Source organism: Dreissena polymorpha, chromosome 3, assembly GCF_020536995.1.
Source record: "Dreissena polymorpha isolate Duluth1 chromosome 3, UMN_Dpol_1.0, whole genome shotgun sequence".
NCBI classification, from domain to species: Eukaryota; Metazoa; Mollusca; class Bivalvia; order Myida; family Dreissenidae; genus Dreissena; species Dreissena polymorpha.
In genome coordinates, this window is record NC_068357.1 from 146,757,965 (window position 1) to 146,993,250 (window position 235,286).

Consider the following 235,286-nt stretch of genomic DNA (forward strand, 5'->3'; position numbering starts at 1 on the left):
CTAAAATGTTGTCTGCTGAATTTCTAAAATTAGCATTTTCTTCAATTTTTTTTCAAAGAATACTATCAGAATAGCAAACAGTTTGGATCCTTATGAGACGCCACATTTTGTGGGGTCTCATCTGGATCCAAACTGTTGGCAAAGGCCTTTAAAATTTGGTTCCAGCGCTTAAAGGGTTAACTAAGTGTCTTAGGTGCAATATTCTGTCTCATCATGCTGAACATTCTGCAAAGTTTTGTTTTGAAAATTCGTCCAATACTGGGCTAAGTTACGCGCCCGACTAAGTGTTCAGAACTGATTTTCTAAAATTTTACTTTGAATTCTGATCTAGCATAAAATGCCCAGACTTTTAGTCTTTACTAGACATTTGCAACATACAGATATATATAAGAACACATTTTTAACTATGATTTCATAGCAACACACTTTCAAAATAAAGAATATAAACTCATTATCATACAATTTACAAATGGGCAAGTAACGTTTTCGAGTTACATTTATGTACTTCTATAAATGAAAGCCATCTTCACAAGTCTACATCTGCATACTTGTAATTGTAAACATAAATAACAAGTATTGCATTACACATTATTCTTGAGTTGCTAATAACACTGCAATAAATATTTCAACACTTGAAAAAGACATTCGATACCATTCAGTGAGAGTTTTGTTATAACTTTAAAGTCTTTTTAATTTTAAATTCCGGTTTATCCACTATTCTCCATAGTTTCGTACATTTTCCGAAATATGATCCATCTGTACTTGTCCGCGTGCTTGACCATCAGTATATCATTCAATGCGCTCAGCTTCTGCGGGTACAGATCAATAGGCGGTAGAATGTTCTCGCTCATCACGTGACCCTCTTTTCCAATGGTCATCAACTTCCGCTCGTCCTTGACGCACACGAAAACAAGCGTTCTATAGGCCATCACCTGAATGATAGGCTTGTATATGTCTATAGTCCATATGAGCACGCCGGTCTTCCCGACGCACGTGACGCCTTTCAAGGCGCCCACCACGATGTTTCGGCTCTGGAAGGCGCAGACGCTGCGTGCTCCCCGGAAGCGCGACTTGTTGCGTCCAAACTGACTTTCCGCTATGGTCCTACTTTCGACGTTGTACGAAGGCAATCTGCCCGGATAGCGTGTCGGTTTGGCCTGGATGAGATCGACAAAGTCCGACAGGAAGGCTTCCTGCTGGCTGTGACACACGGCAAACACCGGATTCTGTTCAGGACAGTTGTATCCACCACCCAGAGTGCATTCTAAGTAACTTATGTCATAGTAGTGTTTATCGATCATTAACTTGTAGAGCATCGTTAAATCCGGTACTGTTTCGATAATTGTAATAAACCGTCCATTTTGCAGGACAGCCACTTCGGTTGTCTCCCCGAGTATGCAAAGTTTTCCCGCGGTTTCCAAAGTGAGGGCTTGTCGAAACGACATCCGCTTTCGATCGCGCTTCTGAATACTGTTTCCCACAGAGCACACGATGAAATCCTCAAACATGACAATGTCCGTGCAGTGTTCAAGACTGAAATAAGTCTTTTCTACAAGGTACACGGTTTCTTGAGCCACAGTATGCGAGGACGCCGAGTCGTCCATCTCGTCTTCGCTGTCCGTCTCTTGACCCTTCCGGGTCACTATCACAGGCTTACCATCGAATTTAAGCGCATCTTTAAACTCAGGATTAATGTACACCTCAACGTAGTTCGGTAGGGAATTCAACGCTTCTTTCGCAGCCTTCGCTTGTTTACGGACTTCCTGTAACCGCGTGGAGAGATCCCGAGCATCTTGAAAATCTTCGCCACCAGATTTGCCCGAGGGGCCATTCGGTATCCGCTTGGTGGCTACCGCTTTCAGCTTCCACCGCTCCTCCCTTGATAACTCGGAAAACGGTCTTAGCACAGCTTTTGCGCTGTTAAGCCTACTCTTGATTTCCGCAACGTAACTATCAAGCATTGCTTCGGCTTCCTGTATTGTATGTAAGGTATCGTCCTGTCGCTTTCCATCCAGGATGGCTTGGCTCACTCCCTTCAGCTGTTTCAGCTCGGAGACTCCTATGTCCAGCTTCGCCTGAATGTGCTTGGAGGCCGCCACGAGCGGCATGCTCTCGCACGGCGACTGCGCGTGGCTCTCCGTGGCACACTGCGCGCACACGAGTGTCTCGTGCTCGATACAATAGTGGTCCAACGGCTTCGCGTTGTGCCGGTCGCACATCTTGAGTGTGGATCTTAATTACCCTGTCAGAGCATAGTCATGTATTCGTGCGATTCCATAATCAGCAAAATCTTAATCACTTATTTCTCAAAGTCTTTTGCAAGTATCCATTTTCAAAGTAGCCTGCAAGTATCCTCTAAAATAATAACTTTGTTGTAAAGATTGTTAGTAATATATAAATAGTACGTGTATCCCGTGATGATCTAAATCTATATTTCAAGAGATAATTTGTCATTTGATTTTGAAATTTAAATGTCAAAATTATCGATCTACGGTTTATTGCATAGTAACAAACGAACACGTACAGTTCACAGTTTCGACTACAACCCGTATTGCTTTTACTCGTCGTTTTACTTTTGCATTGTTTTTTCTCATACGGTTGATTGACCCTGTGCCGTATATTCTCTGTTATCGACACACAATACTTAGATTTACGCTTAAGAAAATTGAAATCAATACGTGCGTTGTATAAATAAAAAGAAATAAAAAATACATTTTAAAGTCAGATGTATGTCTTAAAAAAGGAATAATCATACTATAGAAGACTCGCGTGTGATTTTACCGGTGGCTAAGGAGAAGTAACAAATATAAACTTGTAGTCTGAAACGGTACATAATCTACACCAATGTGTGACATACATGGTAAAAAGTTGGAATATTTCTGTATCCAACATGAAACGTATTGCTGCCGAAAGTGTAAAGCACAGACCCATGACCAGCATCCGTGCGAATGTATGCACGTGCGTGACGTGTACGACCGTCTGCATCACGAAATGGAGGAACACATACAAGACGTCATCCGCCTGCGAGATAGAAGCCAGAGAATACTGGACGGGTCATACCAGCGAAGTCTCCTGTACCGTGTCAGCGACGAAGAAACGCACCTGGACAAGTTCTACAAAGATATGAAGAAGAAATTTAAGGAAACGAAGTTGAAAATTAAGGCTTTCACATCCGAGGATTTGTCTGAGGAGTCGCGGGGCCAGCTTCACGGGTTCATTGGGAAATCTGTACCCCAAAAATTTGGAAAAAATGACCGGCCAGTTGATATGATGAGGCAGATGAAGCAGGTGAATAAACAAGTCAAGTTGGCCAACATGTTGCTCTATAGTCTGCCAAATTACATCGAGGTGGAAGTGGATTCGAAATTCATGAACTTGTTGACGTATTCTGGTGATCCGATAAATATAAGGGGGCGACCGAAGTACATGACGCAGGTGTCGTCTGATGAAGAGGAGTTTGCTTTTAGTGATGACGGGATTGAAACAAATCATCAACTGAATGAGGAAGATTTCGAAGTAAATGAGAACACAGCAAAGCTCATCAAGAAGACGTTTAAATCGAAGCAGGCAATGACGTCATCAAAGTCTGCGCCGGCGAGGGAATATGTCGACGGTCTCGACGACGATGACGATGTTGCGCAAACGGGTGTGCTGAAGTGGCAAAACAACATTCCAGCTTTTAAACCAGTAAGTACATCAACATCGGGAGGTAAGCCACCGGGGTTGGCAGAAAGCGAAAAATTAGGAAAACGAGAGAACAAGTACGAAAAGGAGATTGCGGCTGCGAAACAGAGACTGAAATTTCCGCCTATATCGCGAACGCCGGAACCCATAAAGAATATCCGGCGTCAGTTCGAAAACAGAAAATCCGTTCGCTCCATGCCGGAAAAGGAAACCATTAAAGAAAACGTGGTTCAGAAACTATTTTTGAAGAACACCAAGTTCAAAGTTAAAAAGAGATTTAAGTTGGATGGGTGCGAAGACGCGCTAGTTTTAAAGGACTGCATTCTGTTATCCCTCGGGGAAAAGGTGCAGAAACGGGATCAAACCACGCTGCAGCTCGGGGTAGAAATGAAACTAGCCCAGTGCTCGTCGATGTGCGCTATCAGCGGCTCAGCTACCCAGGTGGCGGTCCTGCAGTTGCGGAAGTGCATCACCGTTATTGATACCCAGTTCGGATTACTGGTCGTGTATAAGATCAAGATACACCAGGATTACATAGACATCTGCCACGTGGGCAACAGCGACGAGGGACCTCAACATCCATCGTATTTGTTCGCGGCAGTCTATAAAGGGATTGCGAAACAGCCTTTGAACTGCTTGGACATTGTCCAAGCGAAGGCAACACACAGACCGGGTCGACCGCCAACATTCGATGCATTTGCGGAAGAGATAACAATCCAAGGCGAAAAGCCCAAGGTTATTCTCGGAATAGGAGGCTTTATTGACGGACATATTATTTTAGGTTGTGGTGACGCCGTGATGTGCATCAACCATACGGGTAAGATAGTCTGGAGAACGCCGGCGCCGTTTGACGTCACTGGAATATTGTGCACGAAAAACTTGATCTACGTGTGTCTACAGGATAAGAAACGGGTTGTTATCTTTAACAAGGCAGGGTTCGTCACGGAGGAAAACGTGGTTCCGGATTTGGAAATTATACCGTGCAGACTCAGCGCAAACTGGCAAACGATGCTGATCAAAGACTTTAAGACCAAAACATGGACGACAGTTGTGTTCAAACATGGCATTTTCATAGTTTGATGCATACCGTTCATTACAAACTCAAGTTTCACGCTTTCAAAAATCGATTTGAAATGTATTAAAAGTAAGTCATGTGCTTATTTATTGAAAAAGAAATGTTGTATTTTAATGTTTATGTAATACTTTCATTTAATGTGTAGTGCGTTAATACATGTAGTAATTTATTTACATTAAAATGTATACACACTTAGACATGTGAAAATCGATTGTATATATAGATACACATTTAACTAGAATAAGTTACTTGCCCATGTGTTACGGTTTAATGTTCTTTCTTTAGGGAGTTTTGCTATGTACATGTAATTATAGTTAAATAAAATGTAAACCTATTTTTTGCCGAAAATGCCTAGTGAAGACTAAAGGTCTGTGCGTTAATTTTTATACTTGTTTTTATACTTGGCCAGAATTCAATGGTCTATGCGTTTTATACAAGGTCCGACTTTTGTTTTAGAAAATCTATGCTGAACATTTCGTCCACAGAGTAACTTTGCCAACTTGGATTTTTTTTAAAGATCTGCATGATGAGACAGATTGTTGCGCTCAAGAGTTAAGTCCCTTAGTCAAGGTAATAGGTCAAAATTATGAAACAAGTCATTAACACCTCGTGCTTAGAAAACCTTTTTCCAGCGGGGGTGGATTTTTAAAGTGAACAGTGATCAACATGATTTAACATAACCGAATGTCGAGTCTAAAAACCAGGTTCTAGCGTTAAAGGTCTAGTTCACAATTCGATTTATTTGTCAAACGTATGAAATCAAGTCACCAAAATTTCGTCTAGGGAAAAACGTTAGCCAACCTTGATTGATTTTCCAAAATGAAATTCTTCTGATCAGCACGACGAGATGGCGTACCAAGCGCAAAAAAAACACAACTTGCACCAAAGATCGAAGGTCATAAGTCAAGGTTAAATTCTAATTGAAGAAGTTCATCACATCATCAAAAGTATTACCTCAATCAAATTCTGTCCAATATGGATGGATTTTCAAATAATTTAGCAGATTCAATAAACATGACAGAAGGGTATGTCGAGCGCAAAACCCAGGTATTAGGTCTCAATTAAACGTGCAAGTTCAAAACAGGGACACGTGTTACAGAATATGGTCAAAAATTAACGTTAACAAATTCAACCTTAGCGCACTTTGTCGGGATTAGAACTAAGTCCATCATACCCGGTAGACGGATTTTCAATCAGAATTGATAAGCACAATGAGACGGGATGTCTCACATAAAATCCAGGCTTATTAGTTGTAGGTCTGTCACACTCTAAGATGCTGAACAATTTCAGAAATCATTTGATTACATTATGTTCAGTACGATTTAAAACGATAAGTTACGGAACGAGGTGCAATGTCAATGCGGAACATATAAATCAAACCCGAACACATTATCAGGAGAATACACGTGTCCAGGATTTTCAATTAACAGCAGAAGTGACAAAATTGCATGTTCCATACTTGAGCCTCTACCCTGGCCGAAGTTCGCGTGAAAGGACGGCACTTTGCATAGAACATATCTTATATTCGCAGCCATATGTCATCAGTATGAGAAACCAACCCTTAACACTTTGTTCTATGCGAAACTGTCCAAAATGGATGGATTTTTTAAAATACATTGGCAGAAGTGATAAGAATGTTTGTCTTAAAATTTCACTAGGATTTCCAAACTTCGGGATCAAAAGCAGTAAACGTAACAAAATAAGCTATCAAACTAAAGTTAACCGTTTAAAACCGACCCGTATAAACGCATGTTTTGGTGTAATACGATGTTTTCCCATAAATATCGACGCACATATAGAGATTAATAATAGTAGGAATTGTCATTTCTCTGTTGAAAGTGCGTGTTTTAGCTTCTTTATGTCAACATGATTGCATTAAAAGCCTCGTGTCCGTCCGGATTAGTACTTTGTGTCTTATGATTATTGTATCAATCACGAGTCCCACCGCTCGCAACATGGGCATCATACATCGAGTAATCAACGAACACAGGACCTCCCGCTTGCAAGATGGACGCCACATTTACTGTAATAATTTGGTACAATGTTTATGTCGATTCTTCCTTCGCATTATTTTTACAGCCAAGGCATAATTGCCGAGAGCATCAGTGTATCTGCTATAATGACAAGATTTACCGGTTCATCCTTTTGTATTAACCTGTTTACATTAATCCTCATGACCTATTGAATCGAGAGCAAGATGTTTGTCATTTGACTGTGACTCAATTAACAGCAGGATTGTCCTTATTTGAGAGTGACGAGACTTCAATAATCTCGTCTTACTTAATCATAAGTTGCGAGAATGCAAGAGAAATACTTCAGAGCTAAGACACACATACATTTTCCCGAGCCGGAATTTTAACAACTTATGAACTCAAGATTGGCCGGGCGGTATGTATAATGTTCAGGACTTAATTTTACATGGATAAATTTACTTTTTTGCTTTTGTAAAACCGGTCTCTGTAACACTTCTAATTGCTGATCATGGTAAGTTTTGAATCAACGTAATGTATGGTCACATTATTTGAATACATTCACGTAACTCATACATATAATATATTTCTGTTTATTAACCTAAATTGAATATTTATATTGAGAAGCACTTTCTTACTTCATTCCGCCAATGACAGTCATATTACTGTATTTGTGTAATCATCTTTCTCTTGATCACAGTTTGACGGAAACCAAGCAATCCATCAAACCATACTATTCAGCTACCAAATGATAGCTCTACCCACTAAAATTGCCATTTAATGCTTCTTTGTGTTAGGACATTAAATATATTTTTCTACCCATAAGACTAGAAAAACAAGAGCTTGTCACAGTAGTGCCGAATCCCCGCCGAAATGTGTTTGCTTGTATGACAACATTTGTTTAAGAGAGTAGAATAATATTTGTAACACTTGGCACCTGAAAAGCAAAAATACTTACTATGAAAGTAAATATAATTAAAAATTATACATAAACTATAAAAAAATAAAGGGGGATAATTAAAAAACTACGGCCGAAAGAGTTATGGTTCATGTTCACTGCACTTCTCCTTGTTGCCGTCTGTTTATAGTTCTAGTCTCAAGTAAATCTCTTCAGTAAATTTAGAGTTATGCTCCGGACAAAAATTAACTTTGAAATTAAATAAAGGGAGATAATTCAAAAACTAAGCTAGATAGAGTTATGGTTCTATGTCACTGCACTTCTCCTACTTGCCATCCGTTTATATTTCAAGTTTCAAGTAAATCCCTTCAGTAGATTTAGAGTTATGCTCCAGACAAAAAAATACTTTGTAACAAGGGCTGTTTGTAAAACATGCATGCCCCCCTATATGAGCTATAAGTTGTAGTAGCAGCCATTGTGTGAATACGTTTTTTGTCACTGTGAACGGTGGTGGTGGTGTTGTAGTGGTGGTGGTGTTGTAGTGGTGGTGGTAGTGGTAGTAGTAGTAGTAGTAGCAGTAGCATAGCAGCAGCATTACAATACCAATACTTAAGAATGATCAAATGGGAAAAGGTAACCTAGCACTGGCAATAAATATGGGGCTCAATTACAGGTCAGATTTGGAATCTCTGCTGTAAAATGAGATTTTAAATGAAGTAAAGGGAGGCAAATGCGGTAATAAAAAGAACATGCATAAACGGTAGTTGTTTCCCTTGTTTGAACCATGCTAAATCCTTGAAATGCCTATTTCCAGTAACTGTGACCTTCACCTGTGACCTTGGACCTCAAAATCAATAGGGGTCATCTGCGGGTCATGATCAATGTACCTATGAAGTTTCATAATCCTAGCCCCAAGGGTTCTTGAGTTATCATCCGGAAACCACCTGGTGGACGGACCGACCGACATGAGCAAAGCAATATACCCCCTCTTCTTCGAAGGGGGGCATAATTAAATAAAGGGAAATAATTCAAAAATTAAGATAGATAGAGTTACTGTTCTTAGTCACTGCACTTTTCCTTCTTGCCATCTGTTTATATTTCATATTTCAAGTAAATCCCTTCAGTAGATTTAGAGTTATGCTCTGGACAAGAATTTAGTTTGAAAGTATATAAAGGGTGATAATTAAAAAACTAAGGTAGATAGAGTTATGGTTCTTGGTCACTGCACTTCTCCTAGTTGCCATCTGTTTATATACCACGTTTAAAGTAAACCCATTGAATATATTTGAAGTTATGCTCTGGACAAAGTTTCAGACGGAAAGACGGATGCACAGACGGGACCAATTACTATATCCCCTCCGTATTTTTTTTCGGCGGGGATAGTAAATGTTCTCAGTTAAAACATTTAAATGAACTGGTTTTAGAGGAACTATTCACATTCTACATGTTTACAAATCGCTATCAAGAATGCAATAACCTATACATTATAAACATACTTAAAAGTAGAACTTATGACCAGCAAATATATAGAGGATATTTGTTGGATTCTGTGGATTATCGATTTTAATTCACAAGTGAGCATAGAAAATAATATTTTCATGAGTGAAGCGCAGCCACGAGTGAAAATATTTTTTTCTATGATCACGAGTGAATTGATATTGATATTCCACCGAATCCAACAAATTTTCTTTTTATTTTATGCTTTTTTCACAGTTAATATACATTGTTAAAGAGTTGAACTAAAGAATTTCCCTGGGATAATGACGTCATTTCGTCAAAAAAAAAGACGTCATTTCACAGTCAACAGTGAAAATTATCGATAATTTTCACTGTTTGAAACAGTGAAATTATCAGTTTTAATTCTCTGATATTTCTCTATAAACCACTGGAAAGCATAAAATAAATTATCAATATACTATTGTTTATAGATACTCAACGATTACAATGTACATGTAACTTAATAAAAGTTATTACCGCTTCTTGCTCGTAACTTATATAACAAAATACCTGTATATTAACATCTCTTTTAAAAAGGCTCAGTATGTAGCATGATTGGTTATTGTTATTTCAAATTGAACATATTATATTACATGTAGCTTCAATTGGATTTATTGTATTTATACGTGCCATTGACACGTCCAGACAATTAACACTTTGCAGTTAATCCAGTATTTTGCAGTTAATTTGCAGAGAACAAAATAGTGTGAATAAGTCCCCTTTTTGATTTGATGATATAAATATGGCTATACACACAACACACGTTTTAATCTGTTTATTTTATCACTAAAATCCATACAAAAAAGCTATACGAACAATGCTCGAAATAATTGTTGTTTTAATATGATAACGCCAGTTTAAAAGCTCTTGTAATTTCTCAGTTTCTTAATTTGAAGGCGATTTTATATTTAAACAGTTAACTATTGTATGGTTAAAATAAATATATTTTCGGCTTTCAAATTAAATGTTAAGTAGTCGAGACAGAAAATAATTTCAGAAAAATCTTGCCTGACACACTTCGAAACTGACAAATACAGATTATTGCATTTTATATATTAGCCTGAAAGAAAGAAAACAATATAAACTCATGCAAACAAAATTTTATCAACTTACACAAATTTCATTTTAAAACATAGAAACCATTAACCAACAACCAATATAACATCAGGAAGTTTTCGACACACATTCAGTATGTTCTATGTCTAGGTTCTCCCTCTCGTCCCCGCTTCAATGGTAGAGCACCATCATGGCATGCTTTTCTTGGCAACACTTGAACTGCTGTGCCGTGACTTCGTGTACATTCACGCACAGGGTTATATCCGTTTAAAAACAGCAAAACTTTCTTTCCAAACTGTGAATAAAACCATGACACAACTGGATACAATAAAAACTCCAAAAAACATGGTAACATGATGAAGACAACACATTTAAATGAAATACAAAACATACAAAAATATGTAACAAAAGCACATTATTATGGTAAGTAAATAAGGAACTTGCAAGTATAAGCGTTCGTTAATACAATGCTTCGATCTTCTTTACAACACATTCAGGAAGTCATTCATCCCAAAACATTCAGTTTGTTAAAGCCAGAAATCATGCAGCGGTCAATCTTCATTCATTTCACAGTACCCGAACATCCCTAAATCGTTGATGGACGTGTCTCACTTTTTCAATCACCATTCCTTCCACACAAGGACGATTTATTTAATTTAATAACCAATAATGATTTTCATAATCATAATTTTATTCTACACTTGTGTGAAAACACTTAACAAAATCAAATAACACAAGATAAAGCATAAAGAAAATCGCCGTAGTAGCTGCACAACTCGCACTGTTACGTGTAGGTCATTTACATACACACATAGAGTGATTCTGTAATTATAATGTTTTACACGCTGATAAATGGTACTGGTCATTCCATTAAAAATGTTTCGAAATATCATCTCTTTGGGAATTTCTTCTTAAAATGTTGTCAAACAAATAACAAAGCCAAAGCACATCTCTCAGCTAGGCATGGAACTTCCACAATAATAGCGTCTTCTTAGCACTTCACTCTGAAGAATCATTGTCTATTGGCCAAACAGCTCGATCAACCTTTTACATCAACGATAATTATGAAATCACTCATGCTTCCTTCTTTTAACTTTCTAACTCATCTCTTGGTCCTCTAGTTCGTCCACCACCTCAAAATCGCTGCCCATGTGGACACTGCTTGTGTCACTGACATCATCTTCAAGAAGACATGCATGGTTTAAGTATTGCTAACTTTTGTTGAACATTCAAGGTTTTGTTCAATTATCAAGATATTATCTTTAAAATAGTAACCATTTAATAAATTTTTATCCATTTTGAAAGTACATGTATATGGATTTTATTTATAAAAGTTCTTCATTGTTTTACATACAACAGTTTTCGAATACATTAAAAGTAGAACTTCAAGTACACAATTGGAGAAATTTATTACACCAGGTGTTCCTTTATGTATGGAAAGGAACAAATTACATAGCAGTGAGATAAATGTACTAGACAAGACATACAAGTACGTAAAAAACACACCACCTGAAAAAATCAGAGGTCAAAACCTTGGAATGGTCAATGCAAAAGCAGTAATGGTAAAAACCAGTTTCAAAAAAAGAACTGACATTATGTACTTTCTTCTTGGGGAAATGTTCTTAATTTTACATATTCAAAGGCTTAAATTATGTCAAAAATCAATAAATAAATTTAAAAGAAATGGACCTAAAATTATAATATGCATGTAACATGCTAGAGTAAGAAGCCACACAGTTTGGCGAGTAAACAAAATGAACAACATTCGGAAACACTGGTTTAATACTGATATAAATGATTGTAGCACAAAACTACTCACCTTTGTCTTCCTTTTCTGCAACAGCAGTTTCACAGTGTAAAATTTTACTAGCTCTGGGTCTGGATTTACGTGGACTCTGAACAGTTTTCTTATTAGGAGAATCTAATTCAACATCAAATTCAACATTGGTCTTTTCAGACTCTTTATTTGTATCAACAGTATCGTTAGAACTAGCACTCTCAACATCATGAGGCTTAAGATTAATCACTTCAATGTCACTGTCTATATTTTCGGAATCAGACTCCACATCCTTCACAGTTGACCTTGTAGACCTTCCAGCAGTGGCCTTGAGCTTTGCACCGCGACCCCTGCCTCTACCTCTCCCTCTTCCACGACCTCTGCCACGTTTGGCTGTCTGTTTCTTTGGCTTTATTTCCATCTCTTCCTCTTCTTTTGCAACATCATAAGACTGTTCCACTGGTTCTTTGTTTGTTGGTTTGGTAGCAATTTCTGCATTATCTGCAGGTGGTTCTTTCTCTGCAGAATCATTTGGAAACACTGCTGTGGTATCTCCACTTAATGTCTTTGAAAGCTCACTTTCTTCTTTTATGGTCCTTTTTTCAGGAGAATTTTCTCTTAAGGGTTCAGGTAAAGGAATATCCCCAGCCATAAAAAATGAATCTAACGAAGATTCACCCATATCCTGAATGGTTGGAATGTTCTCCTCTTTCAGGTATTCCAATTCAGTGCCCATGTCAACATTCATACTTATATCATCAGTAGTGCAAGGGAGACCAAGTTCCAAAGCCATTTGTTGATCCATACTCTGCTTAGCAGTTTCATCTGATGTTTCATTCATTGTTTTGTCTTTAGCATGAACTTGTGCATCATTGTTTTCAAATAAACTAATACACTGACCGTTTTCAGTATCATTGTCATTGGTCAGTTTTGATACTTCACTTTCCATATTAATTTCATTTGCTCTTAATAAAGTAGCAGCTTCTTCTTTTCCATTTTCTTCTTTGTCTGATACCGTGACCGAATCATAAGCATTTGCTTTGACTTCATTGCAAGTATCAGAAACTGCAGTGTCTTCATTAACAGAAAAGGCATCAACCATCTGAACATCTTCAACATCAGAATCATCATTTAATAGAATTGTTCCATTGCCTTTAATTTCACCTCCTATAGAAATACCTGTCACCTTTTCACCATATGGCTGAGATAACTCATATGTTTCAATGTATCCTTCTGTACCAGGTGGTACAAGGGGTGTAAACTCATCCAGCATTTCACGTTCAACTGAAATACCTGTCATCTTTTCACCTTCTGGTCGGATGAGCTCATATGTTTCAATGAAGCCTTTTGTGCCCGGTGGTACAAGAGCTGTAAAGCCATCCACCACGTTTACCTTGTCTTCTCCAGCTTTCATTTCAGTTTGCTCTTTATGGTTAATGTCCTCTTTTGGCAATGGTGGTGGAGGTGGTATCGGTGGTGGTGGTGGTGGTGGCACAGGCAGAGGGATAGGAATTGAGTCAAGGTCAATATTGATTGAACCTGCAGGAGTGTTCAGGTCTGACAGATAGACTTTCTGAGCATCACTTGCTGTCAAACTGGCAGGAGTTTTCTGCTCAGGATGGGGTACATTCTGAGAAGGTGGTGGCGGCGGTTTGATTTCTGCCAATGGGGCTTCAGACTCAGGATCAATACCCATCATTTTCTTCTCTTCATCTGCTTTTGCCTTTTCAATCAACTCCTTAGCTTTTTGTGCTAATTGCGCTGCAGCTACCATGTCCTCAAATTCTTTTTGCTTTTGTTTTCTCTTTTCTTCTTCTTCTAGCTTTTTCTCCAACTCTCTTCTTTCTTTAGCTGCTTGTTCCTCCTCTTTTCGTGCACTAAATGCTTTAAGCACATCTCTTGCACTTAGTTTCTTCTTTTCACCAACAACAGGTATTTTGCCATCACCTGTTGAAGTAGTCAGAAAAGAATCCAAACCAGACGCAGTCTCATTTGGCTTTGTAACCTGCTCCGGTTTTTTAGATACTGGCTGCCAAGGTGGGAGTAATGGATTTTTCTTTGGTGCGATGGCTTTGCCAACTATATTTTTGCCAGTCAAGGTAACATTAAAGTTAATCTTGCTTTTATCTTCCCCATCCTCTGTCTTTTTATCGTTGTTCTTTTCCTCTGATGTACTTTCAACCTTGACCTCAGTATTTTTACTATTGTCCTCCTCTGGAACTTCATCTGGCTTTTCCTGGTCTTCATCTACACTCTTCTGGCTCTTCAAACTTAGCTTTATTTTTTCTTTCGAGATGGCTGTTGGGGATGTTGCCTCCTTTGAATCATCCAAATCCTCTACAGACTTCTCCCACTTTTTTTCGTTTTCTCGCACTCTGTTATCAACCTCCTTGTTTTTCTGTACCTGTCTCTTCTTGAATTGTTCTGCTTGAACTTTTTTCGTCTCTTCCAAGTCTTTCTTCTCTTCAGGTGTCAGGTTTTTCCCAGCTAAGAAGGCAGCTTTTTCTTCCTTGTACTTTTGCTCGTAAAACGGGTTATCTTTGCAGTATTTCTGAAACGAAAGGAGTATAGTAAATATGGAACATTAACAATTATTTTACTTTCAATGCTGAGCTTATTAAGAATATTGATTTGTTGTTTGACTAGAAATATTAACGGTTAACCTGTGTATATTATATGATAAGTCATCACATATGATAAAATTGTAAATGTAAGAAAGAAACCTCCAGTTGAATTTTTATATAAATATACTGATTGCAACAAGATGTACAGTATTTGTATTGCAATTTATGTAAACTTAATAGCCAATGATCATAAATAAAGTAGATTCAATATATCAATATTAAAAATAAATTTTCATAAAAAAAAGAAAATGTTGTTTTGAAGCAATTTAGATTGTATGCATGTAGATTAACAATGAAATAATGTATTTTTCACATATGGTTATCTTACAAAACAGCGACATTTTACAACTGGAACCTGCAAAGATATTCAACATGTAAACATGGCTGAATATATATATATATATATATATATATATATATATATATATATATATATATATATATATATATATATATATATATATATATATATATATGTTATTTACTTAAATTGAAACATTTTTTTACTATACATAATATTGAATATGTTTTTTCAACTATTTAAGGTTTCACACGAAATGAGATTTAAATAATTTAACTATCATCTCAATAAAACACCAAAGTTCATTTCTGTAATAAGTTCATTTAACATGACATGTCCCAAACTGTTTCATGGAAAATAACACCCCTAATAAAAAAATGTAATTAACATACCTGATTATTTTTCCTTAAAATTAACAGTTACAAAATCAGTTTTCTGAAACTTACTTTTTATTTTTATGTACACTTTTACCCAATTTATATATTGGATGTAGAAGGTTTAAACACTAACCTCCATATAATTAGTCAATGATTTTAAAAATAAACATCAATAACTCACAGACAAAAAACAGTTCATATTTAACTACCATGACAGTGGTATGGACCTTGTAACCAGCAGCAAAGCAAAGAAGTAACGAATTCCTTCAAGGCTACAAAATATAAATTGGCCCTGTGTCAAAGCCCAACTTCCTTTACTTCCTGTCCGTGTTACCTTGTAGACCAGATAGTGTGACTCGCAGCGGAAGTGGTCCACGGCACAGGAGCTGTCCGCAAGCAGGATCTTGCAGATCTGACAGTAGAACGAGGACACCGGCATCAGGAACTCAATGCCTGCACAAACAAATACATATGGAGTTAAACATTTGAGTTGGTCTTACCAATCATTACAAACTGACCAACAAGCTCTCTTCTATTAACGCCCGATCAGGGCCTGCTCTGCCATTCGCCAAATTAGCAAATAGCTACCAAAAAGAACATTTGGCTAAAAAAAATTCCATTTGGCTATAACTTTTTCTTCATAAAACTCTGTAAAACAGATTAAATGAGAAGAAGTCTGTATTCAACCATAAATTTGGCTAAAGAAATGTTGAGCCAGTGGGAGCATTGCCAATGGTGTCAATTTAAAAGACTGCAGATGATTTCCACAAGAAACATGGAAATGCCACAAACCTGCATTTAAACGCTTCATTTATTAATTAGTGCAATCACATAAGTGAGTGTAATTTACATCTAGTCAGGACGATGATCGCTGCGCCCACTTAGTCACATGGCTTAGCGGTTAGAAAACCTAGTCAAGCTAACATCAAAGTGGCTTCTTTGCCTATAGATTGCACTTAATTAAACAATATTCCGGATGATTTTCGTGGACTTTTTTCACCCCATATAAGTTATAACACTGGTAAAAGGGGTTTGTGTCATAAATTTATTATGCAAATGCAAAAATTATTAGTTCATTAAGAATATTAGCTATGTATAACGGGTATTTCGGTACTTTAAACAGGCTCCCAAACGCTTGCGCACTTACCGAAATCTAACCTGTTACTACATGTTTTTGTGGTATTAGCAATAGATTAACACCTCTAGACTGGTATTTACTCATGTTCATATTAATAAAAATATGAACAAAACATTTTGTCCACATGTATTTGACAAGAAAAGCGCTCCATAACAGGAATTTTGCTTAAATTTTACATGCTTTCTGACACCAAGTGTGTACCGTAATCACCCATGTTATAATGTATAAAAGCTCTATTAATAATTGCTATTTATTAAACATTGTTAATGGGACATTTACAAATCCTTATTATTGAAAGTGCAGAACAACAAAATGGTGGCTTTGATACGTTTTTATTAAAATAGTAACATAATATAGTTTTCACTTGTTTCTGACATGAAAAGCGATTTATAACATTGATTTCCTTAAGTTATGCATGTACCAATATGCCCTATTGGTTTAAATATACAAGTGATGTAATTCATACTTAACAGTGATTATATGACAATTTCAGTTTCTCAAATAAATCATTTTTTTATTAAGTGGATTTTAGTAATTTAGGTAATTTTACACATTGAAGCTAGGACTCACACTTGTCAAGACCAAATTGTATTAATTAAATTCCTGTAATTTATCTATCTGGTTACCGATTGTCAGAGCTACTTAAGCCTTATTTACGTCGTTTCTTTATACTAGTATTTCATTTCCTGTTTTTTCGAACAAAATAACCGAAAGTCGTTGAATAAATGAGAACTAGGCGTTCAGCTTATCTAGAAAATAGTGGACAGGTCGTAAGCAACCGGCGTGCAGGATTTATCTATCGCTGATTGGTCGATGCATATTTAGATGAGAACCCGATTGACAGTTGGCGAGATGTCAATTTTTGACATCACAAGCAGATACACATCGATGTACATACAACGAACATATGGTAATCATAATAACTCACAATAAGCATTTTGCGCACCTTTTGAGCAAATAATGTTATATTTTAGCAAATATACCATTGAGAACATGACCAAATAATGACTATAGAATGAGACAAAAAATGTAGTGTGATCTTACCTGGAACTGGTACCTGGATGCCCGCTTTGTTGACAATCATACCATCACTGAGCTGGAAACCATCCTTCCAGGGCCTGTAATCTGGGATCAATGTCTGCAAACAAAACAACTGCTTGAAGAATGCTTGTTTTTAGCATTTACATACTTCAAGAGGTGAGAGTGAAACTGTTGTATCTACTTGACATTTCTAAATCAGATACATTGGTGTCATGATCAACTCATTAACATATCAACATGCCTTTTCTCTTGTCACTTCACACCATTCACAACAAAACAGGAAAAATGTAATTGTGTAAGTCAGAGAATCCAGTGTCATATACTAGTAACCAAAATAATCCAGAATAATTAATAAAACAAGAGATGTGTTTGTCAGAAACACAATGCCCCCTATTGCGCCAGTTTGAAGCCATATATTTGACCTTTGACCTTTAAGGATGACCTTGACCTTTCACCACTCAAAATGTGTGGCCCCATGAGATACACATGCGTGCCAAATATCAAGTTTCTATCTTCAATATTGCAAAAGTTATGACCAAGGTTAAAGTTAAGTGACAGACACACACATAAAATGACAGACTGGCCAAAAACAATATACCCCTGATCGTTCAATCCGGGGGCATAAACATTCATCCTACTCCGTAAATGCAAGTTCTGCTAAAGATATAGGATAGAAAACTGGACTTGAACAATTCTCCAATGTCTGTAATGCCTCATACAAGCCAAGAAAAACTGCATCCGTCCAGCTTTCATTTCCTAAATACATGCCCCAAGGGAGAGTAAAATGTCCATATCCCTATCTGCAGTTGACTTGTAAGAAAAAAAAATTGGCCAGTTATAGTTTTAAGTTCCCTGACCTTTGGCTAGAAAGGCTATTGGGACTTTCACTGGGACTTTTTTTACAATACCAACCTTTTTGTGTTTCGAACTGTAGACATGCTGCACAAAGTCGTGAAGGTTCAGGCAAAGAGTTTTACAGCTCCTGCACCAGTGGTCCCCATTATCCACAAAGTAGTGCTTCATTAGCTTGCCCTTCTCTACCTTGAACTGGAAATGGTAAGTTTTTGAGATTGGAAATGGGAAATAATTGGAAAATCTTATGATTGAGAAAATTGGAAAAACGGGAAATTCAAATTACACATGTATGATACTGGAAATTGGAGACTAATACAATAAAACATGCATGCCCCCCATATGGGCTCTCCGTTGTAGTGAGAGCCATTGTGTGAATATGTTTTTTGTCACTGTGACCTTGACCTTTGACCTAAAGACCTGAAAATCAATAGGGGTCATCTGCCAGTCATGATCAATGTACCTATGAAGTTTCATGATCCTAGCCATAAGCATTCTTGAGTTATCATCCGGACACCATTTTACTATTTCGGGTCACCGTGACCTTTGACCTAGTGACCTGAAAATCAATAGGGGTCATCTGCGAGTCATGATCATTCTACCTATCAAGTGTCATGATCCTAGGAATAAGCGTTCTTCAGTTATCATCCGGAAACCATTTTACTATTTCGGGTCATCGTGACCTTGACCTTTGACCTAGTGACCTGAAAATCAATAGGGGTCATCTGCGAGTCATGATCAATCTACCTATCAAGTTTCATGATCCTAGGCCTAAGCGTTCTTGAGTTTTCATCCGGAAACCATTTTACTATTTCAGGTCACTGTGACCTTGACCTTTGACCTAGTGACCTCAAAATCAATAGGGGTCATCTGCAAGTCATGATCAATCTACCTATCAAGTTTCATCATCCTAGACCTAAGCGTTCTTGAGTTATCATCCGGAAACCATTTTACTATTTTGGGTCACCGTGACCTTGACCTTTGACCTAGTGACCTCAAAATCAATAGGGGTCATCTGCGAGTCATGATCAATGTACCTATGAAGTTTCATGATCCTAGGCCCAAGCGTTCTTGAGTTATCGTCTGACAACCACCTGGTGGACGGACAGACAGACCGACCGACAGACCGACATGAGCAAAGCAATATACCCCCTCTTCTTCGAAGGGGGGCATAAAAATGGGGGAATTCAAAATCAAATGCTCTTGAAAATGGAAAGTTCTGATATTTATTTAATAGATAAATGGAAACAGATCCTATGATGAAGAAAATCATGGGAAATTCTGACCCTGGAAGTGACGGATTCTACTGGAAATGGAAAAGAGTCACCTACATATATAAGTAAATAAAACATTTGATTTTACCTCTTCTTTCACTTTTTTTGGTGTTGCTTTCTGTTCCCCTCCAGCCTTTGGTGTAATTTTAATTTCTCTTTTAACAACTGGCTCTGGAGCTAGAATTTTTCCATATTTAGATACAAGATCTTGACGTTTGGACTTCAGTTTTCCCAATTCTTTCTTGATTTCATTTAGCAGTTTATTGTTTTCTACAAGAATAGGATCTGGTCTGCTACTGCTTCCCTGTTTCTTCTTCAGAGCTACCTCTTGCCTCTTCAAATTTTCATATTCTATTTCAAGTGCTTTTATTTCACTATCATAACTAGCTTTTTCTCTGAGGATCTTTGCCTTTTCTTTTTCAGACTCAGAACTATCTGAAACTCTCTTAGCATCATCTTTACTTGTTGAATCAACATGGGACTCTTTTGGTGACTCACTTATTTTCCTATCTTCTGTATTCACTTTAGATGTGGTTTCTGAAACGGTCTTACTCAGCTCATTCACTTTATCAGTCTTCTTGTCGTGTTCATTATCCTTACTTCTGCTTCTCTTTCTTTGCCTGCTTCTATCTACACTTCTTGATCTAGACTTTCGCCTCTCTCTGCTCCTATCCTGACTTCTGGATCGTGACCTTCGACCTCTGCCTTTATCAGGGCTTCGGGATCTGGACATTCTTCTGGCCTTTTCTCTTCCCCAGCTGCTAGATCGTGACCGAGATCTTTTCCTGAAGTTCCTCTCGACAGGTATTGGAGATCCCATTCGGTTTTCTGCTGTACTATGTCTTGCTGGTATGGTCAAAGGCATTTCTAAAGGCATGGTTCCTGGGGGTGCCAGATCTGGGGGTGGTTGTGACATCATTGGCCCAGGGGCACTCATAGGTGGTGGCATACTATAAGAAACTGGAGGAGGTATATAAGTAGGAAAACCGGGAGGTGGCATTCCGGGTGGCACTGGTATTCCATAGGGGAATCCGGGTGGTGGCATGCTAGGAGGAGGATATCCCGGCCCCATAAACATGCCTGGTGGAGGTCCTGTTGGTGGGGGACCTGAAAAGGGAGGAGGGCCTTCTGGTGGGTGCACTTGTGGTGACCTCTCATACCCAACTTTCCCATAGTTATCTCTGTTCAGCCTCAGGGGGGCAGAAAAGTATTCTTTATTGGCTGGTGCATCAGGATCTGAGTCAGAATCAGAAGAAATAGGTGAACCTGACAGTCCTCTTCTTCCTCCTCTATGAAATCTTTCACGACTTCCACTTCTTGCCATGTGACCGCTTGGTCTTCTATATCTATCCCTACTAGAACTGCGTCTGTATTTCCTATCCCTGCTCCTACTTCGACTTCTACTGTGACCTCGTTTTCTTCCTCTACTTGTACTTCTACTGCGCCTCCTAGACCCTCTTGGTGTCCTGCTCCTACTACGCTGCCTCATTCTAGGGCTCCTGCTACGACTATGGCGTCTTCCAACCGGACTTCTGGAGCGACTGCGTGGTCTTGCAACAGGACTTCTAGGTCTTGGGCTTCTACTTCTTCTATCTGGACTAACACTAAACTTGCGTTTAAATTTTGGTAATAATCCATCTAAGTTAATGGTCCTTGTAATAATGGGACTCTTGGAACGAACTGCTGGGCTTGGAGACTGACGCTTGGTAATGGACTGCCTTACGGCAGGACTAGGTGAACGTTTTTCTGCCACATAGATTCTTCTCTCTGGACTTCTTGAGAGTGATGACCTATGATGAGGCGGACTTGGGGATCTTCTAGTTGGGTGACTTGAAACACTTCTATTCCAATGAGGACTTTCACCGCGTCCACTCTCAGGACTTCTACTGCTCCTCCTTTCCACTCTCTTGTCCCAGTCAGGGCTTCTTCTCTCAACATTTGAACGTCGTTTGATTGTTATTGGTGGCAAATTGAACATTGGAGCTGGCGGTTCACCATCATCACTTACAGGTGAACAACCTCTCTCCAGTCTTTTGCCAGCTTCCTGTTTTGATTCCCTTCTCTTGTGATCCAGAGCTGCAGGTTTCAGCTGAGAGCGCATGTCTTCATGTGACATTCCACTTCCAATAAATGATGCATTTTCATTTATGCCGTATTCAGGATCTGCAGGCCTGTGCTCTTTTGGAGGAGCTTCTCCAGTTGCATGTTTAGCCTTCTCTTGCATTCTCTTGGACATTTCAAAGTCGAATCCAATTGATTTCAATATGTTTTCAATAGTGGGGTCATGCCCTGGAGCCTGTAGAGCTGCAATTTGTTGCACTGGTTGCTGCACTTGCTGTTGCTGTACTTGCTGTTGCTGTACTTGTTGAGGTGGAAGGCCATATTGCTGGGTTTGGGGTGCACCATAAGCTGCTGGAGCCACCTGCTGTTGCTGTTGAACAGCCTGGACGCTTTTCGCAAGCATGCTCCAAAGGTCACCACCTGACTCACTTGCAGCAGGAGGTTGTTGTACCTGCTGATGTGAATGCGGAGGGTACTGATCATGGTCAGCATACTGCCTATGGCTGCTGCCATACCTGGACTCTTCTGCTGGTCTCTGAGGCCCAGAAGGCTGCCAGTTGTGTGCAGCTGAGAGAATGTTAGAAGAGGCACTAGCAGGGGGAGCTCTTCCGGCATGTCTTGGAGAGGTCTCCTTTCTTTCATCATCTCCATACAGAAACCGATCTTCATCCTCTATATCATCAATATAATTTGCCATTCCTGGCAGCCCTGACACTTTTGGTGGTGCCCTCTCCGTGGGCGAAGGCTCATTCTTCTTTTTCAGGATTGATTTCAATGGCCCAGGCCTACTTGTGTGTCCAGAGGCTGCTGACCCTACTGAGTGTGTTGGCGAGGCAGAAGCGGCCGGAAACAAATGCTCTTGTCTTTGTTGAGGTGCCGGTGGCAAAGCTTCCCTGGCTGGCACATTGCCATGCTCTGCTCCAAGGCCTCGTCGATCACCGTAGTCTCTCTCTTCAGGTCGTCTGTATGGGTCCCTGTCATAAGAGCTAGAGTGCCTGTAGTCTCTATACTCCCTTTCCCCTCTGCCACCATAAAGGTCTGCCTCCCGCCTATACTGTTCCTCATCTCTGTGCATAGCTTCTCTATGCAATGCTTGCCTTTCAGTATGTTCATGTCTGTCTCTAAACTTGTCATTCCCGACAGTTATACGCAATTCTTGAGGACCCTAAAACAGACACGTGTGTTATGATTTTTATTTGTGATTACATCAAAACTGCATTTACAATGTAAGAACAACATAGAAACAATCAAAATTAATCAAACAAATTTTTATTTTAAAAGAATTTGATTGAACAAACCTTTTTATGCTCCTGAATACAATATATTGTAAAATAACATAAACTCACTCTCAAACATCTGAACTTGAGATCTAATTCAATAAAAACACCTATATAATATATTGAAACATGTGAACCAGTTATTCAGTGTTCAGAGGGAAGCAGTGTTCATTCAGGATAGAAATAATCGCAAATTAGCCAGAAAATCGATGGGTCATTTGACCATTTCAAAAGCAACCAATATATATAAGATTTTCTGTTTACAAACATTTTTTCAGCATTATGATTGCCTTTAAAAAAAAAAGAATCGAAGTATTCCACAAAGGTGGGTCAAAAATGAACACTGATGTACTATACTCTTTGGTGGAGTGTGCTTTGCTGTGTATAAATATATTGGTACTAACATCAAAACTGTATATATTGGGACATCATGTTTAAAATGTGTTGAAGAATTTCATTAATACAATGTCAGCCAATACTACATAAGTAAACATAAAGGAATGGTGGGATTGGGTAATTTTACATAAGTAAATATATAAAGTGAGTCGCTGGATTGGGGAATTCCCGTATAACATGCATACATAACTATTTGACAAGTTCATTTACCAGTTGTTTCATTTAAGGGCATTGTTTAAATTGATGATCGTTAGTAACACCACAACATTTATGCTTTTGAAGACACACATTAATTTGCTTTGCCACTTTCAGTAAAACAAGTGAAAAACCCTCATCATGATCAGAAAAACAAAATATTGGCCACAGGCTGAGCAATGCTCTGCATAGTGCATACAGAAGCTAATACATGTGCAGAGTTAACTGATCGGGAATGACCACATTTACTGTTGACACAGGGGTTCTGAAATATGCTGTTCGAGTTGTCCGAGTCGTCAATTTACCCTTCCGGGCAAGCAGTTTTTGAAAGCTGGCTTGTCCGGGGACAAGTAAAATTTCCGTGGTAAAATTTGTTTCGAGAACGAAACTTCAATATTTTTCGAAAATAAAAAACGAAGTTTATATAAATAGCTTATGATTAATCTGCGGACTAGCACACTTTTTTACTGGAGGTATGTTATTTTCCGATAATAATTATTTAATGTGGTAAACCAGTCCACGAGTATATATAGCAACAGCCAATCACGCATAAGAAAACAATTTTAATCAGGGACCTATGTCCCTGTTTTAATAGAGAAACCAGCACACATGTGTATAGCAACAGCCAATCACACATAAGAATTTTATGATAACACTTTTCGTACATTGCAAATGGCTGCATACAGTCATGTTCTAACGACCTGCATTCGATTTTTATATAATAAAACCACTTCAACGTCTAGCCATGACGCTAATCAGACCAATGATAAAATCAGTCCGGCGTCGGAAAAGAAGAGAAAAGCCAAGTATGAATATGATAAACACAAGACGCCAAGCGGAAACGAGAATTTTTTGTGCCATTGTGTGAATACGTTTTTGTCACTGTGACCTTGACCTTTGACCTAGTGACCTGAAAATCAATAGGGTCATCTGTGAGTCACGATCAATGTACCTATGAAGTGTCATGATCCTAGACAAAAGCGTTCTTGAGTTATCATCCGAAAATCATTTTACTATTTCGGGTCACTGTGACCTTGACCTTTGACCTCAAAATCAATAGGGGTCATCTGCGAGTCATGATCAATCTACCTGTGAAGTTTCATGATCCTAGGCATATGCGTTCTTGAGTTATCATCCGAAAACCATTTTACTATTTCGGGTCACTGTGACCTTGACCTTTGACCTAGTGACCTCAAAATCAATAGGGGTCATCTGCGAGTCATGATTAATCTACCCATGAAGTTTCATGATCCTAGGCGTATGCATTCTTGAGTTATCATCCGGAAACCATTTTACTATTTCGGGTCACCGTGACCTTGACCTTTGACCTAGTGACCAAAAAATCAATAGGGGTCATCTGCGAGTCATGATCAATCTACCCATGAAGTTTCATGATCCTAGGCGTATGCGTTCTTGAGTTATCATTCAACTAGAAATGGCGCGGCAGAGGCCGACGCGTATCCCCACGCCGAATGTTTGACCTAGGTGTTCCCCAGGGTTGGTAATGGGGCCATGCATAGCTGAGATTGACCGTATTGTCATAAGAGAAGTTCATCATCAATTAGAAGTGAATTGGTGTAGAAATGAAGAAGTTATAGTAAAAGGCAATTTTGGGTGGGTGTGACATATGTGGGCAGGGCGCCCCAGGGTTGGTAATTGTGCCATGCATAGTTGAGATTGACCGTATTGTCATAAGAGAAGTTCAGTATCAATTTGAAGTGAATCGGTGTAGAAATGAAGAAATTATAGTAAAAGGCAATTTTGGGCGGGTGTGGTCTGTGTGGGCGGGGCCCCAGGGTTGGTAATGGGGCCATGCATAGTTGAGATTGACCGTATTGTCATAAGAGAGGTTCAGTATCAATTTGAAGTGAATCGGTGTAGAAATGAAGAAATTATAGTAAAGGCAATTTTGGGTGGGTGTGGTCTATGTGGGCGGGGCCCCAGGGTTGGTTATGGGGCCATGCATAGTTGAGATTGACCCTAATGTCATAAGAGAAGTTCAGTATCAATTTGAAGTGAATCCGTGTAGAAATGAAAAAATTATAGTAAATGGAAATTTTTGGTGGGTGTGGCCTATGTGGGCGGGGCGCCCCAGGGTTGGGAATGGGGCCATGCATGGTTGAGATTGACCGTATTGTCATAAGAGAGGTCCAGTATCAATTTGAAGTGAATCGGTGTAGAAATAAAGAAGTAAATGTAAAATAACCTAAAAAAATGAGTGATAATTTCTGACGCGGCCCCACCCCAACCGCTATAACTTTTGACCCAGGGGTCAGATCAAAATTCCAAATAGTGCAGGGTCGCACATATGCTAATAGCTACCATGTGTGTAAGTTTCAAGGTTCTAGTGCTTTTAGTGTAGGAGGAGATAGTGGCCAGGACGGACGGACAGACAGACAGACGGACAGACGGCGGAGATAACCACAATATCCCCACCTTTTTTTCAAAAAGCGTGGGGATAAAAACCATTTTACTATTTCGGGTCACCGTGACCTTGACCTTTGACCTAGTGACCTCAAAATCATTAGGGGTCATCTGCGAGTCATGATCAATGTACCTATGAAGTTTCATGATCCTAGGCCCAAGCGTTCTTGAGTTATTGTCTGACAACCACCTGGTGGACGGACCGACAGACCGACCGACATGAGCAAAGAAATATACCCCCTCTTCTTCGAAGGGGGGCATAAAAAGTGAAAAGTCCTAGCCCCCCAAGCCTTTAGTTGCACTAAGCCAACTCCAAGCTAATCACCCTCCAGGTCCCTGAGAGTATGTTTAACACTATTTATTTAAGCTCTATTGCATAGAAAGCCTAAGGCTTATTCAAAACGCTCTAGAGTCCGTTTCCTGGGAATAGAACCAGTACTTGGTGTCTATGGGGAACATCTAAAGAACGCCCCCACAACTGGGATCGAATCCATGACCTCCCGATCGCGGACACAAAGTCCATGTCCACTACACCACTGCTACCCGAGTCGATGACAGTTGCAACTGATAACAGCATTTTTCATGGAAAGTTATATTGTAATATAAGGAACTTTAACTTATATGTAATATTTGCCAAAATAAAACTATTTTCTTGCATAAATAAACACAAAAAGATAATAAATATATCGCTAATGTGCAAATTAAAACAACTTATATGATAAAATGTGCTTGTATAATTTTGATACACTACGTGAAGTCACAGTGGACAGTTTGATTTTTTAGTGGAAAATCACAGAGATTTCACGTGATTCATCACTCCGCCGCCGCGCGAAAGCAATATAATCTTCGCTGTGATGCTCGCAATTTAATGGAGATTCGCTGCGATCTGCCGTTATCGCAGTGGATATCGGCGATTCACAAAAATGACAAATTCATGCATATAAACCTAATCTTATCGATAACTTTAAACATACCGCTTTTCTAATATCCACATTTATCCGATTATCCAATATAATAAAACATCACTTACGCAAAAAAAAAACTTTAACATTTATGACGATAACTATGTTTAAGAATTTCATAAACACAACCATATGTTAATCCCATTTTTTAGACCTGCCAAGAGTCCAGTGTATTATGGGACACAGCTTTCATTGGACAAGCAAATTCAAATTTAGATTGAATGCAGTACGATCATGCACAAAAAAATGTTTTATTGTGTAATACGCAGCCATGTAAAAACATCTTCCCATGGACTTTCTGATAACGTATAAAAATGAAAGTGAATATTTGTTGACAGTTACACTGTGTTACCATGTAAATAAATAGTCTGGATTATTTCATTTATTTTCTTTACACATACTGCTCTGCTAGGGAATACATGTTAATTAAACACCAATTAGCTGTTGAAGGTCGTCTTACCTCTAAGCGATTAAAATCGGTTAAACGGGCGGATAAAGCCATGAAGCTGTGATCGTCGCCATCTTTGTACCAGATTGCCTAATTTCAAATTTCCAGTTTGCTAAGTCATTTTTTGCCAATTCCTAATGGGCTAAATATTTATTATTTTGTTTATTTACAGTGTATCCTAGTTTGCTGAATGCATATTTTCTATTCCCATGTTTCCGACTTCTTCGGTTAGGCTATTTTTTTATTAACCGTCAACAGGCCTTTTCCGCTCCATTTTGGGAAAACGCCCCACTAGAATTTTGGGAATTTTTCGTCATGAAAAAACCCATTTTGGGAAAAAAAATAATCGCAAAACTGGCTCAATTGTGAAAAATAAAGAAGCCGTTAACTGGTAAATAACGACTATTTTATAACATATTATTACAATTTTACAAAATATTGTGAACATGTGTGATAAATGTTTTTTTTTTTGTGATTTTGGGGAAAGGGCCTGGCCTTTTTTTAGGGGAAACAAATTGTGCGAAACGCCGGATTTTGAGGAAATAAGGAAAGTCTTAAATAATCAATTTAACATATTTTAGTTTTTAAAAAAAATTCAAGGCAACAGATAATTTACTTATGCAATATTGTTCTATTTTCTACACTGGATCAGGTTAACGTGTATATTAAAATTAACAGGGATTTTTATCTGATTTTGGGGAAAGGGCCTGGCCTTTTTTGAGGGGAAAAAAATCGCGCAAAATGCCGGATTTTGGGGGAAAAAATGACACGAAACGCCGGATTTTGGGGGAAATAAGGAAAGTCTTAAATAATCAATTCAACATATTTTGCTGTTTTTAAAACAAAATCAAGGCAACAGATAATTTAATTATGCAATATGTTATATTTTCTACACTGGATCAGGTTAACTTATGCATTTAAAGTTAAAAAAAAGTCTGGGGGAAAATTTACCTGCTGAGGGGAAAAAAAAATCTGAGGGGAAAGGGCTGATTTTCGGCAGGTCCCAAAGGAAAAAAATCCCTGATTAATAAAAAATATTTTTTTATTTATTTTTATATTTGCATTGGGAATGGGGTCGAAATTTCAACCCGTGGCATAGGGGGAAAAGGCCTGGTCAACGCAAATCGCGAAAAAAAGGTGAAGGACGGCAGTTTGAGGTGATTCGCACTGATTGCCTAACAGTGAGATACATTGCGCGACGGTCCCGTGGATTCACCAAGACATCACACAAATTTTCTTGTTGCTTGGAATCACCTGGATTTGTCACGTTGCATTGATGGCGGTGATGAGAGTTGTATGCAAAAATCACGGGTTGCATAGTGTATTAATCCATAGTTTGAAATACGTCAATGATTCATTTCAATGTGTAAGTTTTTTCAATGGACAATGCACAGTATCTGGAATAAATAAATACGCTATGGACTATCTCTGGAATCATCTGCGAGAATGGTGTCTAATAAACCAATAGTCATTCATAAACTAACTCCGGAACATAATTTAGATCGAATCCTCAATTCAAAACTTAGGCTTTTGGTTTGAATTATGGTTATTATATTTCTCTTTTTTCATATTTTTCCACAAATGACTCGCACATTGATGTCGTTTTTAACAGGAATTTTGTTTGTTACAATGTAATAGGTTGATTGAACTCGATTTTATAGACATATAAAAGCTCAGGGCTTTCAAGAACAACACAAGCATTTATTATATTTGGTAATCCCGATCATAAAATCTGTAAATCCCACTTTAATTTCAGTATTTTCATGTGCATATAGGATAAATTCTATCAATATTACCATCAAGAATCAATCATTATATAACTTGTCGAATTATGATAATACTGAAGATAACAACCTGCCCACGAGCAGTTTCTCTTTCGTGTTCATATCCGTCGTGGGCCTCGCCTTCGCTTTCTCCGTGTCCGCTTCTTGCCGCGAAAGCAACTTCCCCAACACCTCGGCCTCTACCCCGGCCCTTTGCTCGATGAGAAAATGCCATGTTATAGCGTTATTTTGTCGATGTTTTCCTAAATTTCGCGTTTGCAAATCGGCGACATTTTGACTGCTTTACGACTATTCCTGCCCGCACATTATTCTGGTTCCCGTCGTACTACAATATTTTAGTACAAAGTGACAGGGGCAGGTAATCAAAACTACCCGCACATTTTGATATCGCAAAATAAATTACTGATGATTATAGTATACACAGCATTCAGTAAACATAACATCATATTCTTAAAGCGCTTTATACCTTTTTCACACTTACTTATCAATACATAAATGGAACAATATTTACGACATTGAATATGCAAAACGGAGGCGTGGTTACAACCAACTCCACCAGTCAGCTGTGAGTCATTGTGAGTGTACACATTCTGACAGAATGGTCATTGTTGCTTTTAGTAATGGTTTAAATCGTTGTGTTTCTTTCTAAAATGGATTATTAATTGGACAAATTACCATGTCGTCTGTTATGGGAAGACCGGAGCTGGCATCAACGGGTAATTTGTGATTAAAATTTATTTCAGCTTTATTTTTATTTAACCAAAAAATCAGTACCGGTCAGTTCGAATGTATTCTTTGTGCCGCTTTTTGGTGTTAAAAAGTAGGGCACGTGCCTATTTTTCGACAGTTGGACACGTGCAGATTGTGGGCCCCGAAAACTGTCACTTAATAAAAGCAATACACACACATTACTTTTTTTGCAGTTTAGGATGAGTCTTATAGCATTTTTTTTCAATATTATTATGAGTACATATAACTTTATTATTTATAGTGTCTTCTTATTTATAAAATAATTAATTAAAACTGATAATTACATTTATGATTAGCAACTGATAAGTGATATAGATCTAAATACCAACAAATACTGGATCATGCCTTCTTACAGAGTTGATGGTATGGATTTTTCTATTTCCCCTGCCATAACATTGAAGAAAATGTTGATAATCTATACTTCAGATTATGCTAGCAATTGCTATTTACAGTGATTTACAATTATGTTCTCGTTAGATTAGGCAAGCACTATAATAACTTATTACAATGATATTCTTTTAACATTGTTTAGTATTTCTAACTGTTATCATCCTGAACTGTGAACAGTTTTGAACTGGTTATGGTTTATGCTTATTGGAAAATAATGTCTAGATCTACTTTAAATACAAAAATACACTGAAATATACTGCTACAATTTATTTTGTCTTCTGGGTATAGAGTATATGATCAGTATAGATTGTCTTCAAAATAAAATATTCACATACTAACAAGTTGACAACTATCAAAAGATTTGCCATCTATTCAAATATTAAGAAAGATATTTCGTATGTTTTGTTTAAAAAATGTATGGTTTGGCTCCCCTTCCAATATGAAGAATTTTCATAAAGCCACATCTTGTGACGTTTAAGTCTCTCTCAATTAAAATCTGTAAGCACTGCATCAATCCTGTATAAACACACTGGTCCGTGCACAACTTTAATGAACAATTCATTCACAGGAAATGGCCATGTTTGTTCATGACTATTGTTATGAGTTCATGAGCTGTTTATGAACATTTGCTTGAACTCATGAACTGTTGTTCATGAAGCTCAGTTCTTAAAAGAAGCAGCCATTTGTTTTGCTAGAACTGTCCAGGAATTATGTAATGAAAAAGATCATGGACTAATAATTTATGAATCAATTAAATGGTATAATTATAATGAGTAACATCTACATCTTAGTTCCTTGTAACACCTGTTAAATGACCATAACCATGCTTGAAACAGATGATTGTGTAGTTGCTGCTGCTGATGATGGTTAAAACAATAATCATACACTTATGATGATATAAGTGATGTTGATCATGTTGATCATGATGATCATGATGCACTGGTTACAATGAACGACAATGATGGTAATGATGATGAGGTTTATAAACAGTTCATTAAATCAGTGAACCCTTTTCCACGGCTGATTCCAACTACAAATTACATCTCATATGCATTATATCAGAATCCAGATCATTTTATCACAATTGCAATGACATTGCAGGATGTCGGCCCTCAGATGGAGTTCCTGATATGATCGTCATCAGTGATATCGATGAAAGAGGGATCAATGAAAATCTACGGACCAGATATAAAAAGGACCAGATCTATGTATCCTTGTTTGTTTAAGATGACCTTTTTTTATTTGAGTCAACTTAATTTTTTTTTATTGTTAAACACTTTTATTTGAGTCAACTTAAGAGTTGTTTTTTATTTTTAAGCACCATGTGCTATTAAAAATAATCATTTTTTTTTAAATATTGCTAGTATAATTTGACAGCCGCACACAGTTCTTGCCATCATGCCTACATGAATCAGTTCATTAATGCATAGCAGTGATTTTTTTTGCTCAAATTTACAGCCGATTTTCGGCTGCTTCCCAATCGCAAAAATATACGTTTTTTCCCAAAAATCAGACCAAAATTTCCCCAAAAAAGCCCAACTTCCAAAAAAAAAAAAAATAATTTTTTTTTTATTTTTTATTTTTTTAGAAAAAAGTCTCATATAACTTAATTATGATTTCATAAATTTAGGTCTCAACTTTATATTTTAAACATCTTCCAAAATATATAACTTGAATTTAGTCATTTTTGTCCATAAATCATTCCCAAACTTGCCACTTTTATTGATTAAAAAAATCCCTATTTGACCAGACTCCTTTTCTAGAAAACTCCCTGAACATGCACTTAAAAACAATATCACTTCTGATACTTATAATCCTATTTATAATGCTTAATTTTTCCCAATTTCATGGTTTATCGCGCTATTTTTCCCAATTTCACGGTTTATCGCGCTAATTTTCCCAATTCAAAAGGCACAGGCTGTAACAAATTAAAGCAAAAAAAATCACTGCATAGATTCCATTTATATTTATAATTAAATACAAATTGTATTTACCATAACACATGCAATTTATCTCAAGTGTAAATTATAAGTTCCATAAGGAGTTTCTAATATTGTCTTCTTAGTATGAGCAATTAAAAAAAATTTGATTTTTCCCCCCCAAATTATTCCATTTTCTACTATACTTATTAAAGATATGACAAATGTCACATTAATGTTACAATAACATTTAGACAATTTTAATACCTTTGTTTTATAGTGTTAACAGTTGCACCCATAATGTTACTGATATTTTCATTTGAATGCTTGGTATAGTCTCGTTTTTGTGCCCTAGGATAAACATGTGGTTAATTTTCATATGTTTATATGTGAAGCTCATACTACTATATAACACTGGTTTGATCTATTTCAACACCAATTTAACCACATCAGTCACTGGCTAAGTTAGGTCTAAGTGTTTATCATGTCAACTGTTGAGCAGTGTTAATGTGACTTGTTTTATGGCCCTTACATGAACCAGAAACTATTTTCATATTCTTTTTATTGATATGGTCTTTATGATACATGAAGAGTCAAGTCTGTGTCAATAATTTTCACTTCACATGGTAATTTTCTATTATATCGTTGATTGCTGTATCCTATCTAAAAGTGTTTTGAATGAGAGATATCAGGTAATCAGTGTTGTTTTTTTTGTTAAAACTCCTGGCCATGGAGTATATATTTTTTCTAGATCGCAACAACGTTTGGTTCATTCCCCATCCAGCTCTAGGAGATGAAGCTGAGTAAAATTAACACTGAAACTTGTATTCTCAAATTTGAAGCATTTGTAAGCCAAACATAAACAACAATAATTCCCCAATAATAGTAAAAACACAGTGATTTTTCCTAATCCAAAGGGACCAGTCCCATTCCCAAAATGGTGAAAACAACAACAATTGTGCTACTATGCAAACATGATTAAAGATGGTGAAAAAACAACAACACTGGTGCTACTATGCAAACATGATTAAAGATGGTGAAAAAACAACAACACTTGTGCTACTATGCAAACATGATTAAAGATGGTGAAAAAACAACAACACTTGTGCTACTATGCAAACATGATTAAAGATGGTGAAAAACAACAACACTGGTGCTACTATGCAAACATGATTAAAGATGGTGAAAAACAACAACACTTGTGCTACTATGCAAACATGATTAAAGATGGTGAAAAACAACAACACTTGTGCTACTATGCAAACATGATTAAAGATGGTGAAAAACAACAACACTTGTGCTACTATGCAAACATGATTAAAGATGGAGATAACAAGCTTTACATAACATTTGTCAGATGTGCCATTATTTATCATAGGTCTTCTATCCTAGTAATTATCAAGAACTAAACACACAAATAGGGTATGAATATTGCAGGTATATTATTATTTGCAAAGAACTTTTAAACGGAAGTCAGTTAGCACCCACTATATTTCAGGAAGGACTATGAATTATTTAACTTTAACCCTTTGCATGCTGGGAAATTTGTCGTCTGCTTATATGTTGTCTGCTGAATTTCTTAAATTAGCATTTTCTTTGATTTTTTTTCCAAGAATACTATCAGAATAGCATGTTTTGTGGCGTCTCATCTGGATCCAAACTGTTTGTAAAGGCCTTCATAATTCGGTTCCAGCACTGAAAGGGTTAATCAGGACATTGTTGTTCCTGTAGTTAAGTGTTTTGTTTTGGATGAACTAGTCAACGCCCATTGGGCGATTTAACTTTAGAAAACAATGATAACAATAGCAATGCTACACAATGTACAACTTCTTCAGAAAATGGGCCATAAGGAATCAAATATTTCGACCCATGAATTTCTTTGTCATGGCAAGATTGCAGATGTGAAACTTTGAAGAGCTAAAATTTAAAAAAGCAAAACCCCGGTGAAGCAAATGCTATTGTTATTCAATGTATGACTTTGGGACCACCTTCTCTTTAATACTTAGCTGTAATGTCAATATTACCAATCTGAGTTTAAGTGTTATCATATCTTCCTTTGTCAATATTTGCATTCAGCATTAACCAGGTGGAAATGATTTTTCACTCCAGTTGTGTCCTCGGTCAATTATTGCCTCAGTTTACAGAGACATATGCGTGGCGCTCTCGGAAAATGGGGTGTCATGCATGTGGCTAAGCTGTTGTCTCAGATTAGCCTATGCAGTATGAGCAGGCAAATCATAGACAACACTTTCCTTTGTAACTGGATTTTTGCTCCGAAGAGTTAAATAAAAAATACCATTAAAGGGGAAAATGTTGTCCCTAATTAGCCTGTTTGGACTGCACAGGCTTATCTGGGATGACACAAGGCACATGCATTAAGCCCTGTTTTCCCAGAGTGCGGCTCATATGGGTCACATTCCGCTGGATCCTTTACAAGTCCTTCAAATATTACCTTGCATGCTCTGTCATTCTAGTTTGCATGAGGAGATATTTAATAGCTTTGAAATTGTATACGATAGGTCAGAGTGTGAACCCAAATATAATTTATATTATTTATTTGCTGAGTACATGCATATATCAGCGATTTTTTTCCTTCTTTGTAAAGTACCGGAAAATGGCACTTTCCCAATCTGGGAAAAATTACATATTTCCCAAATGAAGTTTTTTTTGTTTTTTTTAAATGAACTTTAATTAATTTACTTATGCAGCTCTATGGCTAGAACCTTAGTAAATATAATATTAACAACTTGACATCAGTTATTCTCAATTGTAAGGTATTTGTTAGCAAAAAATCAAATACACTAATTTCCCAATTTGAAGATTTTACACGCATTTTTCCCAATATCAAGGTTTTCACGACTCAATATTTCCCAATTTTGAGGAATTCACGACTCAATTTTTCCCAATTGGACCGGTACGGGTACTTTTCTCAATAGGACAAAAAAAATCGCTATATATATATATATATATATATATGTATATATATATATATATGCACAGCGATTTTTTATATATATATATATATATACCTGCTTGTTACAAAACCTTTGGCAGATTAGTATATCAAATTACATTGCACTGTAGTTTGATCAGCAACTCACAGTTTTTGTGTCTCTTCTCCGATTGATTTTATTGCTTTAAGCAATTATATGAATTGTGTACCATAATTTAGACGAAAACACTTTGTCTCATATTTCCAATACGCAATACATAGTTGCTGTAGATTGAAATACACAAGCATGCACATTTGATCTGAATTTATTAATGCATGCTTGTTCTATAAACTTATTAACTTGTCTTAATGAAAAATAATGAAATATACTTGTTTTAAATGATTTTCATTGATTATTAGAGTTTGAAAGTGCTGTAGTTTTCATGTATGCCATTTAGTTAGTAATGAGGGAGTTTCAGTACTTTAAATTAAAAAATCCCAATATAATAATTATTTTTAATCAATCCATAACAAAATCATCAAAACTTATTGTCCATCTACCTTATAAGAATCAAAGTCTTTTACATTGTTAGAGTTTATATAATACTTTTGGTGTGGGTTTTTATTAATTAAGCTCCCCAAAAAATTTTGGGGGTCAAAGCATATAGTCGCCGCTTCGTCCGTGCGTGCGTGCGTCCGTCCGTCCGTGCACAATTTTTTTCCGGGCTATTTCTCAGCAATTAATGACCGGAATTCCATTAAACTTTATGGGAAGCTTCACTACCAACAGGAGATGTGCATATCAGCTGGTTCTGGTCGGATGATTTTTCACAGAGTTATGGCCCTTTGAAATTTTCCATTAACTGTACATAATTATAGTGCAATTCTTGTCCGGGCTATTTCTCAGCAACTAATGACCGGAATTCAAGGAAGCTTTATGGGAAGCTTAACTACCTTGAGGAGATGCGCATGTTATTTGTGGGTTCTGGTTAGATGATTTATTTAGAGAGTTATTGCCCTTTGAAATTTTTAAGTTGCTAAACCATCCATCGTATTATTTTGTCCAAAGTTATGCCCCTCAAGACGTTTCCTTTTATCTGAATATATTAGTGCAATATTGTGACAAAAAAAACCTTTGGGGAGCATCACCCGTCTCTGACGGTTTCTTGTTACAACAGGTACTTTTAAAATAAGACCACAATAAAAAAATGCTCATTTTAAATGTCATAGAATTGAAGTTCTTTTCAAAGTCTCAAGATGTTTGCTTAGAAAAGAATCAATTCTAGACATCATGAAACCATTAATAGCTACCAGCTGGTAACCCCATTAGAATTTATGATTTAAAAGCTGATCTGAAAGCCCTCTTCCTGTTAGTGTGAGTGGAAAATGATTCCTCACAGATTTTGTAGGTGGAAAAACAACAACACATCCTAAATCCTGATTAATGTGTATCTTGGTTTACACATTTAACAAAATACAGTCCTTAATACTGAAATATCAGTTGAATTTGTTGTATTTTTTGTACTTGTGTTTTATAACAAATATAACATTAGTTAAAGTAATTACTTTGTGCCGAAAAATAACAACATAAATTTATCACAACAAACATGTAAATAGTTTTTCAAAAACATTGTACTGACTATAAAAACAAGCTGACCTGTTTCATTTGATTAATGAATGATCTCATGGAAGGTGTTTTCCAGTATGGAGGTCTCATGGAAGGGGTTTTCTGGTATGGGGATCTCATGGAAGGTGTTTCCCCGGTATGGGTCCCCGGTTGTGTTTCAGTTTTTTGTAAGTCCTATATAATAGTCATAATATATAGTAGTTGGTATACTTTCCAGAATTTAGTAGATGGGAACTTTGAATAGCATGCATATATTTTAATTTCCTTGACAAGACCTTCAGACTTTTACAGGATCTATACTGGTTGCAGTGAACCCATACAAGAGCGTGCCGATTTATGAACAGGTAAGGAGTACAGGTTGCTATTGTAATAAACAAAACATGCTTCAAACAGTTCGAGGACCATAGGTGAAATTCCAGTTCACTCTGGAATAAGTGTGTGCTGCACTCTGGAATAAGTGTGTGCTGCATGTACTTTTTAGTTTAGTGCTGAAACTTTTGACTTCTTATCATTTGTTATCCAGAGTGAATATAAAGTGATTAGGTAATTATGCAATGTTTCGTAGCCATTTCTTCACAAATGCAAACAATCTTAAAGCTGCCTTCATATAAAAAACACAAACAATAAATGCAAGGTCAAGTGACGATATACATGTATTGTTGTATATGGGACCTATTATAACGCATACTTCAGTTAACCTACTTCAACAATGTTGCTCCAAGTCTGACCAAGAATTACAGTCCTTGTCTTAGCCAACCAAATAGTTATCGTCAATAAAGTCTTTACAAAAGATCAGTTCATTGATCAGAAGGACAATCTTTGCGCACAAAACAATATTTATATCAAATGTTGCATTTAATTGTACCAGACTCTAGAGAAAGGCCAATCCCTTGCATAACTCTTCAAACGGTGACCTAAATATTATTGGTCACGTAAGTATGAATCTTTAATATTTATTTTCCTGCATAACAATAGGCTGAGAATAGGATATTGGAAATACCATTAATTGAAAGTTTATGGACATGGATATGCAACTAAAACCAAATCATAAAAATATAATAATATAAAAGCACGTAAATAAATCTATTGCAAAGAATGAAATTAAAGAGTGAATACATGTAAATGCAAAAAATAAATAAAAATAATTCCCTGTTATTTATTTGCAGTTAATTAAAAAGCACAGACCAGAAATTATTTTCTGACTTGTGGCCACACTGATTTTGTTTCTGTCTTAAATTAATTTCTTGAAATAGGTCTATCAATAATTACAGGACAGCTTGAGTTCCTTGTTCTAAGAAGTCAATGCAATATACTTGCCTGACTGTGCAGTCCTTTCATATAAGGGTCTGTCTCAAAACAGTATGATAAAGGGAATAAATGATAAAACCATCCAAGAACTGAATACTCCGAAATCATAACAATTTCAGTATTGATGAGTGATAAATGTTATGATCATTATTATGGATCAGCTTGAGACAGGTATTCTGCTTGTCATATGAAATGCACAATTATTTTTTGTTAAAGAATTTGCGCAACTCTTCCTCATTTAAAATTCCCTATAAAGTAAATATTAATGTAGGGAAGTGTTACATCAATATTCCATAAATAGAGAAACAAAATTCCTGGTTTGCTTCAAGTTGAGTTAACAGCATCAAAAATAATATTGTGAAACAATTATTCAATCTTAAGCTATACATTGTGTTATATAAAAACATATACCGGTAAGTTGTTTAAGAAACTGAAGTTGTAAGAATTCTGAACAAATTTGAGTGCTAGTGAAGATTTACTTGTGAAATAATTAACAAGAGACAGTGCTTTCCACAGGCAATTTAACAGTCCCTCAGCGGGGCGCTTGAATTTCGAAATCAGAGTCCCCGGGGCGCCTGAAATTTTCAGATCAGTGTATTCTGACAGTTATTGCAGCTTAAGATCAAAGCGATATCGACTTTGCCGAAAATTTTGAAAGCCGATTTACGATCCTTTGTCGTTTTACCCAACTAAAGCCCGCCTAAAGGCGGAGTGTCGCTATATAAGAAAATCAATATTGGCCAATGAGAGCGCATGCTTTGTATGAGCGACAGCAGTAGGCAGGCAATACCTGCAATTAAATCATGCAGACGACTCGTGACGTACATGTAATTGCCACAGAAATCTTAGCCAGTTACATAAAGACTGATGATGGCAACCGGCCGTAATCCTCGTGGACAACGTGAATTTCATGCATAATTCCATCAAAACATTCAACTCGTAAAGTGTTTAAACAAATTTTTGTTGAATTCATAACGCAGCTGTTGAAATCTCAAATGGGAATAATTAAATTTGTAATCGGAAACCCATTTCCGTAAGTCGCTATTAACACATTTTTAATCCGAAACACACTTCCGAATGTAAATGTTACCGCAAAGTTGAAATATTCTTGCTTCAAATTAGCAGTGCAAATTTGTTGCGTCATTTGCATAGAAAGCGTGCAACATGTATTGAGCATTTTAACAAGCACACAACACGTCAGGGGATTGACGCATGTTCAGAGGCAATATTTCTATTCTCTAAATAATCACTTAAAATTTATTTGATACTATAGAAAAATGGCAAGGTTTGTGTTCAAGAATAATTGAGAGCTTTTATCATAAATATTTACCAGAGAGTGATTTATAAAAACGGAATAAATGAGATTTATATCTGGTAATAAAAAGAAACTTGAAAAATAGTAAGTATACAGTTATAGAGTTGGGTTGAAACGGATGTATTAGGGAATTGTTCGAGTCGGGATTTTACTATCTATGCAGGAAAGTTTTAAAACAATTAAACAATATATTTTTTTAAATGACTGGAGGATTTTCTTTTAGTTTCATATCGCACCAAATGACGTCTTTTGACGCTGTTTTTCTTTAAGTTATAACGCACCACAGAACGTCAATTGACACGTTAAATTAAAAAAAAATCAATGGCAGGAGGGGACACACCTGCTGAACCACCCCTATCAACCACGGGGCGCCTGACAAAAATCCGGTGGAAAGCACTGACAAGAGGGATGATTTAATGGGCATTTCTATCCAATCTGGACCCGCTTATGCATCTCTTGATTGGATCACTAGAATCAGGAACATTAATTTTATACATGAACTGTTAGTCATAATATTTTCATGACAACTTTATGAATGGATGTGAAACATTGGCATTATCATGAAATGTCCTTGATAACTTTTCTGATTTTTATTTCCTCTGATGTGCTTTGGTTTTCGTTTCTAGACCCAGAAAGTCACTGTTTGTGCCTTTGCCAAACAAGTGTTTTGTGGTCAGTCATGACTGCGGTTTCCGCCATGAACAAATTAGTTACGAAAATGCAAACCACTGAGGAAAACTGTGAACTGGCTTATATGTAATGACACATTTAAAAAGAAATAACATTCTGTAACCCTGTTTCTGATTTTAAACAATCTACAATAGAAAAATACCACAACATTAATTTCCCATTTATATTGTGGTCCACTTCATTTAACTCTTTCATTTCATCAATTAACAAAGGGCAATTTAAGTTTCATTTTTGTGACCTTAGGTATTGTAATACGAGACACAAATGAGACCAAATAGCTTTGAAACTTACTATATCACCATGAGTCTGCACATACTTGTAGCATTGTTAACAAATTTTGATTGATTTCTAACAGTTGTATAGCCCACATTTTTCAGGTCAGGGTGTTATTTATAAATTACAGCATGAAGGAAGCAAATCTTATTGCAAATCAGTTATTTACATGTACTTAAATGTGCAGTCTGTAAAAATGACTGAAATAAACATGGGCAAGATTGGACATCTGAAAACCAGGTGTTCTGAGTATGTACACAGTCTATTGCACCGTGTTCCATCAACATTTTTAGTAAATGTTTTAATAGAATGTTTATACCTTCATTATCAGCATAATTAATTCCAACTAGTTGAAATGGCTGTTGTAATGTATAATACTGAGTGTATTATTTTGGGTAAAACCAGTTCTGAAAATATCATGAGATTTGACAGCTGCTGTGTCCAATGGTTATCTAATTTCCTGGGTTATCAGGGTTATTAATTGATCAAGTTATTGGCTTTTTGTCCCCTACCGGTGAAACCGGAGGGGACTTATGGTTTGCGCTCTGTGTGTCCGTCAGTCAGTCACACTTCTAGATCCTGCGATCTTAAAAAGTTCTTCATATTTTTTCATGAAACTTGAAACATGGATAGATGGCAATATGGAGATTATGCATGTCATTTCATTTTGTTCCTACGTCAAAAATTATGGTTGCTATGGCAACAAATAAAAAAATAAAATTTTGACAATGGTTGAGTTTCATCGGTAGGGGACCATATTGCTTGACAATAGTCTTATGTTTTAATTTGCAATGTTTAACATAATTTGTCAACTAGTAATCAGAAGTTGATAATAAAAAAGACTACTTCCAGAATGTTTATTCTGAATACTTTAATATACTCAATGAGTCATTTGGGCAAGGTATCGTTGGACTGTAATGTCAGGGATTGGAGATCCAGGGGTCTTAAATAGTCCTTCTTTGTGGAGAAATAGTGCTATATTTACTGTGTTTGGGGACTTTTTGTCAAATCCAGATAGCAAAAAGTAAGCAAAAAGATCTGATTTATGTGACAGTGCCCCAGATAAGCTGCGTATCGGCGTTTTTCACCCTATTAAAATGTTTAAAAACGCAAAGAAATTCAATAAAATGCGTATTGAAAACGCAATCAATTTGACTTTTACGCTTATTCTTAAGATTTGATGCGTACGATACAAGTCTCGATAAAAAATTCTTTGCTAAATTTTGGTAATTTTTCATTTGAATAATTATCGTACCGCGGCGAAGATTTTATTCATTCGAAAGTTAGCAAGCGCCTGGATGACAGAGAACCAGAGCAGTTGAAGTTATTCAAACACTATACGGACTTAATTTCATAGCAAATTAAGCGTCTGACTAAAATAGTTACAACGTGAATGTATTTGTAAAGCGTCTGTACTTTCAGTTTCTATAATAGTGTGTAATAAAAATGTCTAAGCGAGGTCGAAAGACGTCCGCGATTGTTACATGTAGCTAAATATATGTCGATCGCAAACTTTTTCCAACCAAGTACAAACAACCGAATCATTTGTGTTATCAATTTGTTAGTAACTGTGTATGAAGCAGTTGAAAGTAGCGAGTTGACATCCAAAAACATGACGGAAAGTCCCTGATTAGAACCAAAAAAATGTCAAAAGTGGAAAAGGTCATATCCCTGTCCTGGTTAGAAATTGTTGACGTTGATGGTACAGAACAAAAAGTTGAAATGTGCATTCTGCACATAGTCTGTATAACAGCAGCGATGATGTTGACAGGGGTTTTTATCTGATTTTGGGGAAAGGGCCTGGCCTTTTTTGAGGGGAAAAAAATCGCGCAAAATGCCGGATTTTGGGGGAAAAAATGACACGAAACGCCGGATTTTGGGGAAAATAAGGAAAGTCTTAAATAATAAATTCAACACATTTTGCTGTTTTTAAAACAAAATCAAGGCAACAGATAATTTAATTATGCAATATGTTATATTTTCTACACTGGATTAGGTTAACTTATGTATTTAAAGTTAAAAAAAAAAAAAAAAAAAAAAAAAATTTATTTTTTTTTTTTTTTAGGGGAAAAAAATGAAGTCTTGGGGAAAATTTACCTGCTGAGGGGAAAAAAAATCTGAGGGGAAAGGGCCGATTTTCGGCGGGTCCCAAAGAAGAAAAAAAAGCCCTGGTTGATGTATAAATATTAATAACTTATTTCACCCTATTTAAAAATTGAAATCACCCTATTTTTCAAAATCAATGGGTGAAAACCCTATTACCCAAATAATTATCTGGGGCACTGTGTGAACACTGTTATTTATAAGAATGTGTATGCCCCCTGAACTTCTACAGATGCCAAGAAGGATAAAGCAATCGACCTGTCTGTTCTTTGTTCCTCCATCTGTCCATATATATGAGGTTATAACCAGTTGAATCACCCATTTAGTTTTAAATAAATAATGTTCCCTTAAAAGCTTTGATGCTATCAAGTTATCTATGAACAATCAACACTCCAGTCCCACATTATGTTACATCATTTTGACCTTTCTTAATTCACCTACGTTTGGTCTTTTTCACTTATTTACAAGGACAATGTTATTGTTAAACCCAAAATGATGCTTTTTATTTAACATCAATACTGCTGACTAATTAAGAAGAATTGAAGGTCAAATACTTTGTTAACCTAAAATGATGCAGTGCTCCAGCTAGGATTTGAAAAGGGCAGAGGGGGCTTTTTTGTCAAAAGGGCACTTTGGGTGCACAGTATTTCGTCAAAAGGGCATTTCGAGCGCGCGGGCATTTCTGAAATGCTTCCTCTTGCATGTTAATGTATATGTTATAAATAATTGTTAGAATATATTATTCCCATTATAATTAAACAATTCAAATATAATGTGGACAATGAGGAATAAATCATGTGTAAAAAAAAATAAAAAATAAAATAAATTATTTATTTTTTTTAAGGGCAGGGGGGGGGGGCCTAGGAATGGCAGGGCGGAGGTTCGGGAGGGCAATTTAGGCCTAGCTGGAGCACTGTGATATGTTTACATCAATAATGCTGCCTACAAACCTTTTATACTTGACTTTTTGTTATCTATGAACATAGTCTTCTCAACCACATCACCTGACCTCATTTTGACCTTGACCTTAACATACTTTCGGACAAAAAATAATTCAGAAGCTCAATTCTTAGTTAACCCAAAAGAATGTGTTTTGTCTAAAATCAATACTGCTTTCTTCACAGCTTGATGCTTACATGGATATTTTGTATCAACACACCAACATAGCTTGACCTCATTCTGACCTTGATATTTACTTTAACTTCTGGACTAATCAAGAAGGTCAAAATTCTAATGTTTAATCTCATATTGACCATTTGATCAACATAAATACTTCTTACTTAAAAGTATTGATGCCTCCATTCAATACTTGGCTCAATCACATCATCTGACCTTATTTTGACAAATACTTTGACCTAATTTAAGACTTTTAAAAATGGGCCAATGGGTCTACACTGACAAGGCCATCCGCAAGAGCATCAGCATTTATTGCAGCATATTGTTCCTGTTGGACTGGACACCAGATAAACTGGAAATCAAATCTCTCAGAACTACATTTTACTGTAGGGGTGCTGACAAGATTTAACCCATTTATGCCTAGTGGACTCTCCCATCCTTCTAAAATGGATCAATTTATTTCTGAAATAAGGGATGTCTGGTATATTTTTTTCTATATTTAGAATATTACTCACTGAAATTCCTTTAAGCAAACAGCGTAGACCCAGATGAGACGCCGCATCATGCGGCGTCTCATCTGGGTCTATGCTGTTTGCAATGTCCTTTTTTCAGGACGCTAGGCATGAATGGGTTAAACATAGCAAGTATCGTCACAAAACTTTAGGGTAATGTTTACTATACAGAAAGTTCCTAGTTCACAATTGCTGATCAATAGCTTTTTGGCACCAATATGTTGTCTGCCATTTTGTCTGATGCATTATGGGTAACTGGAGCAGTTCAAACAGCCTGGAGTGTATCTCCTGGGAATATCACATCTCCATTCAATGGGAATAATCTTTCACCTTATCCCTCTACATGTACATGTATTTTTCTTACCCCCCCCCTGTGGTGATGTAACAATTAATAATGGCATGAAAAAAAATTATGAGCTATTGTCATCACCTTGGTGTCGGCGTCGGCGTCTGGTTAAGTTTTGCGTTTAGGTCCACTTTTCTCATAAAGTATCAATGCTATTGCATTCAAACTTGGTACACTTACTTACTATCATGAGGGGACTGGGCAGGCAAAGTTAGATAACTCTGGCATGCATTTTGACAGAATTATGTGCCCTTTTTATACTTAGAAAATTGAAAATTTTGGTTAAGTTTTGTGTTTAGGTCCATTTTATTCCTTAAGTATCAAAGCTATTGCTTTCATACTTGCAACACTTACTAACTATCATAAGGGGACTGTGCAGGCAAAGTTATGTAACTCTGACTGGCATTTTGACAGAATTATGTGCCCTTTTTATACTTAGAAAATTGAAAATTTGGTTAAGTTTTGTGTTTAGGTCCGAGTTTTTCCTAAAGTATCAAAGCCATTGCTTTCATTCTTGCAACACTTACTAACTATCGTAAGAGGACTGTGCAGGCAAAGTTATGTAACTCTGACTGGCATTTTGATGGAATTATGCGCCCTTTATACTTGAAAATTTGGTTAAGTTGTGTGTTTTGGTCCACTTTACCCCTAAAGTATCATAGATATTGCTTTCATGCTTGGAACACTCACAAACTATCATAAGGGAACAGTAAAGGACAAGTTGCATAACTCTGGTTGTCATTTTTACGGAATTATGGCCCTTTTATGACTTAGTAACTTTGAATATATGGTTACATTTTGTGTTTAGATCCACTTTACTTCTAAAGTATCAAGGCTATTGCTTTTAAACTTCAAATACGTTCATGCTATCATGAGGGTACTGTACCTGGCAAGTTGAATTTTACCTTGACCTTTGAATGACCTTGACTCTCAAGATCAAATTATTAAATTTTGCTCAAATTGCCATAACTTCTTTAATTACGATTAGATTCGATTGATACTTTGACAAAACAACTCTTACCTGACATACCACAATAGACTCCACCCAAACTATCCCCCCCCCCCTGAATCCCCCTTCAATCACCCCCCCCCCCCCATTATTGAACTGTCCGTCAGTATGTCAGTCAATCTGTCAGTCAGTCCGGAAAAAAAATAACATTGGTCGTAACTTTTGCACTTTTGAAGATAGCAACTTGATATTTGGCATGCATGTGTATCTCATGGAGCTGCACATTTTGAGTGGTGAAAGGTCAAGGTCATCCTTCAAGGTCAAATGTCAAATTTATGGTGTCTGTCCGTCCAAAAACTTTAACATTGGCCATAACTTTTTCAATATTGAAGATAGCAACCTCATATTTGGCATGCATGTGTATATCATGGAGCTGAACATTTTGAGTGGTGAAAGGTGAAGGTCAAGGTCATCCTTCAAGGTCAAATGTCAAATATATGGCGTCTGTCCATCCGAAAACTTTAACATTGTCTATAACTTTTTTAATATTGAAGATAACATCTTGATATTTGGCATGCATGTGTATCTCATGAAGCTGCACGTTTTGAGTGGTGGAAGTTCAAGGTCAAGATCAACCTTCAAGGTAAATTTTTTTTTTTTAATTCAAAGTGGCGTTCTCATGAAGCTGCACATTTTGAGTGGTGGAAGTTCAAGGTCAAGGTCATCCTTCAAGGTCAAAGGTCAAAAAAAAAATTCAAGCCAATGTTCTCATGAAGCTGCACATTTTGAGTTGGGAAAGTTCAAGGTTAAGGTCATTCTTCAAGTTCAAAGGTCAAAAAAAAAAATCAAAGCGGCGTTATCATGAAGCTGCACATTTTGAGTGGTGGAAGTTCAAGGTCAAGGTCATACTTCAAGGTCAAAGGTAAAAAAAAAACAATATTTTTTTTTTCAAAGCGGCACAATAGGGGGCATTGTGTTTCTGACAAACACATCTCTTGTTTTTTTCAAACATTGTTAAAAAACAAAAATATTTGTTTTTATTATTTTATTTTTGAAATACCATCCAACCATCCCACCCAAGAATCCCCCCCCCAAAAATATAATTTTTTGCATTTTTTTTGCGTTTTTGGAAGATAATGTAATAAATGACCACACCCCTCTCCACTCCACCCCTCCCTCCTGTGATTGAAATTGAGAAAGGTCCCTACATCTTTAAAAATAAAAATAGATGATCGGTCTGCACCCGCAAGGCGGTGCTCTTGTTGTAAATTAAATGTGACGTGCACAGTGTTTGATACTCCCTGCAAAAAAAGTAAAAGAGGAATAATACGTGTATTGGAGATACTCTCGCTGTTGGATGGTCAGTTTGTTGGTCAGTTATGGTCAATTCGTCCAAATACAATATTTTGATGTCAAATACGCCATCAACATGAAAAGATCACATCTTACACAGAGCACAAGGCTTTTTGTCTTGCCCAATGTTTCACATATTTCTGAGATACATGCCCTTGAACTTTAACTATGGGGATAGCAAAAGCATAAAATGTTACAAGTATGTTAGGCAAACTACTTCCACGTTCTCAATAGAGCTGTAACGATTTGGTTCAATGAATCGAAAAACTGGTTCAACGCGGCCGATTCGATTTCAATACCAATGCGGCCAATTTCGATTCGATTCACTGCAATCCTGATTGATCCGCATTTTATACCTTACTTTCCAAAACCGTCGTCTTAACGTTCTTGTCATTTGTAATACGTATTGTGATTGGTCAATAGCCAATATGGATCCAATGAATGAATGAATGAATAACATGCTGAGCATTACATCAGCCGGTAAAATGGCTTCTTTAACCATGCCGAAAGACGCACCGTCAAAAAATTAAAAGTATTTCGAACATTTCGGGTTTTCGAAGTTTCTGATACTTAGGCAACTTGCAAAACGTGTTTTGTTGACGTTAGTTACCCATATGGTTTGTTTACTAAACTGTGTGCATCCTGTTAAGTAGTCAACTGGATGTTGTTTATATACTTACATAATTGTTTGTTATTGTTTTCTGTTAAACGCATGTGCATTTTATGTTATTTAAGAATAAATCAACAGGATGTTGTGTTCAATAACTGTGTTACTCATAAAACAATGTTGCGTTTTAAATTGTATTTAAAAAAATTGAACACTTTAAATGTACAACATAATAAGTTAATAACAAATACCAAACATATTAATTCATGCTCTTGACAAACCAAACATGAAATAGTTTGCAAAATAAGCAGCAAATAGTTTAATTTGAATGGAATCGAAAATAATCGAATCGGACTTTTTTGTATCGAAATCGAATCGAATCGAATGATGGGTGAATCGTTACAGCTCAGTTCTCAAGTGATTAATTTAAACTTAAATATGTCAACACCATGAAGGGTACATGTGCAAGATGTACTGGTACATGTTTTTCATGCCTAAATATCCACATGTATTAGTTGCAAATTATTAAGAGAGGTTTTAGCTACGTTTGGTATAATTTTTTGCTGTGTTTCACTGTGTATAACTTGTCTTAACATAGAAGAGTGTATAACATTTAAAATGCTTGTCAATATGATTCAAAGCTGTACCAGTGTATTCCTCCTTCAAACAAAAATCACCCAGATGTTTTAAACATAAAATTACATGTACATGACAGCACAACAAGATTAAGCTTAGCCTCATTTGTATATTAATGATTCACTTATACTATATACATGTACAGTAGAATTGCAATAACTCGAGCTTGCGATTTCTCGAAAACTGGCGATTACTCGAGCATTAAAGAAAGTCCCTAGCATTTTCCTTTAATGTCTATATAAAAATACCCGCGATAACTCAAACATGCGATTTTGGATAACTCGAGGTCGTGTGCCGGTCCCTGAAAGGCATTTCACACCTAATTAACTGGCAATTATTGGAGGACGCTTTCTCATCTGGTCGGTGCTAAAAATATTCGAGTTGTGAAAACAGCGCAATCAAGCAGACAAACGACGCTCGATTAGGTGTGAAGTTAGTTGCAGTTTGAGATACACTGCAAACTGTCATCCTTTGAGAAGCAGATCAAAGCTACACAGTTTTAATGATAATTAAATAATTACCAGCAATCGATAATTATCGCGAAACGTCTTCCGCCATCAGTTCTGGGAAGCTAATGGGTTGCGACAATCTTCAATCATTTACTTTGAGCAACACAAGTCTGACTAATGTACATAAAATGCAAAGTGTGAAGTGACTATGTTGTTTTCAGTGTGTTTTTTTTTTCATTCGCATGTACGTACCTTGTGTGCTTTTTAAAAATATTTATGCTACATGTACAGTGAATATTGATGAGATTTTTCTGATTATATTTATGTTTTGTGTGTATGTTGAAATAATTAAATGAATTTACGATCATCTTAATTGTTTTGTTTATTATACTTTAACCTTAAGCGCTTTTTACAAAGCCTTTCTTTCTCTAGCACCGTCTTACATGTAAATAAAGCGTTTGTGGTCAGAAGTTAGCATTATCAACCGAGACAGTGAAAACAAATAATACCATGGATTACTTGAAACCTGCGATTACTCGAGCATCGATGTCGGTCCCATGCTTCCTCGAGTTATCGCAGTTTTACTGTACTATAATTGTTGATCTTTTAAACTACAGATCAATTCAATAGTTATTGTCCCCTATCGGTTTCACCGGAGGGGACTTATGGTTTGCGCTTTGTGCGTCTGTGAGTCTGTCTGTGAGTCTGTCTGTCACACTTTTCTGGATCCTGCGATAACTTAAGTTCTTAATATTTTTTTATGAAACTTGCAACATGGATAGATGGCAATATGGACATTATGCACGTCTTTTCATTTTGTTCCTACGTCAAAAATTGTGGTTGCTATGGCAACCAAAAAAAATAAATTCTGAAAATGGTGAAATTTCTGACAATGGTGGAGCCGGTAGGGTACCATATTGCTTGACAATAGCCTTGTTTTATCAGTTACATTTCCTGGGCAATAAAGCTCATAAAAACAGTATTAATAATATTACGTACAACAACATATTAAATTGTGCAACAAATTAAATTTTCACACAACTCCTCTTTTTACCATTAGTTAATTAGCAGAGCAATCTGTAAGAAATCTTTTATTGAACATAAAATAACCATCTCTGTTTGCCCTATTAGTCATTTATCAGTAACCATTACTCAGCAGCTGAGACTTCTGGTGGACCATGATGCAGGATTGCCAATATTGAATTATGTCAGATTTCCAATAACAGTCTCTGACATTTGATGATTCAGTCCAATGATGTTGTAATTGTAAATCTTTAACAAATGGTTTCTTTTGGTAACAGGTGATCTGGTTATATGGGATAATTTTTCAGGAAGGAAGTCCTTTAGCCGCCAGATGTTTATAGTCCTTTAGTACAAACAATACTGGACTGAGTTCTGTTTTCGTTACCTCACTACAGAGATTTGCTATCTCAAACAATAATGAAGAAATTGTCTTCATACTTTAAATGCACTCTTATGAATAAAATGTTTTCTCCTTAAATGTTTGGAGCATTTTAAATGAAATTCACCACAAAAGGCTGAGGCATGCATATAAGTCACCTTGTCATAGTGGTAATTAGTAAATTACACGATGAATCTCAACAACACAAGACAACAAAAACTGGTTGCGCATATGAATCTACCAGAAAAGTGTCCCAGGTGTTTCATTAACAACCAAAATTTTGCTTTGAGAATGTAACAGCATTTAATTGTTAAAAAACTCACAGTAATTGTCACAAAACTTTTCAAGTGATTTTTTTTTCAGACATAAATAATCAAGACAAATTTCCATTACTGAATAAAGGTTCATCTTTCTATAATGCTTTAATAACTCAGTGTATTTTGGATGTTAACTCTGCCTTCTATCATGGTTAAATTCCTAATGGAGCAAAGAATGGAATTATTCATGAGTTCTGTTTAGCATCTCTTCTGTAAGCAGTAGCACTTAATCAAATGGCTTCCTGCACATCAAGTCTACGGGACAATTTTGGAACTTTTATAGTGTCTTGTTCCATCACCATATATTTTTTATGTAATTTATTAATTGAAAGCTTGTTGAGGGATTGACTCCTGCATTCAAAATGCGCATTAATGGCATTTCCTGTGTATCAGAGATGAATTGCATTTTGGGTAATTTTATATTTGCTATGCAAGTATGCATTTACTTCAAATTTGCTTTAATTAATTTACGCATAACGTTCGTACTGAAGGATAGATACAGTTGATAAAATGTAGTGAGCACAAATATTGACCTTAACTGCACCCTCATGTTTGAGTGCTGTAGGTTAAGTTTTTCAACCACAAATATTTATATCAATTGCAGTTGAAATGATATCAAGTAGATAAAAAATGTTTACAAAAATTTAAGTTGGGAAATAATTGGGAAAGCAAATTTTTTTTTAAATTTTTTTTTTTATAAAATTGTATGCTGAGTGATTATACAAATGGTGATTTCTTCACATCACTGTGTTTGATTTTAGAGTCAATTTCTTGATACTTTTTTAAAATATAATGTATCAAAATAAAATTGATAATGAAGAAGTTTAGAATAAAAATCTTTTTTTTCAAAACAATATAGAGTTGATCATACTAAACCTGTTGAATAATTTAATAAAATCATGCTGAATATATTAATAGTATCTCAACAATTTACACGTATAATACAAATGAGGAAACCTGATTGTTTGTATTGCAATTGTTATTTAAATAATGACCTACTTGATAATTAGCATTATGACATGTTAATCGCCTGTTAATTGGAAATCAGTAATTAGTTGACTAGTCGTTCTGGTCATAAATAGCACACCAGCTTATGTCATATTGGAAATCAGCGGTTACAATGCACCAATAGTCATCTGTAGCCCAGGGCTACTCTTTTGTCTTTAGTTATTGCATTAATGAAGTCAGTATTGTATAAATTAGTGGCGTTTACTGCTGCTAAAAACAGAGGAAAGTCACAAATATTTGTGTGAAATGGTGTACATCAATTATAGTTACACCTTAAGAATGTTAATGACTGTTTACTGTTAGCTCAACTGTTCACACTTAACATTTCTTCTATATTAGGTTTAAGAATAATAATAAAAATTAACTTTTTTATACCCCTTAAATTCTCATTTGATACATGAATGTATATAATGATTGAAATGAAGGCCTTTAACACTTTACTATTAGATACGTATTTTGACACACTGGTAGTACCTTAGAAAGTTAGATTTAATTTAAGACGTTTCTTAATAGATTCAAATTTTAAAGGCTTCATTTCCAACCCTAAGATACTGATGAGCAGAAAACAGCATAAAACCTGAACAGACTGCGAGTTACTCGCAGGCTGCTCTGGTTTTATGCTGTGCAGCATATAGCCATTTTCACTTTGCTTCCGAGTGGGAAAGGGACACAATTACTACCCCGGAAATTCTCATTTGATATGTATTTATTAAAATGAAGGCTTGCCTTTATGCAAGAAGGTGTAAAAGTGATCATGGTTGATTCAAGACTTGTTCAATCATATACAACTCACAAATGGGATATGTTCACAAATCATTTCCAGTGTCTATTTAATTGTCATTTGCAGTCAGTTAGCATGCAATTCATTGTCTGCCACCTGTCATCAGATACCATCAATACAGTGGTATTGATTACTCAGTTTGGACTTTACCACTTCCATACAAACTAACATGTTGGGTAGACAATAATATTATCAAATTTCATATGTTCTTTAAACCTGACAGACAGTGTCTATTATTAACCCTGAAATACTAAAAATACTACCCTAAAACAGCTGTTCTGATACTTGCTTTTTACAAAATAGTTTAAGTGAAAGAGTTTTCCTTTACTATTAATGACTGTCCATGGCACATAATATGTTTCACCTGCTTATGAATGGACAGTCTGAATGCCTGTTCATAAAGATTCAGATTTTCTATATTTGTGTTTTGTCGATCCATTTTGTAAAGAAATATAAGATCAGTTGTTTGTAAGACGTGTGAAATAACACTAGAACTTGTGAATACCTCACAATTAGAAACATCTTATAAAAATATCCCTAGAAATAGATCTTGATAGGAAAAAGCTGTAATATTGACCCTATTTCAAAAGAGGAACTTCTGCAGGTACATCAGAGGGAGAAAACACCTGACCACATCCATGCTGAGACAGGTATTTTTTCCCTCCGTTTTATACCATTTATTAATTTTATAAATTGTTTTAATGCCGCTTATGTTCCTGCCATATCAGCAAGAAAGGGATAAACGTTTATAGAAGTTGTAATTTTGTGACTCGATATAGGTGGAAACTGAGTGGCATTTTAACAATTAATAAAAGTAATAAGGGGTACAAAACGGCAAAAGTACCTGTTGCAGCATGGACATCGCCATCAAGTTTGTTTCATGATTTTTCCCTCTGAGATACATGGAATAATAATAAAATCGCCCTGCTCTGGTGCAGAAATTTAGCTTGCAATATACAAGGGATGGAAATTAACAAAGGCCCACTAGGCAATGACCCCTAAATATTTTGGTGGCTTCTAGATTCCTCTGTTCATAAAGTATTCAAATGACAATGGTAGGCCATGGCATTCATGGCTAAAATGAAAGTTTCTTTCCCTAGATTGTTGATTAAATAAGAGAAATTGAAATGCTGCTCAATTACTTTCAACTTTAAATCTTTTGATTTCGTATCTGGAAACATTATATTTATATTGTCTCTCAATCATTGACTCTTATGAAATGTCACTTAATATTTGGCTGAACAATGCCATTGCCTGTTGCTGGGGCAAATAGTTCTCTGGGATATTAATTTGCTTGTATTTCAAGATACTGATCAATATTCATATTTCTATTGATCCAAACTAATGGCCAGCATCCTACTTTGGTTTCATTATGAATTGCTCAATAATTTTTGCTGTAAGAGAGTCCTTGAACATCAAAGCCTTAAGGGATGTCTGTATCAACAGTTGCACAAGATGTTTAAAGTTTCCCACTGCAGGAGTTTGAATTTCCTTTGATGTGTCAGAACAGTTGTAAGCTGTTACATTAAGCCCCCTTCTGGGAAAACTGGGCAACATGCATGAGCATAAAGTGCCCTCCCAGATAAGCCTGTATAGTCCTACCAGGCTAATCTAGGAGAACACTCTCTGCCTAGATAGGCTGTATAGTCATACCAGGCTAATCTAGGAGAACACTCTCTGCCTGTATAGTCCTACCAGGCTAATCTAGGAGAACACTTTCTGCCTGTATAGTCATACCAGGCTAATCTAGGAGAACACTTTCTGCCTGTATAGTCCTACCAGGCTAATCTAGGAGAACACTTTCTGCCTGTATAGTCCTACCAGGCTAATCTAGGAGAACACTTTCTGCCTATAGTCCTACCAGGCTTATCTAGGAGAACACTTTCTGCCTAGATAGGCTGTATAGTCATACCAGGCTAATCTAGGAGAACACTCTCTGCCTAGATAGGCTGTATAGTCCTACCAGGCTAATCTAGGAGAACACTCTCTGCCTAGATAGGCTGTATAGTCATACCAGGCTAATCTAGGAGAACACTTTCTGCCTAGATAGGCTGTATAGTCATACCAGGCTAATCTAGGAGAACACTCTCTGCCTAGATAGGCTGTATAGTCATACCAGGCTAATCTAGGAGAACACTCTCTGCCTAGATAGGCTGTATAGTCATACCAGGCTAATCTAGGAGAACACTCTCTGCCTAGATAGGCTGTATAGTCATACCAGGCTAATCTAGAACACTCTCTGCCTAGATAGGCTGTATAGTCATACCAGGCTAATCTAGGAGAACACTCTCTGCCTAGATAGGCTGTATAGTCATACCAGGCTAATCTAGGAGAACACTCTCTGCCTAGATAGGCTGTATAGTCATACCAGGCTAATCTAGGAGAACACTCTCTGCCTAGATAGGCTGTATAGTCATACCAGGCTAATCTAGGAGAACACTCTCTGCCTAGATAGGCTGTATAGTCATACCAGGCTAATTAAGGAGAACACTTTCTGCCTAGATAGGCTGTATAGTCCTACCAGGCTAATCTAGGAGAACACTTTCTGCCTAGATAGGCTGTATAGTCATACCAGGCTAATCTAGGAGAACACTCTCTGCCTAGATAGGCTGTATAGTCCTACCAGGCTAATCTAGGAGAACACTTTCTGCCTAGATAGGCTGTATAATCCTACCAGGCTAATCTAGGAGAACACTTTCTGCCTGTATAGTCCTACCAGGCTAATCTAGGAGAACACTCTGCCTAGATAGGCTGTATAGTCCTACCAGGCTAATCTAGGAGAACACTTTCTGCCTAGATAGGCTGTATAGTCATACCAGGCTAATCTAGGAGAACACTCTCTGCCTAGATAGGCTGTATAGTCCTACCAGGCTAATCTAGGAGAACACTCTCTGCCTAGATAGGCTGTATAGTCCTACCAGGCTAATCTAGGAGAACACTTTCTGCCTAGATAGTCCTACCAGGCTAATCTAGGAGAACACTCTCTGCCTAGATAGGCTGTATAGTCCTACCAGGCTAATCTAGGAGAACACTTTCTGCCTGTATAGTCCTACCAGGCTAATCTAGGAGAACACTTTCTGCCTGTATAGTCCTACCAGGCTTATCTAGGAGAACACTTTCTGCCTGTATAGTCCTACCAGGCTAATCTAGGAGAACACTTTCTGCCTAGATAGTCCTACCAGGCTAATCTAGGAGAACACTTTCTGCCTAGATAGTCCTACCAGGCTAATCTAGGAGAACACTTTCTGCCTAGATAGTCCTACCAGGCTAATCTAGGAGAACACTTTCTGCCTAGATAGTCCTACCAGGCTAATCTAGGAGAACACTTTCTGCCTAGATAGTCCTACCAGGCTAATCTAGGAGAACACTTTCTGCCTAGATAGGCTGTATAGTCCTACCAGGCTAATCTAGGAGAACACTCTCTGCCTAGATAGGCTGTATAGTCCTACCAGGCTAATCTAGGAGAACACTCTCTGCCTAGATAGGCTATATAGTCCTACCAGGCTAATCTAGGAGAACACTTTCTGCCTAGATAGGCTGTATAGTCCTACCAGGCTAATCTAGGAGAACACTCTCTGCCTAGATAGGCTGTATAGTCCTACCAGGCTAATCTAGGAGAACACTCTCTGCCTAGATAGGCTGTATAGTCCTACCAGGCTAATCTAGGAGAACACTTTCTGCCTAGATAGGCTGTATAGTCCTACCAGGCTAATCTAGGAGAACACTCTCTGCCTAGATAGTCCTACCAGGCTAATCTAGGAGAACACTTTCTGCCTAGATAGGCTGTATAGTCCTACCAGGCTAATCTAGGAGAACACTTTCTGCCTAGATAGGCTGTATAGTCCTACCAGGCTAATCTAGGAGAACACTTTCTGCCTGTATAGTCCTACCAGGCTAATCTAGGAGAACACTTTCTGCCTAGATAGGCTGTATAGTCCTACCAGGCTAATCTAGGAGAACACTTTCTGCCTGTATAGTCCTACCAAGCTTATCTAGGAGAACACTTTCTGCCTGTATAGTCCTACCAGGCTAATCTAGGAGAACACTTTCTGCCTAGATAGTCCTACCAGGCTAGATAGGCTGTATAGTCCTACCAGGCTAATCTAGGAGAACATTTTCTGCCTGTATAGTCCTACCAGGCTAATCTAGGAGAACACTTTCTGCCTAGATAGTCCTACCAGGCTAAGCTAGGAGAACACTTTCTGCCTGTATAGTCCTACCAGGCTAATCTAGGAGAACACTTTCTGCCTGTATAGTCCTACCAGGCTTATCTAGGAGAACACTTTCTGCCTAGATAGTCCTTCCAGGCTAATCTAGGAGAACACTTTCTGCCTAGATAGTCCTACCAGGCTAATCTAGGAGAACACTTTCTGCCTAGATAGTCCTACCAGGCTAATCTAGGAGAACACTTTCTGCCTGTATAGTCCTACCAGGCTTATCTAGGAGAACACTTTCTGCCTGTATAGTCCTACCAGGCTAATCTAGGAGAACACTTTCTGCCTAGATAGGCTGTATAGTCCTACCAGGCTAATCTAGGAGAACACTTTCTGCCTGTATAGTCCTACCAGGCTTATCTAGGAGAACACTTTCTGCCTAGATAGTCCTACCAGGCTAATCTAGGAGAACACTTTCTGCCTAGATAGTCCTACCAGGCTAATCTAGGAGAACACTTTCTGCCTAGATAGTCCTACCAGGCTAATCTAGGAAAACACTTTCTGCCTGTATAGTCCTACCAGGCTTATCTAGGAGAACACTTTCTGCCTGTATAGTCCTACCAGGCTTATCTAGGAGAACACTTTCTGCCTAGATAGTCCTACCAGGCTAATCTAGGAGAACACTTTCTGCCTGTATAGTCCTACCAGGCTAATCTAGGAGAACACTTTCTGCCTAGATAGTCCTACCAGGCTAATCTAGGAAAACACTTTCTGCCTGTATAGTCCTACCAGGCTTATCTAGGAGAACACTTTCTGCCTGTATAGTCCTACCAGGCTAATCTAGGAGAACACTTTCTGCCTAGATAGTCCTACCAGGCTAATCTAGGAGAACACTTTCTGCCTAGATAGTCCTACCAGGCTAATCTAGGAGAACACTTTCTGCCTGTATAGTCCTACCAGGCTTATCTAGGAGAACACTTTCTGCCTGTATAGTCCTACCAGGCTAATCTAGGAGAACACTTTCTGCCTAGATAGGCTGTATAGTCCTACCAGGCTAATCTAGGAGAACACTTTCTGCCTGTATAGTCCTACCAGGCTTATCTAGGAGAACACTTTCTGCCTAGATAGTCCTACTAGGCTAATCTAGGAGAACACTTTCTGCCTAGATAGTCCTACCAGGCTTATCTAGGAGAACACTTTCTGCCTAGATAGTCCTACCAGGCTAATCTAGGAGAACACTTTCTGCCTGTATAGTCCTACCAGGCTTATCTAGGAGAACACTTTCTGCCTGTATAGTCATACCAGGCTAATCTAGGAGAACACTTTCTGCCTGTATAGTCCTACCAGGCTAATCTAGGAGAACACTTTCTGCCTAGATAGTCCTACCAGGCTAATCTAGGAGAACACTTTCTGCCTAGATAGGCTGTATAGTCCTACCAGGCTAATCTAGGAGAACACTTTCTGCCTGTATAGTCCTACCAGGCTTATCTAGGAGAACACTTTCTGCCTAGATAGTCCTACCAGGCTAATCTAGGAGAACACTTTCTGCCTAGATAGTCCTACCAGGCTAATCTAGGAGAACACTCTCTGCCTAGATAGGATTTTTGTTAAGAAGATACTTGTTACTTTAAAAGTACAATTCCATAATAGGCGGTGTCAAAAATTATAGCCTGTGTGGGCTGTACAGGCTAATGTGGGACAACACTTGACACACACATGTATGCATTAAGCCCAGTTTGCTCACAAAGAGGCTCAATTATTTGTGTCGACAAAAAAATAATAACAATACATACTGTTATATATAAGTATTTTGAAGGGGATTACAAGGTAGCAAAAGTGCATTATGATTTTGATTGATTGTAAAGTAGATTTATTAGCTTGGCTGTTTTCGGAGAAAACCCGAGGTATTGTCATAGCCAGCTGGTCATGTCGTGTCCGTCGTCGTGTCGTCCGCCGTTCGCGTCGTGCTACAACCTTAACATTTTGTCAAGGTTTTGAACATTGTTTCTAAAATCAAAGTTCTTCCACCTACAGCTTTGAAACTTCATATGTACAGTACACTCCACGCGTTTTCCCCAATCTCACTCCATACGCCGCGTGCAGTTATGCCGAGGGAGATTAAGAAAATTTCGCGATATGCGGAGTTTGCATGATTTGGGACGCAGCGCGGGGAAACTCTGTGTTTTACGAGATAACGATCAATTTAACTTTGTTTGATTTCCTGATTTTCAAATAAAATTACATTTATTATAAGTACATATATATAATTATTTATATATATATATATATAATATACCATTACAAAAAACAACCAAGATAGATCGATTCCTACGTGGTTGTAGAAGTAGTTGTATAGAAAACTCGTTGATTTAGGACAAACAAAACATCGTCTTTAAACTGATACTTACCAATTAATATAATCACAGTTTGAAACATTGTTTTTATTTTGATAATTTAATCTAAAGTTTTTATGTTAGCAGGTGTTTTTTCTATACTGAACATGTAAACAAATGACCGAGGACCCTATTAAAAGTCTCGGAAATCTGTGTGAATTGACAGTTATCAAAGGAAAGCCGCTTCCTGTCTGAATGCATTACTAACTCAAGTAAAAACGTTCAACGAATGCATAAGGAATGGTTTTAATTGTCGGAACAAAGTCAATTCACTGCTCACTAAAGCATTTATTTTCTCTTCGTAGTTACAGTACAGCCAAAGCGGAACAAACGTATTTCGCGATCCGCGGCGGCAAGGCGAAACGAGTCGATGCCGCGTCAGTCGTTGAAGCCGCGTCAGTATGCGGCGGCAAGTCGCATTTCGCCGCGAAACTTTGCATCTGTCCGCCGAGGCATGCCGCGGTCCGCGACATGATGCCGAGTCGATGCGATCATGAAATATTTATTTTTTTAATTATTAGTTACATGTAGTTAACAAATTTTGAAAGAACAATTATAATAATAATTAAAATCATAATAAATTTATTGTGCGCGGATTGTATTAGCATATACATGTAAGCATAGTTAATGTGTCTGGCCAATTATTAAGTTTGTTTCCCGCCCGTAGGGTATGTATTTCACACATAAACAAGGTCACGTAATTATGTTTTCGCACATACAAGTGGTCAAGGCTCCAGCATATGGTGGATTTATAAATTAATTGCATGTTGATTCCGCTATTATATTTTAGCTGAGAAAATTAGCAGTTTGAAGCCACATCAATAATCAAGACGGTGACGACGTATTTGTAGTTTTGTTAATTATCAGCTTATTACAACTATTGTTTGAATATGCGTATATAAACACGTTTTATTTTGTTCATATTATACAGTTAATATCGCTACTAATTACCCGATAATCCCGTATATTCCAGTTTTAAAGCAAATGCTGGTAAATATTTACGATACACAAACATTCTCGATATTTCCTTAAGTATCAAATACATTTGGGCATTTGTTACTATTTATAGAGATGATGAAATAACGTCTAATCAGGGCTTTTTTTTCTCCACTGAACACGCGATTTACGCCTGACGTGATGTTCATGTATTTATACAACACAAAATACACCCAAACTTTCCAAACGACGTTCAACATGTCTGCATAATTTTCGCGCGCTTTTTATGAAACAAAGGATATTTTAGCACTGTTTATTTGACGCAAGAATTTGCCAAAGGACGCGTTAGCATTAAAATTCTGAAGTGTGTTTCGGATTACAAATATAATAATGATAATCTAAAGAAACATAAACAGTTGCGCGTAATTAATTCTACGCTACACATACATGTATGCACATGTAGGTGGATATCTTTTCACTCGATCCGCCGCGTACGTATGCGGCGGATTTACTCCGCGAAAGTACGCGAGGTTAATACAGACTCGGCGTCGTTGCGCGGATCGATGCCGAGTGCCACGGCGATACGCCGCGTGAACACACGATTCGGCCGCCGCGGACTAATAATCTGGCCGTGGCGTAGCCGCGGATTATGTTTGTGCCGCTTTGGCTGTACTGTAGGTTATTCCATTGATTGCTAAAAGAAGGTGGTAACTGTTTAGTTGAGAGTTGCATTAAATATTCACAGTTGTGTTCTAGTTGCGTCGACATTCAAAACAATGTTTACCAGTAATTATGGACCGAATTGGCAGAGTGACATTCACACATGTTAATCCCTTTTGTCAAAACAACACATAACGCCAAACACTTTATCCAGCTCCGTCCAGATGTTCTCTTTAATCAGTATACAGTACAAAAACTGTTTCAATAATTACTATACTAAATACCTTAACGATAAAGATATTTGAACTGAAATTAATTTGGAGGAAATATAAAACTATTCCGGATATAATTGTGTTAAAAAATACCAAAGAAACTTTTAACCGAAATCAACAGAATTCAGTGTTCTCTGCACTACAAAGTTTGTATCAAAAAATCAATACAAGCACACTTTCCACGCTTTTCATGCATAAACCTTGAACTTGTACATTGTAGCATATTTTTCGTGCGCTTTTGTCGGGAAATATACATGATTACTGTATATTGGAAGGATTTGTAAATGTTGTGTTAACATTAAAAATCGGAAGTGTGTTTTGGATTACAAACAATTATTCTCATTTGGAAATTAAACGGAACATTTATTCTGGTGTTATATGTGTTATGAATTAAATATTAATTGGTCAAAACGCTTAAGGTGTCGTATATTCATTCATATTGTCGAGGTACCTGTGAATAAAAACATATATGAATTGTTTATACAATTATCTTTATTTTTATAAGCCACAGTATTTAAACAATTTTTAATGACAATGTTTTTATTTTTTTGCATGCCCAGAAGCACAGTGCAAACCCGGTGTTGCGCGGCGGTCGCTGATAAGAACGGAAATTGTCTGCATTTACCAACTAGGCTAAAGTAATACACGCCGCGGGTATAGCGAACTCGGCGGAACGCCGCGTTTGACCTCGCTTTCAAACTCCGCGTAAACACTTGCTAGCAGGAATAAAAACGCGGAGTGAGGAAAACGCGTAAAAAACGGGTGGAGTTTACTGTAGCTGGATCTTGATGAGTTCTACACGACACACCCATATTTGGGTCACTAGGTCAAAGGTCAAGGTCACTGTGACCTCTAAAAAATAAATAAATTAATCCTGACAAGCTTTCATTTATTTAAAAATGCACCCGCAGCCGAGCGTGGCACCCGTTATGCGGTGCTCTTGTTAGAATAATGGTTACTTTACACTGTTTTTGAACAACAATAAAAAGAGTAATTTATTGTTGCTACCAATTACTGATTATACATGTGAGGGCAAACTACTGAAGCTAGTTTTATGGCAAACTTAATCAGAACACATTATAATAGCCAATATTACTGTAACAGTTGATATGGTGTAATCTTGGAAGAGAACAACTCTGTAGAAATTGAAGTCCTGTGTTGGCGAGCAATTTGTTATCCCATGGGGAATGCAGTTTAGTGCTGGAAACTGATGATATCAGGACTTTATTGAGTATTGGACCTGAAAATGTCACTTTGACATGCCTCATTTAAGGTCCATTCATTTTAGATGCACACAATTTTGCACATATGGTAATGAATTGAATTACGTACATATTAGATTAATGTAAATGACCAATTCTTGGGTATGAATGTCTTATTCTTTTGCATAGATTAAAAGTGTGTTCCAACTTACAAATCCAATTTTTGAACAGACAGATATTTCATGTTCTTGACCTTTATTTGCTTGCATTTTATTTCTTAATCATTATGGATTTTAATAAGTACATTTTAAACAGTATCAGGAAATGAAAATTCTAATATAATAATTCAATTTAGCATTATATTTCATTAATTTGTACTTACTAGTTGGTGGCAATAGATAAATTGCCTCAGTTACAAGCAAAATTAGTATAGTAACTAGACTCCCCATGTTCTACAGCCTATTCTGTACAGAGGGAGCAGGATATGATAATTTCCTCAGATAGATCAGATAAAATTGATAAAAAGTTAATTGTTAATTAATTGGCTCTTGTGGGTCAACACTATAGGTATTGAGGCTTAATATGAGCTATACACTGATACACTGATACAGTTCGAGAAAGCTATTCTATGGATAGAAAATACATTGGGTGCTCAAAATAAGCAGGGGAAAAACCCTATAACATTATAGCTATTGAGGTGTATGGGCTATACACTGAAACATTTGTACCACCTATACACAGTATCCCAAAAAACAGCACCCGGACAATTGGCTCCTTTCCCTATTTTTGCATCTACAGACTTTATTTATCACCTTTAAATGGGCACCTTAATTGTCCAGATGAACAATATATTGATGCCAATTCTCTGGGCTGACAAATTTACGAGGTGCCGATTGTACAGGAAGGAAAAAAACAGCGCAGGGAGTCAATTGTACAGGTGCTGTTTATCCTACAGTCACAATCGCTATACACTGATACAGTTGTAGATAGCTCTTCCTTGAATAGAGTTTATATAAGGTGTTGCTCAAAATAAGGAGGGGAAAAAACACTGATGCTTGTTTGCAATACAATGTTTATGTGACTTCTGTTATTTTATAACTTTTATACCATTACTTCAATTATAGCTTTCTTGAAGAATCACAGCATAATGTTTGTACAACCTTGGTTTGTTGTGTGGTTGTGTTCAATTGTATCCAATTTGTGATGTCAAGTCAACAGTGAGGAACCAAAAAAGAAGCAGACTACAACACCTTTCTGTTTGTAGTCAGATATTAACTTTTATGACAGTTGTTCATATTACCACTGTCCAAGTTGGTGCCACTTGATCTGAATGCAGGACCTCAATAAAATGGCCACACTTTCTGTTGTGAGTTTTTGCTTACACTGGCCCATCCTAATTTGTTGATATCTTTTGCAATTTACCATAAACATGATTAGTCTTATACATTTTTGTGTTGAGCACTTCAATTTTTATACGTCCGTTTTTAAAAACGGGACGTATTATAGTTTCACCCTTGGCCGGCGGGCGGCGGGCTGGCCGCGTTTACAGCAGTGTCCGCTCCCTAATTCAAATAGTTTTCATCCGATCTTCACCAAACTTGGTCAGGAGTTGTGTCTAGACAATATCTAGGTCAAGTTCGAATATGGGTCATGCTGGATCAAAAACTAGGTCACGGGTTCACTTAGTGCATTTCAAGGATTAAGCATGGTGTTTGCTCTCTCATTGATGTAGTTTTCACCCAATCTTCATCAAATTTGGTCAGAAGTTGTGTCTAGATGATATGTAGGTTAAGTTCAAATATGGGTCATGCCGGGTTAAAAACTAGGTCGTGAGGTCACATAGTGCATTTCAAGCATTTAGCATTGGTGTCTTTTTTTAGTGCATTTCAAGCATTTAGCATAGTGTCCGCTCTCTAATTGAAGTAGTTTTCATCTGATCTTTACCAAATTTGGTCAGAAGTTGTGTCTAGAAATTATTGATATGTAAGTCAAGTTCGAATATGGGTCATGCCGGGATTACTTAGTGCATTTCAAGCATTTAGCATGGTGTCTGCTCTCTAATTGAAGTAGTTTTCATCCGATCTTCACCTAATTTGGTAAGAAGTTTTGTCTAGATGATATGTAGGTCAAGTTCGAATATGGGTCATGCCAGGTCAAAAACGAGGTCACGAGGTTACTTAGTGCATTTCAAGCATTTAGCAAGGTGTCCGCTCTCTAATTGAAGTAGTTCTCATCCAATCTTCACCTAATTTGGTCAGAAGTTGTGTCTAGATGATATGTAGGTCAAGTTCGAATATGGGTCATGCCTGGTCAAAAACGAGGTCACGATGTCACTTAGTGCATTTCAAGCATTTAGCATGGTGTCCGCTCTCTAATTTAAGTAGTTTTCATCTGATCTTCACCGAATTTATTCAGATGTTACGTCTTAATGATATTTAGGTCAAGTTCAAATATGGGTCATGCCGGTTCAATAACTAGGTCTCGAGGTCACTTGGTGCATTTCAATCATTGAGCATGGTGTCCACTCTCTCTAATTGAAGTAGTTTTCAACTGATCTTCACTGAATTTAGTCAGATGTAACACGTCTAAATGATATCTAGGTCAAGTTCAAATATGGGTCATGCCAGGTCAATAACTAGGTCTCTAGGTCACTTGGTGCATTTCAAGCATTGAGCATGATGACCAAAACCCTCGAACGGGCGTATCTTGTGACAGTTTGGCACTCTTGTTTCTGGTTAGTTACATCAGGAACTTTGTCAGAAAGGATGTGACACATGTCAGAAAGGACGTGACACACTGTTCAGCTTCTTTAGAGATCAGTAAAAATGCCAAGCTGCAGACAATGGTTCCTTGCACTTTCAGATATGAATATTAATGTCTATATATGGCATACCAAGCTAGTGTCCTCAGCAATTGTTTAATTGTTCTCTCAAAATAATTGTCCATGTACTTAATGCAACTAAGTATTATTAAAAAAAATTCTCATTTATTAATGCACTCTTATGAAGTCATCAATTACACAAAGTAGAAATGTACAAACATGAGTGGTTTTACATTTACATAAAGTACCAACTCTCTTAACGTCACACATTCACACACATATTAAAAAAAACACAAACATAAACTTGCACACATATACAGACTAAAACAAGAGCTGTAACCATAGGATGACATATGCCCCCTATTAACGCTTTGATAGAAGTTATGAGCATTTTTCGAAACTTAAACGCAGATTTCGAAACCTAAACGCGGACCCTAAGTTCAAGGTCAAGGTCACAGGGGTAAAAAAATGTATTAATAAGTTGGTATTACTAGTTCATTTGTTATAGTATTATAACATAATAATTAAATGTGGGCTGAAATGAATCCAATGGCATCTAAAAATTGTTATATGTGTAGTGTCAATTTTTTGTCCATTCTTACTTACTGCGAGTGTTATATTGAGGGTCTTAAACCCTGGATTTGTGACATTTTTATGTTTCAAAATCAGTGTTTATTGTCAGCTCTGACAGAATTGCACCTTCTGACCTAACACACACTAAAATAATTGACATGTTGTCATAAGTTAGTGTCACTATTCGAACTCAATCTGTGCGTATCTTGTTTCCTATTTTAAACCATTGTTTTTGGTAGAGTTATGCGTATAATTCTCCATAGATTTGTTAGAACTGATCCGATCTAAGTTATTAAAATAAACCTATTTTAATCCAATTTAAGTTATTATAAGTATTACATCCAATCTATTATAAATTAAAGTACTCTTAAAAAGAAACTTGCCATTCAAGAGTGAGAGGGAATTACATAAACATAATTATTATAAATCTTGAGATATATTTTCCAACCATTACAAGTGTAAGCTCTGGCATTATACATTGTGCATTTTATCAGAATTATGTGTGTTCCCATAAGAAATAAGAAAACATTTGGTAATCGGAAGTAACTACTTGTAGGGTAAACATTTCATAAGAACCCTTGTATATATAAATACTATTAAATGCGGTTGACACTTACAAATGTATTTGAAAACCCTATCCAGTTATTAGGTCAGGCCAGTTGGCTTGAAGTTTATTTTCTACATACATTAATGTTATTTGCATTTACATGATAATTGGTTTTTATAGCTAGCAGTGTCTGGAAATAAATATCTGATAATGGTATTATGTGTCAATTATCCACCATGAATACTTGAGGCTTTACTAATAAGTTGAAAATTAATGGTTTGCAAGTTGTGCACCTATTGGAAAGGCAATATTAACCCTTGGCATGCTGGGAAATTTGTCGTCTGCTAAAATGTTGTCTGCTGAATTTCTTAAATTAGCATTTTCTTCGATTTTTTTTCAAAGAATACTATCAGAATAGCAAACAGTTTGGATCCAGATGAGTCTGGATCCAAACTGTTTGCAAAGGCCTTCACAACTCTGTTCCCGCACTGTAAGGGTTAATATGTTAATATGCCAATATTTATATTTCAAATTTATGTTTATTAATCGTTGAGCTTTTTTGTATTTAGCCCAAGATTGCCTTACTGTTTCTAATCAAATTATTGTCGTACTTGAAAGGCAGCGTTCTGAAACTTATTAAAATTAGAATTTTTACAACAAATGATGTTGTTTTGTATTACAGAACCATGTTGAAGAGTTCAGTGGTAGGAAGCTCTCGGCGATGGAGCCTCACATCTTTTCAATCGCAGAAGCAGCCTTCCAGCGCCTCAACGACAACAACAACACAGACGTTGACGGCAAGACCAACCAGTCGTGTATCATCAGTGGGGAGAGTGGGGCTGGGAAGGTAAGGGTTGCCATGGCAACCATGACTCTGCAGTAAAAAAAGGCAGCCATGTTTAATGCAAAATTATATCCGTTAAATGCAAGGTGTGGTAATATGAATCTAATTACTGCTGTCATTATTTTAATCAAAATCAAAATTATTCAAGACATTATCACAATTAATATCGTTATCATCAGTGGACTCACTTCTTTTATGCATATGATAAGTATGTGAAAATGTCAAAACTCCTAGTAAGAAGAAAATGATTTATGGTGGTAAACATTATTTAATAACACGTAATTGCAATTATTTTGGTAAATTTTTAGTGTGTTGAGAAAAGGCACCAAATATTGCCAAATAGACTCAATCATGTCAACTGAACTCAACATTACGTCAATTTAGACTCTACTTTTTATCATGGTAGCTTAACATAATCATACCCCAACATCTTGTCAAATTTACTGCATGTTATATGAAAATTTGACACAACACAATCCTAATTTAATGTAACCTATTACCAACTTAACTCAACAGAATGAAAACTGGACTCAACATAAAGCAAACTTGACCCTAACTTATGTCAACTTGACCCTTAAAAATGCCAACTTGACTCAACTAAATGCCAATAACCAAGTATATCAGTTCATTATTCAATAACCTGGCAAAATAGCTCATGTTAAGTTATAAACAATGGCAAAAATACTGTGACAAAATTTGACCTCTCTTGGTCATCAAGCGTCAGCAGTAAAACAGGTACAATCAAAACTGTCCTGTTGGTTAACCTTTTGCATGCTGGGTAATTTGTCTTCTGCTAAAATGTCGTCTGCTGAATATCTAATTAGCATTTTCTTCGATTTTTTTCAAAGAATACTATCAGAATAGCAAACAGTTTGGATCCTGATGAGACGCCACGTTCTGTGGCGTCTCATCTGGATCCAAACTGTTTGCAAAGGCCTTTAAAATCCGGTTCCAGCGCTTAAAGGGTTAACCTTTTATCACATAGATTCATATTTTCAGGCATTTGTAGTCCTTTAGAAAGTTATATTTAATCAAAGGCCTTTCTTACTAGATTCAAGTTTTAAAGGTTTCATTTCCAACCCTAAGATATTGATGAGCAGCAAAAAGCATAAAACCTGAACAGACTGCGAGTTACTTACAGGCTGTATGCGAGTTACTCGCAGGCTGTTCTGATTTTATGCTGTTTGCACTTAGCCATTTTCACTTTGAATCTGAGTGAAAAAGGGTCAAACAAAAAATTCCATAGAAGCAGAAAGAATCGTCCCTGATTAGCCTGTGTAGACACGGGCTAATCTTGGGCATTCATTAGAATGAGGCTCATGTTATCTTATTTTGAGGTCAGACTCAAAGTGTTCAAGGAGCTCTATGCTCCAGTCTCCTGTAGTGTGATGTACGGCCTGTCACAGGATGTTTGGTTATCATTGTATGAATTTGAGCAAGGGAGATGTTTACTCTAGCCCAATCAATGATGCAACAATAGTTGAGATGTGGGCTATTGCATTGATGGATCCAATGTTTGAGATATGAAATTCATCTAAGGGTTAACTTTTATGTTTATTGATTTTTTGGACTGGAATAAAAATGAAATTTGTTTGCTTGATAAAAATGTTATTTTTTTTTTTTAATTATCGCATACTTATGATATGTGTAAAAAAAATAACCACTAATGGTAATGGTAGTAATTATGATAATGACTTTAATAATTTAGATTTTGATGATTATTATGATAGTAGTATTGATGTTTGTAATTCTGAAATAATAATCATTGTGATTTAAATGACAATGATAACTATACAAGTGTAATTAACATTAATAATGATTTAGATAAAGCTTCTGCTGCAGTTATTACAGTGTATGATGCTGCCTCTGTTGCTGCTGCTGCTGCTGCTGCTGATGACGATATTTGTGATTTCAGACAGAGAACACAAAGTTCATCATGCAGTACCTGTGCTCGGTGACCAATCACACCTCGTTCTGGGTGGAACAACAGATCCTTGAGGCCAACACCATTCTGGAGGCCTTTGGTTAGTACCTCGCAATAGGGGGCCATCCACTGGAATCCCTGATCATGCCCACTTGCCCCAATCACAGATTGTAGGGTTTATTTGTTGGTCTGTCTTTGGTCTGTCAGCAGATCACATTCATTGCTGCTGCAGTGGTTTTAATGATCTTCTCTGAACTTCATGAGAAAGCTTATGGGTATAATGTCTAGGCCAAGTTGAAATATCACTTAAATCGCTCTTAGAATTGTATTATTAAAGAAGAGGCCATTGAACTATTGATCAGTGTTTTTTGAAGTGGTCTAAATTCTGTAAGTTCTTTTGATTTTCCAAGTACTTTCATCTCAAGATTACTTTTGTCATCAAGATTTGATAACTTGTTCAAGGAAAGCCATTGTTGTAGTTTACACCTTTAGTAATTTAACATATAAACATAAGCTTTGCCAAAAGTTGGGGCAAAAGCCAATGTCAATGCCTTTTTGAGCCTGTTATGAGTCTTTTTCCTTGGGTACATCAATCACGTGTGATGTCTTTAAGAAGATCTTTTCCGTGTACAGCCACACTGATTGATTACAGAATGGCTAGGTACACTTAACATGTCATGCACCACATCTTCTAAAGGTATCTTAATCCTATGGTCCCATTTGATTTACTTTTAAACTTATTTGTGGCATCAGTTCAAATGGCAGGCTAGCCTTACTTACTATGTACAGAAAGTGTAATAATATTGAATTAGATAACAATGTTTGTGCTTTGCACATGATTTACCAATAAAATGATGATCTAAAGTTTTATTAGACAGATGATTTTGTATACTCTGATATAGAATATGCTATAAGCGTTTTTTTGTTGGTTAAATTTTGGGCTGAAATTGGGTTAAATTTCCAAGGTCAAAAAGTATATATTTTTTCTAAATGACTGCCTGAAATTTCCAATTGAAAGTTTTCACACACAAATCTATTTGTGTGTGTGTGTGTGTGTGTCAATAAAATGCAACATTTAGTTAACCCTTTGCATGCTGGGAAATTTGTCGTCTGATAAAATGTCGTCTGCTGAATTTCTAAAATTAGCATTTTCTTCGATTTTTTTTCAAAGAATACTATCAGAATAGCAAACAGTTTGGATCCTGATGAGATGCCACGTTCTGTGGCGTCTCATCTGGATCCAAACTGTTTGCAAAGGCCTTCAAAACTCGGTTCCCGCACTGAAAGGGTTAAACGGCAGTTAATATAATATTGAAATAATTTATTATCAATGTTATATTATTTAGAGACAAAAACAACACAATTTTCAAAATTTTAGTAAAACGGACGCGATTTTCCCCAATCCAAAAGGCCATGACCCAATTCCAAAAATGGTGAAAAAAGCACTTGCTGCAGTCTGCATTTTACCCCATTTACTCTTAAATTCCAACAAGGCTTTCTAAAAATATATGCCTTGGCATAGTGGATATGATGTGTAGCCCACGCAGCAGCGATCCTTGATTATCCCCACTATAGGAAACATATTAAGTTCCCCCCCCCTAAAGACGCTTAATATCTAGTTTTCTGTGTCCAGAAACTGGATTGACGCATCACAAGACTTTGCTGTATTGAAATCAAACATAAATAAATAGAACTGTGCTCCAGCTAGGAAAAGAAACAGGAAGGGTGTTGTTTTGTCAAAAAGGCATTTACGCACACCCAGTAATTACATATCTGTTGCACATTTTCAATATTTCAGTATAAATTTATATTTATTTATTTATTTGTGTTAAATTAAAAACTTGCTCTATAATAAATCAAGCTATATAAATGGTGAAAATTATTAAAACTTATTGAAATGAGCTGTATAAATTTTAGATCAGATTTTTAAAAGGGCACACTGGGTCTGGGGGGGGGGGGTATGTTGGAGCTGCATGGCTCTTTATTTAAGCCTAGCTGAAGCACTGCAGAACATGTGAAAGATACAAACAATATATGGGTTAGGCCATGTACCAGATATTGACAAGAATGCATGGAGAGTTTTATTATTACGATTATTTTTATTTCAAGGGGATCTCAAGGGGAATCGACAAAACTCTCATGTTCCGGACAATCTGTGCAGCTCTCAAAAATGCGACTTCCTAAATTATAGGCGTCAGTCGTTGATTATTTACTTCCTGTATAAATCGAGAGTTGAAGTACATGTATGCTGTTGGTCTGTCAGGTTTAATTACTTCACTTTTTTTTCAATGTGATGTTTTTGATGCTCTGAACAGATGCTGAGTGTATCACCTGGTCATGTTTATTGCTTAGTTATCAAATGCATTCAAGGTCTCTACAGAACATGAAGATTGGTCCTGCGCAAGCTTGTTTCAAACACATCAAAGACATTTTTAATAGATCTATATTTCTATATTTTGGTTGTTAAAATATTGAATTTATTTAGTTCTGTTTTGAAAGTCATTTAAATAATTTTTCTTTAGACAGACGGCAAAAGGCTTGCAAGCTATATATATAACTAATAATGATGAACCGCCATTTATAAGTGCGGACGGTATATTGTTGTTTAACCCTTTACCACTTATATTGTATTTTGATGCATTTGTAGTCCCATAGACAGCTATATTTAAAAAGATACCTTTATAACTTAATTCAAGTTTTAAGGCTTTATCTCCAAACCTTAGATACTAGGGATGGCAATGGTTATTCGGTTAACCCGTTATCCGTTTCTTAAGGAGGTTATAACCGGTTACAAAATTAATATTCGGTTACTCTTGCATACACACTTTTTGGTTGAACGCAATATATGCTCAAATTGTTAGTTTTGTTTTACTTCATTTCACTGTATTGGCTAATCCGCTTATTTTATCGCAAATTATCGGCAATTTACCACCCCGTGATGCCCTCCTGTGAACCAAAAGCGATGCCGTGAAGTATGCCATTGTGTTGACTACCATTGCTTGATAAAATCAATAAAGCTGGACACTGTGATTGCATCCGATCACTGTTGTTTTAACAACTATTGCAAACTTAATTTTAAACGCCCTAATAAAGACATTGAGTATAAACAGGCCTTAACAACAGAGGTTTGGAAGCCACTATGCCCATTGTAAAATATATTTACGCTAATTGACAATTGTTATTAATCAGCATACTGTTAATGCACGTAATTATTAAAGGATAATGAGTGTTAATAAATACAACATAATTAAAATTCTGCACTAGCTTTTATTGATCAAGATGTAGAACAATAATTATTTGTAAATGACATGAAGGTAATATTACCACAAAGAAATATCACAGTTCACCGACAAGCATATAAAAATGTCAGAAATGACTAAGTATTAGAATCAAAATGTATAATATTAAATTTAAAATTTGAATTCCCAATTAAAAGGGACAACAACATTTGTAAAGTATTAAATTGATAAAATGGTTAAAGTAATTAGGTTACAAGACAATCATCAAGACATAGTATATTTGCATATACATGTATTTTTTTTGTAAAATGTATACGTTTTTTGGATGTTTTTTTCATTTATGTGGTACAACGACAGTCGGTTCACCGGTTAACTGCTCAAATATCGAAACAGGTTAATCGGTTACAGATTTGCTTAGGTTTGCCATCCCTATTAGATACTGATAAGCAGCAAATAGCATAAAACCTGAACAGACTGCGAGTTACTCGCAGGCTGTTCTCAGGTTTTATGCTGTTTGCACATAGCCTTTTTATGTACCCTACCACTATAGTGGGGGACATATTGTTTTTGCCGTGTCTGTTGGTTTGGTCAAACTTTAACATTTGCCATACCTTTTGCAATATTGAAGATAGCAACTTCATATTTGGCATGCATGTGTATCTCAGGGAGCTGCACATTTTGAGTGGTGAAAGGTCAAGGTCATCCTTCAAGGTCAAAGGTCAAATATATGGGTCAAAATCGCTCATTTAATGTACACTTTTGCAATATTGAAGCAAGTAACTTGATATCTGGCATGCATGTGTATCTCATGGAGCTGCACATTTTGAGTGGTGAAAGGTCAAGGTCATCCTTCAATGTCAAAGGTCATATGTATGGGGACATAGTGTTTCACAAACACATCGCTTGTTTACTATGCTTCTAAGTGGGAAAAGGTTAAAATGAAGATCAACAAAATGAAGATCGCTTTAAATATGAAAATAAACAGTTTAGTAAAGAGCTGTCAGAAATTGAAAAGAATGTCTTTTCATAAACCAATAACTACAATAACTTATGTGTATGCATTTTTTTCCTGATTCATTAAAATGATGAATTTTGTTGTTTGGATTTGGGAATTTATAATTTATAATATAATTATTACTTCCCCATTTTTTGTGTCAGTTTTTTCCTGTTGAGTTGCCATGAAAAGAGAAGTAATGATATCTGGGAAGTAAACTTTATTAAGACTGATAACTAGTTGTTAATGTCAGGTTTGAACAGAGGAAATTTTCATTATAATTAATTAATAAGTTGTTGACAGGAAAAATATTGGGCATAAATTGTTGATCTGTCACAATATGATTGATAGTTATGTTGAGAACTAATGAAAACAAGTTTTTTTTAGTTTCATCATATGAGCAGGTGTCTGGAAAAAATGGTCTAAATGCATTTTGGTACAAGATCCTCTCAGATTAGCCTGTTAAGTCTTCAAGTTCAGGCTTATCAGGGACGATTCTTTCTGGGATTTTCGTTTAGAGGAGAATTCCTTTACATTTTTCATAAAAATGGAAGGTGTCTTCCCCAATTAGCTTGTGCAGACAGCACAGGCTAATCTGGGACGATACTTAACGCACATGCAGTAAACCAGATTTTCTAAGAGTGTCTTTGATAAGGTCTGGAGATTGCCCTTTGAGTAGGGATCAAATGACCTTTTAGTCGCAAAGGCAACAACATGTTCACTACCCAAATGTGATCTTTGTTTGGTTTTCTTATTGAAAAACATGTGTTAAATGTTGTTTTTTGAAGGACATCAATTTTATACTTGTGTTGTAAAATTGTTTAGCTAACATTTTATGCCTTCGGTAGGGTGGCATAAAGCAGTTGAACTGTCTGTCAGTCTGTCTGTCTGACTGTCAGTCTGTGCGTCCGTCTGAAAACTTTAACATCGGCCATAACTTTTGCAATATTGAAGATAGCAACTTGATATTTGGCATGCATTTGTATCTCATGTTGCTGCACATTTTGAGTGGTGAAAGGTCAAATGTCAAATATATGGCTTCAAAGCAGCCCAGTAGAGGGAATTGTGTTTCTGACAAACACATCTCTTGTTTAATACATGTATCCTGTTTACTAGTATTTCTAGAAATCTGTTATGTTTTCTTTCAAAGTCTTGATTGATTGAATCCATTATAAAGTTTGGTACATCATGCCTATTTTGTTTAAACAATTTATTTTTCAAGAGCAAAATGATTATTTTTCACACTACCCATACACCATTTTCTGGAAAAAAAAAGATATTGTACATGTAACATTATAAGTACACATGCAAAGTTTGAACCAATGATGAGTTTTGCAGACTATGAACTTAGAGGCAGGTTTCAAGACACAAGGCAGATCCCCTTCCCCCATAACAGCTGAGAAGCTGAGGAATATTTACATCTCTGCAAGGCTAGCTACCCTTTAATGAGGGCTCTGTTAGAACTGTTGGGTCATAAAGCATATCACAAAAGGATTCCCCCAGTCCTGTTTTTTTCCCTGTGTTTTGAGGTCTTACTTTATAGTCTGACTGAAATTGTTCGAAGGAACTTGAGTATGTCCCTAATGACAGAAAAGTTCTTGTCAAATCTTTACTTGCATTCCTTTGGGAACCCAGAACACTCAGGAGCAATATTGAAATTGATGACATTTTGTACTCTAACTAACATGCCAACTTGATCATTCACATTATCAATTCTGCTGACTTAAATATCAGTGGTTCATATCGTTTAAGCTCATATTTGTGTTATGAATATGGTGTCTTCCTTGCTATGAAAAGGTGTGGGAAGGTTGATGGTAAGGTCATTAGTGCCTGTGGTAAAGAACAAATTAGCAGCGTATTGCAAAAATGGGTCTTATGCCAAAGGCAGCCAGTGTAGCTCCAGACCAGCCTGTGAATGAAATCTGGTCAGGAGCTACCCTGTCTGCTATAATGTCACGGAGCTACCCTGTCTGCTATAATGTCACGGAGCTACCCTGTCTGCTACAATGTCACGGAGCTACCCTGTCTGCCATAATGTCACGGAGCTACCCTGTTTGCTATAATGCCACGGAGCTACCCTGTTTGCTATAATGTCACGGAGCTACCCTGTCTGCTATAATGTCACGGAGCTACCCTGTTTGCTATAATGTCACGGAGCTACCCTGTCTGCTATAATGTCACGGAGCTACCCTGTCTGCTATAATGTCACGGAGCTACCCTGTTTGCTATAATGTCACGGAGCTACCCTGTTTGCTATAATGTCACGGAGCTACCCTGTTCGCTATAATGTCACGGAGCTACCCTGTTTGCTATAATGTCATGCAAGGATTGATGGTCTCATTAGAAGACATGATTGTAACTCCTCCTCAGAGTATAGGGATGAAGGGACAATATCTGGAGCTACTCTGTTTGGTTATGTCCTACTGCCCACTTTTGCACAACACTGTTCATATCTAGAGCTACATTGTTTGGTCATGTCCTACTGCCCACTTTTGCACAACACTGTTCATATCTAGAGCTACTCTGTTTGGTTATGTCCTTCTGCCCACTTTTGCACAACACTGTTCATATCTAGAGCTTCACTGTTTGGTTATGTCCTACTGCCCACTTTTGCACAACACTGTTCATATCTAGAGCTACATTGTTTGGTTATGTCCTACTGCCCACTTTTGCACAACACTGTTCATATCTAGAGCTACATTGTTTGGTTATGTCCTACTGCCCACTTTTGCACAACACTGTTCATATCTAGAGCTACATTGTTTGGTTATGTCCTATTGCCCACTTTTGCACAACACTGTTCATATCTAGAGTTACATTGTTTGGTTATGTCCTACTGCCCACTTTTGCACAACACTGTTCATATCTAGAGCTACATTGTTTGGTTATGTCCTACTGCCCACTTTTGCACAACACTGTTCATATCTAGAGCTTCACTGTTTGGTTATTTCCTACTGCCCACTTTTGCACAACACTATCATATCTAGAGCTACATTGTTTGGTTATGTCCTACTGCCCACTTTTGCACAACACTGTTCATATCTGGAGCTACTCTGTTTGGTTATGTCCTACTGCCCACTTTTGCACAACGCTGTTCATATCTAGAGCTACATTGTTTGGTTATGTCCTACTGCCCACCTTTGCACAACACTGTTCATATCTGGAGCTACTCTGTTTGTTTATGTCTGAAGGCCAATTTTTTGCACAATGAGACTCAAACGACTTAAAATTACTTGATTTTACGCATGTCACATATTGAGAGGGACTCTTGATAAGTCAAAAGAATTCTACCCAGTCATGCCAATAATTTCAGGTTTGAACATCACTATTGTGTCCTTTGTTTGACTGAAATAATAGTTAAAATATGTTTAAAAATGTTATTCTTCATGTCGAGTTCGTGGCTCTTTATCCATTTCTCATGTATTTTCTTCTTCAATATATCATAGTAAATCTGGTAGTTTCATTCATGCATTCAAATATTCCTACCTGTACACACATTTTTGGAACTTACCCAGGAATGTGAATTTCCCTGAGGGCTTGTTTATTTATAAAGATGTAATCAATTTTATTGAATCGAAGCATTGGTACTAGTTTTAGCCCAGTTGGATTGATTCCCAAGTATATCTGTAAGGTTTACATTAGACTGGGACCGTCTGGCACCCAGAAACATATTGTAGCCAGGTGTTTTACATAAAGTTCTTCATTTAATTTCCTTGAAATGTTTCATTGAAAATTCCCCTGTAAAAAAAGAATGTAATGATTTGAGGATGCAATTTGAGATTTCTTTGAGATGTGTTTTTTTCAAATGCTTGTTAAAATAAACACATATTTTTTTTTCATAATATGTCACAGAATATAGTGTGATCCTGTGACTTCAACTTATCTTTCATTGTGTAGTTTCAAAATAACCACAATAATTGTGTTAACATCAGATGAAATACCCTTTACTCTTGCTAAAAGGCATGCAAGGTCACACTTAGGGGTCAAGGACCAAATTAGCCATGGTTAAGCCTGTCATCATGCAGCCAATTAAAAAATATTTTGCCACAAATGCTCTGCCTGTGGTGATGATGTGTTGTGTGCAAACCTGTGTTACTAGCTTAAAGGTCAAGGTGCCACTACATGTTCAAAGGTCAAATATTGGCATGATTCATCTTGAACATACAGTAAATTAAGCATCTACTTGTGTATTTATGCAATGTTTACAATAAAGTGCAAAACATGCTCATCATGTGGAGTCTGGAGGTCACGAGACAGTTTGCTAGCTTAAAGGGTAACGTCACACTTAAAAGTCTAAGGTCAATGTAAATTGGCCTGCAATATTGTTTTCCCTTACTCAAAGGTCAAGGTCATTTATTAAGTTTATACTAAAAATGCAAAGGTGAAGGTCACATTTTCATTATTTTTTTTGGTGATGTGAAATGCATTCTTGACCACCGTCTGGACATCTTATTGTAGTTCCTTTAACCAAGAGTTTCATCTTTTCCCAATACATTTGCTTTAGTGAAAAGTGGCAAAAACTCCACTTAAGAAGCGAAGTCAGAGCAAAGTTATATACTACTAAGGATGAATGATATGTTTGACCTAAAAGACGGAACATGGATCCATCAAAATGATTTAACTATATCAGTTCACATTGTTTCATAGCATGCTACATGATTTGAGCATGTGAATTAAGCACACATGCAAACATTTATTTTTTTTAATGGTTAATGTTTATCAGTCATTTCTTCAGAGCAAATGATATTATAATTACGTCATCAGCTTCAAAGAAACACAACAACAAAAACAAGAGTGATTTTGTTGCTATTTTTTTTTTTTTTTATAAGGTTGCGTTTCGGTTTCGAAAAATGCTCATAATTTCTATGTCCCTTGAGATGAAACCTGAATATTTGGTATGCATGCGTATATGGACAAGGCCTTTTCATACGCACACAAATTTTGACCCCTGTGACCTTGACATCGAACTTAGTGTCCGCATTTAGGTTTCAAAATCTGTGTTTAGGTTTCGAAAAATGCTCATAACTTCTATGTCCCTTGAGATATAACCTTTATATTTGGTATGCATGTGTATATGGACAAGGCCTTTCCATTTTGACCCCTGTGACCTTGACGTTGAACTTAGGGTCCGTGTTTAGGTTTTGAAATCTGCATTTAGGTTTCGAAAAAAGCTCATAACTTCTATCAAGCGTTTATAGGGGGCATAAGTCATCCTATGGTGACAGCTCTTGTTACTTTTGCATTTTGATTGTGTGTTTTTTACAAATGTTCAAATCAGGGTTTTCTTCTGTTTACAGGTAATGCCAAAACAGTCCGAAATGACAATTCTAGTCGATTTGGAAAATTCGTTCAAGTGTGTTTTGATGACTCGTGCCAAATCAAGGGATGCATCGTGCAGGATTATTTATTAGAACAGTCCCGAATCACCTTCCAGTCCAAAAGTGAACGCAACTATCACGTGTTTTATCAGTTCATTGCCGGTGCTGATGCAGCCCCTGAAATTCGGGAACGTTACAGAGTCGGGCTAGTGCAATCTTACTCATATCTTAACCAGAGCGGCTGCTATTCCTTAGACGGAGTGAATGATTCCAATATGTTCGACCGTCTGCGCCTGGCGCTGAACGTTTTAAACGTTGCTCAAGACATGATGGATGGTATTTTCTGTATACTTTCGTCTGTGTTATGGCTAGGTAATCTAAAATTCCAGGATGTAGAGGGGGAAAAGAGTGAGTTGACTGAAGATGACATGGAAATAGTGGGTTTAGTGTGTGAATTGCTCGGATTAAATGTGGAACAGTTCATCGAGGCTTTGTTGTTCCGGCAGATCCAAGTGCGCGGGACAGTGACCAATATTCCGTTCAAACACCAGGAGGTAAGACATGGCTGAGTTCAACATTTCTTTAATAGAATTTCAAGACAAGTGTGTTTGCAAAATATGTGCTTATAATATTATTTTCACGCTGCCTACGGATACTTGAAAGTTATTTTGTCAGCTTGTACTGTTTCTTCTCAGGAAACTGACTGGAAAGTGTTTTAATAAGCCTTGAACTTCATATACCGGTACAATCAAGTGAAAATTAAAAATAATAATCTCACAACTCCACACATCTCTTATAGAAAAATTACCTTATTTTAAAAAAATAGAATTGTAATCCATTCAATAATAAAAAAAGGGATATAGATAACAAAAGAGAGTGCATCCCAGAGATGAAAGAAGTAAAGCGGAGCAAATTAGTTATTTTTACCACTTGCCCAGGGTGTGAAGTTTGCTTGAATTAATCCCATTCAAGAAAATGACTAAATCCATGCTTAATTGGAAATGTATGTGCAAGCTTTACCATAAAATTGTTTTTGAGTGATGATTTATAATTCATCACAGGGTAATGGGAGGTCAGAAAACATTCATCATAAACAGACGTTTGCTGATCCAGATGAATGCATGCCTTGTCTTGAAAGGTGGCCAAAGAATTTTGAAAGATTAATGTTGCCAAGCGATAAAATATGTATCTCATTACAAATATGCATATGATACATATAGTTCAAAATATCTTGATTTATTGTTTATGCATTTTGTGGAAATATTATTGCATTATCATGTACATGAAAAATAACTAAATCTTTTCAATCTGCCCTTTTCTGCCTTCAAATGTGGTTTCCATGTGTCCAATTCTTATAAAACATGTAACAACTTGAAAGTAAAAAATATTTTAATAAATTGGTGTTTCAGCATTATTCTATTTGTTTTCATTGAATTAAAAGATGTACCATTAAATAAGTAGGAAATCTCTGTATTCTCTGCATTTTAGGCCTGCGAAAACCGCCATGCAATGGCAAAGTGCCTTTACTCTCGCACATTTGCCTGGTTGGTTGATGCTGTCAACAAGTGCACCAACCCCGGCACCTTCCAATCGCGCTTCATTGGAATACTTGACATCTTTGGCTTCGAAAACTTCAAGGTAATTATGCTAAATATTTGATGAATAAATAATATCTAATGCTTATAACTTAATTCAATTTTTGAAATCAGGCATGATTGTGTTCATATCTGTTCATTTTTGCCAATTAAATTGACCATCATTGTAAACTAAAAGAACACACTGTTCAAATGTAAGTTCACTATAAAGGTACCATAGGTCATCTGCTTGTTATTTGATTAATAACAAATTAATATAAATACACTGTACAATTGCTATTGTTGGTGTTTTCACGAAATGTGACAAATAATTAATTGACCACATTAACAAAAGGATGTGTTAACACATATTTGCACTTTGAGTGTTTTTTATGCTCCCGTAAGGGTGGCATACAGCAGTTGAACTGTCGGTCAGTCTGTCCGTCCGTCCGAAAACTTTAACATTGCTTCACTTTTGCAATATTGACAATATTCAAGATAGCAATTTGATATTTGGCATGCATGTGTATCTCATGGAGCTGCACATTTTGTGTGGTGAAAAGTCAAGGTCATCCTTCAAGGTCAAAGGTCAAATATATGGCTTCAAAACCGCGCAGTAGGAGCCGGCATTGTGTTTCAGACAAACACATCTCTTGTTTACTACAATGTATACCATTGTAGAAATATTAAACTTGTGTGATATATGAGGAAATTATTACTTGAAATTATTTGACATTATTTTATACATTTTCACTGTGTTTCAAGGTTTATTTCTATGTTCATAACTTGCATTTACATAAATAATTGCTGTTTCAGACATGTGACTTCCCACTTGATAAGTCTATCGTACATATATATTGAAGATGCTGAAAACACTATTTAAAACGAATGACATCAAACTAAATACAAAACAGATGCGGAAAGAAGCATTTAAAGAGCCTTGTTTTGAATTTGCCTGGAAACAATATTGCAAATATTAGCGAAATTAAAAATTGCTAAAATATCAAACCAGTTCTACGGTTCCTATTTCACACACTGAATTTCCATACGGCTATAATGTGGCTCTTGTTTTGATTCAAATTTCATGTGCTGGACAGTCCCTTCTACTTTATGCTAGTGCTGCTCTGGTTTAGATACACATTTCATGCAATACAGTTTGGTGCAGGGACATTATTTGTACAATATGTTAATTCATCTCATAAAACATCAAACTTAAACATGCACCAGCACAGTTTGAATTCCAGTGTGAAAAACCTTAGTTGAATTTCCCTGTTAATAGCTGGTACCTAATGGTATGGATTGAGGGGTGTTGGTCCATTATCATATAATTAGGTTAGATGATGTTCGGGGAGGCAGAAAGATAAAGAATTGCTTGCAACTTTGATGCCTGCTGTCTGTGAAGCCATTTACATTGGTAGAAATATCGTGTTTTGATGGAAATTTTATAAAAGTCTTTTTATCAAAACCTATTGGCAAGAAGTGTGCCGAGGACTGTAATAAAGCCAGTCATCAACTCTAACAAATGTACTATATACTCTGGTTTGACCTCAATAATGTAGTTGTCACCATACAAATGAACTGTTCTCTGTGAAAATAGGGTTTAATGCATGTGCAAAAAGTGTCATCACAGATAAGACTGTGCAGTTTGCACAGGTTAATAAGGGACAACACTTTTAGCTTTTATGATATTTTTCGTTTAAAGAAAGTATCTTATTAGCGAAAATCCTGTTTATAAGAGGAAAGTGTCGTCCCTAATCTGGAACGACACTTTACGCACATGCATGTAACCCCCTATTCACAGAGCACGGCTCAAACGTTTTAATTAGCATTGAACAAGACCTGTTCCATTACACTTTATGAAATATAATAAACTGTGTTTTGAAATTCACTGCTAGTGCACATTATATCATCCTGATATAAGTTGGGCAATGGAGACCTATAAGTATAGTCCCAAGCAGTGACACCTGTAATGCTTTGTTGCTGCCTCCAGTAGTTGAGGTTTCTGTAGGCACAACATTTGGAGGAGGATAGTAGAGGCACAATTAATCATTCCACCATTATCTTAAATGAGGGGTAGTCAGTGGTGTGGGCTGCTGACAATAAACCTGCAGTATGGTTAGTGAATCACTAATGAAGAGTATGTCAAAGACAAATAGTCTACATCAGTCATCTATCTTGGCTTGGCACTAACTGACATTACTCATCAAGTTCCATTATACCTCCCTTTGAAGGAGAGGGTGCATATTGTTTTGCTGGATGTGGGTCAGTCTGTCAGTTGGTCTGTGTGTAGACCAGTTTGTTTCTATCAATAACTCGTGAACGGATTGACCAGTTTGCTTGATACTTTCCTTGTGCATCACCCTTTGACATTAGATGACCTCTATTGAAATTGGGGTTATTAGGTCAAAGGTCAAGGTCACTGTAACACTAAGAGTGAAAATTGTTTCCGATCAGTATTTTGTGAATGGATTTACCAATCAGCTTGATACTTCCAATGTGCATTTTCCTTTGCCTGTAGATGACCCCTATCGAAATTGGGGTCACTTGGTCAAGGTAACTGTCACAGTAAATGTAAACATCGTTTCTGATCAATAACTCATCAACAAATTGACATTTGATGTGATACTTCACATGTGCATTGGCCATGGACAGTAGATGACCCCTATTGGAATTGGGGTCACTAGTTCAAAGCCCTGTTTTGGGGGAATTGTCTTCGACGGCAGAGCTCTTGTTATGATAGGTAAAGTACTGTTAGATCCCACTTATATTGCAGAACTTTCTTGAATACAAATAAAATGTTCCACTTTCGTGTTATAAGCCATTGATAACTGGTGTTAATACAACAAATAATACATGTGTATGTAAATAAATTTATGTTTGAACTGTTCATGCAAGCAAATCTGAAGCCGTACTTCAATTAAAGACAGTTGAATTGACAAATATTTTGAAAATCTCATACAGTGCTTATAAATCATTTAAATGCCATTAACTGCTTAAGGGAAACAATCTGCTTTCAATTTAATTGCAAAATAACGACAAATGCAGGAATTCACACATATTTATGTTATTGTAAACTGTATATTATTACTGTGCAAATTGGGAAGTAAAACAGTGAGTGTAATCAAATGAAAATATTTGTTGCCCTTAATTCTTATACAGTCCACTCTCGTTATCTCGAAGTCGGCGGGAACAAGAAAAAATATCGAGATAACGAGAGTTCGAGATATCCGATAAGGCGTTTTCAAAGAAAAAATGAGACGAACATTTACCTTGTTTTTAACATCTAAATACCTGCTAAGTGGTCTAACTAAAGCCGTCACCGTGTGGCATAATACACTCTACCTGATATAAACGCGTTTTTTCGAGGCACGATTAGTTTTGCTATTTAAATGCTTAAAATGACGTTTTAAGTATTACAGAATTGCATGAACACATGCGGTTATAATTTTTCCAAACTGTCGAATAAACATCCGGTTATGTTGCTTTTTAAAGTTATGATGCAATTGACGTCCAATCAAGACGAGGGTTTTCCATCTGAACATGCGTAAATCACGTTCCGGAATACTGAACTGTACATGTACAGTTTGTAGTTTGAAATGCAAAGTTAAATCGATTATTAGTCCATGGTCAAATAAAAATTAAAAGCCATTTTGAGTCTTGTCTTTTTATCTTTATTATCTTTATTACTCAATATCCCCAGAGTGACAGTTAAAGTGACAGGCCTTACTCAAGTGTTAATGGCTAACGAAATAACACACGTGTGATCATTGATGCAATTAACAGATCAATTTCCTACCGCACAGTATCGGGAGCAGCCGGGCGAAGCGGGACGGTGAAGTATCAAAGACAAAATTTCTCACCTTTTGCCGACACTGGAACAGTTATTCGCACTTCGAGATAAACCATAGTAAATACATGTAAAATCGAGACTCGGGACAAAATTTTATATCGACATATCGAATTATTCGACATAAAGGAAATCGAGATATGCGATGTTTATTTATATAGATAAAGAAGGAAAAACGTTGGGACATTGAGCTTACTTCGACATATCGAGAATATCGAGATATCCGATGTCGAGATAACGAGAGTGGACTGTACATTAATAATGTGTATGACAGTGACAGCAATAATTTATCATAATTTTTTTCAACAATCATATACACAGGAACATCTGTGGGCCCACCTACAGTTAAGGGGTTAAACCTGAAGATATTATTAATCATGTAGCAGCCAGGTATTTTTCTAATTAATAACAGTAGTTAATGAAGTCTTGTTAACCTCTCAGTTCCCTTTAGTATTTGGATTTCAGCAATAAGAAGCACATGCCTCTGTCTGATGCCCTTTAATCATCTAGGTCTGCAGGCCTTGTTTTCATAATTGACCAGAGTGATGGTTCAAGATTGCCAAATACAATAATCTGGAAATTTTATATAACAATAATGTAGAGTCAAACCTATTACTTTTTTCCTCATCTACATGTTATAATTTTAACATGTTTGTCTAAACAATTTAAAAGTCTTGCTGTTTAAATGAAAGTTTTGAATCTTTGCAAGGCAAAGCAATTCAACCTTGACTTTTGGACAGTTCTCTTTGATATATTCCAGCCAGTTGAAGATTTAGAGATAAGAATCTGAAAACAAATCCTATTTAATAATGTTTAATCTCTCAGTAAATAACAAATGCTAAGCACAAACAAGGTCAAGTGCTAAGCACAAACAACTTCCAAATGTTTATTCTGGTGAGACTAGATTACCTCTCACATGCACCCAGGATGTGAAAAGTAGGATGTGTGTGTGTGTGTGGGGGGGGGGGGGCACAGTTTCTTATTGATGGCCTATCATTTCTCTAGATAGCAGCATTGTTTATTTTTATGGTCAATCATAATTAGCCTGCAAATATACATGGGTAACATATCCAGCAATTACTTTCAACACATGCCTGGAAGGAGTTTCCAGGAAACCATTTTCAATGTAGTATCAGTTGCTCATGGTTCATGGCTTGTTTTCCTAACTAAAATAATCTTATGTGCTGCTTACTTTATTTGAGGTTATGATATCCATTTAACTGATATCTTTATGTTAAGTATTGTAATGTTCTTTGTAAGTTGTATCAAAAGCAAATCAAAATTTCATTATTTTCTTATTCTAAGTTAATTGAAACTTATTTCTCAATTTCATGGATATTGGAAACTTTGGCAAAATGGTGAGAAATAGCCTTGCTGATGGAAATGATTTGATTAAATTTGAAAAAAGCTATCAATTAATTCAAATTGACTAATTGAGCAACATCAAATAATATGCATGTATTGTATAGTGGCGGCATTGCCATTTCCTGCTATATAAACTTCAAACAGTAAAATACTGTCTTTATGCCATTCTGTTATACATGATGAAATTGCGTGTATTAAAAATATTACCGTAATCAAATCTGGTGTAGTGTTTATAGATACAGTACTATTTAATTGTGTTTACAATGAATCTATATTGACCTTAATTAGTGGTTCATCATTACAACAATTGAACAGTTTCTGCTTTAGTATTATGTGAAATTGCAGAATGGTTGTTTATTGGAAACCAATGTTTAATAGGAGAATATCTGATTGAGCCTGTGATTTATGACTTCCCACGGTTGGGAAGTGGCCTGCACAGCATGGCGGTCAAAGTTTCCGGGCAATTATCTGATAGAGCTTCCCTGCACTGCCCATTTCTTGCTTATTTCCTAGCATTAATATGAGCCTCGCTCTGTGAAAAGGGGGTTCAACGCATGTGCGTACAGTGTCGTCCAGGATTAGCCTGTGCAGTCTGCACATGCTATTCAGGGACATCATTTTCCGCTTTTATTGTATTTTTCGTTTAAAGGAAGACCCTTCATGATGAAATTCTAGTGAAAGTGGAAAGTGTTTTCCGTGATACGCCTTTGCGAACTGCACAGGCTAATCTGGGATGACACTTTACGTACATGCATTGAGCCCTCTTTTCACAGAGCAAGGCTCATATTCATTGTGCTAGTTTTAAGCATGGACCACTGGAGTTCTTGTTATGACATGGGTTTACATTATCAGAAGTCACAGACCAGTCTGTTGCTAAAACATTGGACTCCACTAGATACATATGTAAAAAGGAACACATGACCAGTGTTTCAGCATATATGGTTGTAATGCACTGTAACCTGGTTAAACCATAGGAAATAGAGTTTCTCCACTTGGCTTTAAAGCTGTCTTAATTTAGATTTGTTTAACTGTATTTAATGTACAATGTATATATGATTTGTACTTCAATCTTAGGTATTTATCACAAATGGGTTTGGCTGTTATTTTAGAATACATGAACATCTAAATGAATCAACAGAACTTTCTTATAATAAAAGGTACATATTTAAGACCTGTTATTGTTTAAGCAGACCATTTTAACATAGGTTTGACTGTACCAGAAGGCCCCATTTACTTTAACCTTTGGCTCTAAATTGGATCCCTAGTGAGAGGATACACACACTTGAAGTGTAACCTCAGTAAGTGCTCTGTTGCAGCAGCCTATGTCTCATATATTTGGCTGTTAATTGCTTCTGACATGAACTCCTTCAAACTCAGCTGGCGGTACATGTTGACTCCAGCTGGTTGAGAATTTGCTGTCGCCACAAACACTGTTGGTATCTTGTGATCTCACTGGCGTGACATAGCAAACATTGTATCAAGCATGCAGAAATGTTATTAAAGAAATGCATTTTATTTAAGATAGATTTACTAATTTTTCAATAAAAAATCAATCAAGCTAGCATTTATTTTGCTGAGTTTGCAGTTTTGCACACTCAAGAAACATAAATGTGTATGGTGTAAAAAATATTTCGGTCTAGGTTACAACATTAAGGCTATTATGTTACTTGTTAAGATTCATTGTTCCAGAAAACTTGTTTTCCTTGTGAAAAAAGCAGACATGCAAATTGTTTTTAAGGATGTCTTAAATTTCAAAATGTCTTGAACAATACCATCAGTGATTTCCTCATTTTCTATTGTTCTATTGTTGTTTTAGTACCTTGTATTTAAATATTTCCTATGATCAGAACAAACAGTGCGTTTTAAAAGAGAGATTTAAACAGACTAATTCATTGTTACAAATACTTACACTATTAGAAAATGTTACCCAACACATGCAATGAGAATTGACAAGTGAAAATGGATGTTATGCAATGTCTGGCCAGCGTAGCTCCAGACCAGCCTGTGCATTCGTGCAGTCTGGTCAGGGGCTACCCTTCATGCTTATAAGACCACAAAACCTTATAGCAGACAGGGTAGCTCCTGACAAGACTGTGAAGAATGGTTTAGTACTACGCTGGTCACATATGGCACAAGGTCATTTTTTGCATGACACGGCTGAAATACCATGCATTGACTTAAATACTAAGTTGGTTTCACATGCATATTGAAAAATCATGTTTATTGACAAAAATGTCTAAATTTAAAGCAAAATCTCCATTTGATGTTGTTTTGAGATAAACTGTCATACTGCGTTTTTTTCAGAATCGAACATTCAGTGGAATCCTCTTGCATCTCTGCATTTGAATCTAACAAATCCAAATGTGACTCATTCTAGAGATCGCATGAACACTTTGTAGATTGCAGCCTTTTCCATGTCTTAGGGTCAATAAATTTGAATACAATTTGTCATTTATATTCATAAAATGAAAACAACAGAAATTAGTTTCTGATTAGGTTTCTGATTGATCAATCTTGAAGTTGTTTTTTGATAAAGTTGTATTAAATTCTCAAAAATAAGATGAAATATTCATTGATATATGTTAGGCATCGAACCTTTGACTTAAATCAATCACTTCCAACAAGTAATAGAACTCCAACCAGTAAAATACAATCTATTTTTTCATTGTTATTGTCATTTTTATGCCCCCGAAGGAGGGAATATAGTGATCGGACCGTCCGTCCGTCTGTTTGTCTGTCTGTCCTTCCGTCACACTTTGCACTTTTGCGACTTCTATGTCCCTTGAGATATAACCTTCGTATTTGGTATGCATGTGTATATGGACAAGGCCTTTCCATATGCACAAAAATGTTGACCCCTGTGACCTTGACCTTGAACTTAGGGTCGGTGTTTAAGGTTTTGAAATCTGCATTTATGTATAAAAAAATGCTCATAACTTCTATAAAAGCGTTTATAGGGGGCATATGTCTTCCTATGGTCTTCCTATGGTGACAGCTCTTGTTATATTCTGATATGACTGTTAAAAAAAAAAAACATAAGGGGATTTCTTACAATTTTCTATTGTTAATTTTGACATGAGATATTCTGTCTGCTTCCTCAGAAAAAATTGAGTCATTTTCAATATAGACAGTATAGTATGGTGGGAACTTAAAATGTTCAGACTTTATGGGAACAGCTCTAAATGTATTATGTCCACAAATGAATGGGTTTAGTTTCGTTACTTATCTTACTAAGTTTCCTTGTCCCTGGAAACAATTAACAATCCTTAATCAACAATCCTTAATTGTTAGTCATCACTGACTGATGAACTGCAATAATTATTATATCTGTTGTGAAGCAAACGTTGGGGTCAAGGACTTTCAGATAGATAAATATGGTGACATGGTGTTAATTGCAATGTTTGTATTCTTCATTAAATAATGAAGAAGAAAAAGAAGAAGACGATGGTTATGACTTATAAATTGTGTTTGTGTCATGATCTTGACTGCTATTGCTACTCTCCTAATTTGTATTTCTGATGCATTGATCTGTCGAAGAATAAATAAATGATGAACCTTCTGTGTCATCCCCACCGGGCCACATTACTTACATTGGGACAAGTCATGAGTTCCTTTTACAACCTTTCTCCCTTTACCTCTGATTCAAGATAGACAGTTGTTAGTTACTGGAATAAGCATGTGCACTTAGTACTGTTAAACAATCTAACATAGGACAAATATGAGTTGTTAAACTATTTACCATAATATGATTGAAATTCTGTTGAAAATGTCTAAAAATAAAAAATCAAGTATACTTTAGTAAGAGTATATAAAAATACCAACCAGTTTTTGGATAAAGGGAAGTAATCCAAAGACACTGTTTTCCTTTTATTTAAGATGGATTGTTTCCCCTCATTTAATTTAGCACTATTTGATACTTCTGTGAGATAGATGCTGGCATATGACTTTGCTGCAAAAAATGGATTATTTTGTTAAGAAGTTAACTGTATTTGAGAATGGATTATTTGGAAAGAAGGAAAATTTATTTGTGGATCGATCATTATAACCACTTAAATCGAAAATAACATAAACATGCTTAAGTTTTCATAATCTTTCTTTCAGAACTAAGGAATATTTATATTGTTTTTAATTAATATTTGTATATTCTATTTGCAGGTGAACAGTTTTGAACAACTATGCATCAACTACACCAATGAAAAGCTGCATCGGTTCTTCAATCACTATGTGTTTGCACTTGAACAGGATGTGGTAAGAGCAGTATCCATCATGGCATACAAGCCTCACAACTACAAGCCATTTAAGCTTCCTATTTGACTCTTACTATTACTTTTACTAAACCCTTTACCACATAGAATCGGACTTTGACGCATTTTTAGTCCCTTAGAAAGTTAAATTTAATTAAATACCTTTCTCACTAGATTCAAGTTTTGAAGGCTTCATTACCAACCCTTTGATACTTATGAGCAGCAAACAGCATAAAACCTGAACAGACTGCGAGTTATTCGCAGGCTGTTCTGGTTTTATGCTGCTTGCACATAGCCATTTTCACTTTGCTTCTGAGTAGGAAAGGGTTAACAACCCAAATTCAAATGTACTAGTATTTGATCATAATATGAAAGTCATTTGAAAATAAAAAAAGGTGAGAAGTCAGGTTGCCCAAACGTGTGAAGAACCTTGGGTTTGAAGAATTGCACTGAATTGCATTTTTTGGAGGAATATAAATGTAGAAAGGATCTTACTTAGAAAGGATCTTACATGAGTCGTAGTTTCAAGCAATGTTTTATGTATCGAGTACTGAAATTTGTGTTTATATACCAGCCTTTAGTGAGCTTTTACTGTTAAATCTCGTGAAGGAGTTTAATCAAATATGGTGTGAAATGATATTGCCTGTCACATATTTTTAATCAAATGCTTTTAAACCACTGAGAACATTTAAGCTTTGCCATGTAAGTTTGATAATAATAAACGCTGTCAAATTACCAGATGTCATTTTATGTTGACCACTAACAGCATCATGTGATTGTTCAGTGAACAGATATGCAGCCAGTTTATACATAAAAAAGATTCTTAAAATATATTAAAGATCAGATTTTTGTAATGTTTGCATAACATAATAGGAAAATCATTAAAAGTACTTTGTATCACGTTAAACAATCAACACACATAACAACAACAAACATCTTTGTTATCTACTTTACAAGAAAACTAGTGAGAACTCATTTGTTGTCAAACTAAGACGTGGTTCTTTACCCTTTACCACTTAGATACATATTTTGACGCATTTATATTCCCTTAGAGAGTATTTAATTTAAGACCTTTCTAACTAGATTTTAGTTTTAAAGGCTTCATTTCCAACCCTTATTTATTGATGAGCAGCAAACAGCATAAAACTTGAACAGACTGAGAGTTACTCGCAGGCTGTTCTGGTTTCATGCTGTTTGCACATAGCCATATTCTCTTTGCTTCTGAGTGGGAAAACAGTTAAGAGACTTTTCATCAGCTGATACCAGTCTGTGAATACATACTTAGTTTCTCTTGCTTATTTCAGTACCGCCAAGAGGAGATCGCTTTTGAACATATTACCTTCACAGATAACTCCAAGTGTGTGGAGCTGATTGAAAAGGTTGGTCCTAGACAAACAGAACCTTGCTCTTAATTTAAACTTCTACTTAAAAACTTCATGAAGTATTGTTACTTCTAAGACATTAATGTTTGCATGTTAATTCTGCACTCTCATCACTGATTGGACACACAATTCAGTATAGATAAGATTCTTTCTGGGACATTATGACATGTAAAACTATTTCTCTCATAATATGCTGTCCGCTTGTAAATTAAAAAAAACTCACTTATACCTCTATGTAGTAGCCCATCAAAATATGTTCTGCAGATCTTTATCCAAAAAATCTCAATGAAAAATATGAAATCCCATAACAATATGACCTTTTATGACCTGTTACAATACCATATGACCTTTGAATTGCAGCCATCACAACAGGCTTTGCAAATAATCGACCCCATTTACATTATGACCTTTTTATGAACCTTGTTTTGGGAAAACTGGGTTAAATGCATGTAGATATGTGTTGTCCCAGATTAGCATGTGCAGTCCTCACAGGCTAATAAGGGACAACAATTTCTGCCTAGACTGGAATTTTGTTATGAAGAGATCGTCTTTAGATTGTAAATTCCATCAAATGGAATGTCTTGTCTATGATTAGACTGTGCACACTGCACCCTTTTAACACATGCCTTTAACCTCATTTTCACAAAGCAATACAGTATTAAACAATATAAACAATTTTTACTGAAACATCTAGGTAGTGGCCCACATAGATACGTACTGCAAATGTTTGACAAAGAAATATCAATGTTGTTTGGAAAAACAAAGTTGGTATAAGAAATTCCAATCCCCACTTACAGTAAGACCTTTGAATGAACTGTGTATGACCTTTGTACTGCAGCCACCGAGATGTGTTCTGAAGATGCTGGATGAGGAATGTCGGTTCCCACAGGGCACGGATGAGTCCTACCTGAACAAGCAGCACCAGGAGCTGGAGGACCACTCATACTACATCAAGGGAACCGACAGACGCACCTGGAAAACCGAGTTCGGGATCATGCACTATGCTGGCGCAGTGACGTATGCGGTGGCGGGATTCCTGGACAAGAACAAGGATGTTCAGCAGGACCAGCTGTTTGAAATGATGCAAAACTCCACGAATGTGTTTGTCAAGGATCTCACTAGATTTCAGGTAGTTGTGCTTGCTGTTAGTTGGTTGTTGACCCTTTTCTGCTCAGATACTTAGTGACGCGTTCTGTAGTCGCTTAGAAAATCAAATTAAATTAAAGAACTGTCTTTACTAGATTCAAGTTTAATGTGCTGCATTTTCGTCCCTTAAGTACTGATGAGCAGCATAAACCCTTAACAGAATGCAGGTTACACGCAGGCTGTTCTGGTTTATGCTGTTTGCATATAAGCATTTTTACTCTGCTGCTTAGCTGGAAACAGTTAAAGGGATAGTTTCTGGGTTTTGGGCAGCAAAGAAAAACAACAACATTATTTGTATATTATCAACAGTGTCTTTTGTGTGGAAAAGGAATTGGGCATTTTTTATGCATATTGCATTTGAACTGTCTGTCTGTCCGTCCGTCCGTCCGTCTGTCAGTCCGTCCGAAAACTTTAACATTGGCCATAACTTTTGCAATATTGAAGATAGCAACTTGATATTTGGCATGCATGTGTATCTCATGGAGCTGCACATTTTGAGTGGTGAAAGGTCAAGGTCATACTTCAAGGTCAAAAGTCAAAAATACAATCCAAGGGAAGTAATAAGCTTTAAAAGGGAGACAATTTCTAAACCTGCCAAATGATATATTGAAATTTTATGTCAAAGTGGTGCAATAGGGGGCATTGTGTTTCTGACAAACACATCTCTTGTTTTAAATACAGATTTGTGTAAAAAAAAGTATTTGACATTATGCTTTTACAACATTAAAATATGAAGACAAAGCAAAAGCAACGCATACAAAAGTAGGTATTGGTAAATCAAAGCTGACAGCCGTAAGCTGAGACTATCCCTTTAATGAGGCCAGTGAATTACCCAATTGAAACTGGTCAAGACATATATGTTTGTGGAATAATATAATTATATATTTTATGGCAATATATTGATAGAAATGATAATCTGGTAGTCGCAAAGATATTTTGTTGAAGGAAAATCTGAATTTAAGTTGCATGTAAGTTAAAATTTCAGATATAATGTTATATATGAAATAAAATTTATGGTGTCTTCATAAGGCGAAAACAACAATGCATCGAATAAATGATTTCACATTAGTTTAAAGATGAAATAAATGAAATGAATGGTAATGAAATAAAGCTGAGTTTTATTATGTCCCCCACCACTATAGTGGGGTACATATTGTTTTTGCCCTGTCTGTTGGTTTGTGTGTTTGTTTGTTTGTTTGTTTGCCCCAACTTTAACATTTGCAATAACTTTTGCAATATTGATATTTGGCATGCATATGTATCTCATGGAGCTGCACATTTTGAGTGGTGAAAGGTCAAGGTCATTCTTCAAGGTCAAAGGTCAAATATATAGCTTCAAAGCGGCGCAAAAGGGGACATAGTGTTTCTGACAAACACATATCTTGTTTTAATGATGCTCTCATGTTGATGGGCTGACTATTGTTGGTTTTTTGTTACCTTGGTAACTTATGGTATTACTTTGCATTATGCTTGAAGTTGGCTTTCACTCTTTATTTAATAATTGTATTGGCTTTATAGTATGTTTTGCATGTGCATAGCATAACATGCTTTTGGCTTTAATGTATATTTTGTTATACCATGACAATTTTTTGTACAATGTAGATACAAAATTAATTGATAAACAAAGTTGACTTTATAATTATTTTGCTGTTCTTTTTGTGAATGTAGACTTTTCTTTGCATTGCCTTTGAAATTAATTATGTATGGGCGCAAGTGTTTTTTTTCTTTCCCGTTTAGTGTAGCCTGGTAAGAGTCAGTGTCGTGCTGTTGTTTGATATTGTTTGCAGTTTTTGAGTTTCTGCTTTCATTTCTTCTAACCCTTATGTAACAAAAGGTATTTAGAATATTCTCGATTTTAGAAATTATAGAAATTTTTTCTATAATAACCATTTTGCGGAGGGTTTTATACGAAACGCTTTCAGATATTTATCAGATTTTTAGCTCATCTATTTTTTGAAAAAAAATTATGAGCTATTGTCATCACCTTGGCGTCGGCGTCGGCGTTTGCGTCGGCGTTGGCGTCCGGTTAAGTTTTGCGTTTAGGTCCACTTTTCTCAGAAAGTATCAATGCTATTGCATTCAAACTTGGTACACTTACTTACTATCATGAGGGGACTGGGCAGGCAAAGTTAGATAACTCTGGCGTGCATTTTGACTGAATTATGTGCCCTTTTTATACTTAGAAAATTGAAAATTTTGGTTAAGTTTTGCGTTTAGGTCCACTTTTTTCAGAAAGTATCAATGCTATTGCATTCAAACTTGGTACACTTACTAACTATCATGAGGGGACTGGGCAGGCAAAGTTAGATAACTCTGACTGGCATTTTGACAGAATTATGTGCCCTTTTTATACTTAGAAAATTGAAAATTTGGTTATGTTTTGTGTTTAGGTCCACTTTATTCCTACAGTATCAAAGCTATTGCTTTCATACTTGCAACACTTATTAACTATCGTAAGGGGACTGTGCAGGCAAAGTTATGTAACTCTGACTGGCATTTGGACGGAATTATGGGCCCTTTATACTTAGAAAATTGAAAGTTTGGTTAAGTTTTGTGTTTTGGTCCACTTTACCCCTAAAGTATCATAGATATTGCTTTCATACTTGGAACACTCGCAAACTGTCATAAGGGTACAGTAAAAGGACAAGTTGCATAACACTGGATGTCATTTTTACAGAATTATGGCCCTTTTTTGACTTAGTAACTTTGAATATATGGTTAAATTTTGTGTTTCGATCCACTTTACTTCTTAAGTATCAAGGCTATTGCTTTCAAACTTCAAATACTTTCATGCTATCATGAGGTTACTGTACCTGGCAAGTTGAATTTTACCTTGACCTTTGAATGACCTTGACTCTCAAGGTCAAATTATTAAATTTTGCTAAAATTGCCATAACTTCTTTATTTATGATTAGATTTGATTGATACTTTGACAAAACTACTCTTACCTGACATACCACAATAGACTCCACCCAAACCATCGCCCGTGCCCCCCCCTTCCCCCCCCCCCCCCCCCCTATTTTTTTTTTTTTTTTTTTTTTTTTAAGATCATCTCACAAATGACCACCACACCCTCACACTATACCACCCCACCCCACCCCCAATTTTTTTTTTTAAACGGTTAAAAAACACAAATATTTATTTTTATTATTTTATGTTTGAAATACCCTCCAACCATCGCACCCAAGAATCCCCCCCCCACCCCCACCCCCCCCCCATCACCCCCCCCCCCCCCACCCCCCCCGAATTTTTTTTTTTCCTTTTTTTTGCATTTTTGGAACACAATGTAATAAATGTCCACACCCCCACACAATGCACCCCTCTTCACTCCACCCCTCCCTCCTTTGTGATTGAAAATGAGAGTCCCTTCACCTTTAAAAAGAAAATAGATGAGCGGTCTGCACCCGCAAGGCGGTGCTCTTGTTGGTTTGTGAGTCTACCTTCATGACTTTCAGATAATGTGTGTGTTTTATTCTGGTCATTTGATTTTAAGAGAAGTCCAGTGCTCCAGCTTGGATTTAAAAAGGGCAGGGGGGCTTTTTTTGTCAAAAGGGCACTTTCAACGCGCAGTAATTTGTCAAAAGGGCACTTTAGAGCGTGTGCGTTTCTGGAATGCTTCCTGTTGTATGTTTATTTTTATGTTATTAATAATTGTTAGAATATATTATTCCCATTCCCTTTATTATTAAACCATTCAAATATAATGTCTACAATGAGGTATACATTAATTACAATGTAATAAGAGATTTATGAATTATCAAATGTAAAAAAAAAAAAAAAAATTTTTTTGTTGTTGAAGGGCAGGGGGGCCCTAGGAAGGGCAGGGCGGAGGTTCGATAGGGCAGGGCGCGACGCCCTTCAATTGAGGCCTAGCTGGAGCACTGAGTTATGGCCCTTGGACATGGGAATTTTTCTATAATATCTGTTTTTGGGAGTTTTTTACATAACCATTGCAGACAATTAGCTTATTTTCAGTATGTGAGTCTACCAAATGACTAACATATGAAGTTTGAGTTTCGTTCTGGTCCATTTATTTTTTACAAAGTTTTGGGCCTAGGACTTATGAATTCTCTTAAAAATAATATTTCCCGGATTTTTTTCCGAAACACTTTCAGTTTCTGTCAAAGGCCAGTTACTGTGTCAAATATAAATAGACCATAACTTTATGATTATGTTTGAAATTGGGATATAGCTGCTGTGTGGCTTCAAAGTGCAGTAGACGGCATTGTGTTTCACAAACCCAGCTCTTGTTTGTATAACATTGGTGTTGTGCGGTACCTCTATATCAGTACATTGTAAAAATCATGATCATACAGTTTATATTTTCTTAAGAATGGTGATGACTAATACATTTGTAATTATCTCCCGCCAGAGGCGGAGGGATATTGTTTTTATCCCAGGCCAGAGGCGGAGGGATATTGTTTTGGCGTTGTCCGTCCGTCCGGCTGTCCGTCCGTCCATCCGGCTGTCCGTCCGGCCGGCCGGCACTTTTGTGTCCGGAGCCATATCTTGGAAGTGCTTTGGCGGATTTCATTGAAACTTCGTATGAGTATATATATGCATAAAAGGATGATGCACGCCAAATGGCATTGTACACCATCTGTTAAAAACAGAGTTATGGCCCTTTGTATCTTGAAAAAATGCTTTTTACTATAGGCACTTTTGTGTCCGGAGCCATATCTTGGAAGTGCTTTGGCGGATTTCATTGAAACTTCTTATGAGTATATATATGCATAAAAGGATGATGCACGCCAAATGGCATTGTACACCATCTGTTAAAAACAGAGTTATGGCCCTTTGTATCTTGAAAAAATGCTTTTTACTATAGGCACTTTTGTGTCCGGAGCCATATCTTGGAAGTGCTTTGGCGGATTTCATTGAAATTTGGTATGAGTATATATATGCATAAAAGGATGATGCACGCCAAATGGCATTGTACACCATCTGTTAAAAATAGAGTTATGGCCCTTTGTATCTTGAAAAAATGCCTTTTACTATAGGCACTTTTGTGTCCGGAGCCATATCTTGGAAGTGCTTTGGCGGATTTAATTGAAACTTGGTATGAGTATATATATATGGATAAGAGGATGATGCACGCCAAATGGCATTGTACACCATCTGGAAGGAAATAACGGAGTTATGGTCCTTGGTTATATCCGTCCGATTTGCACCCGTCCTCAAACAAAGCATATGTTGCGGGGGATATCAATTCTACGAATTTGCTTGTTTGTATTTATTTTGGTAATGGAAACAACATTTTTTGTGAAGAAACACATGAAAACAGTCTAGGTTACAGGGCCTTGTTACATGACAAATGTATGCTTTATATGTTAGACCTCTTTCTTTCTCCACATGATATCTTGTGGAGGTTTCGACCTTTAATGTTCCAAATTAGTATTCAGGGCATTTGGGAGGAAAATGAAGAATTATTTTGATTCTGAGTTTAAACTGTCAGAGTAATTAGTATGCCGGTTAGTCTTTTGAGGGAATGCAGACCCCTATCAATTTGGAGATTTAAAGTCATGGTCACAGAGATTACAATAATCGTTACAGTTGCAAATATTGATGTCTTAGCAAAAAGTTGGGAGTCATATATGATGTACAATCAAGTTTGCTTTCCTCTATTCTACCTTCACCTATAGTGGTTGTCTAGAATTGTGTATACCATATCATACTTTCATGATCTAATTATTTTCTACTAACAACTTCTTTCCAGAGATTTGTTTAAACAGTTGAAAAACATTGTTAAACTGTAACATCCCAACAATAAATACGCTGTACTATGGTACTATGATATGCAAGTCATATCTCTCTATCAACTATTGAGATCTTTCATTTAAAATATGTATATTTTATATAACAAATTATTCCTACATACAATAAAATGTCTGTGGGGACTCATTCTTAAAGCTCGGCTTACAGTGTAGTCCAGATTGTTCACAGCTTTCTGTTGTTATGGTGTTTTCAGTTTCAGGGAAGTGTCTTCTCGAATTGCTCTGTTTTAACTGCGTAGGCTTTTCCAGGACAAGCTTTACACTTCAGAATTGTGTCCTTATTTTCTATGACATGCCACATGTATATTGCCATATTCCCTATAATTGAGACTGGCTAGTAGGGAACTTGGCTACACATTCAAGGAATTTGTGTTTGAGTCCCATTCTGGCAAAATAACTTGTGTGATGATGAAACTATTTCAATGTCCAGTCTTAGTTGCAATAATCCAACTCCCAGCTTTTGACCCTCCGGGTACTCATAAAAGCTCAGAGCATTCAATAAGAACTATGTCAAGTCTCAGCTCTCTTCTTATTCAACTTGAGAACTTGTCGTCTGATTCTGGCATTTTTTATGTGCATTAAGGACTGGAAAACCTGAGCAATGACAGGAAAAGGATGAATGATTTTGGACAGCGGTGACATGACTTAACCCTTTCAGTGCGGGAACCGGATTTTGAAGGCCTTTGCAAACAGTTTGGATCCAGATGAGACGCCACAAAACGTGGCGTCTCATCAGGATCCAAACTGTTTGCTATTCTGATAGTGTTCTTTGAAAAAAATCGAAGAAAATGGTAATTTTAGAAATTCAGCAGAAGACATTTTAGCAGACGACAAATTACCCAGCATGCAAAGGGTTAAATACGGTTGAAAAAAGCAAAATATCCAAATAAGCCCAATAGGCTTACTCCTTGTGCAGTCTTCACAGGCTTATCAGGGAAAACACTATCTGCCTTTGTTGAATTCCATTGGCCTGAAGGAAGAAAGTGTTGTCCCTGAGTAGTCTGTGCAGATTGCACAGGCTGATCTGTGATATTTTACGTACATGAAACCAGTTTTCACAGAATGTAGCTAAACAAAAATAAACAGCCTTAACATATTAAACTCCATTTCAGGATCTGTTGGGTGTAAGGCTGGAGGATCTAGGTGGGAGGCAGACCATTTCCCGTACTACCCGCGGGAAACCCACCGTTGGAGACACCTTCAAACACCAGCTGTCTGCCCTTGTAGACATTCTCTCCACTACAAACCCATGGTAAGAACTGTTAGCTATACTGGGTAAGGGATGTTGTTTTTGAACGTTACCTTGACTTTCATGTTGAGTTATGGTCATTATTTTAAGTGGAAAAACGGCAAATAAAGCACGTTTATATGCACAGGCCATCAATGGTATGTATCATTTGTCAAAATAAGCATAGGTCTTAAAAAATAAATAAATAGAAAGCTTGGTTCTCATTCCTTATTATAAGACAAAATTATCTCACTTGACCATGATAGTATAATCTCATATGTAAAGGTATTTATGAAACTTTGTGTCCTAAAATTCTTTAAATGTTCATGAATGTTTACTTATAAAACCTCTGCATTCAAAGTGTTCATGCTATTTTTCTCTGATAATCTTTTACTTACCTTGACATACAAATCTTCAATTGTTCATGAGATTTTAACTCCCAAAATCTTTAGGTCATGAAATATTTGCTTCTTATAGCTGTGAGTGGTTCTAGAATGTTTACTCCTAAAATCTTAGACAATCATTTTAATGCCATGCCAAACAGAGCTCCAGTTAGGATTTGAAATGGCAGGGTGCTGTTTTGTGAAAAGGGAACTTTAAGGCAAGCTGTTATTCATGTATTATCCTTTTGGGATATTTTCATTTAAGTATTTGTTAAATATGCCTTTGATGTTACATTAACTTTCTATTAAAACATGCTTTCTGCAATTAATAAATTTAGATTGACTGTGAAACTTTATTCAATGTATTGAAACTTCAAGTAAATAATGAGATAAGTTCAAAAGTACGGCATGGCAGTGGTCAGATACGGCAGGGTGGGACCTTTGGGTAGCAGGATGCGGCTCACTTCTGTTAAGGCCTATCTGGATTACTGTTGATAAAGCTACAGCTCATGCAATGTTTTCCAGGTATGTAAGATGCATCAAACCCAACAGCACCAAGAAGCCAAACAGCTACATTGATGATGACGTCATTGTACAGCTGCGGTACTCTGGAATGCTAGACATCATCAGAATTAAACGGGAGGTTCGTTAGACTGCCACTTTTCTTACGTTTACAAGTTCTTGTGAATTAAATTAGATTATTTGGTCACTTCGTAGACAATTTAAAATTGCTCATCTATACTTATGTATAAAGCTGAAGTTTGTTAAATTTGTAAAAAATAATTATTGCATGTTGTATGATAATTGGTGTGTACAATGTTCATTTAAATGTGTTTTGCTTGTAAGCCCCAGTCTGTAAAAATGTTAAATAATGTAACATCGCAAAAGTCTTTTAACTGTAAAGTTTCTGAACATGCCATTGTTGTGAAAAAATCAACATGTTCACATAGTGTAATCTCTGATTGTACCAAGCATCTGCAATACATGTTCACAAATCGTCCAAATGACAATTGTCCACTTTTTTGTCAGAGATTCAAGAAATAAAAAATCACTTTCAATCAGCAAGCCAAATACGACAAATGATGAAGACATACTTGTATACTGAAAATATGTTTGACAAATTATCATCATTTGAAATTGATCAAATTATGAAGCGTTACAAACGGAAAATGATGGAATAATTCTAAATGATTGTGCGTTTTTCATTCAATTTGATTGTAACACGTGGACCACTAAGATCAAGTATGAAATGACTAATGATTATATTAAGTAGTCCGTATGGCCAAGTGGTTGAGGAAAGAGCCTTTTTATGCAAAAGACACTGGTTCAAGCCCCGCTGAAAAACATTTTTCTCTTTTTCTTAAATTCTATTCTTGTCATTATATAAGAGCTCTACAAGTCGGTAATAAAAACATCTAGCAATTTAACGCATTTACAAATTTTACTTACACACTGAAATAATGCCCCTTATAATCATTGAACAAGTCCCTTTAACTTAAATTGTATAAAATATTTTCCTTGCTGTGGGGAAAAACTACTCAAAATCATCTACACAAACACTACAGCACTTACTACATTTACTTACACACTTAAAAAATGCGCCATTATTATGAACAAGTCCCTTTAAAACAAATATAAACCATCAAAATATTTTCCTTGCTGTTGGGGGACAACTCCTCCAAATCTTCTAAACAAACACTACATCAGTCACTTCCCTTTCAACAAAAACAACAACACACAATGAGACATGCTCTGTGAAAAGGGGGTTTAATGCATGTGCATAAAGTGTCGTCCCATATGAGCCTGTGTAGTCTTTTATGATATTTTTTGTTAAAAGAAAGTCTCCTCTTAGAAAAAATGTAGTTTAGGCAGAAAGTTTTGTCCCAGATGAGCCTGTGTAGATTGCACACGCTTATTTTGGATGGCACTTTATGCACATGCATTAAACCCCTTTTTCCTAGAGCTAACCTCAAATACAATTTGCTTTCATTACAGGGTTACCCAGTGCACGTGCCTTTGGAAACATTCCTGGACAAGTACTCATGTCTGCTTACCTCAAGATCCCTTGGAGCTGACCCTAGGTCAGAGGTCAAGGCCATACTGGACTCACTGAACCTGCCTATAACTGACTGGCAGGCAGGGAAAACAAAGGTATATCTCAGCTATTTTGCTTGTAATTGGCTGAAACCTAACTGAGCTATACATAGTCTTTGGAATAGTTGGCATTATTAATTTTTAAATGTTGGTTTACATATTACCACAGAAAAACATCAACTCTAGAAAACATTAACAAAAGCGTTTATTAATGATTAACTTAAAAACGTTGTATATCTGTTGTAAGCTAAGGATTTTCCTTCATGTATCATTGTATTATGCAACGCTGTATAGAAGTTGTGGTTTTCAAAATAGAGTGATCAATGCCTATTTTGTGTGTCCTTGTAACTAAATTCCTAATTAATGCATACTAGTTAACCCTTTCCCTCTCAGAAGCAAAGTGAAAAAGGCTATGTGCAAACAGCATAAAACCAAAACAGCCTGCAAGTAACTCGCAGTCTGTTAAGGTTTTAGGCTGTTTGCTGCTCATCAGTATCTAAGAGATGGAAATGTAGCCTTAGAAACTTTAATCTAGTAAGAAATGTCTCCAATTAAATATAACTTTCTATTGGACTACAAATGCGTGAAAATACATATCTAAGTGTTAAAAGGTTAATTGTAGTGTTTTTGTTCAAAAAGTTTTACTGACAGGCTCAATCTCAAAACTTAGATAACTGTGTTATCTTTGTTTATATTGGTTACCAAACTATATAAAGAGGCATTAAAATTGGTTTCAATTTAATAAAAAACATGAGGATTTGTACGGAAACAAATTTACTTCCATTTTAAGAAAAGGAAATAATATAAAATATACAATTTATATGAAACATTTTACTAAATGTTATTTCTACAGACAAAGATCAAAATATCCAATTTAAATCCAACCACTAAACCATGCAGAAAAATTCCTTATCCAGAGAATATCCAAGTTAAATATTACTCTCATTTCAATGTCAAAAATATTTTTGATCATGTTTGAATCAGTAGTAAATATTTTCCCATTATAATTAATTGACATGGTAAAACTGCATGGGATTAATGCATGTTTTTGTAGTGACGTAACAGATTTGCCTGTGCAGTCTCTCTTAACTGCTTTTATTTAGAAGATACTTCATGTTAACCCTTTGCATGCTGGGAAATTTGTCGTCTGCTAAAATGTCGTCTGCTGAATTTATAAAACTAGCATTTTCTTCGATTTTTTTTCAAAAAATACTATCAGAATAGCAAACAGTTTGGATCCGAATGAGACGCCACGTTCTGTGGCGTCTCATCTGGATCCAAACTGTTTGCAAAGGCCTTTAAAATTCGGTTCCGGCACTGAAAGGGTTAACAAAACGTTCCATAACAGAGGTAAATGTCCGCCCTGATAATTTAGCCTGTCTGAACTTCACAAGCTAATGTGGGATGATACTTTGAGCAGATGCATATAAAGCCCAGTTTTTGCAGAATGAGGCTAAATTGATTACCAGCCATTGAAAAGGCAGTTTGCAGCTCTAATGCGTGGGTATTATAGACCACTCAGGACATTTTGCATCAGAACTTTACAATAATGTGTATTTGCCAAACGTTTAAGCAGTAGAAAGGTCATTTGAACTGTGACATTGATGACCCAAGTCGGTGTTTTTATCTGCTATTATGTCAGAAGATTCTGGAATGTTCCAAATAGAGATTAATAATCCATCAGATGAAGAAAATTGCTTTAAGACAATGCCTTGTATTAAGGTAAATGAGACTGCAGGACTCTCTGTTTGTTCCTAATGTTATTGTTATTGACCCAAATAGGAAAAAATAACTGGAGGGTTGAGTGGGAAATTATTACATCTGAAATAGAAATGTTAAGGCAAATACAACATTCCTTGTCTCAACACTGAAATGACAGGAGTATGGATAATGTGGCAGAAACGTTAATTATAGATCACTTTGATTTAATGTCTTTGCTGGGAATTTGTGTCAGACTGAAATTTACTGTTCCTGGCCTAATGTATCTTGTAGACAATTGTTTTTGACACTTGTGTCAGTATTGGAAATGCAATAGGTCTCTTGAGGAAAATGGAAATCCTTATAGAATGCTTACAAGGACAACAAATACAGGAGTGTTATGAATTCTTCTGGTTTTCATTTTTTAATTGCTTGTTTTGGAGTATGGAATTTTGTGTGTGTGAAGGCTAGCTTATTTTGGGGAATGGTTGATTTAAGGCTTTTTTGTGTGTGCAAAACTGGTTCTGTATCTATCAACTTGCAGACAATTTTTCTAGCATGAAAAAAACATTCAAACATTCGTCAATTTTTTATGAAGGGGGAAATATATGGGTTGGTTTGACAATCTGTATCAAATTGTGGGTTTGCTCAATTACTTATACTGCAAAAATTGTTCAGAATTTAATTTCATACATATTGACACAAACAGATTCTATGTGGTCAATGGGTCTAATGGTCTCTCCAACAGTTTTTCTATGCTACCAGTGTTTAACCTGCTGTCTTCTTGTCAACAGACTTTATATAAAATTAGCATTATTATGCCCCTCCCCCCCTTTAAAGAAGAGGGGGTATATTGTTTTGCGTGATGTCGGTCGGTCTGTGAACAGATTGACCAATTGGCTTGATACTTCCCATGTACATTGGCTTTTGCCAGTAGATGACCCCTATTGAAATTAGGATCACGAGGTCAAAGGTCAAGGTCCCTGTCACACTAAGGGTAAATATTGTTTCCGATCAATAACTTGTGAATGGAGGGACCAATTGTCTTTATACTAAACATGTGCATTGGCATTGAACAGAAGGTTTCCTCGATTAAAATTGCGGTCACTAGGTCAAAGGTCAAGATCACTGTCACACTTAGTGTGAAATCATTTCTCACCATTAACTCGTCAACTTATTCACTGATTGGCTTGATAATTCCCATGCGCATTGGCCTTGGACAGTAGGTGACCCCTATTGAAATTGGGGTCACCAAGTCAAAGATCAAGGTCACTGTCACAATAAGTGTGAAAATCATTTCCGATCAATAACTTGTAAACCTATTGACCGCTTGGCTTCATATTTTACATGTGCATTTGTCTATGACAGTAGATGACCTCTATTGAGATTGGGGTCTCTAGTTCAAAGGTCAGGGTCACTGTGACACTAATATGTTTAGATTAACTCTTATGGTCCGTTTTCTTGCAAAAAATCCTGTGTCAAGGCCCTGTTTGGGGGAGCATCTGTCTCCAACTGCGGAGCTCATGTTATAAATTTAATGTCTTCTAGCCAATAGTCTATTCATGTTGTCAGCATATCCAATGGTAAAACATCAACTCACTTACAATATTGCTAAGTTGTTAGTGTTTTTATTGGTTTAATATCCTTTCGCCACTGGTCTTTCAATATTGTCCATGTTTTTAATATGCCCTTGGATCAAATGATCACGGGTATATTGTTTTTGGCCTTTCTGTCTGTCTGTCATTCTGTCCCAAAACTTTAACCTTGGTCATAACTTTTGCAATATTGAAGATAGCAGCTTGATATTTGGCATGCATGTGTTTCTCATGGAGCTGCACATTTTGAGTGGTGAAAGGTCAAGGTCATCCTTCAAGGTCAAAGGTCAAATATATGGAGGGGGCATTGTGTTTTGACAAACACAGCTCTTGTAAGTTTAATGTCATTGTGCCTAACGCTTTTCTACCTTGTAAGTGTTTTGATTGGTTTAATAATGTGTTTACAGCATCTCTTAGAGGCCTTAAATTACAAAGTTGCTTTTAATTTCTATTAGAGACCAAGTATTTGAGTAACAATTATTGTATGCTTATAACTCTTGTAGGTGTATGAAGAACTCTGTGTTTGAGCCGCTGACTCACTGATTGCTGTAGGTGTTTATGAAGAACTCAGTGTTTGAGCCGCTGACTCACTGATTGTTGTAGGTGTTTATGAAAAACTCGGTGTTTGAGCTGCTGACTTACTGATTGTTGTAGGTGTTCATGAAGACCTCGGTGTTTGAGCCGCTGACTCACTGATTGTTGTAGGTATTTATGAAGTACTCTGTGTTTGAGCCACTGACTTACTGATTGTTGTAGGTGTTTATGAAGAACTCTGTGTTTGAGCCGCTGACTCACTGATTGTTGTAGGTATTTATGAAGTACTCTGTGTTTGAGCCACTGACTTACTGATTGTTGTAGGTGTTTATGAAGAACTCGGTGTTTGAGCCGCTGACTTACTGATTGTTGTAGGTGTTTATGAAGAACTCGGTGTTTGAGCCACTGACTTACTGATTGTTGTAGGTGTTTATGAAGAACTCTGTGTTTGAGCCGCTGGAAGAACGCAGGCATGAATTTCTCAGGAAGAATGCTGTCATTATTCAGAAGATTTGGCGAGGCTATGCCAAAAGGAGAGGTGCGTTTTGTTTTGTTTTGGCTCGTGCAACTTTGCTTAATGATGTTTCATAAGTATCATGTTTGACTCAGTTTTGAGTCCTACAGTAAAATTATATTCTTAGATAACAGTAATTCAGAAATATCTTACCACTGCTTAATTAATGTGAACTGTAATGTTATGCAATTTAACAATTTTTCATGACTATTTTCTTAATTGTGTTTTACCCATAAACAAATTGTTGTTTTATTTACGTGCATCACTAATATAAAGTCCACGCTCCTTAAATAGATGTTTTTTTAACCAGGTTTTTAACCAGGTTTTCCGAAGGAAAAAACTGGTTATTAGATTGGCGAATGCGGGCGGGCTGGCTGGCTGGCTGGCGGGCTGGCGGGCGGGCGGAACAAGCTTGTCCGGGCCATAACTTTGTCGTTCATTGTGAGATTTTAAAATCATTTGGCACATTTGTTAACCATCATTAGACGGTGTGTCGCGCGAAAAAATTACGTCAATATCTCCAAGGTCAAGGTCACACTTTGAGTTCAAAGGTAAAAAATAGCCATAAATGAGCTTGTCTGGGCTATAACTATGTCATTCATTATGAGATTTTAAAATCATTTGGCACATTTGTTCACCATCATGGGACGGTGTGTTGCACGAAAGAATCACGTCAATATCTCCAATGTCAAGGTCGCCACGACTAAAAATAGATTTATTTTAAAACAAACTTACGAAGGGGGTTAATTTTGTTTGTTCATTTCATAAGTTCAGTTTGAGCTGTCTCCCTTTTTCAGATTTTTTTTCACAATGAAAACCTGGTTTTGTGACAATTTTGTCCCTTGTTTTGTTTTGTTTTGCATATTCTTACGACCATGACACTTAAGTGTAGTAGTAAATTAATTTATTTAGTTGTTAACTGTATTAGTTTGTCTGTTAGTTTTTGTTTGTTTGTTTGATAATTACACAGATCGATTGTTCTTAAATTTTTAGAAGCTATGGCTTGTTGTTCACAGATTACATACAACTTCGTGAGGCAACCATCATCATCCAGACGTCATATCGCGCATTCCGTCATCGCATTGTGTTTCTTCGGAAACGGAAGGCGGCAATTCGGCTGCAGGTAATTGATGTTGCTGATTATTGTTGTTATGCACTTTAAGAATTGTTTTGTGCAAATTGATTTATTTGTATGGTTAATTTACTTTAATGTAATATTATAAATATAATAAAATGAATCTCTTTTTTACACTATATATTAAAATTTGACTTTCATAGATTAATTGTGTGAAAAACTTTCAAATGTTCAAATCACATTTCTATATCGTTATTTATTTGTATTGTTCAAAATTTTGAAAAAAGAAAGCACATGTCATAGGTTTTCATTGAATTTACAATCAAAACAAAACAAAAAAGTACTTAAAGTTCTTATAAAAAAACTACTTTAAAAAGGCATTAATGAAACTCTTCAAAAGTAGTAAATCCATGTTTCAGAATAATCATTCATTGATTTCCTCCCACATTTTCTTCCAAATGTAATTTAAACTGATATCTAGCACTGGGATGTCGAATGAAAAACAAACCCTCTGTCAGAGTCACATCTAATCTCACTAGGAAACAATCAAGTAAAATGGTTTATGTTTTTTCTCCATATTAACCATGATTGGTTAGACCAAGAACATACAGAATATTGGACCATCTGATGGAGGCCTGATGTTGATAATGGAATATTGACCTTGTAGACACTTGGCATCCATATTGGCTTGCAAATGAAAAACAAACATACTTTGACCCTTGCTAATCTGAAATACGTCTGTAAACCAAAGCATGTGAATGAAAAGTAAATACTCCCAATTTCTGGAATAATCAGTCCTTTCTGGTGTCTTTTGTTTTTTGAATGACAGAAATATGCAATAGAAAATTGATAATTAGCTGAATTGTTGAGTTAACCCGAACAATATAAACATGTATGGAACTTGTTTAGGAACTTTGATAAATATTGTACTACATCAGCTTTTGGGTTGATACAATAAAGGTTTGCAATACGAGAATCATCGACCAAATAAGTGAATTTATTGGGAAAACATTAATTATGCTGGGCATGTCATGAATGAAAATGGCCTCGAAAGAATAGTTGACACATGAGAAATGAGATATGTGCCATTGAAGCATTGTAAAATCTATGATTATTGAATCAATTATTCAGAGCTTATAATTCAAAAGACAAAATTAAAAAATTGTTTGTCTCTGAATGCATTTTACCATATGTGTAATATGAACAAAAACCAATTATAAACAGGAACCAGTTTTTAGCAAAGCTGTTTTCGGAGAAAACCCGAGGTATTGTCATAGCCTGCTCGTCGTCCACCGTCCGCCGGCGTCGTGCTTAAACCTTTTCATTTCCTCTAAAACCAAAGTGCTTCCACCTACAACTTTGAAACTTCATATGTAGATGCACCTTGATGAGTTCTACACGCCACACCCATTTTGGGTCACTAGGTCAAAGGTCAAGGTCACTGTGACCTCTTAAAAAAAAATTAATCTGACAAGCTTTCACAGCCGAGCGTGGCATCTGTTATGTGGTGCATCTTGTTCATTATTATGGTATAATTCATGATTAAGTTGAGTTTTCCATGTAAAGCAAATATTAATAAAACTCGAGTAGACATTCATACAGTCATGAATGTTTAAATGAAAAAACTTTACAAACAACAATCTAACACAGAAAAAATTAAAACATGTTTGCTCAATTGAGTTGGCTCACAAAAATATGCTGCACTTTATTTTTTTGAGATGTTCATCTTTAAAAACACTGCCGTATAGAATTTCACTTTGCAATGTGTTTAGTTTTCCCACCCTTGTCAATGAAAGGTCATTAATAAATCAAGTGGGTCATTGAGTCAAGCCCTTCAGTTTCTCATAAGATTATTATCAGTTGATGACAAATAGTCATCTCTCTGATTAAAAAATAAGTTATGTTCTCATAAGAATGTGTAGCTTGGAAAATAATACCACCCACTGACGGTGCTCTTTGAAAATGAGTATTGCCATACCAGTGTTACTTTTAACTGTGAAACCATGTAAATTAATTGTTTGCAAAAAAATATGGTTATGATTGAAATATTTATCAAAATACAATAATTATTTCCACAAAGCAAACCAAAATGAGTCAAGGAATTAAGAAGATATCAAACACTTTGTTATTTAACTGCTAACATTGCTGAAGGGTGTGAGGTCAAGTTTTAAAGCTTTTCAAGCCAAAGTGTGATGTTGAATTATGTACACTTTAACCAATGGTGTCTACAACAGATTTCACTTTGGATTACAGTGCCAAGTGCGAGGTATGCGGGCGCGCCGTCTGGCGGCCGAGTTACGAGAGAAGAAACACATCGAGGAGGAGCGACTTCGCAGGGAACAGCTGGAGCGTGAACGAGCGCTACGTGAGAAAGAGGCTGCAGACGAGCAGAGTATTGAAGAGTCTCTCAAGTATGCAGACCTATTCATTCTATTGTGTTGTATAAGCATTTTAAAGAGTGTGTTATTCATGGATGTGGTGTTCAATAACCAGGAAGGGTTGTACTTTTTTTTCCTAAGAAACAGAAAAAGAAATTAAAGTTTTCTGACTTAAAATCTATACATATATATATATATATATTCATATGAATTTATGAAAATGAGTTATCTCTTTATGCAAGATAAACAAAAATGTCATTTGTTTTTAAGACACTACTGTATTGATAAGCAGACAGACTGAAGCTATGTTTTACCAGAGCAATCTGTAAGAATGAAGTAAAAATTTTCATTAAAACTTGTAACAAAGAGTCATTTTCTGGTTTGAGAGGCAACGGCAACGCTTTAATTAAATGCAACACATGTATTTATAAAAATATATTATTGGTATTTTAACTTGGCTTTGCAATCACCGAATTATGTTTTAATGTCACAGTCAGGATTAAATTTCATCCAGTCTGTCCCAAGTGCGCAAGGACAGATTTCTCTGGTATTGTCAAGCAAACACTCCTGTTTATCTGCCAGCTTTTTACACTATCTTAGTTAGCTTGAAATCAATTCACCATTGCTGACTGACACTGAGAAACATTCTCTATAAAAGAAAACTCTTTATTTTCTGTTCTTTTACAATGGCATATTCATGGAAATGAGTGATCATAAATCATTCTTCCATAGTTTTATTTTTCAGACTGAGAAATAAGTTTCCTGGAATTGAAAGTCATTTTTCCTGTCTGGTGGTGACATAAAGTTTATCATATTACTTAATTTGCCTTCTTTGCAGTAAATGTTGTTCTGCTGCAGTAGTGAAATGGCAAAACATATATTCTGTTTGTTTCACAACATAACTTGTTTAAATGTTATAAGCTCATAAAATGAAGTTAATTTACTAAATTGAATATAATAATTGTAGTAAATTAAATGTTATTTTTCCTGACTCATTAAAAAAGAAAGTGCATGTTTTTAAGTCATAAGTCAATTGTCTAATGTCAGTTTTTGATTGGTAAATCATAGAAATAAACATTTTTTAAATGGTGCAAAAGTTAGCATGCACAAATTATATTTATGAAATTTGGAATACAATAATTTTGTGTTGTATGTTAATTGAGACCTACATCTCTTGAATGTTCTTATTATAGTATTACGTTCTGATTCTATAACAATAGAAAGTCATCAAGCTGAATAAATAGTACCACCCCCATCCTTATCCTTATGGAAACCTTTTGTTAAATTAGATATGCACTTCCCATGTCTGTCACACTGTGCATAAACTTGTTGTACATAGACCAGTGGTCCATTCTTCCAGAAGCATGCATGTGCTAGTCATAGTTATAAATGATTTGTTACATCACCTTTCATCCTCATTCATTCATTTTACAGGTATATGAGTAGAGAGCAACTGTATAAGAAAATACAGTAGGTTCAATGGCTGTTGTCATACTGTATAACCCACTTGTTCTTGGACATTTGTTACCTTAACAGCTTTCAGTCGAATTGTTTGTGTACAGTCAGTCCATCTTTGGACGTACGTGTAGCGGCATACCCTTTTGCTAAGATGCTGTGTTTGTTTATCGCTAAGATTTAATATAAGATATGTTGTATAAAACGAAACATTTGTATCATATGAGTATCTTTAATAATTATTGGTTTCTTACAAAACATTTATCATTTGAGATTTAAAAGTGTTACTTCTTTATTAAATATCAATATAATACAAATAAATATATGTGTCCTTAAACATGGATCAGTAAATGTAATGCCGTAACCTTTTCCACTCAGAAGCAAAGTAAAAAATGCTATGTGCAAACAGCATAAAACCAGAACAGCCTGCAGTAAGCGAGTAACTCGCAGTCTGTTCAGGTATTATACTGTTTGTTGCTCATCAGTATCGAAGGGTTGGAAATGAAGCTTTTAATACTTGAATCCAGTAAGACAGGTCTTTAATTAACTTTCTAAGGGACTACGAACGCGTCAAAATAAGTATCAATGTGGTAAAGTGTTAAACAATGACAAAAAAGAAGTATATTGTGGATAAGTTCTATGTATCCTTACATTAGAGTATGTTTTGCTGTGCTACAAGGACTGACTAAATCTTTGGAAAGATTGTTGTCATTATACTTTTACTTGTATCTATGTGTTTATATTTGCAGAATAATTATTTAATTTAAGATATTGTTAACTGATCATCTAACATTTTATATGTTTTAGCTTATTAGGTCTTTATTAATAGTCTTTTTTTTATGTGCGTAGACTTTGACTTTTGGATGTTTTATGTCATCATTGCTATTTTGTAGTCAGGTACTCCAGCATGCTGTTATTTTTTTCTGTCATCAAAACTTAAATTGTGTTTAAAACAAAAACATCGAGAAAAAATGCTGTATTTAGTACAAAAGTTCTGTGATATAATAGGGACTATTGGAACTTAACTTCTAAGTTATTTATGATATTTCCCTTTCCTGAAATAAAATATTATTCATAGGAAAAATAAAGAAAGTGTATTATTTTAACAAGATTATGCCAATTTATATATAATTTGAACACATGCGTATACTCAATGACTTATTGCCTCCATCTTCAAACATTTAGAGGTTTTCGGAATGTTTCATACATGTATATAAATAGTGTAGCATTTATAGGCTAAGCTGGTTGTTGGTCAATTGAATATCATCAAATAAAACTGTATATTCTGGCCACACATTAACAGAGAAATACTTACTTTCGGGCCTTGGAAGGTGTCAGTCGCAAATAATTTCAGACGCAGATTTATTCAGACTGCCCTAAATTATCTTGCCATGTTAACAATACATACATATCTGTTTGGAGACAAGTTCAATATAAAGTGAAGATAGAGTAGTTTTTAGTTAGATGAAAATGCAATTAGTTGATGCATTGATGAACCAAAGTCTAGGAAACAAGCAATGGGAAATAAATTAATCACATTAATGGGAAAAACTGATCCGAAAATCTAGGAGTAATCATACAAAGCCAGTAGCAGATTGTATGGGGTAATATGCTTATGGTTGTCAGAGGAGACAGGATGACTTGTCAGTTTTGATGGAGTAATTCTTGTTTTCAGTTCAGGAGAGTTCCCAGGGGTATAAAACTCTTTATGGAAATCAAGCAAACCTAATGGATTCTAGTTTAATGTCTTTTTTCCCTGTGTTTTTTCAATTCTTCCTATAAAATTAAAAAAATATTGTATTGTTTTGTTCTGTAAATTGATTGTCATGACTTCCCACGACTGTTTTTTACTGTAGGATATCGTCAATTAAGTACAAAAAGGTTTAATTTTAGATTGCAAACCACCAGCCTATCTATAAAAGTGATCTGTGACTCTAATTCATTAATGCAAAATATTGAGGAATGAAATTTATATGTAACATCAACCAACGGCGGACTCACACAGGATATCAGGTCTCAGGACATTGGCGGATTAAGGTTCTATACAGTGACTACAAATAAATATGAATTTAAGAACAATGAAACTCCAGATATGACATAGGGCACAAAGCAATACATTTAAATGTGCCGTGCTCTGTGAAAAGGGGGTTTAATGCATGTGCAGACTGCAGAGGCTAATCTGGGACAACACTTTACGCACATTCATTAAACCCTCTTTTCACAGAGCACAGCACATCATTTAATGATTACAACTGGGCTTTCCAGCTATGTTGCTAGAGTGCTGGACCACAAACAGGTGGATCCCAGGTTTGATTATTAGCCTTGTCCAATAACTTGTATGGGCTCATGAAATGCTTTCTTTTGCCATTCTGATTCAAGTAGGGTATTAATGTCAATCACGGGCATAAGTATAATGTCAACTTAGTAACAGTTTACCCAGGGAATAAGTAGGTTAAATTACAACCATGACATGACTTAGTTAATATTGAAAACGTAGATAAACATTGATAAACCCAAATAAACAAAGCTTGATTATTGCCTTGTATTTACCTTATTAAATCATAATGCACATGTTAATTTGGTCTTTTGCAGTAATACTAACATTGTTAACCCTTACAGTGCGGGAACCGAGTTGTGAAGGCCTTTGCAAACAATTTGGATCCAGATGAGACGCCACAGAACGTGGCGTCTCATCTGGATCCAAACTGTTTGCTATTCTGATAGTACTATTGGAAAAAAAAAATCGAAGAAAATGCTAATTTTAGAAATTCAGCAGACGACATTTTAGCAGACGACAAATTACCCAGCATGCAAAGGGTTAATTAGAATGTTCAGTAATCATCAAGGGATAAAGTAAATAATAATAATAATTTGAACTTTTGTCAGGCCAGTTGTCCAATATAGGAAGCTATTAATGTAGTCCCCCATTAGGCAGGCATAAACTATGTGGACACTAATCATCATAGACATCTAGCTTAATTTGATACGTTACTTGGTCCAGAAATGTCCACAGAGATTAATGTAAACCTTCATGAGATGTGGGCTCTGGTAGTTTTTACTTCTTTATAAAGATGTTGCATTTTTATAAGAATAAATATTTATTTAAGAAATCATATTGATTATAAATAGTGTCTAGTGTCCTTAATGTACATAATCATATAATTGTCAATAGGTAAATAATTAAAGTGGCTTCAGCTAGTTTCAAATCTACAGTAAAAAGTATATATTTCACTCTGAAAGTCATCATTATAGTTTGAGCTGAAAGCAACAGTCATGCGTCAGTCGTTTCGTGTTGCAAAATTTAAGAACAAAAACAGAACAGGTGCAAGTAAAAATAATAGCAATACTACCGACTGATCAACCATCTAAAAAGTGGTGATCTGAGAATAGCGGTCACTCGTCGTCAACGGTCACTTTAGCCATTTCCCTTGACTGAAGGCTGCTCTCAGTTTTGACTGTGTATAAGATGCTAATTATTTGTTGTAAATTATATCATATGAAAACGCAATTATTTTGTAAGCATGTAGCATGTTACTAGAATTCAATAATGTATCTTTTGTTCAATGATATATTTATTATGTATGAATTGAATTTAATGATTATTATTAAGAGTGAACTCTATTGCGTCCCTTGGAAAAAAAACTTGTAACATGAATAACATTTGATCATTATTTAAACTTAAAATATAATAATATGACCATCATTACTACACTTGAACAGTCTCCAACATCTTAACAAAGAGCATGGTCTATTGTCATATAAAAGCATAAGTATATGACTGAACATAGTGAATAATAACCCTACGAAGGTTATCAGTATATGAGAGTGAATGATAACCTAACCTGGATTGATTGAGCATAGTGCTTGATAACCACATTTCACATATCTATATTTGACTCAGCAAGGTGGATGATAACCCTCTGAGGCTAATCAGTATATGACTGAGTATAATGATTGATAACCTGATCTTTTTTATCAGCATATGACTAAGCATAGTGGATGATAACCTCATTTTTCTTATTAGTGTATGACTTAGCATACTTTGTGATAATCTCATCTGGTTTTTAACCAGGTTTTCCGAAGGAAAAAACTGGTTATTAGATTGGCGAATGCGGGCGGGCTGGCTGGCGGGCTGGCTGGCGGGCTGGCGGAATAAGCTTGTCCGGGCCATAACTGTGTCGTTCATTGTCAGATTTTAAAATCATTTGGCACATTTGTTCACCATCATTGGACGGTGTGTCGCGCGAAATAATTACGTCGATATCTCCAAGGTCAAGGTCACACTTTGAGTTCAAAGGTCAAAAATGGCCATAAATGAGCTTGTCCGAGCCATAACTATGTCGTTCATCGTCAGATTTTAAAATCATTTGGCACATTTGTTCACCATCATTGGACGGTGTGTCACGCGAAATAATTACGTCTATATCTCCAAGGTCAAGGTCACACTTTGAGTTCAAAGGTCAAAAATGGCCATAAATGAGCTTGTCCTGGCCATAACTATGTCATTCATTGTGAGATTTTAAAATCATTTGGCACATTTGTTCACCATCATGGGACGGTGTGTCCCACGAAAGAATCACGTCAATATCTCCAATGTCAAGGTCGCCACGACTAAAAATAGATTTAAAAAAAAAAAAAAACTTACAAAGGGGGTTAATTTTTTTTGGTCATTTCAAAAGTTCAGTTTGAGTTTTCTCCCTTTATCAGATTTTTTTTTCACAATGAAAACCTGGTTTTGTGACAATTTTGTCCCTTGTTTATTATTTGACTGAGAAAAGTGGTTGATAACCCCTCCTGGATTTTCCGGAATCACTGAGGATAGTGGATACTTACCCAAGATTGTATTCATGAAACACTCATTTTCTCTGATCATCATGTACTGTTGGGTAACTAACTGCCTCTCCAAGACCTCGTTACCCTTTATAATCGAGCTTCTGTCTTTAAAAAGTGTTTTGTAATGCATGTACATTAGCCTTACAATCAGGGACAACACTTTAAACTGGATTTTTGCTAAGAAGAAACTTTCTTAAACAAAAAAATATCATAAAAGCGAAATGTGTCTTTTCGATGATTAGCCTGTGCGGACTGCAACAGCTCTTAATGCACATGCATTTAAGCCATGTTTTCTCAGAGCCTTATTCAATTTGTATTTTTATTCCCCAGAGAGTCCCAGAACGAGTTGAACTCTCTGACACAACTCATCGAGTCAATGTGGACGCACTACGAGCCCACCGTCTCCCCTAACAACCTCAACCTCGACGAAATGTTCTCCTTTCTCCGGGAAGAACGCGCCAATGACCAGAAAAGTGGGAAGAACAAGACCTTGGACGAGATAACGGATGAACTCAACGAGCTGAACGATCTCTTAACACAGGATATGGTGAGTGTAGATTTGTCATTTTGTGGTGATTGCTCTCAGGGTATAAAGGTTGCACAGATTGTTCAGGGTAGAAGTGGAATTTTTAAGAAAAACAAGTATGCACTAAATTAACGCATTGTTGTTGTTTTAAACACGGTTTGAAATTTCTGCTGTCTGATTAAAAATGGGCAATTTTGTTCCAAGAGTTAATTTCTTACTATGAATTTGAGTTGTATACTTGACAGAAAATGGCAAAAATCACACCAATAAGTTTCATTAAAGTGAATTACTAAGGAAATACTGTAAAACATGTACCTGTATTAAAGAAAAATGTCAATATGATCTTTTAATGACCATGGCACCCACTGTAACTAAGCAACTAATTAGTTATATAGTTTTAACTCACATGAATACACTATTATGTTATTGGGCACAACAATCACACTTGTTTATAGATAAAAGGAAAACAAAATAATGTTTTAATCATGACTATATTTTAACAATATATTTATATATTATAACAAGTTAGAATATAATAATAAAATAGCAGTACTTTACAACTGTATTACAAAAATGTATACAAATTATCTCTTAAACTCAGAAAGCATATTATCATTCCATGCATAAGCAGAAAGTAGAGTTTTTTTATTGTCTTGGGACTGGTTAATTATTGATTGTAAAGAGATATAGTAACTATAGTATGCAGGCCATCTGCAAGTTAACCAGTCCATTAAAGTATCTGTCTCACCAAACACAACTCTGACAATGCTGGCAATTCTCCATTGCAGCATGTGAAATCCTGTTATTGGTCATTTTTTTACCATCACTTTCTCAATAAGTGTGTTATTTTGGGTTAATTTTTTAATGTTCTACCACCACTTTCTCAATAAGTGTGTTAAATCCTGTTCAATCGCAAATGTTTTTCCATAGCTTTCACAATTATTGCGTTATATCGTGTTAATCACTGCATATGTTCTGGGATATTATTGGGGTAGCAGGGGGGCATGTTGAGCATGGTGAACATTGGCTGAAGCCATTCAAGAAGCCCACTGCTGCTTTAGTGGCGAAACAATATAGCAATAGTATGTTTAATGCTGTGCTTTATAGCTTTAATTATTTTTCAATTCAGTTGATATCAGTTGGATGTATATTTCGGTTAGGAAACTGAGTTTGCTTATGAGGAAATTATTGATAAAATGTTTGAAACGCTATGGCAATGCTTTGGCACTGCTTATAAGTTTTTGTGAATGCAGTCATATTAAGTTTTCTATGATATCTTTGGCACTGCTTAAATTGTTTATTGTTTGCCACAAGTATAATTATTGTCTATTCAATCAAAGAGTGTTTACAAATTTTATTTCTTGAGTATAACTTTCGCTTTTTGACTGTGGGATTAATTAGGAACTTTTTTCGAAACACATGACGTTGAAATAGCAAGCATCGAATAAGATACAATATTTATTGTTTTTAATAATCGGTGGTACTGATGTTCTTCATTGATAGATGTGATGATTTAATATCGAAGCTTGCAGTGTTGTTTAATTTCAAAAACTGGAGTGTTTTTACTGGATTATAAGTGTGATGTTATCTCTTCTAATCTAGGAAACTGCCGCAGTTGTAAGTACTAATAGTCGGAATGTGTTTGAAATGTTTTTGACATTAGAACAGTGGCCAAGCTCTTTGCTGATGTATTAGGATATAATTAGCTCAAATTACCAAGTATAGAAATAAGTGTGTATTTTATTTAATAGACTCTACTGACCTTAAAACCTTACTAACAATCTATATGCATGTTTTATACAATTAAAACAGTGTTTAAAATCAGAATAAAATAACTATTTGTCAATAATAATACATGATATTGTACATGATTTTGGTGTTAAAGAGCATCTTGTTTTATGGGATATTTGAACTACTGGATCTTTTTATGTTTCATGGATAATGCAATAATTAAGTAGATATTTTAATTACTTTTTTAACAAAAAGAAAGACTTCATGTTTATCCATAGAAGTATTAAATGTGAATATGATGAGAACACAGTTGTTTTGTTGAATTATGTGTGATTTTGTGATTGTTGACTTTGCTATTCTCAGATATTGACCTGATTGCCTTGGTTGATACTTTCAAGCATTTCAGTTATGTTACATGAGTTGCACTCTTGGAAGACAAAGTTTAACCCTTTCAATGCAGGAACCGAATTTTTAAGGCCTTTGCAAACAGTTTGGATCCAGATGAGACGCCACAAAACGTGGCGTCTCATCAGGATCCAAACTGTTTGCTATTCTGATAGTATTTTTTGAAAAAAATCAAAGAAAATGCTAATTTTATAAATTCAGCAGACGACATTTTAGCAGCCGACAAATTTCCCAGCATGCAAAGGGTTAAATGAACTAAAATCCAGTCCAGGTTGATAGTGTCATCCCTGATTTAATTACCTGTGTGTACAGCACAGTCTAATCTGGGAGGATAACTTATGAACATGCATTTAGCGGAGTTTCCTACGGTGTGGCTCGTTTGAAATATTCATATAATGAGACACTTGGAGAGTTAACGAGTTGTTCTTTTTTGTTTCACAGCCTGTGTTTTCATTTGATGAAGACTTTGAGGCAAGTTTTCCAACAAGTAGTCTTTGGTTGGGTCTTCTGTTTCTACATATGTATATGAACTGAAATTTACTGCAGAATGACAGTTGGATAAGGATCAGAGTTTTGATTCACACATTTCAAAATAACATGTAACTGAAGCTTTTTTTTCAAAGAAAGAAAATTTAAGCGCATACTAACTGAAATGCAAAACTATTTTCATTACATCTGTTTGACATGTACAAGTTTTGGGTTTCAAAAAGAAATTAATTTCTTATTTGGCTATTCTGCACATTCTGTCAAACTGTTCTATTCAAATGAAGTGTATGTTAAAAACACACATGTTTACAGTCTTTACATGCTAATCTATCAACTTTGATGTTTGCAGGCCATTTCTTTGCTTCTATGATTACTGAGATAATATTTCCATTGCATTATAATATGGAATGCTTAGATAAAGACTCATATGTATAATGTAGTATATAAAGGAGTCATATGTATGCTAGTTATTAATATAAGACTTGTTAGATTGCATTGAATCTTCACAAATTGTCAACAATATATGCATGAAAAAATATGAATAATATTATAATTATCTATGATCTATACATACAGAAATAAGCGTTTAAAGCTGTTAAAAACATGCATCAAACATCAATTTACATGAGTGTTAAATGACAATAAATATCTGTCTTACAGTACAAATTTAGTTGCGGATCTTTCCAGATCCCTAAAGTATCCTAGATTTTGAAGGAATCTGAAGGAGTCTTTACATGTTTTATTTAATTTTATTTATTAAGTACAACTTATATAAAAAAGAAGCTTTTGTTTAGACATTATGTTAATTCTAGGATTGGAGAACTTATCTTTATAAGTTTTATTAGTGATGCCACTGTTTATCTTCATATTTGTAAGTTGCTTGGTGGCAAAAATATGCTTGTCTAAAATTTTCAACTCTGTTCAAGAAATCGGAAAGTGAATTTCCATTGTCAGCTTTTGTCTCTGTTGATAAATCTGTTCCTTGTGAGAATTGCAATTTCAAATTTCTTCTCAAAACAAATAATGTTTTCTGCTTCACCACATTTTGTATGTACAACATGAGTGAGCCTTGCTCTGTGAATACTGGACTTAATACATGTGCGTAAAGTGTCCTCCCAGATTTGTCTGTGCAATCTGCACTGGCTAATCAGGGATGACGTTTTCCACCTGGATGTTTGTTTAAAAAAGACCTCATTTAAATAAAAAAATCCAAGAAAGCTTAAAGTTGTCCCTGATTAGCCTGTGAAGACAGATTAGGCTAATCTGTGATGACACTTAATGCACATGCATGGATTCCTGTTTTAAAGGAAAAGCAAACCTCAAATGATAGGTATAAGGTATATTGTGTTCACTTGTTGGGAAAGAGCGCCACCAAAGTATTCCTTTACCGATGCCTCTAAATGACATGCAGTCTTGTAAGGTTTCTGGTCGTCGTCATCAGTAAATATGGCTCTTCTTGTTCATGTTTTTGTTCAATCTTACAGTCTCTTAGTAAATTGTATGATATGCAGCTAATTCTTAATTGTTCCAATGATCCTGCACTATTTTAAACTTCCATCTAAAATATAGGCTTATATCTCTCTCTTTAACAGAACATTTCTTTTGTTGTTAATTTTCTAAATATTAATACTGTTTTAACAATTGAAATTTTAAGGAAAGTGGATATTTTTATGTATCAAATAATTATCCATAAAACGTTTACTTTTATGTATGCTTACCAATCTGTCATATATCAAACATTTTATTCTGCATTGCTCAGATAGTACATTTTGCATATGCCAAAACTAACATGCCCATTATATATATGCCCATTTTACATATACCATAACTAAAATGCCTGACTGTGTTTTGATGCTTTATTTAAAAAACTGTTAAATTAGTACATGTATTTAATAGGTTTCCTGTGTACAGTGTTCATAACGTAAATTGTTTTCTGCAGCATACCAACATATAAAAGACATTGTTTTGTTTTTTTAATAGATACATGTCTGTTTGTAGGAGAAGCAGGAACAGGAGTGGCAGAGCCGTCAGTCCCGTGAGGGAAGCATTGACAACCTGCCACCACCACCAGAACTGTCAGCCTCAACAGAGAACCTTGTTCTAGAGGACATCCTGCCCCCGCCCCCTGTGGGAGCAGACAATATCCCAAGACCACCTCCACCACCACTTCCCGCCAAGGTTGGCCCTCATCCACCTCCACCTCCCCTACCCCTGGACCAGAATGGATTCATCCCACCTCCTCCCCCGTTCCCACCACCAGACAATGCCCAGCCTCATTTACGCCAAGTAGATCGCACACATCCCCCACGCCCTCCTGTCAGGAGAGACAGCCAACTTTCCACAGACCGAGACAGTGTGATCAGCATAAATCGGTCCTCCTCAATCACCTCGTCTGAATATCAGGACATACAGAATGCCATATCTGAGATAGAGAACATTGACTACGAGTCCTTCATGCCTCCGCCAGTCTTGCCTCCTCCACCTACAATACCTGCTCCGCCCCTGCCCCCTGGTGTAGGAATGTCCCAGCAAGCCAAAGAAAAACTTATGCTCAAAAAGAGCTTGTCCATCGAGGTGCCAGACCATATGAATCAGAACAAACTGCAAGTTCAAGCCCCTAGCAATGTGGAAACACTGTCGCCCAAGATGGCTGATAAGCTGAACACCCTCTTGCACGGCCCGGATGGTGGCCCAATCCCCAATGGGATGACCCCATTGACCCCTCCAGCCCCTCTAAGCCCCATATCGGATGGGGGTGGAGAGTTTGGGGATGCATATGACATGCTGGAGTACGCTGAGAAGCACTTCAATGATCACCCTAAGGACATAAGCGGGACTCTGATGAAGAGCTTGAAGAATAAGAAGTTCTCAGAGGTGAGAGCTCTGGATCTTTTGTTTAAAGCATTTTAGCCGGCCTCTGAGAAAACAGGGCTTAATAATTTTTTTCTAAATGTACATGTATCTTCTTTTGACTTTTATGGTATTTTTCATTTAAAGGAAGTCTCTCCTTAGTAAAAATCTAGTTTATGAGGAAGTGAAGTCTTTGATTACCCTGTGCAGACTACACTAGAATTTAGTGTTTTTTGTGTGTATCCAAACCAAATATGAATGTAGTAAAAAAGTTGCGTTTTGAATCAGTGAAATCAACTGTGTGTAAAATTAATGTTAAATAAAGATAATCAGTATCTATTATTATTTATGCCCAAAAGACATTTAAAGTGTGCATATTGGAAAATAGTGTTAGATATTGTAGGAGAAAAGATGGAATGTGTTTGATGTACCGTAATTACTCTATGTTTTCGGACATTTAAAAATAATTTTTTTTTTTCCGTGTCCGAAAACTTTGATACGAAAAATATTCACAAAATACAGATGTCCGAATACTTCGAGTCGAATATTGAAGTGTCCGAAAATAGCGTAAATTGTATCAACGACTACCAGTAATAGCACGCGCTTGTAAAATACCATGCCATATAGTATAAATAACAGTTATAAATGTTTGCACTGCATTTTAAGTAATTTTAAATGCTTAATTTATTTGACAGAAAGTTACTACAATGCTGTACTTTGACCAACGAATTCAAAGATGAGCATATGATGTACCAATACTCGCTAGTATGAACCTGTAGTTAACGCAATTAAAACAAGCAAACTATGAATTCTTTGTTTGTTAATTTCCGATAGTTGTTGTCTAACACCTTCCATTGTTCGTAAAGCATGCAATAGGGTGCATCACACTTTAAAGCGTTAAGCATTGTCACAGTTATTTAACTGAGAATGTGTAGTACCACTGTGGTAGATAATTGAATTGTTAATTGGCACTACCCCTGGTAATTGTCATAACGCTTATTATATCAGGCGAAACCATTGTTTAATACCGGTTTACAAGGTTATTTACCTCATAACGCAAGTGTAATGGTCCGTTGCCCTCAGGCATGCACCTGCAATTTTATATGATGTTAATCTGGTTGTAAAACCCCATGATTGAAGTGTCATTAGATATCGAAAACAGGACCGAAATTTGGTAACATAGCGCTGTAAAATATATTGTCCGAAAACTTAGAGGCATTAATTATGGACGAAAACTCGTGTGTCAGAAAATTAAGAGTCTTGAAAAATAATTATTTTTGCTAAAAAATGGTGTGTCCGAAAACTTAGAGTGTCCGAAAACATAGAGTAATTACGGTAACTTGAACTAATTTTTTATGCTTTTTACAGTTGAGAACCTTTAACTCTGACATCCCTTTTTTGTTCTCTTTTACAGAAGGACATCTTGGGTAAAGATCAGATGTTGAAGTTTTGCAAGTCTGGATTGATCGCCACATCACACGTGAAAATACACGACACAGAAAATGTCTTCCTTGCCTGCAACATATTCAAGGTAGGCTTGAGTTTCCAGCATAATCCTGTTCTGTATAGATAGATAAGAAAACTTATGTTGCAAAAATGATTAGTTGAGAAGTTGTATAAGTTATATATATTGAAAAGTTATGAATATTTTATACCCAATAAATCAAGTGGAAAACAGAAAAATACACCAAAGCAATATCTTCTCTGCTTTTGCTTTGTATGGATTTTATATTTTCTTTATAATTAGTTATTCACTTTTTTTTTTAGTTTTTAGTTGTTCAAACGACCACTTAACCCAGAATGTGCTTAAGCTAGGTTAATTAAGACAACGTTAACTTGTCAGGCTGCTGTTTTGTCTTTGTCAATGCTCTTGTTTTTCCTTAAACATGTAATTGCCAATTCTTACCGTACCCTTTTAACAATTATGCACCCAAATGGTGAGATTGTTCATCTTTTACAGCTTCTTGTCCATATACCTATAGAACCCTTAGCACTGTGCTTTGTAACATTTGGTTGGTAGGTTGGGTGAGAAAACTATTGATCTTTGACTTCAAGATTCAGCTTCAACTGACCAAAAGCTAATTTAGTTTTTCTCAGTGCTGGATTAGCACCATTTTGCCCCAAAGGCAGTGCAACTTGTGGGGCCCATACCCTTAGTGCCAAGGCTGGCAAGACAAAAATGTGACAATGCCCTTTTATATGTATGCAATGCCATTATAATATCCTAAGTCCAGACTGAAACCCCCATTAAACATCTTGGTAACAAATTCATCAGCAAAATAATGCTGTTTGTCAAATAATAAATGATTGTCAATTTGTAAGACAAGGTCAAGCTTTTAATTGGAACAAAACATCAATTTTAAATAAATGTCTTTGTCAAGTCTTTAGATAAGGCCAAGTAAGTAAGAACAACAATTCTGTTGTCACAGTTTCATGGGGCCCCTGAAGGTTGCGAGGCCCTTAGGCAGTTGGCTTCTCTGCCTTATGGGTAATCTGGGACTGGTATCTCTTGCTCAGTATTGTCTTATTTATTCCTTTGCCACTTAAAAACGAATGTTGATGCATTTGTAGTCCCATAGAAAGTTGAATTTAGTTAAAGTCTTAGTTAAAGACCTTTCTTATTAGATTCAAGTTTTAAAGGCTATTTTCAACCCTTAGATACTGATGAGCAGCAAACAGCATAAAACCTGAACAGACTGCAAGTTACTCGCAGGCTGTTCTGGTTTTATGCTGTTTGCACATAGCCATTTTCACTTTGCTTCTAAGTGGGAAAGGGTTAACCGCTTTCAGAGATATGTATGGACACTAAGAGGTTCATATGTGTAAAACAGATTTTCTTCTGTAATTATTGATAAATTAAAGCAGCGCTCTGTGGAAAAAAGGCTGAATCCATGTGTTTTAAGTATTGTCTCACTTTAGCCTCTGCAGTCTGCACAGGCTGATCAGAGACAACACCGCTGCTTTTAGAGAATTTTTTGTTGAAACAAATTCTCTTATTCACAAAAATCCAGTCTATGGTAAAAAAGTGCTTGAATCAATTCACACAGAGTGCATTGAGTTTAAACCAGACCCAAGTTACATTATCATCCATCTGAGAGAACTGGCTAGAATTCTTGTACAGTCCTAACATATACACGTAGCTCAGAAAGCTGGATTATTCACATATCATTACATTGATCTTTAACAAGTTATATTTAAGAAATAGTACTGGATAATGAAAATATAAAGCGTTAATTACCTTTGATCTCAAATAAGAAATCTTGCAGAAACCTGCGTTCATTATTACTTACTGTATGTGTTTTGTTATGTAAATTCCACTTTTCTGAAGTGCTTAGTCCTGTAAAGCATATTGGTAAAGGAATACCTTAAGTTTGTAAATATTATAAACATTAATAAATGTTTCATAAAAAAACTGTTATTATTTGTCAAGAGTATATGTTATTAACCATAAATGTAAAAACATAAATCAAATGTTGGATCTCAGGGGACAAAAATATTTATAAATTGCACTCGTCCTGCAGGACAAGTGCATTAAAATTTTCACTCGTCCTGCAAACACATGCACTTGTCCTTCAAATATGTGTGAAAGAAAGATTGCAAAGGACTGATATGACTAACAATGTTTCCTATATCACTGCTAAAATGCTGCTTACTTAGTTATTCATGCCAGCTGATCACAGAAGAAATGTTAACTTACTTTATTTATGAGGAACACAAAATAAATAAATGAAGACAATTTTTTTTTTACTTTTTCTAATGCTTGCGTGTTTTCCATTTCGGATGGTTGAACATCGCTCCTGCCCCCTTTACAGAACGCTCGTATGTCAGACATTTTTCAGATGAAATTCAGACTGGTTTAAAACCGTACTTCGCAGTAAAATAATTCTTTAAAAAAATCAATACTTACAGTCAGTGCTCCAGATAACATGCGTAAAGGCGTAAAACAAATTAAATTTCTTAAATAACGATTTAGATTTAAAATCTTTGCGTAAAATTACGAATTGAAAAAATAAAAACGAATTCGAAATTTTCGAACGTGCGTAAAACTTCCAGTAGCAAATTAAATACGGTAAACATTTCATCTCGGTTCTGACTCGTTTAGGCGCTCAATTAAAACTAGGTCACATAACCCCAAACCCGAACTCCTGTTTTTAGGGTTACATTGCAGGGGGTTTTTTTACTAAGAAAGTGACGCCGATATTCGGCGTCTTCCCCTACCAGAATTTTTCCCCTAAAAATACCATTTCCCCTCCAAAAATATAATTTTTCACCAAAATATAATATTTTACCCTCAAAGAAATTTTTTTTTTCTTTTGGGAAGTCGACGCTTATCCAATTTGTACCATGTACAACGATCTCTCTCTCTCTCTCTCTCTCCCGACGAACACTCAAATCTGGGAATCCCAGTGATTCTATATATAGCTCTTAAATTACGTCATGAAAACCGGGCAACTAATCGTATTAATCATGTGACTATTTTACTGGATTCCGGTCTTGCGCGAGAAGGGTGTTTCGTCAATTAATTACCGGAAACCAGTCGAATTTTCATCCGGGTTATGTGAAAGCCAAGATATAAACGTTAAAACAGAAAAAGTCTCACAATTGGCGTTCATACACGAACAAAATAAAACGTTCGGACTCGGAAAATATTAATTGCGTTGACGTATTTTTTAAGAATGAATCATCAAAAACCGTTGAAACCCAGCAGGATTCGGAGGTACATGTAATCAACATCGATTAATACTGTCGGATTATTGTGAAAGTGAAAGTAGACAATCGGCAGCTGCCGCACCTTTCCCTTCCAATACTGTAGCAGATCTAGATCGTCAACCCATTCATCATGAAATTGAAATCACAATATTGACATCGTTCCCCGGCCCAAGTTGAAAACATTTCCCATTATTAGATCTACCCCTGCAACTTTATTTAGGACTTTGACTTTAATATCATACTTGTTCATGTGTTTAAGAACAAAAAGGTCAGAGACATGACTCTTTTTCTAAAAAAAACCCTGAAGTCTGTAGGTCAGTTATAGACATTGAAATGAACAGTTTTTATTTTTTCCCCAAATACGTCTCTTTCGCGCTCGATTTTCCCCTTTTACCCAGCGTCCAGCGTCTTCCCCTTTTTCTATAAAAAACCCCTGCATTGCAGTCAGTTTGATACTTAGCACACATTGTTCAGTGCATGCTGCATAGGATTTGTAAAATACATTGCAAATGGTTGTTTTTGGTATTAATTTGAAGGTATATTTGTAAGCAATAAGAAAAAAAAACATTTTTGTGCTCTACTTTTTCTGTTGATGGTTCCCGGCTTTGAAAGTAGGTCATACTATTTGGGCCCAAAATGGTCGCCTGCACAGCTGTCAAAACCGGTTTGCCTGTTCTAAGTTGAATATTTTCAGTTACAACGTATAGAATTTAATGACATCCATTTTTGTCAAAAGATTATGCATTTATCTTACTAATGATGTATGATGATATAGTGGGTCATTGCTTGATCATGGTAGAAATTGATATCGAACTTTAACTATTGTAATAGTAATATTGTATATGTAATATAGAAGGATATTAATTGCGCATGCGTAACCACTACACCTTTAAGTCAACGTCACTCAAGCGTTTGCTGTGAGGAAGAGCCACACCTAAGAACGGTCGAAAGGCCAAACGGTCTTGATTTCGTTCTCCTAGTATTGCAGGCGAGTCATTAATGTTTATTGTACCTTTTTGATTACACTTACCGTAATTTTTATATACAAGTAATATACTGTATACCTATTCAAAATGTCATTAAAATGAAATGTTAAATATAGTTTTTGATACATTGTATGACTTTAACGGCGTCCAAAAGGCCATTATGACCTAAGCCGAAGTGTCAGTGACCGTTTTACATAAAAAATCAAAATGGCCGGAGAAGGAAAGCCAGGCTTTTCCAAGACTATAAACCAAAATGTTCAATTGTTGATGTGTCAAAAACAATGAATACAAATTATTTGGTAATATATTGTTAAGAATTTATTTTATATAGGGGGTAAAATAAGAATTATTTTTGAAAAAAGGGAGTAAATAAGAATTTGACCAAATTTTTATCTGGAGCTCTGCTTACAGTGAATGAAGTCAGATGGTTCCCTGTCAACATGGACGCGCAAAGTTTACACCAAAAAGCCAATATTTACTCGGGATACAGTCTCGCATAACAACGCGCACCTGCTGTATGAAATGTACAATTACGATTTCCGGTTCATTCTCGTTCTACTTTCGGAATAGATATGCTTTAAAAATGATTTTATTTAATGGAAAAGAGTCTTACTGGTCAGAAAATATATATTTTAACATCAGTTTTTTTTTTTCACTCATCCTGTAGGACGAGAGCTTTAGGGAAATTCACTCGTCTTTTCAAGATTTCACTCGTCAATACGAGCGGACGAGTGGAATTTTTGTCCCCTGGATCTTCATTTCCATGATTACATTTTATATGACTCTGGCAACTACAGGTGCTGAGAAGCAATTTTACAGTGAAATGCTTGTCCGTTTGTTTTTCCATCCGTCCGTATAAGGCTAACCCAACAGTTTGATACTTGCATGGATATAATCTATTTGCACTATCTGTCCCCATTCCCAATTGGAAAAAAGTATATATTTTTACCCAATGTGTCCTACAAATTCCCACTTGAAGGTTTAAAAAAGATCTTGTTTTTACCTCAACATTTAATTTATCTCCCATCCAGAAAATATAATATTTAAAACCATTTTATTCTCATTTTTGAAGCATTTGTTAGCAAAAAACAACACTTATTTCCCAATTTTAATCAAAACACCACGATTTTAGCCAACCCAAAGGGACCCAACCCTACTGCCAAAATGGTGAAAAAAAAACACTTGCACTCTAAACAGACCCACATCTTATATGTCTCATTTTAACCTTGACCCTGATCTCAGTTTTGACTAAGACTTTATAACCGGTATCAGGAAGTTTAATTTCTTTGTTAAACCAAAATCCTATTTGATTAACATCAATACCACTTACTTGAAAGCTTCCGTACTTTCATATACATCCGTTCAACTCTCAGCACACTCACATTTGACCTTATTTTGACCTTGATATTTATTTTTTGACCAACACCTATTCAAATATGCCATTGAATTATAACTGACAAGACTGCTGTCAGCAGTCTTCCTCTAAAACATGTTGCCATTCTAGAGGCTATACAAATATTTGTCAGACTATACATTTTCAAGGTAGTAAAAGTCAAATTGTGCTATTCAATAAAAAGCTTGTCATAAGACAACAATAACACAATATGTAAATAGGTAAAGTTTGGAAAAAATCCTTATACTAAATCAAGAGGGTTGTATCAGTGATTTTGATTGGTTCAATGATCCAACATTCACAACTAAATCCTGTTTGGTCCGTATTTTCACTCCTTTCACACACAACCCCCCCCCCCCCATAGGTATTTAATTAAATGTAACTTTCTAAGGGTATACATGTGCATAAAAAATACGTATCTAAGTGGTATAGGGTTAAATTCCATTGCACCTATTGACATGATTCCATTTTATAGACATGCTGTAAGCAGTCAGTTTTTTTCATAATCCTTATAATGTTTAGTATTGGAATTCATGCCATACATGTAGAAGTGTAGGAAATACATAAATCATGAACCCATATTGACCTATCTGAAGACCTTTAATTTAGCTCTATAGGTATGGTGTTTTTGTTAATGACTTTCAATATTAATACAGCACTATTATGGATCTAGAGTGTATTTGGTGCTTCATCAAGTTATAGTACCAAATCAAAACACCTTTTGAAGTCAAAATACTAATCAATATTAAGTCAGAATCTGACACATATGTTATTAATTTAATCATAGAAATTTACAAAATATAATATTTGTATTTTGGACTTTGAAACATTATCATTTGGGCTATACAATTATTTTTAGATTTTAGCCTGAAGGACTATTCTCTTCAAGAGTTGTTGGGGCAGATTGCCTCGAAGGCATCAGCTTTAATTGAACCCAGCATCTTCCTTACATTATGTTGGATATCCTGTTATATAAAAGGATTTCTTTTGCCACCATGTTATATAAAAGGATTTCTTTTGCCACAATGTTACATAAAAGGATTTCTTTTGCCACCATGTCATATAAAAGGATTTCTTTTTCCACCATGTTATATAAAAGGATTTCTTTTGCCACCATGTTATATAAAAGGATTTCTTTTGCCACCATGTTATATAAAAGGATTTCCTTTGCTGTCAACCACAGATATTTTGGTCTCAGCTTAATAATCCTAAAATGTTACTGACTTACTTTACAGTAGGTTGTTAATTTCTTTTATTTGCCCAGGGATTAATAACCAAGAATCTACAAATTAACTTCATAGACACCATGGTTTCATGTACTACATCAGGGACACCCCATTTACATAACGTAGAAGCCTAATTTCCCCTCAGAGTTACTTTGTCAGGATATTCCCTGAAAATTCAAACTTTATGTTCAATCCAAAGTAGTTATACATTGGGGACCCCCACTATTGTTAGCTTGCTTCATGTTTCTAAGAAGTTACAGAGCTGTGGACAGCAACCGTTAACAGTGTATGCAGAATTCCTTTTTTAATCCCCGGTGGCATTCTCTTTTTTTTGTAGAAGTATTTTTCATTATCTTGTAATTCATTATCTTTTGAGATACATAGGTTGTATACCTGTTCCGATATAAAACTGTTTAGGCTTGTGCTGTAGTGAAAAAATTCATGTACATCAAACTCCAACTAATAAAGAATATATTAATTATTTTTTTAAGAATCAGGCAATTTTCTAACACATTGACATTTTAACAAGGATTTCAAGATAATAAACTTTTCCATATTCACACTAATATAGCAAATGTTAAACCCATGGAACATCTTTTGCCGGAGACTCCACAGTTATTGATTCACCATAAAATATATAAATTGGATCAGTTTTTCAAGCTGACTTATCAATTTTTACATAATATGTGTCACTTCTGATTAGGGTAACTGCACTGTGACATCAGTGAGGTGGCAGTACCTAGTGGGGACATACATGAATAGGAAGTGTGGGGTTTCAAATGAAAAAGGATTAGGCCATTCATCTCTACAAACTGCATTCCATAAAATAATTAGCCTCTTTCTGGGAAAAATGAGCATAATGCGTTGGAATTGAATGTCACCCTTAGATAAGCCTTTGCAGTCTGCACAGGCTAATCAGGGATGACTATTTCCGCTTACCTGTAAAAATCTTTTGTCTAGAAGAGACTAATATTTAAGCGATTCTCTACGACTATCGTGCCAGGATATCACAAAATGCCTGAAGGAAGATGTCAAGGATGATTCAGCACCGCTTGTGATCCAGACAGTCATCCGGCATGGCATCGAGCGTATTGAGCTCCGGGATGAGATTCTTGTGCAGCTTATCCGGCAGACGACGGAAAACCCTGACGACAACAGCCTGGTGCTGGGATGGCTGTTCTTGTGTCTGTGCACTGCTTCCTTTGCGCCTAGCAAAAACTTGCATAAGGTTAGAAAATATTAGTCACTGCATTAAGTTGAAACCTGCATTAGGTAAGAAAATGGTGCTGTCATTTTTTGGTTGTATAACTAAAAATGTTCTTAATCTAAAAATAAGATTCCTCTCAAATTATAAACAAATGAAATTACTTGTTCATCTAAGATTAAGGCTTTGAAAGTTAACGTAAACAAAAGTGGATTTTCATAAGTATAGAGTAAAATTATTTGTGGAAAGTATAAAAACAAAATATAACAAATGGTTAATTCATTGTAAAATAGCATTTGTAGTACATTGTAAATCAAAATAGTTTCTTGAGATTTTGTCCTCACCTGAGCACAAAGTGGTTCATTGTGCATCATCTGTTGTCAACTTTTAGCTCGCCACATCAATAGAGATCACATTTTTTCATCCAATTGGAATGATTAAACTTGGTCAGAATATTAACCTTAATTTTTCTTAGCCAGGTTCCTGTCTTGGTCAAGTACTTCCAAAACAAGGTCAAATCTCTAAAAAAAATCCTTGTTTTCGCTATTGCGACTCCAGCAATGTTTTCAGAATTTTTTATCTTGGCAATATCTTCGCCACATTCAATCTTGGTTTAATGAGTCAAATAGCAAGGTCAAAGCTTATAACCACTCTATATAGAGGCCACCTTTATGATTTTATCTTGATGAATCTTGGTCAGAATGATTATCTCCACTGTAGTATCTTGACCAAGCTTGAGTTTGGTTCTTGTGCATCTAAAAGCATGGTCACTAGGTCAGATCGTAGAAAAACCTGTAAATTCTTCAGGATGCCACAAATATCGCTTAATCTCGATGAACATTGTTAAGAATGTTTTTCTTTGTTACATCACGGCCAAGGTTACATCTTTGTCTTGTGCATCAAAAACTAGGTCTCTAGGGCAAATCTTAGGAAACTCTTCTAACCACTAACAAAGCCACATTTGTTTCACAATCTAGATAAAACTTGGTCACACTGTATATCTTGACAATAGCTGGGCCATGTTTGAATCAGAGTCAGGTTTGGTTAAAAAACAAGTTCACAATGTCTGGCCTTCAACAACTCTATCTTGAAATCAGGTGAGCTTATCAGAGCCAGCATGGTCTACTTAGTGTCCCCTACCGGTTTCACCGGAGGGGACTTATGAATTGCTCTCTGTGAGTCTGTCCGTCTGTCACACTTTTCTGGATCCTGCGATTACTTTAAAAGTTCTTCATATTTTTTCATGAAACTTGAAACATGGATAGATGGCAACATGGACATTATGCACGTCATTTCATTTTGTTCCTACATCAAAAATTCTGGTTGCTATGGTAACAAATATTTTATTTTTTTTAATCTGACAATTGTGGAAATTACTGACAATGGTGGAGCCGGTAGGGGACATATATTGCTTGGCAATAGTCTTGTTACTATGGCCATGTTCAAAGAAAATAGAATTGCACAAGTAGGCTGGGTTCAAGTGATAAGTACAACCTAGGCATGATCACTGTGTGCTTTTGCCTAATAATACAAATTGCCTAATAATGTTGATAACCACTCCTTTAAAGTTTGTTCATTAATACACAACTTTTGATGACAAATGTTTTATGCTATAATACCATGTAATGCTTATAATGAGAATAATATCTGTGAAACATCCTATTCATGTTGGAACTATCTTTACAGTATATGGTGTCCTACGCAAAACGTCACTGTCAACACCTGCTGGTGGGCAAGTACGCTCATCAGTGCGTGAAGCAGGTCACAGTCCCACGGGCCATGGCGCGCAAAAACCCACCATCCAATGCAGAAATCATGGTAGGTAACATGCCTTATTTCAGTCTTAAAGATATTTGTTAAACAACATTAAGAAATCAAGTAAACTGGACCAGGTTATTCAGTTGGTAGAGCACTGGAGGTTGACTGGTTTGATTCTGTTGCCAGGCCCTGGAACTGATATTGCAATCTGTCATGAAGTAAAAGCCCTTTTCCCACTGCCTCTTATTTAGTAAGGTAGTTGTAAAGTACTAGCATGAGTTTATGCACTTATAACTGGTAAATCATCTTATCCAAGAAGAGTCAGTAGAAAACGGTGAAGAATGCAAATACTGTAAAATCATTAATATTCGTTGTCACCGAGATACTAGAAAACCTAGTTAAACACAATCTTACCTTTATCAGCACCAATTAGAGAAGGTGCAAATATTATTGGTTATAATTTATTGAAGCAAATTAATTTTCTTAATATTTTAATAAGGCTTCAATATTGTATCAATTATTTGAATAAATTTCAATTGATACATTCAAATCTATAGCAACTAGTCAATGGAGTTAAACACAAACAGCCAAAATAAAAAAAAGTTTTTATTTCTCTAAAAAAAAAAAAAAAACAGAAAATATTTCAATAAGGTACATGTCATCATCTTTAAATGCTTTCATCATCTTTACATACAATATCCACACTGGACATAAAGGGTGTGCTAATTCTTACTATTAACTGTATCAATACATCTTTACTGCATTAGCCTTTTACAGGAAAATTCGAAATGTCAAAAGCCAGTTTAATGCACTCCCCTTCTGAATTAATCTGCACTGCGTAACAAACGCAGGATTTGTGTGTGGATTATCTTGGATATTTATATCTTTCTATGCATACAGCTATTAATTATTTTTAAATATTTGGCATAATTTTTTGTTGGGATCTTGAAATTGTTGATTGATTTACGCACAAAATCAACGAAAATTAATTTCCGTCTAATAATAATCATTTTGAAGTTCACAAGCAACTCATGTCAACCTTCATTTACTCATCACTGATGTCCTTTAAAACCAGTAACAACACACAGAAATAAATAGAGTCTGATTGTTTTACCAACTTGTTCTTGTCTATCAGAAATCAATGCAGTGACCTTCACTTAACCTTAATTTTGAAATTTTGATAAACTCCAGCAATTGACTAACCAAAATGCAAATTTTACTGCAAAATTGAATGTAAAGGAATGATGAAGCACATGATTTGTGATGCACAAGAGTTGTATACAGTATTTGACACTATGATCTGAATGGGCAGTTTCTAGGTATATCTCAACCACATCCTTTGTGGCTGCAATAGAGGAGGACCATTTATCACTGCATAGCAATTATTTGACTGAGCTACGTCTGACAGATGTAAATCACCGAATACAAGGGAACATTTCAGAACTATCCTGTCTGGACCAATAGATTATGTAAACTTAGAAACACTAAACAATATTAAACAATATTTACATGTCTTCTTTGTTACAAACTTATTGTTATCTGCAAGCAGATAACAAATATATAACCATCGCCAAACTGAATTGCATAGTGGAGATACTGATTTAATTTGTTTGCTTTGGGAGTAGTGTATACAGGCAATAGAAATATGACCATGGCAACATATTAATGTGTTCTGGTTAAAAAAATCACTATGTGGACCAGTGAATCTTAAGTTAAAAAAAAAGAAAACATTTTTAACTCTTTACCACTCAACTTCGCACTTTGACCCTTTTGTAGTTCCCCAGAAAATCAAATTTAAACACACACTTTCTTACTAGATTCAAGTTGTAAAGGGCACATGTCTAATCCTGAGATACTAATGAGTAGCAAACAGCATAAAACCTGAACAGGCTGCGAGTTACTCACAGGCTGTTGTGGTTTTATTGCTGGTTGCATTTAGCCATTTTCGCTTTGTTTTTTTAGCGGGAAAGAGTTAACCGCACTTATTAAACGTTTTCAGAGCATGCGTAACCTGTCGCCACTGGTCTGCAAAGTTCACTTCATGGATGGGAAGATGAAGGCGGTCAGCATCATGCCATGTGACACAACACACGATGTCCTCTCAAAAGTGGCCAAGAAGATTGGCTTGCAGTCTGTTGAGGGATGGGCCATTTACGAAGTACGGAAATGAGGATTTTGGTTATGTATTTTGGCTATGCTCTGTGAAAATTGGATTAAATGCATGTGCGTAAAGTGTTGTTCCATTTAGCCTGTGCAGTCAGGGATGACACTTTCAGCTGTTATGGTATTTTTCTGTTAAAGAAAGTCTCTTCTTAGCAAAAGTCCGGTAAAGATGGAAATTGTTGTCCCTGATAAGCCTGTGTGGACTGCACAGGTTAACCTTGGATGACACTTTACGCATATGCATTAAACCCCCTTTTCACAGAGAGTCAATCATTTATTAATAACTGACACATTTCATCTGTAAGGTCCCGCCAAGTTTCAAGTTATCATTTTCGTATTGATCTTCAACAAATAAGGTAATTATTTTTGTATAATTTAATATGTTTATGTGTGGATTAAAGCAAAGGAACACTCGTGAAAAATGAATTTGCTACTTACAATTGTTTAATTTAAGATTATTTCACAAATTGGTTGCAGTGGTCCTACACACAATAAGAATAAGTGATTTTGAAATTGAGGAATATTTATATGTGAAACATACTTGTTTGTTTAGTTTTCCTACAGGAAATTATTTAGTGTCTGTTTGACTGCAATTGTGTTTTTTCTGACAACATTGCCATGGTTTCTTAAAAACAGCAAGATGGCTTTAATTTCTTTTACTTAACATAGATATTTCATTTCTTGTCTGCAGGTTACAACTGAGTATGAGCGCTATATCCGGGCATATGAGTACGTGGCTGATGTGCTGGCCCACTGGGAAATGTAAGAACACAACAATGTCAAGCATGTGACAACTGAGTTTGTACTGAATGCAAATACCTTATTGGGTTTAATTGAGATCTGTTAGGTTTTAGATTTGAACCTGTTTTCCACAAATTTTTAAGATATCATTTAAGAACAGCATTTTAAAAATGTATTATTTTAAACACCTATGTTTGTTTTTGTTTCCCTTGAAAATCATTTTGAAAAAGCAATTGTTGAAAAAATTTCTACTACTTACATACTTCAATATAAAGATCTATATAGAATGTGAACAAAATATTCATTTATTTCCATATGAAGATCAGAGAAACAATCTGCCCTGCCGTCTAAGTATGAGACCGTGTCCAAGAAGGGGCCCAAAATGGCCCTGGGAGGTACAGATGCAAGACTGATCTTCCGCAAGCGTGTGTACCGACAGGTTCATGACATTCCAAATGATCCAGTGGAGTACCACCTACTGTATGCAGAGGCTGTCAACAAAGTCGTTAAGGTTGGTTTAAACTTCTTGTAAATTTAAAAGTATTGGTATGATGTGGTGGGGTTATGTGTTTATAATATTGGTTATGCTTAAAGAAGGGCTGATAAAAAGAGCAAAAATGCTGTGGAATTTGCATGTGAAACAAAGCATAGTAATTGTGCAATATCATTCACTGTCAAATATGTAAACATCTTGCAAGTTTTGTTTATGTACATTTAATCAGGCAGTTATTGAAGCTGGTAGCAGGTAACAATAATGTAGTCAATGACTAAGTCTATAATAGATTTTCTTCAACTAAGATACAGTGTGCCCTCTCACATAATTTCTCATGCTGTACTCTTAACCCTTTGCATGCTGGGAAATTTGTCTTCTGCTAAAATGTCGTCTGCAGAATTTCTAAAATTAGCATTTTCTTCGATTTTTTTCAAAGAATACTATCAGAATAGCAAACAGTTTGGATCCTGATGAGACGCCACGTTCTGTGGCGTCTCATCTGGATCCAAACTGTTTGCAAAGGCCTTTAAAATTCAGCTCCAGCGCTTTAAGGGTTAATTGATTTATAACTCAATTTTATACACAGACTTCTAATTATGGCAGAAAAACATATTTCACATGAGACTACTTTTCAGCATTTTATTTAAAGCTCATGTTATATTGCACTTCCATGCATCAATGTTGGCCTTACTTAGACGAGTTACAGTAAGTGTCCCAGGGTGTAAGTCTATCACCCCTGTCTATCATGGATAAAATGCCTTTCCCACTGAGCTTACTGTGCTTTCATACAGCTTCTCCCCTTTTGTGAACAAATCCATGCTGTGACATGAGTATAGACATAACAAACCTTGCTCTGGACAATCCAGACTTAATGTATTTGCATGCAGCTTTGTCCCAGATAAGCCCGTGCAGTCTGCACAGTCTAATAAAGAACAACTTTTCCCACCTAAATTAGATTTTTGTTTACAAAAGACTTCTTTTAAAAGAAAAATGTTAAGCAAAAACTTTTGTCCCTGATAGCCTGTGCAGACGAGAATTTTGTTAACAAAAGACATCCTTTCAAAGAAAAAATTAAAGCAGGAACTATTGTCCCTGATTAGCCCGTGCAGACTGCACAGGCTTATTTTGGACGACACTTTTCGCACTTGTATCATCCCACGCAGGACGAGTTCTCTGTGTCGGAGCGCGTGGCTCTGCAGTTGGCCGGTCTGCAAGCCCAGGTGGTGCTAGGGGCCTACCAGGACAACAAGCTGCAGCGGTACAAGGAGGTCGAACAGTACATTTGCAGGCGCATTCTGGCGCTTAGCAACCAGGACTGGAGCGCGCAGCTGGCTGCAGCTCACAAGGTTGGTGGATTTTTTTTCTTGTTTTGGTTGTTTTAAGTTTTACATTGTTTTTTAACAATTGTTTGTCTTATATTGGTTGTGTTTAGTTGTTTGTATTGAATGACTGCACATGTTTTTTTAGTCTCTTGGGGCAAACACTGCAGTAAATGTTTTCGGGTTTTTGTTTTTGCGGTCACAAGTTTTTGTAAAACTTTTTCCAGTTTGACATACTAACAGTCTTTAATGAGCGAGTTTGAAATAAATAATGTGTTTTTGCTCAGAATATTGTATGCATTATTTTCAGAATTTTGTTTGTTGATTTCACTCTTTTGTTATTTTATGATTCAAACTTGCTTCCATTTTACTAGGGCTGTAATGATACATTCGAATATTCGAATTACTCGAATACGGCTGTGGACGAATAGTATTCGTTATTCGCCACCTCCCAAACTGAATATTTGACGAATACAAACAACGTGGTTCAAGTTTGAAAGTTTAATCATCTTACCTTACAAATGAAGGTTCATACACTTAACCCCTATATTTAAATGTTCTTCTCCTTATTCCGGCGTGTTTCATCATGTCTACCCCACCCACTATGTTACACAGTGAGATTATCAACAAAAATGGCGGGCACCGGTTAAATATTTACGACATTGAATTGAAAAAATTTTCTATGGTTGTTTAATGTTTATTTAGGTAAATACGAGTGATTTGATGCTTAAACATACACACAAAGGATTAGCAGATGGAATTTCTTTTTTTGGTTATCTTTACGAAAATGATTGTGCAACTTATCAACAAACATGGAGCCTTGCAAAGGGAATGCTATTGGTATCGTTGACATGCCTGCCAAATACATGTTGTTTGTCTGGAGCTACTTTGGTTTCCCCCAAAAAGACAAGACGAAGACAATTTGCAGTGTTTTGTTATTTCAAAGTGTTATATTTTATATTTTCAGTATGCAATTATACTCAATTAATCAAATCAAATTCATTGAAATTCATATTCACGAAAAGATATTCATATTTGCTACCCTGTATTCGTAATACGTATTGTATTCGTCACCTAGTGTATTCGTTACAGCCCTACATTTTACAATAAATATTGTACAGTAACTGATAACATGTTGCTATTACTACTGTAAGATATTTTTTACTCACATTACGCTTTCAGTAGTTAAGCATGTTTTTGCCAATCATAGATAATCAATTTTTTTCTCCCTTTCAGAAATATGGCACAGGAAAGTCGGAACTTGAGGCCAAGGTATGGTATCTGACCTGCGTGAAGCAGTTCCCCCTTTATGGCTGCACGCTGTTCCCGATAGTCCACAAGGGCCTCTGGCCCCACGCACACGACGCCCTCCTTGCCGTCAACATGGATGGAGTGAAGTTTATCAGGGCCAAGGACAAATGTGTTCTTCACGACTTTAAGTATGTGGAGATTGAGTCAATTTCGCTGGATCCAAATGATAATTATGTTACCATGGAGCTTAAGAACGGAGTGCAGGCTGAATGCCCTCAGCGATGTTTCATGTTTGAGACAAATCACAAGGAAGACCTTGGGAACCTGATTGCTAGCTACTCTCCTGTGCACGCAGCCTGGCTGAAGCCAGACTATGAAGGCGTTAAAAAGGTAGATTTTGTCACTATTTCATTTATACTGTTTTATTAATTCAGTGTTTTTATACGATCTTTTTACTCGTGTTACATTGTGTTTTATTATACTTTTGCACAGTATGAAATTGTGATGTTGTGAGAATCTATTTTTGATACCTTGAAGGTGATGTTGTTGCCATTTCAGTGTTTGTGTTGATTATCATCATCATCATGTTCATAATCATCATGATCATAATGTTTTATCATGAAAACATGTTTCAATAATATTGAATGAAACAAGCAGAATTTAACATTTACCAGAATTGATGGATTTTTAAAAAAAATAGGAAAAAGTCATAAGGTTTATGAATATGACATGCAATAACAAGGTCTAAGATCAAGGTCACAATTTAAAATAAAAGCAAATATTGTAAATAAACCCCTCTTTATTGCCATAAATTTATCCATCATTGATGTTTAATTACTTCACATGAGTGATACACAACCTGAGCATGAAATCAAGATCTGAGGTCAAGGTCACAATTTAAGGTCAAAGGTTCATGCATTTTGTCAAGAGCATAACTTTGTCCAGCATAGACAGACATTCATATAAATGGCAGAAGTGACAGGCATTGTTTGATTAAGTGGCACATTAAAGACAAGATCCAGGTGCAAGGTCATGCGTCAACCAATCTTGGGCATACCTAGGACTTTGAAATAACTTGAAACAAGATTTTAGCATACTTCCAGTGGCACACACACAACGTGGCCTTTAGATTGAGAAAATAAAACGTCTACATTAAAATCATATACATTTATACATACTGAAGTCATTAAACTGGTTTCATTGTTTCATTCATTTTCATTAATCATGCACACTTTTATTTAGCAGGTTAAAAAGGTGAGACTTTGTTATATATAGTCACAGTAGACTTCCATTCAGTTTATTTCAGTTAAGTTCTGTATATACAGACTTCCTTGCATTTGATACAATTTTGTACCCACATGGAAATATGTTTTTCTTTGACACTTGCTTTAGAATTTTCCTTAATGGTCCTTCAACAATCTAATAATAATAATTCTCATGATATAAATTATTATATGCTTTGGAAATCTAATTTTTTGCCTAATTCATGAAGTAAGGGATTTTCACAAAAATTGAAAGGAATTCAAAATATATTTGTGATTGAAACATTTTGCACCTAACAATAAATTTTTTCATGAAAATGTCCTGCATTGTCCAAAAAATTGTGTTCTGGATTTGTTGTTCTTTATTTGATAAAAAGTATATATATTTTACTTCCTTTAAATAATGAGTTTCCATGACAACAATAAAATGCCAGAAAGTCTGTATTTCATCTAGTTGAATGTTCACTGTTGAAAAGCACTTCTGTTTTTTATATTTCAAAAGAATGTGAATGTTTATGTTTATGGACATAGTGATTGATTTCTTCTCAAATTATATGAATGCAGCTCTGCAATTTACCAACTAGACACTTCCCATCTATGTAGTTATGACATCAGTAACAATTTGAAGAAGGTTCCAAATTAACAAAAGCAACTCAGAAAAATGTGTACTGTTAAACAAAGAAGTCTCATCTAAAAAAAGAGCTTATAGGGTTCTTTGTCTCATTCAATTATGAAGATCCCATAGAATTTCTCCAGACTCACTTTATTTGTGTCTGCTATACAATACTGTCAATAAAATATTACTTATTGCCTAGGTTTTGCATCATCCAAACAGTAACTACTGGTAGAGATCCATATTTAACCAGCTCTAATCTTGTTTGTTATGTAATAAATAAAAAGCATGTTCACTTCAAATATTAATAGGCGATTGAGATTATAATTACTCTGTATTATTAGGCAAGTCTAGGGCTTAAAGATTATCTATTATTTACATCCCAGATAATTGAGTCGCGCAGTGTACAGAGAATTGTATTTCTGTGGAAATGTGAACTGGTTTCCTGTGCTTATCTGTTTATTCTTATGGTTATATAATCTCACTTTTGATGTTAAAGAAACATTGTGTTGTTAACACTAGGATTATAACTTTGATACATGTTGCTTTTACTTAAACGTAACTTTGCCATGGCCTGTATGCATGAAAACAACAAGAACAAAGCAAGATGTCAGTCAATCATTTATTAAGATAGATGTATGTGTCTTGCACAACTGTACTAGCTCTGTACTCTCTAAATGTCTCCTTACTCATTTCAGCATGGACGCATGTTTGACATTGTATGTATTTCCATCTTTTTATATGTGATTTTCCCTCCATTTTTATCTAAATACTCAGCACTGCACATGTAGAATGAAAAAATTAAAAATACAAGATGAGATAAATATTTTTAGCTGAATAAAAAATTAATCACTTTTGGGCAGTGCATAGTATGTTAGATAACTTCAATTTTTGCTCAGACATGCTTGCTTTTTGTGTGTTTTTCCTAACTTGCTCACATTAAATTCAAAGACCTTATTATATGAAGTTATTTAATAAGACAGAAAATGTAGGATGTTCTGGTAAGGGATTATTTTGTGGATTTAATGGAAAAAGACAACAACACAAACACAACAACTAATGGTTCTTGTTCTTTTAAATTCTAAATGATTGTGTTATTGTCTTTGTCTAGCTTGGTGCTGTCTATGCATACTATTTCACAACAAGATTAAATTGACGATATTTGTTAATTAGCCTTGTTGTGGGAAAACTGGGCTTACTGCATTTTCTTTAAGTTTCTTCTTAATTAGCCTGTGCAGTTTGTGCTCGCTTTTCATTGTTCTTAACCCTTTCAGCGGTGGAACCGAATTTTAAAGGCCTTTGCAAACAGTTTAGATCCAGATGAGACGCCACAGAACGTGGCGTCTCATCAGGATCCAAACTGTTTGCTATTCTGATAGTATTCTTTGTAAAAAATAGAAGAAAATGCTAATTTTAGAAATTCAGCAGACAACATTTTAGCAGACAACAAATTTCCCAGCATGCAAAGGGTAAAATGAAAATAGTGTGTAGACCAACAGTGTTAATTGTCCCTGATAAGCCTGTACTCATGCATCAAGCCCAGTTTCCACAGATTGGGGTTCAAATATACAAGTTCTATGCAATCTTCCTGATACTTAGGTACAAATGTAACATCCCTTTGTATTAATATTTTACTGATTTAGATAACTGCATTCTACAAAATATTACAGTCTTACTATAACTTCACTAAAGCATTATACAAAATATAGATTTCTAAATATAACTTCACACAATCATATATTACAACTTAAATAGCTTGCCCTGCCCCTCCTCTTGAAGTGTATACATATACTGGAAAAGGAAATGTTAATTAAACTTAAAAATAATCAGTATTCTTATTTTCCTATTTTAATTGTATCCGTGGTATATAAACAGAACATCAAAGTTTTTAAAGACTTAATGAAATAAAGAATTAAATTTGTCTTTCCTCATTTTTACATTTGTTCAGTAAATATTCTTTATTAATAATAAATTGTGCATTTTTAGGTTAAATTATTGCTTTTGTCATCATTTTTTTATGATTGAATTGTATGTTTATAATTGCTTAGATATTAATTAGGAGACCAAATACATTACTGTATGCTATATGCTTCTTAACCTGTATATGATTTTCAAAGATTATTGATTTGTGAAATAAGTAAAGATGATATTTTAAGACTTCCCCATGTTCTATACATCAGCAAGCTTTTCGTAACATTGAAGAGTCATGTTGAGTGTTCTTTACTTTAATGGTTGTTTTATTTTTATGGTCCCCAGTCTATACTGGGGGACATAATTATTGTTTTTGCCCTGTGGTTTGTTGGTTTGTTGCTTTGTTTGCGTCAAACTTTAACATTGGCCATAACTTTAGCAATATTGAAGATAGCAACTTGATATTTGGCATGCATGTGTATCTCATGGAGCTGCACATTGAGTGGTGAAAGGTCAAGGTCATCCTTCAAGGTCAAAGGCCAAATACAATGTAAATGGGGGGGGGACATAGTATTTTTCAAACCCATCTTGTTATATTCTATTATATACATCAAACTATTATACTATTAAACATATGATATCACAGGTGCAATTATTCAAAGTACAGTCTAAACCTGATGGTTCAAACTCGCTTGGACCGACAGCAAAAGTTTGAGCCATCCAGAATTTGAATTGACAGATTTCTTATATACTTACAGCACCAACATGAATCTGCAATAGATTTACGTCTTCAGTTGAAGAGTATTCATACTGCCTAAAATCTGTTCTACTTTCTGCAATTGAGTTAATAAGAACCAAGTAAATATTTAATATTTGTACTAATCATGTTTTTTATGCCCCCCCCCCCCCCCCCCCTCCCCGCAACTTGATTTTTGGCATGCCTGTGTATCTCATGGAGCTGCATGTTTTGAGTGGTGAAAGGTCAAGGTCAAAGGCCAAAAAAAACAAATCCAAGGGAAGTAATAAGCTTCAAAGGGAGATAATTATATGTACCTGCAAAATGATTTTTTAAAAATCAAAGCGGCGCAGTAGGGTTCATTGTGTTTCTGACAATCACATCTCTTGTTTAAGAATACAATGATGTCTGTCTGTGTATTGTTCATGGATTGTCATATAGATACAAAGTTTTCTATTCCATCAATTTGACATTGCACGTGTTGTGTTGCAACCATTCCAACCATAATAATACTTCATCTTAAAAAAATGCCATTTATTTTACAAAATGTCATCTTTTCCTCAAATCAATTAACGATTAAGTCGATAACATCTTAGCAATTCATGCCTTTATAATCAAGAGCTTCTAATCGATTAACAGCTTTATGTGACCAGACATGAGTTTGAGCCAAACAAACAAAAAAACATTAATGTGACTGTGAAAACAGAGCCATCCGATAATTAGATCCTCGCAAATTAAAGCCGTCCAACAGTTATTTTCCTACTTCAAATTCTAGCCAAGGGAGTTTGCACCATAGGGTTTTGACTGTATTGTTAACAAATTCAACTGATGTAAATCTAGGTTTTACGCTCATGGTATGGAATAATGATAATGCTGCTAATTTGCGCACATGGAATTTTTGGTCAATTATATGCAAACTTGCTTTTTGGTATTGATTTGCTTTGTTAAGCTTTGCTTTTTGATGGCTTATTTTGACAATTGTAGAGAGGTGTTAATTGGATTTTATGAAAGTAAATTATAGTTTGCAGGCATATGCTAATATTCTGAATATTGTATTTTCACTGTCATTTTTCACTGTTTGAACCAACTAATAACCAGTTTTTAATAACCTTTTTTTCCATATAAATTACAGGAGAGCATGAAATAACAACATATCTGTACATAACATCAATTCTGTAACAATGTCTTGTAGATGAAGATGACTGATGAAGAGAAGTTGAAGCTATATGAAGATCTGGTGCGTGCGCGTCGCAGCCTGTCTGAGACACGCCTTCTTCACAGACCCATACAGGACAGGGACTCGAGCTTCTTACGGAACACACTCAGAAGGTATTGCGTTTATATATATATATATGAGCCTTGTTCTGGGAAAACGGAGTTTAATGCATGTGCATTAAGTGTCTGCTTGTGCTTATCCGGGACAAATCATTCTGCATTAACGGTATTTTTTTTGTTTAATGGAAATCACTTCTTAGCGAAAATCCAGTTTAGGCGGTGTCATAGAAGTGATTAAAAATAGCCAATTTAGGAAAGCAGGCCTGCATTTCTATGTTATTCAATGTAAGCAAAGCAACACATTCTTGCTATTTGTAACCAAAGGCTTTGTGAGTCAAGCTCAGAATTTAATTTAATGACCTTCTTTGAATAATGTTTATAAGTAATCATTCTTCTACAGTATGATTGGAGCTTATTATAACATTTAAAAAAAAAATTGTGTTAAAATAGAAGATCAAACTTAAACTGGAATCAAAAGTGTTCATGCACTCTTTGACACAGTTTAATTTTTAGGGATTTGTTTTCAAAATCCATGCAAGTATAAATTTTTTTAAGTAAGTCAATTTCAATGATGCAAATATATATGCAGTTGTTTATAATACTAATTACAATGTATTTGTCAAATTCATGGATACAGGAGGTAAAAGTGCATGGATAGTACTTGGACAATTCCTTAAGCAGATAAGGAATGCACACCTCTGTTGGCTTTTGAATGCACGAATCTCTGGATTCACAAATGTAAAAATGTATTATGGCATAAAGAAAGCTGTCCTGACCATTTTATCCCAACATAGAATCACAAAGTCCAAGATGGAGCGTCTGCGGAGCTGTTATGCGGGTGGCAACATCGGCATGTTTGACGTTAGCTACTGGTCGTTCAGTAAGGTGGCGCTCAAACAGTGCCTCACGACGATGCAGGACCTCGCGGTGGAGGAGCTCTCACTGAAAGTCTTCAACTCTTTACTGATCTACTCTGGAGTCATTGAGTCAGGTATGGCGATGTTGTTCTGCTGCTGCAGTATAGGGACATTTCTAGGATTACACAAGTTTCAGGGGGCTGTTCAAAATGGAAAGTGGTCGGGTGAAAATGGACCAGTCTAAATTGAGTCTTAAGTTAAGAATTCCAAGAAATTGTTAGTCTTACACTTGTAATTGTTTTTTTTATCCCCCCACCACTATAGTGGGGGACATATTGTTTTTTAACTGTCTGTTGTCCCCAACCACTATAGTGGGGGACATATTGTTTTTGCCCTGTCTGTTGGTTTGTTTGTTTGTTTGCCCCAACTTAAACATTTGCAATAATTTTTGCAATATTGAAGATAGCAACTTGATATTTGGCATGCATGTGTATCTCATGGAGCTGCACATTTTGAGTGGTGAAAGGTCAAGGTCGAGGTCATCCTTTAAGGTCAAAGGTCAAATATATAGCTTCAAAGCGGCGCAAAAGGGGACAGTGTTTCTGACAAAAACATATCTTGTTTAAGCATAGTCTTTATATTTCCTTTCTTCTCTTTCAAAGGCTATATATAACCAGCATAAATCTAGAACAGTCTGTTCAGGTTTTATGCTATTTGCTGCTCATCAGTAGCTTAGGGCTGGGAATTAAGCCTTTAAAACTTAAATCTAGTGAGAAAGGTGTTAAATTTAATTTGATTTTGTAAGGGAATAATAATGTGTCACAGAGTGCGTAAAAGAGCAGGAAAGAGTTATACTGATTCACATGGTGATCCTCCAGGAGAGTACGCGTCGGTTGACCACACAGAGATGATCCAGACTGTGATGCAGAAGTGTCTGGAGAGTGAGGCCCTTTGTAACGAGTTCTACCTGCAGTTGATCAAGCAGACCACGGACCATCCAGGTTACACTTCACTTACATTGGGTTACTGCAGGGAGGGGGGCAAAAAATGTTAAGTATTTATGCAGAAAAGTATATGCAACAATTGCCAGTGAAGTTTTGTGTATCCAACTTAGAAAAGCAATTGCATTTATTTAAAGTTACATGCCACTAAAATTATTTAAATCATAATTCACCCATATATTGTTATTGATAATAATTGAAAGCCAATGCCTTGAAAACTTTGATTAATATTAACCTCTTATTTATTATGCCCCCGGTAGGGTTACATATAGCAGTTGAACTGTCCATCAGTTCCTCTGTCAGTCCGTCAGTGTGTCAGTCCGTAAAGCCGTAAGTCTGTGTGTCTGTCCGAAAACTTAAATATTGGCCATAACTTTTGCAATATTGAAGATAGCAACTTGATATTTGGCATGCATGTGCATCTCATAAAGCTTCACATTTTGAGTGGTGAAAGGTCAAGGTAAGGTCATCCTTCAAGGTCAAAAGTAAAAAAATACAATCCAAGGGAAATAATAAGCTTTAAAAGGGAGATAATTTCTAGACCTGCCAAATGATATATTGAAATTTTATTTCAAAGCAGCGCATTGTGTGTCTGGCCAGTAGGACCTGTAAATAAACTCTGAAACACACACACGTGTCTGACAAACACATCTCTTGTTAAAGTATATTTTATGACATTCAATGTTTAACCTACTGTATTCAATGAGAATTATTGCTATGGGTATTGACATGTCTCTATAAAAGCAGAGTTTAAACATTGGAACTCATAGACATGTTATTTTTGTGTTTCATGAAAATTTGACTAATAAATCACTATTTATATCAGTACATCCGCTTGTTTAAAGATTGCCATTTTGAGCAGTTAATAAGCAGATTTTTACTAATTGTGACATGAGAGCTGTGCCCTGGGAAATCCTGGCTAAATGCATGTGCATTAAGTGTTCTCCAAGATTAGCCTGTGTAGTCCACACAGGCTTATCCTCAACAACACTTACCATTTGATTGGATTTTTGTTTAGAAGGGGCTTCCTTTTAACAAAAAATTCCATAAGAGTGGGAAGTGTGATCCCTGAATAGTCTGTGGTGACTTCACTGGCTAGTTTGAGGTGACAGGTTACACTTCGCATTATAACCCATTATACCAGATGGAGGTTCATCAAATGAAATAATTTTAACCTTCTTTCTTCTGTGAATGCTGCAGAGCCCAACAGTAACGTCAACAAGCGCAACTGGCAGCTGATGTGTGTAGCAACCAGCTGTGTTGTCCCTAGCAACAGCCGAGTGATGAAGTACCTGAACTGCCATCTGAGGAAGTGCTCTCTGGATACAACCACAGAGGAGGGCAAATACGCACGATTCTGCAATAAGGTACTGTGAGAAGTTATTCTTATTGTTTTTGTATGTATTATTTTTGTATTATGTAAAAGACTTATCTTGACCTGTGCTTCATTTTTGCCATACAGAATATTTTATCCTAGTTTTATTGAAATAATTTTTTTTACATTTTAATTGATATTGATTTGTATTTTTATAAAAGTAAGATTGAATAGGAATACGTTATGCTTATTTTTTTGAATAAAATTGCCAACTGGTATTAACTGAATTATTATTTGGAAATTATTTGAATTGCTGCTTAATTTAATTTTGATTACAAAGCGTAATTAAAACTATAGATTTTGATGTGTATATTTAATTATTATCAAAAAAGGTATTTAATTTCAAAATCAAAAGTATGCATTAAGTATAGAAATAACTATTTTTATTGCAAAAAAATGCTTTTCTATAGTGTTTGACACGGACACAAGAGAAAAAGTGTCGCAAATTCCCGCCCTCTGCCAAAGAAATTGAGTGTGTGATAGCCCGCAAGCCTATCAATGAGAAGGTGTTCTTCCTGAACGGGGACAACCGTATCATCGAGTTTGATGCAGCTGCAACTTGTGGAGAGGTGAGAAAACTAACACATGAAGACTGGTCTTTGTTTAAGGATTCTAAGCTTTGTTTAAGGATGATACTATGTTGATTGTAAAAATTAAAAAGAAATGTATCTGACTGCCACCCCCCCCCCCTTAATGTTTAAATGACTTATTTAGAGAGAGCCCATAAAGACATTGTATTTAAGGCAAATAGCTGTAAATCCATTTAGAGTTTAGAGCAGAGGTTTACCTTGGACTTGTGTACATTTAACCTTAAATTAGTTGTGTTATTAAAAAATGGGTCTTATGCCATATGAGGCCAGTGTCTCTTGCCTGGCATCTACACAGAGTGTGGTCAGAAGCAACCCTGTGTACTTATGAGACCAAGACTTGCGTGCCTTTGTTATGGACAGCGTAGCTCCTAACCAGACTGTGCAGGATGGGCTGGAGATCTGCTGCTCGCATATGGTAAAAGACCAATTTTCAAATATTGCAGGTCATTTGTTTAAATAATTTGTTCATGCCCAGTCTCTGTGCAAAAGCCTTGCCTACGATGGCTCCACCTTTGCAATGTAATTGCAGCTGATCCCCATCTTGTAATTTCAGCTGATTAAGACAGTGAAGGCTAAGATTGGCATGAGATCAGACGCTGAGTGCTTTGCCCTGTACGAGGTGACACCTGGCACATCAGGTAAGTCAGGGACTCAGTTTTCCAGTTTGCAGATCATATGAGCCATGTGCAAAAATGGGTTTTATGACAAATCTGTGCAGTCTAGTCTGTGCATATGACTCTGCATCTGTACCCTTTGATGACTCCTCAAAATTTCTTCTTATTAGTACACAATACCTTGTGTGACTATATCAGACAGGGCTTATTAGACCACAATACCTTGTGTGACTATATCAGACAGGGCTTTTTAGACCACAATACCTTGTGTGACTATATCAGACAGGGCTTATTAGACCACAATACCTTCTGTGACTATATCAGACAGGGCTTATTAGACCACAATACCTTGTGTGACTATATCAGACAGGGCTTATTAGACCACAATATCTTGTGTGACTATATCAGCCAGGGCTCATTAGACCACAATACCTTGTGTGACTATATCAGACAGGGCTTATTAGACCACAATACCTTGTGTGACTATATCAGACAGGGCTTATTAGACCACAATACCTTGTGTGACTATATCAGACAGGGCTTATTAGACCACAATACCTTGTGTGACAATATCAGACAGGGCTTATTTGACCACAATACCTTGTGTGACTATATCAGACAGGGCTTATTAGACCACAACACATTGTGTGACTATTTCAGACAGGGCTTATTAGACCACAATAAATTGTGTGACTATATCAGACAGGGATTATTAGACCACAATACCTTGTGTGACTATATCAGACAAGGCTTATTAGACCACAATACCTTGTGTGACTATATCAGACAGGGTAGCTCATAATGTCTGCTAATTAGACCACAATACCTTGTGTGACTATATCAGCCAGGGTAGCTCATAATGTCTGCTTATTAGACCACAATACCTTGTGTGACTATATCAGACAGGGTAGCTCATAATGTCTGCTTATTAGAACACAATACCTTGTGTGACTATATCAGACAGGGTAGCTCATAATGTCTGCTTATTAGACCACAATACCTTGTGTGACTATATCAGCCAGGGTAGCTCATAATGTCTGCTTATTAGACCACAATACCTTGTGTGACTATATCAGACAGGGTAGCTCATAATGTCTGCTTATTAGACCACAATACCTTGTGTGACTATATCAGACAGGGTAGCTCATAATGTCTGCTTATTAGACCACAATACCTTGTGTGACTGTATTAGACAGGATAGCTCATAATGTCTGCTTATTAGACCACAATACCTTGTGTGACTATATCAGCAAGGGTAGCTCATAATGTCTGCTTATTAGACCACAATACCTTGTGTGACTATGTCAGCCAGGGTAGCTCATAATGTCTGCTTATTAGACCACAATATCTTGTGTGACTATGTCAGCCAGGGTAGCTCATAATGTCTGCTTATTAGACCACAATACATTGTGTGACTATATCAGCCAGGGTAGCTCATAATGTCTGCTTATTAGACCACAATACCTTGTGTGACTATATCAGCTAGGGTAGCTCATAATGTCTGCTTATTAGACCACAATACCTTGTGTGACTATATCAGCCAGGGCTTATTAGACCACAATACCTTGTGTGACTATATCAGCCAGGGTAGCTCATAATGTCTGCTTATTAGACCACAATACCTTGTGTGACTATATCAGCCAGGGTAGCTCATAATGTCTGCTTATTAGACCACAATACCTTGTGTGACTATATCAGACAGGGTAGCTCATAATGTCTGCTTATTAGAACACAATACCTTGTGTGACAATATCAGACAGGGTAGCTCATAATGTCTGCTTATTAGACCACAATACCTTGTGTGACTATATCAGACAGGGTAGCTCATAATGTCTGCTTATTAGACCACAATACCTTGTGTGACTATATCAGCCAGGGTAGCTCATAATGTCTGCTTATAAGACCACAATACCTTGTGTGACTATATCAGACAGGGTAGCTCATAATGTCTGCTTATTAGACCACAATACCTTGTGTGACTATATCAGACAGGGTAGCTCATAATGTCTGCTTATTAGACCACAATACCTTGTGTGACTATATCAGCAAGGGTAGCTCATAATGTCTGCTTATTAGACCACAATACCTTGTGTGACTATATTAGACAGGGTAGCTCATAATGTCTGCTTATTAGAACACAATACCTTGTGTGACAATATCAGACAGGGTAGCTCATAATGTCTGCTTATTAGACCACAATACCTTGTGTGACTATATCAGACAGGGTAGCTCATAATGTCTGCTTATTAGACCACAATACCTTGTGTGACTATATCAGACAGGGTAGCTCATAATGTCTGCTTATTAGAACACAATACCTTGTGTGACAATATCAGACAGGGTAGCTCATAATGTCTGCTTATTAGACCACAATACCTTGTGTGACTATATCAGACAGGGTAGCTCATAATGTCTGCTTATTAGAACACAATACCTTGTGTGACAATATCAGACAGGGTCGCTCATAATGTCTGCTTATTAGACCACAATACCTTGTGTGACTATATCAGACAGGGTAGCTCATAATGTCTGCTTATTAGAACACTATACCTTGTGTGACTATATCAGACAGGGTAGCTCATAATGTCTGCTTATTAGACCACAATACCTTGTGTGACTATATCAGCCAGGGTAGCTCATAATGTCTGCTTATTAGACCACAATACCTTGTGTGGCTATATCAGACAGGGTAGCTCATAATGTCTGCTTATTAGACCACAATACCTTGTCTTACAATATCAGCCAGGGTAGCTCATAATGTCTGCTTATTAGACCACAATACCTTGTGTGACTATATCAGACAGGGTAGCTCATAATGTCTGCTTATTAGACCACAATACCTTGTGTGACTATATCAGCCAGGGTAGCTCATAATGTCTGCTTATTAGAACACTATACCTTGTGTGACTATATCAGACAGGGTAGCTCATAATGTCTGCTTATTAGACCACAATACCTTGTGTGACTATATCAGACAGGGTAGCTCATAATGTCTGCTTATTAGACCACAATACCTTGTGTGACTATATTAGCCAGGGTAGCTCATAATGTCTGCTTATTAGACCACAATACCTTGTGTGACTATATCAGACAGGGTAGCTCATAATGTCTGCTTATTAGAACACAATACCTTGTGTGACAATATCAGACAGGGTAGCTCATAATGTCTGCTTATTAGACCACAATACCTTGTGTGACTATATCAGACAGGGTAGCTCATAATGTCTGCTTATTAGACCACAATACCTTGTGTGACTATATCAGCCAGGGTAGCTCATGATAAGACTGAATGAATGGCCGAGTATGTCTTAAGACCCATGTGCCCACAATGTGTCTCATATTTTAGTGGTTACTATGCTACTTGATTGTATTATTGAATCCTCGATTTGGCAAGTGGTCAATCAGGAGAAAATATTGCCATTTTGGATTATTTTGCATGTGTGTTTCAGTACTCTTTATTTAAACCATGGCTAATCATTGTTTCATTTTGAATAAAAAGGGTAATTTATACCTTTTACTATAATTAAGTCATTTAAACAATTTCTTCTTGTAAAAATCTACTGTATTTGTTTTATATTCATACAAACCTTTCAGCTTGTTTTCCATGTACAAATTAAGCCATTTTTTTGGGGTTTTATTGTGGGTTGCAGCAGAACCAAAGACAAATTTATGGTAGATTATGCCCATGTTTAAACAATATTTTGTAAAATCTACATGTTCATAATTTTATTTTAGCGTAGTTATATATTTTATCATGGGTTATTTGATAGCAAACAGTAATTTATGATATTTTTTAACTACTTATGCAGTATAATTAGAAACTCTGAAACATTCCTCTATTTTACCATTGGCAACATTATGTTTTGTGAGTATAGTTTTGATGCTATTTCGTCCCTAGATCGGTGCATGAATCATGACGAGAGAATGTCAGACACTCTCAGCAAGTGGGAGAGAATCTGCAAAGGGGCCTCAACCAGGGAGATGAAACTTGTCTTCAAGGTGAGACTTAATCATTTATTTTTTGTTTTCGAGGTGCATTATTTAAGTGAATTCTATTTACATACTTTTAGGGTTGGAGAAAGGTTGTTTCAATTTAAATTGTAGAATCTACACAACATATCTCCCCCTCATTACTTTCAATTTCAAATACTAAGAAATAATTATCATTAAATTTAAAGGTAAGACATTGCAACATTCATAATGATTTATGTTAAATTCAAAGTGAGTACACCAAAATGTTATTGTTTTTTAATATTAATAAGTTACAGTACATGTATTTAATTTACTATGGTTATTATGTAACTTCATAGTGTTTGACCTCATTCGACATTGTTTAAATATCATAATGATATTTACCTTAATATGGTAATTATTTCTCTGAATAATTGCTTATTTACTAAATACAGCCATTATCTATCATAACACAATGTGATAATTGGTTAACTGAACAATTTTGAATTTCAACTATCATTATTTAACTAAATAGAGCTATTAGATATAATTATTTTGTAACTGAATTATGTTTGGCTCATTATTGCTGTTCGTTAATTTCACACGGATTTTGTTTGCAGAAGCGTCTGTTCATTGACCCGTACCTGAATCCCATTGACCCAGTGGAGTGTGACCTGATATTCCACCAGCTCATAGAAGACGTGTTTGAAAACCACGCCCCAATCACTCCACAGGATGCAGTATGTACTCAAGCATCTTGAAGCAGAACTCTGTATATTGGTCTTTAACCCTTGTTAAATGTGAAATGTTTATGAAAGATTTTGTCAAACATTGTGCATTGAAGTTGGAGGTTTTTGTTGTAAGCTTGTTTTAATAATTTTTGATTATATAAATTAATGGTATTTTTATCATTTTTTGTGTATAGGAATATATTTAAATAAATGATTAATATTTAAGACCATATTAGACCCCTGAGGGGACTGCACTTGCTAATCTGGGACAATACTTTACTAACATGCCATAAGCCCAGCATTCCCAGAACCAGGCTTAAATTATCCAATATATGAAACTGGTATACACCAGAATGAGAAGCTTTAAAGAAAAACATATATTATCATGATCACAAAATATTTTAAATTTTCATTTAACAACTTTAATTTTCTGTTAATCAAGGTACGTCTTTGTGCCTTGAAAATCCAGTCAGAGAGTGAAGAAATTAAACCCGGTGACATTGACTACAGGTTAGTGTCTTACTGCTATAAACTGAACGGCACAATCACTGTGAAATCTGTCTCAAATTGAAGCTTTTTGCTTTTATTTATGATTAGCCATTCCATATCTAATATCTATCTTTTATTATCCATTAGCAAATAATTAATTATGATGGTATTGCGCATCATTCTTCTAACTTTTTATGCTTCCGGTAGGGTGGCATATAGCAGTTCAACTGTCCGTCTGTGCGCCTGTCCAAAACTTTAACATTGCCCATAACTTTTGCAATATTAAAGATAGCAACATGTGTATCTAATGGAGCTGCACATTTTGAGTGGTGAAAGAACAAGGTCATCCTTCAAGGTCAAAGGTAAAAAATAAAAATTCAAAGCGGCGCAGAAGTGAACATTGTGTTTCAGACAAACACATATCTTGTTTGTTCTTTATGCAGTTTATCTACCTATGCCTTCTGTACATCAGATTTTTGAACGTCTGTTGGTCCATCTAAATGAGGTTAACCTAAAGAAACATGTTATGTAAATCATCAATCGTGCTTCCATCAAAGCTTGCATAGATGTTGATTTTGAATACTTTCGAGGCATCCACATCATCCTGACCTCATTTTAACCTTGACATTGACCTAACGTTTGGACTTATTCAGAATGTCCAAATTCTTTACCACTAAGATAATTATTTTGAAGCATTTGTAGTCACTTCTGGATTTATGCTGGTTGCAAAAGCCATTTTCATTTTGCTTCTGATGGGGTAAAGGTTAACCCAAAATCGTATGTTTCGTTTAACATCAAAACTGATTGTTACAAATCTTTGATTCTTGAATGAATGTTATCTTTGAACACTCTCAACACGCCTACAGCACCTGTCAACATTGTGTCCTTGATATTGACCTACTGTTGGACTAAGAGTAATGAAGAAGGTCTTAATTCTTGGTTGACCCACATTTACTGTTCACTTAACATCAATACAGGGTTCTCTGCCAAACTGGAAATCAGGGAAAACCTGGAAAAAGACTCACTTTTTCCAGTCAGGGAATTGGGAAAAGATCCTGAAATCAGGGAAAAATGAGGGAATTTTATTTTGTCAGATTTTCCCGATTTGTGTCGAGAAGTCCATACAATTTAAACAGCAAATCGATTCCTCTGCATGGCTATGGTGGCTTTGTAGTATACATGTAGCTTAGTTATGTCTGCAACTGCTATTTATTGAGGGTGTCTAAAACAAGAAATAAGTCGAAATTATGATCCTGGAATTTTTATTTTCCATCAGGGAAAAATCAGGGAATTTTGTTCATACAAAAAGCTGGGAACCCTGCAATACTACTTACTTAAGGATTTGGTACTTACATTCAACAATTTCATCACGAAATTGGCCTCATTCTGAAAAGGACTCATTTAAATAGGCCAATAGGTCAATGCTAACAAGGCTTCCATTGTAGACATAAGTGTTTATTGAAGGCAGCAAACAAAATTGCATTTTTAGCTCGACTATTATACATAAAATATATATAGTTGGGCTATCCTACTCACCCCGGCGTATGCATTAGCGTCTGCATGTGCGTGCAAATGTTCAAGTTTTCGTACTACCCCAATTATTTTCATTGTCACTTGACATATTGCTTTCATATTTTGCATACTTGTTTACCAACATGACTTCTATCTATAAACAAGAGCAGACAACTCTATCAAGCATTTTGTCATAATTATGGCCCCTTTTCCACTTAGAATATGCAGCAAATGTTAAAGTTTTCGAACTACCCCATTTATTTTCATTGTCCCTTGATATATTGCTTTCATATTTTGCATACTTGTTTACCAACATCACCCCAACCTGTTAACAAGAGCAGACAACTCTATCAAGCATTTTGTCATAATTATTGCCCCTTTTATAGTTAGAATATGCATATTATAGATAAATCTATGTTAAAGTTTGCGTACTACCCCAAATATTTCCTATATCCTTTGACATATTGCTTTGATATGTTGCATACTTGTTTACCAACATGACCCCAACCTTTAAACAAGAGCAGACCACTGTATCAAGCATTTTTACATAATTATGGCCCCTTTTACACTTAGATAATTGAACATTTTGCTTAAATTGCCATAACTTCTTTATTTATGATTACATTTTATTATAACTTTGACAAAACAACACTTACCTGAATACCACAATGGATTCCACCCAAACAATACCCCACGCCCCTACCCAGAATCCCCCCCCCCCCCCCCCCAATTTTTTTTTTTTTTAAACATCTAATAAATTACCCCACCCCACATTATATCCCCCCCTACCCCCCATTTTTTTTTAAACATCATCTAATAATTTACCACACCCCACATTATACCCCCCTCTCACCCTACCCCCCCCCCCCCCCAAAAAAAAAAAAAAAATTTTTTTTTTCCTTTTTTTATTTTTATAAAGATTGTCTAATAAATGACCACACCCCACATTATACCCCCTCTCACCCCCCTCCCCCCCCCCAAATTTTTTTTTTAATTTTTTTCCTTTTTTTATTTTTGAAAGATCGTCTAATAAATTATTGAATATGAACAATTTCCCCATTATGGCTTACGTTATAATGTCAAGCACTCAAATAGTCGAGCGCGCTGTCTTCTGACAGCTCTTGTTTTTATTGTTGTAACTTGGTTAAATAGATATAAGAGACGCATTCATTGGCCAACTTTTTAAGCTTAGTTAATTGGGTATTTCTTTTTTTTGAATTATACTGTGAAACAGTATAATACATGTAACAAATAACTTTTGTATGTATCATCATGCAGATATTGTATTAAATCTCTTGTTTTAAACACTTGCAAAATCAAAGAAAGTAACTACCAGTGTTATTTTGTTTGTATGTTTTTGGACTGTAAGAAAAACTGCATTGTCTGACATTTATAAATGTTTTAATCTGAAATAACATATATATTTATATTTAAACAACAATAAACACTTAACATTTCACAACTCCTATATGCTTATATATATCAATTTTATCTTGCAAAATAGTTGCATATTACATTTAATTTTTTCCTAGTTCGGTGATGCGTATCCTTCCTCGCGAGATGCGTCCGCACGTGAGGCTCGAGGATGTTGTAATCCTGCATAAGTCCATGTCTGACCTGATGCCCGGCCAGGCTGTTCTGCAGTTTATAGAGGTCCTCAAACAATGGCCACTCTTTGGTGCTGCAGTGTTTGAAATATCTGTAAGTATTCCACTAATAGACGTCCTCACACAATGGTCACTGTTTGGTGATTTTGTGTTTGAAATATCTGTAAGTATTCCACAAATAGAGCTGCTCAAACAAAGGCCGCTCTTTGATGCCTCCGTGTTTGAACTATCTGATTTAATGCCACCATGTTTAAGGGATTTGGGAGTTAACAGACAATTTCATTCAAAGATTGCCAACATAGTTAAGCCATCAGCTTGAAGCTGTTCATTTTGCTCTGTAAACATACATACTTTCTAGCTTCTGCTGATGCTTTTTACTTAATAAAAAATATATACATGATTTTACAGAATTTGACCAAAAAACTGTTCTCTGTAAAGTTGTGAATACCTGAAATTCTTGTACCATAAAACCTTGTTCATTACAAGCATGTTTACAACCTATAATTAGTTTTAAAATCTCTTAGGTTATCGAAGTTTGTAAAATTTTGAAGATACAGTAAAACTGCGATAACTCGAGGTAGCACGGGACTGACCTCGATGTTCGAGTAATCGCAGGTTTCGAGTAATCCATGGTATTATTTGTTTTCATTGTTTCGGTTGGTGATGCTTAACTTCTAACTGCAAACGCTCAGGCTTTGTAAAAATCGCTTAAGATTACAGTAAACTAAAATGAACAATAAGACTGATCGTTCATTCATTTAATGTATTCAACATACACACATGATAACACATATGTTATCAAAAATGTTCAAGCAATATTGCAGTGTTTCTCAAACTGCAACTAACTTCACACCTGAGCAATTGTTTTTTGTCTGCTTGATTGCGCTTTTTTCACAGCTCAATTATTTTTATCACCGACCAGACAAGAAAGTGTCTTTGAATAATTGCCAGTTGATTACGTGTGAAATGCCTTTCAGGGACCAGCACACATCCTCGAGTTATCGAAAATCGCATGTCTGAGTTATTGCGGGTATTTTTATATAGAATTTAAAGAAAAATGTTAGGGACTTCCTTTAATGCTCGAGTAATCGCCAGTTTTCAAGAAATCGCCAGCTCGAATTATTGCAATTCTACTGTATTAACATGGTAAAGGTATTGGGATAAATTGACCTTTGTATTCTATTTAATTAACAAATAAGTATTCAGCATCAACTGATTTTTTTTTCATTAGTCAATCATTGATATTATCAGAAGCAAAGTAAAAATTATTATATGCAACCAGCATTAAACCAGAAAAGCCTGCTTTTAACTCACAGTCTGTTTAGGTTGTATGCTGTTTGCTGCTGCTCATCTGTATCTTTGGGTTCAAAATGAAGGTTTTTAAACTTGAATCTTTTAAGAAAGGTCTTTAATTTAATTTGATTTTTAAAGGTACTACAAACATGTCAAAATGTGTATATGATTGATAAAAGGTTTACATTTATGTTTTATTTTCTCCTACAGCAAGCGTACACATCATCCCTGCCCAAGTCCCTCCTCCTGGCTGTGGATCAGACCGGGGTCCATCTACTGGAGTCTAAGACCTTCGTAAGTAACATTTAACAGCACTCTGGGAAATCAAGGATTAATGCATGAGCTTAAAGTGTTGACCAGATTAGCATGTGCAGTCCGCAATTGGGGCAGAAACCTATGCTTTTATAGAATTTTTAGTTTAAAGGAAGTTTATTTTAAAAGAAATCCAGCTTAGGCAAAAAATATCATCCCTGATTAGACAAACTGCACAGGCTAATCTGGGACAACACTTTATGCACATGCAATAAACCATTTTTTTCCCTTAACGAGGCTTAATTCATAACGGATCAGTTATTAATATATGATTATACCCCAGCACAGAGGGGGTATATTGGGGTCACTCTGATGGTTAGTTTGTTCTTCTGTTTTTAATTAAAAGTGGGAATTAGTAGTGAAGCTCTAGTTATTTCTGCTCAATTTATGCATGAAATTATTGAATTTAGAATTATTAGTTATTTATTTATTCAAATTCTTCCAAGTAGTTGCAGTATATTTACCTTGAATATACATGTATACCCTTTATATAACCTTCCTTAAGAAACATTCTGTTTTTTTTTTGTAGTTTGCTTCAACAAATACTCATTTTTTGTTGTTGATATGTTACATCTTGTAGATAAGCAATAAAAAATCTCTTTAATTGTATCTGTTTGCACAATGTATTGTATGCAATCCATATAGAAATGCTGAAGAACTTCAGTTTGTGTATTTAAACTTTCCTTGTTTAAAGCGGGTGATCCACTCATACTCGTACACTGACATGCTGCAGACCAGTCCTGCAATCAACAGTATCATGCTCATCGTGGGCGACATGGCCAAGGGGACTAAGTACATGTTCCAGACCAATCAGGTAAGTCTGCTTTACTACTTTTGTAAGTGAGATTGCCATAAGAATCATAATAGATTTTCTCAGCCAATACAGTAAAGTCTGTTGTAGTCATTGTGGTTAGCTTGGCTGAGAGAACCAAGTAGATGTTCTAGACCAATAAAATGGTCGCTTTTAAGCAAATAGGACTGTTGAGATTGAACCAATCATGGAAAAGTTTTGTTATTACAGCTTCATATACATGTACACAGAATTATATCCGCATTTTCATTGAAGCCCTAAGTTTCATAAACCAGTTGTTTTTATGCCCCCTTTCGAAGAAAAGGGGGTATATAGTTTTCGCACTGTCCGTCAGTCTGTCTGTCAGTCTGTCACACTTTTCGTGTCCGCTCTCTAATTTAAATAGTTTTCATCCGATCTTTACGAAACTTGGTTAGAAGTTGTATCTAGACAATATCTAGGTCAAGTTCGAATATGGGTCATGCCGGGTCAAAAACTAGGTCACGGGGTCATTTATGCATTTCAAGCATTTAGCATGGTGTCCGCTCTGTAATAGAAGTAGTTTTCATCCGATAATCACCATACTTGGTCAGAAGTTGTATCTAGACAATATCTAGGTCAAGTTAGAATATGGGTCATGCAGGGTCAAAAACTAGGTCACAGGGTCACTTAGTGCATTTCAAGCATTTAGCATGGTGTCCGCTCTCTAATTGAAGTAGTTTTCATCCGATCTTCACCAAATTTGGTCAGAAGTTGTGTCTAGACAATATATAGGTCAAGTTCAAAAATGGGTCATTCCGGGTCAAAAACTAGATCACGAGGTCACTTAGTGCATTTCAAGCATTAAGCATGGTGTCCGCTCTCTAATTGAAGTAGTTTTCATCTGATCTTAATCAAATTTGGTCAGAAGTTGTGTCTAGATGACATGTAGGTCAAGTTCGAATATGGGTCATGATAAAGTTATCAAGTTGTCCAAAACCTTCAAACGGCGTATCTTGTGACAGTTTGGGCGCCACCCCCCCTCCCCCCGGTTGGATTGGACAAAATCCAAGGGAAGTAATAAGCTTTAAAGGGAGATGATTTCTATACATGCCAAATGATAAATAGAAATTTTATTTCGAAGTGGCGCAGTAGGGGGCATTGTGTTTCTGACGAACACATCTCTTGTTTTGGACAATAAGCATCAGATGTTGTACAAAAGTCAAACTAAGTCTAAGCAATGTTATTTTATCAAAGCAACAAACAAGAATGAATTTCAAGAATTTGTAAGCAACTCTTATGAATGTCTTCAATATGTCTTCCCAGATTAGCTTGTCTCGTCTGCTAATGCTAATGAGAGACGAAACTTTTCGCTTTTATGGAATATTTCATATAAAGAAAGAATCTTGTACAAAAATCCAGTCTGGGCGGGAGATGTGGACTGCATATGCAAAACTAGGATGACATTTTACGCATGTGCATTAAGCCAAGGTTTATCCAGAACAATTCTCATTTTATCCTTCATTATTTCTAGGCGTCCCAGATTGCTCACCTGATCAAGGAGTACACAGAAGAGCTGAAGGGTCGATCACTGATTGTCCCCCCTGAGAAAATGGACGCCTCAATGATCAAGAAGGCGTGTCGGTCCAGTGTGTTCATAGACTCATATGATGAGGAGATGTTTTCGGCCATGTTGTCGAACAAAACGTAACATTGTGTATAGACTCACTCCAATGCCATGACAGCTGTGGTTTGAATATTTAAATGTGTGCAGTATTATTTTGTGGGGATATTTCGGACATGGAAGTTTGAACAAATAAGATTTGTGTCTTGAAATTAATTTTTATGTAAAATTAGGTAAGATTAAGTTGTTCCTTTGAAAACTGGATTTTGTTTTGATCTTAAAGTACAATATTACAATTATAATGTTATAAATGTGTAATAAATGATTATATGTCCAGATTTAAAACATAAATTTTTTCTCCTTTTATTTAGATAATGTGTTTTTATATATAAATTTTAATACAGGAATCAAAAAGAAATTGAATGAACTTTAACTATGTAAATCATAATATTTGTAATATGGCCCTTTTTTGTATTCTCTGAATTATTTTTCTGTTTTATCTGATTGAATTATTTACTCTGAGAATCTCCCTTTTTGATGTTCTCTGTCTATGCATGCACACTTCGTCTATGCCTATTGTAACATGTGTAACATGTAAACATTAAACACTTCATGTTGTATTGTATGTGCAATTGCTAGTCATTACTCTATGTATATTTAATATTTTTTTATATATAATGCTGAGTAATATTAGTTCTTTTGAAGACTTCATTTGCAATAAGTCCTCATCATCATTTTAATATGTTTGTTTTATTTATAAATTATCAAGCATCAAGCTGCTGCTAAAGGAAGCTGCAAGAAGACCCACTTAATGTCCAATCGTTTATGTTAATCAGGCATTTCCATATAAACACAAAACTGTGATTTGTATTGTACAATGTCAGTTTGTACGAAAGTTAATCAATATTAGTTTGATTTGAATAATATTGAGCCATGAAAATCGCTCTTCATAAGTCATGGCATGTCCACAATAATCATCAAAATGCACTTTATTTTACAGTAGACTGGTTCTACATTTTTATTCATGTACCACCTTCTCACTCCATGTATAGAGAGTAGTTACTTTTATACATAAAATTACAACCTATCATGTGTTTGATATGAAACGTTTTTTAATGAAGTAATTTTTACACTTGAACTGGAAAAAAATATCATGTAATCATATCCTTTAAGCTCACCTGAGCACAACATGCTAATTGTGAGATTTGTTTTTGCCTTTAGTCAACGCTGTGTCATGCACCGTCAACCTTTGTGCCATCAAGGTCAAATGCCTTGAATTGCCTTCATGAAATTTGGTGAGAACATTTTTGCAATGATATCTTGGCCAAGTGCCAACCTGGGACATTAATTGGGTCTAAATAAGTGTGACTTTTCAAATTCAATGAAACGTTTGTGCACAATTGTCTCATTATTGCCCAACTTTTATGGAACATAGTGAAACATGGTGAAAGCATATTTCATTGGTTAGTACTGTATCAAATTTAGCTAAATTGTACTTAACAATTCAGATGAGCGGTTATAAGATCCTCAACTATACAATTTTATATGAATCTTTTATACTTGTTTTCACTCTAAAAATACTCGTTTTTGCTTGTATTTTGCATATATTTTAACATTATATGAAATAAAATTTGAATTATTTCTTACCAAGCATTCTTGCTACTATTGATATGGTGATCATCACTTGTTTACTAACCACTGCTCTTGAACAAACAGTTTGCATTTGTAAGATCCATAAAGTTATTGCTCTTGTGGAAATTATTTTGATTTTAGCGAGGCATGTCAAGATGTAATGTATACAATAACAATTACAGCTTAAGCGATTGATTTTTAGCTCGACTATTATATATGAAAAATATATAGTAGAGCTATCCTACTCACCCCGGCGTCAGCGTTTCCGTTAGCGTTGCAATGTTAAAGTTTGCGTACCACCTCAAATATTTTCTTTGTCCTTTGACATACCGGTATTGCTTTCATATTTTGCATACTTCTTTACCAACATGATCCCAATCTATAAACAAGAGCAGACAACTGTATCAAGCATTTTGACAGAATTATGCTATCCTACTCACCCCGGCATCAGCGTTCCCGTTAGCGTTGCAATGTTAAAGTTTGCGTACCACCTCAAATATTTTCTGTGTCCTTTGACATACGGGTATTGCTTTCATATTTTGCATACTTCTTAACCAACATGATCCCAATCTATAAACAAGAGCAGACAACTGTATCAAGCACTTTGACAGAATTATGGCCCCTTTTATACTTAGATATGTGAACATTTGGTTAAGTTTTGTGTATCATAGCTATTGCTTTCTAGAAGATTCGCTAACTATCGTAAGGGGACTGTACAGAGCAACTTGCATAACTCTGGTTGGCTTTTAAACGGAATTATGGCCCTCTTTTGTCTTAGGAACTTTGAATAATTTGTTAAATTTTGTGTTTTGATCCACTTTACTTCTAAAGTATCAAGGCTATTGCTTTCAAACTTCAAATACTTTCTAACTATCATGATGTTACTGTTCCTAGCAAGTTGAATTTGACCTTGACCTTTGAATGACATTGACACTCAAGGTCAAATTAATAAATTTTGCTTAAATTGCCATAACTTCTTTATTTATGATCACATTTGATTCATACTTTGACAAAACAACACTTACCTGACATACCACAATTGACTCCACCCAGACCATCCCCCACGCCCCACCCCAGAATCCTCCCCCACCCCCCACCCCAATTTGTTTTTTCTTTTTTTTTCTTATTTTTGAAAGATCATCTATTAAATGACCACACACCCACATTATACCCCCTCTCCATGATGGTTTGTTATACTGTCAAGCACTCGAATAGTCAAGCGCGCTGTCCTCTGACAGCTCTTGTTATGTGATAGGGATTTGTTCCTTTTCTGTATACAGTTATCTTGTGTTTCATGAAAGAAGGTTAGCCTTATCCTGGTAAAAAAGTTTAAAGAATTGTAACTGTAAGTGAACCTTATTTATGTTTACCAATCACAACAGTAGCTCCATTCTTTAATTAAAAAAAAATTCATTCTCAAATTATTTTGTTCAACATACACTAAACATTATTGGTTTCCAAGTTTGTCATTTACACCTTCAAAATGATGACCAAATGTTTTACGTGTCAATATACCAATATTTTTTTTAAATAATTATTTAAAACACATTTTAACTGGCATTTACTGATTATAGCTATTAGTTCCTATGTTGGGTTTTTACAAACGGTTTTAATCCATTGAGTTTTATTTTTACTTTTTTTACGTAAAACATTTTCTACACATTATGATGGCAAGGTATTTGATAGTAGATAGAGCTTGTGATTATGTTTAAATGGACCAAGTGTATGCCTGTCAATTAAGGATTTAATTGACAATTAGGTATATATTTCAGGAATAAATAACAATAAATTAATGAATAAGCTAATATTGAATTTACCCAAAATCCTTGAACATTTAGCCTTTAGATGAACATAAAGGCTGAGCGAGCCATGTTTTTGCATCAGGTCATTTTGTAATGATATCATAATCAAATGAAAACAATTACATTTTGTTTAATCCACTTTCAACCAACCTTAAGAGAAATAAAAAGAAAAATGTGATCTTTATCTTTGCAACTGTCTAGTTCAAATGATTGCAGAATCCTGTTAATTGACACCGAATCCATGACAAATTAACCTGGGGAAAAACGTAAAATGTACAAACACGCTTGCAAACCTTAGAGATAGAGAAACAGAAAGGGGATGCAATCTTGGTCTGTTCAATTGGGCAATAGGCAGTGGTTTTGGTACTTTTATTGTAATGACAAGTAATTCTGGATGAAGTACTATGACGTTTATAAAGCAGGAGGTTCACTCCATGAAATTACCTGTTTGTTTTGTATTAAATGCATCTGTTTGTCTGTGTGTTGTTGTTGTTGTTTGAAGCTTCCGTATTCTCACAACACTTATTTTGTCTGAAACTTAGTTTTACATTTTTATACATTTTTACAACACTTTTGTTGATTGAGATTATCGTTCTGTTGTAAAGTTATCAAACATGTTTATTGTGGCATCTCATCTTTAGAAGCTTCTTAGATTCTTAATGGAATATTCTTACATTTCATTATGATTATTTAAATTTTAATCAAATTGCATACACTTTGTAAAGTTTGTATGTTGACACATCACATTTCCAATAGACATAGAAGGTAACAAACTGGTATTGTTATAATACTATCTAAATCTGTATATGAATCTATGTTGAAATTTTAAATGTCACACTATTTATATGCAAAATGTTGTATTAAATGTTTTTGTGTTCATTATTATCGCCCTTATTTAAGATGGCAAGTAAATTGGTTTGCAATTGTCAGTTGGTAAGTTATTATTTTGGATTGTAATCATATTTGTTACATTATACACCAAGTCAAAATGGAGTTTTGCATTCATAAAATCTTTGTCAAGTTGATTATTCAGCCCACATTGTTGTAGGAAAAGCATAGTTGTTGTCCTTGATTTATCTCAAAACTACAGTTTAAATATATTGTTAAGTTAAGAAGTTGCGTGGAGAACATTATGTTAACAATTAACATTGTTCTCCACGCAACTTCTTAAATGTGTCTATTTTGTAATAAGCCTAATTGCTGCATGCAATGCAGACTTATTTTCCTTGAAATTTCAAAGAATGTGTTATTCAAATTATTTCAACAAAGTTGATATACACAATCTCCCAAGAAACTGCAAAGTTATGGACCTTACAAAATAAAAAATGACTTTTATTCTGTTTACTGTGTCCAAACACCATCTTAGGATCTTCTCTTAACTTGGATATTTTAGAGATTACTTTTAGCATAATGGGGGCTGCATACCCGTTGATCAGACAGCTTTTGTTCTGTTTTAGTATTGTAGTTCTCAGTAGTGAGTATTGTATGTGTATGTGTCGCCTTTGTGCATATGTACATACTATATAGGGTGCCATGACAAGTGGCAACGTGATATGCCGTTGTAAACTACAATGATGCAATATATTTAATAAATCCAAACATGCAATCTGTTTCTGAATTTGGTTGTTTTGTTATTTCTTCTAAATATCTACTGCCATGATGGTACATGTATATGCATGTACATGTTACAGGTATTTTTTTTAACATTAAATTAAAAGTGGAAAACGACATATTTAGAATAAACATTTAAATGTTAATTTAAATGTCTAGTAAAAGTGTGTTTTTAAGGATTAAGGATCTGTTATCCCCTGCTAAAAGAATGGTCGTGTATTTTTTATTTTGGAAGCCTTGTAGAAAAAAACCAGACTGTTGTCCCAAGTAAAAGTGCTCAAAAACAGTGGCTTTGTTTATTTACTAGTGCTTTTATTTTTGGTTTATTTAAAGATCTATGGTTTATTCCTGTGTGTGGGGACTTTCACGAGACCCATGCTTTCATGAAAAGCTATATTATTTCATGTTGTCCATCATATTTCTTGCACAGAGCATATTTTTAAAACTATTTGAGGCAACAAGTTCAACCATCAATAGTAAATGGATCTTGCTGTAAGGAAAGTGCAGTGCATAAGATACAGAACTTACTTAAATATTTTTCCAGTTATTGCCCTTTGTTTATGTTTAACTGGACTGAATAAATACAAATACATGTCACTTATATAACAAAAAGATAATTATAAAAATTATTTTGCGATTCACAAACACTGCATAAAAGACAAGTGTTTGCATCGGAATACATGTATATGGCCGAGCTAGGTTTTCATTCAAACTTTCACCACGCTTTCCCTGTCTAATATCTACTTAATTTTTTGTAATCAAGGGCCTTTTTACACTTACACTTATACATTTACTGCATTATAAAGACAGGTATAAGTTTTTCGATAAGCTACTTTTTCAGGTATGGCTTTAGTGATTTAATAATAACTTGCGATATGTTTTCTCCATATTGATTATACCAAAGCAAAGTTTTGTAACTCTAGTTTAAAATATGTCAAAATTAAGGGCCACTTTAAACTAGACATTTGCTTATTCACTATGTAGTTAGGTGAATGGGCTGGAGGGATGTCAGCACAACTTACTGTTCATTCCCTATATTGAGATGCACCAAGTTTTGAAATTCTAGACAAACACTGTCAAAACTCTCAGAACCCTTTTATTCGTAGAAATTTGCATGGTTACAAAATACGAAGGTTTGCGTTTTGGGTAAACAAGTTTCTCATTTATTACTCGAGGGATATCGGTCAAGTTTACATTCACATTAATAAAAGTTCATAATTAAGGGCCTTTAACTCATAGATATTTTACACACAAGCGAATATATAGTCACGTTATTACCACTATCATCATCATTTCTTTCATTGACTTATTGTGACAAATCCCAGAGGCAGTAACAAACATATACTCGTGAGAAAGGACAAGTGTTCATCAATACCACCTTCATCATCATCATTATTATTGCATACGTAGAGTTGGTCTTACTTAATATTGCTGGCAGTAATGCTCGATTGGTCATTGTCGGCTCGGGTACTACTTACATGTACCCCGGGTACTCTTAAGTATACTTATTCAACGACAAACACAAAGAACAGTTTAACCACAATTTATTCTCTTGAAAGGTTTTGCATTAAAATGTAAAGACTGTGACGATTTGTAATTAAACACAGATTCCCCCGAGAACGGCGGGAAGTAAAAGTTTTAAATGTCTATCTCTGTGCCAAGCGGGAAGTGTTTTCACAAAAACAGTGCCAAAAAGGATCACGGCCGCAGGCTGTGGGCCTTCCGCCACACCGCGGCTATGATCACACACCAGCCTTGACAAGCAATAGAAATAATTAACATCGGTCTGGGTAAACATGACTTTGCTGAAACAAAAAGCTATAAATTGCCCCGGACAAAGTGTTCCACACGATATCGCATCCCAAATTGGACAAATGAGCGTCATCGGGTTTGAAAAAGACAGGTGATTCAACAATATCAGGTTATTTTATATATAGCAGCCCCCGTTATCTAAGAATATTGATGCTATTCGGGAATTAAGACGATGTCTACATTTGTTTGCTCTGATTTGTTAGCGCCAGCTAATGCGCGGGAGGATTGCATAGAAAACTAGGGTTGTACTTGTAAAAGCTGTTGTAGTTGGCCTACTATGCATCGATAATTGTTAAAAAATATCTAATCTTGAACGGGGTCTGTCTGTATCACCTATACGGCCTTCGATAAACAGTTTGTAAGCTTAGAAGGTGTAACACCGTCCAAGAAATTTCGCAATATTCAATTGTGGTTCGTTTTGGATATTGTTAGGTGATAATGACTTGTTTTATTTCGACCGTTTTAATTATTTTTATATAACATCCTTTTGTGTGTTTACCTTTCCGTACATCATGCACTAAATATTAAACTAAGCTTAAGGCATAAGTTTCGTATCACGTTGTGGCTCTATCAGTCCAATCGCCCGTCCGTCCGTCCGTCCGCCCGAACGTTTTAACTCTACTGTGTAGTGTCTACTATGATGCGGATGCTATGGACAATACCATTCTTTTGATTGGTCTGTATGATCTGTCAGGAAAGGGAATACTATATAGTATTACCTATATAGAAAGATCATACAGGTTATGGAATTATTGTACATTGTTTTAATCGACAGCTTTCAACTACATGTGCCGTCAATAAGGTTAAACAGAATTTAGATATCCGAGTTATGTATGTCTTAGCGGACCGAAGGGGAGTCAGATTTGTTAAGATATCAGTAATTCGTGCTGATTCATATCGCAGGGGAAAGCCAATGTTTATTACATAAAATAAATAGTATATTATCAAACACGTGACTATTTTAGTGATTTGTAATAATGTTCAAAATATGTTGTTGTTTTGTTGTTCATTGGAAATGATGCCTGAAAAATGGAAACACAAGTATCGATTATATTTAAAAAATGCTTAAATGCTTAAATGTGTAAATGAGGTTGAAATATGTGCACACTGTTAATCAATGATATGTTAATATAACATTGATGTTGTGATTAACATGATTCAAATTATCTTTGGCATATCATGTCATTAAGCTCTTTAGAGATTTCAATTTTAAAGTCCAACCGAGCTTGGACACGAGATCTGAAATCATGCAAAATATGTAACCACGAACAACAAAAAAAAAACTGATTTTTTTATCAACCCATACTTGTCAAACTCTCCCACAAAAAGGTATAGTTTTTCTGTTCATATATTCTTCATTTTGCGAAAGTGATCGTGGTCCTTTGAATTGGGAAAAAATGCGTCCTTTCGACTAACAATGGGAAATTAAGTTCTTTTGTTTTCTTTGGTTACGAATGCTCAAATATATAACATTTAAGCGTGTGTAACATACTATTTTCTGACATTCAAATAACATAGTTACATAGGGAGATGCATGTAATGTATCTTTCTTCTAAAAAAATTAACATTTCCTTTAAACCTCATTTTGGGGCAATTTAGCAATTTCGTATGTCATTTGGGAAAAATATGGGCCTTTTAAGGTTGAGAATGTAACCAAATTTTGAAACACACTCGAACAGTTAGATTTAATCTGACGCATTTAATTGATTATTAGTTTAAAAAGAAGAAGTATGTTTGCAATATAAAGAACGTTTTTAACTAAGGCCAAAAATAGGTCCGTTTCGGGTCTCCCGACCGTATCTCCCGAATCGACGCCGACCCTCAACTTTTTATTGGGGTCGCCAAAAAAAATCGTTCAGTTTCGTTCATATAAGATGTAATATCAAGCAAACAAAGCATATACGTACATGTATTTCTTATTATAAGCTAAGTAGCCTTCCATTCCAGTACCCGAAAAAAATTCCCTACTGATCCTGTTTTTTCCCAAGGAGATCAGAAACGGACCTATTTTTTGGGCCAAAGTTAACGAAGGCAAAAAAACAGGCAATAACATTAGATTAAGAGCGTGCGCGTTTCGGCGTAAAGCAGGTTGTTTTCGTTTAATAGCTTAAGTTTGCATTGTCTAATCTTGATTAACCGTTGGATTTAACAAGCGTTTCTAGATATCCAGCTTGAGATTGTATTTTGGGGTTTTCGTGTAAACGCCAGTATCACTGTTACCATAAAAAGAACAAGAGAGCCGACGGCGTTGAATTTCTGTTGCAAGATACAGGGAATTTACAGCTAAAGTAAATGTTAAAGAAACAGTTGACTGAATGAAATAAAATATGCTATCAAAAAGAAAAAAGATTTTATTAAGAATAAGACAAATAAATGACACAGGAAGTGATGAAATAGTGCAACCATCCTGTATTAATCGGAATATCAGAAATACGATTCAAGGGTGCTTGGTATTTTTGCGAGCAAGTAAATAGCTGGATTAAGATGTTTTTTCTGATTGGTTTGACTTTTATTTATGCTCTCTTTTAAATTAACGTTTTCATTACATCATTCCTGTTTACGAGACTTAACGACTTTTTCATTCTTAAGCTAAGTTATATCTTTGTTTTTCTTGTTTTATTTGTTACTATTTATTAAACTGTTACGATCACTTAATTTTCATTTAAACTCAAAGGAACAATCCGTTATTGTTCTTGTGTTGTTAATTTTGTTTTATTGACCGACCTTGTTACATATGCACAATATTACATGCGCGCTGTATTTTGGAGCATGTGTTCAGAAGAATTATAAACCTTATTCAAATTATTTAAATAATTTCAAATAATATGCAACCTAATTTTTATATTCATATCATAATACTGTAATTTGACCCCCCCCCCATCTCTTGCCGCCCAATATCGCCAATAAAATGTTTTCCACCACAAAGTTTAACGATATTACATCCTTAAAAACTCGACAGTCTTCTGCAAGAAACAAGACAATTATTAATCAGTCAAAACTATTTAAAGTAACGTACACCATTAATAAATACAATGACAAAAGTATGTAAACTTAAAATAAAATACGACGCGATTCATGCTAAGAACACATAACTGAGTATGCAAACAGTTAGGGAAAAAATGTTGGGACAAGTTTTAGAACTACGATAATCAAAATCTAGTCCCCATCCACTCAAATTTTTAAAGACTTATGCGAAACATAATACCTATTGTAAATGTTATCTAAATCGTCTGCAAGCATCCGTGTATCAAAGCCTTTGGATGAACAGGCACCCGACTGCGGTACATGTCTCCGATCTGCGGTTTACAATAGTCAATTGGCTATAGCCCATAGACTAAAACGGTTTCCGCTAAATGACGTGAGTTTATATTGATGCATTGCACTGCAATTTATTGGTTTGTAGCTTACATAATGACTTTCTAAACCTAGATTTGGTTTATGTTTGATTCCTAACGGGTCAAATATCATAGTTACTTAAATCTTAAGGCAGCAAACTTGTCTTTTCCGTTCATCAACGTGACTTTGCATTGGCTAATTTTGAATAAGCGTTGGGTAAATGGCAAGGTTTCTGTTGCGAAAACTAGAAAACATGACATACAAAAATTAGTTTTGATAGAGGAATTGCACTTAAATTGTGTGTTCATGTACCTTACTTCAGACCCAGCTTGGTGGTGCATACAATTATCCAAAAGCCAGTGCACTTATTTAAAAGCACTATGCAGACCTTACTGACTAAAAAGGGGACACGTAGTGATTGAGGTTGTGTTTGAATATCCTCTACTAACAGAAAATCTGTATCTACATTTCTTCTTTGCGCATAAAATGGTTGCAGTGATAACTTACAGATACTAGTTGCTGTGATCTCTACTGTGTATGTCATTCAATAAAACAAAGATACAATTACAAGTTTGATTAAAACTAAATACATTATGAATTGTAAAGTATATTTTTTAATGTGAGGACCACAGCTTGTTAACTCTTTGCTTATCGTAGAGCATAAGTAGAAAGCTTTTTAGCATTCATTATAAATAGGCTTCTCATTAATTATTGGCACTCAGTTCGTTATAAATAAACAATATTGCGTCGAACTTGAAACTGCAATATGTGCAATGGTTTAATATATTTTCTTTTAAAATGCGTTTGTTTACCTCAAAATCAGCTATATAATTAAACACAACAATGTTGGCACATGCTTGAAAGTTGTTATAGATTTTAGTAATGTGCTTTATTCAGCTTGATGTTTATTTCAACATTTGGTTGTTTTCAATTACATTTGTTTACACTTTTTAGTATTATTTATATATATATAATATTTAACATGATTATATTATGAGAAAAAAGCTGTTGAATTATTTTAAGATAAAATGGTTTTGGTAATCTATTTAACGGTTATTTATGCAATGTTGGAACACAGAATTCTTGCCATACACAATTAAATAGAAATATCTTTAGTAAAATTAAAGCTCTTTGAGTTTCCGAAGTTTCAACTACATGAACATATAAATGTAAACGATTACATTAACGAGGCTTCACTTCATCTAGTCTCTAAAATTTAAAATTTTAGGGATCATGTTTTAATCCGTTCACAGTTTGGCAAAATGACAATTAAAAATGATCTAAGTTTAACCAATTGTATGCAATATATATGGAATAGACAATTATCTCTTAGCGAATTCTTTGATATGTTTGCTAAATTGTTACAATCAACATCGAAAAACAGATCAACGCGTTTGTAATGCTTTTCATCGATGCAAAACCGTATAATTTAAACGTAGTGGTAACGTGTCAGCTTTTGCTTCTGAAAGTCCATTGTTCGACCCCAGGACAGGCACATGATTTATAAACATGTTTTCCTTGTCATTATAATACATTAAAGCTATTTCTAAAAGTTGTGTGATTCAACTCGTATAATGACGTGTTGGATATCTGTAGACAATTCCATTTGATGATTAGTCATTTTAAAATTGTTTGATTGTTTTATTTTAAATTTTATGTTTTGAAGTTTTTTATTTACACGTACATGTTTAATGCATAAATTTGTAGTACTAAATTTGGAGCTCTTGCAAACCGATTTCAACACTTCAAAACTTTGCATTGACAGGTCCAATGTGCTACTCCCATTTTTTCGTTCATTTCAACGTGGCCTTTAATTGAATGGAGCGTTGGTGTTGAGTTTATAGACACCAAAAGTACCAAACACGAGTTATCCCGGAGTATGGACTAATATGTACCTTCAGTAAAAAAAAAGCCGTTCATTTAACATTTACTTTCCACATATCAATCCATTTCCACCTGAATATTATCGCACTTTAGACTTATACGTGATTGTAGAGTACACAACAACCTAGCGCACTGCTAAAGTTCTGTCAGTGTGAATACGTCACGTGTACCTGCTTATTCATCAAATTTGGTATTTGGATTGTAAAAATATACGTCGCAATGTATTATAAGAATGAGTTTGCGATACGTTATAATACATAACAAAGGCTGAACGCCCATATTTGCTTTGATTTGGCTGTAAAAGAAAACAATATGTAACAGCCCATTATGATAAGTAAGCACGAAATACGTAATAATTAATGGTTTTCAACTAATTGACAATATCAATCATCGATGTTTTAAGCCATGGCGTTTTTTAAACACTGTACTTTACGCACTCACCGTATACCAGACAGACGCAACCAACTAAAAGCTAAAAACATCCACATACTTTTGAAACAATATTGACTTATACAGCTTTAGTTTTTCAATGCATTTGGTGAAATATGCTTATGAGGCTTTGAATGTAAAAAAACAACCATTTGGTTTGCAATGCCAGTAGGTGTTCATCTCACAATAGCGGTAACCAGGCCTGGTTTTGTTGCTCCATAGTTTGCAGTCAAAGAGACATACTGGCTGGATTATATATATAGTGTGCTTCTTATGGTGTAGTCTTGTTATAACGGCACGCTCCGTTGCTATGATTGATCCACTTTGGTGTTTTACATTTGGCCAATGTCTTGTTCCCATGCCAGGTTTTTTACTCGTCACATTTTTCAAGGTCAGTATGAATAAAGGTCTTCATTGAGTCTGTTACTGTGTCCAAATCCATTGATTTTCATGCGTAAAGTGTTGATTATCCCCAGAATTGTGTGATAAAGTTTCTATTGATCGGCTGTCTTTGTAATGTATCAGCAGATGCTAACACTGCCTGAAATCTTATTTTGGTACAGGTCTTTGACTTTGCAAGCAAGGCTGCACATTTCTGTAAAATCAATCCCGTATTTAAATACCATTTTCCTTACTAATACATATTGTTTCGGAACAAAGTATTATACAAGTAATATAAAACGCCACTTTAAACTTAGCATGCTCATAACTCATTCAAGTATTAAACCAAGTAGAGAGCGCTGCTAATTACATTTGAATGCAGAAATGACAAACACTCTAAATCGGCTCATCGCATAGTAGGCATAGTGTTACTATATTACTATTGATTTTAAATAAGACGGCCAGTACACATCAGCAAAATGTGGTCGCCACATAATGTTTTCCATTTTCTGTCCTTGGATACATGCCATTAATCTTAAACATCCAATTGTGCAGTGGTTACAGGACATTTGTTTTATTTTTTCCTTGTTTTCCTGGTTTCACTGTACAAATCAGCCTACGTATTTCATTCATTTCACTGACAGGTGAAGCAAATAAATAAAAATTCATGAACACTGTTCAATATGTATGCATTTATTGTCAACATATGTAGATTTTGTGTCATTGAAAACTCCTATCTGACCATATAGTAGATCGCTGCTACTATATGTCCACATGAATATTTTTCATTTGAATTTGAATTAAGAAGACAAAAATGATAACTCTTGTGGGTTCTTAAATTTTATGTTAATGTCAAGCTTACATCAGTTAAATAGTTAAATATGTGAATGAAACAGTGTGTTCTTTGCTTTTTAATATATTAACGAAAACAAACCGTGTTCAAATTATGTTCTTTATCTTGTGTCCACTATGGAATATTTTGTCTTCGAAATTGCCTATGTAAATGTTTTAAACTGCTTGTTTGATTTTACTCATGGTTACCCATGGTTCAAAGTCGACGTCCCATTATAATTATGCCGTTGATTGTAAAAAATGGGATTAAGGCTACATGGAACCTGTGAATTTTATATATTTTTTATTTGTTTTTGCACTTAAAATTATGTAGGTCCTGAAAGTACATGTCTTTAATTGCTCTTTGAGCTAGTATCATCCCAGTTGATGCGTTTATTCTCAATAGGAAAACAGGAATGACCCGTAAATTGTGAAATTTACAGGGGTTTGTAACATGAACACAACACAAACTTTCGAGATAATATTTCATAGTATTTTACTATAACATTGTATCCGGCTTATGGAAATGTCAAATTTCAAAGACAAATTCATGACATACATATTTAATAAGACATTAACAATTGAACATATTTACAACTGGTACGCAAGTCTGGACTAACATGACTGACAAACTATTTGTTCTTTTTCTTTTTCACTTATGTTTTTTTAAGGTATCAACGGTTATAATTGTATCAATTTATTCCGCAGAAAAGCTGTTTGGCTTTTTATCGTTCTTTTCTTTATATATTCGGTACCCTTTAACGTTTCCATTCCAGATCCGATTTACGGATAAATTTTCAAAATGTGAAGGTAAGAAAATCGAACGATCCTTGAAACAATTCCTTAAACAAATTGTCTGAAAATATTGATTTTAGTCTGGTTTCATCTTCTCATGATTTGAACATTAGTTATTGCTAACTGCAACGGAAAGTACATATGTTTTGTGGTGAAACTGGTTTTAATTATAATTCATTATATGGTATGAGGAAAGCATTATATTCATACAGCATTATATGCTATCGCGCATTATTTGAGCGAATGGGAATCAGCTGAAGCAGCTGACCTTAATAGCAGATAATACAAATAATATTGATGCTATTGATTAGCCAATCAAGTCAATGCCAATGTTTGTTCTTCAAACAGTAAGACATTATTTTATACGATCAATAAATTGAATTATAGTTAGTTATTGAACTTACATTTTGTTGTTAGGTAGCTAACATGCAGATATAGTGTGTGATAAAACTTAGGGCCACGAATTATTTAGGGCCAGTCATGTCAATGTCAAGGTTACTGTTTCCTTTTAAAAAACAATTCCGTTTAATAACTTGAATTTAACGTCAAACTTAAAATGGATATAGTTTGAAAAAATAAAACAAAAGCATTATGTTTAGGTAGCATAGTATTTATATTTTATAATAGAATGCTATGCACACACAACTGCTCTATGTATGTAGTGAACAAACTTATACAGACTATGTTGGGAGGTAGTTTAAGTATTTTGTTTGCAATACTTCAAAGCTGTTTTGATTTTCAACGCTTATTTCATCAGTTATGTAGTGTTGTGTCTGGTGACAATAATATTGATGGGCGGAATTTGTATAAACTTCTTGATGTTTCAATAACATTTAACAAAAGCCGTTGTTGTACTTAAAAGTACGTAATAAAAATGTCTCAAATGACTGGTTCTATGGTATTCCAACACTGTCTCCATTACTTTAATGATCCTTTCAAAATGTTATATGGTGAAGCATATTTTTCACATGATATACGTTACAATACTGCATAAATTGTATGTTTTGAAGTTTTACAATCCCACCACATTTTGTTGCAAACTTTTAAAAGATTAATAATTAAAAGATATGAATCTTTTCAGTGTAAAATTTAAAGGGACCTTTAAATTTAGATCACATGTTAATATATATCAATTAAAAGCATTTCTTGAGAAACTTCAATACATGCGGAATATTACGCTAGTCAATTGTTCCAAGAGTTTGTATCACCCGAATGGCTTGTGTGATGACATATCACACGAGAGGCGGAGCCTCGAGTGTGATGCAAAATAGCACAAGCCACGAGAGGGATACAAACTCTTGGAACAATTGACTAGCGTGATATTCCTTTTATTATATACAACAATTAACGAAAACAGTTAACAATTGTATTTTTTACTTTAACAAAAATGACAAACCAATGACTAAAACGGTACGCCATTGTTTATTTAAGACGCGTATGAATACAGTTTATGTAAATTAACGTGTAAACATTCGAACCGGGAAAACACGCTTACCTTTATGCCATCGTTAATCCAATGTTTATAACAATTAAGTTGACAACTTCAATCCGATGTTTATAACAAAAACGTTGAAACAATATGCACTTCCACTTTTATCTTCTATGTTTTTATCGAAACTTGGTTTAAACCACACTATTTTGTTGTATTCCTATCGAAATATTCATTTATGCATGATAAACACACACTCCAAAATACATTTTGAATATATGTATCCCGGAAAAAGCAACTTTTTGAAAACACCCACTAATCTGCTGGTACAAATAAACATGACCCATTTATAATCCTTTCAAAATCACACACCGTATCAACCGTTATTATTTAAAGTAAGCTATCATTGGCTGATTTAATGTACCAGCATTGTTTGTACCGGGGTGATTAGTGGGTTTTTCTAAACTCGTGCTTTTCCGGGATCAGTCTATTCGTTCGATGTTTTTAACAAATAGTTTACTGTTAAAAACACCACGTCCGAATTTTCCTGAATTCCATAGAGTTAAGATATAGCTATTGTTTCGTCACAGAAATGACGTCACACGATGTACTACGTAATATATTTTGTACTATAAAATATTTCTTTTTTCGGTGCGTCATTAAATGGGTCGAAAAAGTCCGGCTAGTATAGTAATTGGATTTTGAAACAGCGAGTAGCGTAATACGGGATTTTTTATTTCAACGATTGATACAACCTGTATTTTGTTAAAAGCATTAAACAGGTATATAATAAATGCCAATATCTGTGAATAGGTGCCTTTAAGTTTACCCTTGAGTCTATATGATTTGCATTTTAAATACATGTTTATGTCAACTAGTTGTAACATCGTTCAGTTTTAAAATATTATGTTCGCTAATTATGTTTACTAATGTTTACACTAGTAAACATAATTAAGATAAGTTATTTAATATGCAGATGCCATTTGTATTTTTCAGTATCATATAATGAATGAATGCATTCTATTTGTTCCATCATATTATTCTGTATGAAAAGTGCGATGAAGTATTAATCATGATTAAGACATTAAATACTTTTAATTTTCAAACTAATTGCCCATACAAATAAGTGTATGTTTTTTTTATTATTAATGAACACTTTATAAAGCGAGCATTTTTTTTCTTACAACAATCATGTAGTGTTTCTTTTGCTACTTAAGTATGAATTTGACGGTAAATGTTTTGGTAGTTTGTTTTTGCAATACAGACCAACACTATTGAAACAACTACATTTTTTGATTTCTGAACATCAGTATGACTTATCAGTATGACTTACGCGTCTACGGCTTATACCGTATTTTGCAGCTTCATTTGTTTGGTATTTTTACAGAATTTCTATTTCTAAAACATCGTTATAAAAAATGAGACGGATTTTCTCCCTCCTGAAAACTTGACATTTTGTAGCTACGAGGTTTGAGAACGACAGCGACGATAGCTAAATTTATGTTTGAATTATATTTACTTTTGCCTTCATGTTGATTGCGATTTATGTAGTGATGTTAATCCTTGAACATTGTTTCTGCTAGCAAGAAGGACTGTGGGCTCGAAGAATACATGAACTCGACACAATATTAATAAACTCCTGTTAAGCCTGTAATTTATGAAGCAGAAGTTTGTAAGTAGGTATTCCCAAAACCTCTTACACAAATGCAACACAATGGAACAATCAATGTACCAGTCACACAGACAGAAATACTAACTATATGAAGGAACTCCAATTATGACAATTGTATAACATCTTTTTCCCAAAAGTATTGCCAAAAAAATTCCTTAAAACAGCTAAATTATCTTTTTGCAAAACTAATTTTTATGTTTAAATTATGAGAAGTGCCAGTTTAAAAGGACCCATACTGGAACCACACGTGTCAGAATCACACAACCAAGTGATTTACGTATATTATTATCGATGGTGTGATGCCATCTCATTTTGTTCTTAGAATTGCATAAGATTCCAAGAACATATTTACATTAATTTAATAACCCTGGTGGCGGTAATGACTCATGTTCATTTTAAGGGTTACATGGTAAACTAATTAACTAGGCTGGTAGGATTTTAAGACCAACAGATACACTTCAACTTTTTTATGACCAAGGTCAGTAACCGACTAAAGATACATCATAATGCTGTCAGATACGAGTGTTGTGTCTTTTATTTTAATGCTAGTTAAAATGGTAAGTCCATTTAAACATAGACACAAATTATAATGAATCCACTATGGTGATATAATATTTCAATTGTACGTAAATTAGTATTTATTGGAATGCTATTAACATGAAGAAAATAATATTGACGATGGTTTCATACTGCCCATGTGCATAATAGCCCCTATTGAAAATAATATCGGGCTAGTATAAATGTAGTAATGTATGTTGTCAAGCTAGTGAAAATTTCACATGTTTTTTTAAATTTTCATAATAATTCATGCTATTTGATTGTAACGAGTTTTTAAAAATAAAGCTGAGTTACGTAAATATGATCAGTGCACGGACGTTACTAGTATTTTAGCAGATTCCTCTTTTATGACTCTACAAGTGGTAGTGGTTAAGTATCATATTCATGTAGCATTTAGAAGTAATATAACTTGGATATGAGGCTTGTATAGATAACCATTAGACCTCAGTGATGACCATAGTGTTGGTGACATACAGTTGTCATAGATACTGCTGCTTCTGGTTTCTTTTTTTTAAAAACAACGTCTTACTTGGATTTGTCTTTTAACTATTTACTGCTTACATCATTCCATTGCTGTGAGTTTGCACGTACATTTGTATGTTCAGCATAGAAGATAAAAGTCTCTATATATCGCTCAAAATCAACGAAAATTTCGTTAAGTATTTAATCAAATAAAGTTAACACCTTAACAATCAGTGTTCCTTGTAGCAATAGCCAAAATTTCTACGCTAGATGTGGTATGATTACATAGATTTTTGTAGGTACAACATGCTCGTTTTTATTTATTTGTGGCCACAATTAATTCCCGCGAATATACCTATGAAATTCATACGACACACGAACACCATGTTAGTGTTCATGTGTCGCATGAATAGATATGTAAAACAATAATAAAAACGAGCATTTTGTATCTACAAATATATATTTTACCAGACCACAACTGACGTTGAAATTTCGGCAATTGCCATAAGGAACACTGATTTTTAATTGGTTAAGTTTATTTTACGAACAATTGTACGAACTTTTCGTTGATTTTGAATAGTAATGTTACTTTAAGCCAGTCACATATTGTTGTTGTATTCTTAAATCAGGTGTTGTGTTCATAATGTGACATAATGAGGAAATGAGCTTGTTTGATTGAGTACTCTTTTTTAACTAGAGTTATACAAAGATACAGTTTCACGGCAGTTAAACGTAATGTAAATGATTGATCAACACTTAAGACGATTAAGCCGAATAACCATATAACCATGTATCAACTATTTGGTTGATAAATGTTTACCTCCGTTCTGTTATCATAGCCGTTCATATTTAAAAAACAAACAGCAACAATGTACAAACATTAATTACCCTTAGAGTTCATATGGCAAGCTTTTATTTATATATGGACTCAAATTAACCGTATGAGATTCATTGCCTTAGAAATTTTCAAAAAGGTATAAACCAAATTCCTAATAATAAGCATGATCTTCTCAAATAAAATCTTTTCAAATATAATCAAATGTTCAAAACTCAAATCTATTTATAACAGAATAACAACTATGAAAAAGAATAATCAAAGCTAAGTACATTTATAACACGACGTTTTATGCGTACGCGACGTGAAGCACGTTTGTGACGTTCCGCGCGTTTAATTATACAGAGTATATGTCTTTAATACCGGACAATTAGTCAGATCTGCAATCAATGTTGTATGCAATATTTTGTTTAAAAGTAAAGTGTAAATGGTTGGCAATACCGTGACGGTGACGTTAATCGTAATCAGTCAATATATAATAAATACTATGTCTAAAAAGCTTTTTTTAATGAAGACGAGATATAGCAGACAGTCGTTGTGATTGCTTTTTTATCGTGCGGACCTGGTATTTTAGATGCATATATCGTTTAAGTTGTTAAATGGCAGTTGAAATTAAATTGAAAGGTAATCTCTTCTATTGCTATTTAATTATATGTGTGATTGATGCAATGCGGTTGATTTTTATTTACACTTTAACAGGTGTTTCAAGTACATATTTGTCACGTGTGAGGTGTAAAGCGCCATAAAAGTGGTTGACATCCAGCTCTTTTGCATCAAACGTTTCAAGACAGTGCCCCAGTTTTATTCATCGTGTTGCGTCTATTAATTACATGCTGTTTTTTTCTTGTACATTTGTTTTATGTCTTACAGTTTGGCAATCGGTCCCTAGTAATAATAAAAGATCATATTATATAATAAGTTTTTTTCGCATGCTGATGAAGCTGAGGGTTGACATTGTGCATATAAAAATGCCCATCCCCTTCTCCAAACAAAATAGCCACACTTAGAGGTCAAAGGTCGAATTTCGCCACAATACTGATTGGTTGCTGATCGTGCAGTTTTAAAATTATACACCACATACCGATGCCTCTTCATTAAGTTCCGAGATTACGCCAAAAAGGTCCAAGGTCAACTTAAGTTTAAAAGTTGCATGTCCAGACGGTATCGTCTTCGTTCATCGTGATATTGTAAAATACATTTCCAAACATATTCACCATGAGAAGACGACGTATTACGTGTTTCCGAAACTTAAAGGTCAAAGCATTTTAAAAGTTAAACATTATATTTTAGCATGAATCATCTTGTCTGTACTTAAACTTGATCATTAATCATAAAATAAACATATTTATAATTATGTTACTATGGAAACTGATCCCGCTTAAATGCTAAGGCTTAGAAAACAACAAAGCTTGCCTTTACTGTTCATTCATTGAGCGATTTGCAAAATACTACCCCTGTAAATCATGCGGGAATGCCTTTTGTAAGCACTTCCTATTCCCGTAATGCAAGGGTCAAGGGCATACTCAAGAGTTCAAAGGTAAACCATGGTTAAGTGCAGCTTGAAAAACAAATTTGACAATGGACTTGATATGTTGCCGACGAGCATATAGTTTACTTTAGATACGTATTGAATAAAGTACAAGCGATTGTATGCAGTGTTTGTTATTTATATTACACACACATTTTTATTCAGGTCCCGTTTGCAATATCATTTGTCTGGGTTCAAGTTTTGGGTTAACACAAGTTCATTTGCGATTTTACTACACCAGACCAATACGCATGGCTCATCGATCTATATTTATCATTCTTTGTACAACGTACAGCGAAGGACACGAGTAATGCATAGTGGATCAAAACAAATAGTAGTAACACTATGGGAAAGCCAGCTTTACCTTACAATAGACCGCCATCATACTGATCACCTATTAGAATATATATGTATATTCAAATAGGTGATATCTTCTTAAGTTTCATGAAGGTCTATGTAAAGTATAGCCTACTTACCCATGGTGTCATATATAGCTATTTTGCTTTGCTCAATAAATATTAAGCGAACTTTGACTATTCAAGACGGGATTAATGTTTCCGCGTTATTGTCGTTAAAAAGAGCCGTTTACGAAAGAATGAAAAGGCAGACCCATTACTCACGAAAAACATTTCGGACGAACGTCCACGGTATTCATGTCATTCGGGCATTGGAGAAAAATAAAACATTTAAAGCTTTAGAAGTTAAAACTTATTTATTTTAGCTCGATTGCATTGACAGCCTTAGGCTTAAAGAAACGCTCATATGCCCGTTTCATGGGACTAGAACCAGTATGTGGTTTCTTTTGGTGGGGATCGAACCCGTGCGCTAGGCGGTCACCATATCAACAACGCCATCTATACTTATGATGTGAATATAAATAACCATATTCTTGATTGTGGTACCCTTTTAATAAAACAAAATCTTTTCCAATATCAAACGATTAATTATATATGATATATACTTTAAAACATGCTTATTCTGAATCGAAAAAATTAATTTTACGTTTAAAATATGTTTATATGATATACAAATACCGACTACACATGCAATATATTATATGCAACTTAATGAAGTCATATATATGTAAAAGCTTAAAATAACGATAATATGTGTATACATTTAAGCATGGAATGTAATTAAAATATAAAACGCAAATGTTAGTGTTTTTACAATGCCCACAATATCATCCTACTGCACACAAGGATATCAAGCCATTTCCACTAATTCATTTTGGAAGTACCGCGATGACATGCCTTTCTGCCAGATTTAGTTATTTTCAAGACAGGGAGTAAACGCTGGCGGATGTTGTACATCTCCATCTTGCCCATTATACACTTGAAGCTGGTCGTACACTTCGGTTGTATCAAAAAAGTTGAAGGGCTTTAAAACAAATCCACTCTCGATTGCAATCGTCATGGGCATGTCCTCAGAGCTCGGAATATGAACGACGCCAACCGTAACCCAGGTAACCAGGTCTTCATTCACGATGTTTTCTCCGTCCAGCAATCTGCTGAAATCACCTTTCGTGTTCTCCATTCGATGTGCATCAAATAATGAGTTCAAATATGGTTCGGATTCCTTCCTTTTTGTAACCGCGCAGTTATATTTGGAGAACGAAATTGCGTTCATTGCTGGATGCGCGTCCACCATCGTTTGTGTTGCACTTGTCATCGGAACAATGGCATAGCCACGCTTTGCACCCCATTTGTTTCTATGGTTTTCATTTACAACTGTCATGTATTTTGGCGCCATCGGATTCACTCTAAATCCAGACTCAGTTTGAACAGTTTCATACTCTAAATATCGAGTATGGTTGTAGCGAAAATACTTCGGTTTTGTTTTAATCGAAGGCTTCATCTTTTTGAAAGCATCCACCACTTCTCCAGATTTAAAGTGGATTACTTCAAAGCTGTTCATGGGATCAAGAACGTCCAGATCAACTTTAAAGCCAAACATATGGTCATGAATCATTCCATGCGAATAATCTCCAACTCGGAAACCAAAAGGATCTCTTGCCTCCGGGCTATCGTCAGTGCTAAGATTTCCGTGGTTCGGGTTATCCTTGTCCCAAAATGACGTCGCAATCAGCCCAGTTGCCTTTACTTTCGTAGCGAGATTGCCGTCTAGTTTGAAATGGAATTCAACGAAATAATCATAATTACCAATTCTTGATCCAATCCGTACGATTAGGCAACTATCTCTAAGGCCAGACTGGTACCCATTGGCCTTATGACGCCATAATGGACCCTCGCCATCACTCTCAAAAATACATATTGACTTAGTTGTTACAGCTTTCCCTGTACTAAAATCGTAGTAGCTCGTATCTATAAGGTTACCATGTTCAGGACAATCAACACCTGGGATTGTCCCCGAATACGAACCGATTCCGTATAAAGCATCAGTGTAAAACATATTTTCCCTTTCAAAAGAATCACTTCCGTATATCAAGACAATATCGTTTAGAGCTATTTCATAAGAAACTCTTTGATTCTTGAACTTCACATCAAATATTGCCGGGCCTCGCATCATTCTCGTTGTTACTTCAAATGACCATCCCATCCATCCTATTGTATGACCTTTGATCGTGTACCTCGGACCTTTCGGCTCGTATGTTCTAGGCGATGGAATGTTTGCGTTAGCTCGTAGCGGTTTGGAATCATCCCGACCGGTGTAGTACCTCTTTGCAACCGTGTCTCTATATCCGGATGGGAGTTTCAGTTTCCTTATCGTTCCTCTGTTGTATGCTTGTAGAAGGTCTTGTGCAGTTGCAAATGGACCTTGGTTAAGATAATGGAAATTATATATGTTCCAATCATTGGAATTTTGGCTTGTTGTGTTAACAATAAGAGCTAACGGTAACATGTCTAGAGTATGTTCATCCCCATCCTTCATTCCGGGATTTAAATGAACCTGCAGTTTCACCTCACGAATCTTTCCATTTAGCCCCGGCGGACCTTGATGTGGAAGCCAGTGAAGATCCCCGCTTTGAAAATCGGCGTTGTCAAAACTTTCACGAACAAGGGGAAGAAGCACAGCTTCTATCGGGCGTAACACTTTAAATATCGTGTTAACTTCAACGTCATCGATGTTCCTGACTGTAAATGCATTTTCTCCAGGCATGGTTACAGGTGTGATTTGCAAACTGTCACCTTTATCTAAAGGTCCGATAACGTATTCCATGATGTCAGGTGGCAACACACCTCCACGATAAACGGTAGCGGTGGCATGGCGTCCGGGATAAACACCGTTTCCGTATTTATACTTCAATACATCTGCCTTGTTGGGAGTGTGGATATCTATGGTTGTAAGGTAGTTCGATTGTACAGTTATATTTGAACCCAGTGTATTGTCAATGATTCCTCGTGAAATCAGTTCGCTTCGAACTCGTTGCATTTCTTTCCCCGTTAACGGAGCAAACAGTTCGTAATCAATACTTGATATAAAAGGATCTCGTTTGTTACAAACAGAGCAATTTGTTGGGTTGGTGGGATGATTTATCGGTTTCTGAGTCGTCTGCTGAGGTACAGCTGTCGTCTGCTTGTTAACGCTATTGCTGCTTTGCACCAGGCACTCTACCTGCATTTTGTTACCAGACGGCCCGCCATGATATGCATATATACCGATGAGAATTCCACCTACGACACCCGCGGCCAAGAGGAAAGCTCCTGCGAAAAGGAAAAAACAGCCATCTCGGAATCTGATGCCGGTTTTCGTGCCACCTTCATCAACTGATATCATCTTACTTCGATAGCTATCGGGAAATCTGGATGAAGCAAAACACCTTGTTCAAATTTTACAGTTGCATATATATTTCGAATATTAAACATGTTTATGTATACGTAATTTCCCCAAATATACTTGTATTTCTGTGATATTTAAGAGCTTGCAATTTTTGTTACTATTCGATAAAATATACGAGCATCTTTGAACGACTTAAAACCAAATGCAATGTCCAAATTGTAGGTACAATACAGTACCCTGTAAATATTTAACGTGGGCGCGGGAGTGTTTAAAGAAATTAACAAGACAATAAATACTGTATTTGGCTGTCAAATAAGTGAAAAGGGAACCAAAGGTTGTTCGCTTCATTTGCAATTGGAAATCATATAATTTAATAACTTGTTTGTATTAAGACTTGGTCGACAACTGTGTACATTTAGATCTTTTCAAAGATCATGTGTAGCGAAATCGCTGTAATATTTGAATATATTGGACGGTAACGTGGTACATATGAAGAATGCCGATTGGATGAATTTATTGGATATAGAATAACATTATTAATTAGCATTTTATTATACAAAGGCTTAACATTACTTGTCATGACTCAATCTTAGTATACATACATGATAAACAAATTGTTACCATTTATTTGAACAAACAACATTTTTATAATCTGAAGTTTTAAGTTTAAATTACATATTTGTATACATGTAAGTTAATTATATTCATGATTAATTGCAACAAAGTCTAGTTATACATTTCTGTGATTGAGTAATTAATGTGTACGTACGATTAATCATAATATTGTTTTACATAATACGCAATATAACCTATTAAAGGGGCCTTTTCACAGATTCTGTCATATATTGAAGTTTGTCATTAAATAATATATATGGATATATTTAAACATTGGATCTAAATAGCTCCAGTAAAAAATAAAGAATGAAATTTAAAAAAAGAAACAAAAGGTAACCCTCAACAGGGCTCGAACCACTGATCACTGGAGTTCTGTAGTAAAGGTCTAGCACCTAGACCATTTGGCCATCCGTGCTCATACAACGAAAGATTTATTTTATTCTTTATATAAGCAATCCTCGTAGATTCACAAAACATGACGATAAAAACAAAACTCTCAAAATTATTAAATCGTTTCGAGTTGCAACGCTTTATAATTTTCAGAGTTTTAAATCGTCAAAATATTCATATAGCGGCTATTTTAGAACACGGTAAATGGGCAGTATTACTGTTTCCTCACAAATATCATAACTTAAACGAAAATTTGCGAATCTGAAACAATTTTTTTTAATTTTGTCAATTTAACAAAACGTGAAAAGGTCCCTTTAAAACGCAACCTTTGGTGGTTTGCATCAATGCTTTTGTTTGTTTTTTTTAATTTAGATATATTTGACCGCTTGAATGACTTTATTTAATGCTATATGTCGCCTCATTAGTGCAAAAAGTACCACGTGATTTCTAATTTCAAATTAAATATTTAAATGAAAATATTTGTCTAATGAAGAAAATAGGCGAATTATACAACCAGACAGCTTAAACGCCTGACCACACATACAATTTTAAAATCGTCACGTAATAGCCTTTCAAAAAGACGGATTAAAAACCGTTGAAATAATTAAAACAAACATCCAAAAAATGTAAAGAGATCTGAGTTCAATGTCGTTTTTTGTTTGGTGCGGACGTTATCTGATGCGCGGTAGTGACTTGAGTGGTTTTATTTGTCAGTTTTTAATGGCGTTTAATGATGTTGTTCAAAGATCTACGTTTCTTATGTAAGACACGGTATTCGAGTTTTCTTTTACAACGGCCAATCATTCTGATTTCCATTACAATATATTAAATCCATGATTATCTAATCGCATTTAATTACTCAATTATTAACTAATTTGTTTTCAATTATAATCAATTGATTCAGGGTCGTGGGCATTTATTTTAATCTAGATGTTTTATATACATCAATCATTAAGAATCTAACTACTATGTGTTCCAAGCAATTCACAACCTCATTCTCTAGTTCTTGGAATCATTTCACGCGTTCGTGTAATAGGACGATGTCATTATGAACTATTGTTTAGATAGATCATTATATTTATTATTATTAAGCACAGTTAAAGCAGTTAACGAGTGAATTGTTTCTTAAGAAAAGAAATACGTACTCGGTAAGAAAACCGTGTCCGGGCTTCGTGCATTTTTATTATTATTATTATAATAATAATAATTATTATTATTATCATTATTATAATTATAATTATAATTATTATTTTTATTTATTTATTTATTAATTATTATTATTATTATTATTATTAGTTTTATTATTATTATTATTATTATTATTATTATTATTATTATTATTATTATTATTATTATTATTATTAATTATTATTATTATTATTATTATTATTATTATTATTATTATTATTATTATTATTATTATTATTATTAAGCACAGTTAAAACAGTTAACGAGTTAATTGTTTCTTAAGAAAAGCAATACGTACTTGTCAGAAAAACGTGTCCGGGCTTCGTGCATCTAATGACAGACAAGACGACAGTACGAACATTATAACGTTGATTTTTTACAACGATGTATATCCCTAAATTATGCGACGCTTTTTGTGCTACGGAAGGCCGAAAAGCCAAGCCAGTTTCGTAATGCTTAAAAAAAAAAAATTAATCACTTATTCGATCAATATTGCATGGAGAGCTAGGTTTGTATGCTGCTGTTTAATTTTTGAATCAAATAAAAAGGCTACCAGATGAAAGTTAAATGTTAAAATCATGATTATTAATACATTAACGCACTGAGAACTGGTTTCATTAAGAAGCTTGTGGATCGTAAAATCGTATTGTACGGCAGCCCAACACTGTCAGATATACATAAACTACGAAGTGACAACATATAACGATAGGACTACAAAATTATAGTATGAAAGTTGCGTAGTGGTCAACAATCTGCTGTTGAAGTCATATCTGTAAACATTCACTATGAGATCGTTTAAATAAGCTGCGCAAATGACGAATTTTAAGATTACACCGTGAAAATGGCGGTAGTCTCAACTGCCGGTGTTATTCCCAATTTAGTAAGTGTGTACCAAATAAGACAACAATTACAACAACTCCGTGACCTAAATTTCGATTATAATATTACTCAACACATGTAGTACTAAACCATCGTTGAAACAAAAGCGCTTAGTTCGTTAAAACTAATGACAAGTACACTATTTTAAGCCGAGTTGAAACGTGCTAACAAATGTGTATTTCAGTTAACAATGTTGAGGAATAATTTCTTATTCTAACATGTACCGCGTCATATCGAGTTCAACTAGAAAGAAAGGCTACATAAATTACCTTATTTGATGTTTTTCTTAACCACCGATGTTAGGTTTAACAATTTTGTTTAGTTATATTGGTATTGTTCTATTGAACTTTTCTTGTTGAAGAACTATGTAACATATTAATACAGGATATTTTTTGATATAAAATCGAAGATCGAATTGTATTCTTAAGTGCAGAAAAAAAACTAACGGGTTGCACATAGATGAAAATATACTTTTTCTCTTACGACGAGTGCATAAAATATTTAACAATTCACCGAAGGCAACATATATTCTTGTTTTATATGATCCTTTAGATAAATAAATGCAAAATCAAACTTAGTAAAGCTCAAACATCACATTGAGTATGGTGCACTAAAGTTGTAGCTGAATCATAGTTGTATGGGTATTTTTTATGGATTCGGAGGAAACACATGTATGTGAATATACCCGACGCATTTTCATTTGTTCAGGAAAAGAAACTGACACTGGTATACCGATATTAATTGGAAAAAGATTGATGTTGTTTGTATATCGTTTACTGATATTTACTTGAAAATGAATGAAAATAAACATAAATAAAAAAGTATTTCACCTATAAAATTAAATATTTGACTGAAAAACATAAATGAGCGATTTTCTGTGCTTCTAGCATAATGAATGCCTTGTTTAGAGCATTAACCCTGACTGGAACTTATGACAGGTTTGAGTTACGGTTAAATTGTGAAATATATAGAGAATAATAGGTTAGTGTTGATTATAGATCAGCTTTATCATGCGAGGCTTAGAAAACAAAAAGCACGAGCCTTTGCGAGTGCTTTTTCGTTTTCGTGCCGAGCATGATAAACCTGATCTATAATCAACACTAACCTATTATTCTATTTATACCACTTTTTATTCAGTAAACTTTTTTTTTTTAAACAAAATTAGTTTTCATGAGTGTTTGTCGTACTTTGATAATGACTGTAGTGTAACCAAGGTCAGTGCATTACTCCGCGTTCCAAAAATAACCGCTGATCAAATAATCATTTTTTTTAAATCAGAATATCGTTCTGTAACAAAGAGTCGAGCGTTATTAATTACAAAATTTTAATCATATTGAATTGCAAATCTTAAAGTGTTATAATATCAATATGACAGTAAGTTGTTATATACAAGGAACTACTGTCACGTTGTTTGCATCTCTGTGCCATAAATTGCCATAAATTCTCAGAAATTATTCTCGATATGTTATTTCGCTATTTGAACACGTCTAAGCTTTCCAAACACACCGCAAACAGCGATTATAAGCGTTACGCGTTACATTCAAATGCAAATGATATATTACATGACATGAACATGTAGATAACAATACCTGTTAATGACTTCTATAGCACAACGTAAATAGAATTTAAAAAAAGATTTAAAAAAATCGTACGCGCAAGTTAACTTAAAGCGAGATTGTACGATTTTTTATACTTGTTAAATTGTAATATATTGATAAAATATGTTACAATAACACAAAATAGGCAAGAAAAATTTATACATTGAAGACGAATTTCATAACATGCTGCAAAGACAAAATAGCGCCCCGAGCCGATTGTGACGAATATATTTCGTACATATGTTCCTACAAAAACCAAAGCATTCGTCTTTTTAGTTAGTGTTCATGTGTCGTATGAATAGATATCGTTGCAGGAATTTAAAATGAACCGTTAAACTAAATTTAGAATCACATTGTACATGCATGATTTACATGCTGGCGAATTCGACTGTACAGCCTTTTTCGATTTCAGAATTAAATATCTGGTTTATTTAGCATTTTTGGACACATGTTCTTCTTAACTTTTATTTTAATTTATATAAAAATATATGTTTGATAAGTTTTTTAACACATTTTATATAAATAAATAAATATTTGACAAGATCGTATATACTCGCTTTAATGAAAAGTATAGTGTTTGCATATGTTAAGGCTGTAATCGAAGACAACAGCAGGCTACTCTCCAATGTATACTCTTGAATTTCTTTGACAAACTGCGAAATGTAAAAGGAGCCTCGTGTATTCAAGCATGGTTACTTACGCACATACCAAACCTAATCCAACCCAGCAAAGAACTTATTTTGTTACCAATTTGTTTACGTGAACTATGGCAAAATTTTAGATGAAGTAATACTTTCATTGCTAACTGTTCTGGATAACTTTTTATTAATGTTACAAAACATAAAGAAAAAGACCTGTATTATAGCGTTAATACATATGATCGCAAGAAAGGCAAACATTTTACAAATGTTCATTCTAACACTCCCACATAAATATATCGATCGTGTGCCTTTCTAGTGATGATTTAACTCATAATCATCCCACCGGAAAAAGCGCATATCCTTTATTTACCACGTCCCTAAAACAACTATTTCAGACGTACAATGTTGACCGCCAGACTCCGGATTCCGCCGGAACTGCCACCGCCATGTTGAGCGGCGTCAAAACCAACTTCTACCTGATCGGCCTCGACCCCCGGGCAAGCAGAGCAGACTGCGAGAGCTCAAAGGGCCGGGAAACAGAAACCATCTTAGACTGGGCCCTCAAGGCAGGTATGACCTTTAAAATCCCTTACAACACGAATCGCATTTCTTGGTAGTGTACGTTTAGTAAAAAATTAGCAAATATACACATATTTATTTTAAATTAAAGCCATAATGGTCATACATTTTTTTTAATTAAATACAAAAGTTTAAATGTACATTCCACTTCAGGCAAACGCACCGGAATAGTTACGACTGCCCGGATCACTCACGCCACGCCGGCGGCCGCTTACGCCCACGCCGCCGACCGATACTGGGAGGGTGACGTGAACACAAAGGGCGTCACCAGCTGTCGGGACATCGCACAACAGCTGGTGGACGACAACGCCGACATCAATGTAATTATCATCATCATCGCTTTACTATGCAATTCACCAAATCTCGAAGTGCATGAAATCTCTACAAAATGTTCGGTTAAGTCCCTACATTAATATTCATATGTATACACTGTAGGTGCTTTTCGGCGGTGGGCGTCGCTACTTCCTGCCTAACACCACGGCAGACCCGGAAACGAACAAAATAGACGACAACCACAGACAAGATGGACGCAATCTTATTGAAGTAAGAATAATTGAAACACAGATCTTTAGTGGTACTTAAAATATAATTGTATTCATAAAATAGGTTTATCCAATTTGTATTTTGGCGCTTTTGTTTTGTCAAGGTAATGCGCCATTGTGCTAGTTGTATAAGCAAACTCTATTATATTTATTCATTTGTTCCTCAAATACCGTTGAGCATTACACAATGTTCTGTCAACAAAGAATACAGTTGTTAAGACGCAAAACTTGCCTCTTCCGGTTTATCTTTACGTTCAAAACAAGTGTAAATGAACGCTATCCCATAACTCTCGTAACATCCGGTTTGCTGCACATGCAGGACTGGACGCAATACCAGACGTCCCGGGGACGCCGGTCGGCCTACGTGTGGAACCTGGAACAGTTCAATGAAGCCAACCCCATCGACACCGACTATATGCTCGGTAGGAGGGAGAAGAGTTTACTGATTTGTTGAAATAACTGATGTTCCCAGAAGAAATGTAAAGCTATAATAAAATACACTTTAATGGCATGAGCCTCATTCTGTGAAAAGGTGTTTTAATGCATTTGCACAGGCTAATCAGGGACTTTCCGCCTTAACTGGACTTTCGCTAAGAAAAAACTTTCTTTATACAATAACAGTGGAAAGTGTCGTCACTGATAAGCATTTGCGGACTGCACAGGCTAATCTGAACGCACATGCATTAAATCCCCTTTTCACAGATCGAGGCTCTATTGTATTTAAAGTTATCATAATAAATTGTATATGAGTCGTGAAAGTCACTCGCTGATAATCTTTTAAATCTCTTAACGAAGTAAAGACTTGTTTGTGTTTGGGGAAACGTCTCAGATTAGCCTGTTCAGTTCGCACAGGCTAATCGGGGACGACGCTTTCCACGTTTAAAACATTTTTAGTTCAAAGCAAGTATCTTCTTAGCGAAAATCACTGTTAGCGGAAAGTGTCGTCACTGATTAGCCTGTGCGAACGGCACAGGCTAATCTGGGGCGACACTTTACGCACATGCACTTAACCAGGTTTTCTCAGATTGATCCATGATCATTCCATGTATGTGTCTATCATGGTTCCCCGATCTGACCACAGGCCTGTTCGAGCCGAACCACATGCAGTACGAGCACGAGCGTAACACGAGCCGGGAGCCGTCCCTCGCCATGATGACACAGAAAGCCATCGAGGTGCTCCGAAAAGGGCACAATGGCTACTTCCTCCTCGTAGAGGCTACGTGATGTCGACCAAACCACCATTTTACATACATTATATATGCATGTTCTAAAAATGCAGACATGCTTTTTGTCGAGTCCGGGACCTACTCGCCATCGATCAGACCCGATCTAAAACTGAAACCTTCACGGAATAAAGGGCATTTTCCCTGCAAAGTTCACGGACCTCGAAACCATAATTCAATAAAACGTATACAATTTTTTTTACCTTTCTTGTCGTTACATAATGCATCAAAGCTAACTTTCCAGCGCCTCTTGAAACCTTTGTTTACATACATTTCAACTGGCCGACATTTTAAACACAAGAGCGATTTCATTGGTCCATCGCGAAGGTGTGTCTTTACGTTGTGAAGTTATTATACTTTAATCGGGTCTGATCGTTGACGAGTAGGTCACGCGAGTAGTGTATCGTGTTATTTCTTAAAATTTGACCCAGCATTTGTAAAAATATTGCAGGATATGTAAATTTTTCAGAAAGGAAATTCATTTCTGCGTTTAATAAGACCACGTTCGTGGAAATCACTGCACAATTGATGAAGTAATGGCAATTCAAAGAGATGCACCCTGTTTTCGGGTCATTTTGAGTTGAATACCTATAAATAAATTTGATAGTGAAATATATTTTTTTTTCCGAGAAGTTGATATTTCGTTATAATTTTATTATTTTTCATTTAAAATGATGTTTTCACTAATTAATAGCATGGCCACACGTTAACCAGCTGCGGATCACATAACTATGTGATTTTAAAGGGAATAAAATACGTTATTTTTCTAAATAAGTCTGTAAACATTTTTTGTCCTCCAGGGTGTTGGTTAGTTTTGACCAAAAGGTCGTGATTCAATGAAACAATAGTACATATCGAGTATTACATGTTTAGATATTTGATTTCTTAGATGTAACTTTTTGCTATTAAGGTCTATATATTCATAATCATTGTTACAGCAATGTTAAGAAGAGAATTAACATACTTGTTGAAATTTTTATTTAGGACGCGAACATATTTAATTATGCGCAACTTCATATCATGCGAATTTGAAATTTGTACTTTTAAAGATACAGAAACACTTGTGCGGCTTAATTTGCGTTTAAAGACAGACGGACGGACGGTCGGACGGACGGCGGACGACCGGACGGACAAACGTTTTATGAGAACTACAAATGACAACGAAATCGACGTGTTTGCCGACAGATATTGTATGTTGCACGTCGAGTAATGATCATAAACTGTTGGCGTAATTTCAGGTGCGCGCATCGATCATGCACATCACGACAGTTTGGCGAAGAAAGCGCTTCACGAGACTATTTCATTCGAAGCCGCGATCAGCCAGGCGCTTTCAATGACCAAACAGAAAGATACACTCATTGTCGTCACGGGAGACCACTCTCATGCCTTCGATATTCAGGGCTATTCTTACCGAGGCCTTGATATTCTGGGTAATAAACAATACAACTTGACAATAAATCAAGACAACAAGATGGCCTTTCTTAGAATAAAATTTTGGGACATGGTTTTAAACGGCTAAACAATGTTTTGCGTTTCAAATTTAAATGAGTTCAATAAAATAAAATGATATTGGTCAATTGTGTTGTGAAAATGCAAAAAAAATGGTGACAATGACATAAAAAGTTTTAAATTATTATATAGAGGATATTTGTTGGATTCGGTGGATTATCGATTTTAATTCACGAGTGATCATAGAATATAATATTTTCACGAGTGGCGCAGCCTCGAGTGAAAATATATATTTTGTATGATCACGAGTGAATTAAAATCGATATTCCACCGAATCCAACAAATTTTCTTTTTATTTTATGCTTTTTTTACAGTTTATATACATTTTTAAAGAGTTTAACTAAAGAATTTTGCTGAAATAATGACGTCATTTCGTCAAAAAAAATGACGTCATTTGACAGTAAACAGTGAAAATTATCGATAATTTTTACTGATAATTTTCACTGTTTGAAACAGTGAAATTATCAGTTTTAATTCACTGATATTTCTCTATAAACCACCGGAAAGCATAAAATAAAAATGGCTAACACTTAAATTTTAATTCGTATTTTGGTTTGTATGTCCAATATATTGGAATGGATTTACAAGTCATATTTTTAGTGTCTCTCTGCCTTTACTAAACATATCTCAGAAATACTTTAAAGTGATATTATGGGCATTTTTCACTGTTGAATTGAGCTGAAAAAAATTAACAGGTCAAAATAATTAGTTAAAATGTGGTAACTGACCAATTATCTACAACTCATCTTGCTACCAGTTGTTTATAAAAAATATATATTATATTTTAAATGACTCACCCAGTCCTCTAAGCCGAAATGATCCGTAAAACAAAAATGTGTCTTTGTGTCGTATGAACGAATCTGCATGAAAACTACATTTAGACTCACATCGTACATCGAATCATTTATGTCGTCAGTTGTGAAAACGAAAGTACGGATGATATTCAAATGGATTATTTTTCTCCTTTCGGGATATTGTTTTAGTATGTTGATGCTGCATTAACAAATATAAGTGTATATGAAGTGAAAACACCAAAAATAAACAACGGCTGCGATAGACACCTATTTACTGTTAGATACCCATAATATCACTTTAACATTATACACCGACTCTAAAACTAATGTATATTGATTTGCTACATAAATGGTTTTGTTTCGATTGAAATGTTATGCAAAAGCATCTGCAGGTGAAGTTTCATGTATATAGTATACACTTAAGAGTGAAAATAGTACTTTTGTTAATATAAATGAGTTACACGCAAGAGTATTAGATGTCTATTTTGAAGATACATTACACAACAGTACATGAGAACAGCTGCTTAATGTCAAAAGACCTTTACAGTTTACTTAATTAGTTTAAAATAAGTTTTACATCTCATAAGCAAATCTAATTATGCCACAGGACTGGCCGATCCGTTAGAGGAGTACGAATTGACCCTTGACCAGAAGCCCTACACCATCCTGCAATACGGCAACGGACCTGGATACGAGGCGCCTCGAAAGAACCTCACCGGCGTCGACACACGTAAGCACTCATGCCTTAACACGTAGTGGTTTCCGCTGCAATAAATTGATATTTAGGATTTATTCATATTAACCAACCGTTACGGTTGAAGAGACTGATTATACAGAACAGTATATATAAATATATGAACCTCGCTCTGGGAAAACGTCGCTTGATGCTTTTGCGTAAAGTGTCGTCCCAGATTAGCATGTGCAGTCCGCACTGGGTTATCAGGGACGACAATTTCCGCTTTATGGATTTAAAAAAAGATGTCTCTTCTTAACGAAAATCTATTTATGGCGGAAAAGGTCGCAACTGATTAGCCTGTGCGAACTGCACATGCTATTTTGGGACAACACTTCATGCACATGCATTAAGCTCCATTTTCCCACAGCGCCGCATTTTGCAACGTGCGGTGGGAATAATGATGTCGATGAAGACAACGACGAAAATGACAAATCTACTGTACAATATATGTATCCCGGAAAAAGCAACTTTTTGGAAAAACCCACTAATCTGCTGGTACAAATAAACATGACCCATTTATAATCCTTTCAAACTCACACACCGTATCAACCGTTATTATTTAAAGGAAGCTATCATTGGTTGATATAATGGACCAGCGTTGTTTGTACCGGGGTGATTAGTGGGTTTTTCTAAACTCGTGCTTTTCCGGGATCAGTCTATTGAAACTGCAGCAGGTAATGATGTTAGTGAAGATTTTTTTTAGTTTCGTCACAGATTTGTTATTGACCCAGTTAGACCAAATATATAAGCAGAGTTCTGGCAAAATTGGGCTTAATGACTAATGCGTTAATTGTCGTCCCCGATTAGTCTGGGAAGTCTTCAAATACCATACAAGCGGAAAGTGATGTCACTACATAATCTATACGGACATGTCTCTTTGTTTAGAACCGCGTTTGAACATGTTCCGTTATTTGTTAACTCGTTGCAGACGCCAACAACTACACCTTTCCGAGCGCAGTTCCGGTCGAGTGGGAGACCCACGGGGGCGAGGACGTGGCTATATACGCACAGGGGCCCATGGCCCACCTGTTTTATGGAGTCCAGGTAGGGATGCTATGATCACATGTGCCGTTATAAGCAGTGTGATACGATAAAACTTTCAACGCTGTAACATTTGAAATGACAAAGTATGAATTTACGCAATTAAAAAACTTGACGAATACTGTTCAAAACGTTGCAATCGAGGCCAAGTTTTCGATAAAATGTTATGAGAAGGATTTAATCATAGAAAAAATCTCGGTGTAGCATACACCTGTACGCGTTCTTTATCCCGAATACCTCATTTCAACCAGTATGAGTATACATCGCTTTAAGCAAAGAGATGTTTTTGTTGTCATTATAAACCGAACACATCGCAATGCTTCCTATCGTAATGCAAGTGTTTTTCTGTTAACATTCAACATTATTGGTACCCGTATATGATATAACATCACCAATTTCAGGAACAAAACTACATCGCTCACGTGATGGCATACTCGGCATGCATTGGTCCGTACACCACATCATGTGATCACGGCCAGCCAATAGAATGCACCAGCGGCTGTGAACTCGTTTCTCTTCATATATATGCGTTTGTTGCTCTATTGTTTGTTTCGTTGGTGTAATGATGACCTTTAACATTTCCTCTTTCTATGTCTCAATTTATTGCTGTACTTGTATACATGTTTTGTTGTATGCATAGCTTAGTACTGAGCTATTACATGTTTTTCTTTGTGGCTTTTGTCGTTCTTTTGTGCCTTAGCATTGCTGTTATCTGTGCTACTATATATTTCTGATGTTAAATCCAAAAGTTATAATGGACTACAGAAGCCATTTTTAATAAATTGTGCTTGCCATAATGGAGAGAAATTATTTACTAAACAAAACAATATAAATACCTCTCTAAAATAAATTTTGAAAACCTTAGGTACCGAATATTAATGTTTGTACACTGCATATGTATTATTCTCACTTTTGTTGTCGATTTCTTTATTTTTTTTCTGTTTATCTGTTTTTGTTTGCCGTGCTGTGTGATAAGTTAAGGAAAGTTTTGCAAACTTTAGCATGTTTTTATTGCCTTTTTATTTGTTTGGACGGATATAACTTGTATTGTTTATTTACTATAATTGTGTACGGACTGCTGTAATGGATAATTGTTTTTGTTGTCTATGGTTTGTTAACGAAAATGTAAGCATGTGTATTGATAATGGATAATTTAAAGATTGTATCATACAACTGTCGAGGTTTAAATAATGTTTCAAAAAGAACTGATGTTTTTAAATATCTAAAAAGTCTAAATGCCCATATATATTGCTTACAGGATTTTCATTTCACGTCTTTAATGGAAAAGCAAATTTACTCACATTGGGATGGTGAATGCTTTTTTAGTTTTGGCTCTTCCAATTCAAGAGGAGTATGTATTTTATTTAATAAATGTTTGCAAAGTCTGAATGTTAAAGTGCACAATCAAGAAAAAGATACAAAGGGAAACTTGTTAATTCTAGATTTAACAATAGATAAACATAGATTTACTCCGTGCACTCTTTATGGACCAAATAATGATACTCCTTTGTTTTATAGCAAACTGTTTAATATAATAGATACCATAGGAAATGAGTCTTATATTTTATGTGGGGATTTTAATTAAGTACTTAATGTGAATATTGATTGTGCCAACTATAAAACATTGAATAATAATAAGTCGAGGGAATTGTTATCTTCTGTTATCAATGATAAAAACCTTATAGACACTTTTAGAGTCATAAACGGTGATGCAAAATGTTTCACCTGGCGAAAGCCTAACACTATCCAACAAACCAGATTGGACTTCTTTTTAACAACTAATGCTTTTAGTCAGTTTATCATGAAATCAGAAATACACGTAAGCTACAAATCAGGTCACTACCCTATTACTTTGGAATTGAATTTTTGCAATATAGAACATGGAAAGGGCTTGTGGAAATTTAATAATTCGTTATTTATTACCTAAAATATATTCAATGTATTAAACATAAAATTGAAGAAGTTAAGCAGCAATATGTCTTACCTGTGTATAACATTGAATATCTTAATATTATAGAAAATGACTTAATACAGTTTACCATAAATGATCAACTGTTTTTAGAAACTGTATTACTGGAAATCAGAGGTAAAACCATATCATATTCTAGCTTAAAATCTAAAAAGAGAAAATAAAGAGAATATTATATTTTAAAAGCACTTGAAGACATCGAACAAAAATTAACAAATGAAAACATTGAAGAGCTCAATCTTTTGCATCAAGAACTCTTAGGCATACGGAATTTGAAAATCAAAGGCGCTTTCATTAGAGCTAAGGCAAAGTGTATTAATGAAGGCAAAAAACCATCAAAATATTTTTGTACCTTTGAAACACAATTTGCATCTGGTAAAAACATCCCTTTTATTGAAAACGATGAAGGTCAACGGGTATTTGAAAATCCAGGTATTTTAAAAGAAGCTGCCACATTTTACAAAACATTGTATACAAAGACTGTTTTTTTATGACTCGTACACTGTACATGATGACCTTAAAGGCATAAACACAATTTAATTAAGTACTTCACAATCTCAATCCTTAGAAGGCCTTCTAACCCTTAAGGAAATATCAATTACCTTTAAAAATATGAAGCATGACAAAAGCCCAGGATCAGATGGCTTTACAGCAGAATTTAAAAAAAAGTTTTTGGAAAGATTTAGGCCACTTTATAGTGAGAAACCTCAACTATGGTGTTATCCCTGGAACCATGTCAGTCACTCAAAAACAAAGCATAATCACATGCATACCTAAAGATAATAAACCAAGACATTTTCTGAAAAACCTAAGGCCATTAACACTTTTGAATGTAATTTACAAGCTTGCAATCTGGGACTATTGCTAACACATTAAAAACTATCCTCGATACTCTTATTAAAGATCAGACAGGATTTATTAAAGGCAGATATATTGGTGAGAATACCAGACTTATATGACATTATACAGAAGATAACAATATCCCTGATCTGTTGATGACCATCGACTTTGAAAAGGCATTCGATACCCTCGAGTTTGATTTTATAGAAAGAAACATTAGATTATTTTAATTTTGGTACATCATTGAACATGGATTTCACTCTTCCTACATAACACCTTGACGACAATTCAAATCAATGGGGTTTTATCAGAGTTTATTACAATTGAAAGAGGCTGCCGACAAGGAGATCCAATAAGTTCCTATATTTTTATTCTTTGTGCTAAAATTTTGGCAATTAAAATCAGAAATTGTAATGCAATTAAAGATATAGTGATAGACAATATTGAATATAAAATTTCTCTGTTTGCTGACGATACATCTCTCTTACTAGATGGCAGTGATATTTCCCTCAATGCTACCCCAGATCTTTTAAATAGCTTTGCCTTATGTTCTGGATTGAAAATCAATTATGACAAAACAAATCTTATATGGATTGGCTCAAAAACGTTTAGCATACAATCAATAAAAACTAAATATAAACTAGTCTGGGGCACAACAAACTTTAAAGTTTTAGGAATATATTTTGATGTTGATTTAAAGAAAATGATAGAAATTAACTTATCAAGTAAACTTGAAAAAACTGCACAACATCATACATTTTTGGAAAAGAAGAACTTTAACACCCCTATGAAAGATAACTGTTATTAAATCACTATTACTTCCTCTTGTAACACACCTTTTATAGCTCTTCCTAGGCCAGGAGAAAAAGTTAAAAAAAATGAATAATTAGCATGTTTTCGAAATTTGTATGGGATGAACAATCAAAGATTAAACAAACTTTTGCTTTTTAATCATACGATGATGGAGGAGTTGCCATGACTGATATATATGCTTTTCAAAAAACTATGAAAATGACATGGTTAAGGAAAATTGTTTCAAGTACTTGAAAATGTTTCCAACTAGTATATTCTATCTTTGATGTGAAGAAAATTTTTAATTTAGGAAAAAATTACATAGAAAAAATATGATAAGTTTAAAATCCTTGATATGCCTTTATTTTATAACCACAATTTTAAGATAGGTGTAAATATTACATACAATAAAAATACGTATGATAGGGGAATAAGATATGTAAGAGATATATTGTGCACTTCTGGAGAATTTTTAAAACAATCTGTATTATAAAATCTCATAGGTGTAAAAATTAACTTCCTATTTTATGAAGGTTTAATCTAAACTGTGAAGCCATTTATCAGATTTTCAGGACTTTCATTTATTAAAAAAAGTCTAATATACAATGTGCATTTATATTATTCTACTTGAATAGCATAGTATTTGGGTATAATCAAAACAAACTTGTTTATAAATGCATAAGACCCATTTATGCATGACACGGGTCGTTTCAAGATATCTCAATAATGCTTATTGATTAGAAATACAAGCCCACCAAACAAACACAAACAAAATCAAATATTTGACGAGGCTAATAACGTAAAGACCAGACAAACGACTCGAAAACCAATGTTTGAACTGCGTGAAAAAAAACGTCAAGTATGAAGTATTCGAAGGCACCTATAAATGAATTATGAGTTGTTCTGTGATTAATTATTGCGATTGTTAGGTAGGAATAAATGTAGCGACTCATTATATTCAATTTTGAATGAATGACTGGTGAACTGATTCCAATAGTAGAGGTCTAGAGCTATAGGTCTTGTGAAATGTTGTTGGTCGATAAAATGTTGTAGAAACTTTCGTTTTTCGCCCCTTTAATAGTCCCATTTAACTTAAATAATTTGGTTAGCTATGGTCATGTATGGTGTACTTCAAAATATACTGAACTATGTTAATTAGTCTTTTTTCAAATAAAAATTATTAATTTCCCGTCCAGAGACTGAACGATACCCCAGCAATTCGCAGATGTCCTCGCTCTTAACTTTTGATTTCTGACTCTCGACCTTTGTGAACACGGAAATTTTAGTGTTTGCAATTTATTGCAACTTGTCGAATAGAATACGAATGGTCTATCGACCAATCATATGAAAAATCGTGTATTCTTCTGTGGATATTAAATTAACACGTAAATAAATTCAAATACGGTTGTTGTTAGGTGAATTATTCGTAAGTCTTTTGAAATATATATGAGCCGTGCTCTGTGAAACGGTGGTTTAATGCATGTGCGAAACTGTCGTCCCAGATTAGCTTGTGCAGTCCGCACAGGCTTATCAGGGACGACACTTTCCGTTGTTATGGTATTTTCTGTCTAAAGGAAGTCTCTTCTTAGCGGAAATCCAGTTGAGGCGTTAAGTCTCGTCCCTGATTAACTATGTGCGGACTGCACAGGCTAATCTGAAACGACACTTTACGCACATGCATTAAACCCTATTTTCACAGAGCAAAGTTAATATGAGCCGCGTTCTGGGAAAACGAGTGTTCATGCATGTGCTTAAAGAGTCGTTCTAAAAAAGACTGTGCAGTCCACATAGGCTGATATTGGAGGACACCCTCCACTGTATTACATTGAATTATTATTATTTGTTAAAATGAAGTCTCTAATTAACGAAAATCCTGTCTAGCAAGAACCCGTCGTCTAATATTAGCCTGTGCGGACTGCAGAGGGTAATCTGGAACGACACTTTACGCACATGCATTACGCCCCTTTTTCAATATCGAAACTCGTACAAATGTTGCGATAAAATGCTTAAAAAACGCAACGAACCTTGAAATACGCATACCGGTACTTATTATCGTATATACCACAGGTGTTGGACGCGTTTCCAATTCACTGAAACACTATCGATATGTCATAAAACAACATTTGTTTGACATATTGATAGTGTTTAAGTGAATTGGCCACGCGCCTAACACCTGTGGTATGTACACTTATATATAAAAATATTTAAATAAATCATATAGCAATTAAAACTACTTTCAAATTATAATGACAGTGCTTATGAGACCATGTTCATTATTAAAAACATAATAACAAAGTAACGAAAATAATTATCATCATTTTCACCATTGTATTAAAGTATGAATCGCACCTTCACAATCAAAACATTAAATTGAATAGCAGATACAACAACATAATGTATGACAAACACATAAATTGAATATAAATTAATCAGGACAAATAACTCATCATTCTTGGTCAAAGACTTTCAGATTTTGATTGAAAACATAAGATTTACATGACTCCGTTTAAAGCGTTTCTTAGCAATATTTTCCTGACATCTGCTTTTATCCAGAGAGTTAAAGTAGGCTCCTATTTCAAGCTTGTTCACAAACTCCACGCTGTCATTAACAAAACTGATGAATGAATTATTGATTGACATGTAAGTAACTGTCGTTGAATGATTTGAAAGTATCATTGGATATTAATAAAACATTTGCTATTTGCATGGCTGACAGAGTTGCTAACATTACCTGGCCATTACGGGTCGTAATTTTCTTATTGATCTGCAGCATCAAAATGCGAATTTTCGGTCGATAGAGAAGTAGTCAGGACCAGGGACGTATTCGGAACTTTTTTAGTATTCGCATCATGCCGGGGGCAATCTTCCCTGGTAAACATTTTTTCCTTTGAAACGTCGTAGATGCCTTTAAGAGGTTATTAAACATATAAGTTCGTGTAAAAGTGCAGTTTTACATGAAATACAATACAGACAAATTGGATTTGATATGATACAGAAAGAAAAGTATAGCTTTTTAATTTTTTTAATCATCACGTAAGTGCGTAAGAATGTACCGGTGAGTCAAGGCATGCCGCGGACAAGAGAAATCAACACAATCGGAATCTATGCTAGTGGTTGTCACGTAAAGTCCATTCGATGTTACTGCATCATTAGCTGTACAATGTACCATCTCATTAAAGTACTTGTTTTATTCAATTATTTGCACACATTTTGACACTCTTCGTTCGAGCATATTTATCGCGATGTTTAATCAAAGATCGATCAATTATCTTGTTTATTGATAGATCTTTGGTTGAATTGCCCCTGCATTCAGCACAATTCCATTATCTCGTTGTTATCAAATACTGTGTCTAATACTGAATAACAACAGGTTTTCACAGACCACATTGAGCAGATTGTAGAAGAACCTGCATGCCTTCTACTAGTAGTAATATTGCGCAGTCATTTCTAGGAATAATTAAAGTGATATTATGGGCATTTTTCACTGTTGAATTGAGCTGAAAAGAATTAATAGGTCGAAAAAGTTATTTAAAGTGCGGTTACTGACCAATTATCTGCAACTCATATTGCTACCAGTTGTTTATATAAATATATTTTATATTCGATATTCTTACGTGACTCACCCAGTCCTCTTAGCCCAAATGATCCGTAAAACAAAATTGTGTCTATGTGTCGTATGAACGAATCTGCACTAAAACTAAATTTAGGTTCACATCGTACATGCATGATAAGTTGTCAAACGAAAGTACGGTTGATATTTAAATGCATTTTTTCCCTTTCCGGGATATTGTTTAAGTACGTTGATGCTGCATTAACAAATATAAGTGTCTATGAAGTGAAAACACCAAAAATAAACAACGGTTGCGATAGACACCTATAAACTGTTAGATGCCCATAATATCACTTTAAACTTCAAATACTCGCAATGACAGTAATTTGTCCTTAACATATTGTCAGAAACTAGATACTGTTTAGATATTAGCCAGTTCAATCATAATCATAATGTGAATGACAGACATTCGTTCCAAAGCTAATTTTGACACAGGTGGAAGTTCTTTCCTACGTTGTTTTGACAACCCGGACAATCGTTCCTACGTTACTCTGACAATTCAGACAATGGCTCATTCATTATTTTTACAGCCCGGACATTGGTTCTTACATTATGGCTACCCTGGTCATTTTTATCACTTTTTGTCGAAATAAATATTACATTCTGGGCAATTTTAACCGGTATTTTTCATTATTAAAATAGTGTGATATTTTACTATATTTATCATATTGATATTCAGTTTTAATAGTGTGATATTTAAATATTTTTATCATATTGTTATTCAGTTTTAAGAATTATTTGGTGAGCATGAGCATGATAATGTTACAAAATATTTGAATAGATCTACTTTCACTGAGATTTGTAATAAGCGAAGCCTTGCGGAAGTCGGGGCGACTTTAACTGCAGTGCCACCGTATTTGTAGACTTAAACGTGTGTTTATTTGCGTACAAGTGACCATCGAAGCATACCACAGGCTGACCTCTTGCAAATTCACTTCCAACATATACGTTTGAAATATTGTTTTAATGATAAGCATTTTACGTATTAAGCGGGTGCCAGTAAAAGAAAACTCCGTCATAAAGTAAGGCCTCGTCCTATAAATAGTGAACGTTAGTGTACGTAACAACATTATCAAAACAAGCATTTGCGCTGACCACAGCGGGGTTAAATAATGTTCCCGAAATATGCAAACTTTTGAGATTTATTATACATATATACATTTGTCACTTAAAATCACGTATAAGTAGTTATCAATATGCATTATAGGCAGTTCAATTTGCACCACGTCCTTTTTTGTACTTGTCTATAGAATTCTTAAATATTGTCATTCACTGTAACAGACAATGTATTTTATTAAATCAGAGACGTAGATAACACACCTCTTACACGATCGATCGTTCATAAAAGAATATCATAGACCATACATGAGAATAATACTTATATATTGCTATGTATTCTATTATACTGCTACTGTATATCTTTCTTGTTTTTTAAATTATCGATGCTTAGTCTTGAGACCACTTTTACTCTGATGGTCAAGGGCAACTCGTTTTGTTTATAAAGATGCAATAAAATTAATAAAATAAACACTAATCGTACTAAATATTATGTCGTTGAATTATTATGTTTGGTGTTAGAGTGGTTAATGTTTGTATTATAATTACTTATAAATGTATTGACTAAACACATTCCTTAATGCATCTGTTTGACTTTATTGTATCTTGTGTCAGTGCTCAAGAAACTCCCAAAATAAAAACAATTACAATCAACTATATTCTCTGCTAACGAAAGTTACACGTTTAGCCTCATTCTGAAATTCGACGCGTCAAGTAATATCTAAAAGTAGCAACAGTGGTAGTATTTTTAAACTGGTCAATTATGACACTTCTTGCAAAACGAAGCGGCAGAATTGACGTTAAGGCCGCCGACTTATAGGGTCTTTCATTATACTATATTGGTAATATAAACACTTCTTTCTTGGATTTTCCTGAATGTCCAGACTGGTAAAATAACGTTGGAACGAATGTTCTGGCTAGCAAAATAATGTAGGAAGCATTGTCTGACCTGTCAAAATAACATAGGAACGAATGTCCGGGTTGTAAAAACAACGTAGGGAAAAATGTCCGCCTGTGTGAAAATAAGCGTATGAACAATTGTTCATTGGAATGAATGTCCGGGATTCAAAAAGCAACTCTCTGAAAACATATGTATATAGTCATTTATGTTAGTGGATAATAAGGGTGTCCGAAATATTTGAATTACAAAAAATAAATATTTGTACTTAAAAAGACGGTGTCCGAAAAATAAGAGTGTCCGATAATTTAAAGTAATTACGGTAAATTAATATCTATACAGTTTAAAATAGCAAGATGTACTTGTTTATCCATTTTGACCATATAATGTAGAACAGTAAGACTTTATTGTCCCACCTTACCGTGCTCCAACCGGATATGCATGTCCCGAGTGTTTGATTGGTATGCAAATCTCGACTACATCAGACAAATCCGAAAATTGACCATTTTTGGTTTCAACTAACGAAAACTTGCTTCATTCAGAAGAAAGTGTTAGTTTCATGAGTGTTTAATCTAACATATACGACACACCCACGCGTTGCATCTGATTTTGTTTTTGTGAATAAGCTGCTGTTGTACTTATATAGCAATCGGATTAATTTATATCAAAGTAGAGTTAGAGGAGCTGTAACTGTTTAAATCCATTTAACATTATTATTGGATATATAACTCCTGCTTTATGTTTAAAGATACGTATTTGTTTTTCACTGCTTTGTTTTCAAAACTGACTATTTTAAAATCACTTACTTTTTGAAATCATAGATCTTGACGCACACGTAAAATTAATGGATACTGGTCTTATTAAGGAATATGAACACACATCGATAACAGTCATTACTCTGGCAGATAACAGTCAAACGGTTATTCATATATCAATTAGCAGAGCGCCAATGGCAACCATTACCTTCTAGTTTATAAAAAAAGACTAATATGGCGCAATAAAAACTTAACATTACTTTTGGTGGTTAAAATATTTTTTTTGGCTTTGATATCAGTATGTGTAATTATACACATAGAAGTTAATACAGTTCCCCAAATCAATACTTCAAGAGAACTGGTAGATGTTTTTTGATTACTGATTACTAAATTGTATTAAGGCAAATTTATTTATTAACTATCAATGTTGTTCTACAATTGATGACAATTTTATTTTCATCCAGTTTTCGTTACTGCACAAAGACACATAACACGTGTGAAAACTGACATCTGGATCCTGCTATAACTAGAAAAGTTCTTGAGCTGGGTGGATGAGATTCGATGTGTGGATAAAGACCATATAAGGAGTATGGATAATTTGTTTGTATGTTTGTCAGAACAAAATTGTGGCTGCTATGGCAACTTAAATATTGAAAATTAAACAAATATACGATGCGATAACCATAACATGATTTAAGCTCTTTAGATGAAATGTTGTCTATGCATAGTGTTTTGTTTGTTTCATTATATGTGTTTGATGTAGTGTAATTTAGAGGTATAGTGTTAGTGTAACATGATCAATCAATTAAGATTGATCACACTAGCGGTTAGACATGTTTGGTTCTTTTCATTCATCTGTTTTTTGCCTCTTGAATGTAATTTTATAGATTTATTTGTGAACACTGTAAGTTCATCATGGAGTCATGATCTTTCAATTTTAAAAAAGCATGTTCGGCAATGCATGAAACATAATCTAAAAAAAGTCCTATAAACAGTATATGGCCTTTTGCGCAAATATTTTTTATTTTGAAGTTAAATAGAGGTGTTTCATGGGGAGGGGGTGGGTTGCTTACAGTGTTATTTCTTAACTTGCGCAATTTTAAAAAATATGTACAAATACTGATATTTAAGAAAGAGCATATACTGCCATATAGTAACAATAAGTGACCCTGTCATAATTTGTGTGTGTGTAAGTATGATTGTATGATTGTGTTTTTTTCGCTTAACATCATATCAAGAGGACGTGTTTTGTGCGAACTTATAGCATGCGTTGAAAGGTCAATATCACAAAGGACACTGTTTGCACATATTCTTTTTATGTGTATAGTTGAACTAGATGGTCATGCGATGTCTATAATATTAGTATGCAGGAATGCTGAAACAAATGTTCACGTGGTCATCATACCGAGATGACATGTCCCACGTAAATGCCCCAAAATTGGTACTAAAGAGCATCGTATCAAGATGAAATGTTGTAGGCGAAACCATGTCACGCACTTTAAGGTCACGGACGCAGTAGACTCGTGTACTGATGAAAGTATATTTATTTACTTAATGATTTCATGACAGTGCATGTAAGTATTTCAAAATGATTTGGTACAAATGATTAAGATATTTAGACGAAGACGGGTACATCTGCCATGTCAGTGTCATCAAGATCATGGTCACAATTAGGTAATAATTCTGATGTAAAACATGTTACATACATTTTATAAATAAATTTAACATCATTTGGACTTTTTTTTAACAGGATAGGGTAGGCCAGTTGATAAAGCAATTGGCTTCAATATGAAGATCGAATGTTCGATTTCTAACCCGGCAAACAAACTTGTGTTGTAATTGATTAAATATTTTGATCTATGGCTATTGTCCATACTGTTGCGAAAACTCTTTAAAAATAAATAAAGTATACAATATATAGTGATAGTTTCTATGTTGTATTCACGCAATTTATGTTCACGAAAAAACTATTCCCTGTCCCGTGCTATACACGCACAGGCATCTATGTCATGTGAACATATTGTGTTCAGTAATATGACCATTAGCAGCTCAAAAGCTGCAATGTTTAAACTATTTGAATGCGTTTTAGGAGCGGCGCTTTAACTTTGTTGTTGTTGTGTAAGATAATTCAATCATACAAATGCAAAATATCGTTTGAGTATTACAAACAAATTTACAATTGCCAAGTTGACATTATCATTTGAATCCAGTACACGTAGGTAAGAGGACTATATAGACATTACTTTGTTCCATTAATCGGTCTGTTACTCTTTTTATTTGTCTGACCGTCTGTCTAGAAACATGTTTTATTGTACTCGTGCATCGAAGGATCTTTTATCGCGATTTCTAAAGATTTTGCATTAGGCAACGCAAATATTCTTCCTCGCAATATAATTTTCAAATATTCTTTATCCATCTCAATCTTTTAGTAATGTTTATTTATATGTTGTCTAAGGACTCATTATTGATCAATAATGAACATAAGGTCGAACTTGCATGTAAGCGAAAACATGTAGAGAGAAAACGGGCATTTATTCGAATTACACTCGAGCATAATATAAACATATTTACACAGAAATACATTAATATTAAAAATTATACCATTTACGTAAATTGTATATTGTGCCTAGATAAGTCTGTTTATGTCAGGGGAATATAGAAATAAAAGCAAAAAAGTATATAAAGACAAGTACGTGGTACTGTGACAACATCAATAATGTCAAAATGTCAACACAGGAAGGTACAAAAACTTATTATATAATAATATATTCACCATACACTGATTTAAAAAACATAAACAACAACAACTATCAATATGATGGTAAATGGGTGGCGTTGAATTATAAAATAAGATAGAATAGTGATGGAGTAAGAGACATGAATAACCAAAATAGTCAAACGTTCTTTAATATTGATATACACATTTATTATAATATTTTTTTCATAAAAACTCATATAGTGAAAAAGCCAGTAACAACACGATCTTTTTGATTTTTTTTAACTTTTTACCCCATATACACGTTACGTCAATGCCTGTATGAAATCTCTTAATGTTACCAAATTATCCATTAGTGATCTATTCAACAATTTCTGTCTGCAAGTCAAGGGGAAATAAATTACTGCTTAAAAACTTAAACATTTTCGTAAACCATAACTTAATATTAAGATAAATATTACCACAGATAAGATTTAACACGAATATTTTTTAGTACGATTTGCAGTCAGCGAGCTTAACTTCGCGAAACTTATTGACTTAAATATATGACACCATACTAAGCATTTCCAAAAAATATGCACAAGTTGTAATGCAAATAAATGAATTATTCCTTCTTTTTCCGTTTTAAAGTAAAATAATATATGTCGTTTCACTCATACCATGCAAATTTGATGTCAAAAGTTTAACAACAAATGGTTGAAAAGTTCAAAGATTTTAACAGAAATAAACAAACATAAGTTGCATATGGTCAGTGGATATCATTACAAATACTTTACAAAAAACATTACAAAATAGAAACGTATACATGCTGCAATACCAATGTATCTTAAGTCACGGTTTCTATGCAAAAAACCAACAAACACAACACAGCATACACATATTCGACTAAATATGAAGAGTTCTTGTTGTCTAGGAAGGTTCTACTGATGTAAGTTCAAAATATAATTCACCCTTAAAAGTCTTCTTTTATTCAATTGCTGATTTAAGGACTTATTTTAATATAAACACACACTTCTTTGTATAGCAATCCTTTATAATGCCACATTTAGACTGGATACATAACACATTTTCAAAATAAAATAACCTAAGAATAGCGAGCACTTTTGTTGTTACTCTTTATTTGATATTTCACATTTTTCATTGTTTGCGGTTTTAAAATCATATGTGGACAATGATTCGAAGCGTTTCTCTCAGCACAGCACACTTTCATTATTTCTAACAACTAATTACATGCATTTTGAGTAATATTATTCTCATTTTCAACATATTTAAACAACTAGAAATATAGAAAACTGATTGTTTTAGTTTATCCATTTAAAACAGCTGTCACACGTTATCCCGATGTCAAACATAATTTTTAAAATTACTTTATAATAACACAAAGTAACTTTTTTATCTTACTGTTCAGTTCTGGCACAATTTATATATAGCATTCCTACAGATTTACACAACCACACCAAACGGTTATTCTTTCCTCATAATATACAATATGCACATTTAGTCAGTTTTGTTATTACTTGCATCAAAGCAATTGCTCTATTTAATCAGTTTTATTATTACTTACATAGAAGCAATTGCTCTATTTTGCAAATGTTTTGTTTGTTTGTATATTTATGGCTTTCGCCGCTTTCAACAGTATTTCAGTGTTGTCAAATTTGAGACAGCGCTCTATCGCCTTAGCTAGCCGGCCATAACCCCCGTTTTGGCTATTGAAGATGGTCATAGGAGAACTCTCCCACATTGATATAGTCTGGCTCCTCTATCATTTCAAGTGTCGTTGCCACATCGGCATACTCTGTAGGCTCATAGCAGTCTGGTTTCGTGGCGAATGCCCTACACTTTTCGAGAAAATCTATGTCGAGATCGGCGTATACGATATCCGAACCAGTAGCACCCTGATATTACAAAACACATGCTTATACAATCTTATACAATCTTTCCTTTACAAATGTGATGAACTAGTATATTTCAAAATAATCGCGATTGTGCGTTGTTGACTTTACTAGAAAATAAGAATAAACATTATATGTTTAACCTGTTCTTCAATTTGTGGATATGCCATTTGAAATTGACGTTCATTATCATTGATTGGATCACCATCTACCCATTGTCCGCGGCAAGCTGAAGATAAAAAGAAGAGTATGACGAAAGCGCATAGTGTTTCGATTCCCCTTCCCCCATATACATCACTATCACGTTCTTAAGAACAATAGTCGCGTGAAATATAAATGACTTTTCGATTGTAACAATCAATTCATACAATTATTTTTATTATATTGTATGGACTATCTTATGTGCTGGTTGGTGGTTTTGCGGATAAAATGAATGCATGACACGATGTTACTTAACTAAGGTTTTTTAGCGTCGACTCAAACATCAGACTGATTATAAACGTGTTTTGCCTAGTTTATCAGTATACATATTGCATGGCCATTACACAGTCAATACAAAATAAGTATTTTATTGATTTAATCGTTATATCAAGTTTAATTATCTTTGTCATGAGTTTCTTGGATCTTATGTTGCATATTTACGCAATACAACATCGTGTACACATCCTAAATCGTTTTCAGTAAGCACGCATTGTTCACATGCAAAAAGAGAACCAGTAAAAGTTATATATAACTACTTAATATATTAGTTAAGTGTCAAACAAAATTAATAATATAATAATTAATTGTCAAACAAAATTAAGTTCTTTTTAGGAATGGCATCGAATACCGAGATCGGTATTTAATATTTGCTTTTTCGTTAATTCGAATATTTGAATATTCGCATAATGTGGGTATTATTTGCTTTAAGCTTATGATAAGTTTGTGTTGTGTCGTATTAAAATAAAGAAATTGTGCTCTTATGTGCATTAATTATAAACGAAATAAACAATTGCAAGATCTATTTTGATTAAACTTGTACTCAAAAGATTTAAAAAAAAGCACCATCAACAAAGAAAAGCTGAGCTTAACATGCATTTATAATAACTGAGTTATTACATTGAGCCAAAAGTCTCATATGTAAGGATTAAATTCGTAACCTCGCGTCTATTACTGTTTTCACTGTCTTAAAGTCTTAAAGCTCAACATAGTTGTAATAACCAATTAACTGTTATGGTTTACTCCTGATGTTATTGTGTATTATTGGCGACGTTACGAGTGTCGTTTGACACAGAGCTGTTGTTTGAGTATACAAGTCCGAAAATTGACACGGGGAAAATATCGAGATTTGAGTTTACAACTTTTGTAGCTGTTCTACAATGTTTTTGAGTTTCAACAGTTTAACAATTTCACACTAATCCTTCGATACGGACTATTGAAATCACTGTGCAAATTCAATTGAAGGGGTTGTTACACTTTTATTATTTTGACCGATAATAATTCCTACAAATGAGAAATTATTGGGTTAAAAAATAATTAAAGAATATTCAAATGGCATTTTAAATATTCGAATGGCAATTATTCGACTAGTTTTGCCACACGTATCTAGCTTATTTGCTCTGCACGCAAACTCGCGAAAGCTCGTTCTTAAGGTAATCTTAGACACGCTAAATACATAAGAACTCTAAATTAACACTAACCTATTATTCTCTGTACATACAAAGAAATAAATAATCTTAAACAAAAACAGTCTTAAATTGTTGAGACACGATAAAAGCTTATATTACCGGCCGGAGGTATCTCGTTCTGTTGTATCTCTTGTGTTTTCGGTTGGCTGAAACAGTTAAATTAAATGTATGCATTTCTTAAAAAATGCATATGATATTACATGTATTGTTTTATGTGTAAGCAGGTGTGACAAAATACTAGAAAATTATTTTATATTAATATTTGTTACGTGAATGTGGTACACTTTTCTACTTTTCATCATAGGTTTTATGTTTGCTTTTAATTTTAGTACATTTCTGCGCGTGTTTTATGGAAACGAATACTGGATTTCATTAATTAAGTGGAGTAATGTTGACCCATGCCACTTTGTTTTAGATTTAAAATAAAACTGTTATTGGTCTTGCTAGTGTTATACCCCGGTTACGAAGTTAATGGGGTATACTATAAACATCACGGACGTCTGTCGTTCTTTCAATATACACAAACTTGTCAAACGATTTTGTAAATGGGCACAATGTGCAAATCTTTTCAGTTAACTGCAACGAGTGAAACACTGTATATAAAGAAACTTGGAGGGATACTAATTGTATCAGAGAGGTTTACACTGAACGATGGTGTTTGACTCAAATGATTCATTCATCAGAATTCTAAACAATGACACCATTTCTTGTTCCGGAAATTATGTGCAAATACTGAACACAAAGATAATCTTTTTGACGCAGAGATCCGGATAAGATGCGAGCACTTTCATTACGCCGTGGAAATGATTAAGTGGCATATCGTCTAATTTTGACATTATTTATGACCAGAATAAACATTTGGAAATAAATTCATACCTTACTTCTTTAATTTCATAAATAGTGGATTGAATTTAAATAACAAATCAATTAAACTTAACATTTTCCCTGTAATATTGAATAAGACTTGATAAGTTCTCCGAACGATGTTTTTCTTTTTAAACAAAAGACCAAATACCAAACATCGATTAAATATAACCCCATACAATGGGGAGTGTTAATGTACGAACACATTCTCAAAGCTATGCGTATTTATCACCAGTACAAATATTTAATCAGTAGCATTAGTGATGCTTCATTATCAAATTCAAAGACTTAATATTCCTTGTAGTAATTGGTGTTTGAGTTAAAAAGAAAGTAGTATATAGTGATATTCTTAAGCGTAAACCACGAGGTTTTCGTTTAATAACTTTAGTTTGCATGATGAAATGTGGGATATATCAAACTAACATTTGTAGCCTTGCTTGTTATGCCAATAAGGGCTAGCCGGTTCAAGGTCAAGGTCACTTTTACTTTATATAGAACACAATATAAAGTTTGGGTGGGGATACTGCACTGACATTTTGTTTGTAGCTAGCCTATTGATGGATCAAGCATGGTATTTCACAATTATTTAAATAAAGGTAATTAACTAGTAAAACGTTCAAAACCTGGTATTGTTACGCTAACATGTTTTTGTAAATGTAATATGAAAATATTTAGGCGTTAGTTGTTAAAATGCGATCAAGCTCAATATAAATAGCATTTTACATCCAGCTGTAACAGGTCTTATTTTGTATTAAGTTGTTTCCAATGCATAATTATGTCGTTCGCTGTCCGTTGTTCTCACCCGTTTGTTCACATGTTAATCGTTATCTTTTTATTATGAAAGGTTACCTATTATTTCAAAATGCTCAAATGAAACGAAATCAATTAGAATTACTCATGCGTTCAAGTGTTGCGAGCTTTGTTATTCAAGGCATGAAACAAAACAGACCACAATAGAAGGTGAAAGTTACCAATGTAAGGAAGTTAATTAATAATAGATTGTACTTATTTGCTGCTAGACAAGGAAGAACAGTCTCCTTGTTAACAAGAGGTTGCATATGACCAGTGATGTTTTCAATACCGATATATCTTTTCATGTGGTCATATATGTCCGCAAATGGGATCTTTACACTACCATAAACAATCTATAAGATAACTTTATACGAATCTATTATAGTCGATGAATTAAAAATATATATTTCAGATTTGATAAAAAGAAACTAAGTTGGTATCTTTATTATAACATGAGCTCTTTGGACTTGAAAGCACGTGGCAACCGTGCAATACAATATTCAGAATTAAACGAAACTATCACTTACCTTGCCTTTTGCCGTTTCCTGGATATAGAATACAGAACAACTGCAAAAGATTTATTAATAGTATCAGTTATAATATTAGCTTAAATAATGAGATATGTGTCTTGTTCTAATAAAACTGGGCATAATGCATGTGCGTAAAGTGTCATCCCAGATTAGCCTGCGTAGTCTGCACAGGCTAATCAGGGACGACACTTTCCGCCTAAACTTGATTTTCGGTAAGAAGGGACTTCCTTGAAACTTAAATACCATAAAAGCGGAAAGTGTTGTCCCTGATTAGCCTCTGCGGACTGCACAGGCTAATCTGGGACAAAACTTTACGCACATGAATTAAGCCCAGTTTACTCAGAACACGACACATATTATCAGTTATAATATTAGCTTAAATAATGATATATTATGCAAGCATGATAATTCGTTTCTGTTGACTTCATTGTGTTAAATTGTATCACCGAAAGGCGCAGTTATTCTTGATTTCTCTCTGTATGTGCTTCTTTCCAAGTTTATTAGGTCTAACACTGCATTTTGTGCGGACACGGAGTTTGTGCCAAAAAACATGAAACGCTTCTTTATGTATTTATAAACTAAATACGATTATAACTTCTTAAAACAGTATTTATTGTTACAGAAAATTGAAAGACATTTACCAAATAAAAATACAAATAAAACATTCCAACTGCGGACAAAACCTGATTTTGGTGTTTAAATATTATTAAGTGAGCTGTCATGAGTTGTTTTTATACTTTGAAAGGTTTACATTTTGAAGGGAGTGTTATTTAAATGGGCCTGATAAAAAAACTTTGTAAAAAAACTGAATTAAACAAACAGACTAAAGGCAATACATTGCGGATAAAACTAGCTTTATTTGATAAGAAAATACTGTATGCATTATGAGATAACAATGTTTTTATAATTTTGGGCCCGTTTTTAGTTCTTTTTAATGTTCTCATTTGGCTTCAATATTGCGAGTGTTTTATGTAAAAATGGTAAGACGGGGCTTTAACCAAGCATGATAAAGCAATTGGTTTTAGCGGATTTTACTCTAATTTTTTTGTAAGACTTTTAATTTTGATGCCCATTAATAGGTTCTTTCTGACTTTCATTTTGATGTTCATTTGTTACCGTATAGTTTCTCATTATATATAACATAATATTATATTAACTCAATGAATATATTTAAGTACGCTGCAATAACATAAGAGATACAGTTTGACTAAGACATTGATGTGTGACGTACCTTTGACGGTGATTACAACGGTAGCAATAATGACAACCACTACAGAAGCTGCCAGAGAACCGATCCAAGCAAAACGTATTGGGAAACTGCTTTCATCTAATTAAATAAAAAAATACTACTACTACTAATAATGATAATAAAAATAACATGAACAGGAATATGAACGTTGTATAAAGAGCAAAATTATTGAAACGTGTTATAATTTTAATGTAAATTTCTCATAAACACATCATAAAGTAAATGATCAACAGATGTTCTGTTTAAAAAGACGGTTAAATGATCGTAAAAAAACAATGTTTAATATAAATAAAAAAATATATATACATCGTTTAAAATACATTAAATGGTCACTGAAGTGAATTAAATTACCGACTATATTTCCAGTGTCTTTATCTCCACTAGGCGTCAACGAAGATATTCCTCCAGAGGTAAATGCTGCAAAACTACGAAGTCTTTATAAACAGGAAATATAATTTATTTTTTACAATTTTTTTGCTGTATTGTAATAAATTTGTGTGTTATAACACTCACGATGAAATGGCATATTATTATTAAAATCCAGCAGAAGCATAATAAGCTTATATATTTGCATATGAAGACATATACACATCGCAAAGGCATATACACATCGTAGGGTAAAACAATTCACCCACTTGTATACAAAGACAGGATTTAAAGTGTTAGCAATTAGCTTCTCCTTTGTGTTTATAATTAAAATTAAATTACAATTCCAAAATCTGTTGAGTAAAGTTAAACAATGAGAGCATTTTAACGCGAGATACCAACAAAATGTACCTGTTATTTCCACAATGAAATCTTCCTTCATGGAAACATTATATTCATGACAGACAACATGGCAACTGATCATAAATTCTGTCGTGTTCGGTGATACGTTGACGTAAATCCAAGAACCGATGTCATATAATTGTTTGGACTTTGTTGTGTTATGTATGTCAAAACAATTTTTGTCAGAAGACCACTCAATTCTGCAATCATCTGTGGAGTCATATGCTTTGCAACCAATATGAAACTGGTACCAAGAGGCAACATGGTCAGGATTCGGTGGTCTGGTCATATTCAGACGAGACGGGGGATCTGAATTGAACGGTGTACCATATATTGAAGCGTTTTCTATCAATATATAAATAAAACCATTTTTAACACTGAACAGATTTTCTACAAGTTGGTTTGTACAGCATGATTTCGTGGTATCGAGTGAGAAATATTTTTTACACACTAATTGTTTTATTCAAATTATGTGAACATGATTTGTGTCGTCTAGGACAGTCAATCGAAAGAGTTTGCTCAATTACTATTTTGAGTCGTGGAAACACGTACACAGTTATTAAGTATACACGTTTTCTGAAATAACGTGTACTATTTTTGTCTTGCAAGTAAAGTCAGATCATTAATATCAACCGTATACAGAAACACTGTAAAACATATACTTACATGCGTAAGAAAGAATCTGGCTAGTGGAATTTACTTGCGTATGCTTCTGATTATTTGTTGTTGCAATAGACGTACAATTGACTGCTGTATTGCTCAAACGTCTATCCAAATGAAGCTGTTTAACTAATCTACTAGTGTACAAATGACTTGAATCGTTCAAAAAGTCAATCTGCTCTGCATCGTCAGCTATTTCGCTATTTATGGTCAACTGAAGTTTAGACGGGGGTCTACCGCTTTTTGCGGTGCATGTTATGTTCACTAATTCTCCAAACCTTTTCTTAGGGATGTTCAAATAAAGCTCAGCGGGTGGAACTGAAGTGTACAGAACATTATCGATTTAATAATTTCGCACATAGAATCTACCAATTGTCTAGTAGTTGTTATTTGTGACATCGGACATAAGAAGCATAGTATTGTTAACCGTTTTTTAAGGTATTGTTCAATGTAAAAAGCTTTTGACAGTTGAGCGTATTAAATATATTATAATATGAATATGTTACTTGTTAACTCTGTAAGGTATGGAGAGGGATGCCCGCGACCCTCACATACCTATTGACGAGGATAATATATTGAATGGAAAAAAGTCCGCACACATAGTCTTCTACGACTATTAATGCGTGCATGTATGTCTAGTTCAGTAGATGAATTGTGTACTATTTCAAATTTCGGCTTTGTAAAGTATTTACGTATGAGGTGTATATAATTCTTTAAAAAATACTTTACCTATAAAGTAGAGGGACCTGTTCGTTTTGAAAAATCGTTCGACAGTTGTCATGAAATCCAGCGTAACATGTAATTGTTTGCATATGCCATGCACTATTCACGCCATTTGTGGTGTACACGATCTCATTCCTCTGTGACAACCTATGAAAAGGCAAACTGTTGTTTCCAACTCGTATTTGAACGTCGTCGCTAGATGACTTGCAATTAAACACTCTCTCCGGGGTTCACACACACACAGTTTACACATCCATCTAATGAGCAAAGCGGGCCTAGAACTGGGTTACCTAGAATAAATAAAACAAGTGTGTACTATGCGTTGACATATCGTAGATTTGTTGTCGAAGAGTTATAGTTATTCGGTTTTAAATTATTTGTTTCAACCGATCTCTGTCGAACGCTGCTGAAACATTGACACCGTTTTCTGACTCAAACCGGTGCTCGGTTTTCTTGGAATGATTCCCTACTAGAGATACAATAATCGACGTTCGTATTCTTTGACATCTCGGCCTTTAATGTGAGATACCTAATTGAATGGATTTACATGTACATAAACTCACCTACAAAAACGGACACACTTTTAGTCCTTGGCAACGAGCGTGTTCTTTTACATTCCAGTGAATATTCCGTTCGTTCAGTAATGTTGAAAATAGAAAGAATGAAATGCCTGTTCAACGAAACATCTTTTTCTTCGAAAGCACCGCGTTTGAGTTTGATGACACCGAGAGCCGTGCGCCATGCTCGGTGAAAGTCTTGTTCACGATCTAGAATGTCTTGTGTTGGATAGTATGCAATCCGGGCAGTATCGCCAATCTTTTTGGGAAATTCAAAGACGGATAAATGACCACACTCATTGTCAAATTCTGCAAGCAAAAAAACTAGCCATAACGTATCAAAGTAAAAGTGAAACATAAGTTCTATCAGCAGGGCCATAAGGAATATAATCGTTCAGGAATGGGAAATGTACACTATATCGAAATGTTCAAAATATAATCTATATATCTACTAGCTAAGAGCCTTACCTTATTGAAGTGAGTGATGTAATCAAGTGATTACACCGTAAGGCATGTCCGTGTAGTTTGGATATAAATTTTTCATACAAAATAATAGTGCCCATTGGGTCATTGTCGAGCTGAAATGGCTTGAAGTCACCCTGAGGTGACTAGAAACTGATTCATGTCACCCTGAGGTGACTTCAAGCCGATTCTAGTCACCCGGTCGGCTTGAAGTCACCTCAGGGTGACATGAATCGGCTTGAAGTCACCCTAGGGTGATAAGAATCGGCTTCTAGTCATCCCCGGGTGACTTCAAGCCATTTCAGGTCGACAATGACCCATTGAGCTTTAATAGTAGGGAAAATTTACCAAGATTCGGACAAACACTATGTTCTACAATAGTTCGGATGTGTTTATGATTTTTAAATATATTCCACCAATTATCGACCTTTAAATATTACCGCCACTTACAATAGCGCCGAAATTAATATACAACAAAAACAATGAGAAAATAGGATCCGATTATCTTGAAAATTGATGGACGCCTCACTATGAACTGCCAATGAGTTAAGATGTGAATACTTGAATTGTGAAGATTATTTTGCACAAAAATTCACTGAAAACGCAAACTCAATGGTACTTAAATTACATGTAAAGGCATTAATATACATAACACTATAATCAGGATAAGAATAAGAAAGTCAAATACTAGAAAATAAAGTATGTTAATTGCTGAGTTTATAATGTGTGTTTTATTGATATTGCAATTGGTTCGTTATATAGTTGTAAATTTTCTACATAGCTTTATATATAAATTCGAATTAACATTCAATCCCTAGCCTAACTCCTATTTTTTGAACACTGTCCGAACGATGTTTATTACCATTTGATAAGAGCTTGCCTCGGATCAAGTCGATTCTCTATACGGATATTGTACTAAAACCGGCAGTTATTACCACCGCTATCGATAAACGACAACTATTCAATTGTGAAATAAAATTAAGGTGACCGGCGTATTGAGTTTGAAATAAATTAACTCGTCCATATAGGTACACACAATTATACCACAATAAGCGTTATAGGCTGAGTGTTTACTATGAAATCTGTAGATCGGAATAGGCAGTTTAACTTAAGATATAATGTCCGAACAATTATATTTTTATTGTATCTTAACATGGCTAATTTTGATGACTTAAAATCATCAGAAACGTCAACATAGCTTGTTGAAACGGGCTTGGTTGTTCGTTCTATGTTTGTTCCATCATACAAACATATATTGGAGACAGGTATTGACATGCAGTTAAGAATTTAAGCGCATATAAATCATTCAACTTTAGTCAGAATATATATAAAATTTAATCATTAAAAGATAAGTGTCTTATTTCCAGCAAAGATTGACTAAAACAAATGTTGAATAAAGAGCCGTCAAAGCATGTCACATACACATGACTATCACGTAAAGCTCAAGTTAACATGGCATCCAGAACACCCTTCTATAAAATTGTAGAATTAAATACAATCTGCAGAAAGTTAATGAAAGAAGTTCACTGAAAATGTTAGCTTTCATATAATCGTCTATGATTTGACAGTCTTATAATATTATGAAAATGGAAGTTTAATTTAAAGAAACGTTTTTTCGCTCTAGTCTATTCGTTTTAAGTTTTGTTTTAATTTTTTTTTGTCAACGAAATCTTTACGCACATCGTCCTTGAATATTATGACGAATATGACATACCTTGCAATGAAACAACGATGGTATTTGAAACACTCTTATTGTACTCGGCGTAAACAAGCGCTTTGTCCAAACTTTTGTTGACTCGTTTAACATCCATCCACACTCCATCTCTTTTTTCGTAGTGCTTATATTCAGTTGCAAATATAGATCTGATGTCATGGAATTCTGTTCTTTGCATATATTGAACTTTCCATTTAATTACATCGAGATTTTCAGATTAATGTCGTAATATTCGTCAAAATATGAAATGTCATATCTCTGTTGACAAATGTAGGAGTGACCACAGACAGTTCCCCAAACCGCTGCGCCTCTGTTCCATAATGTTCAACTACAAAATAACATAAAAAATATTTTGATAAATAATAAAGTATCAATTGCTCCTAAGCACACCTCTTTACGTTAACTCGTTTTATCGCCCTCTGGAGCTATATTATTACTTCGAATAGACATACAACATTACATAATGTGTGGTATTCAACACAATGCAAAACCATATAAACTGATTATTACATTATTTTTAATTCAAACCCATATAATTATTCGAGTGAGTTACTTTTATGAATGCTTGCGTATAAACATATATTTTTAAGCAAACAACAATACAGTATGAAACCATCTTACCTTTTATTATAAGTATAAACAAAATCATAGTTATTTTCATATTTAAAGAAATAAATAGATCCATTTTCTACATGTCAAGTGTGTAATAAAGATTAATATTTGTATCCACTTGCTAAATAGTTCCTTGTTGAAGACGTCACTGGTCTTTGTGAACACGATTGTCGTGTGAGTAGTGCTAGTTGCCGAGTTCGTAATTCATGCACGATTCTGTAACATAAGCTTCATATTTCGGTCAGTGAAATGTTTCATGGTGCAACTGTCTATAATATGCTTAAGCTTAAAACAAATCGCATTTTTGCAAATAAACGCACATTTATCGAAAATGAACTTCAAAATTGACCGATAATATCACATTTCAAGTAATTTGTAAAACGTATGATTTTTATTGCCTATAAATCTAGCCTGTCAAAACGTGTGTTGATTTACATTTCGTTTCTTTGCATCTGCATCAGCTGGAGATATTAACGCAGTGGATCGTAAAAGCGGGTGTTAAAAATAATCATAAACAAAGCAAGAAATGCTCTCTTTTTTCCTTAAAAACCCTCAATATTGTCAGTACGGTTTTATTTATACTTTTTGTATGGTTAAACAGTGTCGAAATTACTTTTTGAAACCAGAGATATATATAACAAAAATTCATGAAAAGTACGTATTAAGAACTTTTAAAGTCGAATTTCTTTAATTCATTCGTACATAAATGCGATAGTATATGCTTTACACTTTAAACAAAGGCAAACTCTTTGTGACCTATTTATAAAGAATGATCTATTTTTGTAAGGTCTATGGGTCTGCATTTGTTATTGTTTCATGTTAATTTAACTTAATATCAAATATCTGTATTTCGTGGTTCATTGTTCCTTGCAACAACATTTCCAAAAAAATGTACACAGTGTGTTTTATTTATAATTTAAAAAAAGTTTAGTGACAAGAGATTCCGAACGCATGTGTCACCGTTATGCTTATATGTTGGTGTGTGCAAACCCCAAACGAAGAATCAGACCAAAAGTTGCTATATTAACGACCTTTGTACTAAAGTCATAAGCTAACATACGTATTGAAAATATGTAACCCATCACATATCACCATTACAGATAGTTGTATTCCATTTCCTTAGTGTTCATCATGGGTGGTCATTAAACAAGGCCATGCAATGCAAAATTGCCATGCAATTTCGCATAATTATGCCACAATATCTACTTAGAGTCTCGGAATAATGTTTGCATGCAATAACTCTATATGCATATGTCTAAATACAGATAGTGAAATCAAACTTAACATATGCGTGCAGGATCATTATAATCATCCATTGATCAACACCTATTACTACGACCAGTCTTTGAGTAGAATTTGTGCCCCATTTCGTGCCTAGAACAGTATATATCTTCGGGATCATTATACAGTGACACTTAAAAACGCCTACATGAGGTTTCTAAAACTGTCGACCAAGTACATGAATTAAAACGTTTGGAAGGTCCGATTGTCGAAATAATCTGCATGTGCAGTCCCAGTCGCGTAAAGGGTTTTTCAATTACATTACTTATATATTGTATATTTAGCGCATATCAATATATATGACCATATTGTTTGTACCATTACTATAACCAACGTCATTATAGTCATAACAATGAGGGGCATTTGTTGTTAACAACATACAATAGAAAAAGTCAAAAAAGTAAACCAGTTTTGTATGTCCGTATTTGTGATTCATTCGACTGACGATATTTTGCTTATTTGCGTTATGACAGTCCATCTTTCGATTAGTCATTTATTTTCCAAAAGCCATCATTGCAATTGCCTTTCTGTCCGCTTGTTCAAAATTCCATTATGTTTAGAAACACATATAACAAGAGTAACGCATCACGTCTTTTGTCGAAAGGCAGTTACATCATTTGATATGTTTTACTTATATCGCAATACAAAGTGTAAATTGGCGCTTCTTTCATGCTTCTCATCAATGGCGTTATTTTCAATAAATGCGGTATGCAGAATGGGCTTAAAGTTTTACTTTTAAGCTCATATATGGAATGTACAGGACGAGATTTTGGGACTTCTTTTATCATGGATGTGTCGTATGTCTTGTATCTTGTAGCAATGGTCAGGGATTAAATATTTGGTTTGTAACTTAGTGTGGTGGTCTTCTCAGTAGTTTGCTCAAATCATACCCATGAGGTCAAAACTATCCGTTCCATATGGATCACCTTAATTATATAGATGTATATCGTACATTAAAATCTTCTGAAATCACAACTCGAAAATCTTAGATATTCGATATGTTACCGCAAATTATGGAATTTTAAAAGTTCTTTCAAACATGCTCCCGAGGTGCACGCGACTGGCCAAGCCGAAGGGATGAAATTATTTATGAACACTTCCGAAAACGCATTTTTTTTTGGGGGGGGGGGGGTCAGAGGTAACAGATTTTGTGCGTTACATCGTGCTGTAGTCCTATATAAAGTTTTTCAAATTATGCACCTTGGGTCAAAACAGACCATACCTTAGATATCACATGATTATATATAGTGAACTAATTTTTAAAAGCTTTGTCGCTAAAACAGCAAATCCGAAAGATTGCGATATTTAAATGTAATATCATAGTATGTTCTTCATCTTCCTATGTTCATCCGTCAGACAGTCTGTTAGTTTAAATTTTGGGGAAAAATTCATATCAGATGAAACTAGATCCTTCGTTTGCTTATAAAGTACTAATTATCATACAATGAAATTTAAAATTCCCGTTAAAAAACTTTGAATCGATTGAAGGGCTTTGTAAGTAAAAGTTTGCAAGCGTGCAAGCATTGTCCCACCGTTTGAACCTCGTAAATTGATTTTGAAATAAATCTGAAAACAGCGGGACTTAATGAATAACTGTTTGATATGAAACAATTACAATAATGTCCGCATAAGCTTTAACATAATGCATTTATTAGGACATAAATTCAATCAACAAAGTGGTAGTCTTTATTTAGAACAAAATGTCGCGTGATAAATAATAATCAGTATTGAACAATAGTGTCCGTGTTTATAATGAATTACACAAAAACATGTCTATTGGATGGAGCTGATGTTATTCCGCAACATTATATTGCGTTTAATTCTCGTTTTATGATTTAGTAGCTCATAATCTCAGCTATTAATACGAATGAAATATAACGTACATTTGCATTTTTTAACTGATCATGGTAGCCGAGCTAGTTACAATGCAAATCTCTGGTAGAACAAACAATACAGCCCATTTGTCTCTGTCAGAACATGGTAGCAACGCAAAAAAAAAAACAAATCCCTAAACGGCAAATTGAACCATTTTATTTGAAGGAAGTTACTATACCTTTTTATAAAACAATAAGAAAACACAAAACATGACACTCATATACATATACTTTCCGAACATCATAGGTATGGACCACTAACCTTATTATGAGATATGTGAGTGTGACTTGAAAAATGTTTAGTAGTAAGATAGAAGCGCAACGCTTAATATCCCCAACATTTATCTGTCAGCTAACATGTAAGACGTCAGCATAAATGGAAGCCCTACTCAACGTAGACATATGCATATATAATGCATTAAGATTTTCAGAACTTAAGTAGATTTAAAGAGTAAACACTAAGATCAATCTCAATTTAAAACCACATGTTCCAGACTAAACACTGGTATTTTAAATAATAGTGTGTTCCTCTTTTCAATGTGCTTAAAGTTTTCATCTTTGATAAAAACGGGCCTCACAGAACGGCTTAAATATTATCTTTAAATTCATATTCTCTAAATCCACAAGCCCAAGGCTTTGACAGTTGAGTTGTGACATCAAAATGGTCCTCTAAAGTTTGAGTCATACCTGCCACGATTGGGAGAGTCAAATATTTTATCTAGACTTAAATTTGTATTAACCATCTTAATGTGACCCGTTGAAAGGTCTGTTTGCAATAATTATGCTTCTGTGGTCATTACTGGTGATCGTTTGTTGGACACAGTGTTGTTATAGACACGCATCGAAAATAACTTTAAATATTTTCTTCCTTGAAACTTCTATGAAACGGCTTGTAAAAAATTTGAACGTATTGTTGTGTGTCGTCGTACGGCGGTCATCTACTACGTTGTTCCAATAATTTCTCTGGAATTTATACTGGCCACGACAAGGGAGTTATATGTTTAAGAAAGATTTTGTTAAAAGGTCAAGGTCATATCCGGATCCGTCCGTATGTTTTACAAAGGTCTACTTTTTGCTTGTATGATGCGTTCGGTCTCTACCAATAACACTTTAAAACAATCTGCGCGATTGTCATAAAGGAATTATGAAACGTGACAGAACTGCGCTACCTTGTGATCTTTTTCAAATGACACTGCAATAACCTCAATCGTATGGGACGGAATAATTGACTGTTTGATGGCAAACAATTATAATAGTTTCCGCATAAGTTTCATAATTATGTCTGACGACTAAAACAATCCGTTTACTATATTGCTGTCGTGATTTAACGGATGTGATTCGCGTGATTTTTTGTAAAGGTCTATTTTTAACCATTACTTTCCTTGTTTAATTGTGAAAAAAAACATACAACGAGATGCATTGAACGAGCTGGCGGCTCAGGCACAATCTCGTACGCTTTTGACCCAAGTCATGTCTCTAGTATCTTGTGCATCTCACTCGTCACTATAAAGAATGAAAATGTGGTATTTTGTTTATAAATGATATGGAATAATTATATTAACAGTTTATATAGCAGATTGTTGTAGCTAGTGTCGCCGTTTATACTTACAAATATAGGTAAACAGGGTCCATTGCCATATTCTGTGGGAGCAAATAGCTAGTAGAACACATACGCAGTCTTAAATGGCAGCAAATGGGGCTACAAAGCAATCAAAACATGTGCATATTTCCACTAAAACTTGAAATTGAATCAAACTATTAAAATGATATTAATACATACGTATAAGGATACTAAACGTCACAAAACATATCCTATGCAGCATTCTATTTTTAACACTGAAAATTATAAACCTGTCAAGAAACTATGAACCACAATAAGACCTTAGTTTAACGCCTCAAACGTGCTAAGAATAAAGAAATAGTAAGATGAGGTTATGCTGCCGTTATAGACGGCTCCGTATTAAGTGCATAAAACTCTCAACAAAGAGTTACATAAATTTCTTGTTATTATACTGAACGGGTTGCATTTGCAGTCCTAAACTGTCAGCCATTCTACTGTTTTTCAACTTATTATAATCAAAACATTCTCCCTTGCTTTTACATCGATTATATACGTAGTAGATCTTCGGTTTTCATGTAGCATTAATCACGTGTATCATACCTTAATATTATCGAAATATTTTCAATACAAACCATATAAGCGAGACGTACTCATTGTTGTATTAAGACTGTAATTTAAAACAAACCCACTTTGTCAAAATGGACACACGGCAGGTTTTGAAACGTATTTGCTTTAAAACTTGCTTGAACCACACAAGACCTGTCTAATCTACACAAACGTCTTGTGCGGGAAGTCGTGCGTTTCTTACAGGTATTGCACAGGCAATGATACAAAAATCAAGTTTGGGCGATTAAGCGATTAAACGTGCATATTCGGTTCCTAAATAGCCCTAAAGTTCGGACTGTTCATGTTATTTCCGTCACAAAATAACAGTTTGGCTGTGTAAATCATTATATGCATAACACATCCTGCTGTGCAGATAATTGTCATCACAACATAACAAAACGGGCTAGGCAAAGCATGGCCATTACACAATGACAGTAAGAACTGAACACGATTATTCAGACCGGGCAAATTTATGCATGACAACAACATAGTTCTGGTTGTGCAAAGGCTTTCAATTACATGTTCATTTACTGCCTGTATTTGTTTCGCATCTTTTGTCTCATATAGAATTATTTCACTAAATTAGCGTTGTTAACATGTATGCATGTTCAGGACATTTGTTTAAGGATGATTCTTTTGGATTTAAATTGATGGGGCAGCTATGTGTGTTTTGTAATATTTATTAGCTTAGCCTGAGATTTGGCAAGTGTTTCATCTGGTTTAAGAAAAGGATTAACATAAATCCTTAAACAAAGAACTTTCGGCTTCGCCCCTGTTGATGTCTCTGAAGATGTCATATTATTTTTTAAGACATTTTCACCAGTTGCATGTTATTGGAAAATGTTGGGTACTTTAACGACATATCATCAATTACAGTTGGAATATATTATGATTATGCAGGATGCTTAACCCCATTTAGTTACGTCTTAATATCGCATTTAGTTTTCGTTAATATTAACGTCGTTCATTAACATAAGTGACCCCTTTTGACTCAAATTCTAAATAGCAAGACTTCCTGAATAAATCAAAAGAAAGAGAATAATATAATCAAATAAAAGTTGGTTGACATGTGTAACATGAAAATACATGTACATTTTTACTTGCAGTTCATACCTATAAATGCACAACAGTTATTTCCAAATTTACAAATAAAGCCTTTAAAACAAAATATGAAACTTAAAGCAAGCATAATATTGTACTTTTTTTAAATTTACAAGTTTAATCGAAAAAATGTCTCCTTTTGTGTAAGTTCGTATTTACACACATTCAAATATGTAAGCATATTTCATTTGAGACGTCAGTACAAATCTAAACTTAATTGAATTGAACATTAACAGGGAGAGTTTTCATAAATAAAAAATACATATATCGTTCCTTAATTTACTTAGATAAACTGCTCGATTTATTAAACTTCTAACGAATCACTTTGATAGTTCTTATTTCTCAATATTATCCATAATATCAATTTTCAAGTTTATATCCTTTTATTTGTTTTCATTTTCTACATAGCTGCACTGAAACCTTTATCTTAACCACTTTGAACGACTTTGACTATATGCATGTGTTTCCTTCTTTTTGGTGCACGTGTTAATGGAAGTATGTGCATATGATTTACTTTGTTTTGCATGTTATTATTTTGCTTAGACATTCTGATGAAAACAATAATCCAATATCGTATTAAATATATGAGTAAAAAGCATGTTCTACAAGACGACAATTGCAGCCTGTTCAATTGTTTGAACAGTCTTGTCTTTTAACATCTCGTAACGCACGTGGAACACATTTAACAACTATCACATCAAACCTAATGAACGTTCGGTTGCCACTAAAAGCACATGATCAGAATGGTATTTTAACATTTCTGAACGAGTTGAAACGGTTGTAAAAACACGGCCTATGTACTGTATGGAAACTTGAACAGACCAGTTTCATGTTCCAGATTTAGAGTAAATCCATTTAAGCGAGAGATTATTAGTGAAGATATTGCCCAAATAACTATGAAAAAAAAGATTAACCGAAAAAACACAATACTATGTTTTGGTTCGGATTTTATTTATTAAATGAAGATCTTGATAGTATTTACAATTTAAACAAAATACAAAAAATGAACTGAAAACTGCAACATGTTTAGAAATAGTGTTTCACAACAGTACAACATTTTGAAGAAATTAACACATCGGAAAGTAAATAGAAATGACGGATGTAACATACGTCAATTTAAACAAAGCATTTACTATTATGGACCATAAAAAATAATATATAAACATATTTCCTGGTCCGTGTATCTAATGTATCCAAATGGCAACTCAAAACCATGTCCCTGAACAATCTGTTTAGACATGATTAAAATACAGCACATACAACACGCACCAAAGAAATCATAAATAAATTGTTTGAGATGTTTATGTGTCTCAACACATTTATGTTATTGACGATTTCCATCATTCACTGGGCCCATCGCTAATAGTGCCGTAGTTGTCGTCATCTGACAGGTCCTGATTATCACATCTGGACTGTCCTATGTTCTCATACAGGTTCGAGTGGCCTGAGATCTCATACAGGTTTGTGTGGCCTGTGTTCTCATACAGGTTCGTGTTGAGCTGCGATTCTGAGACCTGATCATGCAAATAACTTGGTTGGGTTTAAATAAGATGTATGTCGAAACAATTTTACAATATGTGTTCATAATTAAGTGTTTGTTAAATGTATACAATAAATCTGAGCCTTTCTATGTACTTTCTTGCGATACTTCATTCTGATCGATTTCATCCGAATTAGGCTCGATTTCAGAATGATCGTACACGTGCTCTGACAAACAATAGTACATTTTGGATGAGTTCAAATATTCAAGTGGTTTTATTATTTTATAAATTTCACTTTGATATATTTAAGTTTAAGTGTATTCATGTTCTTAAAATTTAATATATTTAAGTTATTTAATTTTATTCTTACCAGTTTGTTCCCGTGATAAATGAACGCCGTCCCTATCCCACAAGGAACTGAGAGATAAAATATAGAGATGAAACAGTTATAATTTAAACATACACCATTATCTCTATTTTTAGATAAAACAGATTGTTGATTTTTTTTTCAAATGCTTTTAGACAATCTCTATCCATGAATATTCAGTCACTGACGAGCTAACTTTTCTTTCGTTTCTAATTGAACACAACATCATCACCAGTTAGACATTTCAAGTTTTATGTCTCTCTCCAACAAATAAAGGCTTCGGCTTTCTTAGAACGTCCTAAAACATGCTCGAAAGTTGAGTTTAATGACGTTTCAAAATATTGTTTTACATTTTAATAAGTTTTTTATGCTATTTAAACAAAAAATATACTGCATAATATTATATAGTCATTTTTTAAAGTTTTGAAGAAATAATGTGAGCTTATTTTTATGTTATTATTCGATGTGAGAAAAAGTATGTTGTCATTCAGTTTAACATAACGGATTATTTGCATTTCACTAATAATGAACATTGCAGTCATATTTGGAATTCTTGTAAAATATGTTCTACCTACGTGTATTGATGCTGTTCCTTCGGGCTTTGTTGTCCTGCAAAAAGGTATAAGTAAATGAATGAATGGGAACTATGCACACACTAGCAAGTTTCATTGACTATTTTCGTACGATTCCATGTCTCTTTTGTGTAAATGAAATCATTTTACTTTAACGATTCCCTTTATTATGAAGTTGATAACGTCTCTGAATGCAAGACATTTTACACTCAATTTAATTTGCAGGGTTATTCAGATTTCTCAAAGGGAACACATGAACCTATTCTATAGGTCTGATTGAACATGTTTAGTGTTTTTTATTGTATTGCATTGTCGATATTCGGATAGTTTGAACACCATCGGAATACGCGCATATTAGTATTATATTAATAAAGTCATGTCAAAATTTTAAAACAAAATACAGTGTTTTCGAATTCATGGCCACTGATAGATGGCACTGACAGAGAATTGATGTACAGCTCTGTTTCAGTCGTCGCTCAACTAGTCGCCACTATTACTTGCATGAGTTCTAAATTGACAGAAAGCTGGTCAATCATTACTGTTTACTCTGATTTGATGATAACCGCTATATGTTATAGAAGTGTAAAAACAATAAATACAAACAGCAACAAACATTGCAGTTAAAATAGGAGCGATCACACATTTCGTTGAAAAGCAGTTGATTTTAGTCCCGTTTACCATTCCTACTTTTCATATATCTACAAACAATGCCAATATACGACAGAGACACAAATTGTATGTTTGATACAGTTAAATTCCAATTCAAATCCGAAATTGTGTGGTCATGTTAAAAATACATTTCTAAAATTGATCTGAATACCAACGTTTACTAATATAATATTGCGTGTAAACTATTTGAATGGCTTTTATGAATTGAATATGAAAAAAAAATCGTATATGTATGCCGTTCCGTATGAAAACACCGTTCGAGTTTGCAAGTCTTGACCTAAAGCCCACAACACAGGCATTTTACTAGGATTGAAACTTTAATGTATAAATATTTTTTTTAGATTCTTTCCAACCTTTTTGTTTCATTATTCAATATAAGACATACATTGCATACATGCATATGATCACACACAAAAAGTAATATCATGTAGCAGCAATGATGTTCAAACATGTTATACAAGATATGCTAATATAAAGGTTTTAAAAAAAAAAAAATCTACAGAATAGTTATGAATATGAATGAGTTGCATAAAGTTGGTAGAAAGCATTCTGGACTTGTTTATAAAAGTTTAATGTGTTTCCATTTTTGTTCAAATATATGAAGTTAATCATTGTTAAGGGCAATTTGTTTTTCAATTTGGATCTTAAGTTTTAAATAGTTTATAAAACAGTTGAAAGTAGGTATTTTGTTTTTGTATTTGATGCTGAATAAAACATATTTCAGTAATATGATAATGAGGTTCAAAGTGTTATTATTTCTGGTATTTTAAAAGTATTTACACCGAAATTGATATTTAAGAGAGACAGTTTTAATTGTAATTGTTGTTACTCTTGAAATGTTGTTAACTGGTTCCATAGAATTTTAATATGTTTGAACTCCCAGAAAAGGTGTTCTATTGTTTTAATGTGTTCGCTGCATTTATCACATGAATTTGTGTTAGATAGGTTGCACTTAAAAAGCTATTTATTTGTAGCTATGATTCTATGGACATATTTATATTGAAAATTTCTCAGTGTGCTATCTATAATTGTTTTTTTTATGGCATGATAAATATTTGTTTCCAATTAAAAATTCTTGTTCTCGAAGAAGGCTTTGCCATTTATTTTGAATCTTGGAGTTTTCTGCTGGGTGTTTAATTTGTAGTTTGTAAAATACTTTGTTTGTGTTTGTTTTGTTTTGCAAGTATGCTTTCCATGAATAATGTTTGAGTTCTTGGTGTGTTATTTGTATTAATTGTAGATTTAATATGTATGGATATGCTTTTAATTAATGTGTTATACATTAGGAAATTGCTTGAAGGTATTCCGTATATGTATAACATATATTCTCAAAAGAATAGAAGTCCTTTATTCTGTAATCGTACAATTGGTCGACACATTTAATGTTTTGTTCAAACCAATGTTTATAGAAAAAAAGTCTTATTTTTTAAGTTATGTCTTAATTGTTCAATAAAATAGTTTTACTGGTGATTTGGGTTTCTAAAGTATGAGTAACATTAGTCCATGCCGATAAAACACTAGATAGAAATATGTTTTCGTTTGCAATTTCATGCAAAATGGTATTGTTGATGTTACATTCAAAAAGTAAGGAGTCACCCTATTTTTTTTGAATTTTCTGGTAGAATAATTTCCATTTACTCGTATTGGTATTATCTAAATATCTTTTAACCCAGCTGCATTTGATTTCATTCAAGAATGAGTCGATGTCTGTCAATTGGATACCTCCATTTTCTACAGATTGAATTAACTGAGTTCGTTTTATTTTATCAGGCTTAACGTCCCATTTGAAATTAAATATTGCTGATTTTATATCGTTAATAATATCATGTGGTGGATTTGGGAGAACTGTTAGTGAATAAATTAATTTAGGGAGTGCAAATGTTTTTAATACGGTGTTTTTTTCCCGATAAGTGTAGGTTTACAGTGTTGCCATGATTTTTTATAAATTTTTAAATGTTTGTAGTTTAGGCAATATGTTTTTAAGAATTGTTTCATTTTCATTGTTTGTAAAGGTTATTCCTAACGTTGTTGCTTCATCTGATGTCCAGATGAATTTCATTTCTTTTTTAAGATGCATATTACTTTGTTTAAATTTTCCTACTCTTAGCACAGTACATTTACTTTTGTTTAATTTAAGACCCGATGCCATTCCAAAAAGGGTTAGCGATTCTATAAGATTATTGAATGAGTCACTTCTGTCGTTTAAAAAATAAAGTTGCATCGTCAGCAAATAGGGACTGTTTAATTTCTTCGTCGGGTTTTAGCGATATTCCATTTATATGTTCATTTGATTGTATACAGTGTGATAGATATTCGATGCATATAATAAATTGCGAGAATGAAAGTGGACATCCTTGTCTTACCCCTCGTTCGATGTTAAAACTGTTTGAGAAAAAGCCATTGTTAATTATTATACTGTTAATATCGGTATAAAATAGTTTAACCCATTTGAATAAGACTTTCACCGAAAGTCATATTTTCTAAACAAGAGAACATAAACGAATGGTCTAGTGAATCGAAAGCTTTTTCGAAGTCTGCGAAGAAAATGAGACCAGAATTGTTTGGTTGGTTGAAATAATTTATGCATTCTTGTATTAGACGTACATTTTCACCAATTGTAACGTCCTTTAATGAAACCAGATTGAGATCTTGAAATAATTGATTGTAATATTTTTTTATTCTGTTTGATATACTTTAAGTTGCAATTTTATAATCATTGTTAAGTAAACTAATCGAGCGCCAGTTTGATAAGGATTCTAAGTTTTTTTTTCAGGTTTTGGAATGAGTGATATTATACCTTGTTTTTGTAGCGTAGTTAAGTTTTCGTTGTTAAATGAATAGTTAAGTGAATTAATTAAATGTATTTTAATATCATTGCAGAATATTTTATATAATTCGATTGTGATGCCATCAGACCCTGGGCTTTTGTTATTTTGCATTTCTTTTTTTTCATTATGTTCAACATGCTGTGCACGTGCTCGTAGTTGTATTCCATTGAGTCGTGTTTGATAAATTTCTTCTAATACTTGTTTTTTTATGTTATTTCTTTTTCAATGTCTTTGGTGTCGTTTGTGTTTGTCTCATGCAATTGTTTTTTAAGTGTTTCAATGATTTTAATGGTTTCAGTTTCAAGTTTGTGTGCTTTTTTGTGTTTAAATGATGTGTATCTAATTTTTGTGTTACGTATATTTCCTTTAATAACTTCCCATAAGTTGTTTGGGTTCGCATCTTTATTATTTTGAACTGTATTGAATATTTCGTGTTTTATTTGTGTTTGATATTCTGTATCTAATAAGATGCTGTTATAAATTTTAAAGTATCCTGGGCCTCTTTCAGGTTGCATTTTGTGCAGTTTAAGTTCAACTAGAAGAGTGGTCAGTCATAACTCCTGGTTTTATGTTACATGTTTCAATAATGTTGCTAAGTGACTCAGATATTAACAAATAGTCTAATCTACAAAATATTGTTGGTTTTGTGTTTGAGTGCCAGGTGCATTTGCTTTCGTTGGGATTAACTGTTCG

The 235,286-nt window shown here is 35.0% G+C and overlaps 4 protein-coding genes and 1 pseudogene across 7 annotated transcripts; 2 read left to right on the forward strand and 3 right to left on the reverse strand.

Moving 5' to 3' along the window:
* Positions 1–9,884: 9,884 nt before the first annotated feature.
* LOC127871813 (uncharacterized) lies at positions 9,885–29,425 on the reverse strand. Its single transcript, XM_052415015.1, has 7 exons — positions 29,182–29,425; positions 19,653–22,790; positions 18,351–18,485; positions 17,442–17,535; positions 15,594–15,712; positions 12,000–14,508; positions 9,885–11,360 (listed from the first exon to the last, which is right to left on the reverse strand). Exons 1-7 carry the CDS (start codon positions 29,323–29,325, stop codon positions 11,278–11,280), a joined length of 6,222 nt encoding a protein of 2,073 aa, XP_052270975.1. The 5' UTR covers positions 29,326–29,425; the 3' UTR covers positions 9,885–11,277.
* A 253-nt stretch (positions 29,426–29,678) lies between these two features.
* Positions 29,679–162,300, forward strand: LOC127871881 (unconventional myosin-VIIa-like). 4 transcript variants are annotated; one of them, XM_052415138.1, is made up of 42 exons: positions 29,679–29,827; positions 31,353–31,459; positions 37,011–37,073; positions 66,135–66,299; positions 68,212–68,320; positions 77,751–78,325; positions 79,260–79,409; positions 88,713–88,805; positions 90,106–90,180; positions 91,022–91,312; positions 98,216–98,355; positions 99,240–99,357; positions 100,710–100,865; positions 105,062–105,173; positions 106,166–106,272; positions 108,478–108,635; positions 115,221–115,437; positions 117,019–117,033; positions 117,994–118,023; positions 120,037–120,912; positions 122,303–122,419; positions 130,207–130,431; positions 132,094–132,225; positions 134,165–134,323; positions 135,020–135,090; positions 135,391–135,580; positions 136,726–136,908; positions 138,118–138,522; positions 140,706–140,726; positions 143,847–143,983; positions 144,724–144,920; positions 145,665–145,787; positions 146,988–147,154; positions 147,573–147,731; positions 148,306–148,390; positions 152,265–152,365; positions 152,938–153,057; positions 153,491–153,558; positions 156,582–156,750; positions 158,160–158,243; positions 158,956–159,075; positions 160,565–162,300. In XM_052415138.1, the coding sequence occupies exons 1-42, from the start codon at positions 29,788–29,790 to the stop codon at positions 160,739–160,741; spliced, it is 6,807 nt and encodes a 2,268-aa protein (XP_052271098.1). In that variant the 5' UTR covers positions 29,679–29,787; the 3' UTR covers positions 160,742–162,300. The 4 variants fall into 4 exon arrangements, with proteins under 4 accessions (XP_052271098.1, XP_052271100.1, XP_052271099.1 ...); XM_052415140.1 differs by lacking the exon at positions 140,706–140,726; XM_052415139.1 differs by lacking the exon at positions 117,019–117,033.
* Positions 162,301–182,917: 20,617 nt separating this feature from the next.
* LOC127872675 (membrane primary amine oxidase-like) lies at positions 182,918–184,180 on the reverse strand. Its single transcript, XM_052416004.1, has one exon. It carries the CDS (start codon positions 184,178–184,180, stop codon positions 182,918–182,920), a length of 1,263 nt encoding a protein of 420 aa, XP_052271964.1.
* Positions 184,181–188,426: 4,246 nt separating this feature from the next.
* On the forward strand, positions 188,427–197,933 carry LOC127872676 (alkaline phosphatase, tissue-nonspecific isozyme-like; annotated as a pseudogene).
* Positions 197,934–209,560: 11,627 nt separating this feature from the next.
* LOC127873922 (uncharacterized) lies at positions 209,561–222,400 on the reverse strand. The gene is made up of 12 exons (XM_052418030.1): positions 222,263–222,400; positions 221,642–221,969; positions 219,472–219,774; positions 218,915–219,198; positions 218,192–218,503; positions 217,535–217,834; positions 217,109–217,174; positions 216,740–216,835; positions 215,506–215,545; positions 213,422–213,468; positions 211,799–211,884; positions 209,561–211,658 (listed from the first exon to the last, which is right to left on the reverse strand). The coding sequence occupies exons 4-12, from the start codon at positions 218,964–218,966 to the stop codon at positions 211,470–211,472; spliced, it is 1,188 nt and encodes a 395-aa protein (XP_052273990.1). The 5' UTR covers positions 218,967–219,198; positions 219,472–219,774; positions 221,642–221,969; positions 222,263–222,400; the 3' UTR covers positions 209,561–211,469.
* Positions 222,401–235,286: the final 12,886 nt, after the last annotated feature.

Excerpts from the sequence above, each read along its gene's own strand:
- LOC127871881 (XM_052415138.1), top strand. The coding sequence starts at position 29,788 with ATGTCGTCTGTTATGGGAAGACCGGAGCTGGCATCAACGG. Across the intron at positions 134,324-135,019 it reads AGGGATGGGCCATTTACGAA|GTTACAACTGAGTATGAGCG; the intron begins GTACGGAAATGA and ends TCTTGTCTGCAG. Across the intron at positions 148,391-152,264 it reads GGTGACACCTGGCACATCAG|ATCGGTGCATGAATCATGAC; the intron begins GTAAGTCAGGGA and ends TTTCGTCCCTAG.
- LOC127872675 (XM_052416004.1), bottom strand. The coding sequence starts at position 184,180 with ATGATGCGAGGCCCGGCAATATTTGATGTGAAGTTCAAGAATCAAAGA.
- LOC127871813 (XM_052415015.1), bottom strand. The coding sequence starts at position 29,325 with ATGGCATTTTCTCATCGAGCAAAGGGCCGGGGTAGAGGCCGAGGTGTT. Across the intron at positions 15,713-17,441 it reads CATCCAGGTACCAGTTCCAG|GCATTGAGTTCCTGATGCCG; the intron begins GTAAGATCACAC and ends TTGTTTGTGCAG. Across the intron at positions 11,361-11,999 it reads TGCAGAAAAGGAAGACAAAG|ATGATGTCAGTGACACAAGC; the intron begins GTGAGTAGTTTT and ends GTCTTCTTGAAG.
- LOC127873922 (XM_052418030.1), bottom strand. The coding sequence starts at position 218,966 with ATGACAACTGTCGAACGATTTTTCAAAACGAACAGGTCCCTCTACTTT. Across the intron at positions 216,836-217,108 it reads AGACACTGGAAATATAGTCG|ATGAAAGCAGTTTCCCAATA; the intron begins GTAATTTAATTC and ends TTATTTAATTAG. Across the intron at positions 211,885-213,421 it reads GAACGAGATACCTCCGGCCG|CTTGCCGCGGACAATGGGTA; the intron begins GTAATATAAGCT and ends TTTTATCTTCAG.